This window comes from Pituophis catenifer, unplaced genomic scaffold (genome assembly GCF_029215685.1).
Source record: "Pituophis catenifer annectens isolate HBS135680 unplaced genomic scaffold, rPitCat1.0.hap2 SCAF_4, whole genome shotgun sequence".
NCBI lineage: Eukaryota > Metazoa > Chordata > Lepidosauria > Squamata > Colubridae > Pituophis > Pituophis catenifer.
The window spans coordinates 96941462-97229819 of record NW_027256884.1 but is presented as its reverse complement, the minus strand read 5'-3'; the positions used below and the strand labels follow the sequence as shown (position 1 = coordinate 97229819).

Below are 288358 nucleotides of genomic sequence, written 5' to 3'. Positions count from 1 at the left end.
TGTGTGTGTGTGTGTGTGTGTGTGTGTGTGTGTGAGAGAGAGAGAGAGAGAGAGAGAGAGAGAGAGAGAGAGAGAGAGAGAGACTACCTATCTATCTACATGTAATGTTTTACTCAAAAGTAGTTTTATAATTTAGTCTATTTGTTTTAAGTATTCAGATTATTTACTAGTCTATTATTTGTATTTATACTGTTTTACCATTTGAATCATTTTATTTCTATGGTTTAGAAAATACCTACCAGTATCTATCTAAAGGAATCCTGTTACTTTTACCAAAATGGTATAAAAGGCTGGTGGTCATTGATTATTACAGAGAGGTTACTCCCTACTTCTGTCCTTCTTTTATAATTCATTGAATACATAATTTAAACCAGATGCTTTATATTAACATATGGTTCACTGGTAGCAAAATTCAAGTTAAAAAAATACTCCCTTTTCGTTACTTGCAAGTGAAACCACAATTGCTTGTTTTTAACCCACAAATACATTAGGCAAGTATCAAAGCATAAGCTATTGAAACCAACTGATAGTAATTATAGCAATCTAACCTTTGTTCATTCTGATTTCTTTACTATACATTTGTCACAAACAGATTAGAAAGCATGGTACCGTATCCTCTAATAATCACCTTGATAATATGACTGCCATTTTTTCTGAATAAAAAAGTGTTTCCTGCCCTCTCAGCAGTTTCTTATATATGTGGTAGTTCTATTGCCACGATTTCATTCTTATTTCACTAATTTAAAAGACTTGCTCATTTTGTTAAAAAGCAATATTTTACATGGACATGTAAACATGTATGCATGTTTTCTCAGATTGAAACTGAAGGTAGTCCTTAAAACAGATACAAAAACTTGGGAACATTTGAAAAATAAACAGTTTAGCTAAGTTTCTATTGCCAATCTGATAAAAATCATGTTAACCAAAGAATACTTATTGTACAATATGGGCTCTCAATCAAAGAGTAACCAATATGTTTTGTACTAAGAAGGATTTCTTTCAAAATAATCAAGGTAATCTCTAGCTATTCACCAGGAAGATCTGATCTCTGTTGTTAGGCAGATTGACATATGAAGTCAAACAATGGCCCTACCATAAAATGATCTTGGAAAATGTGTAAAGGAAGGAATGAGTTAGGCACATGGCCAAATAAATTCCAATTTCAATTCTGTAAGTTCCAATTCTAATCCTAAAAAAATTCTACTAGGATTTAAAGGGCTAGCTAGACTGTAAGAGGAATACAGCTAGCCCTGTATTCTGATAAAATTTGGTGAAATCTACCACCCTTACAAGGTTTGTTTTCTGTTGCTGCTCTCTTCCTGTTTAGAACCAGCACCTGTGTCTTATCTTTCTATGTATTTTATTTATTTATTTATTTATTTATTTATTTATTTATTTATTTATTTATTCAATTAATTAATTAATTAATTTCGTCAAGCATGTACTTTATGACAGATACAAGTGTAAATATAATTATAAATACATGAAAAGGATACAAATAAAAGAAAACATTAGGACAGGGACGATAGGTATGCTGGTGCACTTATGCACACCCCTTACAGACCTCTTAGGAATGGGGTGAGGTCTACAGTAGACAGTCTAAGGTTAAAATTTTGGGGATTTGGGGAACAAACCACAGAGTCAGGTAGTGCATTCCAGGCATAACAACTCCGTTACTGAAGTCATATTTTCTGCAGTCTAGTTTGGATCGGTTTACCATGAGTTTGTATCTATTGTGTGCCCTTGTATTGTTTTGGTTGAAGCTGAAGTATTCATTGGCTGGCAGCACATTGTAGCAGATGATTTTATTACTGTGCTTAGGTCAGACCGAAGATGGCCAAGTTCTAAGTTGTCTAAACCCAAAATTTCGAGTCTCATTCTTGAACTTAGCTGTGAATTATCTTGCTGACTTTTATGACATCGTTTTTCTATGTAGTTTGAATTCCCCTTTGTCTTCCCCTTTTTCTTCCATTCCAGTAGAGTTTTTCTTCTCAAGTGTATTGCACAGGCAGAAATTTTTGCACTAACTTCTTTTCTGTTTCTGATCTATATTCTATGACTTCTAAATGCCAACTTTGAACTCTGTTCTCATGCTTAAGCATTATAAACTGAACTTTTCAGAAATGTTTAATTATTTAATTCACAATTGAAAATCATTTTCTAGTTGTTCCACAAACTGAAAGCTAGAGTTAAATTATTGCCCCATTTTTGAGGTTTTTCTCCACTCACTTCACTTGTGGCTGCTTAACATATAGTTTCTCCACATATAACAATATTCTATTTGAATACTTTAACAGAAGGAAAATATTATAGTTTACCACTTGGCCTTATTTTCGGGGAGGTCTTATTATTTTGGGACACATGAAGGAAACCAGAGGAAATGGCGGGGACCGGCTGCGTATGCGTTTAAATATTTTCAGGGAGGGCTTATTTTCAGGGGTGGCTTATTTTAGGGGAAATAGGATATATTAAACAAAATTATTTAGTAGATAACTTATGATAAATACTATCAAAAATAGAGAATGTAAGCCAGTAGGAAATAAATATATGCTTATTTACAAGATAATACAGAAAACTATGGAACTCAGTGGACTGGCATAGATTTGCATGGAACTATACATTTGTCTTCCTTATTGCCTGACAGATGACAGAAGCATTTTTCATATGTATACTTTTAAAAAATAAACTCGCATATTCTTGGTCATTTAGCAAGAATTTCTACCTCCCATAAATGTTACCACTGCTTGATTGTGAAGATGAAAGTCATGAATGAAGGAATGAGTGTACTGAACTTGCCTTCCTGCAGTTTAACAGATGTGGGGACTTTTGCTATTTAGCAGCAATCCTGCCTGACTATGTAAGTTTGGAAAACAGAAAAGAAAATAATGCAAGGGAAATTGCAAAATTCCACATACCCCACATACCCTCCCCAGGAGGCAAAACATCCAGAGGCAATTTAAGTTGAGCATTAAGAACCATTGCATTCTTTGAGTAGCACAGAATTGTACACTAGTGCAGCAAGATCTTCCTTTGAGGAAAAGTGAAAGAACCCTTATGAATGAATGAACATTTAACAACAAATATCTCAAGGCAAGAATTTGTTTTGTTGCAAAAAAAAAAAATGTCTGAACATTCCCTTTGGATCTCTAACATACTGACAGAGTAATGTTTTCAGGAAAGTACTTGTGTGAACGATTCAAAATTCATAGCCAAGCCAATAGAAAGCTTCCCTATTGACACTAAAAGGAAGTGCACATAGAGAGAATATAACATGGGTTCCTGATTTCTAGCTTGAAATCAAGGAAATAAGGATGATTATTGACTAAGAAGAAAAGTTCATTCCAAAAAGGCCTTTCAAAATCTGGTTCTGCAACTGTATCAGAAGAGACTCACACTTGCTTGAGCAGGAGATTGGACTAGAAGATCTTCAAGGTCCCTCCCAACTCTGTTATTCTGCCATTCTGTTGCTCTGTTATTTGCTACACTATCCAAATTTGCTGTAGCCACAGAACATTTGAAAAACATAGGTCCATGAGGTCAACAGTGCATTGCCTCCCTTTTTTCCCCATATTTAACAAATTCAGTATTTTGTTTTTAAATATATTTAGCTTCCTTGAATAACTGTTTGAACAGAAAATGATTATATATATCAAATAATTGATGATGATAAGCCATCAAGTTGCTGCTGACATGTAGTAAATGCACAAATTGAACCAATACATTTGGTGTCCTATATTACCGATCATAGACTTTTTTTAACTCTTTAAATAAGCATTGAAATATTTCTTGAAAGGAAAAGATTCCAAGAATCATCAGAAGGGAAATTGTGGGAAACATGCTATCCATAACAAAACATTTTTGTTATTCTTGTTAAGGATATGATTGAGTTACACCCGAAGTTGTGGCTTATAAAGCAGAATACCATTAGAATTTTATACATGGAAATGTTTTGAGAGTAATTGTGAATAACATACAGACAAACTGGGTTTTATAGTATTTTACTTTTAGGGAAAAGCAAAATCATAGTCCTTTAACAATCCAAGTCTTAGCCATATAAAGTGCAATATAAGATCAATCCAGGGATATAAAATCTTCTTACTAGTTTGTAGAAAAATACAAGGAACAATCAAAAACAGTTCAATAAATATCAGAAAGCAGTAAATAAATAATCGTGATCAAACAGTTGACCATAGCGAGATCAAAAAGAGTTACAGCGTAGCAGCAGGTAAAATGGTGTAGTGAACACACTAACCATAATTTAGCTCTCCTTAAATACATTGGCTACAGTGCTCAGCCAATCAGGATGCAGAATGACTCAGCACAGTTCTTAAAGCTACATAATACATTTACATAATACAAACATACAATGTTGTTTATATATTTCCTGGCCAACCAATTAGGCAATAACTATTTCCTAACAATTCTGCTAATCATTTTTCTGCTTAAAAAAACATGTTTGGTTCCCCCCCCAAAAAAAAAATCAGGTGGCTGTTATATGTTCCTTTGTAGGAAGTTGACTTTTTGACGACACCTGAATTGCCACAGGGCAACATTTGTAGTAGGCATTTCAAACCTATGTATCCCTTTAGGCAACTAAACAAAATATTGTATAAGCAACTATATGAGTATGTGAATGATAGCTCAACATCAACGTAGAACATAAGTAATAACAGCAGGATAAATAACAAAATTGCTTTCATTTTATTAACCTAGAGTTTTTCTATGACATTTACAACAAGATTTTTATAAAGGTTTTCCTGGAATTACACTACTGAATACTAACTGGGTATGGAGGAATTGGGCACTGTTTTACCTAGAAATCTTAGGTTTGGCATGCTTAGAATTCATTATATTTAATTAGCATGACTATTCTCTTTTTTTAAAAAGTTAAAATATATTTCACTCAAGGAAGCATTTCTATCTCCCTTCACAGATAATAAGAAAGTATAATTTTTATGGTTAGTATTAATTGGATAGGTCCACACATAATATGAAACACTAAGCTATGATTTATAGAACATGGTGGTTGGGGACCATACATTGCATTAAGCCAACACCAAGAAAACTACTTTATGGATCCAAGGAAATGGATCCATTTCCTCATATCTGAAACACTCCTGAAGATCTGCATAGATGTAAGACATTTTCCGTTGTGATTTCTATTGTTATTAAAGGGGAGAGACAACATTACATATATTTGTTTAAATTAATCATTTAGCTAAACCTCATAAACATGCATAAAATCCTTATTTTACAGATATTACTATATACAAGAAAAAGTTGCTCATACAGCATATTTCACATATTTCTTTTTGTAAAGAAATGGAAATTGATTTTTGTCTATCAAACCTGAACAATTTTGACTCACTTGTTTCCCCGTTCTTTCTATGAATGTTTGCATTATGAGAAAAGTAGAAAAAGAAAGTATGGCCAAAGAAAATACATCAAAAAACACTCATTAAAGATACTAGGGTTCATAGCAGCAAAATATTGCTGGTTAAATGATGCAATTGTAATTTTGCCCCACAATAGGCATAAGAGATAAGGAAACAATGCTTAGAGTCCCATCAGCTAACAGCTGTGCATGTTTTTTTTTCTAAATAAGAAGACAATAAAGGCTCAAACCAATATGACATTGTAGATGTTTCTGGCTTCTGGCTGTCTATATAATTCCTTCTTCTTCTTCTTGACTTCCATCAAATGTTCCCATTTCTTCACAGCCTATATTGTTCTTCCTTCCCTTAACTCCTTCTTATTTTGCGCTATAAAGGTATATATGCTTTCTGATTTATTGTCATCTCAAAGCTATGCACATCTGAAGAAAGATTTTTTCTTCTTCCATTGAGACTGATTTTTCAGAAGTAGTTGTCATTGCCTCCGTCCTAGGGCTAAGAAACAGTGATTGACCTAAGGTCACCCATCTCACTTCATGTCCTATCAGAACTAAAACTCATGGTTTCCTGGTTTCCAGACTGATGCATTATCCCAGGGGTGTCAAACTCAAGGCCCAGAGGCTAGATCCAGCCCTTGGGGTGTTTAGATTTGGCCTGCAGGGCTGTCCTGGAAACAGTGAAGGATTGGCTCACAATGCCTCTGCCAGCAAAAACGAAGCTCAGAAGGGCTGCGTGCAGCCTTCACGAGCTCCATTTTTGCTGGCAAAGGGTTGCAGGAGACCATCGCAGCTGGAAATGGAGCTTGCAAGAGCCATGGGTGACACTCCCCAGCTCCGTTTTCACTGGCAGAGGGTTGCAGGAGTCTGTCACAGCCGAAATGGAGCTTGGGAGCCCATTTTCACTGGCAGAGCGCTCAGGCCATCATAGGCACCCCTGACATGACTGCGTCAAGCTGGCCATGCCCATGCTATCCACGCACACCCCAGCTCCCCAAGGTCAAACACAACCCTGATGTGGCCCTCAATGAAATTGAGTTTGACACCCCTGCCTTAACCATTACAACAAACTGGCTGTCAGATAGATTATATGCTTATAAAAACTTCAAACTTCAATACAACAGATCTTGAGGATTATGCTTTGCCTTTTCAATAAACAAAAATAATCTGTCAAAAGCTATTACGGTTTAGGGCATCTGCCCCATGGTTGTATTAAAACCAGGGCAACTAAAATAGAAAGGTGAGAGAAAAATCTCTTTCAATATAATTTATTGTGGTTTATTTACACTTTGCTCTTCTATGACTTTGTGATCAACTCTCAATAAACAAAGTTAATATTTGAAGTCCTGACATTCTGGGTGATTGCAATTAGGAATAAATTAAGCATATTTAGTACATTACAAGCAAACCTTGCAGTCTTCAAACATCTTTAACAATATCTATTAGACACCTATACATTAAATTTATTAAAGTATCTAAATCACCAACATAATTTTGTGGAACATATGGGATTAAATAAATAAGACTGAATTATACAAATCTCCAAATATACAAACAGATGAGCATTTGGACATATCTATCTTTTCCCACAAGACCACACCGAGTGAGGAAATTCACTTGTCTTTAGATCGTCCTCAAGTTGAGAAGTACGCAGGGGGAAAAAAGAAACAATTTCTGTGGCTATTTGGTTAGAACAACTTATTTTTATGCAGCTCAGTGCAAAAACTCTTTAAAATGCATTAGAAATCAGGAATACAGGAAAATATTTATTCTTCACCTGTTAAACTTAATAGGATGCTACTACTTTAGAATGAACCAGCAAATTGATAAGATAGCTTTATTGCTTTTGCTTCCCCTAAAACATTTTATCTTTTCTTGTGACATAACTGAAGTAGCTGGGCATTCAGAAAGGGGAGAAAATAGACAAGACATCATTTTAAAAATAAGTGTTACAATATCCAGGGTACAGTAATTGGAAACAGACTCTTATACAAAAGAAATATTTATTCTCTGCAAACCTGCTACAGGATTCAGTAAGGTTTACATCTACTTTGTCATACGTTCTGTAGTCTGAAATATGTTTCCATAGCTAAAGCTAATAAGTGGTTATGAGAAGCTGACAACTTTGATTCCTCACTTGTAAACAGCTATTAGGAAATGTTACAGTGACGAAACCAGTGTATAGTAATCTTAACTCTTACCCTTCTAAATCTTCAGCCAGATGAAGCAACACTGTCATACAGTGAGTAAAATGGAGGGCAAGAGACAAATCTTTCAGTATATTGATTGACAGTTAGTAACCCATTTTGACCCATTAAATCCTACCTTTCTTTCTAGTGATCTTTATGAGATTTATGCCAACATTTTAGAATTCCTTATCAGCCAGGACCAGTCACCAACAAAGCTCAACAATGAGGGAGAAATAATTAAATTGTCCTTGAATCCTACAATTGATCATCAATATTTAGATGTTGTGGAATTTCAATTGGTCAGGTATTTAAATTGATAGGGAAAAGCCATTGATTATTCCCAGGAAATTCTAGTTCCTTTTTTGTTGAAATAAATAATAATAATAACACTATAGAGATTGTAACCCAAACAACAACATACTTGAGACAAATATGCACAGCTACAGGTTTTCACACATACAACTGGTCACTTCAGCCAAGCTGATAATTATGTATCCATTGGAGAAAAGAAAAAAACTGTACTGAATGGAAGTAAAAAGTTAAACAAAACATGTGAGATGATTAGCATAAGAGCAAAAATTAGAGCTGATTGAAGATGGTGTGGTGACAGATGGCTGTCATGTTGTCTGTAGCATCACATTTATTTTTACCCACACACAGTTCATATGTACATATGCCTATCAATCTATTCTATCTATATCCACACTCCCCCTTCACATTTTTCATCCATTTAAATTTGGTTTTCCTAACTATTCATGTATAGCTCTAGGAAGTGGTAACCCCTGAATAGGAGAAATGCAGATAGTAAACTGTGGAACAAAAATTAAATATACTTCAAGTAATATACTTAGAGATGTAACAAAGCAAGGGTAGACTTGTTCACTCATACACTTCTCAAGTAAAATATGGAGTTTGAACTTTAAATACAAATGGTCTCTTTTTCAAATATAAATCATAGCATAAAACAAGCCCAATCCTAATAACTTTGGATCTGAACCCATATTTTCTATTCCCCTTTAATTCCTCTTTGCTTCCAAATTTATGTAGAGGTGGCAGTGATTGTAGAAGCAATAATTTTCTGCCTTTTCCCCTTGGTAGCTACCTTTTTTCCATTCCTTCTATCCAATCAATCCATTACTTCAATAAAAAGCCAAGTCTTAACAGCTTTCCAAAAGGCTTCCATAGAACAGGCACACTTCCACTAGACAACAAAATTTGAGGGAGGTGGACCTGTAACATGCCTACCTTATCTGAATTAGTGGGAAGGGCAGATACTCAGGAATAGGCAGCCTCACAAATAACCCAGTCCGATGCCATATAAAGCTTTAAAGGTGATGATCAATAAACTAAAGGTGATTTAGTTCCACCCAGAAAAAATCTGGAAGCCAGTGCAGCTTGTGCAACAAATGTGTAACAAGGCATCCTATACTATGCACAGTGCTGCATTCTAGACCAGTTGTAACTTCCAAGTAGTTCTCAAGGCAGTCCCAGGTAAAATTCATTCTTATAATCCAGCCAGGAGGTACCTAAACTGTGAGTGACTGTGAGAAAGGCTTCCTGGTTTAAGAAAGGTATTACTGATGCACAAAACAATTTCTGCAAAGACATCCTTAGCCATGGCAACCACCTGCTCATCAAGCAGGAACCATGATTCCAGGATGATCCCAAAATTACACACTTCAGTTCAGGAAAGTGCAATCCTGTCCAGAGTCATGAGGCCCTGGAAGTTAAAAACCCAAAGCCATTCTGTTTTTCCAGAGTTGACCCTAAATTCTCAGCATACTCATGATACTGTACCCCATGTTGTCAGATGACCTCACCCAGTGGTTTCATGTATATGTTAAAAAAGAGAGATGAACTGGTTAAGCCATAAGGCACAGCATATTTTAGGAACCTAGGGCTTGACCTCTCTTCTCTCAACAATACTAACTACTTTAGAATGAGTATGTGTGGTTCAAACCATCATAGAAAAAGGATGAGAACCACCACAAAACAGTACCTTCCATCCCAACTCATGGAGCGAGTTCAGAAGGCTACCATAGTTGATCGTATTAAAAGCTCCTGAAAGATCCACGAGAAGCAGGACAGTTGCACTGTCCCCACCTTGAACCCTCCAAAGATTCCCAGCAAGCATGTCTCCATCTCAATCCAGACTGAAAAATGTACATATAATCCAATCCATCCAGAGACCTCTGAAGCTGCATGTCATGTCCTTCTCAACAACCTTTCCACAAAGGGGAAGGTTGAAAACTGGATGAAAAGTATCTAAAATTATTGGGAACAAGATGGCTCTTGAAAAGGGAGCATATCAATGTCTCCTTCAAGGCCAGAGATACTATCACCTCCTGCTAAGAGGCATTAACCTAGGAGGTCTTAATCAATCAGAAATGGCATGAGTCTAAAACTCAGGTGACTGAAGTCACAGTCATGAGGATCTGCTTAGTCGAATTCCAATTCCAAGCAAAGTGCAATGATTTTATTTGTGAAATGCCAATTCTTCACAGCAAATCCAATGTGTGAGTCAGGCCAGGAATAAGTTGGACCATGTCCATGGCTGCCATTGTGAGCATCTGTGTTACATCAAACTCTGGGCTTAAAGAAGTCTTTCAGAATCAAATCAGCCATGGTTGTTTCTGTACACTATTCACAACATTCTCATATCCACAAATACAATGAGCTTAACAACATAAGCAAAAAGGGGCAAGATGGCTTAGTGGTTAAAGACACTGAGCTTGTTGTCTGGAAAGCTGAGAGCCCAGGTTCAAGAACATCAAGGTTGAGCATCACACAATAGGATGAGCTCCTGTTACCTGCTTCATTTCCTGCCTACATAGCAGTTTGAAAGCAGGCAAATGCAAATATATAAATAGGTACCACTTTGTGGGAAGGTAGCAGTGTTCTGTGCACTTACCAGCCTAATGTATTTTTTTCAAAATGAAACAATAAATCAATAACTGTAATGAATTATCATACTGTATATATATACCATGTTTATCTAAGGTGACCAGACGTCCCGCTTTTGGCGGGACAGTCCCGCTTTTGAGCAATTTGTCCCGCGTCCCGCGGCGTTTCAAAAAAGTCCTGATTTTTCTTGAGCCCCAGCTGATGGCTAGAAGAAAAAAAAACTGTTTAAACTCTTGCCCGGGGCTTCAAAGGGCCGCCCTACAGGCAATCAGTATAAAGCAGTTTTTTTTTCCCCTAGCTAAGCTTCAGAAACGAAACCGAAACCGAAACCAGGGTCTTTGGTGCAGCGTGACAAAATGAGGCAGAGAGAGATTTATTTTTATTTTTATTTTTCCTCCCCAAAAAAGGTAGGTGAAAAACTGCAAACAATGGGAAATTTAGGAGGAGACTTCAAGATTTTAAAACACAAAGGAAAAAAAGCTGTATTTAACTAGGGAATTGTAATAATTGAGATACTATTAATTGTATATTGTGTTGAAAGCAGAAATGGTTAAGTTGTGGTTCGGAGGAATATATGGGAAAAATTATTTGGTTTATTATTATTGGTAAATATAATTAATTGATTTGTAAGAAATTGGATTGCATGGAAATAATTGGAATATTCATGTTCATATTGATTAATATACAAAAAAGATAGTTTTATAACTAATTGATTTATATTAAAATGTTGAATTTGTATTAAACAACTGTATTACATAATTACATAATTAAACAATGTGAGGATGGATATAAAAATAGATGATAATGGGAAGGGGTATAATATAGAATAGAAGGGAAAAATTGAATTTGATTAAGATTAGAGATGAGGATGAAGGGTAATATTGGTTTTTTAAAAAAATAGATGAGGAATAAATATGGCAAAAAGGAAATATAGAAATTGTAAATTTAATTGAAATGACTAAACGCTGTTTAAATTTGTGAACCAGCCAATTATTCTGTTCAAAGAAAATACATTGTATGTTTGTATGTGTGTTTCTAATTATTGCTATTTATTCATATTTGTTCTCTTTTATTCTTTAAAGTTTAACAATTCATTCTTTATCTTAATATCTTTATATTTGCTTGGGGTTGGCTTTCTTCCCTTTCATCTTTTTTATTGTACAGCAATCTTTCTCCTCAAACCTACCACCTCTCTCTTTTCTTTCCTTCTTACTTTCTCTTCCCCCCACCCTCTTTTTCTCCTCCCTACTTCCTCTTTCTTTCTCCTTCTCCTCCTCTCTTCCTCCCTCTCTTACCCTCACTCCTACTCTAATTTCCATTCCTTCATCCCTCTCTATTGCTGTAATCCTTTAATGCATATGGACTACTCAGAGGGCTGAAAAAGTTATTTTTGACTGGTCCTCGCACTTTTGACCAGTCCTCGAACTTACGACTGTCCTCACATTTTACATTTTTGCCCTATCTTGTCATCATGGTGAAGAGAAGCAGTTGTGAAATGAGTGACATGGTTGTTAAGAATGCTGCACGGGCATAAATGTGAGGATGGTCATAAGTATGAGGACCAGTCAAAAGTGTGAGGACCTGTCAGAAATGACTTTCCAGCCCTCTGAGTAGTCCCTATACACATAGCCATGGCCACCCGGTCACATGACCAGCTAGCCACGCCCACCCAGTCACATGGCTTCCAAGCCACGCCCACACAATAAGCCACGCCCACAATGGTGTCCCTCTTACCAATGTTAAAATCTGTTCACCTTACCCTATACATATAGCCATGGCCACCCGGTCACATGACCAGCTAGCCACGCCCACCCAGTCACATGACCAGCTAGCCACGCCCACAAAATAAGCCACGCCCACAATGTCCCTCTTTACCAATGTTAAAATCTGGTCACCTTATGTTTATCAGAAAATAAAACCCTGTCTTATATTTTTTTTGAACCCTGAAATAAGTTCTTGGCCTTATTTTCGGGGAAGTCTTATTATTTTGGAGTCATGAGGCAAGATGGGGAACCTCTTGCTATCTTAACTGATTTCCAGCTCTGTCTCCCTAACCCTAACCAGAGGAAATGGTGGGGACAGGCTGAGCATGTGTTTAAATGTTTTCAGGGAGGGCTTATTTTCAGGGAGGGCTTATTTTCAGGGGAGGATTTATTTTCGGGGGAGGATTTGTTATCTGGGGAGGGCTTATTTTTTGGGAAATGTCTCTGTGTGTGAGAGACAGGGTGTGTGTATGTGTATCATTGGACATTTTCATAGTTGAAAACTTTTTTTATTACAGACAATTAAAATTACAATTATACTAAATTGGATAGACTATTTTTAAGAATATAGCATTGCTAGGAAACTACAGAGCACCATACCATGCAATCTGGCATAAAATTGCAACATCCCAAATGTTGTATGACTATATTTAGATTAACATAATCAGAATGCACTAATAAATTATTAATTGTAAACCCTAGAGAACTAGAATATTTTTAATTGCTTTCTCAATAGTTTTTTTTAATCTCATCTCATTTCATATATAGACAAATTTCACTGTTGATTTTCTCTCTGCATCTGAATAAATTAACTTCCATGGACACAATCGTGACACTCTATAGCACATTTTGAAAACTGAATCCAAACAGCTAGATGGCCTTAAGGAAAAGGCTATGTGTCTTTTGGTAGACAGTTCATCTCACTAATATACCAAAAAACACCTGGAACAGATATTGTATAAACTTGGGAAAATTTGTGTGTGCTTTAAGATATGGAGACAAGAACTATATTTTCATTCTTTCATACTCCAAACGTATTTTTGGAATTTAAATCCTAAAGGCTGCACAGTCCTACTTTTCACTACTAATCTCCCAATTTTGTAGAATGTTTTTTCAAGTGAGGTACTTATTGCCTTTTCAACAACATGGAAGAGCATTTTTTTATTCCCTCAGAACTTTAATCAACTAATACTAAAAAAGGAGACTTAACAGACTGTGCAAACTATTGTACAATATCCTAATTTCACATGCTAGCAAAATATTTCCTAGGATCTTCCAATGCAGTTTAGAACCCTGCAAGCAAAAAGAATGCCAAATGTTCAAGCTGGCTTTAGAAAAGGCCAAGGAACACAAAACATTATTGCTGATGCACACTGGATAATTGAGAAATCCAAGGAATACCGAAAAGTAATCAGTATATGCTTTATTGATTATAGAAAAGCCTTTGATTGCATTGATCATGTGAAACTGGGGAAAGTGCTTGGAAAAATAGAGTGCCCAGAACATTTCATTGTCCTCATGAGAAACATATATACAGATCAAAAAAGCACAGTATGAATAGAACTTGATGAAATGGACTACTTCAGTCTAGCAAAGGAGTTCAATAAGGCTACATGCTCCCCACCCCTTTTTTTTTTATTCAACGTATATGCCGAAAGAAATATATTAAATTCTACTATTTGTCAGGAAAAAGTCTGAGGACAAAGTATGTCTCCAGGTGCCAACCGCAAAACTATGAATTATAACAGTGGTAACTCTTTAAAAACTGTAGAGACAGAGGCCTACCTCAAAGTAGATCAAACTAAGAAATACAAGTGAAATGCTAATGAGTTCAGACTATTAAAACAACTACAGAATGTTACAAGCATTCCAAAACCTGGTTGATGGCAATATTAATATTAGAAAACATTATATACAACCAAGCTAATCACAGACTGATATGTAAATAGCAGCAAAGGAAGAAGGTAGCATTCAAAGAAAAAATATAATTATATTTTGCATGTTTTGCTACCTGGAATATTTTGTTAAATTATTCCACTATATTTTACCTGCATTAGTCTGACTTTCAATTAAAAAGAAAAAGAAAGGAAAAACTATATGCCAGCATGATTAATATTAGTCTTAGAATTCTTCATCATATACCATGTTTCCCTGAAAATATGATATGTCCTGAAAATAAGGCCAAGCCTGATTTTGGGGTTGGGCGTAAATATACGCCCTCCCCCTAAAATAAGCCCTAGTGAAGGGGTCGGTGTGGCCAGCACAGGAGGCAGCCCTTCCTTTCCCCAGTCAGCTAATGGCAGCTGGGTCCCTTAATCGCGACCTGCGGATCAACTGAGTTAATCGGGAGCTGCCTCTCGTTCTCTCTCTCCCCAGCATTCTTGGCGCTCGTCCGCCTCCCATCCATTCATCCATCCATCCCCCTTGCCTGCAAACTCCTGCCCCGTTTGCAAGAGAGCAGCCGCCCGGCACTTCTTACCATGTGATGCCCACCCCGCATTGAAGATGGCTTCCCTTGCGGCTTCCAACCCCCAGCTGGAAGCTGCTGTAAATGGAGAAGATGGCAGTCAGGCCAGTCACCTGCTGCCAAGTCTTCTGGCAGCTGGGGCAGAAAGTCTTCCAGCAGCCGGGGCAGAGAGGCATCGAAGGGCAAAGGGAGTTGCAGCCCTGCGTGTGGAGACCGCGCTGCCGCCGCCCTTAAGTATGGCTGAGGATGGCTTCCTCTGCCCTGCTGTCGAGTCTTCCGGGAACTGGGGCAGCCGCATGGAGTTGGAACCATAGAGCGGGAAGTGCATTCCCAGAGCGGCCACTGCCGGCGCAGAGTCTTCTATGGAAAAAGTAATCTAAATCTGTTATGTATTAGCTTAATTTCAGTTGAAGCATAAACACATTAAAAAATCCTTTCTAATTATCTCAATGCCTGGAGGTTGTCTATACATGTAGTCTTCAACTTACAAGCACAATTGAGTTCAAAATTTATGTTACTGAGAAATTTGTTAAGTGAATTTTGTCCCATTTTATGACTTTTCTTGCCACATTTGTTAAGTGAATCACTGTACTTCTTAAATTAGTAACATGGTTGTTAAATGAATCTGGTTTTCCCATTGACTTTGTTTGTCAGAAGGTCAAAAAAGATTGACCATATCTACAAAAGGTTGACCACGGGATACTGCAACCATAATAAATGTGAGTCAGTTATCAAGCATCCAAATATAAATCACGTGACCATAGGGATGCTGCAACAGTCATAAGTGTGAAAAATGGTCATAAGTCACTTTTTCCAGTCCCATTATAATATCAAAAGGTCACTAAGTGAACTGTTATAAATCCAGGACTTTGCTGTCTTCTCCCCTGGCATTAATTCTGTTTCATTATAAACTCCAGGATATATGTAAAAGATTCTCATAAAGAAAGACAAGTATTTCCAACCACGAAATATTGAGAGGACAGCTGTTTTATGGTGTGAAAAATATTGGCAAAAAAGCTACGTATGATGGTAAATATCAGGGGTCTGCTGCATCTTTTCTCATAACAGATTTTATTGAAAGGCATCCATTTAATGACTATAGATCTGATCGATGAGCTGCAGCTCACAAAGCTTCTGTCTTCTGGTATCATAAAATGGTAACCTAGATTTTGTGGCTGTATACTTGGGTGAATGGAAAGATTCTACACAACACAATGTAGATAACGAATGTAAATGTAAAATGTCGATCCAAGTTGAATCATTGATTCAGTCTAGTGAGTCAAGTTAAATTGACTAAATTCATGTTGTCAATTCAATAAAAGTATGTTTGCAAAACTCCAATGAGATCACCTGATTCCACTACATTAATACATTTAGTAATGCATTTAAACCAAATAAATTTTAAGGGATAATCAATCAATTATTGATTAATTGATAAGAGCCCTGGTGGCGCAGCAGACTAAAGCACTGTTATTAACACCAGCTGTCTGCAATTACTACAAGTTCAAATCTCACCAGGCTCAAGGTTGACTCAGCCTTCCATCCTTTCTAAGGTAGGTAAAATGAGGACTCGGATTATGGGGGCAATAAGCTGACTTTGTATAAATATACAAAAGTATGAAGACTATTGCTTAACGCATTGTAAGCTGCTCTGAGTCTCCGAAGAAAGGCGGCATATAAATCAATTTTTTTTTAAAAAAAATTATTCTTAAGATGTTTCTTTTAATAAACATCTCTATTAACATGTCAATAACTTTTCCTCTTCCGGCTTGTCCCAAGATGGCGGCGGTCGGCTGAGCTCCGCGAGGAGATGGAGAGGTCGCTGGTGTCAGGGGTCTTCGGGAGCCGCTTTAACAATCTCCGGCTCCAGTCCCAATGAGGGGAATGCCCACCCTGCCTGCTGAGGGCTTTTTCGCCCTCCGGAATATCAGGGCAGGGCGGGACGCGCTGTTTGAAGCCGCCGCGGGAGATGGGGCGGCGGCCTGCTAAAAACAGCTGTTTCCGGCTTGTCAGTGCCGGGAGGAGTGGAAGCCGGAGCGTTTCGGCGGCGGGCGGCGTTACTATGCGGCGGCGGCGGCTTGGAGGTGCCCTTCATCCCCTCGCCCCTCACGGATCTCTGGGACGCTCTCTGGACGTTTTTCGGGGGTCCTGGAGGCGCCATGGGGAGCCCAGGGTGCCGGTTACGAGCCGGCCGTGGTGGTGGTGGCGGCGGCGCCGGCGGAAGGCAATAGCAGCCACGGATCATCCAGCTGTGGAAAGAACTTGTAGCAGGTGGATGGGGGAATACGGACAGCCTTGCCTTGCCCTCAGGATTACCATCTGCTCTTTTTTGAGCCTTGACCCCTGTTATCCGGGGTTTGTTTGTCATCAGAGCTGAGACTGGGGATTTGGGGAGTTTTGGGACAGGAGAGGCGGGAGGCTGACCAGGGCTCTATTGGTCGCCTCGGGTGGCTTCTCTCCCCCCCTTCTTCCCTCAGGTATGTGTGGGTGTTGGCCTTTGATGGCCACCCACCCTGGACTTGGACTGGGTTTTTTTTGTCTGCTATCCCTACTTTCGCCCCAGAGAAGAACTTGTGCCTGTGGGATTATCAACATTGTTTTTAATAACTTTACAAATTGCTGGCTTCTTGTGCGACCCCAAACTGGAGGAGAACTGTGCAAAATGGTGTGCAGGTGCTGAGGGGGCTGTTTGTCATCCGCCAGATGAAAGGATGGACTATTGTGACTTTATTGTCGGTGTCATCTGCCCCAGTCACTGTGAGAGGGTGACTGGGATAATTATCCTCCAGACGTGGGGGGATGTCACTGGCCCCTTTCACTGTCGTGAGAGGGCAGTGAACCAGCTCCTGATATGAAGATCTACTTTGACCCAGTATTATTGGACGATCTGGTGAAGCCCTGACCAGTTGACTCTCCATCTCTGTTTTTGTGCGATGTTTACGGCTGCTGACCTGCTTGCGCTGCGAGACTCCCCCCTCTCGCAGGTTTGGCCCTCCTCACTATCGAGGGCCTACCTTGATGACGGATTTTGGAATCCCGAGAGGTGGCATGCGGCGAGGAGGGGGTTGTGGGGTTTTTTAGGGAAATTTTTAGATAAGGTTTTAAAGGTTTCTGGGAGGGGGGTGGGTTTGGTGGGTTTGGGGGAGAACCTGTTGGGGAGGAGGCCAGAGCCGGCTGAAGAGCACAGCACTAGAGATGCGGGAACCGGGGTCAAGGTGGGGGTTAGAGCTTGTGTTATGGATGGTCATTACATCAGTACTGTGGGTGGGAGGGGCAGATATGGCGGGAGCAGGGGGCCACATCAGGTTGTGGGAGCACGCGCCCGCTGGCTCCAAGCGGTGGCGCGCTCCGGCCTCCAATGCTCCTCTCGTTCCCCAGGTTGCACAGACCCTCAGGCCCTGGGCCTTCGGCTGATGCTGTGCAACGCCCGGTCCGTGGTAAATAAAGCCCCCCTCATTTGTGATCTTGTTCAGGAGGGGGGAGCGGACCTGGCGGGTATTACGGAGACCTGGTTGGGCCAGGAGGGGGGGGTTCCCCTCGTTGAGATGTGCCCACCCGGTTTCCGCGCATTCCATCAGCCGAGGACACAGGGGAGGGGCGGGGGGTGGCGGTTGTCATTAGAGAAGGTCTTGGTCCGAGGGAGGTCACTGTTCCTCAGACGGCTGGTTGTGAGTCCCTCCTTGTGAAGTGGGGTCATGGGGTGCAGATGGGTGTGCTGGTTACGTACCTGGCTCCCTGCCACGTGACGGCAGCCCTGCCCGAGCTGCTCAACGTTATAGCCGCGGTGGCGGTTGACACCCCCAGGCTTATGGTCATGGGGGATTTTAACCTGCCATCCGTCGGTGAGGCGTCTGAGGTGGCTCGGGAGTTCATGGCTTCCATGACGGCCATGGACCTGACCCAGTTAGTTCATGGCCCTACTCACACGGGGGGAAACACGCTAGACCTGGTTTTTGTCTCTGGTCAGTGGTTGAGTGATCTTGAGATAGGGGATATAGTGATCAAGCCCTTGTCATGGTCAGATCACTCCCTCCTTCGCTTTGACCTTCGAACCGCCGCACCCCGCCGCAGGGAGGCGGAACCACTGAGGTGGTACCGCCCCAGGCGCCTGATGGATCCTGATAGGTTCCAGACGGAGCTTGGGCCATTTCCTGAGGCTCTGGCACACGGCTCGACTGAGGAGCTGGTGGCCGCCTGGGATAGGGCGGCCGCTGGAGCTTTGGATCGGGTCGTGCCTTTGCGGCCTCTGACCCGGCGTCGATCTCGCCTGGCTCCTTGGTTCACCGAGGAGCTGAGGGAGATGAAGCGCCGGAAAAGACGCCTGGAGAGTGGTTGGAGGGCCAGCCATTCTGAATCTGACCGAACACTGGTAAGGTCTCATATTAGGACCTACCTGGTGGCGATAAAAGTGGCGAAGTATAACTATTTTGCCACTCTTATTGCGTCATCAGATAATTGCCCGGCTGCCCTGTTTAGGGTGACCCGCTCCCTGCTCCACCAGGAAGCGCGGGAGGACCCCTTGGAGGGTAGAGCCGAGGATTTTGTACAGTATCTGTATGACAAAATCGCTCAGATTCGGGAACATCTGGACTCTGACTGGGTAGATTCAGCGGGGAGGACAGAGGCAGGTCTTGTGAGTATTATCTGGGAAGAGTTTGATTCTGTGACGCCCGAAGACGTGGACAGGATACTGGGCAGACTGAGCGCAGCCACATGTTTACTGGACCCGTGTCCCTCCTGGTTGGTGCTGGCCTCTCGGGAGGTTACACGAGGCTGGCTCCAGGGGATTATAAATGCTTCCTTGAGTGAGGGTGTCTTCCCTGCCGCCTTGAAAGAGGCGGTGGTGAGGCCTCTCCTCAAGAAACCTTACCTGGACCCGGCAGTGTTGGCAAATTATCGTCCAGTCTCCAACCTTCGCTTCATTGCGAAGGTTGTTGAGAGTGTGGTAGCGCGACAGCTCCCCCAGTACCTGGATGAATCGTCGTATCTAGATCCGTTCCAGTCGGGCTTCAGGCCTGGGTACAGCACAGAAACGGCATTGGTCGCGTTGGTTGATGATCTCTGGAGGGCTCGGGACAGGGGTTGTTCCTCTGTCCTGGTCCTATTAGACCTCTCAGCGGCTTTTGATACCATCGACCATGGTATCATGCTGCACCGGCTAGAGGAGTTAGGGGTGGGGGGCACCGTCCTACGGTGGTTCTCCTCCTTTCTCTCTGACCGGTCGCAGTCTGTGTTGACAGGGGGGCAGAGGTCGACCCCGAGGCCCCTTGTATGTGGGGTGCCACAAGGGTCGGTCCTCTCGCCCCTTCTGTTCAACATTTATGTGAAGCCGCTGGGTGAGATCATCCGTGGTTTCGGGGTGAAGTACCACCAGTACGCTGACGATACTCAGCTGTACATCTCCACCCCGGACCACCCCAATGATGCCCTTGAAGTGATGTCCCGGTGCCTGGAGGCCGTGCGGATCTGGATGGGGAGGAACAGGCTCAGGCTCAACCCATCCAAGACCGAGTGGCTGTGGTTTCCGACATCCCGATATAGTCAGTTGGCGCCATCACTGACTATTGGGGGCGAGTCATTGCCCCCCACGGAGAGGGCTCGCAACTTGGGTGTCCTCCTGGACTCACGGCTGTGTTTAGAAGAGCATATGACAGCCGTGGCCAGGGGGACTTTTTATCAGGTCCGCCTGATTCGCCAGTTGCGTCCCTTTCTGGATCGGGACTCGTTAAATACGGTCACTCATGCTCTTGTTACTTCCCGCTTGGACTACTGCAATGCTCTCTACATGGGGCTCCCCTTGAGGAGCACCCGGAGGCTCCAGCTGGTCCAGAATGCGGCCGCGCGGGTGGTTATGGGAGCGACGTGGCGCTCCCATGTGACCCCCCTCCTGCGCGAGCTGCACTGGCTCCCGGTGGTCTTCCGGGTGCGCTTCAAGGTTTTGGTTACCACCTTTAGAGCGCTCCATGGCATCGGACCGGGGTATCTACGAGACCGCCTTCTGCTACCAATAGCCTCTCACCGACCAGTACGCTCCCATAGAGAGGGGCTCCTCAGGGTGCCGTCGGCCAAACAGTGTCGACTGGCGGCCCCCAGGGGGAGAGCCTTCTCTGTGGGGGCACCTACCATCTGGAACGAGCTCCCCCCAGAGATACGGAAGATCCCGGACCTGCGCACGTTTCGCCGTGCTCTCAAAACTTTTCTATTTCAGCAAGCTGGCCTGGCCTAACTCCCCTCTTTTAAATTCTTAAATTTTAAATTTTTGAATTCGTGATTTTATAAATTGGGTGTTTTAATCTGTGTTTCGGCCGAAATATTTAATAATGTTAAGGGATTTTTAATATTTGTATTGTCTGTATTTTATCTTGGCTGTTCACCGCCCTGAGTCCTTCGGGAGTAGGGCGGTATAGAAATTTGATTAATAAATAAATAAATAAATAAATAATAAACTCTATTATCTCTATTAGAAACTACTGCCTGATTCTTTACTGATACACTATAACCAGGAGTGGGCTGCTGGGGGTTCACAGGGGTTCAGGAGAACCTCTAGCTAAGATTCTGTGCATTTTGGAGAACCCTCAAATCCCACTCCTGGCTGGTCCCGCCCATCCCACCCCTCCCAGGAGTCCCCATGTGGCCCATTTTGGATGCAGGTAAGTGCAGGACGTGCATGGAGGCTCAGGGAAAGCAAAAATGGGCCTCCCAGAAGTTCGGGAAGGCCAGAAATAGCTCTGTTTCCAGCCTCCAGAGGGCCTCTGAAGCCTGGAGAGGCTGTTTTCGCCCTCCCAGAGGTTCAAGGAAAGCCTCCGGAGCCGGGGAGAGCAAACCCCCCCCCCACTGTGGTGTAGGAGGCCGACTAGCCCACGCCCACCATGGCCACACCCACCCAGCAACTGAGCAGAGAACCCCTTTCTAAAAATTTTGAAGCCCACCCCTGGCTATAACTGCATATAATTAAAACCTTTATTTTTGTGTGATATTAATAATGTTTCAGATATTTATAGTTCACATGCAAAAGATAAATATGTATTGGACTATACTGAAATTAAGGTGTATAGTACTAAAAACATGAATTGATCTTTGGGAAAACTATTTAAGGCTTTTTCTATATTTCTTTCCTCTGTAATTGCAAAATATTCTGCACTCCTGTTGTGTAAAAAGAAAAAAAACTCTACAGAGACTAAATTGTTTCGCTAAAGATAAATTTTTCTTCACAGAAATGTTTTTACAGAATTAGTATAAAAAAAATTTACTTGGCTAGCAATTTTCTAAGTTTCTCATGCTATTATTGGAATGACACTGTTTGGAAGTAAGTATTTCTCCCACAACATATGCGTTAGATAATTCTTGAAAAGATGCTATGTTGCTTTCTATGCTTACTGTTTGCATAGATTTTAATTGTAAAAAGTGATACTATAAATGCAACAAATCTTCCTAAAATATATAGGTTTTAAAATTAATTGTGAAATTAAGTATTATCCAAAACAGTTTTGTCAAAGAAAGGGGTCTAATTTATCCCTCACAGCATTGAATATGCATGGATATACTGCACTAATTCTTGGTATGTTCAGTAGACTGCAATTGACTGGTTTTATACAAACTAAATTAAGACTTCAAATGTAGCACAAAGTAGACATCCTAAGAGTTGTGGCCTGATTGCAATCAAATTCCACTTTGTAAATTCCAGAGGGATAACAAATTGTGGTTGCAAAGCTTGATTTACCACTGTTTTGGTACTTGTGCAAAATATTGTGAGTAGATTTATAATCATTTGTTATAAATAAATAAAACAGGTATATTAGACCTTCGATAAATCTATTTTGCAATTAACTATCTAAATTAGTACCAAGAGCAAAAAGTGTTCAGCCTCATTTACTAATATCATCACTATATTGGTAGCTTTTAGTTCTGATAGACCACAATAATTTTAAAAATAACATGGTTCCAGAGTGGGAAAAATGTTATCTTTTCTGCTTTAATTCAATATGTGAATTCTAAGATAGATAACTGCAAAGAATTGTACTGAATAAGACATTTGATTTCATTAAAGCAAGCTTCTCTGTCATATGAAAAACTATTTACAATTACATTCAGTTTCATTTTGGTGGTAGTTGCTGTCATCGTTATGCAATATATGACCATTCCTGTAACAGATGTAAGACAAGTACAAATAGTTTTATTCCATTGGACTGTTTGCACAGTAATTTAGACCCTGGTTTATACATTTAAAGTAGTTCTTCCATTAAGGCTATTATATTCAAAAAGCTGTACAATTAGGAAGGTACTAATTAGCTAGAAATACCTATATCCTAATTCTAATCCTAATCATATGTCATGTATTTAGCATATTTACAGAGAAAACTTTATTCATGAAACAAGAATTACCATGATAAGCTGAGCCTACTGTATGTCTCTGGATAGTACAAATAGAGCTTTAACATCCAATTTAGAGACAATATTGCAACATATTGCACTGCCATTTGTGCAATTTAGGTATCTTCAATAACTTTATTGTTTTTTTTAACAGAGGCCCATTTCTGCAGTCTAGATACTAGTACTTTTTCAGATGCAAGATAAATATACTGGAACCGTTTCCATTTCCAGCCCAATTATCAAGGCATGTAGTCATGTACAGTAGTACTGTAGCAGGCACCTGACAACAGCAATGTTCCAATTACAACCATTTCTCATATGTGTGTGTGTGTGTGTGTGTGTGTGTGTGTGTGTGTGTGTGTGTGTTGTGATTTACATTGTAAAGATTTTAAAACAATTCAATCTTGAAAACCACCAGATCTACCTAGAACTGGGATGGTAAACCAGCAGAAGATCCCAGAGCTATAGACTAGACCAGAAAGTCAAGAAACATTTTGGAAAAAAACAAGAAAGTCCCTTTCATTATGTGTGCCAATGAAGGTGCACAGATTTTTTTCTGAAATAATTAGTTGAGCTGAGACTTGTATTTCACATATTCAGGAATCATTAATTGTGTATATTCATATTGAAATGCAAATGAAGTTTGTCTCCGTCTCTAAAGAGAACTGAAGCATTTGAGGTATTTTGCAGATAGAAATATATAAGATGGATAGATAATAATAGATAAATAGATAGAAGAGGGAGAGGGAGAAATGAGATAGATAGATAGCTGATGATAGATAGATAGATAGATAGATAGATAGATAGATAGATAGATAGATAGATAGAATATAAATAGAGAGATGTAGACATATGTATATTATTTATTTATTTATTTATTTATTTATTTATTTATTTATTTATTTATTTATTTATTTATGAAATTTATTTGCCACCTATTTTGCCATGGGGCTGCTCTAGGCAACTTACAATGAAAAGGAAGAAATAAAAGGAGAGTAAACATAATGGAAGTAAAGTAATTGAACAATAAAACAAACAATACATCAATGTCTCTACTCCAAAGCACTATTTTGGCTTGCAAAACTTACCCATTAATAATAAATACACTGCTTTTTTAAATTCAGTTTTGAATTAAAGATCTCTTTTTAATTCAATTTTGAAATGGTAATGTAAAAATAGCAATGTATACTTGAAATACCCGACAAGAGATGGGCATTTGTTCAAACAGGCCATGCCATTCCAAATAATGAACAAACCTTGAAGGTATAAAGTTCTAATACAGATGAAGACTTTTTTCAAGAGCAGCAAGCAAAAAACCACCATACCATCAACAAAAATATTTCAGAAAAAGGTTGTATGTGATAATTTATGTAGAGAAAACTATCAGATATACGTATGTCTATATTTTTGCTACTCATATATAAAGAGTGTGTGTGTGTGTGTTATAAATCTGGCCAGATAGTGTAATGGTTAGAGCAATACCCTTTGACATGGGAGACCAGGATTCAAATCCCAACTGTTGCTTTACCTGTAGGATTCCTTAGCAAAGAATCCCAATCTCTTCACCTGCCAACTTCAGATATAAAACACCTGGATTAGCATTTGTGCCAGATGTTGGGAAATCTGATTATAAATTAGCTACTGCAACAAACCACATATGAACAAGACAAAAGAAACTGGAATTAATGGAATACTACTACAAAAATAGCAGGATATATGAAAGGTATGAGGGAACTATAGTGGGCCAAAAGTCCTACATCCATATTAACTGAGAAAGAACTACTGTGTTTCCCTGAAAATATGACCTACTCAGAAGTAAATCCTAGCTTGAATTTTACATGTGCGCCTAATATAAACCCTAGCCCCCAAATAAGCCCTAATTAAGACCTGCCCACTCCAGGGTGCACAGATAAAAATTAAGCTATGGTGAGGATGGGGAGGTGGAGCTGCTCTACTACTTACCTTCGGATAGTTGCAGCCAGGCCTTGCACACCTTGGCCCATTTCTTCTGCAGCCAGCAAGGCTTTCCTGAAGGCCTCTGTAGCGGATAACAGCACTCCGGATCAATCTGGAGCTCTGTTATCAGCTGCAGAGGCCTTCAGGAAAGCTTTGCTGGCCTTGCTGGCCAAAGAAGTTCCTGAAAGCCTCTAACAGTGAAAAGGAGGCCGGGGCGACATGTGCAATTGAGATGAGTCAGTGGACGACATCCTCCCCTGAAAATAAGACCTGGTGCCTTTTTTGGTGGCAAAAAATATATATAAGACAGGATCTTATTTTCAGGGAAACAAGGGTATTTACCCAATATTTCAACATAATGAAGAAGAAACTGCTCTAGCTATTTAAGATAATCTAACTACATATTACGTCCCAGACTCAACAAGTTCCATAAGAAGAACTAGATATGTTGCCAATATCTAAGCTGGAACATCACTGCCACTCCAAGTTTCATACGTAACAAGGTATTTTAAGAAGTTTAAGCCATAGTTTTAAAAAATGTGTGAGAATAATTTGATCAAAACCTGTTTTTTAAATCTATGTTATTCTTCCTAGAATCACTGGAAGCAATGGCATAAAATTATTTACAATATTTAGTTCAAAGCTTTGGTTAAATAAAAATCAATGTGAATCAGACATTTGTATCAAAATTGAGAATCAAATGTCTCTAATGTTAACTGTTTCTTTGGAAACTGACTTTCACCCTGCTTCAGAAATTTTCAGAAACATGCAATGTTGTAATTTTAATTGCATGTATAGAAAATTTTGGCAGGATGTGAGATGGGCCCGTGAAACTGACACAAATAGCTGGCCAATGAATTTTATCACTTTAATAAGCAATGCCAATAAGAACTCTTTTGGGGTGGGATAGGTTTGCTTTTCTGTCTCTGCTACTTTGTTTCTTCTCATTCCATTTACTAGGAATTGTTTGCAATAGCAGCTCATTCTGTTTGAAGAGAGAAAGAGAAAAAGAGAGAGAATGAGAGAGAGAGAGAGAGAGGGAAAGAAAGAGAAGGAGAGAGACTTCTAATTTGTTGCTTTCATGCTGTTATCTGTTTTTCTGTATACTCCTACCTTTTCCCAATTTCAATCAATCTAGCCATCTATTAATCTATTCTGTCCATCTGTCTACCTAATTAAAATCCCAATTGTCTCTTTGTTTGTCTTGAATGAATTTCTACCAGTTCTGGTTCTTTCATTCTCTTTCCTTATTATTTTCTTCTCTCCCCACCGATCTCCACTATTATTTTACCCACCGCTCTAAAAAGATAGCTAAAAGGAAAAAAAACCAGAACTTTCCTCGGTTGTTTGTTTGTTACTTATCTGTCATCTGCTTGAGTGAGTAGATCTAAGATTATGCATTCATTAGTATGTATATTGTACTTGGATTATAGATAAATTTTGTTAAAAGGAATATGTTCTCTACAATTAATAATAGAATACATAATTTTAGTTTCCATTGGTTTTAATTAATTGTTATAAAATATGGCAAAGGTCAACCAAGGAGAAGAACACTAAAGAAGGCTTCATACACCACAGTTCTTTCTTTACTCACTCTTTGTTCACTCCTTATTCGGCAAGTATCAGTTTGGATGTATTTTGTGCACACCTGCATAAGAGGAGAGACCAGCAGAGGAGTAGTACCAGTAGGTATTACTAGATCTCTGACACAAAGAGCCAATGGAGCACTTTGGGAAGAACATTGGCCAAATAGAAAAAGAACTTCCTGCAGAAGAATGGGTTGGGGGCTGGGGAAATCATAATCTAGGAGTATACAAAATGTTCCATGCATTGATTTTGAGTGATAAATGCCCAACAGAAAAGACAAGATTTGTATGATTTCATGCATGCATGGAATTAAATGAGGGCATTTTGTTTTGGATATAAACTGAAGTGTGTCCTTCCTGAATTATATATGAAGAATTACTTGAAGGAGTTTTATTCCCATCTGAGCATAAACATGAATATACTGTAAAATGAAACAAAAGTGAAGACCAGGGGTGAAATGCTCCCGGTTCGGACCAGATCGCCCAATCCAGTAGTGATGGAGGCGGGTGGTTCAGAGAACCGGTAGCAAAAATCCCTGCCCCCCCCCATTGCCCAGTTGAGCCGCCCAATCATCAGAGGCTTTTTTTTTATTTTTAAAAGCATTTTTTCTACAACCTCTTCGGCCGAAAAAATGCTTTTAAAAGTTAAAAAAAAAGCCTCTGATGATCGCGCGGCTCAGCTGGGATCATCAGAGGCTTTTAAAAGCATTTTTTTTATAACCTCTTCAGCCAAAGAGGTTGTAGAAAAAATGGTTTTAAAAGTAAAAAAATAAAAAAGTTGGCCACGCCCACTCAGTCATATTACCCCCACACATATTAAGCCACGCCCACAGAACCGGTAGTAACAAATTTTACATTTCACCACTGGTGAAGACCATTCATACTTTTCTTTCACAGGGCTTTGGGACCTAAAAGACAGACATTATAAGCACTTCTGTATGTAGAAATGATGAATAGGTCCCCTATCATGTGTTAGCTGAGGCTTCCCATGAAAACAAGATGGAAAAGCAGCTTGAAGGGCAGGATAAACTCATCCACAGTTCTGTGACTGACAGTGATGTCAGCATAATCAGGGTAGGGCACAATACATATTTTGTGGGTGTATGCTGCCTTGCTCAAATGCTTCATACAATGGTCTTGTGTGCCTTGGGGTGGAGAAGGATACTAGAGAAACCAGAGCAGGCATTGTAAACCACTTCATAAGATCATGCCACAGAATTGCAGGTTTCTTCCACCACATTGTGAAAGGCAAAAAGCTGCTGCAAGAGAAGCAGCTTGACACTGCTTGCCCTGTGAAACTTGCTGTCCGACAAGCTGTTTCATTTTGGCACATTATTTTAATTTGATAGCTGCCAGCCTGTTACAACATTTAACACTTGTCTGAATTTTTGCTATACTGTTACCAGGGAGATTGGTCCTCTCAGATGGACAAGGCTTAAAATCACCAGTCTAAATTACTGCCAGCAAACTACAATTTTAGAGTTTACATTGCTGTGAGACATGCAATTGGGCATTGTTTGGGGTCTTTTCATAATCTATGCTTCCATTGCTTAAAGAAGGTATAATTGGCAGCCAAGAAGGGGGTACATTGCAGAGATTATAATTTTCAGAATTTCCAAAATGAAGTTTTTAATAATTCAAAAATAAGTACATCTATTTTTATTTTGTTAAACTCTTCATTTTGAAAGCCCTGGGAATTTTATCTGCTCAGGAGACAACTAAAACTGCCTGCCTGACAGAAACATGTCAGGATTTATTGGAGTGGATAGGTTTAACTATCAAGTCAGTATTAACTGTAGAGGAAAGCACAGAAGCCTTACAAAAAGGTATTTTTCCTCCTGATGTGCATAGGTAGTAGGTGTGTTAAGTAGATGGATGGTTACTCCAAATAAAGAAAATTATTTGTATTGCTTGCTTTCAACTTTTAAATGGTAAAGTCTTTACTGTCTGTCCAAATGTGCACTATTTCTAGGTCAATGTTACTTTGTCACATATTTTATCTACTTCTTTATCAGGGCATCTACCTTCTGCTCTCACATGTGTTAATAGAAGGCTATTTGTTCTACCTAACTTGGTCAGCCTACTTATATGGCCTAAATTATATGGCCTGCAAGGATACAATAAATCCTGACAGAGTGGAACGGGATCTTTGCAGGAGAAACCAACCTTGCCAATCATGCCAGTCCTCCAAAATTGATTATAGCCATGTTCAAGTCTATTATATCTCAGAAAAGCAAATGGCAAAGTAAGATATTGTTTTTTTAAAAAAACAGATAAATGAAAATTGGTCTTTTGAAGTTGTTTCTTGAACTTTAATATTTTAAATTGGAGTATGCACTGTGTTGGTTCAACTAACTTTTAAAAGGCTCTTGCCTACATATTAAATATACGTTAATATTTTTGTTGTTTTTCCCTCAGCTTTGAGGCTTTTTTGTTGTTGTTTTTCTTTCCTCAGCTTTGTTTTATACACCCTGAGTAAAAAGTATGAGGCAGGAAATATTTCAAAAATGCATTGTGATATAACCCTTCAAGGTATCTAACTGAAAACCACTCACTTTGTAGTTTTGATTTAATTTAATCTTACTTTTAACTTATGTTGTACTACATGTGTAAAATAAATAACATTCCTTTTCTTCTTTTCATTCCAATGAAATTGTTAGAAATTATGTAAACGGACTCAGGACTTGGTCTGGCTCTTTGACTGACTTTTTCTATTTAAAGGATATTGCTTCAAAAACTGAATAAAAAGAACTATAACTGGCTCTGCCCACCTGGCCGGACGTCATCAAATACGATCTGCGCATGTGCAGAAGTGGTACACAACCAAGTGAACCGGTAGCAAATTTAAGTGAAACCCACCCCTGATATGCACCGAAGCATACAGGCACAACAGTTGGAGGATAAACACACACATATGAAAATACAGATGGCTCCCTGATGCTATCACTGGTAAAGAGATTGGAAAGAATTTCAGAAGCCATTTTCTTCATGCTTTTGTTTTATTTGCTTTCCAAATATTTCCTATATTCCCATGTGCAAATTGTACTATTTTCAAAATCTGGATACATGTGTGTTTAAAATATATTGAAGTTTACATAATTATATGGCACTTATATGGAATCCTTTGGCCCTGCTCTTATAAATGTGCTCTATATTTTTTCAATTGTAGAGCAAGCATATTTACAATACAATGGGAAGTAATTACAGTCTGAAGGTTTTAGAATGTAACTAAGTTCTATCCCTGGGGATGACTCTCCATAATTAGGTATGGCATAAATAATCATGATTAATTATGTTTCTGGATAGTCATCTGTCTCTACTGAATTATTGTTTCAAATAATACTGAAGAAAATCCACTCTGGCTAAACTGGATGATTTCTCAGAGCAAATACAGAACAGACAGAAAAACCTTGTACATGATATTATGGAATGCCACAGCCACACAAATAAAAAATAGTTTTTGGAAGTTCCAAGGGAGGAAAGGGCAGATGACTATGGTAGAAAGAAGAGCTGATTTTTTGCGATTTCTCTCTGGACAAGGAGAGCACTTGAGAACACCCACAAGCGCTTAAGTCAGTTACTCCTCATGAAGAAACTACAAGGCAGCCGTCTCCAGGGAGTTTAGAGCTCTGGGACGTGAAGGAAGAACTATCACAGCAATTTCAAAAGGTGATTGGGGGTTGCATATTTTCTTTTCTAACCACTTTCAGGAATCGCTTGTTAATTGCTTTTCAGCTATTAGGAACCTTCAGGTCGACAAAGACTGGGTGAGTTTTTTCCAATCCTTAGAGAAACAAGTTTTAAATATAAGTTCAAGGGAGCAATATTTATTGGCAGGGAATGTGCTTTCCCCCTTCCTTCCTTTATTTTCATGAATAGTAGTGTCATGTCTGAGACTTTTACTCAGGTTACAGTTCTGTCCTGGACTTAGATTTCTTTTATCTAACCAATGTCTTGATAGCAGTTCTTCCTCTTGTCCTCCAAGGCCATTTTCTTGTCCCACTAAAATTTGTTTCTACCTATCTCACTAGGTCTTACAGAAGGAGCATTTTCTGGGTCCCCTCACTTAAAGAATGCCATCTAAATACTACTAAAAGTAGTATTTAACTTCCAGCTGCTTGCAATTACTGCGTGTTCAATTCTCACCAGACTCAAGGTTGACTCAGCCTCCATCCTTTCTAAGGTAGGTAAAATGAGGACCTGGTTTGTGGGGGCAATAAGCTGACTTTGTATAAAATATACAAAAGTATGAAGGCTATTGCTTAACGCATTGTAAGCCGCCCTGAGTCTCCGGAGAAGGGCGGCATATAAATCAAAATTAAATAAATAAATAAATAAATAAATAATCTAATAATAGGGCCTAGGAAGTGGGGCTTTTCTGTTACAGCACCTGCCACCCACATCTCCCATGATTACATTGACCCCAACCCTGACAAGCCTTTGCAAAGTGCTGAAGAAGTGGATGTGCTCTAGGGTACAGAAGTCAGGATGTTGGTTGAGTTTTTATTGGGTTTGTTCTCAGTGTGTATTATAGTTTTCTATGTTATTATTGGGGAGGAGGGGTTTGTATTGTTTTAATATGTTTTTTCTAGCACCTTCCATGATTTATTTGTAAAATTTGTGAGATGGGAGGGGAAGATTTAAATAAATAAATCTATCAATACTTAAGTTTTCTGAGCAAATACAGCTTTGTAAATTCAAGCTACTCATCCCCATTCAAATTGTTATTCTTTCTTCACTACTTATTTTACAGAAGTTGATTCCTTATCTTTATTTCTCTCAGCAGTGTCTTTGTTAGAAGTAATATATTGGTCCATACAGTAAACTATAATATATTTTTTTCTGTTCTGAAACATATATATGGTTAAATAAAAGTTTGTATTTTACACACTTGCCTTTGAGTATATTTCCAGATTTCAATAAATTATTATATTGAAGTCTAGTGCATGAATGCATTGTGTATTGACAATATTTCGGATCATATATTTGATTTAATCATTTGTTTTAAGATATTTATATTTATATTTAAGCTTGTATATGTACATTTATGAATCTAAGGTTACATTCCATAGGTTTAGATGAAAATTTGAGAATACTTGAAGGAGTAAGAATCCCTGATGATTTTATAAAGAATATTTATTCCATGTGTCTCGTAGAGTAAAATAGTCACAATGCCGTTTAATACATTCTTTATTATTTCTGCATTTTAGAGCAGCAAATTAGCAACAAAGTCTCAAGGGTAGTTGTCAAATTATTTAGGACCTTAATTTAATATCCATATTTGTTTTTGACATATAAATATTGCTTCTGTACACCTTCAGTAGATACAGTTCAATCATCAAATCCCATAAGCTAGGTAGCAGCTGAACCATATCTCTGCATTCTTTCCTTGACAGAGGACACTCCATTTTTAATGGGACTTCAAAAATTGAAATGACAGATGTGAATGAGTCATATTAAATTGCCTGGCAAATGCAACTATATCTATAAAAACAAGCTGCTCCAGGTGCTTCACTACTAACTTTCCAACTCTAAAGTGGACTTTGACCCAGAACTATGAACATTTAGTGAAAGGGGAACATCTTGCATCTTTTAAACTCTTTTAAAGCTATTCTTAGAGTGTGTTCCTGGGACTGATATTTCATAGAGTGATTCCCAAAGGATATTTAATTAAGCTAAAATCTTAATGCAGGGGCTCTTGTCGGCTCCAAGATCCATACTATCTTCTGCCACCTTCTTCTTTCCTTCCAATTCCATGTCACAGCTTTTTCTGAATAATACACCATTATACTGCACCACTTTATATCCTGCTTGAGATCACTTTTCCTGGTCACATGCCTCTGACTGAAAATTTAATAGGAATTGCTTCCAAATATGTGTAGAACACTTGACCTTCACATACTGCAATATGCCAAGATCCTGGTATACTGTTTCAAGATCTATATAGTAGTTACTGAAATAAAGCAACTGAAGAAAAAAGTGGGGAAGGGACTTGGAATATATTTATTTCCTTACCTTTTGCATAATAAGCATGTACAGTGTTTACCAACAGAAATACTGATCCTCTAGTCACTCACACACACACAAGCACACACACACACACAGAGAGAGAGAGATAAATGATTGTAGTCATCATTTCTGAAAAATGATGTATGTCTTTTGAAGATTATTTAAAAGATTAGAGAATATAGGTAGTCCTCAACTTACAACCACAATCATGCCCAGAATCTCAGTTTATAAGTGAAGCAGTAATTAAGCAAGATATCAACATAACTGCTTTGCTCTAGCACCACAATCCTCACTTCCAATTGAGGATGTTAAGCATGCGGATTGTTAAGGAAAGCATGGATGATAGAGGGGCTGGGGCCCTCGGGCTCATGGAAACTTTTGGCCTATTCCTCACCCATCCACACCGCCACTCTATTACACTCAGAGTCAGTTCCAGCCTGGTTCCAGTCAGCCTTCAGCCGCCTCCTACCAGCATATAAAAGCTACCATAGCTATAAAAGCCTTCAGCCTATTTATTATCCAGCCACCCAGCCACGTGTGGAACGTTCAGCCAGTTCCAGAGCCCACTTACCTTTACTTTTTTCAGCAGCTTGTAAGAGGCACACCCAGCCAATGTAAGGATAGCCCTCCTACAGAGGCTGCTTCATGGTATTATGCAGGTGGGTACTATTCTTGCGATCATTTTAAGGTTCCCTTCATTTTAAGAATAGCACAATCTTAAATCATAAATTGAGGATTACCTGGTACTTTGCAGGGGCTTCTTGACAATTGAACTGGATCTTTTTGTAACACTTTAAGCAGAATTTATTTTTCTCTTCTTTCCTTCCCATCCATTCAAGACTTCATCTGCCTACATCTCCAAACAGTTTTGCCTTCTCTTCTTCTCCCTCCATCTCTATTATGTGTCTCCCTCCCTCCCCTGTGTGTGTGTGTGTGTGTGTGTGTGTGTGTTGTTGTTGTTGTTGTTGTTGTTGTTGTTGTTGTTGTTGTTGTTATTGAGAGAGAGTAAGGATGTTTCTGTAAATGACATTGACCTGTATATGGGCAAGAAAATAGTCAGATATGTAGATTGGCTTAAATTAATTATATAAATGCAATAAGGATTTTTTGTGTATTCATTTATTCATAATAAAGATTTTTTTAATGTTTTGTTTTGTTTTATAGATTTATGGTGATATTTTAAAGTTATTGTTTTTGCTACTGTTGTGAGCTATCCAGAGTTGTTTTAGATATGTGGCCATACGAATCTTTTAAATAACAAAATAAATGTTAGATAGATTATATGATGTAATAAATAATAATGAAAGAGAGGGGGGCAGAGAGGAGGGAAATGTTTACCACTGAGGTATGGTAGTTAAGATGCTGTATTGTAAGTAGAGAGGTTGTAATCCTACCTTCAATTTAAAAACTGAATGAATGACCAGTTATCTTCCCTTGGTCCTAGATTGAGAAATTGAAAATACCAATTCACACTTGATCAGCATGGTAGATAATGCTGTCTGTCTGTAATTGCCTCTGTCCTGCAATTTTTTCAAAAGTTTTGCTTCCTGAAAAACTTTTTGTGATTGTAATGGACCCCTTAAAACTGAACACAAATATAATTTCAGAATAACTGTACCATGTAAAAATCTTGACAAATTAAGAAATTAACTTTTAAGGACTATAATGTATTTAATCTCATAATGTTTCTGATACATTGCATAAGTTCAACAGGACTAAAAGTGTTTTGCTGATGATTTTCATTTGTACTCAGTGTCTGATGCATCTTGCTTATGTGTCAAACAGCTGAATGTATTGTGGCTTTCTGTAGTTGCCAAGAAAATTCTGAGTGATATCCTTGAATGCTTTCCAAGTGATCTTCTCTGGCCCAGATCTGCGGAGCAACAAAAATGCCTTCTTAATCTTAGAATAATATTTCCAGTTATTCTTGAAAAAAATCTGTCTGAAATATCAAAAACTTCTCATTTTTTGTTCACTGCTTTCACAATTTTTTTCATTACTCTGAGTTTTATGTGAAGCAAAGGCATATCTATGTTAGGTCAACAAGTGGTTCATGTGTCATATGTCTTGGAATTTGAAGTATCCATTTCTTTTTAATGTAATGCAACTCTCTTGCATGGCTATCCAACTTACAAATCTAACAACAGTTTTTGGTACATTCCAAGCAGCAGAGCCACTGCTTTTAGGTCTCCAGAGATATTCCAATTGTACTTGCTGTAACTGGATGTACTTCAGCAACAGTTTCATGCTTTTTTCAGTGTCAAATAATCACTGAAGGGTGTACACTGACAAAACAGAATGTTTCTATAAAATGGTATGTGACTAGTTAAATTACAGGTTATTTACATGATTAATAGCCCAAAACCTTTAAGATACACCCAAGAATATTCAGGGAGCAAAGACCTTGTTCTCCAGTGTCATTTTAAAATACCTGTTTAAACAATATAATCAATCCATCTTTGTATTATAAATAAGCTTCTAGATGATTATGTAAGGAAATGTAAAGTAGAATTACTGCATTAAAAATTAATTCAGAATAAAACAAGACAACATTTATTTTACAGCTTGCCAGAAGAAACATTTCAGTATCAAATATACTGCAGAATGCCAAGAATTTTCCATCTTTATTGACTGTATTGTACGTCCTCGTTAAATTAAACAAAGAGAAGAATGCTACATTTTCAAACATCTTGTATTCATGAAAGCCATCAATTAGAATGCTGCATTAATATTCAGTTTGGCTATGATTGCCAAAATGAATGTATTAATTCTTGAACCTTGAGGTCAAAAGGACTCTTCAAAAATACTCACAAGCACTCCCCCCATGAAGTCAGGCTATTCAAAATATATCTTGAAAGTACATATTTTAAAATGGATAAATTGCAAAATAAATGCTCTTGGATGATCTGTCAACCTTTGCTGATTAGGACAATTATTCTTTGCACAGGCAATTAAAGTAATTTGCAACAAGGGGAAAAGAATATCAAATTCATCTCCTTTATGTGGTGAGGATTTCTTAAGTACAAACACACAATAGAAAGAAATTCTGAATATGAGAGGAAGTGCTATCAAGGCTGAATTTTCAATGTAACTATTATATGCATTTTTGTTGTTCTTTTTGAATAAAGTTAAACTAAACACTTAATGAAGACATTTGGTCAAACACATTAACATTTATAGCATTCTTTTAAATTACTCTTAGAAGAAAACAATGCATTTTTAAAAACAAGAATTATTTACCATAACGAGCAGAGACCCAACCGCTATCTCATTCCACCTATGCAACAAGGCACATGGCACATGGTAGATCGTATTTTGTTCAGCTGAAATCAATACTTCGAAAGTGGAAATGTTTTCTGTAACTCTGTTGTTATGGGCTGGTCCCTCTTTGATTAGTTTTAGATTGGTAGCTGCTATGAATCTCTGGAAGGCATGTCAGACAAGTTAAAAATAATGCGACCAAAGGTCATTATAGACTTTCCCACTATTTATCTGCCATACTGTCCATCCAGTGGAATACAAAAATGAATCAATGTTTTGAGAAAAGGAATGGGATATTTTAACAGTATTTTTTCAATACATATGAGCCAGTTGCTGCAGGTTCTTGGAGCTTCTTTGAGAACATAATAAACTTCTCTGCAAAGAAACTCCTATAGGTATAAAGGTATTAGGCTTTTTAAAACTAATTTAAACAGAACTCTTAGCCAAAACTGACTTAAACCACTATAACTGCAACTTTAATCCATTCATTCTCCTTTTCCCCACCCCACATACACATATACATGCAAATACACACAGGAAGGACAGATACTACTGGACTTTACTACTGCTAACATTTTCATACCATGAGGTCATCTGAAACCAAAATCCCAAACATACTCCTAGAAGAATTCATGGAGAGTTTCTTTTATATTTCTACCAAGATTCTGGGAGATTCCCCCTCCTCTTATTTTGCATTCTTTTTTATGGAATAATACAGCAAGTCAGTGATATTTTAAACAGGATATAGCAAATCACATTTCTTTCTCTCTTCTCATAGAGACAGTCCATCCATTATTTTCCTGAAGACATATATTTCCAAAATACAGGTTGAAGAAGAAGGAATCTGATCATGTAAATTATTACTACCCTTGCCAGGTGTCCACTATTTGAGCGGACAGTCCGCTTTTTTCACATTATGTTCACTATTTTTTTTCACAAAATAGTGGACATTTTTTTTATTCAAAAGCTTTATGATGAAATGGTACGTAATCTAAAGCTGTACAGTCTAAGAGAATAACGATAGGAGAATCGTGTTTTGTCTTTTTTTTCATAAGTTAGAATGAGACAAAGATCGAATATCCATTGAATTCAATTCTCCGAAAAAATTAATGATGAGATTAAAATAAAAATATATTATAAAATTATGTACAGTTCACATTTTTAAAATGTATTGTAGCTTGTGTCAACTGACCTAAAATGGCGTCAAGTGATGAGAGTGACAGCGGCGAGATTTCGAATTCTTTAAAACGAAAGAGAGGAGTGTGCAAATACACCAAAGACTGGGAAGCTACTTTTGCATGGATTACCAACAATGAAACTGACAGAACAAATATGACGGCCTACTGTAAATTGTGTCAGAAATCGTTTACAATTGAATATAATGGTATAAAAGCTGTCACACAGCATGCAAGCACAAAAAATCATTTAGATAAGGAGAAAATAGCTTCCAGCAACAAGCAAATCAATTCATTTTTCATTGTTAAAGACTCCTCTTTCAGTGAGAAAGTGACTGTAGTGACTGTAGCTGAAATGGCTGAAATTTACCATGGGATCAAACACCATATTTCTTTCCTGGCTCAAGATTGCGGTATTAAGTTAATGAAGCAAATTTTTGATGATTCAGAAATTGTAAAAAAGATGTCTTGTGGAAGAACCAAATCATCAGCTATTGTCAATGAAGTTTTGTATCCTGTTTCTCAATGATCTTAAAACTGGAATTCCGTTTTCTCTCTCCACTGACGCATCAAACAAGGGAAATCGCAAAATGTATCCCATTGTTGCACAATATTTTACTTGTGAATTTTAGACTTTTATGAGGATTCTTTCGAAGATTCTACATCAGTAAAAAATCAGCTGTGTCTAGTTCTTAGTGATAACGAATTGGAAATAAATAATGTTTCAGCTTACTCAGCAGATAATGCATCGGTCAATTATGGAGTTTACCAAAATCTGTTTACCAAAAATTATTGCTGGAAAATGACAATATTGTAGTTGCTCATTGCAATAATCACATTTTACATAACAGCGCAAAAAATGCATTAAAGCAGTTATCTTTTGATATCGAAAATGTAGTGCTGAAGGTTTTTGCCGAATTTTTGAATTCTGCGAAGAAACAAGAAGAGTTGAAATCATTTTTTGAGTTTTGCGAGTCAGAATTCCATGAAGTTTTGCGCCATGTTCCAACACGTTGGTTTAAGTTTGTTTAAATCGGTCGAAAGACTTCTTTTAAACTGGATACCTCTAAAATCATATTTTATTTCTCTTGGATCTGATGAGTGCCATAAGGTTATCTGGAACCTTATTTCTGATCAGGAAAATGAACTCGCAAAGGACGATGAACCAACAATTTCAGAATTGTATTTGTATTTCACACACTTCTTCATGTGAATAATGCAAGACACCCTACTGAAGCTGGAAAGCAAGAAAATTCTTGCATGTGATCTTCACATTATCATGTGTAAGCTTTGCAAAAAAAATATGATGAGCAGTTTTTTGGAATGAAAGTTTTATTTGCCTTACATAAAAAAGTATTTGCCTGAGAATGCCGTGCAAAAGTTCAAGAAAGAAGCCATCAATGTGTATCAAAGAGCCATTGCGTACCTAGAAAAGTGGTATAATTTCACCGATTCAGTATATGAGACACTAAGTTGTTTCAATCTAATTGATCACAATAATCCTCCAACTTTAGAAGAAATGACGAACATCTGGTTATTATCACTATGGCGAGAAGAACTTCCACCCAACACTCTCTTCTATGAAATTTCTGCCTTAGAAGAAGTTTATGTTCATCTGCAGGGCGATCCATCCCTTGATAAGTGGACGTACTTTTTCAAGAAAGAGCCAGCTCCGTGTTTACTGAAACTGTTCCAGTATTGTGCATCAATTCCGGTATCAAATGCAAACGTTGAATGAATTTTCAGCGTCATGGGAAATTTGTGGACTGACAAACATAACCGACTGCTTGTACCATCAGTTCGAAGTGAACTTTGTATATTTTTTAATATTTCAACGTTGTACTGAAATTAAAGAATTATTCCTTAAACACAAAGAATTGATCAAAGCTGCGCAGTCAAATAAAAAATACACACGACAGCAAAGTAAAATGTAATTTAATATTTTACATATTATTATAATATATTTGATGTTTTGAATTTTAAGTAAAGTTTTGAAGTGATTATTTTAATATGTGTTAAAATGTTTGTAAGAAAATATATAATTTAATTGTAATTTTTTTTTTATTTTTTTACTATTTAAACACCACCACCCCCGGCTTGTCCGCTATTTTTTGGAAGCAGACGTGGCAACCCTAATTATTACAATTTCTTTAATTAACAGGCAGTCTGTGGATGAATTACCATAATTTATATGCAAGGAGTAAATGGATACTACACCACTGAAAGAAACAATATATTCATTCATATTCCTTATATATGTTTTCCATTAGCCTACAAATTCAGAGTGATGTCAGATTAATAGTACGATCCGATATACAGATATTTGATTTTAAATATAATAATGTTCAGTAGGCCTTTTTGCCTACTGTTTGGCTCTGCAACTTTAAAGCATACACTCCTAAAAGGATTTACTGTGATAATGTTATGTGGTGGTTGCTGCATAATGAGAAAATTAGGCAGCTGCTGTGTAAAACTCAGATGAAAAAGTCATATAAAAGAGTAATACAAATTCACTCACCTGAATCAACTGAATAATATATCTAATACTTTTTTGATTTTAACTTTCCATACTGATGAGTGGAAGATAATAGGTACTGTGAGTTACAATAATGTAAAAGGGATTTACAGAACATTATTTCCTTCTGTGTGTACATTATTCCATCTTATTTTTGTATGTATATTTAAAACAGTTAGCTGAATTCTCAGAATACTATACCTCAAATAACATTCAGTTGAGCTATTAAAAGGAGCAGAAAGCAAATAAATATATCCTATCTAGTGCATAGCACTCTGGCAGAAAATACAGAAACTTAGCAATACTGGAGCATAGTAATAGTAGAGAACCAGTTTTTCTAGCGGTTTAGGCACCAAGCTAGAAAGTGGAAAGTCATGAGTTCAAGTTCTGCATTAGCCATGAAAGCCAGCTGGATGACCTTGGATTAATCACTTTCTCTCAGTCCAACCCACCTCACAGGGTTGTTGTTGTGGGGAAAATAGGAGAATGGTATGTTGGATATGTTTGACACCTTGAGTTATTTGTAAAAATAATAAAGGCAGGACACTAATAAATAAATAAATAAATAAATACAATAGAGGAAGAAAACCTCTTAACCATATTAATACATTTATTATGCAAACTAAAACCAAATAATTCCTCAAGTTAAGCTTGACTCCATACAGTTGCTACACACAAACCATATACTGTTCTCTGCGACATATTAAACTTGATTGCCATTAGCATCAACTACAATTGACCTAAAAACTAACAAAAGAGTTTTAAACTTTTTGAATTGCCAAGATCTCCTCGTCAAGCAAACTCATTCCACATTTAGCAGGAAAAAAAATGGAAAGAATAAATGGTGTGCATTTATATTCAAGCCATGCCTACAACAGAATAGGTAGAATTTTTCCTATATTCTTAACTATATTCAGTAGTGTAATGAATCCAATATTGGGATTCTGGGGATTTGAGTGGTTGAGTTGATAGATTATTGATAGAGTGTAGTTATTAATCGATATTTCTTGTTCTGGCAAATAAACAAGGTAATAACAAAGCATTCATTCATTCATTCATTCATTCATTCATTCATTCATTCATTCATTCATTCATATCCTGCCTTTGTTATTTGTTAATTCAAGGCAGTAAACATATTACTGTATTTTTCAGAGTATAAAACGCACCGGAGTATAAGATGCACCTTTTTTGTTTTTTTGTTTTTTATAAAAAGTTTTTTTTTTATTTTTTAGACAATCACACATACAAACATACAATGTATTTTCTTTGAACAGAGTATTTGACTGGTTCACAAATTTAAGGAGCCTTGGTGGTGCAGCAGGCTAAAGTGCTGTTAAGTAGCACTTAACTGCCAGCTGCCTGCAATTACTGCAAGTTCAAATCTCACCAGGCTCAAGGTTGACTTAGCCTTCCATCCTTTTGAGGTAGGTAAAATGAGGACCCGGATTGTGGGGGCAATAAGTTGACTTTGTATAAAAAAGAACACCGCTTGGGGGGCCAAAAGCCCTACTAAGCAGGTATATACAAAAGTATGAAGGCTATTGCTTAACGCATTGTAAGCCGCCCTGAGTCTCCGGAGAAGGGCGGCATATAAATCGAACCAATAAATAAATAAACAAACAGTTTTTAGTCATTTCAATTAAATTTACAATTTCTATATTTCTTTTTTGCCATATTTATTCCTCATCTGTTTTTTTAAAAACCAATATTACCCTTCATCCTCATCTCTAATCTTAATCAAATTCAATTTTTCCCTTCTGTTCTATATTATACCCCTTCCCATTGTCATCTATTTATATATCCATCCTCACATTGGTTAATTATGTAATTTTACAAATGTTTAATACAAATTCAACATTTTAATATAAATAAATTAGTTATATAACTATCTTTTTTTGTATATTAATCAATATGAACATGAATATTCCAATTATTTCCATGCAATCCAATTTCTTACAAATCAATTAACTATATTTACCAATAATAATAAACCAAATAATTTCCCCCATATATTCCTCCAAACCACAACTTAACCATTTCTGCTTTCAACACAATATACAATTAATAGTATCTCAATTATTACAATTCCCTAGTTAAATAGAGCTTTCCCTTATATTAAATAGAGCTTTCCCCTTCCCATTTTCACATCTTAAATTCTCCCAATAACCCAAATAGTTTTGCTCATATAATCCTCCAAATCACAACTTAATCATTTCTACTTTCATCACAATATATAATTAAAAATATTTCAATTGTTACAATTTCCGTAATTAAATTTAAAAATGTTCTATCTGTTATCCAAGCTACAACTTAATCCTTTTTACTTTCACCACCATATGCCATTAAAGGTATTTCAGTTGTTACAGTTTATACTTATTCATATTTCTAAAAAAAGAAAAAAAGAAAAACTCATCATTGTCTAGATTTCAAAAATACAAAAACAAATATTCCAATTATTATTCATTGCATTTTTACAATCATGATTTCCCATTTATTTCTTACTACTATTCATATTTCAATTCTAAATATATATAACATCTTTCTCTTTCATTTCTTTTTCTCCCTTCCCATTTTTATTTTTGCCTTTTTCTTTCTCCTTTTTTTTCTTTTGTGTTTTAAAACCTTGAACTCTTTTGCACTAAATTTCCCATTGTTTGCACCTACCTTTTTTGGTGAGGAAAAAGAGAAAAGAAACCTCCCCATGCCTGTGCCTAATTTTGCCTCGTTACAGCAAATAGCAAACAGCCTGCTTTACTTTCATTTTCGTTTTCAGCATAGCTTGATTAGCACAAGGAAAAAAACATATGCTCCAGCAATTTATCTCCTTGCAGAAAGCAGCAGAGCCCTGTGTAAAACAGCTGAGAGCAAATCAGCTGTGAGTCGGGAGTCGGGATCTAATCTACTTGTGCTAATTAGCCTGTGCTGAAGCTGAAAGGAGCTGTTTTTTCTTGCTGTTTGCTGTCCGCCTTGAGTCTTCGGAGAAAGGCGGCATACAAGTTGAACAAATAAAATAAATAAATAAAGGAGGTAACTGCTGAGGCACAGGCCAAAGGGTGGGGGGCAGTGGGTGGGCGGGGTACATTCGGTGTATAAGACACACCTAAATTTTCACCCCTTTTAGGGGGGGAAAAGGTGAGTCTTATACTCGGAAAAATACAGTAATATTTCCTCCTCCTATTCTCCTATTTTCCCAACAACAACCATTCTGTGAGGTGGTTTGTTCTGAGAGAGAGTGACTGGTTTCATGCTGAAAGCGGAACTAGAATTCAGAGTCTCCTGATGTCTAGCCTATGCCTTAAATACTAGACCAAACTATCTTTCATATTGTTTATGTAAAGCAGCATAAGGAAAGTCAGCAAATAATGAAAATTATAAAATAGAGTTTTTGTTTACTTTGAGGAGACTATCAAAGAAAATAAGAGGCAAAGATGCTATAACCTACCATCAATTTTATTTTATGCTTTATTTTAAAATTCTTTTTTATTTTAAACTAGCTGTACCTGGCCACGCGTTGCCGTGGCTCAGGTCTTGTGGGTATACTATTGACCAAGTGCCAATAATTTCCCTCTGTAACTCAGGTCACACCTACTTTGCCTCCGTCCCACCAGTCTTTTCAGTCGGTCGATTGGATTCAGACCTGAGTTGCCTTTCTCTATGTTTCTTTTTGGACTTTAACGTCACTTAATCAATTGCTTTCTTGGACTTTTACCTATTTGGTGCTTGTATTGGGAGAGCTGCATGTCATGGGAATGGTGGAGGCCTCCGGCCGGGCTTCGCAGCGGTTGACATTTCCCGCCATGCTTGTGGGTTGGTGGTGGCAGCGCTGAGGGGAAAAGACCCGGCTCGTGCCTGCCATTGTGGTGTTGCGACGTTAAAGTCCAAAAAGAAACGTAGAGAAAGGCAACTGAGGTCTGAATCCAATCGACCGAGTGAAAAGACTGGTGGGCTCTGCGTATAGTGTGTGTTGCTTTTACGTCCAAAATGGTGGTGTTTTTCAAAAAAGCATGTTTTTACCTGTCACAGATGTGTCATCTATATAATATAGGTATATAAAAACACGTGCATATTCAAATGCAACATTGTGTCAAAATTTCAAAGCAATCGGTGAAGAACTTTCAAAGATTTAAGATTTTGAACAAACGAACATTTACATTTTTATTTATATAGATAGATAGATAGATAGATAGATAGATAGATAGATAGATAGATAGATAGATAGAGATAGATAGATAGATAGATAGATAGATAGATAGATAGATAGATAGATAGATAGATAAAAAGCTAAAAATTACACTCTCATTTCAGCTGGTTAAATGCCACTTGTTAAACCATTATAATCAGAAGTAAGCCTATACAAATTCAGTGGATATTTTTCTTAGATAAATTATGTGTGTGAGTTAATTAATTAACTCTGATTATCTGGATTATGATGAATTTTTATTCAGAGAGTACTTTGAATATTTCTTTAAAAACATGATGTGATCAAAGTATTCTATTTTAACAAGCTGATACATAAATCTGGCAATTGTAAAGAGTAATATTACTTTTTACTGCATAACAATGAAGAAATGAAGCTACCATTGTTCCACTAACCAATACCTAATTTGGCTACCTTAGTGCAAATAACCTTTTATACTTTTCTGGGGGTGGGGGGGAAATAGACTGAGAGTATCTTCAGTTGTGACTGTAAATTCTAGGGATTTCCTGCAAAAGAGTGGATTCTGTCAGCCTCAGTAGAAAATGTGGTTGCTCAGTAATATACCCGAATAATAGGAAGCCCAACTGAAAGAAGTGAGAATCCCTCCAAACACCAAATTTATGTCAACATTCCAATTTTGGATTATTTATAAACAAAAAATACTAATTACAATCCTCTGGTGGTATAATGCCACTGTTTACATCACTCCATTGAAAAAATGTCAAAACATATCATGTTTTTCTGATTAACATTGCCATCCCAGAGAAGAAGCAGTTAAGCATGGCATTAGTTTTGCATTCCAAAATGTTGTTTGTGTTTAAAATTCACATAGTCTGAAATCCCAAGAACCATAATAAATTGGTAAAGATAGATATGCCAACATAATATAGTACTCTGGTCATTGACCCTCAAACTGTGTAGCTCAATAATATATAGTACCTTCTATAGTAATTCCTCTTCAGTTCCCTGAAAGTACAATTTCCCAACCATTATAACTTTCTAGGTTGGAATAGAACTTTCTCTTCATTATGCACAACGATCAAGCTCATAGCTCCCATCATTTGTGGTATAACAGCACATTGGCTTTGATCCCACTAATACTTTGCATCAGAGAGGTAAAACCAGTCAAGGAATAAAATCTTGATAAATTCTTCTTCTATCTTTGTATTTAGATAAGGACCCATAGCAGTAGTGAAAGTAGTTTGTGCTAAAAAGGGTTACAGATTAAATCCTGGAGTGTCCATTTTTTTAAAAAAAGGATCAGTTAGAACATAATAGAAGGCTCAGAGCAGCAAACCCCCCAGAGAAGTGGCAACTCTGTTCTGGTTGTGAGCCAGCTTCCTCCTCTGATATATTTCTACTTCTGGACATTTAATAATTGAGACAAATGAGAAATGTTGATATGCTACTGCAATTACGTTTGTTGCTCTTTTTATGCTGACTGCATGGGTGAATTGGAAGACTAGGGTGTTGCTATTGTTGTATAGATCACCACAGGTTCCTTGCTAGACAGACAGAATTTACAATTTGTAACAAATGGAAATGAAAATGTTAATAGAATTCTTTTTCTAGTAATCTTATCATGTGCAAACAGCTTCATTAATTCAGCACCTGCTAAAATCAATGGAATGATAGAAAGAACTCTTTAAAGACAGTGAAAAATTATGCCTAAAATCAATTGTGTTATATGGCCCAAAAATATGAAATAATATGCTTTGAGCTTTTTCTTCTTGCTGATTTTCAATTCTTGGCACCAGTAACTTACTCATTTAAAAGAAAAAGTGAGGTGCATACTTTTAGATTTCTCACTATTTACAATATTTCTAGGACGTTTCTCTTAATTCATTGAGACTTATTTCCATACAGTTAGATTTTAGTATGTATATATATATATATATATATATATATATATATATATATATATATATATATATAGGAGATATATAATAAAACTAATCAGTTTACACTCATAGCATTTAAATAAATATGGCAATGAAATAAATGAATATAAAAAATTTATAACTGATTCTGGAAGACATAGTATTCTACACCATGGAAAGTACTAGTTTATGTCAAATTGGTTCCATGTTCACAGAAATACTGCACTGCTGTCTTCAACTGCTTTCTCCTATGTGTATACTGACTGGAATGAAACTTGCTTAAGAAAATTCTTTCTGGATTTCAAGAAACATTCTATCTACTGCTGAAGTTTAGAAACAGGTTAATATTTCATTGTTCCAACATTGAAAAACAGCAGCAGCAGCAAAAGAGGAGGAGTAGGAGGAGGAAGGAGAAGGAGAAGGAGAAGGAGAAGGAGAAGGAGAAGGAGAAGGAGAAGGAGAAGGAGAAGGAGAAGGAGAAGGAGAAGGAGAAGGAAAAGCATGATGGAGAGCAGTATTTTCAGATAATATATTTTTATTATATTTTAATATAAAATATATTTATATAATTTGTTAATATACAATTTTAAAATCCTAATTTATGCAAAATTTGCTCTACTTTTAATTGTATTCCTATATTTAAAAAGTTAAAACCACTCCCATTAATTCTTTATGTTCTGTTAAACGTATTCTACCATTTTTATCCTATGAAAAATGGAACAAATTGTTAATCTATCTCTCCTGTGATAAATTTTGTTCAGTTTTCTTTTCTGTCTAAAGACTGGTACATTTTAAAAATACAATAGATTGTTTAATTATTAATTTCTTTATAAAAGTCCCAAAAGCTTAAAGTACAGAATTATTCAGGATATTCCATAAATATTCCTGTCACTGCTGTGAAACTTTAGATCATTTGTTTTCCCTGCTGCTTGCTTGCATTGCAAAATTCTTGGCAACTCAATACTGATCTATAAGGTTCAACAATAAAAAAAAGTCAAGTAATAACATTGATAAGTATTGCTGATTCTTAATATGACAAAAATAAAAAAGGAAGGAAAAATGTGTGTGGTACATACCATACCATAAAATCGACTTGTTACTAGCACCTGAAGGCAGGACAAGAAGCAATGTATGGAAACAATTAGAACTAAGGAGAAATTTCCTGACAGTTAGAACAATTAATCAGTGGCATAAACACTTGCCTCCAGAAGTTATGAATGTTCCAACATTGGAAGTTTTTAAGAAGAGACCACCATTGGACAACCATTTGTCTGAAATTGTATCGGGCTTCCTGCCTGAGCAGGGGATTGGATTAGAAGACCTCCAAAGTCCCTTCCAACTGTTATTCTGTTAATATTTATTTTTTATTAAATATATTGTTTTCAAGCAATATTATCTCAATTCTAGTTAAGAAAGAATTTTGGCTACTAGTAGATAAAATCTGTGTTTGTTTTCTTTTGCAAATTAGATGTTGACATGAATTACACCATCCTCTTCTGTTCTATACTGGGCAGCTAGATATTTGCACTGGGGAAATATGGGTCTGCAGGAACTGAGCTAAAATCTTCAGGACTTTAACTGTCTTCCTGCAACCCAATGAAGAATTTCCCCTCTGCTCTGGCTACTGGCAGGCAGTCCTTGCACAAAGAGCTGAGATTCCCCCCCCCCCCCACCCCAGCAGGCAATTCTTTCAGCCAGCCTCCAGAGATGAGAGGGAGCACTCTCTTGTAACCTTTCCTGCTGGCTTCCCCATTGACTTTCCAGGAAAGCCAGCAGAGAAGATTCAAAGAATGAACTCATGAAAGTTGGCATTCGGCAAACAAGTTGTCAAACATCCAGATCGTGATCATGTGACTGTAGGGGTGTGTGTGTTTCTTTATGACAGCTGGAAGTGTAAGACATATTTTCCAAGGATATTGTAATTTTGAACAATCGTTAAAGAACCAATTGTAAATCAAGGACTATCTGTAATCAAATCATCTTCTGGCAGTGCATCCTTTGAGTTAGTTAATTAATTACTTTAAAAACTATATTAATATGGAGTCAGAAAAGTTTGGGTTGCAGCCACTTTCCTCAAAGGAAAGGGGTAGGCTGTCATCTTATTTTTTGGTAGGTGACCCATTCTCATGCTGAGATAAGCAGGAAGATCCACTCTATGTGCCAGTCTGACAGGTTGGGTTCTTTCTGCTCTTTTTCTGTACACTGTACAGTTATTTTCTGTGTCACAAAATCACATATAAATAAAAGCACACTTTTCCTTGTTCTTTCAGCTGTCGTATATTAGTGAGCAATAACATCAAAAACTGCCCCAATAATATTTGTGCTGGTAATGAGATTAAATTCATTGCTTAGTACCTGTTTTGAGTCCAGATAGCCTTTTTAAAAAAAAACTTAGGCAATATGTTTATATCAGGAAAATATAAGGTTGCATATTTCAGTCACAGTGCACTAGCTAAAAGCCTTCAGGTTTCTGGTAAACATTAAAAACATGTTTTATCATCTCAGAGTTGGACTTTAGGGAATGGGACCATAAATGCTGCAAGCATTGTGTTTCACTGCTGTCACACTGTTTTTGCTGTCACATTCCATCCATCTTCCCTACTCTGTACTTGTGTATCATTTGTTTATATCTTCCACTGAAATTGCAAGCCTTTGGGGCATTGGTAACTATTTCCCCTAAAGCCCTAAAGGCACCTTTCATTATTTAAAAAGTTATGAGTTTGACTTTGAATGACTAATTATCCAACTTTGTCTTTCCTGCACAGCAGCAGAGTAATAGAAAACAGAAGTGGGCAATTATGGCCTACAGGTCACATAGATGGGGCATAGGTTCAACTAAATCTTCTCAGCCATAGAATGGGAAAAAAATCGAAAAGAAATAAGATATGCTCAAAAGCAAAATAGACAGATTCATCCATTTATAGAAATATAGACAAAAACTTCCTGACTTTGGTAGTCCTCAGACTTTAATCACAGCCTAGAGCATGTTGGAAAGACAAGATTTTTTTAAAGGTTACTAGCAGAAGCTACTGTATTCTGTGGACTGAATCTGAATACTGAATTTGAAGGAGAAAGCTTCTCAATGAAATATACCTCTGGATAGGATCTAGCCTCTCAAGAGAGTTAGGAAAAAAAATTGAGTCTTGCTTTAATAATCTAGTCCAGTGTTTCCCAAACTTGGGAACTTCAAGATGTATGGACTTCAACTCCCAAAATCCCAAAGCCAGCCATGCTGGATGGGGAATTCTGGGAGTTGAAGTCCACACTTCTTAAAGTTCCCAAGTTTGGGAAACACTGATCTAGTCTTCCTACTATATCATGCTACATTGAAATAAAGTTGTATCTCTTCCAAAACCTTTATAAGTGGAGCTCAGTGACTAGCCAGTCAAAATATAATTGTAATATGACATAGAGTATAATGAAAATTGTATGTAATGATTACATTATATTATTGTTATTCTGTTCTATCCACTTCTAAGTTTCTCAAAAGCCAGATATGGCTCCCAGCCTTAAAAAGACTTGAACCTCTGTTTTAAAATAGTCTTTGGCCTGATACAAGTATTATATAATCTAGATATGGAGTTTACTGTGACCAGGAATTTGAATGACTATTGAAACCAAAATTCAAAGTTGAGCTAAAACATGTTTTACAGACGGAATCCCATGTGCTTTCTAACAATGTGGATCTAAATCAATGGACAAAGCCAAAATCAAAGCAATGTTGACTTTCTCAGAACCTTGGAGTAACATTTGAAAAGAATTGTTACCTCTGGAAATCAATACAGCAGTGCCGCATATCTTCTCTTAGGCGCATTGATTCAGCTGAATCATAGCACCAAATATAGTTGTTCTTAGATTACCATCTGCTTGTTCTCAGTTGTTGCGACTCAGCTACAAAAGTTAGCTCTTAACAGAAATTACTAAGGAAAACTGAAATAAAGTGGATATATTGGAATTCAGGAACAGAGAGATGATGTGCAGCTGGGGCATTTGGCTCTCAGATTCAATGATAAGTTTTTCTTTTCTTGTGGACAGGTAAATTAAATTACTGAAAGTGATTTACAGTTCTAATCAGAAACCACTGCCTTTAACCATATGGATCTTTCCTAATAACCAGCTCCAAATCACTAGGATTGAGAGCTGGAGTATGTATTGCAACAAGATGCCAATGGGGTAAACCATATTTCTACACGTTTATCGTTAGGCAAACTTCTATGCCATATTTTTTATGAAGAGACGTGACTGTTTTCTCATGCTGTATACTGTAAGTATTGTCACCTTGAATTTCTGCTGTTTAGAACAAAAGATTGAACAAATTTTTAGATATAAAGTAAGTGATTATTTAAATCAGTAGTTGTAGGACTACCTCACAATGTAGTTTGCTTAGTTCATACAGCAGTTTTCTGACTTGTATATAGATTTCATGTGAGGACAATGGGATATTCTGGGTTTCTATTTTCCTGAGCACATCTAACAGCTTTGCACAGATTTATACAGATTTAACAGATTTATACAGTTAAAGGTCTTTCTACAATCAATGAAGCACATATTGACATATTTTTTGGTATTCTTTGGCTTTTTCAATTACCTAGTATATATATCAGCACATAGATAAGTTCTATTTTGCTAGCAACAAAGGGAGACAATGCCATGCAGTAACAAGCTCAGGCATGCAACCCAACCCACCTCAAAGGGTTGCTGTTCAGAGGACAATAGGAGGAGGAAGGAGTATTATGTATGTTTGTCACCTTGAGTTATTTATAAAAATAATAAAAATGCATATGTAAAATATGTGTGTGTGTATGTGTGTGTGTGTGTGTGTGTGTGTGTGTGTGTGTGTGTGTATATATATATATATATATATATATATATATATATATATATATATATATATATATATATGTCTTCTTAAGTTTTCGCGGGTGTGCATGTGCAAAAAATTAAAATCTTGGGTGTTTTCCCGTGTCATTGTAAATAAGTTAGTTAAAATGTTTAAAATTCTGGTTAACATTTTAACTAACTTATTTACAATGACATGGGAAAACACCCGAGATTTTAATTTTTTGCATATATATATCTTTTTCGTAGGTTTTATGTGTATGTCTCTTTAGCCAGGTTCTACCTACGTAAACCAAGTTGTTATGCAGCCCTAGTTCAGTGAACTCACAATTCACTAGTTTCTGGGCTTTTTTTTTTTTCCTTTTCTTCTGGCAGCCAGCAGACCCTTTGGTGCCCATTGGGAGACTAAGATAGATCTATTTCGGCCTTATAAGGCCTCATCAGTTAGCCACACCCTCACCTCATGTATCCTCCCTGTAAAGGTACAATACAATACATGAGATGAGGGTGTGGCTAACTGATGAGGCCTTATAAGGCCGAAATAGATCTATCTTAGTCTCCCAATGGGCAGCAAAGAGTCTGCTGGCTACCAGGAGAAAAAGAAAAAAAAAAAAAGCCCAGAAACTAGTGAATTGTGAATTCACTGAACTAGGGCTGCATAACATCTTACATGTTGATGATGTATGCTTGTTTCTCTTTGGCTATGGCTTTACATTATATTGATTACATAGGGAAATCCTTCATGAAAGGTCAAAATAATAGTTAAAAGAAAATAGGTTAAATTATTGTTTTTGCAATGTTATCACTCTTTTCTGTTTAGCTATGAGTTAAAATATCTTTCCCCCATGTGAAAGAGGGATGAGACAAGCGGAATAGGAAGCAGGGATTTGAAAGCAGGGTTCATGCTGAGCAGACAGCTATAAAGGAACCTTTGTGAATTGCTTCAGCGCACACAGGCAGGCACACACTCAGTCCTAGTAGTCATGAAAACTAAAACGAATAAATCATATGGCAAAGTTTTAAGATTTTTTTTGTGCTAGAAGACGCAAAATCTTGCTCTGCAGAAACTGAAAATAAATAATCTTGCTAGCAAGAGGGAAATGTATCACTATCAATGCAATAAAATGTGTCTGCATCTTTGTCTTAGACCTTATTCTAGAGGCTCAGGAAAAATATATAGCAATTTTGCATTTTTTTCTTATAGTTTAACAAAAATTGCTATTTTCTCCCTTTTTAAAATAATAATACCTTTCAACTTATATTCAGTCTATCCTGTTTCCAGGATGCTACCATTTTCCAACCAGTTTGGTACTTGAGAAATTAAGTTATTTCCCATAGGATTTATGTGTTTATTGCACTTGTGAAAGCTGTCAGTGAGAGATGTTTGAATGAATTGTTTCCCAAAACAAATATCAAAAGAGAAAAGGCAGGGGGTAGTCTTGTATGATCCAAGGATCAGAACTGTAAACAATAGCATTCATATCAACTCTGATCCAATACCAATAATATATTCCGTTTTATGATCCATTTAATTCAATATCTTGGAAAATGACTTTTATAAAATCTTCTAATAACATTTCCAATCCAGCAAATCAATTTAACAATTCACTCTGGATTACTTATTTATTTTGAAAACTAAGATCCTATTCAGAAGACCCAATATGCTGAATATACTTACAGCATATTTTTAAATATGATTGCATCTTGGTACTGGCAGTGCTTTTTTTTTTTTTTTTAATCTTCAACATGGATTTTTATTTCAGCCTTACTCTGAATAATACAAACTTTGCATTAGAAGCAAATGAGGACATTTGGGTTTTTTTTTTTAAACTCATACAGCTGAAAGAAAGCTGTTTCACTTGTTTAAATCACATCAGGTCTTTATGATCATTCTATGTTAAACATGTTTTACAAATGAAAATAAAAATGAAGAAAAAAATTGTGTAAAGGCCAAGTATATATACCATCGGAGATGACGGCATCTTTTAACTACCCTAATTTAATGATGATGTTCGTAATGCTTCTGTTAGAATTAGGGTATAGAAGTTTTATGTAATGGGACTTATCATGGTTAACATTACCAACATGGTGAAATAGATGAATACCTGATCTCCCTCTAGAAGTTGCAATAGAACAATATATGGACAATGGTCCCAATTTCATCTGAACCACAAGGGTACTAGTAGTTTGCTTGTTTCTTCAATTTGTACGGCTGCCCATCTCACATATGTGACTCTGGGAGTTCAAAAGTTAAAATACGAAAAAATACAAAACATAACCAAACCAAATGTATGCAGTAAAAATCAATAAAAAACATCAAAATAATAAAAAACTATTAAAATTATAAATAGAAAATCTGCAAGAGTGGAATCCAATTGACTAACTATATATCCATTTAGCAGGCTCCAGACTATCACTACCAGAGGCAAGATGATAAAAGTATTCAGGCTCTTCCTAAAAGCCAGGAGGGTAAGTGCCAAACTAACTTTTAGGGGAATGAATCATGAATGGTGGAGGAAAGCAATCTTGTTTCAGAAACCATGTGACAGAAGAGGCCAATTGGAGATGAGATAGCCCTTGGGCAGGAAAGGGGGAGTCTCTGTCCCTCCATAACAATCATGATTTCTTCAAATTATCCACTATTGCCTTGGTAGAGACAAGTACATAAACATCTCATGGCTTGAGGACTCTGTTGTTTTTTCCCAAAAATTGTTCATACTTATGCTTCTGGGAAGACAGAAAGATGTGAGTTACTTTCGTGGTAAATTGCTGGATTTAAAAGACTATATATATATATATATATATATATATATATATATATATATATAGGCAGGTACCCTCAAGGTAACATAATTGGGAAAAGTGTGCTTTGGAAACAGAACTGATTAATGTATCCTGAAATTGCTTCCAAAATAGGTAAAGGATTAATAGGGAAACAATGTCAACTGTTCTGCCCTCGAAAGAGAATTATCTGTCTCTTCTAGAGATGCAGCCACTGGACAGTATAGACATGGTCGAGATTTTGAACCATTACAATTAATAGGCAAGCAATATGTGTTTGCATTAAATTCAGCAAAAATTAAATACAAATAATTTATTATAGTGTTCTCAATATTCAGTTAGGCAAGAAATGTAATAAAATGGAATTTATTTTTATGTAGACATATTTCAGGCCTGCACATTAGTCTAGACCAATGTGCTGATAAACAAATCTTGCAAATTAGTTATCCTCGATGCTTCCAGTTCATTTTCATGCAGTACTTGCATAAGCTGTGCAGTAAATTGAACTTCGCAATCAATGAATGAAAAAGTACTTCTTCAAGCTCTATCTTTATGTTGTAGAAGTAGAAAGAAAATCGCAGAAGGGAGAAAATGCTGTCCGTTTGGTTTTACCTCTTTGTGGGCGCTCCCAAATGATGTTAGTTATAGCAGCCTAACAACTTTCCAGTTGTTAGGCTGCTATAACTAACATATTCATATTTATATAATATTCATATAAAATATAAATATTTGATTCATATTTTACCTACTCAAGTTCCTTCTCCGTGAAAAGTTTTACGTGTGTCTTGCCCTTTTCCAGCCTTTGCTCTTGCTGTTCTCGCCTTATAAACATGGCATATTAAGTAAACAAAATTCAAATTAATAATATGTGTTCATAGATAACATTAATTTAAAATTTATTTTACAATACAATCGAAAGGCAGCAAAGCAGAGACATAATAAATTTAGAATTCAGAACAAAAGAGTTTAAGTCTCGCCTTGACTACTGCAACGCTCTCTACATGGGGCTCCCCTTGAAGAGCACCCGGAGGCTCCAACTGGTCCAGAATGCAGCAGCGCGAGTAGTGACGGGAGTAGCATGGCGCTCCCATGTAACACCGCTCCTGCGCGAGCTGCACTGGCTACCGGTGGTCTTCCGGGTGTGCTTCAAGGTGTTGGTCATCACCTTTAAAGCGCTCCATGGCATAGGGCCTAGCTATCTTCGAGACCGCCTGCTGCTACCAACGACCTCCCATCAACCCGTGCGCTCCCACAGAGAGGGCCTCCTCAGGGTGCCATCAGCCAAACAATGTAGGCTGATGACCCCCAGGGGGAGGGCCTTCTCCGTGGGAGCACCTACCCTCTGGAATCAGTTGCCCCCAGAGATAAGGAGAATCCAAGACCTCAGTGCCTTCCGCCGTGCCCTTAAAACCCACTTTTTCCAGCAAGCCAGGCTGGCTTAAGAAGAAATTTTTAAATGTTTTAATTGGTTTGTGATTTTTAATTTTTGGGCCAAATTTATATATATTTTAATTGTTTTTTTAATATTTGTATTTCATGTTCTTAATTCTGGCTGTACACCGCCCTGAGTCCTCAGGGAGAAGGGCGGTATATAAATTGGAAATAAAATAAAAATAAATAAAATAAGTGAACTTGACCAAAACAAATATGTTTTAGATAATTTTGGCTCCTTTGAGGAGTGTTTCTGCGATAGGTAATGTGTCCACGGCGTATAATGCAATCACAACTCAAAGCAGAATGTTTTTGATATATTGGTGTTAATTGCCCAGCCACTGCCATTCTGTATTGATATCTGTTGCAATTTACCAACAATGCAACCTATATTTATTGTCATATGCATATCTTAGCGTTAGATCAATGTTCTTTTCTTTTGTCTATAATTACCCAAAAGTGTTAGAGAAGTATAATTTGGTTCATTGATATTTGAAAGTGGGAATCTGAGGTGCATCCAAAGATAAGAACCTAGTATTGGAAAGAAAATATTAATATAAGAAGCATCACTCAATGGCATTATATTTTTATTATTACCAAAATTTGCTGCAAGAGGATTGCAGAGTGTAGAGAATCCAGGTGCCGTTTTTTTATCATTGTGCCAAATATTTTAATAGCCAATGAAAATAATTATTGAATACAAGCTGTATTGCATTTGTAATATCTATTCCAGAGCACTCCAGTAAAATATTATGTGATTCTCAATTCCCTTGATTAGTTATCTTAATCCTTGTACAATGTCAGATGCTCTCTGAGCTTGGTTATTTCCTTGCAGACACTTTATTACTCAACCAGGTAACTTCATCAGTGCTAGTGAGGTGAGATTTTTTCTTTGGCGGTACCTTGATTAGGATATTGATTTCTGTCTAATTGTCTAGTATTAATCCCTGCTTATCTCAGTATTGGAGAGGATGTGTTCTGTTCCTTTTGTTTCCTTTTTGGTTTCTTATTATATCATTTTTATTATTTATGGCTATTTGTTGATTTATTTTATTTTTTTATTGAAAGAGAAAATAAAAAAGCAGAAAACAATATCTTAATCGAGGAACTACTGAGAAAACCACACTCCTGTCAAAACTGGCACAGCAAGGTACTCTCTATATAAACAAGGAACAAACCCCACATTCACTAGCACTAGCATTACCTAGTCAGATAATGAAATGTCTGCAAGCAAACAACCAAGCACAGACAGCCTCAAGGACTCCACACTTCAACCTAGAGTTACATATATTCTCTTTCAGGGGATATTTTTGTTAGTTAACAATATTCAGTCACATTCATGGTGAATGGAGTTATTGAAAGGAAATAAAGAATAAATTCAGCACATATTTTTCTTTAGAAATACATTACATTAAATATTTGCAAAAGAGTTTAAAGTGGAATAACTATGAATGCCATGGAAACTACAAAAAATATATTTTTTTCATATTACTATGCTTTTTAGAAAAAAAAGAATTTCATGGACAATGAAATTATTGAATATTTGTTTATCTAATTTGATTTCATAACTTTTAGGAATCATCTAATTAAAATTAAATTGAAATTGTTACAAATTTCAGAAGAAATTTATTGAAATCTCCTTAATTCCACAATACATGGACAGACTCAACCATAGTTTCATCTGGGAAACTGAATATCCTAGACTAAGCTAAGTCCAAAAACACTAATGAATTTCTTGGCATTCAGACAAATCAATCATCAATAGACATATGAAAATAAGCCACATGTACATAACATTCAAAATAGATAATAAAAAGCTAAGAAAAGGAAAAAAACCAGAACACATTGATTCCAACAATCAATACTCAGTAAGCAGGCATTAACATCAGGTAAACAATCAAGCAGGAAGCAGGAAAATCCTTCCTAATCAAGGAACTATCATGGAAAACACCACAACTCTATCAAAACTGACAGGACAAGTTATTATATATTATTGGGAAGCAAATCCCATATCTATTGACACTGATGATATTTAATTGGGTAATCAAGCATCTGCAAGCAAACAACAAAGCTCAGAGAGCACCAGAGAGCTACATATATTCTCTTCACCTTTGTTGACATTGTCACTATCTGTTGTTTTTCCTTGTCCCATCATTCCTGCTCTTGCTTCTCAAAGATAATGCTTCCAGGTCATTATTCACTCTTGGATTATCCATTATTCCACTCTTTCTTCTTCCTATCATTTTCTCCCTCCTACAACCATTATCAGCTTCTTTTGAGATAAAAGAAAAAGATTGATGATTGTTGATCCATGCCAATGGTGAGATGCAGGAGTGTGGTATGGTGGATGATAAAGGAGGTTGTAGTATTTGGGGGCTTGTCTCCAGATTTGCAATTTTGAGAGCATATTCCTTTTCCCAAAATGGCTGCTTTTAGGTGATGTCCATTCACAAAATAGTTGTCAAAGTCATTATTCCCACATTCTCTAGTCCACAACATTGACTGTCTCCCTAATTTACCTTTGTCTCTTTAGCAGTGAGTCAAATAGTTAACTTTTCTAAGCAAAGCAGTGTCTGTTAGCAAATTATGAATTGCAATAAATGTTTGTGTAAACAGTAATTATGGCAGAGAATGGTGCTTTGCTTTGCAGCTTGGTAGCCTCCTATTAATTTGTTTTGCATTTAAATCATATTTTAAAACAGATGGGGCAGTAAGTCACCACAAGAAGATCTATAGCCATGTTGAAATCACAGTGATAAACTAAGCTTAGGTCTGCTTAGATCCACAATTCAAATAAACTACTAAACTTCCAGACTGAACTGGGAAAAGTTCAATCTGTAGTATTTTCGACCATTTAGGACAGTGATGACTAACCTTTTCGGCAACGAGTGCCGAAAGCACGCACACACCCATAATACAATGCGTGCGTAACCCCCCACATGTGCCCCACCCTGCACATGGATGTGCATCTCCCACATGCGTCCCACCCTCCACGCATGCATGGCAGAGACCCAAAAACCAGCTGGCTGGCTGGAAGCACATGCACGGCGGAGCTGAGCTGGGGTGACAGTTCGCATGCCCGCAGAGAGGGCTCTAATGTGGCACGCGTGCCATAGGTTCACTATCACAGATTTAGGAGAACAGTCTCTTACCTTAAACCTATTACCAGCCAATTTAGATAAATCTAAGACTGATCCACCAATTGTCAGATCTATTATAATTAAATTTCCTTCATTATAAAAACTAAGTGATTCTTGGTAAATATCCACAACAGAGTTTTAGTTTTCTTAGGCGCTGTGCCAATATCTGAAACTGACCCTGATTTAAAGAAACAATCTCATAGGAAAAATTTTTTAAAAGCTTCTGAACCATATTAAGTGTTCATTCAGTCCATCCTTGCATTTTCAAGAAGCAATTGACAGGAAATTTGGGGAAAAAATCAATCAGCATTCTTTGCTCAGTGCATCTTCATGGCCAAGTTATCATGGCCAAGCTTCAGAGAGTTATTTGAATTCAAAAGCTAGCATGCAGAGATTCATAGACTGAGTGATTCAGAAATTCATCTTTTTGATAAGCTTATTTACTTTGTTTAGAAAAGCTGTGACTGAATAAAAACCCAGCAATCCAGTTGTAAGCTTCAAGCTATACATACAGCAGTCCTAAGGTTTAAACCGTAGGTCTCTTTTGTATCTGCCTGAATGCTCTAACAGGCTAAGACTAGATCATTTCTCAGTCAGAGTAACAGTTGACATCTGTGCATTATTATTGTAATAGATTCATTTGGTCTCAGACTTGGTCGCACTTGACCTTGGTCCTTCTACCCCTCATAATAAGAGAGGAAAAGAGGAATTGAGGAATTGGGTAACCCCACCAAGTTTTACAGTTCTAATTTGGGCTGGTAGTTTTATATACTATACAGTTTCCTGAGCATTTCCTATGGATTCAATGCCAATTCAGGCTGTAAAGGACAAATACAACATAGAAATGTCCATCATTTTACTGGCCCAGGTTGAAATAAATTCCACTGCTCTTTTTTCCAAGAAGAATGTATGTTAGATTAAAACACAAGACTAGTTTAAATATATCTAATGTTTGTTGCAGACTTGAATCATGCCTGAAGGGCAAAGTCATTAGAATTTAAAAATAAAAAAAAACACCTTTGCATATCAAATACATTACATGAACCCCTGTGGAATTGTTCTGAACTACAGTGACTCTCTGATCAGTTCATCAGTTCTAGTTTAGAAAGAACACTTTTTTCTGCATCTTAAGCAGGAAAACCAAAAACAGTTTTCTTGTGTTTTATGCTATATATTTGAAAATTATCATAAAATGCAAATTGTCCTTACCATAAATGCTCTAAGCAATAAATTTTTAGGACTATTAAACATTAACTGCAAATTTTTAAATAAATAATCCTTAAGAATCCTTACGGATTATGTAAAATATCTTGTAGTGGTGCATTCTATGCCTATGGAAAAAAAATTAAGAGTAGTTTAGGTTATGTGTGGTAAAGCTATGGGTAACACACAGTGACACCCAACCATGAAGGTTCAAAGTGTCTTATCCATTACCTTTAATTAAGCCTGGACAAGCAAAGATGGCATAACAAAACGTGAATCAAATAGTAAATTGGGAATGCTATTTTAAAGTGGATTTTAAAAAACACATGCTGTAGCTGGGCCATAGACACTACTATGGGCCTCAAGTAACAAAATATAGGAAGATGTCTGTCAAAGAGCCTTGGTAGTACAGGGGTTTAAGGCACCCTGTTATTAAGCTTATTAAGACCAGCTGCCTGCAATTACTGCAGGGTTCGAATCTCGCCAAGGCTCAAGGTTGACTCAGCCTTCCATCCTTTCTAAGGTAGGTGAAATGAGGACCCAGTTTGTGGGGGCAATAAGCTGACTTTGTATAAATATACAAAAGGATGAAGGCTATTGCTGAGCACATTGTAAGCCGCCCTGAGTCTTCGGAGAAGGGCGGCATATAAATCAAATTTAAAAAAAAAAAACTATATTTGATCATTTTGAGATCTGCCATCTCTACAAGAAACTAAATACCTGTATTTTAGCCAGATTGGACTGCCCATTATCCATATAATTACAAACAATGGTTTTACATTCCCATTATCTCATCTATCTATATATATAAAAGTGAAAACCACTCACACGTTAATCACGAAATCTCCAGAACCGTAAAGCCTACAAACTTGAAATTTGCCACGTATGTTCCTCTTGGCTTCTAGGCACTCACTAAGAAAGGATTTTTCAAAATGACCATAAGAGCATTAGTATTTCCTATACTATTATTAACACGCTCTGATGCTAAGAAGTTCTACTCCCACTTCCCACCTCAAAAGAAATCTATTCCAAATGCAAAACACAAGCAGAGGAGAGGACTTTCAGTTTCAGTTTCATTTTTACTTTCACAGCAGCAAGCAGCTTTACTACAGAACAGTTGAGCTAAGCCACGCCCAGCCTCCTTCCTGTCTCCTTCTTGTTCACGCAGTAAATACTGTTTGGGTTTCCAAACATCACTCAACTTTCTCACACACTGACAGGATGCTAGCCAGGGTGAATACCGATGGATGCTGCGGGCTGGGATATTCTACTCCCCCTCTCCCTCTGTTCCAACTGCTAGTTGCATTATATTAACACACACTGATGCTACAGAATTACACATTCTACATTAAGTTTCAGGCTGTAAGTGTCAATTTATCAAGACGAAGCACATAGTTTCGTAGCAAAGCATGGGCGTCCAGCTAGTATTAAATAAAAGCAATAGAGTTGTGTGCTTTCTGCACACTGATGACACTCCACTGCAAATTTCTGGATTCTGCTTTAGGAGTGAGTTATCCTAATATCCATCTCTTGCAAAAGTGAATCTCTTAGTTCATCCATCTGTGGTCCTGCTGAATATGCATCTCGATCATATCTTTTGAAGATAGGTGCAACCATAAGGCTGCATCATACAGCTTGTGTCTAAGTACATGGTAATTTAAATAATAATTTCATGCACTGCTCTTTTATGAGATTTGTTTCGCTGAAAAAATAAATGTGCTATTTTATAGAAGTTGTTTTATATTATTGATATAATTACACTGTTCCTCATCTTTTAAAAGTCAAAAGAAATATTATTTATTTATTTATTTATTTATTTATTTATTTATTTATTTATTTATTTATTTATTTATTTAAAAAAGGCATTTTGCTTTAGAAGCTTTCTAAAAAAATAATGGCTTGTCTATTATAAGAAGAAACAATATTTTTTTCAAATGTTATCACAATTTGATAAAAGAAATATAATGGTGTGCTTTACTAACCTGATCTTAAAACATTGAATAAGAAATAGTTATTTCACCTGAAATATTGGTAAGGCAAGACTTCATGTATCTGCAGCTTAGATTGTGATTCACCTATCTTCCATATTCCACATTTCAGGTAAAAATATCCTTGTTATGACATCCCTAATTTTCATCCATGTATCACTTGAGAAGTAGTTATGAGAATTAAGGCATATGCATAAGTGAGATATGTAAGCAATTCCTCAGACAGGTAGAAACTCCCTTGACTGTATTGCTATTTTGATAGAAGGTTTTGCCCAGCCTAATTAAGCTCACTGTATGCCATTTTACAAACATTATACATAAATTATCTAGAGCTTCTGTGTTGCAGGCTTCCTATTATGAGTAGATACCTTCCTATTGAATGTACCAGTTAATGTAGTGGTTAAAACACTGGGCTATAAACCAGGAGGTCATGAGCTCTAGTTCCACCCTAAGCATGAAGCCACTTGGGTGACACTCTTTTTCAGCACTTGGAAGAAGGCAATGACAAACCACTTCTGAAAAAGCTTGCCAAAAAAATTTCAAGAACTAATCCAGGCAATTGCCAGGAGATATCACTGACCTGATATCTCTGTCCCTCCATCTCACCTTCCTACTATCCCTGAAAAATTCATATTATGGCCATATGAATAATTTACACCATGCAGGAATGATAAATCCCACCATGATCTACAGAAGCTCTCTTCTGAATCTCCTGTCCTTGCAAATAATTTACAAATGGCCACTTTTTTCATTAATGAAAATGTCCTCAAAGAAGCGGAGAAAGTCTCATTTTCTCATATTTATAGCACTATCTTTTTTTTTTTAAAGGACAGAGTACTATGCTTACATCAGTTTCCACTAAGAAGGGAAATGGAAATACATGACATATAATGATGTTTCCTCTGCACACCAAGTATTTAACTCAGCATTCATTAAAAAAACCCAATAGATAGTAGCTATGAACTTTAACGTGTGTGGGGTGGTAGTGATGGGAAGCTATCCTGTCAAATAATTATAACCTGACAGTGGATAGAATAGGAAGAGACAGTTTGCACTTGTAGCAACTTAGATCCTATAAAACCATGTAATGGAATAAAAACCTTAACAAAGAATTAAAACAAAGATTGAGGACTTTAATTGAAAACTTGATCAATTAGCAGAAAGGCCATAAGTAGGAAGCAGTAGAGCATGAAATTTGATTAAACCAAACCATACGTCCCACTTCATTTCCAGCAGTGTCACAAAACTGATGACCTTGAAAAGAGATGATGTTTAGGAGTGCAAAATACTGGTTAACTGAGTGCTGCTTTAAAGAAAGAACTGATAATAAATGCTGTACTTCGAGAAAGCCTTAAATTAAAAATCACATACATATTCAGACCTGAAAGGTGGGTAGCCTATAAATTTGGATAATTGACACATAATCCAAATTTATTACAATAGGACGAAGCAGAAGTAATGTGAAAAAGGATCTCATTTAACAAATCTGACAAACTGAGATGATCGCATAGTAGCCTGCTACTAGTTAAATTATTCAAAGTTAGCTTCTAGCACACTACACAATTCTTGGACAATTGAGAAATTCAGAGATGTGCTTTAATTTTTTATTTTTTATTTTTTGCATTCCTGATATAAAGTGATGTAAAAATTCCCTTTACTCTCAAAAGATTCCTAAATATTTTACATGATATTAAAAGCCAGACTTCTGATTATCATATAAGGACTTAATTGAATTCAAATAAGTTTATTTAAAGATGGATTTATTCCTTTATTTCTTTCAAAAACCGTAGTGATAAATTTCTCCAAAAAGCTACTGCCAGTTAGAAGTAGCAAAAATGTATTTAATCACCATTTATTATTTTTAACTGGTATTCCGTTAAAACTGAATTGTCTATACAATTCTCTGTATGGGTCTACTGTCATGAGTATCACTGATAAATTGCAAGGGAATTTATTTTATGCTGTCTCCTTCAAAGATAGAAAATGAACTCTACAAGAGTACCAATAGAAATGTTTTTACTAGGTATCAGGGGTGAAATGCTCCCGGTTCGGACCAGATTGCCGGATCTGGTAGCAATGGCGGCAGGTGGTTCAGAGAACCAGTAGTAAAAATCCCTCCCCACCCCCATGTCCAACTGAGCCATGCAATCATCAGAAGCTTTTTATTTTATTTTTAAAAGCATTTTTTCTACAACCTCTTCAGCCGAAAAAATGCTTTTAAAAGTAAAAACAAAGCCTCTGCCAATCAGGCAAGTCAGCTGGGATCGTCAGAGGCTTTTAAAAGCATTTTTTTACAACCTCTTCAGCCGAAGAGGTTGTAGAAAAAATGGTCTTAAAAGTAAAAAAAAAAAAGTTGGCCACGCCCACACAGTCATATTATCCCCCCACCAAGCCACGCCCACAGAATCGGTAGTAACAAATTTTACATTTCACCACTGCTAGGTACCATCTCTATCCTCCCCACATCCAGTTGACAGTTGCAAAACAAAATGGCAGCTCAGAGCTGAAACTCCGAGGCTAGGAGGGAGATGTTTTGACATTTTCAAGAGTGTGGGGGTCAATTAACCATCCACAGACCCCCCCTCCCAGCAAGCTGAGGTATTTTCAGCTCAATAGAGCTGTGGATGGAGCCCAAGAATAAAACCCGAGCCGAGCCCGAAGATCAGCTGTTTGTCAGTAAAAAGACTGAGGGCGGTGGGGAGGATGTCAACATCAAAACCTGGCTGTCATGACCGGGTCAACCACTGAGTCTAATACAGCTGATGAAATGGTTGGCGAGACGGTGGCAACAGCGACTCCGGATAGGGTGTTGATAATGATGCCTGGGCTAATAGGCGCTGCATGTAGCAATACGGCGGCGATGATGTCTATGGCAAGGGGGGTTACCACAATGGCGAGGGGAATGGCGCTAATGGCAGAGACGGCGACGGCAACACCAGGAGGCTGCAAGGAAGCCCTCATTGTTAATAGAGGAGAGGACAATGCTGCAAAGGCTATAAATGTTAGGATCCCTTCAACCTCTAGGGATCTGTTGCACTCCTCTTTCTTGAAACTCTGAGGACTTATTAAACTAATTGAACTAAGTAGCCTGAGCAAGGTGATGGATAGGGACTGAGGATTACAAACTGGAGATGATGACTTACTCTCCCCCTCAACTGTCCCTCTCTCCTTTATCAGATCTAGATCTATTACGACCACTCATCGTTAACTTGCAATCTTAGATCGATCTGCAGCTTTATTTACCACCTATTCCCCCAAGATTACCCTGATTATTTAACCCTAAATACTTTGTCCAGTGGCTCTGCCTTACTTTTTTTATCTAATCCTCGGCCATCGCTGGTATCAGGACTGGAGGAGATACAGACATCGAGAGTCTTGGATTATGGGGAGATAGACCACCTTCTCTTTGTTTGTTTCAAATGGTTTGGTCGCTGTGAGAGGACGACCCTTTGAGACCTCTACCCCCACCTCCTTTGGATGGACTTACTACAACCACAAGACTTCCCATCGTCGTGAGAGGGCGATGATGTTCCGATGAATTGACATTTGTAACATACTGGTCTCCCTTTTACATCTGTTTCCTCCCTTATTTTAAATTACCTGTCTTAACCATCTCTAACACTCTTAGAAGAAAATGATCCTTCATCTCCTTCAACTCGCTCCTATCTTTGATGTATTCAACTGCGGAGCTCCTTGCACTGCGAGATTCCCCCCTCTCGCATGTCTGGCCCTCTCAGTTATCAAGGGCCACTCTTGAGGACGGGTTTTGGAACCCTGAGAGGTGGTTTGCAAAAAACCGACGGCTTTGGGGGTTTTTAGATAAATCTTTAAGTTCTATTTTAAGGGGTTCTGGGAGGGATTGTGGGATTGGATCTGGGGGGATCCATAAATCCACTGAAAGGGGTAATGTGTCTGATAATCATGGTGGGGAGGATGGGGACAGAAATCTGACAAGGATGCAGGGGGATGAAGCGATGGGCATTAGTATAGTAAGTGGGAGGGGCAGATATGACGGCTGCAGGGGGCCATATTATGTTTCGGGAGTGCGCACTCGATGTTTACGAGCGATTGCCCACTCCGACCCCCAAAGCACTGCTCGTTTCCCGGGTTGTTCAGAGTCTCAGACCCTGGGTCTATGGCTGATGTTATGTAATGCCAGGTCAGTGGTAAATAAAGCCCCCCTCATTCATGATCTTATTTCAGAGGGGGGTGCTGACCTGGCAGGGATTACGGAGATCTGGTTAGGCCAGGAGGGAGGAGTTCCCCTTGTGGAAATGTGCCTGCCAGGTTTCCGTGCATTCCATCAGCCAAGGACTCAGGGAAGGGGTGGGGGAGTGGCAGCAATCATTAGAGAAAGTCTTTGCCCGAGGGAGGCCACTGTTCCTCAGATAGCCGGATGTGAGTCCCTCCTTGTGAAGTGGGGTCAGGGGATTCAGATGGGCCTACTGATTGCGTACCTGGCTCCCTGCCACGTAACAGCGGTCCTGCCTGAGCTGCTCGACATTATAGCCGGGGTGGCGGTGGAAACCCCCAGACTTATTGTTATGGGGGATTTTAACCTGCCATGTGCTGGTGAGATGTCGGAGACGGCTCGGGAGTTCATGGCTTCCATGACGGCCATGGGCCTGACCCAGGTAGTTCAAGGCCCCACCCACTTGGGGAATCACACTCTGGACTTGATTTTTGTCTCTGATCAGTGGCTGAATGATCTAAGAATAGGGGATATAGACATCAAGCCCTTGTCATGGTCTGATCATTCTCTCCTTCACATGGACTTTCAAGTCACTTCCACCCACCGCAGGGAGACGGAACCATCCAAATGGTTCCGTCCCAGGCACCTGATGGACCCCGAAAGGTTCCTGATGGAGCTTGGGCCATTTCCTGAGACTCTGGCTCACGACTCGACTGAGGACCTGGTGGTCGCCTGGGACAGGGCGGCTACTGGGGCCTTGGACCGCATCGTGCCTTTGCGGCCTCTGACCCAATGCCGATCTCGTCTAGCTCCTTGGTTTTCCGAGGAGCTGAGAGAGATGAAGCATCGGAAAAGACGCCTGGAGAGTGATTGGAGGACAAGCCGATCTGAATCTGACTGAACACAGGTGAGATCTTATATTAAGACCTACCTAGTGGCGATAAGAGCGGTGAAGTCTAGCTACTTCTCCGCTCTTATTGCATCTGCAGAGAACCGCCCAGCTGCGCTGTTTAGGGTGACCCGCTCCTTACTTCAGGTGGGGGTACGGGAAGATCCCTTAAAGGGTCGAGCTGAGGATTTTGTACAATTCCTGCATGATAAAGTCGCTCAGATTCGGGAAGGCCTGGACTCCAATTGGATAGATCCAGGGGAGGAGACGGGGGCAGGTCTTGAGAGCGTTATCTGGGAAGAGTTTGACTCTGTGGCTCCTGAGGACGTGGACAGGATTCTGGGCAAGCTTAACACTGCCACATGTTTATTGGACCCGTGTCCCTCCTGGTTGGTACTGGCCTCCCGGGAGGTTACACGAGGCTGGCTCCAGGGGATTATAAATGCTTCTCTGAGTGAGGGTGTCTTTCCCGCCGCCTTGAAAGAGGCGGTTGTGAAGCCCCTCCTCAAGAAGCCTTCCCTGGACCCGGCTATATTATCAAATTATCGTCCAGTCTCCAATCTTCGCTTTGTTGCGAAGATTGTTGAGAGTGTGGTGGCGCGACAACTACCCCAATACCTGGATGAAGTTGTCTATCTGGATCCGTTCCAGTCGGGCTTCAGGTCACGATACAGCACAGAAATGGCATTGGTCGCATTGGTGGATGATCTCTGGAGGGCTCGGGACAGAGGTTGCTCCTCTATCCTGGTCCTATTAGATCTCTCAGTGGCTTTTGATACCATCGACCATGGTATCTTACTGCACCGGCTGGAGGGGTTAGGAATAGGGGGCACCGTGCTTCGGTGGTTCTCCTCCTTCCTCTCTGACCGTTCGCAGTTTGTGTTGGCAGGGGGGCAGAGGTCGACCTCGAGGCACCTTATTTGTGGGGTGCCGCAAGGGTCAGTCCTCTCACCCCTTCTGTTCAACATTTATATAAAACCACTAGGTGAGATCATCCATGGTTTTGGGGTGAGTGTTCATCAGTATGCTGATGACACACAGCTATACATCTCCACCCCAGACCACCCCAATGATGCCCTTGCTGTGATGTCTCATTGCCTGGAGGCCGTGCGGATCTGGATGGGGAGAAACAAGCTCAGACTCAACCCCTCCAAGACCGAGTGGCTGTGGCTTCCGGCATCCCGGTATAGTCAGCTGGTACCATTACTGACAATAGGGGATGAGATCTTGCTCCCCACAGAGAGGGCCCGCAACTTGGGTGTCCTCCTGGATTCACGGTTATCTTTAGAAGATCATTTGACGGCCGTGGCCAGGGGTGCCTTTTATCAGGTTCGCCTGATCCGCCAGTTGCGTCTCTTTCTGGATCGGGACGCCTTGCGCACGGTCACTCATGCCCTAGTTACCTCCCGTATGGACTACTGTAATGCTCTCTACATGGGGCTCCCCTTGAAAAACACCCAGAGGCTCCAACTGGTCCAGAACATAGCCGCGCGGGTGGTTATGGGCGCAGCTCGTTACGCCCATGTAACACCTCTCCTACGCGAGCTGCACTGGCTCCCGGTGGTCTTCCGGGTGCGATTCAAAGTGTTAGTTATCACCTTTAAAGCGCTCCATGGCTTAGGACCTGGGTACCTACGAGACCGTCTTTTGCCACCAATAGCCTCCCACCGACCAGTTCGTTCTCACAGGGAGGGACTACTCAGGGTACCGTCAGTCAAATTATGTCAACTGGCGACTCCCAGGGGGAGGGCCTTCTCTGTGGGGGCTCCAACCCTTTGGAATGAACTGCCCCCAGAGATACGGAATATCCCTGATCTCCGTGCTTTCCGCCGTGCCCTCAAGACCCTGATGTTCCAACAGGCAGGGCTAAACATACAAACATGCGAATGATTTTTTAAATGTTATCTAATTCTGGGTTTTATTTAATTGACCAAACTAAGTAACAATTTTAATTAGCAATTTTATGATGTTTGTGTGTCTATATTTTTCTTGACTGTACACCGCCTTGAGTCCTATGGGAGAAAGGCGGTATAGAAATATAATAAATAAATAAATAATAAATAAATAAAATCCAAATACAATTTTATTAGATTGATCTGTGAAAGTTAGTACTCAAAATACAGACTTTTTATGTTCACTTTGGAAGAGAGAAGCCTTGGGGTGACTCAGAACTTGCATAACTCACACACAATCCTGTGTGTTCATCACTTAAGGAACAAATCTCTGGAAATTATTATGTGATCAGAAAAAAGATTATTTTAATATACTCATTCATTCCCAAGGAGCATTAAACATTTGCTATCTTGATTCTAGATGTATTTTCAGTTCTTAAATACACTGTATGTTGTGTACTTTTAGGATGAAAAAGCTTTTTCCTTCTATTTTCCCTAGAGTTTCCAAAACACATAAAATAATATTACTGTAGTTTAGCAACTGTTCTGAATAATTGACAGCGGAACATGGGAAATTACTAGAGAAGGAAGATGTCACCCCCAAACTGGGCAAATATCCTAAAATAATCTTGTGTATCTCTCCTGTAATCCGCATTGTTAGAAGTACTTCATAACATTTAAGGAAAGTATTATCATGCTGGGAAAAGAAAAGAATGAGAAATGTTCCTTCCATTAACTTAAATTTAATTAGTCCTAATGTAAATTAAATTATGCAATTGATGATGTTATTTAGTTGTCTTCAAGAAGACAACCATACTCAGAGGTCACTAAGGACTTCTTATTTCACCCTGAGCTACAAATATTCCCCTCTATCAGTTATGCAATTGAAAATAGTTTTGCAATTTAGGATATATGTTCTAAACGGTATGTACAGCAGAGGTGGGTTTCAGCAGGTTCTGACTAGTTCTGGAGAACCAGTAGCGGAAATTTTGAGTAGTTCGGAGAACCAGTAGTAACAATTCTGACTGGTGCCGCCCCCATCTATTCTCTGCCTCCGAAGAACCAGCTGAACAGGAGGAAATGGGAATTTTGCAGTAACCTTCCCCTGGAATGGAGTGGGAATGGAGATTTTACAGTATCCTTCCCCTGCCACGCCCACCAAGCCATGCCAATCAAGCCATGCCATGCCCACCAAGCCACACCCACAGAACCAGTAGTAAAAGATTTTGAAACCCACCACTGATGTACAATATAAAAAAAGTTTTTCATACCACGGATCAAAACTCTCCTAAGTCACAATATTGATCTCCAAGGGTTGGTGGACTATCCAAAAGGTCAAAGTTGTTGTTATTATCATTATTGTTCAACACATGGTCAGCCAAATGTTTAGACTGAATTTCACATTTGTCTTGACAAAAAACAGCAAAACAGCAAAAACCAATTTATTTTTAAAAAGATACACAATTTTATGGACTTATATTTTGGCAAATATATCTGCATTTTAATATTATATTAATTTTCAGTTTTGTGCACTTTTTATTTGTTTTAATAATGTGGGATTTGTTATTGTGTTATTGCTGTATGTTACACTGCACATATGTGCAGCCTTATTTGGGATATATATTTAGAATGCATATGTCTTGGATGTAGCCCAAAACATCACAATAAAGTAAGAGGTTTCAGTGTTATTTGGACATTCTCCAAAACTAAAAAGATATTTCTCAAAACAAGACAAAGAAAGGAAATTTATTCTAAGACTGCAAGTGCTTTGCTGTTTCATTGGATACTGGGCAACTTCCAAAATATAAACCAGAATTCCTTTGAAGCTCTGTAGGAAGAGTTTGATAGCTATCTTTATGTTTTTCAGAGCTTTTATTTCTTCCCTATACAAAATTGCAAAAAAAAAAAGAAGGAGAAGAAGAAGAAAGGAAAGTAAACTTTATACAATCTTAAAAATAGCAGGAAACTTTTCTAAATCTAAAAAGAAAAAAAGAAATGACAGTATCGCTATAAGTCAAAAATCAGTTTCTTTATTCCTTTTTACAACTCTGTAATCCCTTAATTTGGGATAGAGTCGGGATGATTGGATAGAGCTGAGCATTTACTGGTTGGATGCCCTTCCTGATGCCACACAGAATTCGCAGCAGATATTTTCTCTTTGTGCCCTGAGAGAAACATCTGCCATTACCTAGGATAGAATTCTCAACCTTCCGAGTGGAAGGCAAACATCTTCACCACTAGACTACCATGCCTCTCTATTTTCTTTATTCCAAGAAATCTATTAAACACACAAAATATTAGCAGGAGCCCTAAATCAGCTGTCATAATAAAAATAGTAATTTTATTTATTCATTCATTTGCTGCCCATCCAGTCTCATAAAGGTGATAATGATAATGTTAAATGCTACATCAAGACCAGCAGTTGGTAATATGGAGAAGGACCAAGACCCAGAAATGTTGAAAAACAAAGTTGATCTTTCATTACCTCAAAATGTGGCTATTATATTATTGGTTGCTTCACCCAAGTTTTGCTGTTCAATTAATTGGAACTGACCATACACTAGCTTTCTATTGACTTTCTTCTTGCTAATTTATGATGTCATTCTTCCCAATGTCTCTTAAAAGATCTCCACATAATCATTCTCAAAGGCTTGTGAACCTTATTAAAATTCATCCAAGATCTGTTCTATAATTTCCTTTTTCAAAAAGAATATAGCATCCTGATTTATTCTTACACTTTCCTCTTTTAAAGGTGTTACAGTACATTACAAATCACTGATACCCCTTAAATAGTCAGTACTGACACTGAAAGCAGATTTCCAGTAAGATTTTTTTTTACTTTTCCAGTACATGGTCATATATTGTCAAATGTAGCAGTGGAACATTTTAACATAGGGTACTTTCAAATATGTGACAGCATAGAAAATAATGTTTACATTATATTATGTGCAACTCCATGCAAACTTCAGTAGCATATTGCACCTAGAAAGAAGGGCATCCAAGGGAGTTTGTCTAACAGGTAGAAAAAACTTAGGATTTAGTTTTGCACTATTGCAACTGTAACCTATTTATTAAGACAGCCATTGAATTTCAGCAGCATTAAGGATATATTGAAGAATCTAGTATCTTTCTGAAGTATGACATCTTGGAATAAGACTACTATGAAATATTCTTATTTCATGGATATATCTGGTGCCCCATGCTAGAAGACTGTCTCACAGATGTTTGACCAGTGTAACAAATGCCAACCTGTCAGATGCTTGAAATCTCAGGTACCATCCCAAAATGAACCAGTAATATCTAAAGGTACTCTCCAATCAGAGGTCAGCACTTAATTTCTGTTGATTGAACATTTTAGTGGGCTCTATCATCCACAGTGTTGATAAATTATTATTCCTTTCGAAAATTATTCAGTTAGAAACTAAGTTTCTTATGTAGCATGAGATTTGGGAATACATTTTAAACTAGCTATAGAAGCCATAAATTCAGATGAGAAGGAGCTGAAAAAAACTGCATTACTGTGGCTGACTTATTACTTAAAATGAAACTTCTTGAAACTATCATTTTTATATTTGACTCATTTTAAAAGAACTGATCCCTACTTTTTGTTCCAACCTGGTGAATATTAATATTACTTTAGTTACTTTACTTTAGTAAAGCAATACTTTACTTGTATTAGATCCTCTAGACTTCATTTTCCCCATATTATTTATTAAGAACATGTACTGTATTTGTTGTTCTTATACAGTTTATCAAACTGTAGTTTATGAAGTAAAATTTCTTTGATCATCTTACTGAACATCAAAACTCTTGAAAAACAATGAACAGACACACACGCACACACACACACGAATTATGCAGTAACCAATACTTTTAAATACTATATAATCTCCAGGCAAATTCTCCATGAATGACTTCTGCCTATGATGGGGCCATGGTAGTGCAGATTAACTCACTGTTCATTGCCAGGAATTCAATTCTGACTGGCTCAAGGTTGACCCAGCCTTCCATCCTTCTGAGGTTTGTAAAATGAGGAGGCAGATTGTTGGGGGCAATACCTGACTCTGTAAACCTCTTAGAGCAGGTTGTAAAGCACTATGAAGCGATATATAAGTCTAAGTGCTATTGCTATGTTCTGATTTTCTTTTTGTGGCACCATTTTCTTGTTCAATATTGTTGTTTGTCTTCGAACTTTCTGATGGTTCTTCTTGCTTGAGTACTTTTCTAAATTCTATGGATTGCATTTGGCTGTTTGCTTTATTGGTGCAGAATAATATAATTTTAAAATATTACAGTAAATGAAGTGTGTTGCTAAGTACCCAACTTTCTGAAGGTGAAGAGGAATATGGCTGTGAAAATACATTAATCATATTCCATGTGGTACTTTAGGTGCTGGTGCCATCATTTAATGCATTTGCTTTTCAAAACAAAAGAAAGGTAGAAATTTCAGAATAGAGAGTAAGTGCTCATTCAGTTGCGTCTAAAAAGTAAATGGCTCCCAATGATAGAAAAACATGTTTTATCTGTACTTTGCTGAATGAACTAAAGGATCTAGGGAGAGATACCATCTTGACTATATAAATTATAATTTTAAATGGATTGTTACCTGAACATAGTGGGAAAAAATGTGCTGACAAGAACAAAGAAAAACTTTTTCTGAACTTTAGTCTTTTATTACAAAACTATTAAGTCACTTGATTTATACCAGTAAAATATGAATACCGCCATTTTAGTATCTTCATTTGAATAAATCTGTCCTCTGGATTTTTTTCCTTTTAAGATTCCAAGCAGGAAATGAAGAAGATGGAGTTTATTTCCAACATTAGGAGCATTTAATTGTCACCCAATTAAAATTAAATGTCCAAGTAGAGAAATAACCTGTTCTTAATTAATCAATATAATAATGATAGTTTAATTTGTGCTTGGTCACCTGATAACAAGCATGTATAATGTAGCCTGATGCAAGTGTAAAAGACATTTTCCTCACTTCTAAGAAAAGGTTACACTACTACTGAGGGTTAGGAATAAAGGTTTCTGATTCAAATTTTACGACTTGGAAAATAGCACGGGCCCTATTCAATATAAATACTAGGTATAGTAACTCCTTATGCTATCATTTCATGAAGAAAAGTTATTCTATAATTCACAGTTGAACTGAGAAATTGCCACTTGAGAATCCAAAATTCTTAGATAACATAAGAAACACACATTTAACACATAGCTGGCAATCTCTATTAAAAAGGCTCCAAATGTTGTTTAGATGTAAGGATCAATATGAATCTCTATTTTATTAATGGAGAACATTTAAGCACAATTAGCAGAATGAATTATTTTAATGAATGTGGCCAGATGCCACTGGGATTTTCAAAATGAATTGTTGACTATAGAATGAGATTTCTCATTTACACCCAAGAAGAAATGGATTGGTTTTTTTTTTCTTTAGGACATGACATAAATTCCCAAAATCAGACTTACAAAAGGTCAAGCCAAAACTAATGCCAAATGAAATGATGGAGAGTAGTTTTCAATATCACTATTATTTATAATTTAAAAATAATGACATCTGTCTGTTTCTTAGGGAAATATCATTTAATATTTTTCCATATGCTGGGACCTTGCTGAAATGGCGCAGTTAATTTATCTGGATTTTAGAAGGGAAAAAAGAATTAAGTATCTCTCTCTGTGTTAGTTATGGTTGAAAGCTGTAATATATTTCAACTGTTTCTACTGAAACATCTAAAAGCTATTAAGTAAGGATAAAGGTTTCCCCTGTCCAGTTGTGTCCAATTCTAGGAGGCAGTGCTCATCTCCCTTTCTTAACTGAGAGAGGCAATATTCGCCAAAGACATTTCTATGGCCAGTATGATTATACGCCAAGGTACATGTAACACTGTTACCTTCCCACTGAAGTGGTACCTATTTATCCACTCACATGTGCATGCTTTCCAACTGCTAGATGGGCAGGAGCTGGGCCAAGTAATGAGAGTTCACCCCGTCGCATGGTGGTCTGGTCTGAAGATAGAGCTGTCAGCTTTCCAGCTGACAAGCTCAGCATCCTTAACTGCTGAGTGATCACGCCTCCCTAAAGATATTAATTCTAAAGATATTAATATCCCTAAAGATATTAATTCTAAACAAATGTGTCACACAATGAATAATCTTATTGTTTTGATTTTGCATATACAATCTATTCCCAAGTTACTGAAGACATTGAGAATGCATGAATATATTCACATCGATGGAGAAACTGAATAGAAACTCAACTATATTAATGGGGATCCTATTCTATTGTAATAATATTTTGCCTCTACAGGTAATACCTAGTTTATATCTTCCCTTTTCCATGAGTTACTTTGATTAGCTTCTCAGAATGGCTCTTGCATTCAGTAGTGTGAGGCAGTGGTCTCAACCAGTGAACAATGAATTACAGGAAGTACTTGCAAGTTGTTAGAGTTCATGGTTGCATGTAGCATGGAGCCTGCTCTACATCTGTTATTAGAGGCAGACATGAAACATAAAACATAGAATAACAAGATTGGAAGGCAGCTTGGAAGTCTTCTACTCCAACCCGTTGCGAAACAAGCAAAAGACTCTATACCATTCTGGACAAATGGTTGTCCAATCTCTTTTTGAAACCTCCAAAACATCTAGAAGCAAGCTGTTCCACTGATTAATTGTTCTTGCTGTCAGAAAATTTCTTGTTAGTTCTAGGTTATATCTCTTTTTAATGATATTCCATCCATTATTTCTTGTCCTGGTCTCAAGTGCTTTGGAGAACAGGTTGATCCCCTCTTCTCTCTGACAGTCTCTCAAGTATTGGTAGGCTGCTATCATGTCACCCCTAGTTCTTCTTTTTATTAGACTAGACTTACATAGATCCCGCAACAGTGGTGGGTTTCTACTGGTTTGCCCTGGTTCGGGCACATGCGCGAAGCAAACCGCATTGTTACACCAGTTGAAACCCACCACTGTCCCGCAACATACATTGTATGGTTTAATATACAGAACCCTTATCATCTTTGTTACTTTTGTCAGTACTCTTTCTAGACTCTCAGCATCTTGCTTCTTGTAGAAATTTTGGAGTGCAGCTCTCACAATTCTTTGTTATTGGTTATGGAGACTAATAGAGTACAAATATTCTGCAAGTCATCAAATTTTCTAATTCTAAGTTGTAATGTACAAGAACATATAAGGGTCACCATCCAGTCTGGTTATCCTTTTAATGCTTGACTATATTTTTATTATATACACAACAATTCTGAAATATCATTTGCCAGTTCTTTTCCTGGTGTTGACTTTCATTCACATCAAATCCTTCCTGAAAACCTTGTATATTAATGTATTGTAATGTGGAGATCCAAGCAGTGTGAGTTTTTGTAACTGACAGATGGACATATTGTCAATCTGCAGATTTTCTAAGACATCTAAGATTTTCTGGTATGGTAACTACTGGGACTCCCACTGCCAGTTTAAGCCATAGTCTTTTAATTTTGATGTTCAGGTCTTGATACTTTGTAATCTTCTTCAACTCTTTGTCTTCTATTCTACTATCCCCTGGTATTGCCACGTCAATTATGCGTGTATGTTATGTATGTTATGCACCAAATATCATAATGGCTTAATCTGCTCATTTTCGACTACTTTTTCAACTCTATGTTCCCAACAATTTTTCATTACTGGCACATGATACATTTTACAGCTGTTCCAGTGAATCATTTTGACAATTGTGTTATGTCATTTTTTCTAATCAGTTTCTGGGATCTTTATGCACGAGCTGAGTATATTGTCTACTGTTTCTTCTGCCTCGTTGCAAAATCTGCACTTTGAATCATTTCATGATTTTCAATTATGGCCTTGATTGCATAAGTTCAAATAGCTTGCTCTTGAGCAGCCAAAAACCTTCAGGGTTTCCCTCCACTCCCAACTTATCCATTTTTTAAATGTTCCTGCTGCAAGCCATTGCCAGGTTTTATCTTTATCCACTTCTGGGGAGAAATTGACCATGTAATGCTTTTCCTTGCCAGAATTTTCTTCTTGTTATTCTGAGAATGTTATCTGGGATGAGTTTGACTCTGTGACCCCTGAGGACGTGGACAGGATTCTGGGTAGACTGAATGCGACCACATGTTTGTTGGACCCGTGCCCCTCCTGGTTAGTGCTGGCTTCCCGGGAGGTGACGCGAGGCTGGCTCCAGGGGATTATAAATGCTTCATTGAGTGAGGGTGTCTTTCCCGCCGCCTTGAAAGAGGCGGTGGTGAGACCTCCCCTCAAGAAGCCTTCCCTGGACCCGGCAATATTGGCTAATTATCGTCCAATCTCCAACCTTCGCTTTGTGGCGAAGGTTGTTGAGAGTGTGGTGGCACGACAGTTTCCCCGGTACCTGGATGAAACGACGTATCTAGATCCGTTCCAGTCAGGCTTCAGGCCTGGGTACAGCACGGAAACGGCATTGGTCGCGTTGGTGGATGATCTCTGGAGGGCTCGGGACAGAGGTTGTTCCTCTATCCTGGTCCTATTAGATCTCTCAGCGGCTTTTGATACCATCGACCATGGTATCATGCTGCACCGGTTGGAAGGGTTGGGGATGGGAGGCACCGTATTACGGTGGTTCTCCTCCTTTCTCTCTGACCGGTTGCAGTCTGTGTTGACAGGGGGGCAGAGGTCGACCCCGAGGCCCCTTATATGTGGGGTGCCACAAGGATCGGTCCTCTCGCCCCTTTTGTTCAACATTTATGTGAAGCCGTTGGGTGAGATCATCCGTGGTTTCGGGGTGGAGTACCATCAGTACGCTGACGACACCCAGCTGTACATCTCCACCCCAGACCACCCCAACGATGCCCTTGAAGTAATGTCCCGGTGCCTGGAGGCCGTACGGATCTGGATGGGGAGAAACAGGCTCAGACTCAACCCATCCAAGACCGAGTGGCTGTGGTTTCCGACGTCCCGATATAGTCAGCTGGTGCCATCACTGACTATTGGGGGCGAAGCATTGGTCCCCACGGAGAGGGCTCGCAACTTGGGTGTCCTCCTGGATTCACGGCTGTCTTTAGAAGAGCACTTGACGGCAGTGACCGGGAGGATTTTTCATCAGGTCCGCCTGATTCGCCAGTTGCGTCCCTTTCTGGATCGGGACTGGTTACGCACGGTCACTCATGCCCTCGTCACCTCCCGTCTGGACTATTGTAACGCTCTCTACATGGGGCTCCCCTTGAGGAGCACTCGGAGGTTTCAACTGGCGCAGAGTGCGGCCGCGCGGGTGGTGATGGGAGCGACGTGGCGCTCCCATGTAACGCCTCTCCTGCGCGAGCTGCACTGGCTCCCGGTGGTCTTCCGAGTGCGCTTCAAGGTTTTGGTCATCACCTTTAGAGCGCTCCATGGCTTAGGGCCTGGTTATTTACGGGACCGCCTGCTACCACCAATAGCCTCCCACCGACCAGTACGCTCCCATAGAGAGGGGCTCCTCCGGGTGCCGTCAGCCAAACAATGTCGACTGGCGGCCCCCAGGGGGAGAGCCTTCTCTGTGGGGGCACCTACTATCTGGAACGAGCTCCCCCCCGAGATACGGAGGATTCCGGATCTGCGTACCTTCCGTCGCACGCTTAAGACGTTCCTATTCCAGCAAGCCAGCCTGACCTAAACTTTTCCTCTTTTAAATGGGAATTTTAAATTTGGTTTTAAATTATTGGGGTTTTAAAACGGTTCAGCCAAATTTATTTAATTTGTTTTATCTCTATTTTAAATTTTGTATTTATATGTATGGCTGTTCACCACCCTGAGTCCTTCGGGAGTAGGGCGGTATACAAATTTAATAAAATGAAAAAAAATGAAATGAAAATTACATTATTTGACAATTCATGTTTTGTTTCCTATACATTCAGTAAATTCCAATTTTTAATTTTGCAACAGTACTTGTTTTTTGCTGTCTTTTACATAACAGTCAATACATGTTTTTCTTCTTTGATTTGAAATAACTTCTGCTTCCATTTATGCAGGACATGTATAAGCTAACAATATCGCTACTGAGATGTAATGCATAGTGAATTGTTATTAGCTTTTGGGGGGGCAGGATGGGGTTGGTCCAAACTGTCCAGTCCACCTTGTGCCCCATTAATAATTCCAATACTGCATCACATTATGAGTACAGCCCAGGCATTGAATCCAATGGTGGGTTGCTACCGGTTCTTCCCGGTTCTTGCAAATCAGTAGTGGAAATTTTGAGTAGTTCGGAGAACTGGTAAATACCATCTCTGCCTGCCCTGCCCCCAATCTATTTGCTGCCTCCCGAGTCCCAGCTGATCAGCTAGAAGGGAAAAAATCAGGGCTCACTTGACAAAGAAGAGGAGAAAAAAAAAACAAGCCACCTTAGCTTTAAATTGAGAAGCCAAGAAGCATCCCAACTGATCGGCTAAAACCGATCCACTCCTTGTAAACCGCTCGATGTTGGTAGATTGGCAATTGAGGCCAAGCTTTCTGAAAGGGGTTTCCGATGATCTCGGTGGTGGCAGAGTGGCAAAAAACTGTTTCAACTCTTGCCACGGGGCTTCAAAGGGCCGCCCTACAGCTGATCAGCAGTAAAAGGCAGAGTGGTAGTAGACCAGTGTACTCCAAAAGCAAATGGGTAGATCTGTGCGCTCCAAAAAGAAATAGGTAGACCAGAATACTCCAAAAACAAATGGGTAGACCAGTATGGCTCTGCAAGTAGTTAAAAGCCTGGTAGACCAGTACTTCTGCTAAATCCTAAAGAGTTGTTTGTCACATTACCATCAAACCAGGCCCACAAAATAAGCCACACCCACAGAACTGGTAGTAAAAAAATTTAGAACCCACCCCTGATTGAATCCTTTGATGATGTTTTCACTATACAATTTTGTCTTTAGCACTTTTCTCATTCTTTAGATTTATTCTTTACCTATCAGATTCTTAACTTGTCCATGCATAATACTGTATTATCCAAGTGTAAAATGCCCCAATACTTGTAGATTTCATTCTGATTACTCTAGCTGGTTAGGCCATTCAACATTTCAATGCCATTATTGTTTGTGATTTCCTCCCAATTTATTGCTACTGTAGGCCAAATTCCATTGTTATAGTTTTACAATATTTGTCAGCGACTGGATTTTGATTTATTATTAAGTGTTGGAAATCTGCAATTAGATTCACAGTCTACAAGTGGTAGAAACTTAATTCAAGTGCTAACCAGGAACCTAAGAATTTTTAAGGTAGTATCTTAGAATATGGACAGCTCTAAGCCCATGCTTTATTGTAAAGTTAGGGTGTTCAGGTCCAATTAGTCCAGTGTGGAGAGACAGAGTTACTTGTCCAAGGCTGGCCAGCCTGCTGTTCTGACTAGTCCTTCTGTCTGCTCCTTGTCCAGCATTTTAATAACCACATGACTCCCTGTATGCATGTCTACACATATATACACATACACAACATTTAGAAAGAGGGTTGTCTTCTTTTTTCACATTGTTTATAATATTCTAGCAACATTCAAAACCTTCCATATGAGGATTTCATTTTAAATTACACCAGAATGTAACCACTATCACAGCTTGTGATAGTGCTTTTTTTTTTTTTTTTTGCTGTAAGGTGGTGAAGAGAAAGCAATAAGCTTCTTTCCATCTATTATTCAATTCTTCTCTTCTTAAGAGTCACTCAGAAAGCATATTCAAAACCACAATTCCTTAATGGCTAATGAATACCAATTTATTTTTTACTTCTGATTTTATTTCATCTTCAGATCTTAGTTTTTCAATAAAGCTATATATTTTTCACATCTCTGGCCAAAGCTCAGTACGGGATAGAAAGATGTTTAAATAAAAATAAAATAAAATGAGTGGTACAATATTTGCATACTTTATTTAAGATAATGCAGTGGTTCTAAACCTTTTCTTCACCACAGACCCCCTAAAAATTCTTTTTGTGAGTGACCATGGCCACAGACCACCAAGACTTAACTCAAGATTTAAATCATAACATTTCTTCAAGCCTTTGCAGAACCCTTGTGATGACATCGCAGCTTCCCAGCGATCCACGGACCACAGGTTGAGAACTACTAGATAATGTAAAATTGTAAAATTAAAACTTCAGAAATCAATCGTTTCATGACAATTCAGCAATAAATACAAACATCAGATTTCATCTAGAGGACACAGGCAATGGAATATTCTGGAACAAGGAATGTAGAGCTATATAAGTCAAATGCAGCACCTTGAACAGAACAGAACAGACACCTATTGATAACTAATGAAGCAAACCATAGGAGAGTGGAAAAAGGGAGACTGCAGACAAAATGTATGTTGCAGTGCAAATAGTATCTTTTATATAGCGCATTCAGAAATTCAGACTCCCTTCACTTTTGTCAATTTTAAAATTTCTGCTGCACTGAAGAGCCTAAGAGCCTTCAGTGCCTAAGAGCACAGTGGCCTCCATAATTCTCAAATAGAAGAAGTTTAGCACAACCAAGACTCTTCTGAGACCTGGTCACCTGGTCAAACTGAGCAATCGGGGAGAAAGGGCTTTAGTAAAAGAGGTGACCAAGAACCCGATGGTCATTCTGACTGAGCTCCAGAGATCCTGTGTGGAGATGGGACAGAGTTCCAGAAGGATAACCATCACTGCAGCCCTCCAGTGATCTGGCTTTATGGCAGAGTAGCTAGACAGAAGCCTCTCCTCAGTGCAAAACACAAAAACTAACAAACAACTAACATCAGATTCATTCATTCATTCCACATTTTCAGGTCGCGATGGAAAGAGCGGAGGTCGGGGGCCACCCGGAGCTCCAGGGGCAGTTGATTCCAAAGGGTAGGTGCGCCCACAGAGAAAGCTCTCTCCCCCTGGGGGTCGCCAGCCGACACTGTCTGGCCGAAGGCACCCTGCCTAATTATTGTTATAGCTTTAGGTTTTGATATGAGCATATATAACTGATTGTATTTTAGAGTAGTTTATTTTATTTGTATATTAATTACACTTATATACTCATTATATAAACAGTCATTCATTTCAATTCCCATGAGTAGTTCAAGGGAAATCAAAATTGTGAAAAATTATAAAGAGCTAACTGCATTGCTTATCAAGATTATTTTCCTGATTTTTTTCAATAGTTCCCATACAACTTGATAAGGAAACATTACGATTATATTTCTGATCCCAGAATTGTTTTTAAAATTACAAATTTATGATTGATTAGAGTTTTCATGCTTAAATGCCTGAACTGTAATCTGCATCAATTAACTTTTAATTATTTGTTGTTTGTGCTTACTATGTACTACCGTCCTGCCTTAAGACTAAAGTCTCCCTGACTTTCCACATATCAACAAATTACCCCAGAAAGAAATCATAAAGGAATCCCACATGTAAATCTTCTTCAGATAAAGTAACAGGAAAATGTGGAATATACAGGAATCTATATACTACTAAAATTCTCATGTCTATAATATTTAACTGGGCAAAACAATGCATAAGAGGGCAAAACTTTATCAACAAAGCTACCCCAAATGGGCTAATCTTCAGACTGCCTGGAAAGAAATTTGGGGATGTTAAGGCTCCATCAATGGTTGCTAGGTTTTTACTGTTTCAGCACTTCTGGGCTACTGCTGTGGTCATGTGATCCTCATTTTCAATGTTCTTTGATAGTTTATATAGTCCCTCATTCCTTCTCCCACCTAGCAGCATCCACTTATCTCCTTGAGGGAAGGGGAGGGAAGGGAAGGAACCCATGTTCAGTTAAAATTAACTACAGCACCAAGCTGTCTGCTAATCTTATTCCAAGATAATTTATCTTAGAAAGAAATCTTCCTTTAAGTTTTTAGAAGAAACTCTAAAACATCCTGAGATTTGTGTAGAAAAATAAGCCTCATTTACTTCCAGAAAGTAGGACAGATTTCTACACAATGAAGTTTAATAAATATATAGACAAATCAAAATGAACATACAACATATGCTCTGAAGCTGTTTTACAAATCCAATTGACTGATGTGGGTTTTAAATCACCCACAAGAGGAAGGTAATAAATGGATAGCAATTCACAGTGGTTTGAAAAGTCAAATAATTAGATTAAAATAAACATGAAGAAATACTCATGTAATGACAGCTCTACATTATATCATAATAGGTTTTACCGGCCAAGTGGTCTCATGACTTGAAAGCTTTTTCTAAAATCTAATTTAAAAATGTCCTTCCCTTCAGTAAATCAGAACTTTTGCTGATCGCAGATGTTCATCAATTGATTCTGTAATAACATTTTCCATTTGTAATAACATTTTCCATTTTTGCTAGACCATCACATTATTGACTCATGTTTAGCTTGTCATCCATTCTAATTCCCTGTTCTCTGCAACAATCCTATAGTCTAGCAGATTAATTATCCTGAAAGTATTTTTTAGAAAATGGAGTTTTTCTAATTAATCTTAATGGAAGTTGCTTGCTTGAGGCGCAATATTAGCTCTTTAATATTAATTCAGAATGCCATTTTTGTCAATATATTTTGTTCAGAAATTTTAAATAAGTACCACAGAGTGCATTATTAACATTTTGGTTACATTCTCCTGGTATTTGCACACAATTCTTTATCAGGCTTTTTTTCCCTATAAGAAATAAGAATTAACGCACACTGATACAATCACATAACATAAACAACTCATTTAATAATTTTCTCTTTGAAGAGTGAACTCGACCCCTGGGATTTAAATGCTTATTTTCCCTTAGAAATGATTGATTTGCTCTTGAGTTTATGAGAAATCCAGAGGCTCTGGGGGCTATTCTGTTGACAGTTAATGTGGCTATGGGTGGATTAAAATAAAGTATGATTGTATTTTTTTCTATAAACTCCGAGAAGCAGTCATACTGATTGTTTTTATTCCCAGTAAAACTCTGATAGAATTAAATGCCTAACTTAAAAGTGGATGATTATTAAGTATAATTCCATGTGAAACTTAGTAGTGATTGACATAGTTTATGGTTTGATAAGATTAACAAAATCTCCAGAGATAATCACTCATAATGAATCATTTATTATGTATATCTCTTAATTCTAACTGGGTTAAGGATGACTGAGCATGAAAGCCAGGGCAGAGCTTTCAACATCCCATAAATACTTCTAGTAGATATTTATACGTGTCCCAATGAATTAACATAAAGGGGAAAATGGAAAGAAATCAAGGGCATATTGTTCCTAAATTAGCTATTTGCTGAAAGAATTTTCCAGTTGCATATCAGATATGCAGAGAAAGTTGCTTTTGAAAGAAGTGGGGAGGGAAATGGGGGGACATTATTGTCAATGGGCAGAATTCCCAGTGAAAGATGGAACCGGAGGAGCATCTGACTATCCCTAAAGGCTTTTTCTTTTCTTAAAATTTTCATGATTCTCCTAAGCAAATATTTGTAACTTCATTTACACTCACCTGATTAGACGTTCTTTCTTTATGTTGTATATACGAGTCTTTATTTATCCATATAAATACTAGTAGTGATGGTATTGAGAAAAAAAACAGGCTTTCTAATCATTGACTCAATCTTCCCCAAAATGTGCTTACAGAACTCAAATACAGGATGCTTCTTGTGAAAGACCTGTAAAGTTTACCACAAACATGGGGGAAGTTCTTCGTTGCACCAAAATCTCCTTGAGAAAACTTTGTTCTTTCCCCAAATATATCATCCCACCAATTTTCTTGACCATATCATCTATTCTGTCAGGCTGATTCCTCCAACCAACTTCCTTCCAGAAAAAGAAAAACACTGTCAGATTTTTTGTTTCTCTTCCTGAAAGGCTTAACATTGCTAGCATCAGTAAAGATTCTTTTAAATTTCATCATGGATATGGAACAGAATTGAGTTATCTGCTATCTTCAAAATAGAATGTAGACTCTTCCGGAAACTTAACTTTCAAGTCCAGTTTCATTAATATTTTCCTACATTTCTGGCATCCTGTTTGATCTAACATGTATTTATTTAATATGCTGTTCTATTTTTTTCTCTATTTCATACTGTGCAGCCTTCAGAACTGGAACTGTCACTTTTTGTATGCTTCTACTGCCACAGTTATTGTGACAATAAATAGTTTCTTGACTATCATTATTCTTCTTAGGAAGGAGCCATCTCAGTTCTGAAAAACTCGACACAATCAAAATACAAATTCAATCTTTTATCTATGAATGCAATATTTTGCATCAATCCTTTGTGTGACATCTTTTTTCCACAAAGCTGGCAAGCACACAATGAATGAATGCTTCTAACTGGCAGGCATTATATACAACATGTAAGATTGCACAGTCCTTGCTTTGACAAAACACTTCATTCTTGTTGTAGATTCTCTGGAGGCTTGCAAAAATTGTCCTTGGTGCTAGAAAGTAAAAGTACCACATTATGAAGCACAGTTTTACTCCACTTTGGCTGGCTAGCATAGCTTTGGAAGTGACCTTGCAACTTGGCAGCTTTTCTGTTAATATCTTGATCCGATGCAAAAAATATACTTTCCCAAGCCCTTGAAATTTTTTCATCCAGGTTTAGCATAGATTCCTTAGTTCAAATAATATTTTAAGTCAATTTATCATAAGCGTTCATATAGTTCATCATTTTGTCATTAAAGGTTCATTTTGTCATTAAAAGTTCATTTTGTCATTAAAGTTCCCCTCGCACATACGTGCTAGTCGTTCCTGATTCTAGGGGGCAATGCTCATCTCTGTTTCAAAGCTGAAGAGACAGCGCTGTCCGAAGATGTCTCCGTGGTCATGTGGCTGGCATGACTAAACCCCAAAGGCGCACAGAACGCTATTACCTTCCCACCAAAGGTGGTCCCTATTTTTCTACTTGCATTTTTTATGTGCCTTCGAACTGCTAGGTTGGCAGAAGCTGGGACAAGTAACGGGAGCTAAGTCCGTTACACGGCACTAGAGATTTGAATCGCTGAACTGCCAACCTTTCGATTGACAAGCTCAGCGTCTTAGCCTCTGAGCCACCACTTCTTTAAAAGCATCATTAGCACCCTTTTAACTGTTGAGTCCTTGGTGTGAAATGTGCTATATACAGTAGTTTGCCTGCCCAACTTGGTGAGGGTATGGTTTCTATGTGTCTATTAATAATTGATTTGTCTGAATGTCAAGTTGGTTCCAACAGAAGTGAATATATGTAGCTCAAGATTAAACTGTGGAATCCTTGGTGCTCTCTGAGCTTGCCGTTGTTTCATTACCTGACTGGGTACCTTCCTCAGTGGCAGCGATGAATGTAATTCATCAGGTAATGAATTTATTTTAGGCAGGGATAAAGGGCTATTCATGCACAAAACATGCTAATCCATATCTTGATGTTTTATTTGTGCTCTGTTTGTGATGAATTGGCCTTCCCTTTCTTTCATGTTCTTGTACTAGGACTGAAGAGTTCCTTTGCACTAGAGCGCAAATGGGGGAAAGATTACAATGTGGAAAGGGGAAGCTTCTGGTACACCTGCTAGCAGCTGCAAAGGATTTTTTCACAGTTAGAAGTTATCTGTCAAATCTCATACACAGTTTATGTCCCTCTTCAATCTTGGTTCCTTTGCATCCTTTATTTCATTTGAAAAGGTTTAAATACTTTTCCCACACCAAACACTAACTGCTTGTATTATCTGCTTGTACAGAGGCAAACAGAGATAACATCGATGAAGATATGCAAGAACTGTTAATAGATTAAAAAAGACAGTAGATGTTATCTCAATCCATGGAAGAGAGGGAACGTGAGAAAAAATTTCAGAATAACCTTGGCTTGACTGTTTGAAATCCCAGAAGCTTTTGATATTCAATTATTATACCCTACAGTTATAATACAATTATTATACCATTCTTGCCACCAAGAATGCCTATTTATTTATCTGCCTGCTTGTTTAAACTCCAGAATTATTTACTCGTTGTTGGTGTTGATGATGATGATCTTGGGCTATTATATATTTATTTATTGAATTTGTACAGCTGCCTATCTTATTTTTATGTGATTCTGAGCCATTCACACAATTAAAACAAAAATTAAACAAGATAATTTATCCATTAAAACAGTTAAAATAATTTTAAAAACTATAATAACAAAAAGACAAGGAAGAATCCAATTAAATGTATACCAGTGCCATCCTTTTATCCTCAAGTCCAATACCAAAATCAAGTTTTGAGGGCCTTCAAGAAGGCCCACAGGGTTGTGACCAACCTCATCTTGGGGGGAACAATGTTCCTAAGGTCAGATGTTACAGCAGGAAGAGTCTCCTCCTGGACCGTGCTAAAGTTTCTTGATTGATGGGAACTGCAATATGCCCCTCCTGCTCTAGAGGTAATTAGGGCAAGGCTTAAATAACCTGGTCCTGTGCCAAACAGGGCTTTAAAGATCATCACCAGCATCAGATGTTGAGACTCTAGAAAGAGTGCAGAGAAAAGCAACAAAGATGATTAGGGAACTGGAGGCTAAGAACGAATGAAGAATGGTTGGAGGAACTGGGCCTGTCTATCTTAATGAAAAGAAGGACTAGGGGAGACATGATAGCAGTGTTCCAATATCTCAGGGGTTGCCACAAAGAAGAGGGAGTCCAACTATTCTCCAAAGTACCTGAGGGTAGAACAAGAAGCAATGGGTGGAAACTAATCAAGGCAAGAAGCAACTTAGAACTAAGGAGAAATTTCCTGACAGTTAGAACAATTAATAAGTGGAACAACTTGCCTGCTGAAATTGTGAATGTTCCAACACTGGAAATTTTTAAGAAGATGTTGGATAACCATTTGTCTGAAGTGGTGTAGGGTTTCCTGCCTGGGCAGGGGGTTGGGCTAGAAGACCTCCAATGTCTCTTCCAACTCTGTTATTCTATTCTATCTTCAATTGGACCTACTGGCAAATTGGTAGCCAGTGCAGTTTGTAGAGCAAAGGTGTAACATGTGCCGTTCTTGGGTCACACTTAACTGTTTGTGCTGCTGCATTTTGGACCAGTTGAAGCTTTTAATAGCAGCTATTTGTACAGTGACAAGGGTATAAATGTAGAGACTTCCGATGCAGGAAAATGTGTAATTGGCATACAACAGAAAGTTGTGCAAAGGTCCTCATGGCCATGGCTACCATCTGCATTTCAAGAAGGAATCTGACTCGAAAAGGATTTCAGATTTTGCATCAGTCTGTTGCAAGCATCCAAAAGCAAAATGGTAAATCTCCAGATACCTACCCTATGATAATGGATGGTGTAACTCAGTGGTTTCATGTAGATGTTAAATAGGAGCGAAGAAAGCATCAAACCCTGAATAAACTCACTTAATTGGGTGTAAGAAGTATATTCTCACTCCCAATCAATACTGATTGGAATTGGAATTGGAGGAAGAAAGCAAACCAGCATAGTACCATGCTGCACCATCCCAACTACTGAGGCCAATCCAAATGAATACAAAAGTTCATGGCATCAAAGGGTATTGAGAAGGTGAGAAGAGCAAGGATGGATTCACTACCCATATCCCACTTTCACCAGAGATAATCAAAAAGCACCATTAATGCCATTTCTGTCTGATATCAGGGCTCTAATCCTGACTGGAAAGAGTCCAGATAATCTGTTTTATCTGGGCTCTTCTGGAATTGTTTTGGAATAATTTCTCTACAACCTTCCCTAAAAAGGAGAGGTTGGATACTGGATGAAAATTGTCAAGTATGGTGGGATTTAGGGCTTATTGAAGAGGAGGCAAACCAATGCCTCTTTAAGAGATTGAGACAGAGCCCCCTCTTTCAAGGATGAATTCACCATTGCCAAACCCAACCAAATATCACTTCCCAGTTAACAGTCATAAGGACCTTGTCCATTTCCTCAGGATCAATCCATTTCCAGGTAAGACTGCAGCCCAGGCAATTCTCCACCAGTCGGGCACGGCAGTCAGGATGGGTAGAGACCTGGTAGAGTTGCTATTGGACTGGGTTAGCTGAAAAGATCGGAAGTCCCTCCTCCTGCCTGTGATTGACAGTTTTTCGACTCGGTCGAGTCAGGACCGGTCGTGTTTAGGGAGACTTCTGTCAGACAGACTTTAAAAAAAAAAAAGAAGAAGAAGAAAAAGAGTCAGCGAAAGGCAGTAAAGCGAGTTACTCTCCTCTCAGCGTTGCAGCTGCCTAGCTCCGCTGATTCTCTCGCTGAGTGGATATCGCCGGCTGGCTATCCACCTAGCCACGCGCACGAGTTCGCTCCGTCGCGTCGGCCCTTTCTGCCTTGCAGCCGAGAGGAGCGCTAATTGTCGGCATCGAGCGCCCGGCTGCTGATTTCTTAGCGCGACGTGTTTCCGCGCTATTCCAGTGCCTTGCCGGCTGGCTCGCACTTGGATTTGCATTCCGCCCACACCGGGAGCCTCTGGAGAGCGGGGCAAGGCTCTCTCGGATTGCGACGGCGGCAGGAGCTTCTGGCGACCAAAGCGAAGCTCGTTTGAATAGCGCTTGGCTCATTTGGCGCGTGGGCGACCCCAGCGTTATTTTAAAGTGCTACGACCGGCTGGCTAGCACTTTAATGTACTGCCCCTGAATTTGAACTCCGAGTGCAGCGCAGTGAGTACCGGCCTTGGTGACTGTTAGGGCCTAGTGAGCTGGGAGTGAACCACCATTTTGGAACCTATTGGGCGAGGTGTGAGCCGCCATTTTGTGTCACCACTGTGAGTCAGCTATCTTGCCCAGCGGCCATTTTCTACAGCCGGATAATATGGCTGATAACATTTCTTCCAGCAAAGGGAAGAAAGGAAAACGCCCTCACCATCAGGGTAATCAGGGAGGTGAACCTTCTTCTAGCTCTCAGTCAAAAAGATCTAAGACTGCTGTTTCCCAAGCACCATCTATGTCCAGAGATGAACAAAGGAGACACAAGGCCATGGAAAAAGCATACAGTAAAGCAGCCTCTTCCTCTAAAGGGCTCCCTGAGCATTCCTCAAATCCTGGGCCTATTCCTGCTTCTTCCAGGGATGAGGCCTTACCCGAACCCATTCCAATACCTCCTCTCTCTCCAGATATTTCTGTTACGGAGGATTCCTGGGTACCTGACATAGCCACAGTTTTTCCTGCTGAGGTTCCTGTGGTCGCCCCTTCTCAAGGATCTCATGACCCAAAGTCTGGCCCCAAGGATTCTGGAGATCCTGAGCTACCAGTTTCTCAATCTCAGAAGCTGGATGTAACCCCCGCCTTAGCTCAATTAATTGCTGAATCTATAAGACAAGGTATTGCCCAGGGGTTACAGGAGAGATCCTCCTCTAAAGTTTCTGAATATTTGAGTCGCCAGGCCCCTTCAGTTTCTTCTCAGCCTTTGCAGGTCTCTACACGGGATCTGGCTGGGACAGGTTCTCCTTCCAGACACAGCCAGGGATCCCTGTCGGGGGAGGAAGAACAAGCCGTCATTGACAATGACTTGTCTGATGATGAGGGTTTAGAGCCGGATCAGCCCGCCTTTGTTGGTTTGTTCCGTCCACAAATGTTCCGATCTCTGCTGCATAAGGCTCAGATCACCACAGGTCTTGGCCTTCCAGCGGCCTCAGACCAACCTCAACCTGGGACCTCAACATCTTCTTCTTCCTTATTTGACGTGCCTACTGTGCAAACTGAGATAGTTCCAGCCCCTAAATTATTTGCAGACGTCTTGCAGAGGCAATGGAAGAATCCTAGCACAGGGCCAATCCCTAATAGCCTGGATAGGCGCTTATTTAATTTGGCGGCGGAGTATGCTTCACTTTTGCAGGTCCCCTCCGTGGATGCACCGGTGGCGGCCTTATCCTCTCCTTCACCTACCTCGGGCCCCGCTGAGGAATCCCTCCGTCCGGAAGAGAGGAAGGCGGAACGTACTCTCATCAAGGGCCACCAGGCGGCTGCCTGGTCCGTCCAAGCGGCTTCCTCGGCATCGTTTTTTAACCGAGCGTCGATCCTCTGGCTGAAGCAGTTGCAGGGACGGATACCTTCCTCTGAGGTGAGAACACACCAAGACATTAACAAGATACTGGCGGCAGTAGAATACTCTGCGGATGCCACCCTGTCTGCTGCCAGATTTTCTGCTAAGGCCATTGGTTCCTCCGTCACCTCTCGACGGCTACTTTGGCTGAAATATTGGCAAGCCGATGTTCGCAGTAAGTGGCGCCTGGCTTCATCCCCATATTCGTGTGACAAGCTTTTTGGGCCGGCTCTAGAGCCCCTCTTAATTGAGACCAGAGATCACCGGAAAATTTTACCTGCCATGTCGCGAAGGCCAGAGGGTCGTTCGTCGGGCTCCTTTCGTACGCAGTCCTTTCGAGGATCAGACTTCGGCTATTCCCAGCAGAGATCCCAGCGTTCCTTTCATCAACGTGGGAACTTCCACTACGATATTCAGGTCAGACAGGGTCCCAGATATCCCCCCAGGAGACCCCAGAGAGGCGGTAGGGGCCGTCCCTTTCGACGGTCTCGTTAGTAGCTCCTCACGCGAAGAGCTTGGGGGCCGTCTGGCCCTTTTCTCCCAGGCCTGGGAGGATACTGTTTCTGATGAATGGGTAAAGAGTACCATTAAATTCGGCCTTTCCCTTGAATTTTTGTCCAACCCTCCGAATAGATTTCTTCGTTGTCCAGTTTCCCTTGATAGTTCTAAAAGATCCCAGGTCTTGGCTGCCATCCGCCACTTGTTAGCGATAAAAGCAATTGAGCCAGTACCCTCTTCCGAGTTGGGTCAAGGCTTTTACTCTAGGCTATTTTTAGTTCAAAAGTCCTCTGGCGGCTGGCGCCCAATCCTTGATTTGAAATCCTTGAACCGGCACATAACTTACCGCCGGTTCAAGATGCACTCCTTGCAAACAATTTTACTTGGCATTCGGGAGGGTGATTTTTTATGTTCCGTGGATTTAACTGAAGCTTACCTCCACGTCCCTATCCTCCCCGACCACCGTAAGTTCCTTAGATTTTGTTATAACAATAACCATTACCAATATCGGGCCTTACCCTTTGGTTTATCCTTGGCCCCAAGAACCTTTACCAAAATAATGGCGGCCCTTATGGGTTATGTAGCCACGCTACCAATTAGAGTGTCCTTCTATCTTGATGATGTTTTGATCCTATCGAGATCATTGCAACAAGCTCAATCTGACCTAGCTAGGACCCTTCAGATTCTCCGGGATCATGGCTTCTCTGTTAATGTCACCAAGAGCCATTTAACTCCTTCTACCCGGATCCTTCACCTGGGGGCGGTGATTGATACCATATCGTCAGAGGTGTTTCTATCTCCTGACCGAATTAGCAACCTTAGAGGGTTAGTTAGCCGGGTTCAGAGCCAGAGGTCTTCTTCTGTTTTAGCCTTATCCCGTCTTCTTGGCAAGATGGTTTCCACCTTTGGGATAGTCCCTTGGGCCCGTTTACACACTAGGGACTTACAATGGCTCCTACTACCCTTCCAACGCTCACACAGGGATTCCGCGGCCACGAAACTGGTGCTTCCTCCTTCGGTGATTCGGTCTCTGTCCTGGTGGACATCAGACGCTGTACTGAAGGGGACCAAGTTCCGAGAACCGAACCGTCTTCAACTTACAACAGACGCCAGCTTGACCGGCTGGGGGGCCCATCTGGGTCCCCACCTGGCGCAGGGCCGATGGACAGCGCACGAACGGAAGATGAACATCAATGTGCTAGAACTGCGGGCCATCTTCCTGGCCCTAAAGGCCTTCAAGTCTCAGGTATTACAGCGGGATGTGTTAATTCTAACCGACAATGTAACGGCCAAGGCGCATGTGAACCGTCTCGGGGGCACCCGCTCCAGAGCCCTAATGTGGGAAGCACGGCGGCTAGGACTGTGGGCAGAGGACCACTTGACGTCAATGCAGGCTGCCCACATCTCCGGAGTTCTGAATCGCACGGCCGACTCCCTCAGTCGGGCCCCAGTCGACCACTCAGAATGGTCCATTTCTCCCCGACTGTTCCAGGAGGTGGTTCGCCGTTTCGGCCTTCCAATGGTGGACCTGTTCGCCAGTGCGACCAATCATCAGCTGCCTCGGTTTTTTGCCAGGTACCCCTGTCCCGGAGCAGAGGCGGTAGATGCCCTGAGAAGTCCTTGGCCAGTCAATCAACTTCTTTATGCCTTCCCTCCAGTCAACCTACTTCCCAGAGTGATACGGAAGTTACTTCAGGAACGGGCGGAACTGATACTCATTGCCCCGTCGTGGAACCGGCGTCCCTGGTTCGCGGATCTCAGGTCTCTATCGGTGATGCCTCCTTGGCGGATACCGACCGATCAGTTGGTCCTCGTGCAAGGGCAGCTGGAACATCCGGACCCTCACTGGTACCATCTCACCGTGTGGCGATTGAGCGGGACCTTATGAGTAGGCTCCCCCTTTCGGCCGGGGCTATTTCGACCATCCAGGCGGCCCGAAGAGCCTCGACCACCCGCATTTATGATGCGACCTGGCGAGCCTTTTCTCTGTGGTGTAGACGGCGGCATATCTCCCCTACATCGGCCTCGGTCCTCTTCGTCATCGAGTTTCTGCAGGACGGCTTTGTCTCCGGTCTTTCGCCTAATACACTCCGACGACAGGTGGCGGCCCTTTCCACTGTCTTACCTGGTGCCTCGTCGGAGCCTATGTCACGTGATCCGTTGATTCGCCAGTTTCTGCGAGGTGCTACCAACATCCGCCCTCCGGCGGTCCATCGCTACCCATCTTGGGATTTGCCCAAGGTTCTCCGAGCCCTTACCGCCCCTCCGTTCGAGCCCCTAAGGGATGTTTCTTTGAAACACTTATCTTTCAAGGTCGCCTTTTTAGTAGCAGTCACCTCCGCACGCAGGATTTCTGAAATGGCAGCTCTGTCCATCCGTAAGGAGCTCTGTATCTTCCACCAGGATCGGGTGGTACTGAGATTGGACCCTTCTTTCATCCCAAAAGTAAATTCTGTTTTCCACCGAGCACAAGAAGTGGTGCTCCCAAATTTCTGCCCTAACCCTCGACACCCTCTTGAAAAGCGATGGCATACCCTAGATGTCCGGCGAGCATTGAAGGTGTATGTTTCTCGCACGGCGACTTTCCGGCGGTCGGACTCCCTCTTCGTATCTTTTTTGCCAGCTTCTCTGGGATCAAAAATTTCCTCTACCACCTTGGGGCGTTGGATTCGAGCGTGCATCTTGGCGGCGTATGAGGCCTCGGATCTTCCGGTGCCACGCGGGATAACGGCTCATTCGACAAGGAGCGCGGCCACTTCAGCAGCATGGTCCACCAGAGCTTCCATCGAGGAGATTTGTCGGGCTGCAGCCTGGACATCGCCTTCCCCCTTTGTGCGCCACTATCGCCTGGACAAGTTTGCGTCGGCAGATGCTGCCTTCGGCCGGAGAGTTCTCCAGGGCGTCCATTCAGCCTCTTAACTGTGGGACCGGCCTCCTCCCTCCCGACTGGACACATGGCTTTGGTATGTCCCATCCTGACTGCCGTGCCCGACTGGTGGAGAATGGGCGTTGGTACTTACCTGATACGCCTCTTCTCTGACTGTCGGGCACGGCAGTCAGCCCCGCCCTGCGTGGGGAGGCCGGACCCGGCACAAGCTCCTCCGGGAGGGGGTTGGGGTCTTCTAATGTTGTTGGTTTCTCTCCCTAGACACGTCTTCCTGTATTACTCCCTCGTCTCAAAACTGTCAATCACAGGCAGGAGGAGGGACTTCCGATCTTTTCAGCTAACCCGGTCCAATAGCAACTCTACCAGGTCTCTACCCATCCTGACTGCCGTGCCCGACAGTCAGAGAAGAGGCGTATCAGGTAAGTACCAACGCCCACTCTCTGGGACCCGTATAAATGCCAGCATCCAATGGACAGATAATCTGAGAATTTTTATCCAATGGATACTCTGTAAACTCCTGGGCATAACCATGAACCTTAGGACCTCCTTTACCAAAAAGTGTTTAGGTCACCTTAAATAGGGTTGCTAGTTGACTATCTTCAGATACAAAAATGGCAGAGAAATATTAGCATTTGATGCCCTTATCTCCACAAAGTGTGCCTTAATGGCAGCTTTAACCTGTGTTCAGTTGAGTACATTTTTTGTTCTCACCAGTGATACTCCAGACATCTCTTAAAATGTTTAATATGCCTCCACTCTTCCATGAATCATGGAGAGTGATATGATCCACAAGTAGGAAGACATTGCATGGGTATGATCTGATTCTTGGCCTCAGCTGCCTTCCTGTTCCAGAACAGAGGTGGTATTCAGCAAGTTCTAACCAGTTCTGGAGAACCGGTAGTGGAAATTTTGAGTAGTTCAGAGAACTGGTAAATACCACCTCTGACTGGCCCCACCCCCATCTATTCTCTGCTTCCCAAGTCCCAGCTGATCGGGAGGAAATGGGGATATTGCAGTATCCTTCCCCTGGAGTCGGGAGGGAATGGGGATGTTACAGAATCCTTCCCCTGGAGTGGGGTAGGAATGGAGATTTTACAGTATCCTTCCCCTGCCATGCCTACCAAGCCATGCCCAGTGTTAGATCAGCGCAGGGAAGCAAGACGGGACCAGCTCTGCTCCAATTCAGCACTTTATTAAAGCACAAGAAAAAGACGAGCGGCTGGGCTGCCGGGGCTCTTTAAATATGCTCTGGCAGGCTCAGCCGCCCAATGACAGCTCTTTGAATTTCCCGCCGGAGGATTAGCCAATCCCCGGCAGATGCCCATATAAGGACATAACACTCCTCCCCCCTTAGTCCGAAAAATGTCCATCACAATTGATGTACGTGACGAAGTCACGCAAGTAGGCGGGACGCCTGCTTGCCCGAGATGACCTGCGCAGTTCAGTCTGAGCTTCGCCGCCGGCCTGTGCAGGCGAAGCTCCTGTCTCTCCCGGCTTCCCGGTAGGGGTGGCCGGGGCTCCGGCCGTCGAGTGTGCGGGATCCGTCCCAGCACCTCCGGCCGCAACATCTGGAAGTTCGTGCTGGAGTTGCCGTTCCTTCCCTCGCCCGGAGTCTCTGGAACCTCGCGGCTGGACATCGCTGCTGCCTGGTGGGTGCCGTCCGAAACCCGGTAAGTCCGTTGGTGTTTCTTTTGACTTCTGTGGCTCCCATCGCTGTCGCTGTCCGGTGTGGTCAACCTCGCCGGGGTGATGTTCGTCTCCACGGCTGGGTTGGTGCCAGTCGGCTTCGCAGGGTTGGTGCTGGCTGACCTCGCCGGGGTGGTGCTGTTCGACCTGGTCTGGGTGGTGCGTGCCTCCCCTGCCGGAGTGGTGCTGGCCGACCTTGCAGGGTTGGTGTTGGTCGACCTGGCCCGGATGCTGGTTGGGGTCTCCCTCGCCGGTCAGTCGCTGGCCGGCTCGGGTTGCGTGTTGTGCGCCTCCCTCGTTTGGTTGTCCCCGGTCTACTTGCCTGGAGTGGAGGTCTCCCTGGTAGGGTTGTCGTTGGTCGCCTTTGCTGGAGGGGTGCGGTTCTTCCTCCCTGGGTAGGTTCCGGTCTACCCCTTGGCTGTTGTGGCGGTCCCTCTCCCTGGGGTGACGGGTGCCCACCTCGCCGGGTTGGTGTTGCCATCCCTCATGCTGCAGGTCCCGGTCTACCGCTCTGGCTCGCCGATAGGTTAGTGCATGGTAATGTGCTTGGCCGGCCTCGTCGGGGTGTCGGTGGTCTGCTTCACCTGGGTGTGGTAGGCCCACCTCGTCGGGGTGTCGCAGGCCTACCTCGCCGGGGTGTTGTAGGCCTGCCTTGCCGGCGTGTTGCAGGCCTGCCTCGTCGGGGTGTCGCAGGCCTACCTCGTCGGGGTGTTGCAGGCCTACCTCATCGGGGTGTTGTAGGCCTACCTCGTCGGGGTGTTGTAGGCCTACCTCGTCAGGCTGGTTTCCTTCCGATCCCCTCCACCTTTTCTGGAGCTGGTCAATGTGATGTCTACAGACCTGCCCATCTTCCAGCTCAACTCGGTAGGACTTCGGGCCGGTTGTGCTCTCTATTCTCCCCTTTAGCCACTTCGGAGCGCCATTGAAGTTCAGCGCAAACACCGGGTCTCCTATGGCGAAGGCGCGGAGTGGCCAGCTGGCCGTTGCTGTCACTTCGGGGTTGTACTGGGGGTGCAGCCGGTCCAGGGGTGACCTCAGGCGTCTGCCCATCAGTAGCTCAGCTGGACTCTTCCTGGTGGTGGCATGCGGGGTGATGTGCTGTGTTAGGAGGAAGTTGTCGATCCTCTCTTGCCAGTCGCCCAGACCCATCTTGGTGAGCGTCTCCTTGGTTAGTCTCACCATGCGTTCCGCTTGACCATTTCCAGCTGGCCTGTAAAATGCGGTGAGGGCGTGGCGGATGCCCTGTCCCGCCAGGAACTCTTCCATGGCCTTGGACGTTAGTTGTGGGCCATTGTCTGAGACTAGGACATCTGGCAGCCCGTGTGTTGCGAATAGGTGCCTGAGTGCCCTGATGGTGGCTTCGGAAGTGGTAGATGCCATGGGGATGACCTCTAGCCACTTGGAGAAGGCGTCCACGACAATTAAGAGGTAGTGCCCCTGCATCGGACCCGCGAAGTCAATGTGGATCCGTGCCCATGGGCTGCTGGGCGTCTCCCACTCTGACACTGGGGTTTGGGCAGGGGCAGGACGTACCTCTTGGCACGGGTCACATCTGGCGACCCACTCTTCAATGTCCTTGTCCAGGGATGGCCACCAGACGTAACTCCGTGCCAGTCCTTTCATTCTTACGATGCCAGGGTGTCCGTTGTGGAGCGTTTCGAGCGTCTTCTTCTGTAAGGCACTGGGAATCAGCACCCGGTCTCCCCATAGGATACAGCCTTTCATGGTGGACAGCTCCTGCTGCTTCCGTGCGAAAGGGCTGAACTTTTCTGCCAGTTTCTCTGCTGGCCAGCCTCGCAGGACCCAGGATCTCACTTGCCTGAGTATGGGGTCCCTCTGGGTATGGGTGGCCACATCTGCTGACGTCACTGGGCAATCTCTGTCCGATGTGGAGGAGGCTTATGGTGGGTGCGGGGTCTTCTACTGGCTCCTTGGATGGGCACCTGCTCAGGGCATCTGCATTCCCAATGGTTTTGCTGGGCTTGTGAATGAGTCTGTACGAGTACCCGGCAAGGAAGATGGCCCAGCGTGTCATCCTGGGCGACATGTAACCGGGTGTGGGCTTGTCACCCGCTAACAGTCCCAATAGTGGCTTATAGTCTGTGATGACCGTGAAGTTCCAGCCATATAGGTACTCATGGAAGCACTTGACTCCAGCCACAATGGCCAAAGCTTCTTTGTCCAGCTGGCTGTAATTCCTTTCGGTGCTGGACATCGTTTTAGAGAAGTAGGCGATGGGTGCCTCTGATCCATTGGGGAGCTGGTGGCTGAGGACTGCGCCAATCCCGTATGGTGAAGCGTCGCAGGTCAGCAGCAGGGGAAGCGTCTCATGGTACTGGATCAGCACGCTGTCGGATGATAGGAGCCCCTTGATGGTCTTGAAGGCGGTTTCCTCTTCTGTTCCCCATCTCCACGGAACTGCTTTCCCCAGCAATCGATGGAGTGGCTCAGCGGCTGTTGCCTTCTGTTTAAGGAACACCGCATAAAAATTTAGCAATCCCAAAAATGCTTGAAGCTTGGCTTTGTTTTTGGGGGCTGGAGCTTTGTGGATTGCCCTGACTTTGGCTTTGGTGGGGTGGATGCCGGTGCCATCTATGAGATAGCCCAGGAACTCGACCTCCTGGACCCCAATGATGCATTTGTCCCTCCTAACTCTCAAACCCTTCTCCTTGAAGCGCTACAAAACTTGTTTAAGTCGCTCAAGCAGCTGGGTTTTAGAGTGCCCGAGATCAACACATCATCAAAGTACGGCACCACCCCTGGAATGCCTTGGAGAAGGCGTTCCATCATAGATTGGAAAATGCCTGGGGCTGCGCTGACTCCAAATTGGAGGCGGTTGCACTTAAATGCGCCCCTGTGGGTGACAATAGTTTGTGCCTCCACAGTTTTTTCATCCACTGGCAATTGCTGGTAAGCCTGGGCCAGATCCAGTTTTGCAAATATTGTCCCACTCCCAAGTGAATGCAGCAGATGTTGCACCACTGGAACTGGGTATGCGCTCTGCGAAAGGGCCTTATTGATCGAACATTTATAGTCGGCGCAGATGCGCACAGATCCATCATGCTTCATGGGGATCACAATAGGCGTCTCCCATGCTGCATGATCGATCGGTTCCAACACGCCCTGGGCTATCAGCTTATCTAGCTGAGCATCTACTTTGGGCCTCAGGGCAAACGGAACTCTGCGGGGCTTAAGCCTAATGGGGGTAATTGTCTTATCAAGATTAAAGGAAATGGGCTTTCCCACAAATTTCCCCAGCTTACCGTCGAAGACTTCCTTGAACTCTTTGAGGAGGGTGTCGAGTTCATCCTGACGAATTTGGTTAACCCCTACTATCCCGAGCTTTAGTGGCTTGAACCACTCCATGCCTAGCAGGGTCGGGCGGCTGTGCTCGACGACGGTGATGGGGAGGTTGCCTTGGAATTCTCGGTAAGACACATGGAGTGAGGCTCTTCCCAGGACTCCGATGTGGTTCCCTCCGAAATCCACCAGCCTGGAGCACAGGGGTTTCAGGTCCTTCTTGCGGATGTCTGGCTTGATGCGCTTTAAATTTTTCCAGTCCATGATGGAGTAGATGGAGCCAGAGTCTACTTCCATGGAACATGGGGTTCCGTTCAGCAGCACGGTCACGTGGCACTTGGTGGCGGTGTCATCGTCATCGGAGAGGTGTATTGTAGTTTGGTGCACTGCTCTCCTCCGGTTTCCGTTGCTCTCACCCCGTTTGGATTGGTAGGAGGACCATTTGGATGCCCTCGCGTTGTCCTCCCGATTTTCGCGAGGTCGGTGGCTGGAGGGCTCTGGGGCTGGTTCCTCGGCTCTGCACGCCTCTGCGATGTGCCCCCTTCTGTTACAACGCCTACAGGTTGCGTCTCTCCATTTGCAGCTGGCTCTGGCATAGTCCCCTCTGCAGCTGGCGCAGCGCTCTCCCTGATCGCTTCTCCGGGCGGTGTCTCGCTTGGGAGGCCTGGAGACCTTGTGCACTGCCGACTCTTCCTCAGATTCCGATCCAGCTGTGGAACCCTCGGATGATGATTGGGCAGCTCTGTGAATCTTATGGATTCCTTTGGCCCGGATCACTGCGGCTGCTGCTTTTTCCGAAATTTTGGCTGCTGTAGCTTCCTCCACCACATCCTTGAGCACGAGCTTTTTTCGGCTCAGGAACTTCTTCTGCAGGCCTCTGTCCCTCATGCCGAAAACCACGCGGTCAGCGATGGCATTGTCCACATGGTCAAACTCGCAGCTGGCTGCAATTTGGCGCAGGGCGGCCACGAACTCCTTGATGGTTTCCCCTTCCATCTGGTCTCTCTGATGGAAGGTGAACCGGTTTGCCACTGGTGTTCCCGTCGGGGCGTAGTGGTCCTGCAGGATCTGCAGCAGATCGGTCCATGGCACTTCCTCGATGTCCCGTGGAGCCACCAGGTCGATGGCCATGTCGAGGACTTCTGAGCCACAGTTGGCCAGAAAAATGCCCTTCTTGCGGTCATCGTCGGCATCCCTGATGTTGTTGCCTCTCAGGTATTGCCGGAATTTGACCACGTAGGATTTCCACTTATCCTTCCCTGGGCGGAAAGGAGCAAGGGCTGGCAATGTGACTTCAGCTGATGCCATGCCTCTGGAAATTCCTACAAAAGTGACTCAGCTGCTAAGTGACTTAGCTCTTGAGGTTGGCTTCGCGCCACGAGGTTCGTCGCTTGGTTCTAGTCCTTCGTCGCCAGTGTTAGATCGGCGCAGGGAAGCAAGACGCGACCAGCTCTGCTCCAATTCAGCACTTTATTAAAGCACAAGAAAAAGACGAGCGGCTGGGCTGCCGGGGCTCTTTAAATACGCTCCGGCAGTTCAGCCGCCCAATGACAGCTCTTTGAATTTCCCGCCGGAGGATTAGCCAATCCCCGGCGGATGCCCATATAAGGACATAACACCCAGCAAGCTATGCCATGCCCACCAAGCCATGCCCACAGAACCGGTAGTAAAAATTTTTGAATCCCACCATTTTTCCAGGTGATGATCAAATCCTCAGCAGGACCATGTAGCAAATTACTAGGAATAATTGCCAATTCCTTCTAGAACCCATTAGTGTCCATAAGTCACAAGGGGATAACCTATCAAATGGGTTCCATCTCCCTGTAGTAAGGGAAAGCACCTGAGAATCTCATGGCTTCCTAGTAGTGATCTGACTATGACAAGGCAGTCATAAAGAGTCTCTCAATTCCAGATTATGTTGCCACTATTCCAACAAAAAAACCAAATCATGTGTGTGACTTCTATCCTATGTCAGGCCTAGGATGGCCTAGGATAGGCCCATAGCTGCCATGACAGCAATGAAATCCCAAGCTACTTCAGATCCCACCCTTGGAAAAGGCAGACTGAAATCTCCCAGCATCATAAGCCTGGGAAACCCCAATGCCAATCCTAAAAATGGCATCAAAATACTCAGGTAACAAAGTTGCTACACAGCAGAGAGGCTGATATAGTAATAACAATCCCAACTTACCCTAGAACCTCAACTTAAGGAACAAGGTCTCATATCTAGCACGTTGTGCCCTGAAAGCCATAAGACAGTCTCAGATGATAATCATCACAGTTCCACTCCTATCCTGGAGTATCAGTTGATAAGGTAAAGATTCCCCTTGCACATATGTGCTACTTGTTCCTGACTCTAGGGGGAGGTGCTCATCTCTGTTTCAAAGCTGAAGAGCCAGCGCTGTCTGAAGACATTTCCGTGGTCATGTGACCAGCATGACTAAATGCCAAAGGCTCACGGAATGCTGTTACCTTCCCACCAAAGGTGGTCCCTATTTTTCTACTTGCATTTTTTATGTGCTTTCGAACTGCTAGGTTGGCAGAAGCTGGGACAAGTAATGGGAGCTCACCCCATTACGTAGCACTCGGGATTTGAACTGCTGAACTGCCGACCTTTCGATCGACAAGCTCAGCATCTTAGTCACTGAGCCACCACGTCCCTGATCATCAGTTGATACGATACTCTAAATCCAGCTGGGCACATTTCCAAGAAGAGCATTGCCCCTTCTGAACCCAGTCAGATCTCATTAATACATGCCAAATATTTACATCTTGACTACTGTAAATATCTTGTGTAGATTAATATTTTAATTTAGCATGTTATCTCATTTAAAAAATTAAGTGGTCTACTATATTAACTTACATGCAAATGAATTAAACCAGCAGATGTGTATGGGTTAACTAATAGCTAAACAGAGCATTATTTCTATTTACAGTGTATGATTTATATACACTAATTCAATGAAGCATTTTGTGAGATAATTAAAATAGAAAGTCAAACACAAAAGAAGTGAGAAAGTTCTGCATAGCTAAGTGTTGCTATTGAATGCATGGAGACAAGTATGAATATAGGGAAACATTAACCAAATGCCTTAAAATATTGTTCAGTTGCTTAGGGCCAGGGCTGAAAAGCCTTTATGGGATGCAAGGAAAATGTAGTTCCATATAGTGACCATGAACATTCTGTACTGCTTGTTTTTAACAACCATCTAGACATGCTTCTAAAAGAAGCTGGTTCAGAAAACAGGAGATGAGACCTTTTGAGAATACAGTCATTCAAAGTATCTAATTTAATTTATTGTTGTGAGTTTCATGACAATGCTGCAGCTTGATAATTTATATGTAATTGTGTATATGTGTGTGATTTAACATATGCAACCTTGAATTCTGAAGCAGAACAAAAGCAAGTGGATACAGTAAATACTAATATGCTGATGACAAACATTTGAAAAAGATAAATTAAAAAGGGATTCCAGGGTCGTAGGGAATTCAGATCGTTACAATTGGTTCATAGCCTCATTTTATGACTGAACGGCAGCCACTGGGGAGCAATATAATATTCCCAGATATAAACAGAGTGTCCCTTTTATAGAGTGAATGTCACTGAAATCAAAGTGCAGTTATGTTGAAACTTAGACCAAAGTGCAATAATACACAAGTGCTATCCTTTGAACTTTAAAGAGGGAGCATCCATACGTGACCAGGAACCTCTATTTTCTAGCCTCTATTTTGGCAACGTCTAGATAATTTGACGTATCTAAAATGCAAATTTTTCTATAGTCAGAATTATAGCAGCTGTGAATATAAAATATAAATTTATATACTTGCTTGTATTTATTTTCCTTTTCAATTCTCATCTTACTATTTGTGACATGATTTTACTTTTATGCTATTTAATGTGTAAAATACCTGTCATTTCAATTTCATTTGAAATTGAATGAATGAAATAAAGCTAACCAGCAGACTATGTCCATTTTGGGAGGGGGCAATGGCCAGGTTGCAACCTCCCACCGTATCATCCCTTATCAGTTACTACTACAATAGTTACTACTATTATATATACTCTCAGTTCAGGCTTGATAACAGTAGCAATGGAAACCTGTATGGCCAGATTGGAAATGGATCAACATGGAGAAAGTCTATCTGTATAGACACCAAAATCATTTGTAATCCACTCAGAGTCACCTTATCCAGGAGATGGGCAGCATATACTATAAATTTATTAATAAACATAGTAAATAAAAAGCAGACAATAATGTGATGGCACATAATCAGTCAAAGATCCTCACTTAGCTGCAATTTGGCTGTCTTTAGAGTTAGCCCACTGGTGGTAACTAACCAGTGGAGGAATTCAAATTTTTTTTACTACCACTTCTGTGGGCGTGGCTTGGTGAGCATGGCATGGCTTGCTGGGCGTGGCTTGGTGGGCATGGCAGGGGAGGGATACTGTAAAATCTCCATTTCCTCCCAATCAGCTGGGACTTGGGAGAAAGAGAATAGATGGGGACGGGGCCAGTCACAGGTGGCATTTACCTGTTTTCCGAACTACTCAAAATTTCTGCTACCAGTTCTGGAGAACTGGTCAGAACCTGCTGAATACCACCTCTGTAACTAGTTTAATGAAGAGAAGGACTAGGGGAGACATGATAGCAGTGTTCCAATATCTCAGGGTTGCCACAAAGAAGAGGGAGTCCAACTATTCTTCAAAGCACCTGAGGGTAGAACAAGAAGCAATGGGTGGAAACTAATCAAGGAGAGAAGCAATTTAGAACTAAGGAGAAATTTCCTGACAGTTGGAACAATTAATAAGTGGAACAACTTGCCTGCAGAAGTTGTAGATGCTCCAACAGTGGAAATTTTTAAGAAGATGTTGGATAACCATTTGTCTGAAGTGGTGTAGGGTTTCCTGCCTGGACAGGGGGTTGGACTAGAAGACCTCCAACGTCCCTTCCAACTCTGTTATTCTATTCTAACCTCAGAATAGCATTATTTTTACATCCAGTGAACACAGGTAGATGAACATTCACTACAGTGGCTATACAGTAGCTAAGTACAGTAGAACTAGTACTGGTCCTGCTTTTGCAAACAGAACTAGTAGAACAGTTCCTGTCTATAGCTTCTCTCTAGATAGTTGCTGGCATTAAGCAGACTCAAGACAATGTCCCTTAACAAAAGATGTGAGTTATATAATGTCAACTACATGCAACGCTTCCCTTGAAAGATACCTTCTGTTAAAGAACCTAAATACAATAGGTTTGTATTTGATCTTGTTGAAGCATCTCTAAGACTAATGAAGGTCCAAAATTGCCTGTTCCTATTTCATTGTCCCTACACAACCAAGCCAAATTCATCTGGATAGGTTGCGTAAGTAAGAGCCATTAAGTATTGTGATTGCAGGTTGTCATTAATTAGCCAACAATTCCAGGGGATGGTGTCATAATAGGGAATTGTGAGATATTAAAATAATGGTTTCCACATTCAAGTACTTCGTGCTTACTGAAATACCAAGAAAGAAGGTCCAGGAAAACAGCAATCAGTTGAGTTTGTTCAATTCTTCCCATGCATTTATTCTGAAATTAAGCCATTTCCAGTGTATGTGACACAATGTACTTTTTAAAACAGTTTTTGTACACACATAGCCTCTCTTTCAAGGCTTGTATTGCTAATACGAATAGAATACTACAGATGTTGCCTTCTCATTTATATTCTTCCATCCATGTGCTCTTTTAATTGGTTTCTAACATTGAGAACTCTAAAATATTGTCTCAGGCAATTTCAGCTGGAAAAGAAATAGCATTGGTGCTTCTGTTCTGGACTAATAAATTGTTAATACTTCTTTAATAATGAAATAATGCCAAGCCATGCAATCTTCAATAATCATTACAAAATATGCTTTTTTCTTCAGAGTAATTTACACACCCCATTAAAATTATTCTCACCTCTACTTGGGTGAATTTAATAGCTTCAAACATAACTACATTTAATAATAGTTTTCTTAAAGGGAAAGGGTCTTTTTTCCTAGAAAATGCAGAATACTGTTCACTTGATTAAGCCATTTGCCAATAAGACTTAGCAATGTTATTTTTTTTAAAAAATATTCCTTGTGGTTGAAAATTTTGCACAGAACAAAATTTCATTGGGTTCATCTGGAGAAAGTCCACTATCTGCTCCTTCTACATTACTGCTAGCAAATCTAAGGGATACAAACCTTTTGGAACTGGTAAACACAACTGGACAAGGCCAGCTGGCAAGATTGAAAAATAACTAACATCTAACAAACTGAATATAATTTATTATGGGAATTAGCCTTTAAATAAGTATTTGAATTCATAATTTTAAGCTTCAAAATGGTTTTACACAAGCCAGAAAAGTTTAAGTTCAGCAACAAGTGACTTCTCCATAGATTAAATCCAGTGGTGGGATTCAGCCAGTTCGCACTACTTCGGGAGAACTGGTTGTTAACTTTCGGAGCAGTTTGACAAACTGGTTGTTGGAAGAAATCATTAGGGCAGACAACCGGTTGTTAAATTGAATCCCACCACTGATTAAATCCAGTTGCATCTGTAACTCTAACATCACAATGGAATTTTGGGTTATGAAGCAGAACGCCACATCTGAAATACTGAAAACTATTAACTAATTAGAGAGATTTAGTTTTGGAGAATTGCCACACTACTTTTGGCATGGTCTGTAAGAAGAACGGAACTTTCTGGTGTTTCCTTGAGTATTCCATCTTTGGAGACTGAACTTTTGGCACATACCTCATTTCCACCTACTATTTTTAATATCATAGAAGGAAAAATATTATAAGAGAATTAACCATATCATCTTTAGTTATTTATTACTAGCAGTATTTAAAATTATTCTCTTTCTTTCTTTCTTTCTTTCTTTCTTTCTTTCTTTCTTTCTTTCTTTCTTTCTTTCTTTCTTTCTTTCTCTCTCTCTTTCTTTCTTTCTTTGTTTCTTTCTTTCTGAAAATTTATAGAGCCACCTACTCACGGTGACTCTAGGTGGCTTACAGAAAATAAAAACATAATATAAAGGAAATAAAAATAATAAAATTATAACACCCATCCATCCCCCTCAGTGACAAACAGACTCCTATCAACCATTTAATGGGCTCCATCTCACTCTGGGTTTCCCAGGCCCGCTGCCAAAACCACATCTTCAAGGCCTTCTGAAAGAATGGGGACCAGTCTAATTTCTGGAGGGATGATGTTCCAGAGGGAGGGAGCCACCAGATCTACCTCTTTAGGGGACAGGACCTGCAACATTTCTTGCCCCTCTGCTCTAGTGGATCAGGTGGATATGATCAGTGGTGGGATTCAGCCAGTTCTCACCATTTCGGGAGAACTGATTGTTAACTTTCTGAGCAGTTTGGCAAACTGATTGTTGGAAGAAATCATTAGGGCAGAGAACTGGTTGTTAAATTACTTGAATCTCATCACTGGATATGATTGACAAGAGACGGTTCCTTAGATGTCTGTAAGGGGCATGCATAAGAGCACCAGCGTGCCTACCATCCCTGTCCTAATGTTCCCTTTATTTGTATTCATTTTATCTATTCAATTCATGTTTATACATATATATATTATCTAATACATACTTGACAAATTAACAATAACAATAACAACAACAACAACAACAACAACAATAATAATAATAATAATCTGGTCCCAAGCCATGAAGGGTTTTAAAGGTGACAACCAGCTCCTTGAATTGCACCCAGAAGCAAATCGGCAACAGTACAGCTATAAAAATATTTTTATCCTAACTTCTAGTTAGAGGCATTAAAAAAATTCTTGTTGGCAAATTAATGATTTGATCTATCCACCTGCACAATGAAGGTGAATGTTTAATATAGCAAGGTGAGGGTTCTCTTTCCATTTCTCCAGTAACCAAATATACATGTAATAGATGTGAGGTAGTCCAGCCATTTATTTCATTTGCTTTCTGGTTGGCAGGCAAAGAGTTTGATTTTTTTTTAACAAAAAATATAGCTTAGATAGAACTATTTATTTAATCGAATTTTTATAGGCTCCTATTTGTCATTGGAAGAAAAATACAGATTGGCTGATGTATTCCCCAATGCTCCAGATGAGTAGGAACGGAGATAGGGACAAGTTCACTTTCGATGGCTCTGAACTGAAATAATGCCAGGTGGATAAGGCTCTAGTGGACATTCAATCTGCTATTGTGCCCTGGTGCTACTTTTTCCCTGTCAATCCACTAACACACATCACATAGAAGAATATACGGTTAGAAAATTAGACTATATTTCAGTCCTGTTCATCAAGTAAAAGAGTAAAATATAAGTGCAAAAGAACACTTTATTTTGATTGTTTGTCAACTGAAGCTACAGGTTACCAGGAAAGACACTACCTTCCCCCCTAAAGGGAAGGCAAAATTGATGACTTTCAACTGGTTTTATCTTTTCACTGCCAGATCCTGAGTTAGCAGTTGTACAAAGTAGACAAAATAATCTGTGGAACACATCTTAACAGAGAAGAGATAACTTGTATGACTTTTCCCCCTGCAGTTTATTTTTATAAATTGAATGGAATATGAATTGTCCAAGAATGTATGACTGTGAAGTTTTGAAATCAAGATAAAGAACTTAGGTTGATGGACTGGAAGCACTGAACTGGTTGATGTGATAGAGTTGATGGCTTTATTGATCCATGACATGTCTGTCCACTTTACAAGATCAGCAGCCCACAGAAATCCACTCTTGCAAACATAAATACATTTGGAAGCTGCAGCCTGAGTTTAAAATATAATTATGTGATGGGCTAGTGATAATCACAAATATAACATAATTATTATTTTTTTAACTTAAATCTCTAACATAAGAGGAAAACACTGTAAGAACTTCAGCTATCTTTAAAATAATGAATTTCACCATACACATTCACCTTAAACAAGTTCACTGTATTAATCACTGTGACATTCTTCCATAATTTTTATTTTTGAATTACATAGAAATTGATATTAAATTTAGGGGGAAACAGTCACTGTTTGGATCCTGCCACCCAGGAAATAATTTCATAGAAGAACTGGTTCTGTAGTTGCCTTCTAAAAAACTCAAAATTCAGCCAATGAAATACCAGTTTATTTTTTTAAGTATTTTCATATGAGACATAGTATGACACACACAGAAACACAAAGATTAAGTAATATTTGACTGTAACCTTGTTGCTGGTATCCTTACAATTTATATTGATATTGATATTGTTTCCTGATTGCTTATTTGTAACCTATGACTATCATTAAATGTTGTACCTTATGATTCTTGATGAACGTATCTTTTATGTACACTGAGAGCATATGCACCAAGATAAATTCCTTGTGTGTCCAATCACACTTGGCCAATAAAGTATTCTATTCTATTCTATTCTATTCTATTCTATTCTATTCTATTCTATTCTATTCTATTCTATTCTATTCTATACTATACTATACTATACTATACTATACTATACTATACTATACTATACTATACTATACTATTCTAATTAATCTCTCTCTCTCTCTTAAAATGAATGATAGAGACAAATATGGGACATGGGAAAACTGAGCTTCCTCTTGAAATTTTTAAGTATTGATAATACTTGAAAAGTGTTTACTTCGTTCACTTCCAGTTCTATTGTATATAAATCTGGATATCCGTATATTGGATAGAGAAAGGACACTATGCAAATCTCCCAAAAATAAATATAGGTTCATCAGTGATACATTATGATAAGTGGGCAAACCCTTACTACTAATACTGAGGAATTCTGGGAGTTGAAATTTTAAGATGAACACATCTTAAAATTGCCAAGATTAAGAAACACTATTCTATACAGTAAAAATAAATTGAAATAATTCTGAAAAAGTACAAGTTTTCTCAACGATTATTCCCTGTGTTTTTTCACATTTTTTAATATAGAGAGAAGAATATAATTAATGTTCAGTTGTCCATCAATTACGGTAGTATCAGGTGAATTTTTTTTCTCTTTTTTTTTTTCCATTGCTCTGTTTACTGTTAGCACTGGTAATATTTCCTATTGTCATCAAGAAATATGAGAGTGGAAAAGCAAGCTGTTGTCAAGTTGGTATTTCAATAAAATTCTCTCCTCCTTTTGGTTTTTTGACATCGTTAGATAATTAATCAAACATACTGCCAAACAACAGGAAATATCAGGAAATATCAAGATATTATGATAAGGAAAAATGGAATGATTGAATTAAAATAATAAACTTATTATTCTAAGTCACCTTATTATTCTAAGTCACAAATCTCTTGGGGAGAATACAAAAAATAAGATTGTACCCAGAGTTAAGAAGCTGGCTTTAAAAAACTATACAGTGCAGCCCTGTGATGGTGAACCTACGGCACACGTGCCACAGGTGGCACGCAGAGCCCTTATTGGGGGCATGCCAGCCGTCACCCGAACCCAGCTCCACTATGCATGTGCGCAAGCTGGTCTTCAGGTCTCTGCCGTGCATGCGCGGGGGCAGGGTGCATGTGCGGGAGTGCAGATTGGTGCAGGAGGCTTTCCAGGCCCAAAAAGGGGCACTGGGGGCTTCGCATGGTGCCCCCGCAACCCGTTTTGGCTTCCAGGTTGGTGCAGGCTTTCCACTTTATTTGATTAAAGTAGTGGCAACTCTTAGTAAGGTTACCCTAACTAAGAACATGGTAGAATATGCCAGTATTCAAACCAATTTAGGCCCAGATCACTCAAAGCCACTCTTCCAAGAATTCTTTTTAAATTAAATATATAAAGATAAAGAAAATAAAAAGCATGAAAAGAAAGAAAGAAAGACAGAAAGAAAGAAAGAAAGAAAGACAGAAAGACAGACAGACAGAAACACAGAAAGATAAAAGATGAAAACAAGGCCAAACTACATACTTCAACAGCATTTCCTCAAAACAAAAGAAAATAAGTTCTTACTATTATATGGTGAAAAAAGTAAGGTTCTACATTTAGGCAAGAAAAACAAAATGCACAGGTACCGTATATGTGGTACCTTGCTCAATAGTAATAACTGCGACAGGGATCTTGGAGTCCTAGTGGACAACCATTTACATATGAGCCAGCAGTGTGCAGCAGCTGCCAAAAAAGCCAACACAGTTCTAAGCTGCATAAACAGAGGGATAGAATCAAGATCATGTGAAGTGTTAATACCACTTTATAATGCCTTGGTAAGGCCACACTTCGAATACTGCATTCAGTTTTGGTCGCCACGATGTAAACAAGATGTGGAGACTCTAGAAAGAGTGAAGAGAAGAGCAACAAAGATGATTAGGGAACTGGAGGCTGAAACATATGAAGAATGGTTGCAGGAACTGGGTGTGTCTAGTTTAATGAAATGAAGGATTAGGGGAGACATGATAGCAGTGTTCCAATATCTCAACGGTTGCCGCAAAGAAGAGGGAGTCAAGCTATTCTCCAAAGCACTTGAAGATAGGACAAGAAGCAATGGGTGGAAACTAATCAAGGCGAGAAGCAACTTAGAACTAAGGAGAAATTTCCTGACAATTAGAACAATTAATAAGTGGAACAACTTGCCTGCTGAAGTTGTGAATGCTCCAACCCTGGAAGTTTTTAAGAAGATGTTGGATAACCATTTGTTTGAAGTGGTGTAGGATTTCCTGCCTGGGCAGGGGGTTGGACTAGAAGACCTCCAAGGTCCCTTCCAACTCTGTTATTCTATTTCTATTTTTATAAGTAACTCAACGGGCAAGTTAACATATGTAAGCTAATTGCAACCCTTCCAGATTGACCAAATCTTTTTTTAATATATTCAGCAAAGATATAGTCCTATCAATAATCAAATCCATGCATTGATCTTTTATTTTCTTTATCTTTATATATTTAATTTAAAAAGAATTCTTGGAAGAGTGGCTTTGAGTGAACTGGGCTTAAATTGGTTTGAATACTGGCATATTCTACCATGTTCTTAGTTAGGGTAACCTTACTAAGAGTTGCCACTACTTTATTCTTCTTTCTTCTTTAACAGCTAGATGGCAGGCATTTACTACATGCCTCAGAATACCTATTTAACTCTGTGTAGATCTTTGAAGATCTAATTTGGCTTATCTAAGTGTATCTGTACAGCTAAAAATCAAATTTCTCCATGAACAGACAAGGAATAAATTGCTTCACGGAGTTTAAGCATTGGAGAAAGTAAAATGGACAGTTCCATCTGGCTGTACATTTAATTCTGCTTTATAAAGTAGAAATCCTTATTAAGGTGAAATCCTGGTCTGAAACTTTAACCAATACTTCAATTACCCAACAGTTCCTCCTCCAATGACAGTACATTCCTGACTGCCAGGAATTGATCAGGGAAAATGGATTTAGCAGAGACCAAAGTATTACATGGATTTTTGCCAAACTAAAAATTCAGATAATGAAGAGCTGACTGCTATTTTCTGTCCCATTTCTGTAATTCAAAAATTCGTAGATTTTGGTTTTGATATATCTGTTTCGAATAATCAGAGAAAGAATATGAGAATGCTTCTGGAGGAGAAATAAGAGATCTGTCACACTTAAAGTAGGTAATATTGTCACGTCCAATGGTGGGATTCAAATAATTTAACAACCGGTTCTCTGCCCTAATGATTTCTTCCAACAACCAGTTCACCAAACTGCTCCGAAAGTTAACAACCGGTTCTCCCGAAGTGGTGCGAACTGGCTGAATCCCACCACTGATTACGTCTATACAGAATAAGATACATTCATAGATAACTAATAGTAGAAGTTAGGAAGGGAACTACCACAATTCATATTTTAATTATTTTAGAATGTGATCTTGTAGTTTAACTTGAAAGCCAGTTTTAGAACTAGTGTCTGTACCAAGATATTGGCTATCAGTTATAGAAATCAATGGGCATTGTGACTGTTAACCTTACAAAACACACTATAATAGTGGATCTTACATTTGATTAAAATGTGTAAGAATATATTATAACAAACTGTCCAAGAAGAAGCAAATTTCTGACGTCTTGCACTATCTGAGGCTTTTCAGAAAGAAATGAGTGTTCCCTGAATTATTAATGATTTATGATTCATTAAAAGTTGTATCTTTTTTTGCAGAAGCTTTGTGAACTGCAGCACTATTTTTCTTAATTAAAAGGTGGCCAGCAAATTCCTTCATGATTATGCTTCACTTTTTCAGCAGCAAAAGTAGCATTTTCTCATTTACCTAGTCACCTTCATCTCTCAAGAGTTTTGAAAATTAATTGGATATTTTAAAATTTCTCTGAATATGAAAAGCTAGTGCTAAAATGATTGATATCTATGTCATATTTGTAATGGAATCTGTATTGATATTGGGTAAAATGTGCCACACATTTCAATTCAGTGGATATGCAATTAATGAAAACTTATCTAAACCAATGTTTTCAGTAAAGCTTGTCTAAATCAGCATTTTTAAAAAGCCATTCAAGAGCGAGTTACTGGAGTAAGGATTGTCATTATTGGAAACATGTATGTTCATGAAGACAAGGTAAAGTATTGCTGATTCATACAATATTATCATGCCGTTGTGTGATCAACCCAGAAGCTTTCTAGTTAAAAACAGAAGCATTTCAGTATTATTTTAAGAAATGCAATCCACTGAAACCTCTTTTCAACATTATACAAAAATTTGCATGTTAATGTCAGAGATGCTCACATTTTAGATTATTGACAATGGCGGTAACATTCACTTTGAGGAAGGCATTATGGTACAAATATTTGAACACCTAGTTTTAAAATATCCCGTAATTATCCATTTTGAAACAATTTGTTTTGATAAGGTAGAAAGCCAACCCATGACCTAATTGAAAACATGTATCTTCCATTATAAGTTAAAATCAGTTTATATATTTTACATGTGTAAAATGTAAATATAAATGTTATATAGATAGTCCTTGACTTACAATTGCCTTAGTTACAACGGCACTGAAAAAAAGTGACTTATAACAATTTATAACACTTATGACCATTGCCACATCCCCATAGTCACATGATTTACATTCAGATGCTTGACAACTGACTCACATTTAGGGCGGTTGCAGTGTCCTGGGGTCATGTGATCACTTTTTGCAACCTTCTGATAAAGTCAGTGGGGAAGCCAGATTTACTTAACAATTGTGTTACTAATTTAACAGCGGCAGTGATTCACTTAATAAATGTGTCAAGAAAAGTTGTAAAATGGGGCAAAACTCACTTAACAAACTTCTCACTTAAAATTTTGGGCTCAATTGTGGTCATAAATTGAGGACTACCTGCAATTTACCCCTTAGAATAAGCAGGTTTACTACTCGTAAACAGCATCTAATTATTTTTCATTTTCTGAAGGCTTTTTTGTTGTTATTATACTGAAGTAAAAAAAATGCCCTTATTAAAAATGCCCACATAGAGATTGATAGAGCGAAATCATATAACTGACTTTCACTGAAGAAAGTAAATATGTATTTTACTCTTACTTGGGTTTATATGACATTCTAATCCATGGAGACTTAGAGTGGTTTATAAAACCCTCTCCAGAGGATTAAAAACAGAACATCACAATAACGAAAGCAATAACAAGATAAAACAACTCCTTGCAACTTTGCACCAAAGGAGTAAGCAAGCATAACATGTTCTGTAGAAGGGGACATCTTTTTAGCTATTCCTTCCTGCTCCTACTAGCCCTTTGGAAAAGCCAAATACTTTTCCGGAATATTAACAGGGAAGTCAAACTTGGAGAGAGGAAAAAGGATACGGTTTCAAAGGGAAAGGGCACAATTGAAAAGTCACAAGCCTAGGATCCTTGAGCGTGACATTCTGTTAAAGAAGGGAAGCATGTTTTCATTAAAAAAAAATAATCTCAAACCAACATTTTTTCCATTTTCCATTGCAATGTAGACAATCCAATTGTAAACAGACATCTCTAGTTTTTACAAAATATAAATTCAGGAAACTATCTGGAAGGTAGGAAAAGCTTTCCTTCATCAAATCATTTGTCTGTGTCATTTAATAGCTGAACAAATGCATTCAGACAACACGTCATGAGAGAAATATTTCTTTTCCTCTGTTGCACCTGATATTGAAATTTAGCAGAGTTGTGCAGATATTTGGAAAGTTAATTCATTGGTATCTGAATGAAGCAATTAATAAAGTGCATCTTCAGCGAAGTAGCTATTGAGATGGATAAACAACCCCCATCCCATCCATGCCATATATACCCAATGCCATTTCTTTTCCACACCTAGAACTGAATCCTAATTTTAAAAAAGATCCAAATAATCTATTTCCTCCAAGGCTCTCTGAAGATCATTGCTCCATTTTGGACTCTGGATGGTTGCCATGAAATCCTGAGTTACTTCAGACTCCATTTCTAGGCAAATTGAAGTCTCCCAGAACCAAAAGTCTCAGGAACTCAACTGTCAATCCAGAAATATCATCAAGGAACTCAGGTAGGGAGAGGGCTATGCAGCAAGGAGATTGGTACTACAACAGCAATCTCAACTGATCCCTAGAGACCAACTTTATGAACAGGGCATCCAGTCACCCAGTGCAGTGACCTGAAAAAGGCATAAGACTCCTGTATGACAATCACCACACTCTCATGCCTTCCCCAGACTCTCAACTGATGCCAAATCCAGCTGAGAAGGATGGCGTTCCTCATTACAAACCAAGCAAGCTCTTGTTAAATCACTGATGAGATGGGCCTTATTGCAAACCGATCTAGTATTCAGAGGCAGCATTGTTCCAGCTTATAACATCTTGCATTTTGTCAAAGAAACATTAATAAGGTATTAGTAGAGAAAACTTGACATTGGTAAGGTCTAAGATTTCAAAATGAAAAGCAACATATTCATAAGTATTACCTATCCATATGTGCACATCTCATTGTGAATGCTCTTCAGACCAAAATAAATTTCCTGTTGCATTTCCATTTAAAGACTTTCATTTCAGTGAATTGTTTTTGTTAAGAACATCATTCCTCCACTTAATCATTATTGCTCTTAAGCAATGCTTCCCTTCATTGTATTCACTACTCTAATTTTCTTGTGCATTGTTATCATATGAATTTTGAAGAATGAAGCTTTGTTGATAACGGCATTAAGACCTTCACCATGAATGAAGTCTAGGTACCAAGGCCATGTTCTCTTCTGCATGAACAAGGCCAAATATGTAATTAGCATAAGAATAACTTTAAATGGAAGCCCATTCTATTCACTTGAAAGTAAATTAGCAACAGGGTAATATGTTTATTTTCCAGACATTTGAAAATCACTCATTGTTTAAACCCCCAACTTTTAAAAATGCAAATTAATTAATTACATGTATAATTTTAAATCTATGGGGAATTTTAAGAAGTTATTTGTGTGAGTGTTCTTTTTATACCATAATTATTCTTCCTTGCAAACTTCCATTTCTTAATTTCATGGAAATAGTATGATTTTCACAAATTACAAAAGCCCACACTTAAGAAGCTTTCTGCCTTGTTTTATTGGTTTTAATATGAGAAAAAAATATCGTATTTCTTTTTTGCAACAATAGCTCAGTAATGTGTGCAAGGTCAATAAGAACTTCTAATTTTGGATGCTATGGCTGTATGAGAAGACATGGTTATTCAAAATTGCTCATAGGCAACATGACCCACATTTAACAATGTAATGAATCAATGCAAATAAAATTCAGAGTTCTTTTTATTTTTATTTTATTTTATTTTATTTTATTTTATTTTATTTATTTTATTTTATTTTATTTTATTTTATTTTATTATTTTATTTTATTTTATTTTATTTTATTTTATTTTATTTTATTTTATTTTATACACAAACAAACATTTACTACATCAGTCATTCCTTCCATGCGACATCTCGGTGTTTTCTCCATGGCTTTTTGTTGTTTCTTTTGTCTTCATTTTCACCAAATCATTTCTCCAAAAGTACAGTATTCTAATTATACTATTTTCTTACATAACTATTAGTTTGCTTATCTATATCTCTTTTCTAGCCAATGGTAAAATGATAAAACCCATATCTTAACATATTCTAAATCCTCTTACTTTGATCATCAAAGTTAATCTATTCAGAGTTCTAAAGCTGCAATTGGCAAGGAGACCAAGACTGGAAAATAATTTCAACAATAGCTCCAATGAAATAAATATGATTTGTACCCTGTGATTTTTCTTTATTAACAAATGCAGGTAGTAAAGGGAGTAAAAATATTTCAGGGAATATAGCTGTTTGTGGAAGTACAAAAAGTATTTTTTTAAATTAATACCAAGGAAAGGACAGTTGTACTGTAAATGAACTTCTCTCATTTGTTATCGTTCAAATCAGCCTGTTTCTACTAAGTCACATTCAGCCAATAAAGTATATATATCCTGTTTCCTTCATTTTTTTTTATTTTTCCATTAAAAAAGGAAATATTGGGTCACAAAGCTGTAGTTTACTCTACTTAGAAATTGCATTAATAGCCACTTGCAGTATTCCATGATCATGTGACTGTGTCTTATGGTGTTTTTGCCAAAACCTGACATTTACTTTGATTTTTGTCAAAACCAATCCATAGTGAACAATGAAAACATCTTGCCTGAACTTGATTGGTTATACTGGGATGGGCAATGAGAGATAGTTAAGATGGCAACAATTCTCAGTTCAGTTCTAGCTTTGTAATACTCTAATAAATTACACCTTTCTCAACAAACAAAGCCAAGGATCATTTCTATTTAGAAATGGCAGGTCCAATAATTCCTTTGAATATTTGAAGACTTCTATAGTCTTCCCTTCTACAAGTTAATGATTCACAGTTTCTTTTACTGTTTTCAAAGGACTTAGTTTCCAAAGTCCTCATCACTTTGGTGGCTCTCCTATGAACTTGTTCCAGTTTGTCAATGTTCTTTTCAGACTGATGTGCTCAGAACTAAACACAGGTTTCATGTATGGCTAGACTAAAGCAGAGTAAAGTGGAACAATTACTTTCCATGATCTGAACTGTATCTTCATGTTAATACATGCTGAAATAAATTTGCCTTCAGTGCTGTACTGTGAATCCTCTGTTGTTCAACCTATGTTCTACTAAAATATCAAGATCCTTTTTACATGTTCTACTGCCTAGTCAATTGTCCCCTGCATCCTATACTTGTGTCATTCATTTTTATCTCTATATAGGACTTTACATTTTTCTCTGTTAAATTCCATCTTCCATCTTTCAGCCTATTGTATATTTTTCTAATCTTTTTTCAGCCTCTCTATATTTTTCTAATCTTCTCTTTTTCTTCTAAAGTCACTAGTCACTTCTTATTTTTGACATCTACAAATTTGACAATCATTTATTCAATCCCTTCAGTCCTATTTCAAAGTTGCTGTACAGCCATCTGCTCAGGAACTTTGCTTACTAGACATTTAAAGCTGACAAATTTGTAATTTCCCAGGTCCTTTACCTTCCTTCAATTTTTTAAAGAGGGGAATATTTGCTCTCTTAATTTTTTTTTATTGAAAAAGTTTTTCAAATACAAATTTTCCCCCCTTTCCCCCCCCCTCCTCCCTAACCCCCCCTCGCCCTCCCCTCCCCCTGTGGCTTCTTCAGAGTACAACCCAAATTCATAACAGATTATATAATACTTTACCATCCCCTTGCTCCATCCCCCATATGCTGACCCTTTCTTTCTAATAATATTATTATATCCCCCTTATACTATACATTTCAAAATAACATTCTACTATAACATTATATAATAACTCCTAATTTAGCATAGTAATATTATTATATCCCCCAATTTAACAATTTTACTCATGATCTACTCTTTTACTCCTCCCCCATACATGTATCTCTTAAATCAAATCTTTTTTGTATATTAATATGACATTTCAAAGCAACCTTCCACTATAAAACTATATAATAAATCCTAATTTAACATTTATTCAACTCATAGTCTGCCCATTTCCTCCATCCCCATAGATATATCTCTTAACTCAAATCTTTTACATATATTCATATCTAAACATAATAGATATATTAATATAACATAATATCCCTTTTCTTCAACTAAACCATCAATAAGCTAACCTATCTCCACCCACATTCCTACAGAACTACCATACATAATAGTTCTTGATCTCTTTATTCTTCTGCCCACACCACTAAGAAGTATTCCCTTATATAAATAAAATCCTCATATGACTTTAAACTTGTAATCCATATAATATCTTCTGTAGTGTCTTTCAGCTGGATTGTAAACTCCATCACCCATGTTAGGGTAACATCACATCCTAATTCCAACAGTATGTTCGGTATCTTCAATTACCATCTGCCCCCATCAACAATAGATGTCTTGATATATAAAAAACAACCACCCGAGTGACTTTATATTTGTATTCTATATAGTGTCTATAGTAGTGTCTTTCATCTAAATTATTAATTCCAACTACCGTAATAGGGTAACAACCAGATCTTCTGCGTGCCCCAATCCCATAACTCTCTTGCCTTGTAGCTCAACATAAACGTAATACATTTATCAAAGAATCCAAAATAGATAATTCCAATCCATTCAGTTTAAGGCCCTTTTCACATCCCAAAAGTACAGCACTGCAGAGGTCTGTCACTGTCCTCAGGATAATATAAATCAATACTTTGCCTCAGCTATCTTTTCATATATTCAATCATCTCTTAGATAACTGGCATTGCACTGTTGTTTAGTTTAAAAGTTTTTTGTTTTTGTAAGACCTGCTTCTTCTTTTCTTGACTTTTTGTGGGTTAGATCTCCATCCTGATTTCCTTTCTATAAATTGTTTTCATGCTGATTTATAACTTGATCTTGTTGGTTTTGCTTTTGTGGCTTAAGTCTCCATTCTGGTTTCTTTTTTTTAAGTTGTATATCAACTGATTGATTTCTATGCTGGTCTGTAACTTGATGAATCATCACATTAGAATCCAAAGCCGCCTCTCTTGTATTTATAAATAGTCCAGCTGTAACCTCTGAAGGAGAATCCAGAAACTGCTCATCTACAAAGTCCTCTGTAACTTGTTGTTTTTCCATTACTTCCATCTCTTTCTGCTTATCCTGAATTTCTATCTCTTGTTGATTTTGCTTTTCTTTATTCCACTCATGTATTATACATGAAGAAGTTGAACCCATTTTAAGAACCTTATAGTAAAATTCTTCCGCTTTTTCAACAGAGTTTAGTTGATATCTTTCTCCTTGATATCTCAATATTATGCCAACTGGGACATCCCACCTGAATGAGATGTTTTGTTTGTTTAGCTCAGTCACCAAAAATCCGAATTTCTTTCTATCTTTTAATATCTTGGGCGGCAACTCTTTATATATCCAGATCTTTCTTCCATACAATTGTAGAGTAGAATTAAAAGATTTTTGCACAATATCATTTCTTATTTCTTTATCTGTAAAATAAATCACCACATCTCTAGGCAATTGCCTTTGTTTTGCAATCCAAGAGTTTACTCTATAAGCCTTGTCGATCTTACAAGATACATCCTCTGGATGAATCTTTAAAATCCCAGCCAAAACTTCAGCAGATATTTTTCTTAAATCATCTCTATTGTTTTCCTGTAACCCTCTCATTCTAACCGCAAATTCTGTGAGCCTGTATTGCATCATTGTAACTTCTCTTTCAATCCCTTGTTTTATATTTTCTGTATTATAAGTCTCGTGATCAGCTTCCTTTTTAGACTTTACTTCAGAGCTATTGTCTTGAATATTTATCAATTCATTTTCCATTCTTTGTATTTTGTTGTTCAAATTATAAATCTTATCATCAACTTCCTCCATTTTAGACTCTAATAACTTGATATTTGTATCCATCTTTATAACTATTTCTGAAAAAGCATTAGTCACTGTTACAATCTTTCTTTGTAGGTTATCATACTTTAATTGTATGAATTCATTAATTTCCTGCTTGAATTTTTCAAAATTCTGGTTCACAATCTCGTCATGTCTTGCCATTTCCTTCAAAACAAATTCTTTTAAATTAAAACCATCCTTCTGAGTCTGTAAACTCGAAACTTGCTCACATAATTGTAAATGGGGGAAACACCCCCCCCCACTGCTTGTTTGTCTGGCTTTGTTAATTTTAGCGCCATCCTGCCACACAGACAAACTCTTTTTGAAGAAAGAGGACTTCTCTCCAACAAGATCAATATCAGATCTCCAAGAAAAAAAAAGAAACTTAGAATAGAATTTTTTTCTTTTCTCTATTCTAGCCAGCACTGTTTGCTCCGCTACTTTGTAACTTGTTACGGAAGGACTTTCACTTTCGGCTACTTCTCAAGCCTCAGTGGTCGCCATTTTAAGCTTTTTTTTTTCCTTCGCTTAGAAACGCTTATAAAATCATTAAAAATACTTGCAATTTAGGGTCCCAAGTCCAGATCTCATCCTCTTTAATTAAGCAATCTGTTGTTTTCATTGAAAGGCTTGATCTCGTTGCCTGGCTCTGCAAGAGGCAGAGGTCTCCCGAAGCCCGGAGCAACGGTGAGGGAAATAGGGAGCCTCATCCTGCTTCGTCCCCAAGAGTAAAGGAAAAACTCTGGGGAATTCGCAGAGGGTTCTACCTACCCTCGCCTGCTCTATCTCACATTTCCTTATGGAAATGGAGTTTTTTGAGCCGCCTTTCAGATGTAAAGGCGGCTCTTTACGAGCGACAGGGCTGGCGGTCTCAAAGGACCGTCTGGTGGCGACAGAAATCAAACCGGAAGCCGCGCTCTCTTAATTTTTTAAAGAGAGGAATATTTGCTCTCTCCTAGTCTTCTATAACATTGTCAATTCTCCAAGAGCAATCAAATACTGTATTCAGCTAGTCTCTTCAGTATCATGACATAATACACCTGGACCTGAAGTCTTGGATTCATTTAAATTAACTAAGTTACCCTCTATCCTCTCCTTGCCTATCCTGAGGTGAGCTCTCCCCCTTCTCCCTCCCTCAACTAAGGCTCTCTTTTCTTCTAACAGAACACATTATGAATTAAACCATTCTGGCTGCAATCCTCACTTTTCTCTTAACATTCTTCAACACTCCTGATGTGAGCACTTCCTCAAAAGAAGTAGTCTTTTGCCAGAAGTCCTTAATACAGAAATACAGAAATATAGGTTAAGAACTACTCAGCAGCACCATCTATGCACAGCTAGTTGTTCACTTCCAGAACTCTGCCTTGTCTTCTTAAGTTATAACCCTAAGCTGGGTGTATTTAGAAAAACAATATTTGCACAAGTTCCTTCACCATCCTGCCCATTGTCTCAGAGTCTCTGGAGAGCCCTTTCAAGTTTCTTCCAAGTTGAAACTTTAGAAAAGCCTATGAAGGAAATAAAGATCCTAGAACACATTCCCTCTAACAGCCAGATAAACAATACATTAATCAAGGAACTATCAAGAAAGAAATGATACCCTAGCCCTACTGGCAGGGCAAGCTACTATATATAAATAACCAGCAAACCGCACAGTCCCAGGCATTATTGATGTTACCTAGCCTAGTAATCAAATATCTATTAGAAAATACCAAATTCAGAGAACATCAAGAACCCAAAGATTCAAACATACCATATATAAATTCTCTACCATTGGTATGATTTGAGTGTTCTTTAGTCTGTAAGACAAATATTTAGATTTCTTACAATTTTCTATAAAGCCTTCGTTGCTTTGCATATGCTTGATATTGTTCGATCTTCCCTTGATGCATTTCCTCTGCCAACTCCAATGCCAACTCCAATGTAACTGTTTACATTCTCTTTCTTCTTCAGTGAGTCCTGCATGCGTGTGTGTAATAATGCACACATGCATACAGTTAGGAGTCTAATTTAATACATTTCTGCAATATAAATGTGTTACTTCTTTAATACTAAGCAAAATCTTAAAATTGGTGTCAGCAATTATATGTATTTGCAAAAAATTAGTAGTAAATATTTTTGCTGTATAATCCACACAAGCACAGTCCAAACAGTCTCTGCAACTAGATAGAACAAATGTTAAGAGAAATAACAATAATGTCTCATAGATGACAAAAAATGCAAGGAACAGTGTGGCATCCTGACTATATCAGAACTAGCTAAAACAATAAAAACTAGGTAATTCACTTTGTTTTATTTTATGGGGTTTGTTAATTTTCTAAATTATCTATGAAACATTTCTTTTCCCCCCCAATAATGTTATGCTTTTGTTGCTTTAATCTGCATTTTTGTAAATTAAGAAAAAAATAGCAGGATTAGCAGCATTATTAAGTATATATTCAACATGTTGGCTTTTCAGAAGTAGAGCGCATCCTTTTTCTTTTTTTGTTGGTATTTATCTTGCAGTTAAAACAGAATTGCAACAGTTATACTATATATTAAACTCCAAACTCTTTGGTTACTCTCTGTATAAAATATATTTTTATTCTGTTGTCAAATAGCCAAATTCTCATTTGCTATCTATATTTCTAGGTTTTTCTAAAAGTACTGGGCCTTAGCATATGATTGCTGCTTGCTCTTCTAGGCAACACATTTACTACAGCCAAGTTACCGCACATTGTGAGTGATATAAAAGTGTTGCGTCCCCTACTAACATGTTATTTCTTAAGCATAGTAGTGAGCAGCACTTTCTTCCAGCCTTCATAATAGGGGAAGAATTCCCATAATCGTTCACTGGAAATGAAGCATTGGATATGAAGTATTCTTGGATGAAGAGAGCATGGTTAAATGACACCTGGACAATAACTGTAAAAAATATTTCTAAATAGTTTCTCTTTTTTTGCCCCTCCCACTACTTTATTTTGCCTCCAATTTTTGTAGAATTTGGATATTTTGGTGGAAATAGTGCTTATAATAATTAGAAATGCTAAAAATAAATCAACTAAATGTTGGAAATGCCACCAGACACCGGGATTGTATTATCATATGTGGTGGACATGTGCAGAAGCAGGAAACTATTGGGCAAAAATTTGAATATGGTTAGAGAAAATTATTCGGCAACATATCGATTTAAAACCAGTGCTGTTTTTGTTGGGTATTTTATCTGAGAAATTTAGAAAAGCAAATGTATATTTGATTATTCATGTAATAACTTGAAATGTAAAAGCAATATATATATATATATATATATATATATATATATATATATATATATATATATATATATATATATATATATATATATTGGTGGTAAGCGTAAATATGACACAAAAATTTGTACCCAGATGACACACTGATTTATTAACGATGTAATGTTTGTTTAAAAAAAAAAACTTTTTATTAAAAAAAACTAGAAATGTGAAATTGACAAACAGCACCTTTATCCTAGATAACTGAGCCAGGATAACAAGATAATAGTTAACTGAGACAAGATTACAATAACTGAGAAAGGATGTTATATCTTTTTTCTCTGGTAAAAAGGAATTTACTTATTCCTGCCAGGTCAAAGTCCAGGAAGCATCTCCAAGAAACTGTACAAAATGAATTCTGATGGGGAAAATATCTAGTTGGGTAGAAACAGGAACAAACTCCCGTTTTGTCATTTCTTTTTTATGTGACTTATGCTATACTTTGTTTTCTTCATTATTGAATGTGCAGTGAAGGACTATTTTAAAGCAAATAGGCTTTGCCATTCCCAGAGATTCCCATTGTCAGATATATATTGATGGTTGTGCTCATTTGGTTCTATGAGGAAGTTATTTGGTCAATACAGCTTCAGGTTCAAAAAGTTGTTTTATTATTTACAAAATATATACATGCATACAATAATGAACAGGGTGTCCTGTTGCACCTTTTACCCTAACTGTATGACTCAGATGTTGAGAGGAGAGATAAGTTCACTTGTTGTCTTGCTGAGAGATAGATGAAAGAGAGAGAAAAAACAGGGAAGATGTCCAAGTGGTTTCTGGGTAAGAGTCCAATAAAAGAGTTCATTGGCTGATATAGTCACATGTGATGTCTGTAAAGACTTAACCCCTTCTAGTCTCTGGTACATCATATGCTGGCAATATTCTGACACCCATAAACCAAATGGACTATATAGATTGTGATGCATGCTGGATATCCCTAGAGTGTTCAATTTGTTTATGTTATTGTACGAAAGGTGGTGGGATCGTATAGAAATGTTTAAATGAATGTTCTCATTCCCCAAGAAAGCTTAATTTGCTATTCTTTTTTCCCCCCATTTTGCCTAAACATGGCCTGAATTCTTCTTGACTGCAACAATACCCCCATTTTATCTCTTAGCATCTCCACACCTCCGCTACAAGGAGGAAATATCCTAATTCAGTCAAGCTCCTTTTGTTTTCTGCTTTGGGAATGTACTCATGACTTATTCCTTTTGTTTGGTAGCTTGCTCCTTTTGCGAGTCTGATTCAATTACATCTGTCAGTCCGAAAATGTAGATAAATCACCTTTGTACTTTACTATTTTAGGAAAGAGAAAAACTCTATCCTTTACTTCCTTGAGAATAAATAAACTTTCTTCACTCACAGCTGCATGTCCTCCACTCTAAATCTTTTTTTTCTCTAGCAATAGTCAGCTTGTATATACTATATGTCAGAATTTTTGCTATTCTATGTTCCTGTTCAGTGTTCTACATCTGCTTATAGTATGGTGCTTGATGTGTTCAGTATTAACTCTCCAAACCCCTTAATCCAGAGTCTTCTATAGTTATCTTTTCAGCTATAAAACCATATATAGCTATTAAAAATGCTATATCTAATCTTCTTTAAAATCTGATTTTAAAGAATGACACATGATTAATGTAAGTCTTTAATGCATCCCTGTCTGAATATAGCTCAATCTAGGGTCTTTAAACTAAATTAAAGCTTTTCAATTAACATTGGTTGGATATTGATTGCACCTAAAGACTCTAATTATGAAAGATTTTATATAAAAAATAGCAGCCAGCTATTTTCACTAGAAAAAAAAAAGTACTTTCATGACAATAAGATTGCAATATTATTAGGGATTGTAAACCCTATAAGTTTTTTTAAAACATAAGGTCATCTTAAAATGATCAAAATCTTTGTTCTTTGTTCAAAAAGATTTGCAAATACAGTATGTTATTATTTGATTTAGTATGCTTTCTATGTTTTCTCTCACACATTCTCTCTGCCTTCATATTTTCCAGACTGACAAAATTACAGAATATTAACACATTCAGTGCAAAGATATGATATTTTCACAGAAATTATTATTATTATTTTTTTAAAATTTGATTTATATGCCGCCCTTCTCCGGAGACTCAGGGCGGCTTACAATGCGTTAAGCAATAGCCTTCATTCTTTTGTATATTTTTTTATACAAAGTCAGCTTATTGCCCCCACAAACTGGGTCCTCATTTCACCTACCTTAGAAAGGATGGAAGGCTGAGTCAACCTTGAGCCTTGGAGAGATTCGAACCAGCAGAAATTGGAGGCAGCTGTGTTAATAACAGGGTGCACTAAACCCCTGTACTATCAAGGCTCTTTATCACATCATTCTCAGTTCTCTTGGGGAATTGTCAGACATGAACAAACTGAAATCAATTGTACATAGAAGTTAAAGTTGAAACTCTCAGGCTCTTGAGCTCAGCAATGGTATTACAATTGCTTTGGCTTCTAATTGCAAACAATTTGACACATTATGAAGATATTAGATTATTTTTAAATGTTGGTGCTGAACCAAACCACTACAGTGCAGTTTTGGTTATTGTCTGTTTAAGAAGGTTTAACAAGCGAATGAAAATTAAGATTCAGGTTTGAAAACTAACTTTGGCCACCTTTATTTTCTAGTTTGGAATTCTATAATGTATATTTCTATTTTTTTAAAAAAAAATATTTATCACAGTACTACTAGAGGACTTCTCCTTTTACAGTTAGCCATAGGAGATTTTTTTTTTTGCTGGATTTCTTTCAGAGTGAAATGTCTTTGAGGACTATCTTTCTTTTAATTCACTTTTAACTGCCAAAGGCTGTATCTTCAAACAGAAGGAAACCTCCAATATTCACGGCAGTTGCAATGTATCCTTAAGTGTAATATTTGGTATTTAAAGTGGGCAGAGTGAATTGAAACGGTATTGGCGCCTCTTAGTATTGTTTAGCATTCCACTTGTATATTCTGCTTCTAAAGCTACCTCTGTAGAATATGAAGGAAGATGTATCAAAAGGCCATGTCTTCTATATGTAATTTTATTAAGAATTTTTATTATAATAGTAAAATCAAAATAGACTTGTAAAAATTAAAGCAGGATCTATTTCCACTATAAGTTGTTTGCACTTCATAAATAATTCCCAAATCTTATTGTAAAAGTTACAATATTTCAATTTCATAGTGACCCTTAATCTGTTTATCTTGCTAAGATGAAAAATTTATTTAGCTTGCTGCTATTGCTTTAAATTCTTAAACTTACAATTATCGTTTTCTTTCATTCAGGATTAAAAGTAAACTTCCCCAGTATTTTCAAACTTGTTATTCTGAAAGTCTCTAATGGCCTAAAAATAGTCAATGAGCAATTTCTGAAAGTGATTAGAAAGTGATCCGTCCTCCCGTTATCTGGAGTGGTTCCAATAAACTACTCAACTCACCAGTTTCATAGTCTTTGCCACCGTTTGCCTTCAGTTAACATTTATTTTTGCAATACTGCTATATATTTAGAAGTATATATCTACATTAATTTTCAGTTTAAAAAGAGTAACTGAAGATTCATGCAGAAATGTGACTAACAACTTCTACATGAACACAAGCTTGACAAGAGACTGATTCATTGATCCATATATATATATATATATATATATATATATATATATATATATATATATATATATTTCAGTACATACCATATTGACTCATTCATTTATAAGAAAATGTCAAAGTTCACTGAAGTATTTTCAGACTTCCTTAATAATTGCAATTATTGATAACAGATATCAAAATAGAAAAATTAAATCATTAGAAGAAACAGAAAACCTATTGGATTTTTCCTGGAATCTCATTTTAAAAAACACACAAAAATCTTCAGTAACAACATACTGTATGTGAAGCTTCATTGTAACCTGATTAAAGCAAGATTATTACCTATGCACTTTGTGAGAATATTAATTGGTATATTTAACTGGTATGTTTTCCTAATCATTAAAAACACCCATTTTCATTAGAATTAATTTAAGACAAGATAACTTTGGTTCTCTATAAAAATTTTGCAGTATCATATTCTACTTATTATATTTTCTCTATCCATTTGCTGAATTCTCTGCAATCGTTGTGAATAAGATTATATGTAAATGTTAAATGACCATTCATTGACTGAAGTTACTGTAGCACTAAACCAGGGCTGTCAAATTCACGGCCCATGGGCTAGATGCGTCACGTGCTGGCCACATCCACGCCCAGTTTAGCGAAGGGAGGAAAAGTTGTGATATGTCACATGACATCGCCGTGATGACGCAAGTTTGACACCCTGCACTAAACAGTTATTTTTTAAAAAATAATTTTTATTATTTTTTCTTTAAAAACAAGAACAGAAACAAACACAAAACATAAATTTTCCATTTTACAACAGTTTCATATCGGTGTTCTTCTAAAATTCATGTTTTTTCCCCTCCCCGTCTTTACATATATTTATATTTGTGGTTCCCTTGTTCCTTATTTATGTATATATTTCTTTATCTGACGTCGCCGTGACAATGCAAGTTTGACACCCTGCACTAAACAAACAGTTATAACTGGCCACTGAAATTTCAGCTGTTGCAGCTTCCCCGTAGTCATGTGAGCAAAATTAAGACACTTGCAGGCCATCTGTACTTTTGAGTCCAGGGGCACGTAAAACTCCTTCGCCTATTTTTCCCCATCTCTTCCCTTTTGGCCTCCATGTACTGTGCTGCACACCACTGCTGCCTCCTACTACTGTTGCCCTCAGTTGATCTTCACTATCTTCTTCCTGCTGATAGCCTGAGATTCAGGAACTGGGCAATAATACACCTCTGGGATGCATGTGACAGGTATGACAGGGCAGCATAGCCTGATCTATCAAAAGAAGTTTGCTGGGCCCAGCTAGGAGGAGCCAGTGGGAAGGTACGGTGAGGCCCAGCACTCTGTCACCAATTTGGATGTGTTGATGTAGCATAGTACAAACCAGGCATTCCAACAAAGGTTATTAAAATATGATAGCAGTGTTCCAGTATCTAAGGGGCTGCCACAAAGAAGAGTCAGCCTATTCTCCAAAGCACCTGAAGGCAGTACAAGAAGTAATGGATGGAAACTAATCAAGGAGAAAAGCAACCTAGAACTCAGGAGAAATTTCCTGAAGGGAAAACAACTAACCAGTGAAACCAGCTTGCCTTCAGAAGTTGTGGGTGTTCCAATGCTGTAGGTTTTTAAGAAGAGTTTGGACAACCATTTGCCTGAAATGGAATAGCGTTTCCTGCCTGAGCAGGGGTTGGACTAGAAGACCTCAAGGTCCCTTCCAACTCTGTCATTCTGTTTATTACTATGCAAAAACATAGCTGGTGGATTCGTTTACATAGTCTTGCATATGGTTAGATAAAAAGGTCCCACGGATTTTCTGCTAACATTTTTTTCAAGCTAATGAATAACTTCTACTTGTGTCAAAAAAAAAAAAAAAAAAGCCTATACCAAGGTTTCTGATAAACAAGACAAAAACAAGGAATTGAGAGAATTTCTGTCATAATTGCCTAGCATACCAATTTAAAACATGCACTATTAAATCCCTGCTGCTAGTCTTGCATGCTAATGGCTGGCTTGAGCAGTACTTCTTTTCCAGCATTGCTTAGCCTGCTTGTTCTTATTTGATTGCATCTAAAGGATCTTCATTCTATTAACTGCTCTAAGGAACTGCTGTTCAAAATTAGCTGAATTCTGCACTGTGCCAAAGCCAAAATAGCAGCGATAGAAAACACTAAGGCTTTATCAACTTTTTGGCTGCTTTCCTTCAGCTTGCGTAAACTGTGTGGCAAATTACAAAGGGGTTTAATTATCAAGAAAGCTGTCCCAAATTAGGCACATACTGTATAGGATGGATTTTTACGAATCACTTGTGCAAATGTGAGATTCTTAAGTTTATGGGGCAAAGAACCACCAATGCAACTGAAAATGAGTAGAGTGGAATTTCTAAATTACTTAATAAAAAGGATTTGATAATAGAATTTGTTCATCATTCATTACCCATTACCCAGTTCTGGATTTCATCCAAAGCCATCAGTGTTGACTGTTGGAAATCTATTAAACAGAACACCGTGGGTTTTTTCTTTCTTTCTAAGGGATTGAAAGGAAGGTATTGAGTGGTTGTATATCCTCTCAATCCCTCTATGTCTATGCACGTGTGTGTATGTGTGTGTGTATACACACACAAATATATTTATATTGACAAAAAGAATGAAGCTGAGTTTCTCTAAGTTTACCTATTTTGAATACTAACAGTCCATTTTCTCTTCCAAGCTCAGAAATGATTTCCATTCCTGGTAGATGGAACCATCAAGCCATTAGCTGCAAGCTCTCACTTGATGCTTGGTATAATTTCTTAGAAATAAGCCTTACTGGATTCAAGATAGTTGCTACATGGTGATGTTATGATTGCAACTTTCAGTTTTATAAAATCATTGTTTAGATTTCTTTAGGCTATACTTGCATTTCACAAGTAAAAACCAATTATTGATTGCTATATACAAATAATTCAATCTTCTCCTTTTGATTTAAAACTACTGGAAGCTATAGTTTTCCTCAAATTAATCTGTATGGGGCTCTCTTAATTTACTACTAATCAAGAATATTAATAGATTTTCTAACACTACAATATTTGTTTTCCTTCTTCTATTACATATTCTGATCATGTTCTTCCTTTCCCTCTCTAGTTAAATTTCTACACATTTTTTCACTTGTTCTTAATGTCCTGTAATATTCTGTACATATCTATGCATAAATAAGCATCACTGGTTTAGTGTAATTTATTCTCAGATGTAGGATTGCAGCCTTAAATTATTAAATTTAATATTGACAATAGGGAAATAAATTGCAATTTCAAGCAATTTACAGAAATGTAAAATTATAGTGATAGTACATTTTTCCTCTAAACTGAAAACAAGCTTATTTTTGAAATATTCAGTGGGAAGGACTATATAATGACTTAGCATGGTGTGTAATTCTACCTATTTCAGAATTTAATCAGGCATTTTCCCTAAGATTCAGTGGAACTCTTTCCCAGTATGTAGACAGAAATCTGCTACTCTTTCCTGCCTCCTGTTCTGCAGTTTAGAGGAAGAAAATTGCTGAAGCCCTGAAATGACCATTTCCGATCACTCCTTAGAAAACAGAAATACATAAACCACAAAGGAGACATCATAGATTCAGACGGTGCCTAAACTGAAATAATTAATAATTAACTAAAAATTACCCAATCACTAATTGCTACTTCGACATTTTTATACTTGGTTTTGACATTATTATTCATTTATGTCTGGATTATTTTGTTATTAAATTGTTGTTGTTGTTGTTAGGTGCATAGTCATCCAGATGTTTAGACTGAGTTTGACATTTTTATTCATCTATTACATCTTTCCCAAGCGCCTGGAATAGACAGATGTGATTGTTTGATGCTGTTATTTTTGCAGGATGTAAGATGTTCCAAATAAAGTTGCCTTTTGAAATTGACTGATAGTGATTTTGTCAATGTCACTGGTGTTCAAGATTGCACTCAAGGCAATCAATTGGTACTTTCTTGGTTTCTTTTGCCACAATTGATCAACTTCTATTTGCAGGTCTTTGTAATTTGTGATTTTCTCCAGTTCTTTCTTCTATGTTACTCTTTCCAGGTTCTAGCATATCTGTTATGCAGTCCTTTTAGTCTTTCTTATTAACTGTTAAGTCTGGGCTGTTATTTAGCAGGTGAATTCTAGTTTTTTGTTTCCTATTTATGTTTTTTTTAGACCCACCAGTTCTTACTTTTAGGCAAATGTTATTAATGATACTCCAGTGCATCATTGTTGCTACTTTGTCATGCTGTTGTTTGTAGTCAGTTCATGAAATCTTCTTATACAGCTAACTAGGTTCCACTGTTTCTTCAGCTTCTCTACATAGGTGCCATTTGCAATCCATTGCTGTCTTCTTAATTTTGGCTTTGTATGTATTTGTTTTTAAAGCTTGGTCCTGTGCAGCCAGAAAATCTTTTTTTCAATTTCCCTGCTCTTATCCATTGCCAGTCCTGTTATTTACTTTGCCTGCTATTTTTATATACTGGCCATGTAATACTTTGCCTAACCATCTCTTTTCTATTCAGTTCTAGTCATTTGGACTTTCTTATAGGCCAGTTTTATATCTTTGATATTCAGTAAGCCTTCATGATGTACAAGTTTCAGTGCATCTATAGAACTATATTCTATCCATGTTAGCTTGCTTGTCTAAGGTTCATTTCTGCCTGAATTTTTCTTGGAATGTAGTCTAACACTGTTTCCATTGCAGCACTTCTTCCATTTTTCCAATCCTGTATTGATGGCAAATTTTATTTTTTGCAATGATGTATTAGATTGATTCTATCTGCTGACACACCATAACTTAGTAAATTATGATTTTTTTTTAAAAAATGTATGTTTTATGGATCATCTATAATAAAAATATGGATCAATCACAGCTAAATATAATAAATCATGGCTTAAGCTTATGCCATTATGTTTGATACATGTGTATCTAGAAATGTACATTTTGTATGCTTTTATTTCTTTTTGTTTCGTTTTCTTCTTTTATAAAATTGTGTATTTTTTTTTTTTAATTTTTGGTAATCTAATTTTAAAAAGTTACCATAATATAGTTGTGATGAACAGGAAATACTTCCAGGTTTCGTATTGTTTTGCATGTTTTTCTGCAAAACTGGCTGCAGTGCTATTCAACAAGAAAGTTACTACAGCTATGAGTTTATAGGTCATTATGGCTTTACATTGCATCCTACTGGCAACAAAAATAGCACATTTCTAACATACTCCTAAGAGCACATCCACTATAAAAGTGGATCAGTGGACTAGAATTTCTCTTCTCAATTTCTTCCAAATAAGACATTTCAATTTAGTTCTAGGGTCATGATGATATAAGTTGCAAAATATCATCTTACATATATCATAAAGCTGTTAGATGGAGAATATTTCAGAATAATTTATTTTTAACTGCAGTAATGGACTGCTGATATGTGTTTTTAATTAGTCTTTTCACCAAAGAGCAATGGAGAGGATTTTCAAGTTAAATTTCTTTGATTATTTCTGTTAATGTTTACATGATTACTGGGAATTTTCTTCTTTATTTCTCAGCATTTATGTTTGCTTAAAAAAAACCATTTCAACTATTGTAGATAACTATTGCAACATTAGCTAAACATATGGAATTCTAGCTACAAGGCAAGCTTGGAAATTTCACATGATTTCGGGACTATCTACTCAGATACATATGTATATTTATGTATTATATTTAGAGAATAGATTTAAGAATAAAAACTGAGAAATTTGGGAGAAAAAAGTAGGGTTGATAAGTTTGTCTTTAACAGGAGTGTCAAACTCAAGACCCATGGGCTGGATCCAGCCCGTGATGTGGTTGGATCCGGCCCGTGGGTCTGTCCTGGTCTACCAAATGCGAAGAGGAAAGATTGGGCCAGCGTAGCTTCGGCCCAGTCTACCCAGTGTGAAGAGGAAACATGCCAGCAGTTTGGGGAGTGGCGTTAAGATGGCCACACCCACCCAGTCAGCCACACCTGCCTGGCCCCCTGAAGTCAATCCCAGCCCTGATGCGGCCTCTCAATGAAATCGAGTTTGACACCCTTGGTCTAAAACATCTGAATTTAACAGGTTGCACATTGGTCAATCTCTTACTCTCTCTCCAGGTTGCCTACTTCTATGAATAATTGTATGTATAATCTAAATATCATACAGAAAGTTTGGCTTACATATACAGTATATCATTCTTCAACATTCACTGAACTGAAGACTTTACTTGGCTAATGTAGCCATTAGCTAGTCCTGTAGTACTTGGATGTTTTTGAAACTTCCAAACCACGCAGCTTAAATTAATCATTCTGAGTAGAACTTAAAAAGCTTCCTCTGAGGATTTTGAATATCGTCCAATTTAAGTTTGAGCATTTATAATTAATACTTGCAATACCCAATTTGCTTTGGATCCTGTGCACAGTGCACTGATTAATTTTGCCAAGTCAATGAAAACACAACCTAATAGAGGCTGGATAATAATTTGCAGAGTAGCCAGATAATTATTACCCATTTTCTTTTGGCCTCAGTTCTCCCAACTGCAGAAGAGGCTTAGGAATATTTATTCAGTAATGAGATGATAATACTACTATTTTGCTATTCTTAAGTATTGTACAAGAAGTCTAAATAAATATAGATATGCATTATTTTTGACATGGTCACCCACTTTTCTTTTACTTTTCTGATTAGTCTGTTTTCTAGCTGTTTTCTTATAATCTTCCAAGATGTGGCTTCTGACATCACAGATCTATTTAACACTGCTTTTCTAGCCGATTATTCAGGTCGTCATATTCAAATAGGAACAGCTGCACCTTAGCTTTGCCCAAATGGTAACTTTTGACAACTCATAAACATATTTTTTATTCTGGTCATAAACTGCATCAATTATATAGTGTTTCCATATCCAAGACTCAGTTATGCAATATCATAGACTGTGATTCATAGTGTTATATAAGAACAATTTGTATTGAGTGTAGCCTTTGTAATTATTCATTGTATTGTATAACGGAACCTCTTTTGCTTAATCACCAGTTTGTTTTGAACTCATTGAATCTTTTTGGTTAATATACTTGATCTTTTTCTCACTTCTTTGCTAATTAACAGATGAGATGTGCTGGGTCAAAAAATTATGTATTCATCCATATCCTAATAAAAAAACCAATGTTCCAATGATGGTATATTTTAGCAAATTCTATAATGAACACTGATCGCCTTGTAGTTAATAGCTGAACTTCATATAAAGTTATAATTAATCGCTATTATACATATGTCAATAAATGAAAATGAAAATCATAGCCATAATCTCACTATTAAAATAAAATAGCTACAGGAAACTGACTATACAAATCTGTACTACATAATTCTGGCAATATATGCATATTGCATTTACCTGGAAGGAATGGTATTTTTCCATAATTCATCTACTTTTACAAAGAGAGGTTCATCTTAGATTCATCTAGAACAGTGGTTGTCAACCTGTGGGTTGCGACCCCTTTGGGGGTCGAACGACCCTTTCACAGGGGTTGCCGAAGACCATTGGAAAACACATATTTTCAATGGTCTTACGAATAATTTTATGGTTGGGGGTCACCACAACATGAGGAACTGTATTAAAGGGTCGCGGCATTAGGAAGGTTGAGAACCACTGATCTAGAATATGGGCACTTTGATCAAATCAAATTAAAATAGACTTTCTTTTTTGAAGCCTGCTGATTCAATTCAATTCAAGATAAACTTTCTGATTCTCGTAGTAGTAAACAATTTTTATGTACTATTTAGGTTTGTTAGACTTATATACTACAGAATTCATGTTTCTTAAATTTATATCTTGCCTTTCTTCCAAAATTCAGGGTAGCATTCATCCTCCCACTTTACCTGTCATTTCAAGGTAAAACATTATTCAGGTCTTTTTACTACAAAAAATGACATACTGTATCTGCAATGTAATCTTATCCTATCTATGTCAACTCTCAAATAATATTCACTGAATGAACCTTAGCTAGGGCAGATATTTGCTAAACAACTCCAGACTATGGTGTTCAGGAATTTCTCTGCAAGGAAGTATTTCTCTGTTAAAACTGTTTGTAATAAAAGGAGGAGGAGGAATAGATATAACAGTATAACTATTCAACTATATTCATACCACTTCTATCTCATCAGGTACTACCAGATATCTAATTATTATTCAGCACAAGATTTATTTGGGTTTTCTCTTAACATAAACTGATTCAGGCCCATTTTTTAAAAATCAAATTAGCCATTTTAGGAAAGCTAATTTCAATTTGATATAATGAAATCATATCCATGCTATCACAAGAACTATGGATTTGCCTTTGAAGATTAACCAGGAAACTAAAATTAGTACAAAATGTGATGGCCAGAGTTCTTGCAGATAAGAGCAGTTATGGCAAATAAACATTCCTTTTGTGATCATGTTACCAATGGATTTCTGAGGCTACTTCAAGGTGCTGGTTATTAATTCATATAGTCCTTGGTAGATAGTCAGGGCCCAACCTGTAAGAGTTCAAAAGGAAGTGTAAAACACCCATTAAAAACTAACAATCAAGAAAGCTAACTTTTCATAGAAGCTCATTTGGGAGAATTTTATATAATCTTAGAAAGTAGACCTCTGGGCTACTTCTCACTGAGTAAAGTTATTAATTTTATTTATATTTATTTTATAAGCTTGTAGGCTGTCCAAGTTTACAATGACTCCGAATAGCTTATACGAGTGATGGCTCACCTTTTCCGGACCGAGTGCCCAAAGTGTGTGCGCGTGTGTGCGAATGCACGCACGCCCGAACCCCCAAAATGCAGTGCGCTCTGCCCCCGCACATGCATGTGTGGCAGAAATCCGAAGACCAGCTGGCACGCAAAGCGTGTGCGCAAAGCGAACCGGTAGTAACACCGGTTAGAACCCACCACTGGGCGCGCGTGCATGTGCGGTGGAGCTGAACTGGGGCGACGGCTTGCGTGCCTAGAGAGTGCCTCGCTGCATGCCACCTCTGGCACACGTGCCATAGATTTGCCATCACGGGCTTATACTAAAAGCCATCTTACAATTTAAAAAAAAATCCAAATGGAGAAAAACCATTAAAGAATAATATTGCAGGTCTCCCTACTGATTCTAATTCAAAGCTTGAGAGAGAGCTAGTTTTTTAAAGCTCTTTTGAACATGTTCATGATGAGGCTGAGATGTATCTCCGGGGAGATAGTATTCCAGAGGACAAGCGTGGCACCAAAATAGGTCTTCTTCTTAAGTCCCATCATGTTATACTCTCTAATGGATGGGACTTGGAGCATGCCAACTCTGCTCAATTGTAAAAACTGAGCAGGAATCATAGTAAACAGATGGTTCTTTACAGGTAGTTATTGACTTACAATAGCAATTGAGACTGGAATTTTGATCACTAAGCGATAGTTGTAAAACGCAACCACATTGCCTAGCAACAGCAATCTCTGCATTCCTGACTGCAAATCCTACAGTCCTATATGGTGAGGCAACGTCTTACTGGCTTTCCACAACAAAAGTCAGACTTTCTGGGGAAACCAGAAGATTGCAAATGTTGATCAGATGATCATGTGGTGCTGCAACCGGTTGTAAGTCCAAACCAGTTGCCAATTTCCAAAATCACAATCAACTGATTGCAAGGGGTGTCGGAATATCAAAATTCTGAGGACTGTTCAGAAAAAACATTGGTTCAACACCATCCTGACTTTGAACAGTCACTGAATGAATAGTCATAGATTGAGGACCACCTTTATATAAGAAGCCACTATGCTATCTAAAGTCATAGGAATTCAGATAGGACCTTTTTGATTCCTTTGATCCTCTTTCTAACACCTTCTTGTCACAGAGAAAATGTTGCTCCTGTTTGCCAGATATTGGGAGAATATACATCTATTCTTACCCTACAATACTTTTCAAATGCTGTTTCTACTCTATGGCCTGTAATTGTATTGTGGCCTTGTCTCTGAGCTGCTTAAAAAAGCCAAGAGAAAACCAACTGATCACATTAGCATTGTCATTATATTGCATTCCCCCCTCCCCACTAAAAACTTGGCTTTGTTCCTGGGTGTAGGGCTTATAATAAGTTAAGGGCCCCTTTTTGGCCCTACTGAAAGATGTTTAAATATAACCTGCTGAATGTATTTATTGTTTGGGTGTTTAATTGCTTTAGCTGTTACTTAGTTTTAGTATTGTAAGCTGTCCAGAATCACTTGGCTGAGTTACACAACAATAGAAAATGAATGAGTGAGTGAGTGAGTGAATGAATGATAGAAATATAGTAAATTTCCATAATCCTGAAAAATGTTTCTTTCTCTCATTATGTGAGCATGAAAACTGAATGTATGTTTTGGAAATGAGTATGTGAAAAGAGTATTTATCAAGGAAATACGTTACATTTATGGCATTGGTTCAGGTTATTTTACCTTAATATTTCCTCATTCTCTCTTTTGATAAAACAATTATCACCTCTGACCTGCCTGAACCTGAAAGCATTATAGCAAATCATTTTTTGTTCCCATAGAGCAGACTCTGCTACCTTTAATACAAGGAAGTTTGATGTTTTTGCTGAATTTCCTGTTTATGTATTCTAACAGTGGACATGATTGGTCTATTTATCAGCTGGGTAGAAAAATGGAGCCACCTACAGACAAGTGCTAGAAGTTTTCACAAGCGCAGAGGACATCTCAGGTTTGATGTATTAATAATCCATTTGTTCTGTTCTTTCTCCAGGACAATCTATGCTGTCTAAGGACTGAAACAGACAATTTCCACTAGGGATTTTCCATCATATTTTCCTGAAATTTCTCTATTTTTATTCACCAAAAGCCAAATAACATTATGAGTCTCTTCTTCCAGGTCAACTTGAATTCTGAATGGTAGCATTTCTCCTGTATAAGAAGGTTTTTCTGTCTTACATAAGTTTGCTAAATCCCTATCAAGTAAATAGAAAAATTAGTAAAGTAATTGTTTTGAAATATGCAAGAAAATTCTCAAGTCCATGAGCATTTTTAAAGAAAATCCAGAAACTTCACTCAGCTAAATGAAGGTTAAATGTATTCATTGCCCTGCAGGAGGCATGGGATATAGAAACATCATTTGAAAATAATAGGGCAAAGGTGGAAAATAATTAGTCTATCACAGCTCCTTACATTCTCTGATTCCTATTCCCCCTCCAATATTCATCAGTGCCTGCAGATTGCAGTATATCTGCAGATTTCTCGATTGCTACCAAATTCCGTATCTCTCCTAATTTAGTAGAGTATAAATTATTATTTTTTTCCAACCCAGAGACCAGCATGTTGCAAAACAAAGCCCCAGCCTCATTTTCATTTTCAAGAATTCCTATGGTAATTTTATCAAAACATAGCTAGCTGCTTGGAACAGGGGCTTTTTATTTGAAAACACTCCTTATCAGAGAGAGATTGAGAAAAAGAGAGAGGAAGAGGAGGGAGGGGGTTGGGGGCAATATCTTGAAAGTCTAAAAGGGATCCTAAGGAAGTAATAGGCATTGGTAGAAAGTATAAAAGTGTTTTAACACAGTAGGTTGGTTTCATCAGGAAAAAAATAAGATAGATTGAAAAATATCTTTATATTGTGACATGTGTTAGCTTGTTTATAAAATCTGTTTCCTTTGTCTGTGTTGGTACATGTATGCACAGCAGGAACATCCTTTTTTCTGCTTTTTTAAATCTGGAAATTATGCCTGTACAAAGCAACTCTAAAATTGGTGTAAAGGAGCAATTTGATTCAAGTTATCCTGAAAAGGCAAGACACCGAGGCTCTCAACTGAAGCAACTGTTTCCTTTTGACAATCTATTTCCAAGAAGTGCTTTCTGAATATGCATATCCATGTAGAACTGAAGGCCCTCAAAGTGGCCTTCAGTTCTACATCGATATGCATATTTAGAAAACATTTCAAACCACTTTTTAATCATGATTTTACAAAGCTTAATGGTTATATGCCCTGTGTGTATTACGTATGCTTTTAAATTAGGGGGGGAGGAGCGTTCCAGTTTGCCTTCAATCTCTTCTGTGAAATAAATGGTGGGAAATATGAAAAGTTATTTGAAGCTCAGACCTACCTCTACCCTTATACCCAATTACTTGGCTACCCTTGTCTTTTTGTTTTCTTTGAAATAGATATTCAAACAGAAAATTGTGGTTCAAGTGAATAAAATTAGGAACTAAAAATGTGCAAGATTTTTTTTTAATTTCACTTTATCTCCCAAACTGTTTTATATACCATCGAAGATAAATATATCCTTGCAGCCATGCACTTTTAATCTATGTTCTAAAAGAACTGTTTTATGTATCCCAGCTCCAAAATTTCAGCAGTCAGCATTTTTAATGGACTAATTGTACTAGAGTGCTAAACTAATACGTGATTGGGTAAAGATGAATTTACTATTTAAGACATAGAGAGAGCAATTTCACATCTATATTATTAACTACACACATGGGACAGGGAGCAAAGGAAATTATATAATTTCAATATATATGATGCTTTGGGAGAGTCCAGTTTGTTTTTAATCTATTTCTGTCTTGGGTTTTCTAGGTTTTACTTTAGAAACCATGGTGCATATATATATATCTTACATACACACACACACACACACACACACACACACATATATATATAATCTTATATATATATATAAGAACTCATGTCACAAGTGAGGCTTGTTTCATACAAATTAAAAATGATTTAAATAACTGCAGAACAAAGTATCACAAGATTATTACTTGGAAGATGCTGATTTGCCCTTCAGGTTCATAAATATCCTTTGGAACTGTTCCCGTAATTAAAAAAAGACAGAGAAAAGTTTACTTGTAAATTAGTATGCAATAATTATTAATATAACTATTTTCCTGCGTATGCAAGTTTAAATGCACTAGGGTAAAGTTCAATCGTAAGAGATTTTTTGGAGACACTGTAAGTCCCTTTGAGGCAATGGGTAGAGCAAAGGAAGAAGAGGAAAGCAATCCCAGAAAGGCACAAACGATTCCTTTGAACCTATTTCTCTGCTTGGCTAGTTTAAGATCAACAGGCCAGTTATATTAAAAAAACAATAACAGCAACAACAAAAAAACCAAGGGCTAGGCAGTGCAGAGTTAAGAAGAATGCAGCAGTTCCCCCCCCCAAAGTAATCAGATCCAATTCACCCTTCCATCTATCACCTACTGATTTAACCAAAAAGCCTTTGGCAGTATCTGAGAACATCTGAGATTTCCATATGAATCTCCTGGGAAAACCTCTACTTAAGAATCTAAACGCTGTAGTCACCAATTTAAACCCTGTATTCGCCATCAAGTCATTGTAGTCCTTTGGGACGAAGCCCTGAAAAAGGCAATTATATCGGCCCAAACGAAGAGAAAACCCGCATCCTCACTGTGTATCGTTTGTCCCTGTTTGCTTAAAAGTCTCACCGAGACGGACCCGTTCCTGGCAACCCAAGTCACAATGATTTTTGCATCACTATTCTCAACTGGATGCACCCTAGGATTACAGCGGCGGCGCTCTTTTCCTTAGAATTTCCTGCAAGCCGGCGCTGACTTCGAGGTAGCAAACGCTGCCTTCTGCCCGCATCGCACAGATCTGACAAGAGATCACAGTCTCGGCACGTTGCGGCCTCAATCTCTGCTTAAGAGCAGGAGCCGCGGATTTTTTTTTTTTTTCCTTCTTCCTAGGGATCAACCATCCAAGGCGATTTCCATCCCGGGGATGATCAAAGTCCCCCCCCCACCACCACCACCTTCCCCCCCCCACCTCGTCCTTTCTCTCCAGAATAAAGGCGCCCTTCAGCCGGATGCCGGTTTCGGACACCCCCCCCCCGGACTGCATCCTTTGCCCTTCCCTGGGATTTACGCTCCCTTGCAAACAGTGGGAATTCACTGCCATAAACACGCCTAGGATCGCGGCGAAAGACGCCCTAGAATTTCGCCTGACCTGCTACCATCGCCTCCCGCTCTTGCCCAAACCTGGCGACCCCTGTGGGAAAGACTGGGCAGGGGAAAGTAACCCCTCTGCTTACTTCCCCTGACCAGTCTTTCCCACAGGCCTTTTCATTCCAGCCCGCCAACCTCTCGCCGATCGAGACGCGTCTCGGGCTTCCATTCCGCATTTTCTCCTGACCTCTCGGCCGCCCCCCACCCCCACCCCACGTTAGTTTCAATGCGCCCTGCCCCAAATCGCGGAGTCACACACACCCCCTCTTTCGCCCCCTCCCCTCCGCCCGGTAGCCGCTTTTTCTCTTCCCTCTCTGGTGCTATTAGAAAGCTTCGGCTGAAGGCTGGGAAAACGGCTCTGAGGCAAAAGGAGCGGGCGCTTTGAGCGAGTGCAAGGGGGCGTGTCCTCCCTGGCTTGGCCCCACCTCTTTCTTTCAGCTTTCGGTCTTGGAGCGCCGCTAGGCTGCCAGAGGAAAGAGCCACCTGCTTCGGGGCGGTCGCGATTGGCGTCCCGCTCGTTCGTGCTTCTCTCCTCGGTCGCAGAAGCTGCGAGCCGAGCAGCCGCTTCTCCCGAAAGCCTCCAACTTCGGCTTGTAGTCCCTTTTATTTGGACCCCGTTGGCTGGAAAGTTGCGGACCTTCCGCTGTGGTTCCTCTTCGGAGAAGAAAGCCGTCGCCGCCGCCGCCGCTCTCTGTGGGGGGGGAAAAAGAAAAGAAAAAAAAAAAAAGCCCGCGCCCTCGTCCTTCGTTTCTTCCTTCGGGAGGAGCAGCGGCCGAAGTCGCCGTTTGCCTGGCGGGGAGGCGGAATGGAGATGCCCTCCGCCGTCGCCTCCTGCTTTCCTTGCCGGCTGCAGCGGCAAACGCCGCTCTTCTTTCTCCTGGGGTTGCTGCTTTCTGCCCTTTCCCTGCGGCCAGGTAAGTGAGTGGAGCGATCGGTGCGGGAGCTCAACTTGCGCCCGGCTGGGGACAGGCGCGCTTTGGGGACGTTTTAACCGCGGAGGAAAAGCTGTTTTAGGGTTGCGGCTCTTCGGCCTCTTGGTTTTTCCGGGTTCCTTTTTTGGTTCCTTTTTTTTTTTGCTCTTTCACGGCTGCCTGGAACTTTAGGCAGCCGGATTGCGGCTGCAGGTGGCTCTGGTGTGGCGCACTGGCTGGTCCTGGATCGGGTCGTTTTAATCACGATGCGCTTCCCCCCCCCCTTCGGAAACCGGCTTCGTGCTCCGGACGAAGCTCGGCGTTTGTGTGATTGAGACATCGAGCGCCTTCTCTAGTGCGGGGCGAAGGAAAACGGGGTGAGTGGGTGGGGGTGCGCGGATTGATCAGAACCGATCAGGCTAAAATAACGCGTGTGGATTAGATTACGATTCACACGCGCACACATCCCAGTTTACGTATGCTGCAGCACGTACGCAGGACTGCAATCCCTCACTTATTAAAAGTCATCGAGACTTTTGTAGAAAAGTGGAGACCGTCATCCTGAATGGACCTGAAGCATCCTAGGCTTTGAAAATTATTCCCTCTCTTTTAAAATTGACATTTCTTTTTCGGGTTGGTTTTTCCCCACCTCCAACCCTCACCCTTCCTGGCTTAAATCACGTTTAAGGTTCCACTCTCGTGTATTCAAGCCTGTTGATCTTGGCCAGCTTTATTTCTGACCTCAAGGGCCATTAAACATTGAGCCTTTGATAGGTGGGACTGCCCTGTTTTAAATTCAACTGTAAGGATCGTTAGTCCTCCCCCCCCCCACTTGCATTGTACAAATGACAAAAAGTTATTTATTTATTTTACTTTTATTTGCTGAGGTTTTGTTATAAAAGGAAACAAAATGTGCCTGCCAACTCCTCTTTTAGTTCTCTGGGAAGCTGAGCAAGATTTGTCAGGTACAGAACAGCCTTTATCTTTGGTGGGTTTCTCCTGCTCCTTTTAAAAGTTGCCTTACTGGTTGTGCAAGAGAGAGCAGACCAAGGTGACTTCATCTGCTCTGCACATATACGCACACACAAAACACCAACAGCCATGTCCTTTAGCTCAAAGAACCACAAGTACTATGTCTGTAGCTGGAAAAAAATAGGGTGTGGGGGTAGGATTGCGTGAAAGATCATTCAAGCCAAAGGCTGGTTGAAAGTTCAGAGCAGATTTGTAGATCCTATCAGATTGATTTCAAAGGATTAAATATCATTATAGGAAACCCTTTAGATAAAATTACTGTATACCTGGATAGCAGTTCAATAAATGGAACTAGAGTTCCTAGATGTGGAACACTTTTCTGCAGTTTCTATTCCGCATCTGTATAGTTCTTTACGGACTTCGCTTCTCTGCCTGTGTTATATATGCATGTACACACCACCTTCATGGATGCTGTCTAATTTATTGTTGTACTGTTTGCAGAATTTTAGGGACAAATATATATATAGTCCTGTTACGTATGGTTGAGTCTTTAGGAATGACAAATGGTGATATTGAAAGATTAAGTCAGTTCTTGGCTTGCAGACCCTTGGAAAGTCTTCAGGCAAAAAGTGTGACATCCACCTGGAATATTCTTCTTGATGTTGTAAGATCAGTTAGGATCTTGAGAACAAGGCTCTTCCAGTTCTAAAAGCACGGGTTTTGCATTAATCAGCTCCATTTTGGAGCAAATTTACTCAAATCTGGCAGAATTCCTCATGTGTGTGATTTTCCACTGAAATTTTGGCTTGATTCCTATTATTACTTAAGCTTTTCAGGAATAAAGTAAACGGGACTACTGAAATAGCCTGCATAGTTCTGTTTCCAGTTTTCTCTCCGAATCTATTTGTGTATTAACCAGTACTGGAACAAGAGAAGCAAACTGCAAACTGTACTCTTCCTACACTGTGCAGCCTCTCATTATTCTTGTAGAAAGAGCGTCAGCCTGTGGTGACATTTTGTATTACTTGAAGAGAGCAGTTTTTGTGTGTCGGCCTTTGAATGAATATAGGACCTTTGAGGTGGATTTAGTGTTTTCACATTTGGAGAACCCCCTTATTAACTGTACAAAGGCCAGCTTTTTACTGTGGATACAGAAAGCAACTTTTAAGTATGTGCATGTTTAGCCACATTCATTCCAACTGGTGGTGTTTTGATTAGTACAAATCTAAATTTCTAATTTCAGTTAATGAAGCTAAATTTTCTTGCAATAAAATTGGACACTGCTTCAGTTAAATTTCATTAAATGCAGTATTTAATTATTGTGTCTTAAAGCAGCAGTAGGGTTGCATTTTTAAAGAAAATTAATTGCAGTGCAACATGAAAAGACTAGGAAAGCCTGAATTCAGGGGTTCAATTAAGAATGCAGTTTAATTGATGGTTGTTAGAGAGTAAGCCCACTGAAGACAGTGGGATTTACTTAATGAAAAAAAAGTGCCATAATATAGGATAGGATAGATTGTTCTGTCCCCAAATAAAAGTGATTTTTTAAGAAAAGGAATAAGGTTGCCAAAAATGTTAAATATGGCTATTTATTGGCTTAATTATTATTATTTTTTGTCATCTCAAAACCATTTACTGTGATTGTGAATAATCTTAGGACTTTCTGCTTTGAATTTTTTTCCTTAAACAAGGTAGAAATCCTTAATAATTGTTTTTGCTTTAAAAGAGAATTTACAAGAAATCGAAAATGCCATTTGACTGAGATAGAAACCATTACTAGAAAATAAGTTGATTGAAATCAGTGGCCTTTACTAGACTGAGGCTAGTGTTGCTATGTAGATGCAGATAGACACATGATTATATGTGATAACTATAAGCGTGATAGCCAAAATAGGTTTTCCTTTCAAAAATATAATTTTAGAAATAAGTCCTTCCTTCTTCTAATGTTATACATACAGTACATGCCACTGAAATCCAAGTTAATGACAGTTGGCCAGCGAAGGCATTTTGAAGTAGTGGTGGACTAGCCCAATGGAAACATAAGCTGCTGTAAAAATACAGTACTGTAGCCCATTAGAAAAAGCATTAAAATGACCAATATTGTAAGAATTTTACGTAAAGCTATGCACCTATACTGATGTTTACCATCCCAGGCTTACACCTTGAAGACTACTGTAGAACTGGAAAACGTGGGGCACAATTACTAAAATGGTCATGGGGGGATGAGTGGGAGAATAGTTCAGAAAGAGGAAAAATATAACAGAAACATATTAAAATTGCCAACATACTAGACTGACCCAATGAGGGGAAAGAGGGAGGGAGCCAGTACAAATGTATTGTTTTTCTGATAGTTGGCTGGTGGAATTTGATTCTAATTTGCTCAGAATAGGACAAAACTCTATCTACAAACTCATGAACATTTAGGCTATTAGTGAAACTAGATGTAATTACACATAATGTGTATAGTAATAGTGGCAGAAGATCTTTTAATGTTATTTTCTGGGATCATGAGGCTATCTTGCTTGTGTGTATTGGGTATCTCTCAGATCGTTTTGATGGATTTAATGATCTTGGTTTAGCTTAGCATAGCTTTTTAGTTTTGTAAGGCCTGCCATTTAATTGTTAATTACTTAAATGTTTATTCCTTGTTTATTTCTCATAACTAAAATGTCCATTTCTTAACACCAAATCAAAATATTTTTCTGTACTTAATTATATGAGTTGCTAAATATTCTAAGAAAAATACAGTTGCTTATTTTTATAAATGACTAAATGTACTTAAATGATGTAAGTGAATTGTAAATAAATAATTATAATATTTATAATATATCTATGTAAATATCACTACTATGATATCAATTAGATATATTGGCCACTATTTTAATAAATGTGAGAATTAGAAACATTGAATTGAAGAACATTAACATGAAAGTACATAAATCAATCTGTAGACCTTTTAAGATAGAGATAGAAAACCTGTGGCTGTACAATTATTATGCCCAATTGATTGATTTGATTCATTAAATTTATATAGCTGTTATAGAAGTACTGATCATTTATAGTTCTCTATGTAAAAAAATCCGCTGATTACTTATTCAAAAGTTAATAATCTTATACATATAGGTGCTGTGACATATTTTCATCTAGGTTGACGTAAGGTACCATGTAAATGTTCTATTTTGGGCATGATTTTATAGAGGAAGCTCGCGATTGTAAATTCTAGCTCTGTCTTTTAACTTTCTCAGAGCTAGAAAATAGCAATTGCAAACTACCTTCAAAACATGAACACTGCATGAACTTGTTCATTCAGTTAACAGAGTCATGATTAACTCAAAGGCACCATCAGTATAACATATATACAATAAAATTAAAGAAATACACACATTACATATTTATCCTAGTAAGTCTATTTTTGTACTTTTTAATCTTTTTGCCAATAGATTTACTTTTCTCCATTTAAGGAGATTTGTTGTTCAGGAACATCTGGAAAGTCAATGATTGCCATGTAAATTGTTGCTGTAAATTTTTGATCCAATATTGTATATGAAACTTTGGTAGGCAGATTACAGTGCACCTAGACAACATCTCACTCTCAGGCTTTATCTTCAGTTCATTTTATTTTCTGAGAATATTAGAAAACATACTTTTTGGTAAAGAGGGGAAATTTTCATTTCTCAATGACGGACTGATGTTTAATTCACATTTTATTACATTTTTGACTTATTGTAAGAAATGTGAATGAGTTTATGAATGAGTTAAATTAATCTGTATCAACCAGTCTCTGAGGTTCACCACCTAAATTCCAAATTTTATGACAGGATATTTTACAGTCATTCCAAAAGAAACAAACTGTGAAACCTGTAAATAGTTAAGTGGAATCATATCCACCTAGATTGTTGATGGATTTGCATAAAGTTTTTGTGCACACTGTTAGTTAATAAGTGTCCTTTAATTGAGCAATGTGTAATTCCTATTCACACTTATTCTCATAGCTGTTAATCCAGTATTCTAGTGGAGAAGTTCTCTGTTGGATGTCTACTTAGTTTATGATTCATTTCGCTTTCTTTCTGTATTTACATGTTTTTACAAAGCATCAGTAACTAGTGGCTTAGTATTTTTTCATTTATAAGAAATATACTTCCCCCTCCTTATTTTTATTAAAAGTGATGAAATCGTGAAAAGGGAAAGGAAAATTTCAGCATATAATTAACTCATGTTTGGAATGGTCCTCCAGTGTTTACTTAAAAGAAACTCTATATTGTTCCCCAACTAGTTGTCAAAAAATGATATACTTATTTTATTCTGTCCTTTAAAATTTCTTCTTTATTGATTTAATCTTGATTTCAGTCCTATAGCATGTTTTCATCTTGAAGTTATTTAATCTAATTTTCACTAAATTGTTCACCTTCCAATGCATTGATCAATCCTCATAATTCTTAATTATTTTTAAGAAAATATATAGGTGAGCTTTCTTCAAAGTACAGATACATCCATAGTTAACTTAATTAGTACAGTTTGTATTAGACACAATTGAGAAATGAGAGTATTAATGTTTTAAGAAATACAATAACTGTAATTCCAGCAAGTTTCCAGGCATTTATTTTAAGAAAATGTGGCTATAATGTCACTAGCAAACCAACAGTAAGTGATATAATTCAATGGAATATTATGCCATATATAATACAACTATGTCATATAATTTGATGATAGTAATATGATTTTTATGTATTTTCTAAGGATATAACACATTAATTGCATCACTGTACTATCTGATGATGTAGAATATAATCATACTTCAAAAGAATTCATATTGCATATTACACAATACCTCTATTCTTCAGACTACTATATTAGACAGTACACACACACACACACACACACACACACACACACAGATAGACATAAATATATTTCCAATGTTGTAAAGTTTTAAATAATCGCAATAGGTTTAGGCTGATGTATTTAGTATGCTGGGAAATGTATTCCTTTCCAATATTATTGATCCAGTTATTGTCTTTAGACATGTGACTTTGATTACTGTTTATGTGTGTTGATAAGTACTTTTATGCTTGTGCTGCTCAAGGATAAATTCTTGCCATTGAAGCTCACCATTTGGACCACCCAGTAATCTCCAGTACTATCAGCTATGGCAGGTGTAGATAATCTGTCTCCAGATGTTTTATACTTCAACTATTATCAGCATTAATAAATCCAGCCAAAGGCAAGAGATTATGGGAATAATAGTCCAAAAATAAAGTTTGGCTTACGGAATTTTTTAGGCTGCTTTATGTATTTCATGTTAAACATTTGAAGTTTTGGTGCACATTACTACTAAAATGCTGAATATATTCCATATTGTCCAACAATTCCAAATAACTATGGATGTTCTCAGATGATTATGATGTCAGTATTGGTCTAGATGAGAGACATGTTAATATAGTGCAGATTTTGAACTCCCTGTTGTGACTACAGTATTTTTTTAATTTCAATAAAAGATAAAATTTGATTATTATAACAGAAGAAATTAGGAAATGTCTATTGTATTCAAAATGCTGCAACTGAGCTTCTTGTGGATAAACTAATGGGAATTAGATTAATATTGTTTAAAGATATTTATCCTTGCATTCGGCCCTACGTGTATGGAGTGGTCTGTGCTAATTTTTATGTAAGAAAACATTTCATTTTTAATTAAGCCTGTTAAGTCAAACTTTTCTATGGTTTGGCCTATGCAAATTTTATGACTTTATATTGTCCGGCATACTAGATTTTTACAGAGTAGAACAGTTATAAACAAGAAATTTTATTCAGAACTTCCCTATACTGTGTGTATAAAGGAATGTTTCAAATGTTTTCTAGTTTTTTTTCTTGATATACAGAAGAATGAGGAAACATTACTTTACGGAAAGTTAGTCATATATATGTGAATAATGTAAGAAGACTCAATTCAAATATTATTTAAGTCTTTATGGTTTAAACATGGTTTTAAAGATTGCCATGATGATTTTACTATTTATATTATTGTCAACCTAGTACTATAACATTAGTATAACACTATCCTTTTGGAAAACTAATTAGTAGCTTTCAAAAATTGAAATTTAAGCAATCAGTGTATCTTAAAAACAGAGCCATAGAGCTTGAAATTCATTTGGTAATAATGGTATATTTTTACCATATTAATATGTTTATTTTATTTATTATTTATTTTATTTATTAAATTTATATGCCGCCCCTCTCCAGAGACTCAGGGCGGCTCACAATACATTTTAAAAAAACCATTCTAAAAACATTTAAAAGATTAAAAAACATTAAAAACCTTAGAACACATTCACACCATTCATGGCCGGATCTCACCAGATCGCAAAGCGAGATCAATGGCCCCAGGCCTGCCGGAAAAGCCAGGTCTTCACAGCTTTTCAGAAGGCCAGTAGGTGGGGACGGTTCGGACCTCACGAGGTAGTTTAGGATCAAAATCCGAAGTTATTTATTTATTTATTTATTTATTTATTTATTTATTTATTGGTTCGATTTATGTGCTGCCCTTCTCCGAGACTCAGGGCGGCTTACAATGCGTTAAGCAATAGCCTTCATACTTTTGTATATACCTGCTTAGTAGGGCTTTTGCCCCCTCCCCCCCAAGCGGTGTTTTTTTTATACAAAGTCAGTTTATTGCCCCCACAATCCGGGTCCTCATTTTACCTACCTCGAAAGGATAGAAGGCTGAGTCAACCTTGAGCCTGGTGAGATTTGAACTTGCAGTAATTGCAGGCAGCTGGTGCTACTTAACAGCACTTTAGTCTGCTGCGCCACCAAGGCTCTTGTTATTAAATTATTTTTAATTCTTAGACTTAAATCATTCAAGCAATAAATATTGCTTGAAACCCAGTGTTATTTTTATAGAAAGATCTTTCTACTGTTTTTGACACATGGTATATGTGTCAACTTGTGATATATGTCAGCTGGATTGTTATCATTAATTATCTGATAACAGAAATGTTCAGCTTTTTCCTGTCTTCTCCTTAGTACTGTTCTGTATGCAATTTCCTTACCATTAATTACAAAAAAACATTGCCCTTGTATACTCTGAATGCATTTTTATTATAGCATAGAGAGGATAAATTTTGCACTTGTAAAGGTCATAAATACGAGCACTGGGATACAAAAGTGTAAAATATAATAGTACAGCCAATATTAACATTTTACTTGCTTTGAGAGCATCAACATTTTGAAAATCTATAAGATGCTCCAACCATTTTAAATAGAAGTGGGTGCAATTTAAGCCAATTCTCTTTAATTAATTTATATAATTAAAAAAAATTGTATGTGAAATTGATATACCTGTGTTTAGATATTAGGCAATCAAATTATTATATATACAACAATGTGAAATTACAGCTGTCAGTTCTTTAGCTAGTGTTGGCCTTCATTTTCATTGAGTTCTTCCCAAGAACCTTGGATGTTATAATGTATTGGCAGAGTATATTTGCAGATCCGAGCAGCGTGGCCTTTTGTTTTAACAGGAATTTTATCAGCGTACAGATTTTCTAAGTGTCATCCAGGGCTTTTTGGCATGGCATCCAGTATGCTGATAATGTTGTGGCCCAGCAGCGGCCTGCGCGGATCGTGGCTGATCCCAACGAAGAGGAAGCTGGTGTGGTATCGCGCCAGCAGCCTGCGCAGCTGGCGCTCGCGTTGAAAAGCAAGGAGGCTGAAGAGGATGTGGTGCCAGAGGCAGAGACGCAGCCAAGGCCTTCAGAACCTCCAGAGGCTCCTTCAAGTGGAGAAAGCGAAGTGGAGGAGCTTCTCCTCAATGCTCGAGCACGCAGGGCTGCCAAAAGGTAGGAGTTGCTACTCAGGAGGAGGAGGTCTACTCGAGACTAGGCCTTGAGGATAATTGGTCACTCCCTTAGCCTATTTAAGTCACAAGCAGCTAGTGCGTTCTTGCTGGAAAGAACTCGTATTATTATCAGAGTATTTTAGTTTATCATATCTGGTTTTCTGGGCTGGTTGTCAACCTTTGCCAGTCTTGTTTATTCTTGCTACTTAATAAATTTGATAAGGACCATTGGTGTGTGTAAATATCCTCGGAAATCCGGAGCTGGGGCAGAACAGATAACCAAATTTCTGTCTTCCATTCTCCTATTCCTAGATATTGTCACATCAATTATCTACACTTTCTTTTTTTTCAACCACAGTTAAATCTGGTGTGTCATGTGCCAAGATTTTAAGACTCTAATTATTGTTATGGTTGGTCATAAGTCAGCCAGACGTTTGGACTGGAATAGGCAGATGTTGCTTGATAGTGTTAAAGGTATCATGGCAGAATGTAAAGTGTTCCAAGTAAGCTACCTTTTGCAATTGACTGATGTTGATTTTGTCAATCCTGATGGTATTCAAGCGGTGCTCTAGATATTTTGGGATTGCACCCAAGGTACCTATTATTGTTGTTGCTAACTTTGCTTCCATTTGCCGCAGTCATTCTACTTCTATTTGCAGCTTTTTGTATTTTGTGATTTTTTTCCAGTTTTTTCTCTTCTATTTTTCTATTTCTAGGTACTTCTATACCCATTATCTATTGATTTTTATTATTGTTACTATTATTATTATTTTGATTTTCGTAGAGTTGCCACTTAGTTACAATTTTAAAAAAATTAAAACTATAAGCTGGCAATAATTCAGACATTTAAATAGAAGAACAGTAGAGGGTAGTTAAGATATTTTACCCAGCATTAAACTCATGCTTTTCATTTATTTGTCATTTAAATGCAATGAAAACCTTAGCACTCTTAAATAGATAAATTATGTTTAATACTCTTGATTACTTATTAAATAATTAATACTTATTTAATATTAAATTAATTTCTATGAGTATTAGTAAATACTCTTAGTAGTTTTAATAATTAATACTGCTAATAATTAATTGCTTGCACAATCATACTAATATTAAAGAAATATATTCTAGTTCCAATATTAAAAATGTATGATGTAGGCAGTACAAGTTATTTCAGTGAAACACTTGAAGAGCTTCAATATGAATTGAAGCTAAACATAAATCTGCTACATTTAGACTTTGAAAGGTCATAGGATTACAATATGACCTAATCAAGGAGAGTGTTCATAATTATATTTCAGGAACTGAAAGTGATGGCCTTATCCCGTGAAGAATATGATATGTTAAAGTGTGGAAGTCAGATTTCTAAGCTATAATTTGCTTTCCATTATGTACAAATACATTAAATTTAAAATTAATGGGATTTACATAAACAAAAATAATGACAGGTTTACATTCAGATAGTACATAGAACTACCGTAGGAAAATACTTTTTTGCAGTAATGTTTGCAGGATTGAAAATAAGATTTTAAATTATACAGAAAAAGCTTTTTAAAGCAGTATCTAGGTTCCATATAAACTATTTGAGTTGTTACTACTTTATTCCCTTTCACTTTGTATAATTTTTTTTAAGAAAGAAGGCTGTTCATAGTGCCAAATAAAATGAAAGATTAAAGCCTAAATATAATGGACCGTTGGGGAAAGGGGTTTCACTAATCTGAGTATCAAATGTTGAATGGGACTTTTGAGCTCAAAAACCCTCCAGGTACAGTAGGGAGGGAGGTATGAAAGAAGGGAGGTAAGAAAGAATGAGCTGAAAAAGGAAGATGCATAACAAATTACAGGCATTTGAGCCTGACACCACAAATGGTGATACTAAATATGGGCCCCAACCAAGAGAGGCTAAGGATCAGAAACTAAGAATATTGGAGCCAGAGTAATCACCCAGCCAGACACACTGGGCTCTTCCAGAACCCAAACGATGCCCAGATAGGGGCAGAGGTGAGCAACAAATTGGGAACTAGGCATTGCCAGTTGTGGCAATCCTGGGGATTCAGCAGATTTTGTACATAAAACCCCAAGACCACTGCTATTTTGAGTGTCTGTTGCAGTCATCTTAATTATGGACAGATTTGATATATGGTTTCTCCTTAAGTAAAATAATCTTTTTATCGTATACTAAAAATAAGCATTTCCAGCCATTAGTATTAGCTACAAAATTGTGCCTTTTAGAGGCAATATCTAGCATTGGACATTTTCCACAATAAATCAATTAACAAGTATAAAGTTTTTGACTCATTTTTTAAATTGGGTTGTTCATCTTGTTTTTGGACTTGTGTGGCAAACAGATCTTGTTTTATGTCTTATTTATGCATAGGTTGCAGCTCTGATTCTTTGCGGAATAAGCTTTCTTTTGGACATCAGGATAGTTTGCTCTTTTGCTGGTTTTTTTTTTTTTGCAAGCCCTTGAAGACTGAGCTTCCTCTCAGGCTTCTGGTTTAATATGACATTATCATTTTTTAGTTTATTTCTATTTTTGAGGCATTATTGTTTTTTTATTGTTATAAGGCGCTTTATATTACATATTTTCCTGTATGAGTAGCTTTTGATTGCAATACTGTAGGGACATGTTAAATAAATAACTAAGCAAACAAATATTTTGTGTGAGCAGAAATGAACGTAATTTATAGTTGTCTTTCCAGGAGAGAAACCCTAGCAAGTTTCAGGCAATGGCTTTGCAGGATGGTAATGGCGGTAGCGGCTTCACCTTGATGCATATTAAAGAGCCTGCTTTCCCCTTTTTTTTTTTTTTTTTTTTTGGTCATTTGCCATGAAAATACTGTCAATATATGCATATGCAAATAAACTATACCATTTTAGCAATTATAGTTTAGAACCAGATTTAATTCATATAAAATGAAAGTCTATGTGTGCAGTTTTATGTTTTATATTTCTTCCACAACTGTATTTATTATGGTGGGGGAGAGGTTTACTTTTTTATTGCTAAATGTCCCTTTCTTTCTGTAGTTTCTTTCAATGGAGGGGTTATTATAAATGTACATGTAAATGTTTGTACAAACATATTATCAGCAATATTTTACTGTAGATATCTGATATTGGTCTGAAAGTTTAGGAATAGTTCATTTTGGTTTGAGCTTCTTCTTGGGATCCACCTTGCTTTAGATAAATTTCAAATTTCTACAGAGCTTAGATCAGGATTTGCTAAAATATACAAACACTTTTAAAGAAAATATGGAATATAATTCCACAGAATGTAGTAATACTTACAGTAGAATGATGAAGTTCCATTTTAATTGATAAATTGATTAAGAAATGTAATTGATAATTAAACTTCCATTGATATTGAGCTGTTATAATTCTCTGTAGCATACAGTTGGAGAGATAGTTTTCAATGGCTGAGTTTCTTGTTTTTCTGAAAGTACCTAATATCTTCAACTCAAATCAGCCTTTTGCAACTAGGATTTTGATCAGTGTCCTGCTTAAATCACAGAGTGTGTTTCTTTGTTATTATATACATGCCTCTTTAGGAGTACACCACTCAGGAGAATAATATGCTAACCATATGTTAACACTATATAAGCTCCCTAATACTTGCTCTAAATGTAACTATTTTTCTTGTTCTTGCTGTGTCTTTCATGTGAATGATTAACAAATTTGCTGTAGATTTTATGTGAATGATTAATAAATACTCCAGTGTCTCTATTACCATATAGACATCAGCACTGCTTTCTGAAAAATGTCCATTGAAGTTCAAACAAAACTACTACAAAGCTATTTCAGCTCACATAGCTTGGATAAATCTTTTGAGAATAATAGTTCAGTTGATGATATTGAAGGCTGCTAAGATGTCCAGATGTATCAAGCAAAATCATAGCGGACATCATCTCACAATAAGATCATCTCACAGTGTGATCAAGTATAATCAAGTAGTTTCTAGGACAAAAAGATGACTGAATTCTAAGAGAAATAATTTTAAAAATCCATTTTCTTTCCTCAGTGTTCATGCACCGTGTCCTGAAAGCAGTTATAGGCAACAAATTTATTGTATGCTCAAATTTTAGTAAAAGAGCAGGCCTGGACAATTAATAAAATAAAAAGATAAAATGAATGAATAATGATTAATGATGGATAAGAGATTGTACATTTAAATATGTTGATGAAAAATAAAAATAAAAAACTTTTTAAATAAAAAAAAATTCAGCTGTTATTTTTTTCTATAGAAATTATTTCACGATGGCTTCCTTTAATGAAGCTAAAACCACCTATACTAGGGATTCGAACTGCCTCTCGACAACCTCTTGTCTCCAGTCCAACATTCCTATTCTGCAAGGTGTAATATACCATCTGAAATGCGACTGTAATACATCAGTGATTGGCCAGAATATGCAAATATTATGTATATATCCTCAACTCTAAAAACAGAAACTTTTTTTTAAAAAATTACCAGACAGTGCCTGGTATAGTTTGAATTGCCAAGGCTGTTAATTATTATCTAGCATAGCAATTACTTATCAGAATGAATCTGTTAGGAGAAGCATGACTTTTCCTTCATTCTAATGTAGATATAAAAGCGTCAATCTATCCTCATATATTTCTTCTTTTTAAGTAATTTTCATTGTATTTTTACTCTTCCAGTGTGGCATATAGGCAGTTCACAACATTTCCCTATTATATGCCTGTTATTCAAACCAAACTGATATGTTAGAAAAGGGAAATTGATTTTCTTCTGTCAAGGAATGAACCCACCATTGGCTCCTCCTACAATATTTTTTTCATAGCTGATTCACATTCTTAAGAGTTGTGCTGCTCTAGTTTCATGTCTATTTTTAATTCGACAGTGGTTCCTCACTGACTCAAGCATATTTTATATTTCAAGACACTTATTCTAAAATTGATCTTTCTTCCTAGACTGGTATTTGCTTGAAAGTTCATGATAGGATATTTAGCGCAGTGGCTGAAAATTTAGGGTTTATTTGCTTCGGATACTTTGTACATTAACAAGAACATAATATGCAAAGAGAAGAAGGATGTATTTTAAACAGCTCAGCTAGGAATATGCAATTAACAGTTTTTGGCTAAGAACATAACTAAAAGGTAGAAAATGAGTCTGTACAAATTGCTACGATTATCTCATCACAGTTGTTTTATGTTTAATTAAAATACAAAGAAATCCCTTAACACAGATTTGTGGTTTGGTGGCAGTTTTTAATGAGACTTTTGTGAAAGACATGTCTTTATAGATACTTATCTTTATTAGTTTTGAGATCAGCATATATTTAATTAAAATGCATAGCTATTGGAGTCTGTGATGTTTGTTTCTGTATTTGTTGGTTCATTTTTCTGGCTACAGTTTGTAATCTAATTCAATTATATTGCTATTCAAAAGCATTGTACTTTTTTTTCCTGAAACTGTTGCAATTCATCTCCTAGTATTATGAGCATTTGTTTGACTATTGAAATAACTTACTCTTTTAGGATGTGAGCATTTGAACAAATATTTATATGAGATGGAATCCCATATCTGGTATCTTGCGCACTAGAGATAAATGCAATGTGCTTTACAATTTTTGCATAGCAGTCTGTGTACAAATATGCAAATTAAGACATTGTGGTTTATCCACAGACTGTAATTAAATATTCTGGATTAACTATTATGCAGTGTAGAAAAGCAGCTTGTAAAATCTCTTATCCTTTTGCCTCAGCAGCTCATAGCTTTTTCAGGCCAAGAGTACATTTAACCTTCCAAGTGATGTATGGGTCATAGTCCCAAAAGAAGAAGCAAACAAGATACATGAGCTATCAAATAGTAATTTTTTGTTTTATTTGAATACAAATGCATTTTAAATTAAATATATGAAATAGACTAGTACAAATTGCTGTTTACATGCTTAGAATTTTTCCTTCTATCCTATTAATAACTATTGGAGATATAACAAAACTTCAGACACTTTGAGTATCTGGGCGTTCAGCAGCCCATTTGCCTTTCCACTGTGTGTTGATGTCAAAGTTATTAGACAGCTGTTGAGCGAGTGCCAGAGAGGGCTTCCTGGATTTAAGTCTGCCAGTTAATAGATGAGAAAGATCAGCATGCACAGCAAAAAGTGGATTTCTCAAAATTTTGTTGTACTCCTTCACTAAGGCTTCCTGCCTTCGTAGAGCTGGTGGTGCAATGTGGCTCAAGACGGGGAGCCAGCAAGTAGGAGTAGATTTTATGCAACCGCTCATAATCCTCATGGTATCATTGTACAATATGATACAATAATTGTGCTATTTGAAGAGGTTATAAAGATGGGGAAACTATGAGATTAGAAGTCTTGCCTTGTCTGTTTTGAAAACAGTTTGCATTGTTATTTGAAGATGAAAAAATATAAAATTACAGCAGATTTCTCTTCCATATTTTAAAGATAATTTAAAGCCAGTTAAATTTTGTTTTGGGAAACTGTTTTGTGATTGAGATGGTGAACTGCTATGTTGAGAAAAATGTGTAGCACATGTTTTTAAAGGAAGAATTGTCATGCACTGGGAAAAGTTTTATTTTAATTTTTTTAAAAAAAAATTTTATCTTACAAACAATGTTTCAGGCAGCATTGTGCGCAGTTCAATCTGTTCTACTCCTGTTCTGTTCTGTTTATGCTTTTAAAAATGTTATTGTACTTAATATAGGATTCAAGAACTATACTGAATTAAAATTTTACTTAGTATCCAAATGATCTGCTTATAGCTTCTGTTGCTTTAGGTTTTTTGGTTCCCATTAACAAACTGTCTACTTAGGAGGATGGTAAAAGTTAGCTGTTCTTTCTAAATATAGCACTCACCAATTATACTTTAAAGAAGCTTCAGATGTAAAATTAGTAAAACAAAAGAAATCAGGATCAGAAAAGTCCTAGTGTTCTGTGCTTATGTTGAAATCGTGAAAGGTATCAACCTTATGTTCTTAGATTATTAGGCTGTAAATTATGAAACCATAGAATCAATGGCATGTAAAGAGAAACACAGTTACCTCTAAGACACAGATCCCTAGGTTTCTGGGGGACCCATAGTATCATCTGTTCTAAGACCATGTTTCTTTATCCAGAATGGGAAGTAAAATGGATTTCTTTAGTTCTGAAATCCATGGAGCTTATTGCCATTGTTAACTGAGGCATAACTATTTCCACATTTCACTTTTATGATAATAAATGCAGATGTGAAGAGAGACTACATAATATCCTGCAGTTTCATGACATGCTTCTGTTTGCTTTTTGTATGGTGTGATAGAGGGACAGAAAAATAAATAGGGATATGAGGGACCTCATTGAAATAAAACGTTCATTGAAGGAAAATTTTCTGAGAAAGAAAAGGAAATAGTAAATAGTATTTATTCTTGGGAAATAACATGTCATCATATGGAAAGGGTGATTTTTTTCAATAAATTTAAGATAGGTTTTAGGCATAAGGATGTGCTGCCCCACTTACTCACACATACACGTCAGTGTGGTTTATGGAGAGTTTTATTGGTATTCCCTAGCAGTTCTCTACACCCGGCTTTAGAATTGTTCCAAACGAAGCCAACCACAAGCAAGCCCAGATTAATCCCCTTTTTATGGCCAATTAGTCCATAAAACAAATAGCAAGCTGCTCAAACAAGTAAGTCCCATAAACGAACACAAAGCTTCCAGGCAAAAACCGATAGCCCATCCACGTTAGCTTACTGGCTATAGAAGTTCAGAGTCTCAAAAGTCAATCAAGAAACACAAACAGACACAGGACCACGACCCACACATAGTTCCCAACAACACCTCCTTCTGCCTGCTGTGCTAAATAGCTTCCCGGTGCAGCCTATCAGGAGGGGCAGAGTCTTCTCCTGAGCAATCTGGCAGACCTCCATTTCTCTGCCCTGCGTGTTCCGAGATCCACCACGGCAGGCAGCCTCTCCCCCTCCACTTCATTGGCCTGCAAGCCGTCCTCAGCCAAAGCCTGTACAGTAATTCTCTTTCTGCTGGCCATTCAGGGTCAGTAATTAACACTGTTCCTGATGTGCCAGAATGAACTCATTCTCCTTTGAGCCTCTGAGGAAGAGTCGGAGGAGTCGTCCAAGGGAGACATCACAAAGGAAGACTTTAGACAGCTGTTACAAATCATAATCAGAAGTCTTCCTATGGTGCTCTTTAATAGCTTCACAATCAGATAGCAGTAGACTTATATACTGCTTCATAGTGCTTTACAGCATTCTCTAGCGGCTTACATATTTAGCGGTCAGCATATTACCCCAACAATCTGGCTCCTCATTTTACCGATACTATGTGGACATTTTTACTAACAGTGAATATACAACCTGGATAAAAATGCATTTGACTTCAGCACAATATTATTTCCATGTACTGTGAACATATAATACCAACATAAATCTTACACAGATTGGTAACAGAATGTTTAGGCCAGTTTAATGTTATTGTCTAAGAAAAGGAAAAGCCTTTATTATTGCTACATGACTGTAACTGAAGATGCTGCACTTCAAAGTAAAGATATTTTTGGATAAAAATAAGTGGCTGTAACTGAGCTATAGCCTATCTGTAATAATATTTCTGCAGAAAATACAGTATAGCTATAAAATCTGAATACAAAACAAAGAAATACATGTTGATTGCAATTAAGGGATAAATGGGACAGTTATAAAGATGTTAAAAGACTGCAGTGATTTTAAATTCAGTTAAATTATGCTATTTATTCATAAATGTATGTTGGTAATTCTCTTTAGAAAATGATGAAGAATTGCAGAAGGACTGACAAGAATAAAAGAATGGTTTTAAATATTTTATAAAAGATGAGAAGTGCCATGAAATATTTGACAATTTATTTCAGGCATTAGGTCTGTTACAATTGTTTCTAATATGTATTGTCATTTCTTTCTACTGCTCTCAGTCTGTGTATTAGAACCATTAATTTACTGAATGCATTTGATCTTACATGACTGTGTGCATTACTGAATGTTCATTGGGAAAAGATTAAATTGGAATATCTCTGTTTATTAGAGTAGTTGGGAAGGTGACAGCTTTTTGGAGCTAGGAGCTATGCCTGTTTCAGGATTTAGTAATATAGTGTGAGCCTTTAATGAGCATTTGACTGCACAGTGATTGGGTGGTTTGTCTGTTGTTGTTTCTTTATTGTTGATTGCAAGGTGAAGGATTTATTTGGAGCTCTGGTGTATGGTAGATGTGGGTGTGAAGGTACAATATTTTTTTTTTGAGACTGAACTAGGTGCTCTGTCAGTTCTTACTGTATGAAGAAGACCTGTTCAGCTTCAAGGATTTACTTTGTTCAGCAAAGACGATGCCTTCTACTTCATGAAGTATCAACCAGAAGCAGTAGCCATGTTTACTTCACCACTTACCTAAGAGGATCACTCAAGGTCATTCCTCTATAGACATTGCCATTTGCTATTACACTAGATATGATTTAGAACAAATTAAACTTTCATTCAATCTGTAAATCTAGTCAGGATTTTTTGAATTGTAATAAGTGTAAGATTGAAGAGTTAGGACTGTTCATCTGAGAACTGAGTGGGTTGGAAGCATAAGATAATCATCAGTGGTGGTTTCTTTTAATATGTAATAGAGTGAACAATGCTGGGAGAGTTTCAGGCAAGTTACAACATCATGGGGCATTTGAGAAGATAAATACTGTTCCTTGCTCTTTAGAAAAGTTTACAACATAAAGAAAAAAATGGATTAGCTTTAATTTGGGTGACAAAAGTGTGGAGATGAGCTTTTTAAGGAATATGATTATATACCACCTACAAGAAAGTTTTAACTTTTTAAAAGATTAAGTTTTTGGCTTACTCTTTGTACAGGTAGTCTTCAGTTTATCATTATTTGTTTAATGGCAGTTCAAAGATACAAATGGCCTCAGAAAAAAAGTCACTTATAACCATCCTCAAAATTATGACCATCACACCACTGCTATGGGCACATGATTGCAATTAGGGCGCTTGGCTGCTGGCTCACATTTACAATTGTAGCATTTTTTTTAGACTTCCCAGCCCACTTCTGACAAACAATTAAGGAAGCAATATTCATTTAATGACTGTGTGATTCACTTAACAACTGTCATGATTTGTTTAATGAAGTGGTAAAAATGGTTGTAAAATAGTGATAAAAGTGTTTTGAAGATAATCCTTGCTTTTCTTCCTGATTTTTAGGATACTGTAACTACTATGTAAGAAACCAGCAGTATATAGAGTATAATTAAAAGAACCTTGACTTTGGTATTCTCCGAAGGAAGGGAACGGCAGTCAGACTGGGTTGGACTTCCTCTATGCAGCATGGATCGATTCTTGCAATTGAATAGCTCCACCCTCCTGGCCCCAGTGTTTCGACTCGATCTATGCTGGATAGACATGTCTTCCAGTCTAGCCAGTCCTAACTGCTGAACTTCTGCACATTTCTTCAAATTTGGACTCTTCCTGATCAATTTGGCATTCATTGCCTCTGCCGCTAGCCGTGGAGCCGGCTCGGAACCTGACGGCTGTCAGATTCCTCCTCTGAGGCTTTATCGGCTTCCAATCTATCTACAAGCCGGTGCTGCACTTAAACGGCTTTCGCCCAGCAGCCTGACTTTTGGCTGGAGCTTTGCCTCCCCACGACTAATATCGCAGTAATAGCCTTGAGTTAGCAATTTCGGAGCTTCCTGTCTGGCGGATCGCCTAGCGCCTGTGAGGCTGATTGCTTGATTGCAGCCTTCAACATCAGGAACTTCTCAGTGAGTTTTGGCCGTTATATTTGGTGCGCTTTTGCTCTAGAGGCCATTTTGTTTAGCGGAGATCGCGGATATGGGGGATAGATCAGCTCGCAAGGCCACGACTACTGGCTCTTCGGCCCGCCATGCTCCTCCTGTCAGTGACCCGTTAGAGGGCCCTTCTGCTCAGCCAAGCTAAGTGATCCAGGGCTAATAAGGCCTCTGCCCCGGCCGCTCCCTCTTTCTCCATGGAGGAGCAGCGCCGCCATCTGGCTATGGAAAAGGCATTCTCCAAGGCATCAACTCAGGCTCGGGCCCCTGCTCCTCTGCTGGCCCCTCACACCCCGCCTACATCAAGCTCCCTTGCCCTGGCTGATGACCATGATACTAGGGAGCTATCTCCAGACCATCCCCCTTCTGCGGGACCGGCTCCTCCTCCAGGAAAGGAGCCGTTATTCCAGACCCTGTCTGAGGCCCTTGCGTCAAGGAGCGCTTCCCCTTCTCCAGCCATCGATCCACCTGCTCCGGGTGCCCCACCCCAGTTGCCCGAAGCCTTTGAGGTGCTTCTGACACGGGCCATCCGGGAGGGCTTTGCCCAATGTATGCAGCAGGTCGGTTTTTCTGTGGGACCCCCTGCTCCTTCTCAACTCCAGCAGCGTGGGCGGCTTGAAGATCAGTCCTATGACCTGGAGCCGGAGGACTATGATTACTCGGGGGACCTTGCCTCCACTTCGGAACATGAGGACGCTCCAGATGCGGCTCTTTCGGACGATGAGGAACTGATCCCAGATCAATCCCCATTTATTGGCCTTTTCAAGCCCCAAATGTTCTGCTCCCTGCTTTTTAAGGCCATTGCCACCACTCGTCTGGGGAAGTTCCATCGGCTGCCTCAGTTCCCCCCCCCCCCTTGGATCCGGCTTCTGCCTTATTTGCTGAGCCTACGGTGGCACCGGAAACCATTCCAGCGCCCAAGCTTTTTCTAGACGTTCTCCAATGCCAATGGTCTCTTTCTGGTGCGGGTCCCAGCCCCAACAACCTAGACAAATGTCTCTACAATTCGGCTTCTGCTCTGGCTGACCTTCTCCAACCTCCAAGAGTCGACTCCCGCCTTTTTGTCATACCGAAATCCTCGGGGGGATGGCGGGCCATCTTGGAACTTAAGGCTCTGAACCGATACATAATTTATCGCCGGTTCAAGATGCACACCCTATTCTCTATTTTGGAGTGTCTTCGCCCAGGGGACTTTCTTTCTTCTATTGATTTAACGGAGGCCTACCTCCATATCCCGATTCACCCTTCTCACCGCCAGTTCCTCCGCTTTCATTTCAAGGGTTCTCATTTTCAGTACAGGGCCTTGCCCTTTGGTCTCTCTTCTGCCCCGAGAGTTTTCACCAAAGTCATGGCCACCCTGATAGGGCACATCTGCTCTCTCCCTATCAGGTTTCAATTTTATTTGGACAATATTCTTATTATGTCTACCTCCCTCCCCTTCGCCCACAGGGATCTTTCTACTGTCCTTTCTCTCCTCCAAAGCCATGGGTTTTCAGTTAACTGGGCCAAAAGTCACCTCTCGCCCTCCACCCATATATTTCACCTGGGTGCCTCCATTGATACTGTCAAGTCTCAGGTTTTCCTTTCCCCTGACCGTCAGGCCAGCCTTCGGGATCTACCTAGTCAATGTAGGGCTGAGGGAACTGTCTCTCTTTTGAAACTGTCCCGCTGCCTGGGCAAGATGGTCTCCACTTTCAGAATTGTTCCCTGGTCTCGATTACACAGCAGGGAGCTGCAGTGGCTCCTCCTAGCATACCAACGTTCCGGCCGGACCACCTCATGGGTTCTCATGGCGCTGACCTTGTCTCCCTTTGAACCCCTCCAGCAAGTTTCGCTCCGCTTCTTATCGTTTAAAGTCTCTTTCCTCATTGCCATCACTTCTGCTCGCAGAATATCGGAACTGGCTGCCCTGTCCATCCGCAGCGACCTCTGTATCTTTCACAATGACAGGGTGGTCCTGCGCCTTGATCCGGCTTTACTCCCTAAAATCATACGTTGTTTCACAGGGCGCAAGAGATAGTTCTCCCTGACTTTTGCCCTCACCCGACTCATCGATTGGAGTGTTCCTGGCATTGCCTGGATGTCCGCAGGGCCCTACGGATTTACTTGGCCCGGGCTGCCCCCCTCCGCAAAACGGAGGCGCTGTTTGTCTCATTCCAGCCGGAGACTATTGGGGCCCATGTCATGGGTTCCACACTGGGACGCTGGATCAGGGCTACCATCACTACTGCTTACCAACAGTTGAAGCTGCCCGTCTCTCGCCACATCACGGCCCATTCAACCAGGAGCGCGGCCACTTTGGCCGCTTGGACTACTCAAGCTATGCTGGAGGACTTCTATTTCTCTGTTCATTCGCCACTACCGTATGGATTCTTTCACATCAGCGGACGCAGCCTTCGGCTGCCGAGTTCTGCAGGCAGTGCTTCCCCCCTGAAGGCCTTCGGGCCGGGTGTTCCCTCCCTGGTGGACATGCGGCTTTGGTATGTCCCCAGTCTGACTGCCGTTCTCTTCCTTCAGAGAATGGACGTTGGTCTTACCTGATACGTCCTTTCTCAATCAGGAAGGAACGGCAGTCAGCCCCACCCCTTGGTTCTGGCCCTCAGGGATGGTTGAGGGAGGGTGGTTTTTAATTCTCTCTCGTTCTAGGAAGACACGTCAGTCTGCGCCTATGCCCTCGCCGAAACACTGGGGCCAGGAGGGCGGAGGTATTCAATTGGCAAGACTCGATCCATGCTGCATAGAGGAAGTCCAACCCAGTCTGACTGCCGTTCCTTCCTGATCAAGAAAGGACGTATCAGGTAAGACCAACGTCCATTCTATTATTTATTATGATTATTATTTTGATGTTTCAGGTTTTTATTGTTGCTTGTTACTTTAAAATAATATTATTGGTACCTTTTTAATGCTTGGTGATTTGCTTTGAATTCGCACAGTTGAAAACCAAATCCTATACATAATTTAATGTTGCTTTATAATAAAAGTGAACTAGCTATACTTTAATACTTTCTCATCTACAACTACATTTTTTCTCATTTGGACATATTTGTTCTTTATTGCAATTAAGTATGCCAGATTGATTATAGAAAAGAAATCTATGTGCTTCATCTAATATTCATGATAGTATCATTTACTTTAAACTTGCTTAAAAATATATTTACTTAAAATCTTTGTTATGCAGGATATATGATATGGTAAAGTAAAATATTGACTGAAATCAAGGCTTGTTGGCTGTTCTCCCCCTCCCCACTTTATAACATAATTTCCAAAAAGAACATACAACGCTTATAAAATAAAATGAACGGTGCAACTTTTCTTGTATGCCTAAGTGTCTAAACTATTTTTCCTATTGTGATGAATCATATTGATTTGAAAGGTTTTTTTTCCACTTAAAGAACAGAAAACATATTTTGATGAAATTGATCCTGATTTGTTTAGTCAGATTGGCTTCTGCAATATTAATGTGCTTTTGCATTTTCAAGATAGTTGCTAATAGTTCTATGTATATATAGAATAAAAAAAGATTTTGTCGGTATATATTCCTATAGCAAAGAGAGAGTTTCAAGAAAATGCGCAGATTATCAAACAGATTTACTGATTGCTTAACATCTTACAAAGAAGAATAGAGTGAAATCCTGAAATTTTCATGAAACTTGTCCAAAGTTATTGAAGCTAGAACATAGTTCATCTTCCACAGAGCACATAAGTCCCACTATCATCTTATGATAATGCCTTATTTGAAGTCAAGGTAGTTCCTCACTAGGGATTGTTATTATCAAATGTGGGTAGTCTACGATTGGATTCACAAAGAGTGATGGAAACATAATAATTCAAGTCCCAACCAAGGACCTAAGTATTAATGTTTTGTTTGCTGCACAATCAGGAAGTTTCATTGTGAACATGTGATTGTTCTTGGCTGTCTGTTAGGTATGTATGCTTTTTTTTTCTTCGACAGTTTGACTTGACTCTGTCTTCATTTATGCGAAGCAGGTATAATCTATCAATATCACTAAACAGATATAATAAAACTGAATAGTAACTAGCTTTCTGTTTTTTAATCTAAACTGTGAGGCAAGTTTCTGTCCAGTTAATAATTCCAGGAATGTATCATATCAAAGCTGTGGCCCATGTATTGATAGCCTTGATGGTGTTTTTTCATTTTTCTCCCTCTTTGGATGTATTCTTTACTAATCATATTTTTAATTTGTTCTTGTTTGATGTTATACAATTGGAAAGGTCCACATTTTTTTAGATTTTCTCCTGATTGCATCTGGTGATTTTGCCAATCGGCATTTCAATGCTATTACTGTTTGTGATTTTACTCCAATTTATTGCTACTGTGGCATTTCTCCATTGCAGTGGAGATAGCATCCAAGAATAGGTTGTCCTTGTCTGCTAGCCAATAGGACTGAGTCTGTCAAAGCTGTGATGACACGCCTACCCCAACGGTCCCCAGCTTTTGACTCAGTCCTAGCTAAAGACAGATGTGCTTTTATCTAGGTCTCCTATTCCTGGATCATTCTCCAACCTTTTTCACTGCTATACTGCCAACGGAACAGCTCCTTCACATCCTTGACAGCTGTACCATCACCTAATACCAGCATGAAGAGCTTTTAGCTCGAGCCTGCTGAGGGCCGCTCGCAGCAGGTCAGATCACCAGGAGGTGATTCTGACAAGGCGGCCAATCGAGCTTGCTCACAGCACTAGCCAAGGCTTTTGCAGAGCCAAAACAGCACTCCTGCAGCTTGTGGATTGGTGAGAGCTTTGACGCACTGCCATTAACTGAGGGCAGCTGACTGACAGGTGAGCTTTGGGGTGTCATCAAGGTAGCTGCCACCGAGGAATCAGAGGAGCCCCTGACAATCGAATCCCTGTCCGGTCTCTGGACATACTCCCAAATTACTGCCTGCTGCCATTCTTTCCACAGTGGAGCCTTTTAAAGCGAGCATGTTCGGTGGGAACTTTAAAATGAAAGCTGCAGCTGCTGCTTTAAGTGGAGAAGCCGCTTCAGCACAGAAAAGCCCGGACAGGGCAAGGAAGGACAGAGCAGTTTCTGGGGCCTTGGGACCGAGGCCCACAAGCCTAAAAGCCACAGCGAAGCTGTTGCAGAGCTCCAGGCTCATGACCAGACCTACCAAGGCAGCAGAACGAGAGGCAGCAAGGTGACAGAAGGCCATCAATCAGGAAGTGGCCAGGGCGCTGAAGGAGGCTGACTGCAGGGCCTCCAGCCCTCAGTCAGGCAGTTTTCCACCAAAATGAGGGACAACCGTTGGAGCAAATTGAAGCATTTGACAGCAGGCCTCCACAGGCTGTATCTCCAGATGGCGCTGGAGAGCAGCATTTGACAGCTGAAGCCATTCTGCCCAGCAACAGCTCACATCCAGATACTTTCTCTACCTCTTCTGCCTGGCAACAGCCTTCAAGGCAAAGGATTTTCTCAACCTTTACCCTAACTGCAGCAGGAATCCGCTCAGGGGAAGCCCAGGAATTTCAATTTCCTTCTGGCATCGAAGCCTTAATATCTGAGACCATACAAAAGGGGATAGTTTACAGCAAAGCCAGAGAGCTGCTTCAGTTAGTTCTGACCATCCCTTGCCTCTGGCTCTCCCCCTCGGGCCCGAGGCCTCAGGGGATGTTTTGCCCATGCAGGAGTCATACTGCCCTGCTTCCTCAAATTAGTTACTCTCAGAGGAAGAGATGCCCTGGGAGTTGGAACTATCAGAAGACAAAGGCTTAACACCTTATTAGCCAGCTTTCCTTGGTCTTTTCTGGCCAGCCTTGTTCAAATCCTTGCTGCACAAGACTAGGAACATGGCACACCTGACTGGACATTTGACAACTCCGGAACCACCTCCGGATACAGTGGAACCTATGGGCTTGCTGTTTTCAGAACCAATGGCAGAGGCCGAGGTGGTGCCTTTGCCCAGAATATTTTTGGACGTAGTGCAAAGGCAGTCGGCTTCTCCAGGAATGGGAGCAAACCCAGCTTGCTGAATAAAAGGTTCTACAATGTAGGCCTGCCTGCACAACAGGTCTCTCCAATGGTTACTCCTCCCTCACCAGAGGGTAAGCAGGAGCACTTCCCCATCCAAAGTTAGTTTACCACCAGAGGTGATCCATTCCCTGGAATGGTGGGATTCCCCAGCAATTACCAAGGGGTGTATCTTTAAAGAGCCAGCGCATCTGACGGTTACAACAGATGCCAGTCTCTTTGGCTGCGAGCCCCCCCAGTGCATCTCCAAGATAGAATGGTCCAAAGGAGGTCGTCGCTGTCTGACCTGAGCCACAACATAAACTGGTTGGAACTCAGGACAGTTCATCTGGCCCTTCGACAGTTCCAGACTATAGTGTCAGACAGGCATGTCATAGTTCTGACCGACAATGTGGCTGCTAAGGCACATATTAACAGGCAAGGAGGAACCCAGTCCAGGTCCCTTATGAGAGAAGCTGAGAGGATATGTCTCTGGACAGAGAGGCTCCATTTGTCATTATGGGTGGAGCACATTTTAGGGGCCACAAATATACAGGCAGATTGGCTCAGCAGGGCCACAGTTGATCATGCAGAGTGTCGCCTGCATCTGGCTTTATTTCAGGAAATGACAGAGTGCTTAGGACTATCAGTCGTGGACCTCATTGCAACCCCGGACAATGTCCAGCTGACAAGGTTTTTTGCAAGGTTTGCGGTTCAGGGAGCAGAAGGGGCCGATGTGCTTCGCAGCCCTTGGCAGCTGGGGCTCCTCTACGCCTTTCTCCCCCTTCCCCTCATCCCGAGGGTAGTAAGAAAGATTTTGGTGGAACAGGTGGAGGTGCTTCTTCTGTCTTCACACTGGCCACGGCGATCATGGTTTGCCAACTTAGTCGCCCACTCAGTGGCCAGCCCTTGGAGAATACCACCAGACAGAGTCTCCCTCAGCCAGGAGGCCTTGGTCCACCCAGACCCACAGTGCTCCAGTTGACCACCTGGCGATTGAGCGGAGGTCTCTGACATAGGACAATTATTCGTCCAAGGTGATAAACACCATACAAGCCTCAAGGAGGGCTTCCATGAACAGAATCTATGACACAACCTGGAAAGCATTCTGCTCCTGGTGCTTCAGGTCGCACTTGAACCCTACTTCAGTGTCCAGATACTAATACTGGAGTTTCTTCAGGTGGGGCTGGATAAGGGGCTATTGCCCAACACGATCCATCACCAGGTGGCTGCTCTGTCATCGTTTCTTACTTGCGGTGGGCTGGACTCCCTTGCTCAACACCTGACTGGCTGCAGGTTCATCAGGGGCTCAACAAACCTACGGCCTCCAGTGGTTCACTGATACCCTACTTGGGACCTCAGTAAGGTACTGCAGGCGTTGTCCAAGGCCTCATTTGAACCACTGAGAGAGGCCACATTGCATTTCCTGACCTGCAAGGTTGTCTTCCTGGTAGCCATTACATTGGCTCGATGGATATTGGAGTTGGCAGCACTATCCGTCCGGAGAGATCTCTGTGTGTTCCGGGCTGGCCCTCGGTCCATCAGGGGAAGAATTTATGTCTGTGGCATGTCGGGTCTGTCTCTATGCCTTCACCAAAAGTTTGGGACTGTTGGGGTAGGCATGTCCTCACAGCTTTGACAGACTCAGTCCTATTGGCTAGCAGACGAGGACAACCCATTCCTGGATGCTATCTCTACTCAGCGCAAAGGAGCGTATCAGGTAAGACCACTGCCCCTTTTGTCTTAGCCAAATTCCATTGTTCTATCTGTGCTAGAAGTTCTTATAGTATTGGTCAATAACTGGATTTCAGTTTCTCATTTTCCATTAAACTTAAGATCATTCATATAAAGCAAATGTTGAGATTTTTGTAGCATTTTTTGCTGTTTTATAGCCAAGATTTGTTTTCTTAAAAATCACTGAGAGCCCGATTGTAGCAATGACAAATAATAAGGATGAAAACGAGTCACCCTGGAACATGCTTCTTCTAATGTTGACAAGCTCATGTTTTTCATTTCTAATCTTCAATTCTGTTCTCCAATGCTCCATTGTTTGTTTTACAAACCGTCTAATGTTTCTATAGACACCACTTGTCTCCAAACATTTGATGATTCAACTAGGGGATAATGAATCAAACACTTTTTTTAATAATCAATCCAGATCATACGTAAATTGTTTTTTCAGTATTTGCAGTTCTCCAGATCATTTTATCAATTAGAAGTTGATCTGCTTCTGCTTTTCCTTTTATTTCCTTTCTATTCTTTTTTATTTATTTACCACCCCACCTTTATTATTTTTACCAATAACTCAAGACAGCAAACATATCCAACACATCTTCCTCCTCTTATTTTCCTCACAATCCGCCTGTGAGTTTGGTCGGACTGAGAGAGAGTGACTGGCCCAAGGTCAGCTAGTTAGCTTTCATGGCCAAGGTGGGACTTCAACTCATGGTCTCTTGCTTTCTAGTCTGATGTCTTAATCACTAAACAAACTGACTCTTTAATTGGAAATATGTTACTTTCTTCTAAATAATCTTGGATGTTGTCCACTGTTATACTTGTGAGTAATTTAAACATTGAAGGCAAGCATGTTATAAACCTATACCTCCCTGGTGTTGTCTCTTTTGCTGGTTCTTTTTGTTGGTTCTTTTTGAATCTGGTAAGTTTTGCCAGTTAATAACCAGATGCTGATGTCTTCTTCATGCGATACATCATCGACTGATTAAATCACCTAAGATAAAATCAAATATATTATTGGAAAGTTCTTATAAGAGCTTCAGCCATTGCTGGAATATTTTATGGAAACCAAAATTGAAGCACCTAATTAAATAATTTCAGGCAATTATCTATACTTCAGATTTAGAACTGACTTCTGCAATCTATCATACATGGAACTATCATAATTTTCCAGATGGATATAGTTTAGTCTTTATATTTTTTCTTTGTATATTTTTTCTTTTCAGCAAGATTCAAAGTGATTAGAATTTTAGTTAATGTGTGATTAGGGAATTTTAGGATCACTTTCTCTTAAGTCTTCCCACTATTTATGATTTGCAGTTTAAGCTTTCTCTGTACGCCTGTGCCATTTGTTTGGTATGTGGCTTTGAATTAAAAATATTTCACATTTGACGCACTTAGTTTGGAATTCTCAGTGAAGCCGTTCAGTTTTGTAGGCATCTGCTCAACATGAACCTATTTTTGGCACTTTAAGCTGGGCTTGTGCTTGGTTTTGTGCTGCAATTATATCTTAGTTCATATCAAGAGGTGTAATAATATTTTAAATATGTAGTCTTTTTACATTGACTGCAATCTCATTATTAATAAAATTCTACAAATCAAACTACATGAGTGTCATCCAACTATATACAGGTAAAACTCAAAAAATTAGAATATCGTGCAAAAGTTCACTTATTTCAGTAATGCAACTTAAAAGGTGAAACTAATATATGAAATAGACTCATTACATGCAAAGTGAGATAGTTCAAGCCTTGATTTGTCATAATTTTGATGATTATGGCTTACAGCTCATGAAAACCCCAAATTCACAATCTCAGAAAATTAGAATATTACATGAAATCAATAAAACAAGGATTGTACATAGAACAATATCAGACCTCTGAAAAGTATAAGCATGCATATGTACTCAGTACTTGGTTTGGGCCCCTTTTGCATCAATTACTGCCTCAATGCGGCGTGGCATAGATGCTATCAGCCTGTGGCACTGCTGAGGTGTTATGGAAGACCAGGATGCTTCAATAGCGGCCTTCAGCTCTTCTGCATTGTTCGGTCACATGTCTCTCATCTTTCTCTTGGCAATGCCCCATAGATTCTCTATGGGGTTCAGGTCAGGCGAGTTTGCTGGCAAATCAAGCACAGTAATCCCATGATCATTGACCCAGGTTTTGGTACTTTTGGCAGTGTGGGCAGGTGCCACGTTCTGCTGGAAAATGAAGTCAGCATCCCCATAAAGCTCGTCCGCGGAAGGAAGCATGAAGTGCTCCAAAATCTCCTGGTAGATGGCTGCGTTGACCCTGGACTTAATGAAGCACAGTGGACCAACACCAGCAGATGACATGGCTCCCCAAATCAACACAGATTGTGGAAACTTCACACAGGACTTCAAGCATCTTGCAGTGTGTGCCTCTCCATTCTTCCTCCAGACTGGGTCCTTGGTTTCCAAATGAGATGCAAAAGTTGCTTTCATCAGAAAAGAGGACTTTGGACCACTGAGCAACAGACCAGTTCTTTTTGTCTTTAGCCAAGGTAAGACACTTTTGATGTTTGTTGTTCAGGAGCAGCTTGACAAGAGAAGTACGACATTTGAAGCCCATGTCCAGGATTCGTCTGTGTGTGGTGGCTCTTGATGCACTGACTCCAGCCTCAGTCCACTCCTTGTCCACTTTTGAATGGCCTTTTCCTGACAATCCTCTCCAGGTTGTGGTCATCCCTGCTGCTTGTGCACCTTTTTGTTCCACACTTTTCCCTTCCACATAACTTTCTATTAATGTGCTTTGATACAGCACTTTGGGAACATCCAACTTCTTTTGCAATTACCTTTTGAGGCTTTCCCTCCTTATGAAGGGTGTCAGTGATGGTTTTCTGCACAACTGTCAGATCAGCAGTCTTTCCCATGATTGTGATTCCTACTGAACAGGACTGAGAGACGATTTAAAGGCTCAGGAACCCTTTGCAGGTGCAGCAGCATACTTTATTGTGGTCATAGACCAAAAAACCCAAAATATTCAAGACTTATAGCTGGCACACGACCAGACTGAAGTGCAGAACGGCAACAAGATCAGTGGTGGAAACCACTCCGTCAAACTCACAGTTCATGTATTTTAAATTTTTAGCTCCAATCTATATGGACTATAGTCAATTAAAATTGTACATAGGTAGAAAATACTATATTGCTATACTATACTATAGACTATGTCGCTTTGCAGGTGTTATGGCTTAATTAGCTGATTAGAGTGGGACACTTTGAGCCTAGAATATTGAACCTTTTCACAATATTCTAATTTTCTGAGATTGTGAATTTGGGGTTTTCATGAGCTGTAAACCATAATCATTAAAAGTATGACAAATCAAGGCTTGAACTATCTCGCTTTGCATGTAATGAGTCTATCTCATATATTAGTTTCACCTTTTAAGTTGCATTATTGAAATGAACTTATGGACGATATTCTAATTTTTCGAGTTTCACCTGTATGTGGATTGTATATCTTCTAAAAACTATATATGAATGGAATATGAAGGTGTGATTGTTCATAGGAGCCTTTTCCATGAATGAAAAATACTACTCAAGAAAGTGAGATGAGAAAGAAGCTATAGTTACAGAGGTCAATTGCTGCAGAAAAATAAAATAATGTTGAAAGAGACATGGTGATGATCAGGATGGTTTGTTCAAAGATTTTTTTAAAAGAACAAGGAATTTCAAAGTGATGTGGAATACAAAGAAGAAACAGTATGAAATCTTCAAATATAATAGCAAAGCTAAAATGAAGAAAGAAAAAAAAACATTATTTTACTAAGAAAAGTTGATTTGTTTAAAATGATAAGGAACTGGGAAGATACTGAGGAGATTATAGCGATTAAAATGAGAAGTGACCATAGAGAGAGAGAGTGTGTGTATGTACATTGTATATGTATTATACAAGAAATCTATCGTTATACTTGTAGACTCATGAGAGAAATGGAGATACATCTGATTTAATATATATGTTAAAGCATTTAAAGATGATTCAAAGTAGATACATTTTGGAATCAAACCAATAATGATTATTATTATTATTATTATTATTATTATTATTATTATTATTTGCCATGGAAAATAAAAGGGCCTTGGTAGTACAGTGGTCTAAAGTACCCTGTTAATAAGAACAGCTGCCTGCAATTACTGCAGGTTCGAATCTCGCCAAGGCTCAAGGTTGACTCAGCCTTCCATCTTTTCTAAGGTAGGTAAATTGAGGACCCAGTTTGTGGGGGCAATAAGCTGACTTTGTATAAATATACAAAAGAATGAAGGCTATTGCTTAGCGCATTGTAAGCCGCCCTGAGTCTCTGGAGAAGGGTGGCATATAAATCAATTTTAAAAATATATATTATTCTGAAAACCTTCATCATATTGGCTTCTTTTCTATAATTTGACAATGGATCTAATTACAATTTATAAAATTGTCAGATGGAAAACCTGAGAACTATAGTCTAAAACATGAAATAGATGTTATCATATTTTGCTAAGATACATCATATAATAAGAGTTAATTGGAATAATCAAACCAAATTAAAACTCTACTAACAGTTTTTCAGAAAAAGGCTTAAGAAAAGAAAAGTTATTTCTCAATATATTGTAAGTGGCATAATCATTTGTGTGGTTTTTCTGATGCTGTTTTAAAGTCTAGGCAGTTTTTCAAATTATGGAAATCCTTTTTTTGGTTGCCTGGTTTAGGCCATTTAAGATTTCAAGATTAATATCAACATTTCAGATTGCAGTGAAACAATAGCCAGTACATATGATCATGAAAGGAAGTGGCTGATACATTATTGCCTTAATTTATTTTTTGTTTTCAAGCATAATGCAAAGTATAAGATGTATTTAAAAGGGAGATTATTAAGAATATTGGTATTCATAGCTAGACAATGACTGTCTAGAATGGTGCCTTTAATAATAATAACAGTGCCTTTAATAACAGTGTTTGGTCCCAACAAACCTGTATGCTCTGCCTTAGTCCTTAGGAGAAAAGATAGACACAATGAGATGAAACAAGCATCTACAGGAAACATGGTCAGTGATTAGAGTTGCTGGAAATTTTAGGTACATTACATTTAGGGAAATATGTGCTGATCTTCAAAGTACTGTTTGAAAACTTAAGAAAAAAGGCTTGTATCTTAAATACACATTCAGAAGGGTTTATTTGGGAAGTAACTGAACATGCTTTGTTATACAACCTTGTGTCACCAGTAGCATTTGTATGCATCGGACTTCAGCAACTGTGATTCTCCAACCAGCACAATGATACTAACAATTTTGGGGAAATCAAGAAATGGGTTAAATATCCATGAGGTACTGGAAACTGAAACTTTACCTAGTATATGGTGACCAGACGTCCCGCTTTTGGCAGGACAGTCCCGATTTTTAGCAATTTGTCCCGCGTCCCGTGGTGTTTTAAAAGAGTCCCGATTTTTGGAAAGAATGCAGGACAAGCTAGGGAACGGCGGGAGAACGGGAAGGGAATATATGGTTTTCACTCACCCTCACCCTCTGCCTCTGTTGGATCGCTGGTCCCCGTTCGCTTACCCCGCCCACTCCCAATCTATTGCTGAGTCCCAGCTGATTGCTAGAGGGAAAAAAACTGTTTAAATTCTTGCCGCAGGGCTTCAAAGGGCCGCCCTACAGCTGATCAGTGTTAAAAGAAAACAAATGAGTAGAAAAATAGAAAAAACAGCCCCTTTCAGCTTCAGCATAGGTTAATTACCATAAGTTGATTTGATCAGCCTCCCGACTATCAGCTGATTTGCTCTCAGCTGTTTTGCGGAGGGCTAGCTAGCTGCAAAGAGGTAAATTGCTGGAGCAGATGTTTTTTTCCCCTAGCTATGCTGAAAAAGCGAAACTGAAAGTAAAGCAGGGTCTTTGCTGCAACGTGACAAAATGAGGCAGAGAGAGTTTTCTTTTTCTTTTTCCTCACCAAAAAAGGTAGGTGCAAAACTGCAAACAATGGGAAATTTAGGGCAAAAGAGGAGGTTCAAGATTTTAAAACACAAAAGAAAAAAAGCTCTATTTAACTAGGGAATAGTAATAATTGAGATACTATTAATTGTATATTGTGTTGAAAGCAGAAATGGTTAAGTTGTGGTTTGGAGGAATATATGGGGGAAATTATTTGGTTTATTATTATTGGTAAATATAATTAATTGATTTGTAAGAAATTGGATTGCATGGAAATAATTGGAATGTTCATGTTCATATTGATTAATATACAAAAAAGATAGTTATATAACTGATTTATATTAAAATGTTGAATTTGTATTAAACAACTGTATTACATAATTACATAATTAACCAATGTGAGGATGGATATAAAAATAGATGACAATGGGAAGAGGTATAATATAGAATAGAAGGGAAAAATGAATTTGATTAAGATTAGAGATGAGGATGAAGGGTAATATTGGTTTTTTTAAAAAAATATGGCAAAAAGGAAATATAGAAATTGTAAATTTAATTGAAATGACTAAACACTGTTGAAATTTGTGAACCGGCCAAATACTCTGTTCAAAGAAAATACATTGTATGTTTGTATGTGTGTTTCTAATTATTGCTATTTATTCATATTTGTTCTCTTTTATTCTTTAAAGTTTAACAATTCATTCTTTATCTTAATATATTTATATTTGTTTGGGGTTGGTTTTCTTCCCTTTCATCTTTTTTATTGTACAGCAATCTTTCTCCTCAAACCAACCACCTCTCTCTTTTCTTTTCTTTCCTTCTTACTTTCTCTTCCCCCCTCTTCTCCTCCCCACTTCCTCTTCCTTTCTCCTGCTCCTCCTCTCTTCCTCCCTCTCTTACCCTCCCTCCTACTCTAATTTCCCTTCCCTTCCTTCATCCCTCTCTATTGCTGTATCCTTTTATGCATATGGACTAGTCAGAGGACTGAAAAAGTTATTTTTGACTGATCCTCGCACTTTTGACCAGTCCTCGAACTTATGACTGTCCTCACATTTTATGTTTTTGCCCTATCTTGTCACCAAGGTGAAGAGAAGCAGTTGTGAAATGAGTTACACGGTTGTTAAGAATGCTACAATGGGCATAAATGATGAGCAGTCATAAGTGCGAAGACTGGTCAAAAGTGTGAGGACCTGTCAGAAATCACTTTTTTCAGCCCTCTGGTTAGTCCTTTTGTGCACATGGAATACTCAGAGGGCTGAAAAAGTTATTTTTGACTGGTCCTCGCACTTTTGACCAGTCCTCGAATTTACGACTGTCCTCACATTTTATGTTTTTTGCCCTATCTTATCACCATGGTGAAGAGAAGCAGTTGTGAAATAAGTGACATGGTTGTTAAGAATGCTGCACGGGGATAAATGTGAGGATGGTCATAAGTGTGAGGACCAGTCAAAAGTGCGAGGACCTATCAGAAATGCCTTTTTTCAGCCCTCTGAGTAGTCCCTATAGTATACACATAGCCATGGTCACCTGACCAGCTAGCCACGCCCACCCAGTCACATGACTGCCAAGCCACGCCCACAAAATAAGCCACACCCACAGAACCGGTAGTAAAAAAAATTAGAACCACCCCCCCACCCCCCGGTCAATGGTGTCCCTCTTTACCTCTTTTGTACAGATATTGTAAGTGTGTTGTTTAGCTTATTAGAAGCTTTTTGTTCTGTATTTTACCAGCATACCTATCCCATTTCCTCCTTTTTGCTTTTTCTCTTTGCAAAAGACATTCTGTGTATTTTGAAGAAAAAAAATATTCTAAATACATTGTTTCCAGAATGTAACTGCAAATTGACTAGATTAAAAAACAACAATCTACTTACAGAAAGTGCCTTCTACTCTTTTTAAGTTAACCTAGCAAAAACTTTTTAAAAGGCAATTTCTTGAATGGTGGAAAAAAAAGTGTAGTAATTTTCATTTGACGTCCGCTTAAAAGAATGTTTACGTAAAGCCACCAAATAATTATTATGATAAGAACCAGACAGCCTAATGCAAGTACATATATGAAATTATGCCCTTTTCTTAGCAATGGTAATTGCCATGAGAGCTAGTAACAAAACAGTAATAAGCTGGTGTTTGCATTAAAAGGCTTCTAAAAGACTATTAGGGGGAAAATGTACCATTATTTTGCAGAGAAAATTGAAGCCTGACTGAATTTGCTTTCACTGACTATGTTCTAGCATTTGATAATCATATCACTATATTAACAGCTAATGTTCACCATTTAAAATGCTTTTTTTAGTAGAAAACTAGAATTTATGTGAAAAATCCTATTTGCTCTTCTTTTCTATGAAGAAAATAGATGCTGGAAAAACGAAGAGCCTTTTTCCACTGTTAGCTGAAATACAATCCAAATATGCTGACAGGGAAATTGCTCTTCCCATTTACAGACTCTGTTTGCCTCTATTGCCTCTGCTTGTGTTGTGTCATGCTTGTTTAAATAAGTTGAATTTACTATTTAAGTTTCCATTTTTGGTGTTTATGTTTTTTGGGAAGTTGCTTGTTTTTCTTGTTACTGTTATGATTATTATAATTCAGGCTGTGTGTGTTATTTTAAATATTTAAATATTTTTATTGTTTTTGAGGTTAAACATGTTCCACAGTCCACCAGAACTAGACAGTTGTAAAAAATGTAAGTATAATAATAAGTAAATAACTTTAGCTTGAGAAACATACTTTCCCCCTCTTTTATAAAAGATTTTTAAAATTTTAAATATCTTTTAGTATTTTATATATTCAATTTTAAATTGATTTTAAAAGTTTGGGGTTTTAAATTTGTCGGGGCCAAAATTATTTAATTTGATTTTATTCTATTTTTAAATTTTGTATTGTATGTGTTTTTATTGTTTGGCTGTGCACCGCCCTGAGTCCTTCGGGAGTAGGGCGGTATAGAAATCTAATAAATAATAATAATAATAATAATAATAATAATAATAATAATAATAATAATAATACTTTTGAGTTTTTATTGGCCCTTTTTATTTCAACTATCCTACATGTTCTCTATCATTGTTAGTTTTATGACTCCTTCATGCTGGTTCACTTATGGACATGTTAAAAAACTCAGTTCCAAGGCAAATCCTTCTGACCATTTATTCCTAGCGTATTTGTTCTATTACTCAATGAGTTTCCAATTCATAAAAGTAGAACTTGGCCTTGGAATAGGAATGTTACACAAATTGTTAACCATCAATACTTCAAATACGTTCAGTTTTGTCAAGTTAGTTTCACATTTACTGAAGAGAACTTGTTTATGTTATGCTATTTGGTAAGCAAAATTAATTAGTTGGTAGTTACTTTTAATTATGGATTGGTTTTGTTTCTCCTGCTCTAAATAAGCTTCTTCATTAATTAATAGCTATTTATAGTTGATAGAATGCCTAAATCATCCAAAAGGTAGATAGTTTGAGGATTCAAACTCAAACTTTATTTGACATATTTTATGAATATATTTCTGGATTTCACGGATATTGTAGTACGGATTCAGCAAGAAAACACTGAATTGCATTTTATTGAATCCTAGTACTGAATAGGAGTTGATTGGTTTTCATTTGTTTTTCATGAATATTTTTCTTTCATTTGGAAGCTCTGTGTGTGTGTGTGTGTGTGTGTGTGTGTGTGTGTGTGTGTGTGTGTCTAATGCTCCTGCTTCCTACTTTCCCCATAATAATCTTGTGAGGTGGGTGAGATGAGAGAGAGAGAGAGAGAGAGAGAGAGAGACTCTGACCGAAAGTCACCAGGTGGTTTTTATGCCAAAGGGGGGCTAGAACTCACAGACCCCTGGTTTTTTGCCAGCACCTTAACCCTCACATCCAACAGGCATTTACATACTTACTTAATATAGTTTTTAAAATACTTTCAAATATTTATTTACATTAGGTAACCTTTAAGAGAAGGGAACATTTCAATAGGTAACAGTTAAACAAATATCAACCCATTTATAGTAATTTAATTTTTAGATTGGCCCTTCCCCCCCAAAAAACATACTGTATGTTTTACTAAACTACTGTATCAGACATAATTGTGCCAAAGTATTGGAATCTTCATGTTTCTTCTTGCTGGGAGGTATGTGTTGCTCTTTAATAACTAATCTCTAAAATATTTTATTCAGTATGCTTCCTTGATTCCCTTGATTTGATTCCCTTGATTTGATTGTGTGCTGTAACAATTTTGTCAGCGTTCCAAATTAGGCTCTCTTCCAGTTCTGACATGAACGAGATGAAGCAAAGACCAGAAGCGTTGATTTATTGCTGAGATGAACTTTTACCTAGTTTTCTGTATGCAACAGATAGTGTTGCCTGGGGGACGAGGGTGGGGGCCACATTCCTGTGAAAAGAACGTGCCAGGATGTAGAGATGGATCTGCATGATGGCCAATGGGACATTGGGGTTGGAGAGCGGAAGAGGAGGGGGTTGGAAGGAGGAGCCAGTTTGGCTGCAACTTGAATCAGGAATGTCGGTTTTTTTTTCTGTTCTTAAATAAAAGTGATTCATTAGAGACATTGCGCTTGAAAATGAAACTTATTTAAGATAGTACCGAAACCTGACAGACAGCCAAACTCTCTCAAAGCCAGGCTGGCTGAGTTTAAATCATCCCGTTCCCTCCCAGACGTATGGTCGGATTGGAGGTTATCCCCCGACACTATGGCTGAAGCGAAGCTCTCGGAGGAAAGCCTGCTTCAAGCAACGAGTGGAGGAGAAGCGGTCGTGACTCCAGCCAGTTTGGAAACTACGAAGGCTCAACTCTCCCCGCCTGCCTTCTCGGAAAAACTTCAAACAGAGAAGCCTGAATCAGATAAGTACCTGGGGACTGTGCCAAAAGCTTCAGAGGTGGAATTTCCCTTTCATAACGTGAAAGACAAGGGAAAACCCCTAAGTGAATTGGGCAGAGCCTCCTGGCTATGGGAGTGGGAACAAGCCAGAAAACAAAGTAAGCGCCAAGAAATTCTAAGGAAGCCACTCGAAATCCCCATAGATGAGTTGAAAGAGAAATTTGACCGTGCCACCCTTCAGGGGGAGGAACCATCCTGCAGACCCAAAGAAAAGAGAGAACCAGTCTGGGCTGTTGACCCGAGAGGACGTAGGCCAAGGCGCAGCCCTTCCCCCCTTCACAGCAGGAGGAGAAGGAGCCCAACGATGCATCCATGGGTCCCCCCCCCCAGAAAGCAGCAAAGCCTAGATGAGGCAGGACCTCCCTACCCCAGGATGAGAGGCGAGGCAGAGGACTATCAACACCAAGGCCGGCCCTACACAGCTCAGCACAGAGAGGAGAGGGCAGAGAGGGAGGAGCCACCCCAGTTCAGAGGGAAGTTCGACGGTGACCCAGACAACCTCGCCCAATTCCTCGATTCAGCTGAGATATACATAGAGCGTTTTGGACACCTTTATCCTTTCCCCAGAGCCCTAGTGAATGCCATTTCGGAAGGGCTGGAGGGAGAAGCAAAGAGGTGGTCTGCATCCCTCTATAAAAACAGGGGCCCCCCAGCTGCAAGATGCGGATGGGTTCTTGCAACTATTGAGAGCCCGTTATGAGGAGGAGGAGGACGACCCCTATGTGGAAGACGAGCTCAGAAACCTAATGCAGAAGGGGAAGCCCATCAAAGAGCATATCCGTGAATTCAGGAGAGTCATTGGGACACTGCCTACCCTGCCAGAGTGATTGCTGGTGTATTTTTTTAGAACAAGCCTAGATAAGAGAATTTCCCAAGTGACTGCTTATCGTGACATCCCAAACCGACTCTCTGAATGGTTCCGGGTAGCGATAAAAGTCGACAGAGGGTTGCGGGTGAGCGACACGCCGAAACCACCAGAGGGAAAGGAGAGAGGTCGACCAGACCAAGGGCCACTCAACAGACGGGAAACCCCAACATCACAGCCCTCCCACAGACCAACTGCCCCACGGAGCTCACTGAAATGCTACCGATGTGGGGGGAGCGGCCACATAGCAGCAAGATGTGGAACGCCTAGACCGGGACCAGCTCCACCGCCCAAAGCACGACCGGAACGAGGGCCCAAGCGCGCCACCCACGTACCGCGGGAAAACCCCCAAATCCCGGAGTTTTTCGCTCACCTGACCGAAACCAGAGGAACCCCAGATGAGGGAGATCAGTTCTCCGAACTCTACGACACAGAGGACGAAGGCGAAGACGACCCGATGGTGAGTGGACCTGTCCATCCTTTTCTTTTCCCCATACGCCTAACAGCCCCCAAAACAAGGGCCCAAGAGACTTTCCAAGCCCTATTAGACTCTGGTAGCACACGGTGCCTAATCAACCTACCCACAGTTCTGAAATTGGGAATCCGAGCTAAACAGCTCAAACAACCAATTCGTTTTGAGCAAGTTGATGGGTCCCTAGTGGGGGGAGCATACACTTGACTGAACCCGTGAGACTAGAACTAGCAGATCACTGGGAGACGATCCGCTTCATAATAGCCCCCAAGATGACAGAACCAGTCATATTGGGACTCTTGTGGCTGGACAAATGGGGCCCAATCATTTGGTGGCAAGAGGGGACCCGCAGACTGAGAATAGCAAAGGGCCCCCAACCCCTGCCGCCCCGACCAGAAGAATTCCCTCCCACACTGAGACCCCAAAGCAGCCCTCCACCACAAAACAAAACACCACCAACACAAGGGTCCCTCCCAGAAGGTACAGTAAAGCAATTGGCAGCCGCACCCACCACCACTTGTAATGCAGATCAGATCCCAGGGGAGTACCAAGACCTTGCTGAAGTATTCAGCGAGGCCGACTGTGACATTCTGCCCCCCCCCACCGGGAGACCGATTGTGCCATCGAAATTATCCCGGGAGCGAAACTACCCAAACCAAAAATGTATGCCATGACGCCCTGAGAAATGCAGGAAATGCGGGACTACATAGACAAAAACTTACAAAGGGGATTTATTGAGCCAGTAAAACCAAGGGTAGCGGCGCCGGTCATGTTTAAAGAGAAAAAGGACGGCTCCATGAGATTGGTGGTCGACTTTCGAAGTATCAACGCTGTTTGCGTACAAAACTTGTACCCCCTCCCCCTCATGAAAGACATGCTAGCCCACCTAGCTAAAGGGAAGATTTTCACCAAACTAGACCTTCGAGAAGCTTATTACCGGGTACGCATAAAGGCAGGAGATGAATGGAAAACAGCGTTCAACTGCCCCCTGGGTAGTTTCCAGTTTAAAGTAATGCCCTTTGGGTTGCAAGGAGCCCCGGCAGTATTCATGCAGTTAATAAATGAAGTCTTACGTGAACACCGTTATAAAGGGGTCCTCGTCTACCTGGACGATATTCTTATCTACACGGAGACCATAGACGAACATATACCCCTCGTCCGCCAAGTACTGAAAAAACTGCTACGGGCAAACCTATATGTCAAACTGTCAAAATGCGATTTCCACCAATCACGGCTAGACTACCTGGGTTACCGAGTATCAAACGAGGGGATAGAGATGGACCCAGCCAAGGTCCAATCAGTTCTACAATCGCAACCCCCTCGCACCCGCAGACAACTGCAAAGTTTTCTAGGCTTTGCGAATTTCTACAGACAATTCATCCCCTCGTTCGCCAAGATTGCCAAACCTTTGACGGACCTCCTAAAGACAGGAAGCCCAGTGATGAAACCTCGCCCGGGACAACCCTTACAGTGGGACCTGACCTGCCAACAGGCGTTCGAGACACTAAAAGGACTGTTCGCGAAAGAACCTGTCTTAAAACACCCGAATCCGGAACAGCCTTTTGTCATCCAAGCAGACCCAAGTGATGTGGCAGTAGGAGCTGTGTTACTCCAAAAGAACAACCAAGGTGATCTACAACCCTGCGCCTACACCTCCCGCAAACTCACCAATACGGAGAGGCGATGGGCGGTGTGGGAGAAGGAAGCATTTGCAGTAAGATGGGCCTTGTTGACCTGGCGGCACCTACTAGAGGGAGGCCAGAAACCATTTGAAGTCTGGACTGATCATAAAAACCTAGAGGCCCTAAAAACCCCACGAAAACTGTCTCCCAGGCAAGTGCGGTGGGCACAATACTTCAATCGTTTCAATTTCGAGCTTAAGCACATCCCAGGAGGGAGAAATTTCCTGGCTGACGCCCTCTCCCGGATGCCCCAATACAACAGTGAGCGAGAGCAGGTAGTGAATGCCACCATCCCCTCCACCCAAGCTGCGGCCCAAGTGATCACCAGACGGCAACAACGTGACCAGCAAGGCCAACTTGCTAGTGACTTAACTGCAAAATTAAAAAATGAAACGCTGACAGACCCCTGGTATCGGGACAATCAACATCTCTTGACAAAAAGAGAGGAACTAGCATGGAGGGGGGCAAAGCTCTATGTCCCACAGAGTTTACGCATCCTGATTCTCAAGAGGAGCCACGACGTTAAACCAGCAGGACACTTCGGGTTCCTAAAGACTCTGCACCTAGTACGAAGGCAGTTCTGGTGGCCACACATGAGAAAGGACATAGACAGTTATGTAAAGAGCTGCACCACTTGTGCCACGATGAAAACAAGACCAGGGTGCCCGCCTGGATTGTTGCAACCAGTAGCTGAGCCAACAAGACCATGGGAGGAGATTGCAATGGACTTTATAGTAGACCTACCGAGGAGCAGTGGAAATACAGTGTATTCTCCAAACAGGCACACTTCATTCCTTGTAGTGGACTGCCTTCAGCCCGTCAGTTATCCAAACTGTTCCTGAAACACATTTACCGCCTACATGGAGTCCCCAGGAGAATCATCTTCGACAGAGGGGTCCAGTTCACAGCAAAGTTCTGGAGGGAGTTTCTACGATCCATAGGTTCATCCCAAGGGCTCAGCTCAGCATTTCACCCGAGCACCAATGGGGGGGCAGAAAGACTGAACGCTATGATAGAACAGTATTTAAGATGCTACATCGACTACCAGCAGTCCAATTGGGCAGACCTCCTATCTTTTGCGGAGGTTGCATATAACAATGCTGTCCACAGCACCACGGGGCTAACCCTGTTTAAAATAGTGAGTGGCATGGATTTTGTCCCCATGCCAGAATACCCGAGGGAGACCCCTTCCTCAGTTAGTTTGACCGACTGGATGGCAATGTTGAGACAAACTTGGGAGAATGTTAAGAGGGCGCTGGCAAAGGCGGCTCAATCTTATAAGGAACAAGCAGACAAGCACCGAACTCCCCAAAGACCATTTCAGTTGGGAGAGAAAGTTTACCTTTCCACCAAGTACTTGAGACTTAGACTCCCGAGCAGGAAATTGGTCCCAAAATTTATAGGACCATTTCCTATAATAAAAATAATTAACCCCGTTACAGTGCAATTGCAGTTGCCATGGCTTTTGGGGAAAATTCACCCCGTTTTTCACAGTAGCCTTCTAAAACCTGTAGTGGGGTCTACTTTAAGGCCAACGCCACGTGAACCCCCTGGGCCCCTGGTTGTTGGGGGCCAAACGCACTACGAAGTGCAGCGGATTCTTGATTCAAGATGGCACAGGGGGCGCCTCCAGTACTTAATTAAATGGAAGGGCTACCCGTTGTCAGAGGCTTCCTGGGTGAAGAGCGCAAACATCCAAGCTGATCACCTTATAGCAAAATTCCATGCAGACCACCTGGGGAAGCCGGGAGGGGGGGGTGCACAGCCAAGGAGGGGCTAATGAAATTTATCTTGTTGTGTTTTTTCCCTATGGGATAGGTGATGTCGCAGAAGTGAAGGGAGAGGGGCCGGACGTCAGCATTCCAAATTAGGCTCTCTTCCAGTTCTGACATGAACAAGATGAAGCAAAGACCAGAAGCATTGATTTATTGCTGAGATGAACTTTTACCTAGTTTTCTGTATGCAACAGATAGTGTTGCCTGGGGGACGAGGGTGGGGGCCACATTCCTGTGAAAAGAACGTGCCGGGATGTAGAGATGGATCTGCATGATGGCCAATGGGACATTGGGGTTGGAGAGCGGAAGAGGAGGGGGTTGGAAGGAGGAGCCAGTTTGGCTGCAACTTGAATCAGGAATGTCGGTTTTTTTTTCTGTTCTTAAATAAAAGTGATTCATTAGAGACATTGCGCTTGAAAATGAAACTTATTTAAGATAGCACCGAAACCTGACAAATTTGTTCTGTTGTGCCATTGAAATCAGCAAAGAGCAAGAGAAACTCAAACCTGAACAAAGTTTGAAGGAATAAAGGAAAAAGTGAAATTGTGGCATACATATGCTTTTTTATCCAAAATATGCTCATATAGTTTTAACAAAGGAGTACATTGTTAGGTTGCTGCTGTATTAGCTGAAAATTATTCCTAAAGACTTTCAAACATAGCACAGCATAATAGAGTACCCAATATTTCTGTGAGAGAATTTGAAGACTTGGTATCGGGAATGGGAAGTATGAGCAAACTCTTAGGGGGAATTTTCATAAAAGATTACAAAGTACTGAGAAAATGGAAAGCATGAGAAAGAAATTCAAAACAAGCCTACCTCTAAGAAACAACATAAAGAACAGGCTTTGGTGTTTTGTTATTCTGTTTTACTTCACACTGTAAAGAACATTCTGGAACCCCTTCCAGGCTTGTTTTTTCACAGTTAAAGGAGTGGTGTAGAGGGAAAAGAATAAACATTGCTGTAGAACCCTACAAGGATGATCTGTTACAGTACAGATTTAGTATTTTGAGGTTAATACCATTTGGTCAAGTGTGTAAAATACATTATAAATAGCATTCAGTGATAATTGTGAGCTGTAAATAAAGTAAATGGTAGGACATTGTAGGACTTGCAGCACTCTACATTTAAGGAATGTTATATAAAACGAAGGGGAAAATGCTATTTATAATTGGGATAATTGAAATTGAAAATGAACTACTCTTACACTACTAAGTATATGAATTAATGTGCATGTGGACTTGATATCAAACCCTACGAGACCCATTCTGTTCTTATATTCTCTGAGATCAATGAACAGTTACATTTTAATTTCCAGGCCCCTGTTGAGCTAGACAAAATCGAAGTGGTTAATTAGAAATATTGGACTCTGTGAATACAAAAACCATGTCCTTGAGGACATGGCCATATAGACACAAATGTTTTACATAACATCTTATAAATCATAGTATGGCATCAACATAGCATTGGATCTAGTCATAAACATGCTTAGTGTAGCTGCTTTCATATTAATTGAACAAAATTTTCATGATTAATTTGAGGCACACAAATTATGCATAGATCAAAACAATAATGCACAGATAGTTTTTGCAATTACTTCTCAAACATTTCTGAACAGAAGTATTTTTACTGTAATAGGCACTATATTTTTCAATCAAGCTCTTAATGTACAAATAAATTGCAGATATTTTGAATGAGTTACCCAACACTCTAGAATAGAAATGGGAGTTGGTGGGGTAATTGTTCTATCAGTCAATCAGATCTACCAAGTAGAGTTCATTCATTACAAGAGCTCAGTTATTGCACAATCATTCTATTGGGGATCATTATAGCTATATGGTTACAGATTGCAAGAAACATCACCCATTGACTTAATTGAAAGGATATTTTCAAGCTTTTTTCTTGCCTAAATATTTTTATATTTTATGTATAATAAATTCTGCTTCTAGTATAATAATAAATTCTGCTTTGTAGTGGTGAACATTCAGGATAGGTAGATTTCTTGTATCCTGCAGAAAATGTAGACAAGCCATTCTAGGAGTTCAAATAAAGTTTGGACAGTTGCAACTAGTGAAGTACTACAGTAGCAGCTGTCTCTTATATGATGTAGCACTGTATCAGCTATTTTCTCTCACAAAGAACATAAGCAGAAAGTGGCTACACCATGCCACATATGTCAGAAAGATATATATCAACTGTCCTGGATATCTAGCCGGTAAAATTATGGAGGAAAGTACCTATGACCTATGGGGCCAAACATCATCTCTACTGGAGTTCATCATATTCAGAATAATTTTGAGTTGAGATCAGATTCCTTTGGGGGAGATATAAAAGCTAAGGTAGGTAAAATGAGGACCCAGTTTGTGGGGGCAATAAGCTGACTTTGTATAAATATACAAAAAGTATGAAGGCTATTGCTTAACGCATTGTAAGCCGCCCTGAGTCTCTGGAGAAGGGAGGCATATAAATCAATTAAAAAAAAAAATCTTGCCCTACTTACACAGTAAGTCACATATCCATCTCAATGCAGTGTAGCAATTTCTTACCCATAGACTTATTCTGAAGCTCATACAAAATGATGCATTTTCCTGACTCACTGCTCAGACATTCCTACGTCTGGGTTATCCTCACTCCTATTCGTTCGACTGAGTGCCAATCATTTCCCTCTGAAGCTGGTCACGCCCACCTCCTCGCTATCCCAGCCGTCTTTTTCACTCAATCGATCATGACAGACTTGAGTGCCAATAGCTATGGTATTTTTTAGGCTTTTCGCTTCTAAATTGGTGCTTTTTTGGGCTTTTAGCTTTAAAATTGCTGTTCTTTGGATTGTGAAGGCTGCGCGACGTGGGATTTCCCTTAGAGTCATTCCGGTGAAGGAGGCAGCGCTGCCGGCCTTGGACTTGTAACTTCTTGCTGGCTTCCCCACTGTCTTTCTTCCTGCAAACTTCTCACAAGCTAACCAGAAGGGGAAACTGGCAGGAAATCTAGGGAGGAAGGGAGCAAAGAAAGAAAGATTTCCAACACTTACTGACATTTTCCCACAAGAAAGTCAATGGAAGCTGGCAGGGAGTCTCAAGTGATTCCTGCTCCTACTGTTTGTTTGCTTATTTGTTTGTTTATTTATTTAGCTAGCCTGCTATAGTCATTCTGTGTTTTTGGTTTAAGTAAGAAAATATCTCTGAAATGATACCTTAACATGCGGGTGTCAAACTCGCCATGTCATGTGGTCATCATGTGATGTATCACAACATTTTTTCTCTTTGCAGAGCTGGGGTGGGCGTGGCCTTGATGTGGCGCATCCAGCCCAAGGGCTGCCGGTTTGACACCATTGCTTTAACAGGTCATATGTAGCTTAACTTATTATTTGCTTTTAATCCTTGAAATTTATATTAAATATCACAGAACACAGCTGCAGCTTTAAGGTGGCTTTTTACTTTTCAAGGACCATAGGTGAAATGTATCTGCTGAATAATTTGATTTCTGTGTTATTAAAAAAATGTGAAAGAGGAAAAGAGCTGGAGAATGTGGCAGATGAAGTTCTTATATCAACTGTGAAGCCCTTTCCTTTTTCTCGACTTAATATAGCACATTAAACTTGAATTAAAACTTGTAATGCTGATTGATTTTATTAGTCTTATAAATGGAGGGGAAAAAGAGGGAGGCATATCATTTTAACTTTCACTTGACTTTGACTTAAAGCTTTTTAAATGGCTGAATTGCCTCATATCTTATCAGAAAGACATGTTTGCCCAATGCAGATTAATTAAGCAATGGTCAAGAGTTATACTGAAAGTTTTTTTTTTAATTTCTCTTTTTCTGGACCTAGCTAATCAAGTAGTTATAACAAGAAATATAATTATTTGATTATTATATGATTCATAAATGTTTTTATGATTTACATAGGTTTTATTTTTCTGATTTCAGCCATACTCAAGTTGATCTGAAGTGATAAAGAAATATGGAAATACAGATAATAGGAAATAAATGTACTGTGGAAGAAATAATATTCTGAGATAATAAAATACCTACTTTTCATGAAAATTATAATTCACTCTTTATTGCAAAGCTTCATTACACAGGATACATATGCCCATTTCATCAGGTAAATAAAATTATTTTAAGCAAGTCTGATTCTTTGGAAGAATATTTTGATGCAATGTCATGTAAATCTGCTTCTATTTCATAAAGCAGAACTTTGTTGCATTCAAACCTAGTCTGATGTAAGAATTTATTCCAAAACACCTGATCAATCATTCTGTATAGTGTATCTGTATACTGCTTATAATTTCTATTTGGACCAGGTATGGGTATGTTGGCTTGCAAGATAATCTCTAGATAGCAATCTTATATTGCATAAAATGGCACAAACGTCCTTTGTCTAAAACTCAGCATTCACTGTAATTATGGCCCACTTATTACAGTGTGCCCAAATTGACCAGTACTTAACTTATGAACTAGGAATGCTACGTGAGGCACAGGTATGATTAAGGCTACTGACCTGGTCTATCATTTTTTTTTATCTTACTGAACCTGAATATGAAAGCATTAATTAATTTAATTAATTAATTAATTATCAAATGGATGGAGGCAAGAAAAATAACTATGCTGTGCCTGAAAACTAAGAAAAAGAGGAACAAATGTAGTCTAATCGTTTAGAATGAAATTTACCTCTTTCATTTCTCTACCATACATTTATGTTACCTAGGTGAACAAACTTTTTCAGTACACATATTCATATTTATAATGTTGCTTAACTCTCCCTCAAACACACCTTTGCTTCTTCTGTTATCTCACTTTACTGAGGTTAACATGTGATTAGCAATAACATTATTTATTTGAATTCAAACTTTCATGGATGCCCACAACAACCTAGATAGCACCAATTCATGTGACATATATAACATGACATGACATAGAAAATAGGTTTTAGTCCTTCAATTGATAATTAAAACTACACCCTCACTTACTTGTATTCATCGTTCACTGAAGAATGAATGGAAATGTTAAGTATTTGGTGAATTACAGAAAAAGGTGGTTTTGCTTTTAATATTTGGTTTGAGTTTATTTATAATTCTCCATTGTCGGGGAAGATCATCCAGGAATGGGTAATGCTCAGCTTCTCTGCTTGGAGACCGAGTAACCTTTTTGTTGGCCACGCCTCCTTTGCCCGGGAGCTTCCCAGTTCGACTCGGTCTTCCAGCGAGTTGAGACCAAGGTAAAGAGGCTCACCCATTCCTGGATTTTCTTCAGTTCCACAGAACGGAAAGTTCTCGGATTTCCTGACCGAGGGAGGCTCGTTGATCGCAGGAGGGCGATCTGAGGGATAACTGGTTCTCCAGTTTTACCCCGTGCCGGCTTGTAGATCAGCCGAAGGCCCTGCCAGTCCCAAATTTTAGCGAAAGGGGTCACTGCCTATCAATGGGCAGCCCATGGCATTCCCATGCTATGGCAGAGAAGGGCTCAGTCCCTGCCTGGTTTCGCCCAGGCACAGATAGCGGCGAGCACTTCATGCCAGAAGAGCTGCGGCAGGAGTGCTCATGACATGTGGGGCTGCCTAATTACACGCGGAAAGCGGCTGCCAAATCACGGCATCATTATAGCCACGGCAGGAGAGCTCCTCGTGATCCAATCTGCATGGATCCGCAGGAGAAGCGGCATTAGGGCTCGGTTCCCTCACAACCATGGGGCAGCCTCCCAGCTCATCGAACAGGGGAGCACTCAGCGCACAAGTTAGCCGCGGCAGGAGTGCTCTTGAGCGGGGCTGTCTGATTTATATGCGGAAGCGGCGGCTGAGTCTCGGGTTACCACAGCCGCGGCAGGAAAGCTCCTCGTGAGCCGGTCTGCCCAGATCCGCAGGAGAACCGGCATTGACGCTTGGCTACCTCACAGCCATGTGAAAAATCTCCCTTCCAGCTCATTGAGCACGGGAGTGATTAGCGCTATTGTGGCCTCGGCAGGATTGCTCATTGGAGCCGGTTTGCCTAAAACTTGTGGAGCAGCAACAGCGTTTAACACCTTAACGCCAGCGGCATAGAAGTTCTGGTCAGCCAGTCTGCCCCTCCCACAAGGTAAGGTAACGAGTCAACGGGCATTACAGCTCTGACAGTAAAGCTCATTTTGAGCCAGGCTGCCTTACACCTCAGCGCAAAATGTGCTATGCGTTGCTGCACAAGCAGCTGCGATGGGGGAGCTCTGTACGAGCTGATCCGCCTACTTTCTATTGTGTGAGGTAATGGAGATGCCTTGTAACATTGAGCTACGGCTCAGGTCGTGTCAGCCTGCCTAGATTTCCATAATGCAAAATGGCGGGAAGATTGGCGCCCTTTTTTTAACCGCTACGTCGGCTGCGCCTGAATCACCTCATCTGCCCGGTGATCACTTGTTGGGCGGTCTTAGTCCATTGGACCGCGAGAGGCATTGCTCTTCATGGACTAGTCTACCCCTGTCCGGCTGGTAACAATTGATTATCAGGTTAAATTGCTGGAGAAAAGATATAGGAGCGTGGGTCGCTCTAAGGAACAGGCTTTGTCTTTTATTTGGCGTGGTCTTCGGCCAGCCATCAGGTTACAAAATTGGGGGTTCAGATCCTTATGCGGATCAGGGCTAACTACAGTCCCTAAAGATGTTATGGCAGCCTCTAGTGCAGGTTCACAGTCACGGACCCGTTTGGTCTCATAATTTACACACTGGGCTAAAACCTGGGGATCTCTCAGTTCCAATCCTGTTTAAACAGAGGCAGATGGACTGGATTATAATGAGGTTGACCTTCCTTCTAACACCCACTGTCACCTTCAATAAACAAGACCCACTAAGGGGTGCCAGACAGCAGGGGAGGAGCTGAGTCAGACTTGGCTGGCTCTTGCAGACAGCTCTTTGAATCACCCACCATATAACACCTACAGGGACAGCATATTCCTTCCCTAAGAGTCATGCGCAATGTCCCAGCAGATGGTAGCACTTGGCTGACCTTGCCCAGGCCTATACGATAAGCAGAGTTGGTCCTAATTAGGACTCAGAACCTTTGACTTAGTCTGTCAGACTGGACAGTCCTGTGGGTCTGTGTCTCTGACTACCTTTTTCCCCAGGAGTAATCTTACTTGGTTTTATTTTTTCTTGGTTTGACCATTGGACTGATTTTCTTTGACTATTCTAACGGTTATTTGGACAATTTCTTGAGTACATTACCTCATCAGCTAACTTGCTTGGCTCCCTCAGGACGGTTTCAGCTCCTCACTATCCTGGAAAAGATTGCCCTGTGGACTGGTCAGTAATCCGGGGTCCAGTGGAGCCTTGCGCTCCCGGAAGGGAGCAGGAGCTGCCTACTTGGCCGGCGAAGCTTCGCGCTTCAGTTATCGGCTTGATTGTTGTGGAGCTTTGCGCTCCCGGTGAGGCTATCAGGCGCCCTCCCCTCCCCTTTTTTTCTGGCATTGGACAGATATTTTCCCGTTTGTGGAGCTTCGCGCTCCCGATTGCTCACTGCTTGCCAGCAGTTGATAACAGCTTGGTTTGAGGCGCCCAACATTGAATTGAAGGCTAGGAGACTTCACACCAGCTCTCTGCCTTTCTGTAGTTCGGAACCATTTGAGGAGCTTCGCACTCCCTTCATTGGGTTTGAGGCGCCCAACATTGAATTGAAGGCTAGGAGACTTTGTGCCAGCTCTCTGCCTTTCTGCAGCTCGGAGCCATTTGAGGAGCTTCGCGCTCCCTTCATTGGGGCTAGCTCCGTCCACCATTTGAATTGCCTTACAATCAGAGCAATGTGTTAGAGCTTTTCTCAGGCCTCCAGGCTGCAGCCTGTGCCTCTTATGTCCCTGGCTCACTTGAACATCTGACTGGCTTGTGGAAGACAAAACCATCGGCCGCCATGAGAACAACTAAGGAACTTTGTATTTAGGCTATTATCAAGCCTCTCCTTGTCTAATTGGTGACACTTGGGCCGCATTTAACCACCTTGGTGGATGGACTAAGGACCTGCTCGCAGGGGACAAGTAGACAAACTTGACTGGTGCCTTCCCCCCCCCCTCCTTGCCTTGAGACCAGGCTTGGGGTTCGCAGCCTAGTAGGGCATGCTTACAGCCCAGGCGATATAAGGGGGTTCTGCCTTACTATCCTTGGCAGTGTGGCCGGTTCTATCTCTGTTGAGATCCCTCTTCCATTAGGACTGGCCTATCTAGTCCGTAGACCATACCCACCCATGGAAGCCCGTCTCTTGCTTCCTGCCGAATCACAGACCCTTAAGGGTCAGCCTTTGGCTGAGACAGGTGATTCTTATGATACCTTATAGCATTATGTCAAGGTTTATGATGATCTGGCTCATGGCACCGTTCCACAGGGAATTTTTTCTTCTCCCTTTCTCTCAGATCTGTCTGTGTGATCTATTCCTTGGGTTGGGTACGCCACAAGTTATGGCCCATTGCGACTGTCGTTAATTATCTTAGGGCATGTTCATGCTTATACGGTCTGCAGATCTCTAATTATCTTTTTCATTAACAGGAAGAGGACACCTTCAAGTCTGCACTAGGACACCAAGTCTGTGATGCACTTAGTCTGCATCGCTAAGGCATAGGTTAGAGTCTGGAGCCTGTGACTTCCTATCCCAACCGGGCGGTGAATGCTGGCTGGTTGGTTTTCGGCTAGTTACTCTCTACCGGGACGTTACCACATATGTCCAATACGGCATGTTGCCTGGGGTCCATATAACTGGAGGGCAGGACTGGCTGAGGAGAACTGAGTATCTGGGGAATCTCGTGTCCTTAAACCATCTCTCGATAATCAGATGGGTTGGACGGCCTCCTGGCTATACTAAGTGCAGGGGCTTTGTATAATCACAGTCAATACCAGATACACTGAGTTGTGTTTTGCTTTTACCTTTAGGAGTCCGCTCACCAAAGTCCATTTAACGGTCCACGTCATACACAGATAAAACAGTAGATAGTCAAACCGCCAGTCCACTAATATGCCAATCACTAAGTCTTCTTACCAGTCGTTCTCATGCACAATAATCAGATCTTCTGGTTTTTGCAAACAGTAGCAAAACAAAACAAAAACAAACAAACAAACAATCAAACAATTGCTGTTGCTTAACGCATTGTAAGCCACCCTGAGTCTCCGGAGAAGGGCGGCATATAAATCAAATTTAAAAAAAAATCGCACTGAGCAGTGGAGAGTAACAGCAGGTAATAGAGAGCAGGCTGGGATCATGCAGAGGTCATGCACAGGGAATTAGCCATGATGCAAGCTTTCTCTTGAGGGCAGTGGCTGCAGAGCTGGCCGGTCTGAACGCAATATGATGCACTGCAGCAATACAATACCATTTTTATACAAACATATCGTGCTGGTTTATATATTGCCAACCCATCCGGTTGGGTAATAGCCATTTCCTAATAGGACTGGAACATTTTACTTGTCCCAGCCTGCATACTGCTGCAGATATTATAGCCACATTGCTGATTTCTGTTCCTGGGCCCTCAAGCGGGCCACGAGTTCCTCAACCCGAGGGTGGACGGGCCCTTCAGTTCTCATGACGGCTGGGTCTTTTTGAGTCTCATTGCTGTTGGCTGCCTCTCATTAGAGGGGAATGTTGGTCAGGCCCCGGAAATTACTGGGTTTCAGGACAGGGCGTTGGGTCCAGCCTTTCATCTTTGGCCCGGATCATAGTTCCATTTTCAGATTGAGGGTCCTGCGCGGTTTCCCGTTTCCAGCATCCTCTGACAGGATACGATTTCCTTGGGCCTGGTGGCGGAGTGACCCTCCTTTTCTCAGGGTCGGTCTACCCTAATTCAGTCCAGGCACGGGAGGCTGGATTGCGCCTTTTTTCCTTTCCAGTTACAGGATCAGCAGCCTTACTTCAGGACCCAGTCCTGGTGCAATCTCCTACGAGGTCCTGCTCTACAGGTAGGTGGCATTGGACCGTTCATTATCTTTCCACCTTATAGAATGCATGATCCCATTATTGGGCTGGTGGCCTGGAGTCCCCCGAGGTGTCTAGGCTAGGACAATACTTCCCCAAGTTTGGGCTTTAACCTGCACGATGGTTTTCCTCCCTGTCACCGAGTTCTTCCCCGTAGGTTACCTTCAATGGACTCCTCCCTCCCTCTGATGGGGGCAGGGGGGCACCCTTTTTTTGAGGGGAACGGGGGAGCTTGTGAGCCCTTCCTGGGTTCCATGGACTGTGCTTCCCCGTAATTGAATGCTGGAGGCGGTCCTCCGCCACCATTCCAACCTTAGTGGCCCCAAGCCACTTAGTGTTTTAGCTAATTTAGCGAAGTCTATTACCTTGTGTCAGAACAATTCAAAAAATGTTCCAAGAAAGAGAGTTTCTTTGAGCTAGAATCTTCTTGCTCAATTTCAACTGTTGGCCGATTTGTTACATATAGTCTATCTTTTCACCACAAGATCATGAATGTTCCCTTTCGCACAGAGCACCGTCCGTGGCCCTTTTGACAAAAGCCCTCCGGCACTGCACTCACCCGGGCAGGGCTTGCCCGTCCGCTGGTTCCACCACCTTTCCTACAAAGTCCTCCTCTTTTGGGGGAGCCGGGATTTGTCTTTGTCTTCCAGTCGTCCTCCCGGTTTTTCGGTATTTGGCTCCATGCGGTCATGGCCTTGCCTGCCTCCTTCGTTTTTTGACGGCCGCCTCGAGAATTGTCCTACGTCTCCATGGAATACGATCGTGCCGGTACCATGGGGCGCATGGTCTACTTTCCGGTAAGTGTGTGGAGCACTTTAGTATTTCCCTTGCTTAATCCGTGCTGGGCCATTGTTGGGTGGCAACCTGTTCGGTGGCTTGGCTACTCTGGGCCGGCCGACTTGGTGGGAGCTCCCGTACTCAAGGGGGACTCGGACCAGACTGCTCCCTCCCATATGACTAACCAGCTTTAGTAAGTCCCGTTCCTGGATGATCTTCCCCGACACAATGGAGAAGGGCATTGGTCCTACCTGATACGCTCCTTCTTAGGGTGCGGGGAAGATCATCCAGCCCCACCCTGCTGGCTGTCTGGTCCATGGTCCGGGAGGGATTTCTGTTTTCACAGATTATGAGCCTCTTCGTCATGCCATCGCTGCGCCTTCGTCGAACTGGGGAGCTCCTGGGCAAAGGAGGCATGACCAACAAAAACATTACTCGGTCTCCAAGCAGAGAAGCTGAGCATTACCCGTTCCTGGATGATCTTCCGTGATACACCCTGAGAAGAGCATATCAGGTAGGACCAACGCCCCTTCTGTTATATATTAACTTGTATTCTGTTACACTAAATTCTCAAAATTATTCTAAATAAACAGAAAAATACGCACATTAGGCTGTTTTCACAAGAATAATGATTACGAGAACTTTGGATATTAGAAAAATTAGAAAAAAATTCCACACTAAATATATTGCATCTAAAATACTAGAAACACATGGATTAATTTGAAGTTGAATATTCATCTTTTATTTTCTAAATTTGTGCAGACATTTAAGACAGTAGGAATGAAGCATTAAACCAAAGTACTAGGGTAGCAGTTTAGAAATATATACCTTTAATGTAGTCATCTTAAATATCCCGATTTTGCTGTAGAATTACAAGTTGGTAATAACCATATCCACTCTATTTGTTGCACTTGGTGTCTGCAAAATATTCGCTGATACTGGGGAAAAACAAATCAATCGAATCCTTAGCAATTCTAAGTAGCTTGTTGAACAGTGATTCTTTAAATAGTTTGGCAGAGGATTCCTCCATTTCCTATATAGCATTAGAGATTATCTTGATTGACCCTGGCAGTACTTTTCTGTCAGCATTTTCACTAGAAACTTTCAGTAAACAACAGAGCAGGTATAAAAAAATTACTTTATTAGGAAATTACCCAAAAAAACTCTTTGATATTTTTTTCAACAGAGTAAGAAAGTCATTGTTGATTCTGGACTTTCTGATAGATTTCCTGTGAAAGTTGGCATGCACTAAGTATTGGCATTATCGCTGTTGCTGTTCATTCATGTTATGGATATATCATGCTAAACCTGTATCACAGTGCCCATTGTCTACACTGACAATGTCCAGCTTGGGAAGGAAAGAATTGCAGTACTGTGTCCAGACATAGAATGAGTTGACTTAGCCAATTGTTTGTGATGCAATATCAAGAAATCTAAATTTGTAGAGTCCCCAATACTGGTAGAGTCCAAAGGATGTCTGAAGTGACATGGGGGGTGGGGGGGCATATTTGGGTTAATAAATTTAATATGTTTGTAATTGGCTATAATGAAATTATGATCTAGACTTTAACAATTTCATTGAATTAAGGGAAAAACTACATGTATAAAGTTAGTAATTCTGTACTTTGCAAATACCTTGAGAAACTTGTAGTCTGATAGAAGCTAATTTGTTTAAAACAACACAACTTTTACAAAGCAAAACAGTTTTAAACCATGGATTAGTTGACCTGTCAAGGATCTGAGATGTTCTTCTGAACCATGTTTCCATTTCTTACGACAAGCCAACTTGTTCTCATTAATGATGGTACACACTTGTATACTGATGGACCATTATTTTTACCTAGATTCATGAAAATGACATGGTCAATCATGTAATTTTAATCAAAGATGTTGTGCCTGAACATAGTGTATTCTGGAATATGTAATATTCAGAGATTCTTTATTAAATACATTTGGAAACCATAATGTTGCTTACTGTCTTTGGAATATACAGTATTTCTACTCCAATAATATTTTCTTTTGATCTTGTCCCTTTTTTCCTGAACTTTGCAAGAGTTTATTGAACTAAAAATGATTAAGGGTTTTTGTTGTTGTTTGACATGAAGAATAATTTTGAATTTGTATTAGCTTTACTTAAGCTCAACAGGTAATAGGTTACAATAAATGGGCAATTGCAATTACTAAATAGTGTGACTTGCAGGCAGTCAACAGAAAATAAAAACTGGATTTTTTTTCCTGTAACATTTTTGATCATGAAACATAAACATAATTTATGATAGGTATAAGGGTGGTTTTAAAGTAAATAAACAACCTAATCTCTCTCTCTCTCTCTCTCTCTCTCTCTCTCTCTCTTTCTCTCTCCCTCCCTCCCCCTCCCCCTCTCCCTCTCGGTTTAGTATTGTCTTATATGAATTCTAAGTGGACCTCGCACAATCTTTTTGTTTTCTGGAAATTAAGTATACCCTAATGCCTTATCTGATCATATGCACTCAAAACATTGTGCCTTGACTAATTTTTGCTATAGCCTTAATGTTTAAAGAACATTGCTAATTAATTTACGCTTTCCATTTTCTAAACTATATTTCGCAGTACTTCCTGTTAGCTTCCAAAGAAAGCTTTGACAGGTAGGATTGATTGAAAGGCCTTCTTCAGTCATGATACAATAGTAATTTCTCCCTTTGGAAGCTGAAGGCAATCATTGCTTCAGGTGCTTCATGAAGGTTAAGATTACAGTTTTAGCATACATTCAGTTGAGAGGCACTTCATAGAAATATTATCATGGTGAGAAAGAAAAAAACTCTTTAATCTTTGCTTTATGCAGGTAATTATCTCTGGAATGGCATCTGCTGAGTTTGCCTTTACTAGTTTTATAGTTTGTTTGTCCTCCTCATTTTTTAATACTATTTTCAGTCCACGTAGGAGCAATTTTCCTGCAGAAAAAAAGAAAAATCAACTATCCACTGGAGAACCAGAGTGTAACAAGAATTAGCCATCACTGCTGCCAATGCATATCTCAAAATAGACTAAGTAGCCAAAGGAAGCCTGGCTGAAATAAAAATTTAAAAGGAGAGGACAGTTGCTTGGATGAACTGTACCCATGATATATTAACGTAGATCACAAAAAACTACTTGCTATGTATTCTAATATTGGTCAAAGCAAAACAAAAAAATAAATTTAGGGCTTCTTCTGTGATGTGTACCTGTTTATTAGCAATAACCTTTAAGTGTGATTTTAAATAAGGATTTGGTAGATACTAGACATATCTTATTTAGACATCATGTCAGTCTAAGACTTATGACACTGAGCTGCAACGCATTTGAAAATGTATCCTGAATCCTATTAATAATTAACTATTGCGAAAGGCAGAACCTATCACCAAATATCAAAAATAACCTTATCTCTTTTCACATGACAGGTAACATATTTTCTTCTCTCTCCCCTTTTCCAGAGTGCTGCTCCCACTGTCCATAGCTGGGAGGATCCCTCAGTTCTTGACACTAACTGAGTGAGAGCTGATTAAACTCTCCCCATCGAGGCACGCCTCCTATCCCATCATGCTCCAGTCTATCACTCAGTTACTGACAAGAACTGACGTGACTTAGAGCTGTGGTAATTAGTTTGTATTTTTTCTTAAATTTCTCTCCCTGTCTTCTTCTTGCGTTAGGATTTTTTTGTTATTTTTGATTAGCCTTTTTTTTACTGCGTGTGTGAAGACAATTTTCCTCTTCTGCTTCTGCTGCTTGTGGCGTGCGGTGTGTCTGGCTTTGGGCCGCCCACGCCCCTGGGAATCGCAGCCGCCGGATTCCGACTCTTCGGGGTGGATCTGGCTCATTCTGTTTAGCCGCGAGCGTGGGCCGAGCGTGCAGGCTTGCCACTACCGCCACTGCTCCAACTTTAACACCGGCGGCTTCGGGGTTGCGTCACTTCAATAGTGCGCTCCCCGCGCTTCACCTGATCGGCGGCCTTCATGTGTGACGGCTCTTGGCGCGCAGCACTGCCGCCACTTTCAAAGAAGTTGGATCGTCAGAGCCGGCTTTCGGAGAAGCGTCACGCCTGAGGTGTGCTCTCCGATCATCATTCCACCCCGGGGGATGCATTTCGGCAGCGTTTCATCTGCCTGCCTAGAAACCACTGAGCTTCCTTCAGCAGATTAAGAAACGACAGGCGCCATTTTGAGAGAACCTTTGGAGCGCCCGCCATCTTGCGCTGTCCCTTTCTAGCGCCCGCCATTTTACTCAGGGGCGGGGCTTACAGCCGCTATTATTCTTGCTGTGTGCATAGAGTGGATTGAGTGCACCATTCCCTCAGCCCTGGGGAAGAGGCTTTCAGAGATAAAAGGCGCGCCTTGCTTATCAGCAGTCTGTCGGGCTCTGCTGCCATCCCTGCCAGATCTAAACGTTGTGGGATAGGACTAGGCTGACACCAGTCACGTACTAGACTTGGACTTTTTAAATTAAAAAAAAAACATTTCTATCGCCTACGTTACCATCTCCTGGTGGCATGGCGGACCCAGCGCTCTCCTCGGACATCGAGCCTGAGCAAAGTCCAGAATGTAGACCTTCCAAATGGACAAAAAAGTCCACAAAGTCGCAGTCTGAGTCTTCAAGCCGCAGACCTCATAAGTCAAAGGCGGCTACTGGGATGGATAGAGATGCCCGGCGTAGGCATGACGCATTTGAGAGACAGTGGGACAAGGCCCGGAGGGCTGCTGTTGCAGAAGTGGGCCTTGACCCCGGCGCACGCGGCCTTTCCGCCTCTGGCAGGTATTTCCTCGTCCTCCGGGTCCCGGGCATCATCTCCTGAACGTGTGACACATAAGGAGGCACAAGAGTCTCAACCTGTGAGTCTGTCAAAAAGAGTGTCCCAGTCCTTGCCGGATGTGTCAGGAATTGGACGGTCCTCTTCACACGGATTGGCTCAGACCTTGCCTGAGGCCACGTTCACACCAATGGCGGCTGGCCTTCAGGGTTCTGAGGGAGCCATCCCTCCGGTTCCGGTGGATTTCCAGGCCTTCCTTACATCAGCCTTCTCGTCATTCCTGGTAGCCGGTCTCCATCAGGCTTCTCATCCTCCACCGCCCTCTCCAGCGCTGCAACTGGCCCAGCAGCAACACCAGACCGCCTTACCCCAGGTCACGAGACACCCTTCTTCCACCTCCAAGGCTGACTCAGATCAAGGGGAGGAATGTCCCGAAGATATTGAATTCTCGGATGATGAGGGCTTGGCCCCGGATTCTCCAGCCTTTACAGGCTTGTTCCGGCCGTCCATGTTTAAATCCCTACTGCACAAGGCCCGTATGACGACCAACCTGGATTCCCCGAGTGCGGATGCAGCGGGCGCCTCTACCTCATCTGGGCCCCATGATGCCCTGTTCCATTCTGCCAAGCCAGACAAGGATGTCATTCCATGCCCTCACCTGTTCCTAGACGTTTTGCAGTCACCTTGGGGTCAACCGGGTTCTCTGACAGCTCCCACCACCCTAGACAAGAAGCTCTATTGTGCAGCACCGGATCTCGAGGATCTCTTGGTCCTTCCTACTGTTGATCCCCCGGTGGCCTCCCTAGCATCGGGTTCTGTGGTTTCCACTGACTCCCTAGATGGACTGAAGTCGGAGGATCGCAGGGCGGAATTGGCCTTCCGCAGGTCTCACCAGGCGATAGCCTGGGTGATTAAAACAGCGACCGCTACCTCCTTCTTTAATAGAGCCACGCTCATTTGGCTGAAACAACTTCAACAAAGATTGCCTCCGGAGGAGACCAGATTACATCAGGACATTAACAAGATTGTGGCGGCCACCGAATACTCGGTGGATGCCTCTTCGAATTCGGTGAAGTTTGCCTCCCGTGCCCTCACGTCCACGGTCTCCTCCAGACGTTTATTCTGGCTCCGTCACTGGAAAACGGACCTCAAGGCTAAGTGGCGCTTGGCATCCACCACTTATAAGACTCCTAACTTGTTTGGGCCGGCACTGGAACCACTCCTAGTTGAGGATCGAGACAAGCGGAAGGTCCTCCCGACTTTGTACCGCCGTTCCGAGAGGAGATACACACCATATAGCCAATGCCAGCCATTTCATTCCTTTCCTGGCACCAGCGGCTCTTCCTTTCGTAGACCCTATTTTTCGGGGTCCGACCGCCCCCAAGGAAGGGATTCCTTTCGGGACCGCGGCAGATTTCAGCAACAGTCTAAGCGCCCCTTCCGTGGGTCCACCTTCTGGCAGTCCCACAGGGGCAAATGACTCGCTCCTCACGGGTTCCATCAGCGGGCGACTGCGCCTATTTCATCATCAATGGACCCGTTCAACCAAGGACCCTTGGATTTTGCGCACAATTTCTTCTGGACTCTCTATCGAATTTGTGGGGCCACCGCCGAGTCATTACATTCCCTGCCCGGTCCCAACCTCGTCGGATCGACACCGTCTAATGTTGAAGGAAATAGACCATCTCCTTCACATTCAAGTGATAGAGCCGGTTCCCCCGGCCCAACGGGGGTCAGGTTTCTATTCAACTTTTTTTCTGGGGGCTGGAGAGGCATCCTGAATTTAAAAGGATTGAACCTGTCGGTTCTGTACCGCAGGTTCAAAATGCACTCTCTCCGATCGATCCTGCTGGGCGTGCGACACGGGGACTTGCTTCAATCAGCAGATCTTCGGGAAGCCTACTTACATGTCCCGGTGCACTCCAATCACAGACAGTTTCTGAGATTCCAATACGACGGAATGCACTTCCAGTATTGAGCGATGCCATTCGGCTTGTCCTCGGCTCCACGCACCTTCACGAAGCTGGTGGCAGTAATCGCAGCCGTACTCCGTCAATACCCGGTGCGCGTAATGTGCTACCTCGACGATGTCCTGATTTTGTCATCCTCTCCCGATCAGGCAGCTCGAGACAGGAGCCTCGTTCTGGAAACTTTCCAACGTCATGGTTTCTCGATAAATCTCGAGAAGAGCCACCTGGTCCCAACTACAAGGCTCATCCATCTAGGAGCATTGATAGACTCCGTCCGAGGGCAGGTTTTCCTCTCTCCGGACAGAGCTCAAAGTATCACCGACCTGGTTCTCCGCATCCATGGACTGGAGAAGGCGCCTCTAATTCTGCTTGCGCAACTGCTCGGGAAAATAGTATCATGTTACAATATTGTTCCGTGGGCACGCAGACACTCCCGAGCTTTACAATGATTCCTCCTCCCCTTTCAGCGGTCAGGACGCTCTTTCTCGAATCACCAAGTGTACCTGCCTCCTCAAGTCCGCCTCTCCCTAGCTTGGTGGACATCGCCGGCGATGCTAAAAGGCTGCGACTTTCTGGAGCCGGTGAGACTTACCTTAACATCAGACGCCAGTCTGACGGGCTGGGGGGCGCACCTCGACAACCTTGTGACTCAGGGCCTGTGGTCACCAGCAGAGCGACTCTGCAGCATAAACCTCCTCGAGCTGCGAGCGGTCCGACTGGCCCTTCTTCACTTCCGCAGTTTAGTAGAGGGCCATCATGTTCTGGTCCTCACGGACAATACAGTGGCCAAAGCACATGTCAACAAGGAAGGGGGCACGAGGTCCAGGACCCTGATGTTCGAGGCGGAACATCTCTTCAGCTGGGCGGAGCGTCACCTCTTGTCCATAAAGGCGGACCATATCTCGGGGGTGGACAACGTGCGAGCAGACTGGCTCTGCCAGGAACAGATCGACCCAGCGGAGTGGCAGCTCCATCCTCGTCTGTTTCGCATGATCTGTCAACGGTTCGGGACACCGGTGATAGACTTGTTCGCCTCTCGGAAGAATGCTCAGCTGCCCTGCTTTGTGTCCAGGTATCCGGACCAGTTGGCCAAGGACCGCAACGCTCTCACTTGTCAGTGGCCAAAGGGACTTCTCTATGCGTTTCCCCCCATTCCTCTCTTGTCCCGTGTTCTGAGGAAACTACTGCTAGAGAAGGCGGACTTAATCTTGGTGGCTCCCGACTGATCTCGCAGGGCCTTGTATGCAGACCTCGTCGCTCTTTCCGCAGAACCGCCTTGGGTGATTCCGCCGGATCAACTATCGCTTCGCCAAGGGGCCGTTTGCCATCCGGAGCCCCAGTGGCTCCACTTGGCCGCTTGGCATTTGAACGCATCATCTTGAAGAAAGCTCATCTACCTGATGATGTTGTTGCAACTATACAAGCAGCGAGATGTCCGTCCACGTGCCATATTTATGAGGCCTCTTTGAGGGCCTTCTGCACCTGGGGAGCGGCGAGGCACGTTGACCCCACATCTGCCAATGTGAAGGTGGTCCTTGAATTCCTACAGATGGGACTTAAAAAGGGCCTAGCACCCTCAATGTTGCGTCTCCAGACAGCAGCCTTATCCACTGTCCTGAAGTGTCCGCCCTATGATTCTCTATCTCACCATCCGCTTATAAAAGGATTCCTTCACGGCGCTACGAACCAGTGTCCACCTCAGGTGCATAGGTACCCGACCTGGGACCTTCCCCTTGTGCTACAGGCCCTGACATCTCCGCCCTTCGAGCCTCTGGCTTCGATTTCCTTGAAACATCTGTCCTTTAAGGTGGCGTTCCTTCTAGCCATCACCTCCGCTCGAAGGGTGTCTGAGCTTTCGGCGCTCTCAACCCGGGACGACCTTTGCATCTTTCGGGATAGTGTGGTGGTTCTGAGACTTGATCCCACGTTCGTTCCAAAAGTGAACTATCTTTTTCATCGGGCGCAAGAACTTACCTTACCGGACTTCTGCCCGTCCCCAAGGAACTCTACTGAACGCCGCTGGCACAAACTAGACGTGAAACGTGCCCTTCGCATATACATTCGCAGAACTGCCACCTTTCGTAAAATGGAGGCCCTGTTGGTCTCTTTCCACCCGGCCTCCTTAAGCCATGATCTGTCCCCGTACCCACACACACCCCAACACAGCCAGTCGAGGGTTAAGGAAACACTTTGGAACGCACCCAGGTCTTATCTCCCACTTGGCAGCAATAGACACACCGTCTGCCAAGTGACTTTATTTTCAAAGTAAAACAGAAAGATAAATACTCAAGAGTCCAAATGTCCGACACTTTAAATCTTTCTCTCAGCAGTTCCGGACGAGGCTTTAGTGACTATCCAGGGTTTGCTTTGTTCGTCACAAGAATCCTTGACCACCACCCTCTATTATATAGTCTCTGGGGTGTGGTCCAGTGACTCAGTTCTAATCCCTAGCACGCCTCCTAAGCTGCTGCAAACGTTTATCACGCCTTCGGAGGCGTGCGTCCAGGAATGATGTTTCTTCATCACTCTGATTCGAATCAGCTGTCTCCTCTCCCTCAGCCGGCACTTGAGACAATGCCAGAGGGGAGGGGCCTGGAGAGGGAGGCCTGGCTGACTCCTCTTCCTCATGCTCGGAGCTTTCTTCCTCCGATGGGACAGGCTCAGAGGGCGGGGCCACAACAGGCCAAAAGATATTCGCGGCCACTGTTGGCAGGTGGATCAGAGCGTGCATCTCCTTGGCGTATGAGCTATCGTCGAAACCACTTCCTGGACGCGTTCTACCGCACTCCACCCGCAGCGTGGCAACTTCCGCTGCGTGGGCTACTCAGGCATCTGTGGAGGACATCTGCCGGGCCGCCACATGGTCCTCGGTATCACAGTTCATTCGCTACTATAAAATTGATTCGTACGCTTCGTCGGACGCCTCCTTTGGTTGGCGTGTCCTGCAAAGAGTTGCTTGTGACAGAGGTCCGGGGGGCATCCAGTCTCCCACCCTAATCGTTTGAGCTTGGGTATGTCCCATCTATGGACAGTGGGAGCAGCATTCTGGAAAACGAATGTTGGCTTACCTGAACGTTCCTTTTTGGAGTGCTGCGACCACTGTCCATTACCCCCCCTGTTTTGTGTTTGGTTATTCCTCTCTTTGCAGACTGTCTGCCTCATACCGGCATGGGACTCTGTTTCTTCCTGTTGACTATCCGTTGGATTTCACTGTTGTTCCTTGCTGTGCCTTCGTGATAGACTGGAGAATGATGGGATAGGAGGTGTGCCTCGATGGGGAGAGTTTAATCAGCTCTCACTCAGTTAGTGTCAAGAACTGAGGGATCCTCCCAGCTATGGACAGTGGTCGCAGCGCTCCGAAAAGGAATGTTCAGGTAAGCCAACGTTCGTTTCCCACAATGGTTTTTAGTCTTCCTCCCACAGCTGTTTTTTTTTTAAATACTATTTCTGATTTTTCACCTCCTTTTTTTTTGTTACTTTCATATTTATTTTCTTGTCCAACATCTGATCTCCCTACAATGCTGTTTCCTGTGCTCTCTGCTGCTGCCTAGATTCTCCTGGGAGAGAGAAACTTTTATTTGGAAACATCTTTTAACCAAAAGAATATTTATCAGAGTTTCAGAAGAAAGCTAGTAGTTTGGTAATATGGGGACCTAGATCAATAGAAGTCACCTATCTAAGGGATGATTTTTTTTTTCCAAGTAGAAAAAGAGGTAAGCAAGGCAATAAACCTTTGGATAACAAAGAGAAATCAGGAATGCCCAGTGGGAATAAGAGTGATAGAGACCGTGCTGATATATACAGATGTTGATAAATTTGATGTTTAAATCATTCCTTCATTAATTGTTGAAGAGTGAATAGATGAGTTTCTTTTTGCACATTAATATGAAAGAAGGTGACTTATTTCATTTCAATTTAATTTAAACAATCTAAATTTACATAGTTAATTCTTTCCAATTTATGAACTAGAATGCAGTTGTATTTGCAATTTACAATTCCAAAACCAATTAAGGAAAAGTCTGTATAAAACATAAGGAGAAATGGGACTTCTGGTTTGCTGCTTGTCCCCGCTGGACGCTCCTTCGGGATCGTCGAACCCACTGCCTGTAAAGAGCCGCCTTTTTCAGCGGAATGGCGGCTCGAAAAAACTCCGTTTCCATTAGGAAACGGAGATAGAGCCGGCTGGGGTGGGTAGAGTTCTCTGCCTAATCCCAAAAGTTTTTTATTTACTTTTGGGAGGGAGCGGAAGAGACTCCCCGTATCCCCAGCCGATGCTCCGGGCTCTGGGAAATCTCTGCTACACGCAGAGCTAGGGGGCAAAAGCAAGCCTGTAAATCTGTCAAATAAATTAATTAAAGAAGATATGAGCTGGACCTCTGATCCTGAAGCGCAAGTATTCTTTCTATTCTATTTTGCCTAAGAAGTGAAGTGAAGGGAAAAAAAGTTTTTTTTTTAAAATGGCGATTGCTGCTGCGGCTTGAAGAGAGGCTGAAAGGGAAACTCCTTCCGTTTTCAATTACAAAGTAGCGGAATGAATACTTTTGGCTGTAACTGAGGCAAAATCTCACTCTCACTTCTGTTTTTTTTTTCTTTTTTTTCTTCTCTTTGAGGATCTGATATTGATCTTGGTTGGAAAAAAGTTTTTTTTTTTTCTCTCTCTTTTCTAGTAAATTTTGTCTGCGTGGAAAAATGGCACTGAGACTTATAAAACTAGACAAACAGGCAGTGGGGGGGGATTCCCCCATTAATAAATTACATCAACAAGTTTTAACTCTCCAGTCTCAGAAATCTGACTTTAATATAATAGAATTTCTTCTTGAGGAGATTGTAAGAAGGGATGAGATTGTGAATCAGCAACTTGAAAAATTTAAGTTGGAAATCAAAGAAATTGGTGAATTGGTGAAATCTAAGTTTGGCTTTTTGGATCGAAAGATTTTAAAAGTAGCTAAAGGCTTAGCAGACTTTATGACTCAGTTGGAAGCAAATACTAACTCTAAAATGAAAGAAACTGAGGAGAATTTGGATGACAAGATCCAAAAAATTAAAAAGGATTTGGCAAACATTCAGGATAATAGTTCAGAAGACAAACTTAAAATGGAGGCTGATCAAAAGTCTGTTAATGAAGAAAATGTACAATGTACAAATGTACAACAGAGGATTGAAAGAGAAGTTTTAAGGATCCAATACAATTTTACAGAATATGCAATTAGACTGAGAGGTTTGCAGGAAGATGACAGAGATGATTTAAGGAAGATATCTTCTGAAATTCTGGCTGGGATTTTAAAGGTTCAACCTGATGAAGTGTTTTGCAGGATTGACAGAATTTATAGAATAAACTCCTGGTTGGCAAAACAAAGGCAATTGCCTAGAGATGTGGTGATTTATTTTACAGACAAAGAAATTAGAAATAATATTGTCCAGAATTCTTATGACTCTGTTTTGCAATTTCGTGGAAGAAAGATTTGGATTTTTAAGGAACTCCCGCCCAAGATGTTAATGGAGAGGAAGAAATTTGGTTTTCTAGTGAATGAGTTAAAAAAAAGGAATATTCTATTTAGGTGGGACGTCCCAGTTGGTTTAATATTGAGACACCAAGGAGTAAGATACCAACTGGATACAGTCGAAAAAGCGGAAGAATTTTATCAAAAAATTTTAAAAATAAATTTAACATCTTTAGGCATAACACAGGACAAGCAAAAGGAGTTGGAAATAAAGGGAAAACATCAAATTACAGAGGCTGTGGTAGATAAACTGTCTTTGGACTCCTTGGATACCCCAGCTGGATTGTCTATAAATTTGAGAGCAGTGTCATCTGATTCTAATGTGATGAACTATCAACTTACAGACAAGTGCGCAAATCAATTAGTTGATATACAAGTGATGGAAAAGACATATGAGATAATAAAACAAAACCAACAAGATCAATTTACAAAGCAGAATGACAACCGAACAGCTGATACACAACTTGTAGGAAGGAAATCTGGATGGAAATGCAACCCGCAAAAGAAAAAGAAAAGAAACAGATCTCGTAGAAATAGTAGTTTCTAAACTAAGCAACAGTGAAGCCAGAGATTTTAAAAAAAATAAATGAATATGTGAAAAGATATTGGAGGCGAATTATCGTTTAATACTATCTTGAGGAAAGTGGCAGATCTCTGCAATGCCGTGATTTTGGGATGTGGAAAGAGCCTTACACTGTTGGATTTGAACTATCTATTTTGGATTTCTTTTACCGATAAATATATTATATCTATTTCGAGTTACAAGGCAAGAGAGTCATGCTGGGGCATGCAGAAGATCTGGTTGTTACCCACTAAGATGATGGGGATTTATAATCCTGATGAAAACCACAATTACAACTATATGGAATATAATTATAATGTCACTCGGGTGGTTGTTTTTACTTTTATATATACATGAGGATACTCATTATTGATGGGGGCAGAAGATGACTGAAGATTTTGAATAAACTGTTGCACCAGGATGCTATGTTACCCTATTATGGATGATGGATTTAACAATCTAGTGGAAAGACATCAAAGAAGATACTAAATGAATTATAAATTTAAAGTTATTGTCTTTTCTTTTTTTATAAAATGGAATGTATATATAGACATATGTATATTTTAGCAGAGTGGGCAGTGGATTATATTTAGAATTGTAGTGCATGGTAATCTTGCAGGAAACTGGGTTGAAATAGGTTAGTTTAGTGATTGATTAGTTTAAGAATAAGGATTTTTAAGTCATATATTTCGGGGAGTGGAAGAATTGGATAGAACTGAATAAATGTTAAATTTGGAGAAGGCTGCTTTGAAATGTTAAATTAATATATATAAAAGTAAAGGTTATGTTGTTGTAATAATAATAATATTTTATAAGTTTGGGGGAGGAGAAAAAGGGTAGATTGTGAAAAGCGGAGAAAAGTGGAGTTATAAGAATACTATGCTAAGGGTCAGTATTTTGAGGAGTGAGTAAGGGCATGGTAAAATATTATGTAATTAATTATGAATTAGTTTATTGTTGTGAAGAAGAAGTCACAGGGGGGGATGGGTGGTGAGGGGGGGTTAGGGAAGAAGGGAGGAAAAGGGGGAAAAACTTGTATTTGAAAAACTTTTTCAATTAAAAAAAAAAAAACATAAGGAGAAATGTATAGGAAAATATGCAAAAAGGATTACGTTAAGAAATGTTAATTTATATTGCTAGTGAATATAGCTGGTTAATGTATGATATGCCATATAATAGATAGATAGATAGATAGATAGATAGATAGATAGATAGATAGATAGATAATCAGTTAATCCCTTAATTATAATTTAAATACCTCTTGATAAACCATTTAGTCACACTGGATTAACTTCCTTAGTTCCCACATTCTATTCTTCTTTGATGGACAGTTTAATTAAACTATTAATTTTTTGTAGCCACACAATGATGGCCAAAGCTGAAGAAAACTAGAAACTGGAAATCATTGAAATTATCAGTATCATAGGAAGATTGAAATGTTTTCTGATGAAATGTATTATGTATTTTAATTTTGGCTGTTCACCGCCCTGAGTCCTTCGGGAGAAGGGCGGTATACAAATTTAATAAACCTAAACCTAAACCTAAAATTTAATTGTTTTCTGATTTTGTTCTGTAAAATCACAATTTGTATGCTTTTTTTAATTGTGAAAACTCTCTATATTTTTTGACAAAAATAACATTGATTAAATTAAGACAAATTATTTAAAAAACACCACAATCAACAATTAAATGTGTTTATATTCATTTATTTTATAATGTGCAATGTTTACTGAAGTATGTTGAATTATGTAAATTTCATTCTGATAATATGATTGTAAGAGAATCACCTCTAATTTCATAACACTAGATATAATTCTTCCTGGATTATAGGTCTGCAAAAGAAATGAAACAAAATTGCTTCTGTGCTTACTCTGATGGATTATCTGCTTGCTTCTGAACACTTCACACTTTGGGATAGTAGCCAAAGGCTATATATTCAAGTGAAATGTATTCTGCTGCAGAGTTTAGTGTTATCAGCCTGGAGATACTGAAGCTTCAAGACCTTATGGAAAGGAATTATTGCACTAAATTAGCTTTCCACTTACCTTATTAGTTATATAGCAGATGATCATGATAGAAAAGTTCTTGTACCTAAAAGTTATCTTTAACTCTGCAAGTTCAGCTCTTTCACATGGTAAGATTCTTTGCATTGATATGGCAAAGCTATTTCACCTTGATCTACAGCAAAAATATCTTTTATTTTGCCAAAGGGGGCACAAGATCTTCGATTAAAGAAATTCCTCACTTTCAGACCTTTCCTGGGTTCCTCAGTGGAAAATCTCTTCCTCTAAATCCAAATATTTCGAAATATTTATGTTATACATTTTAACTGAACTACCAGTTCCATGGGGTGTTTCATATTGTTATGCACCATGTTTTAGGATGATGTCTTGGATCAGAGTTTTGTTTACTCCAATGGCTTTCATATATGGGAGAATAAAACAGGTATGCCAGATGTTTAGTCTGGATTTGACATTTTTATCCACATATCAAGCACAGGGAATAGGGAGATTTGTTGTTATTATTATATAATCAAGTGGGAAATAGCTTTTTGTTATGTATTTATGCATTGGTGATATAGAAAAAAGAGAATATATAAAGCCACTCAAAGTTATAAAAGCCAAAATGTATGTTTGGGAATTTTTCAGTTGTGGAGAGTAAATGGTCAGAAGACATACAAGGTAATATTCTTACAAATGAAAGATGGTTCTTCCATAAATTGGAGAAAATGACAGCAGTCCAGTGAAAAGGTAGCAGGAAGTACTGTATGTGAAGTGTGCTCAAGACAAGCCTTGTTGGTCATTATGAAAATGTATTGGAACTACAGTCATTTGGAATAGTCAGTGTTGAATGAGGTTCATGCACATTGGACATCTCAATTCCTTTGGAACCTAACCTAGCCAGCTAGAATTTTACCAGCTATACATGGTGTATGAATGACCACAGACCTTTCGTTTTAGAAAGTGAATAATAAAGTTTATAAACTGCATCTGTTTTTACATGTCTGAGTCTTTGATTTAAAAAAAAATAGCACAGGAAGTATCATAAACACTCTCTTTACTAGTCATAAAGTCCAGTGTTCCCAAATTCAGATTTTTTTTAATTACACAATAAATTGTACAAAAGGTTTTTAGATGATATCATAATAGCCTAGACTAAGGCTTCAAAAATAGCTTTATAAACTTTGGTGCTCCAGATAACGTTCAGATTATACTAAAATGACAGTGACATCATTTAGGGTTCAACATACTTATTGAGACTTTTTTTGAGTAAATTCCACTGGCAGTAAATTAGATATAGAACCATCTTATTAGATGTTTAAAATCAGAATATTTATTTTATCCTTCTAACTCTTCCTTTTACTAGAAAAAGGCATTTTTCATGGATAAGCAATTTCTGAGCAGAATAATATTATATAAAATATAGATGTTTGCATTGTACAAACCATATAGGATTTTAAACAAGCTCATTTTAGATTACTTCTGATATTGCATTACAATATGCACTGCAGAAGTAAGCAATAAAAAGTTTTCAAAGGGTTTTAATATAGTTGACTGACGATTGACACAGAAATCTTCAGTATTTATATGTGCTACAATATATGTGTCAGATAATTTTACATCATAATATTTAAGGCTGAGCTCTTTCCTTTTAAAAACTTAAATATATGTTGAGGTCTCTTACCCTATATATCTGGGCTAAATAACACCAGACTTGAATGTGAAGCTTCTTCTGTTACAAGTAAAAAACACATGAAAATCAAATGAACTTGTAATTTATTTATAGATAGAATAAAATATTCATACAGTATTGTGTAAAAATCTCATCTAAGAACATTTTGAGTTTCTTTTTAATATATTTATCTGGATTATGCTAACATAAAAAATAATAAAAAATAAAAAACATCGGATTTTTAAAAATTTAAATTGGATTTTTTTAATTAAATCAGATTTTTTTTATTTTTATCAAATTTATTTTAATAAATACTTTTGGGATTGTATTCCCAAAAGATATTTTCTATTTAAGATACATTAATAATTTAGTTTATTCAGCATGAAATGGAGCTTAGTTATGTAGCATGAGGCTGTATATTCTGCAATATTGGGACTGTCAGTGAGTCAACAGCAGATCAGAGGAGGAGACGCTGTGGGACAGAGATGACAGTTGCTCTTTAAAAATTATGATTTAAATTGAGTTGATTTAAATCAAGCCTTTTTATTAGTGATTTTAATCATGATTTAAATCAAACAGATTTAAATTAAATCCACCCTGTAACATATTAATTTTGTATTGAAGAAAAAAATTGTGACCTTAATTATTACCAGGCTAAACATATCCCAAATTAAAAATTATTGTCATTTATATATTTATTTAATGAGCTAATATACTTATTCAAGAAAAATGACTCCTGATATTTACAAAAACAATAAAACATAAAAGTGAATCAAAAGATAAAAGAAAAACAATAAATGTAATCCTCAATAACCATTTCTTTCACAGTTTCCAACAACCTAACAATGAAGTTGTCAGACTAAATTTGAGGCAGGAGGTAATGGCTACTTTGTATGCAGAAAAGGTGGTTATACTGTAGGTTAAAATTAACGGTTTGAATTGCACCCACAAAGCTGTTGATAATCAAATGCACAAAACCAGCTACTATATGATTGGTACTTTGGTGTGCTATTATAATAAAATTGTAATTGGATAGATAGTATGCTATCTATCCAATAGTTTTGTTAATTGCTCAACCCAGATTGCTTTGCCAAGGTACAAGGTTTAAATAAAATTGAAAAGCAAAGAAGGGGCAGAGCTTGTGAGTGTAGGGACCATTTAATGAACGTAGTAGTACAAACTCCCAGGATTATGAGCTAGACTAGACAGCAAAGGGGAAAAAAACCCCGAATTCTGCAATACTAGCAATTGATATTGATGTTAATAATACTATGTTAATGTATCCATCAAATTATAAAGAGTAATTTTTATTCTTTATTAGATTTCCCCTACTTTTGGGGAAGAAGGGATCTCATGCAGATTAAATTAAATTTAGATTTTGTATAGATAAATAGGTACTTCTTTCCTGTCCTGTCTAAAAGTACTTAAATTCTCCTCCTCCTCCTCCTCCTCCCCCCCCCCTCCTCCTCCTCCTCCTCCTCCTCCTGGTACTTCAGCAAGAAACTTCCATTGTGCAATGAATGTCAGTTTGAAATTCTGTAATATAGCTTCTTTTATTATGCAATAAAATACACGAGTGTAATAGAGGATAGAATGTTTTGCAAGGTATATTTTAATTTTCATTGCCTTCTCCAACACCATGTTGCTTGTTCATCACATGCATCGTTATGTTACTTTTTTTTATTATATCAACATTTCATTGTAATTTCATCTTCTGTTCCATTTTCTCCCTAAATTAGAATTGCCAAAGTTGAATTTACTGCTTCTGAATGTTACTAATAAATAATTAAGACCAACTTGGGGAATTTATGGTCCTCTAGTCACAGAAGAATAACTTTCAACATACTATGTTGCTTAGGACTCTTGGGATTGTAATTCAGCAACATGCAGAGAGCTTCTCATTCCCCCAACTGTGTTTCAGATTATAAATTAGGGAAGCCAACATGATGCCATTTACTATAGCTCCATCTAAATAATGATAAAATTTGTCAAGAAACATTCACAATCAAAATAAAAAAGAATTATTATTTTGAATTCTAGTTGTGTGTCAAGATGTTGCATTTGTAGCATCTTCTTTATACTCAATAGAGTCTCGTTGAATTTTTCTGTCAAATCTAAATCAACAAGCACTTCTAGCAATATTTTCCATTTCTTTTCATAATATTTATTTATATTAAAAAGTACACTCCATGTGTAGGTGCCATTTATGTTATAGATGCTAATATATTTGGTTAAATGGCATTATTTATTCCATTTAAATATGTAACAATTGTTTTTTTTAGACTGATTATATTATCATTTGATTTGAGTAATAAACAGAATAATATTGCAAGGTTAAGAACTGATTGAATTTGGTTACCTGATGGTATTACTGAGGGCTGGGTACAGGGTGGCCAAAAGGGCAGAGATGAGGGGTTGAATTGGCAGGTAAGGGAAGGCAGTTCCTTACCTTACTAAAGCTCAGGGTTGGGTAGGAGTAAATCTGGAATGGCTTGGGGTGGGTACTTGCTTAACAAACCATGATTCTTGTTTAATAATGGCAATAGAGATTCCCAAGATTGAAGTTGCTAAGCAGTGTGGTCACATGACATTTCATCTTGCAACCACATAAATTGATGGAAATGATGGAAATTCCTGTCTCAATTGTGATCATAAAATGAGGACTACCTATATATATATCCTATATACTGTTGCATGTCTAATACTTGTAAATAACTAAACTCCTGTAATATAAAAATAATAAGCGATAATCTTTGGAAAGATAAGTTTATGAATAAGTTTGGATTATACAATTTTTCATATATTCTCAATTATACATAACATCCTTCATGACTACAAACTTAATAATAGGTCTCACTTTGCTAAAGAATGTTAATTATCCTGTCTACATTTAAAATATGTATATAAAGTACTCTTAAAACATCTTTGTTTATAAGAGTGGGCAGATGTTATAAAATGAATCTTATGTAAGTTATGATTAATTTAAATACCAAATATGTGAAACTATGAAGACAACAGTAAATTAAAATTAGGCTTTCAGTCTTGGTATTAAAAACAGTATTTTCCTTAATAATGAAATTACTTCCATTGCATATTGTCTATACAAAACTTCTAATAGCTTTTTAGATAAATGAACTTTGTAGAACGTCTCAGCCACATTACAATGACAATTGATAATATATGTTTCAGAGAAGGTGTACTGTCTCTCTTACAATGATCAGTAATGTCTTGGCATGCATACTTGATTGGTGTGGTAGTTTCTTGTAGGCGCTTGAAAAATTAACACAATTTAGAACAGATGTTTCATTTTAAAATTCAAAACTCAGATTCAGGATTTGCCTAAAGATAAACAATATATGTAGTTATCAATAAGCACAAGATTTCTCATATCTGAAAAGAAAATAAATGGGACAATACGTGCCCCTTTAGACATCAAACATTTGTATGTTTTACTGTTGTGTATTTGTATCTCCTTACTGAGGCATAATGAAGGGATCCAATATGAATGGATGCATTTTAATCTTGTACAATCTAATCTTGTTAATGTAGCTTTTAGGAGGAATGTTTAGAAATGTAAAATGCCATTCAAAGAATCCAGTTGCATCAAACATGCAACTGAGTACTTTGAAAATAATGAATCAACAATATCTGTGGAATGAGATTTAAAAAGCAGATCTATTCTTCTATTCTTTGTACTTTCATCTTCACTTTCATTTTTGTTTGATTTTGATTTTGTTTTTTTGTCATTTACCAGGTCATCATTTTATGATGTAGATTTAAAATCTTCTATGTTCCTTTGTTGTTTTGATGTTTTGTTTAATTTTGCATATCACAGAAGAGGGGCTTGAGATGGAATACCAAAGTGACAAATGAAGTAAATAAATGTACTATAATAAAGTCAATGAAAAGATGACTATTCTCAAATACATTGTATTGGAGATGACTGGCAACATCATACTTGAAATGTTTCTCCTGATTTGTATAGTATTTGTTGAGCAAAGAAGCTATTTCCTTCTGTCCTCTAGAAACCCCATCTCAGACACATAAAGATGATTGATGACTTTAGTTCAGGGGAGAAATGCTGCCGGTTCGCTCTGGTTTGGGCAAACCGGTAGTGAAAATAGGTAGTAAAAAATGCTTTAAAAAAAGTTCTAACGATCACAGCTGTGCCACGCAATCCTCAGAACCTTTTTTTTCTTTTTTAAAGCATTGTTTTAACTACCTATTCGCCTGAACTGGTAGTAAAAAAATGCTTTAAAAGGTTTTTTAAAAATTGGCCACACCCACCCAATCACATGACTCCCCCCACCAAGCCACATCCACCAAGCCACGCCCATAGAACCGGTAACAAATTTTACATTTCACTACTGCTCTAGTTCAATATATTCCTATAACTTACGAGATCGCCTCCTGCTACCGATAGCCTCCCACTGGCCAGTACGCTCCCACAGAGAGGGACTCCTCAGGGTACCGTTGGTCAAACAATGTCGACTGGTGACCCCCAGGGGGAGAGCCTTCTCTGTGGGAGCACCCGCCCTCTGGAATGAATTGCCCTCAGAGATACGGATGATCCCTGACCTATGCACCTTTTGCCGTGCTCTCAAGACGTTATTGTTCCAACAAGCTGGGCTGGCCTAAACATTAATTTTAATGGATTGTTTAGTTTTTTAATGATATCGGGCCAAATTATTTAATATGTTTTTTAAATTGCTTTTAATTTTATATATGTGTTTGTTTTATTTCTTGGCTATGCACCGCCCTGAGTCCTTCAGGAGAAGGGCGGTATAAAAATTAGATTAAATAAATAAAATAAATAAATAAACTACATTTAGTGCTGAGGTATCATGAGTTATTTCCAAGGCTGAAGGAGCATTATACAATTCACATGAAAGCAGCTACCATAGAAATCCGTATCCATCAGTATCCATTCTCTCTGCCTGACGCAAGAAACAGTGAGCGGCTACTTCCAGGTTTGCTCTCCGCCCCAAGAGAGAGAGAGAGAGCTGCCAGGAGCGAATGGGGCAGGGAATGGGCTCCCGGAGGAGGAGGGAATCCAGTCTCCCCCATTGTGAAGCGTGCTAGCTTTAGCTGTGCTGTGCAAGGCGCTGAGAGCAGCGGGCAGGCATGGAGGGGATATTGAGTCTTCCCCCCGCCCCACACCAAAGGAAAACCAGCCAGGCTTCTCCTACTCTTTCCCCTGCTCCCTTCCACCCACTCAATCCTATTTTGGGACAGAGAAGCGCACACTGGAAATGCTTCTTCTGACCCTCTGGTGCTCTCCCGCAACTCTGAGTTCCTCTAGGCCCAGCTTTCTGAGGGGGGGATCAGCCCTGATGCCTCTGCTGCCCCCCTAGCCATCGCTGCCCAGGAAAGGCACATTATCCATTCTCTCTGCTGTGAGAGCTGGGCCACCAACTTGGCAATGGGGAGGCTTCTGCCAGGCCATCGCCCCCTCCCCCACACTGGGCTGTTGTGCTTGGCGGGTGAGGGGAGCACTTTTTTCTCTTGGCCCTGTCAACAAGGGAGGAGGAAGGCCAGGCTTGGGGGATGGCCCTCACCCCACAGGATCCACCCCTGCCATTCTCTCCCACCCACCAGCCCACTGGCCGAGTACAGTGGGCACAGAGCGTGTCTCCCTCCCCTGTCATTTGCGCACAGCTATGGTGAGCTTTGCAAGCCCTGTGGGCTGGAAGGTGAGGCTGACGATGCTCAGTCCCTCTCCCAGCGCGCATCTCCACCCGGACTCTCCGCAGCACAGCTGCTGGGGGCAGCCAGGGACCATGTGGCTGCGCTGCTGGCATCGCCCCTATGCCAGCCAATGCCCACCTGCCAGCCCACGCCTGCAACCTTACCTTAGAAGTGAGCAGACCACCCGTGGGCTGGAAGATAAGGGCGACAGCTGGGAAGGGTGGGGCAGAGGCAGAGTTTAATCACTACTGTGCACAGGCCAGATAGATTGCATCAGTGGGCCGGATCCATCCCACGCACCGTAGTTTGAGGATGCCTGCTCTAGCATCTCCAATTTTTTAAAAATTCTGCATGACATCTATGTAATTTGGCACCTACTCATTTTCTCTACTGTCTGTTATAAATGATCAGACTGTAGAAAATTGCTTAGTAAATGAACTAAGTAAAGATAATGCTTCACAAGATGTACACTCTTCATTTACTCTGGCAATTGGACTTTAACATCTTTTAATGCTTTATAATAGAGGAATAAATGAACGTTATCATATTTTTTGTAAAAGCAATGAAATTCAAGCTATAGCTGCATTTATTGCAGCTGTTCTATTCCAAAATCTTCAAAGGAACATCATATGTCAATATGGATTGTAAAAGCTGTGTTAATGAGAGCACCACAGTGTTATTATTGAAATGAAATACAGCTTCATTATATCATTATGTGAAAGAATATTTTAAGACATAAGTAGGTATGTTTATAGCCTTAGCAATTTAATAGAGTCTGAGTTGAACTTATCTTGTAGTGATTCCTAGGACATCTATATCATTTTTATTGCAATAGTATGGTAATGCCTTGCCACTACTTTATTATAAGTTCTCAATTGCTTGGTGTAATCTACTGTTATTCTGTTAGTACTAATCATACTTGGTCCTTGTGCTTCGAAAATTTAACAGGTACAGCCACCTGTTTAATCTATTTAAAAGTTGGCCATTCGGTGGTGGGACGGTAGTCTATCGATTTATCTTGAGGTTAGTTCAGTTCAATCAAATTAAACATACTTTTCAGGTGATGTACATAAGCTTGACAAGATAATTCCTAAGGTTACTAGCCAAAGCCAATTTCCACTAGATCGTTCTTTCAATATGACACTTGAAGCTGATGGTTTACAACATCCTATTGTTGCCAAACATCCACAATATTTTCTAAAGTACTGTTTGATTTAACATGCCCCCTAAACATTCTGTCATCATAATTCTGCATACCTAGGACAAGAAAAAATAATGCCTTAAGGGTGATCCAATTTTTTCTCTTGGCCTTCCTTAGCAGTGTCCACCCACCACACACACACTTTTCAAACTAAAGGATTTTTTTTTAAATGATTCAAGCTTAATATCTAATGTATCAGGAAGACTGTAGTATCTTGGTTATTGTTTTTGTTGCTTTTGACCAAGGCAATCTGTAGACAGTGGTCATGAAATTACATGCCTGCATTCTTCCAAATATTTTTCATGGTAAAACATATGTATTATGAGGAAACAATTCAGCGGATGCATTTATACTCTGTCTGAAGTCTGATGTATTTCCTTTTTGGTTTCTACTAATTGTTATGCAGTAATAACAGAAGCTTTGGTTTTTCTTCCTTATAATGTATGTTTCAGCTCATTGCCATTCAAGAAACGAAATACTTGTCTTGCCAGCTTCATAGATCAGTGAGGAGTTGGTTAATTATAAAAAAAGACTCAGAGAAAGAGCCGGTAATTTGTGTAGCATAAATCAAAAGAGTTCCAATCTGACTCACAGCATTGTACTTTAAAACTAGTCTCTTTCTTTTTCTTTTACCTGTAATATTTTACTTTTAGTGAAATGAAAGGTTTTGTCTCTAAGCAACTGAGACCTGGTGATGATTCTAATTAAGCAGTATAATACTATTTGTGTATTTTGTCAAAGTTCATGGCAGGACCCATCTACGTGAAAATGTCACTTTTATAGAATTATTTCATCTATATCTATCCATCCATCCATCCATCTATCTATATCTGAATAAGTGCATATTAGATTCTAGCCTAACTTGATCCCTTTTAAACAATACAACTTTTTCAGTCTTCTTGAAAAAACTGTATCACGTCTTCAGAAGAGTTAATTATTTTGTCATAATGATAATATACAGTAATTTTATCCTAACCGTGAAGGAAGCAGAAAATATATATTTATAAATAATCAAAACACCTAGTGAATTCTATGAATAAATCAAATTCCCTTCATTTTTAGAATGAATCTGATTCATTTTTTAAAAAAACCACAGTAATTTAAGGACAGATCAGATTGATCTAAAACCTCCTCCTTTTCTTTTTAACGGCCTTTGTGGCATTTGCATTTTCTCTGTATTACAGTTGTTGAGACAATTTTGGCTGGGAAGTTTTCATTAATATTAGTACATTTTCTTAATATTTGGATCTTTTCATCATTTTTAGTATATTATAGCTAATAATTGGGTTATTAGAGTAAGTTCTAGTTTTAAAAGGGGTCACAGATTTCCTGTTCAAATTGGTACAGGATGTTGGAACCAAGGAAATGTGGTGCAGTGTGATGTCATGATGTAAAACCTTGACTTACATTCTGATGCTTGTACTGTGCTACTGTACTGGGTGCTTTGTCTTTTGCCCTGCTTGCCTACACCTGTGAATATCCTTAGACATTAAAAATATCATAACACTTCATGAATCAACAAACTGCAAAGCCAGTTTTGTGGAGTGGCTAAGGTGCAGGGCTAGAAACAAGACGATTGTCATTTAGGTATGAAAGCTGTCTTGTTTACTTTGATTCAGTCATGCTCCCAGCACAATCAACGTCACAGGGTGGCTGTTATGGAAAAAATAGAAAGTGAGAGCATTAGGTATACACTTTGCCTTAAGTTGACTAAAAATAAAGGTGAAATAAAAATCTAAAATAAAGAATTATATGAAACAATGGCTTCAAAAATAATTTCCACTTTTCTCTTTTCTCTCCACAAATTAAATTCATTGAAAATATAATTACATTATATATATAAATATGTGATTAAATTTAGAGGTCCTTTAAAAAATCTTGTATTTGCCATCAGCATATACACAAAATGTTTCCTCAAAACAGTTTTACAATTAGGACTTCCGGTGGCTCCGCGTTCCCCGAATGAATGCTCCTTTAGGAGCTCCAGTCCCGTGATTCCGTTTGCCGCTAGAACAGCGAAAATCAGCTGTTCTAGCGGCTCAAAACTCCCCCCCAGGGAAAAAGGGGGAGAGAAGAGCAGAAGGGTCTGGGTAGAGCTCCCCTAGACCCCCAGGCTTTTTTTTTTTTAAGCCTGGGGTTTGCAGGGTGAGAGCTCCCTGAAAGCCCTTCAGTGCTCCGGATCCGGGACGATTCTGCTCTATGCAGAACAAGGGGTCGCAACCACACCAGCAGTGCAATTTTAAGGACTATGAGAAAATTCGAATCTGGATGCTGGCAGAGCAAATCAGGAGAACAGAAAATGCAAGTATTAAACTTTAACTCCATTTAAAAGAAAAAGGAAAAAAGATGGCACTTAAGGGCGTTTAAAATGAAACTTACAAGTGAAAGTGATCGTTAAAGCTGCAACATTGTAAAAACTACCGGATTACGGAGCAAGAAAAAGATTTAAAGTGCTAGTGAAATGAAAAAGACTATGGTATTGACCTCAACTACTTTATACTTCTAAATTGTGTGGAAAACTATTGGATTTATTATTATTATTATTTTTTGAACAAATTTTTTTTATTGTTTTTAAGATTCAAAAAAATCAAAGAAATCACTTATCTAATTAAACATTTGTGCAACCCCCCCCTTCCCTCCCCCTCCCCCGACTTACCAGAAGAAAAACGGTATAGGTTTTACCAAACATACGCTAAAATATGCTAAATCAATGCAAGACATTAAAACTCCCTAGACCCCTTAACTCCCCTTCTACAGATTATTCATCAACCTCCCTTTAAACACAAAATAACATATAATCCTTTAGCCCTAAGAATTTTTTTTAAAAAAAAACAATAAACACTAGTAGATAATACATACTTAATCATTTGGCTATTCCTCCTGCTTTGTTCTCAGTATTCAAATATTTTTAACAATAATTAAACCTTAATTAATCATTAATTGAACTCTCAATTCATTTAGTTAATCATTGTAGTTAATCATTAATACATCAATAATTAGACCAGAAAAAATTAATCTTCCCTTCTTCCTTACTTTCTGTATTTTTTCCAATCTTTCTTTCTCCCTCCTTCTTTTATTTTGAGGAGGTTTTGAATTTTAACTGGGGGTTGATGTATCTTTAAGACTTGTCCCTTTCTCAAAACCATTTCCTCTGGTTTAGAGCCCCCATTTCAACTCTTCTTGCTTGTATAGACAGTCAGTTCATAGAACAAAAAATTAACTCAATCAGTTTGCAAGGAAAAATCCAGTTGCTGCATTTCAATTAATTGTGTGAAAGCCTCTGCCAAATCCTCCAAAACCTCGTAGAGCTGATCAGTTTTTTCTTCTTTCTGCTCCAAATTATATTTTTGAAAAGTTCTGTCCAAAAGGGCAGGAAGAAGATTTGAAGATTCTTGAGGATCAGCCAGTTCCAGCTTCTCTGTCTTAATCAAAATGTCTCCTACATTGTCATTATGCTTTCCTTCAAAAACATCCTCAGTTGCTTTTTTATCCTCCACCAGTTCTGTAAATTTTTGTTCCATGATTGCTGTAAAGTTATTAATAATTTCAATTTGGTTATTCATGGCTTCCTTTATAAATTCTGCAAGGTCTCTAAAAAAAGCCTCCTGGCTCTGTGTTTCAGTTCTCTGTGTCATTTCTGATGCCATTAAAGAGCCTCCACTTTCAGAAACTCCTTCCTTGGAAGCCATATTATTTTAAAAGAATTTTTCTTTTCAGAGCCATAAAGTCTCTCAAACAGCTTTCTCAGATTTATTTGTAGTTTATCAAGCAAGATAGTCTTTTCTGGACCCAGCTCTCAAATCCAGCAGTTTAAATCCAGTCTCTGAGCACAAGTCTATTAACAAGCACTTTCATTTCTTACTTTCACTTTCACACCCACAACAAAGACGCCATTTCCAGCTCCAGCTCAGCAAAATCAAATAGAAACAATGTATCCCAGGAGTTAAGCATATACTTGCAAAAGCTTGTTCTCCTGCTTCCGTTCTGTCTGCTTTTTGAAATCAGTTGATCTTCTTCTTGGCAGCAGAGTCGGTCGCCGGTATCTGCCTCCGTTTAAACGGAGTCGCCATGGATCCGGAGCTTCAGTGGGCTGAATGGGGAGCTCTCACCCTCCAAGCCCCTGGAATTACTCCAGGGGTTCCCGGGGAGCTGTACCCTCGCCCACCGGCTCTCCTCTCCTTCTTCTCCCGAAGGAGAGGTTTTTAAGCCGTCTGACAGCTGATTAGCGCTGTCAGAACGGCTCGAACGGAATCGCAGGGCTGGCAGTCCAAAAAGACCATCCGCGACGCCAGGCGGTGCCAACCGGAAGCCCCGAAAACTATTGGATTTATTGACCTGATAGCTGAATAAACTTAAACTGGGAATTGAAATATGGCTGACATCAAGGATGGAGGATCATTAGTATATGAGCCAGCAAATTCACAAGTTGTGACTGTAGAGGTTTTACAAGAACATTTAAATTTCTATACTTCTGCTATACTGGAATCAATTGAAAGGACTATTCAAAATTATAATCTGGAGAACAAAAATGATTTGCTGGCTGGAAAAGAGCAAGAAAATCAAACTAATTTGTCTTTGGAGCAGGGAAAAGAGGCTGTCACGAACACGATGGAAGTTGCCACATTGAAAACAGAGGTTTTGGCAGAGGCTTCTATGCAGTTAACTGAAAAGCAGCAAATAGACTCTTTCCTGCAGACTGATAAACTTTATCATGACAATTCTTGGTTTTATAGACAGAATCAATTTTTAAGGGAGGAAGTGACTGATTATATAAGAGGAAGAGTAGAAATGGAGGCTTCAAAATGAAGGAGATAACTTTAAGGAGAGAGCGATTTTCAAAGATGCATCAGTCTCAAATCTACATTCAAAATTTTTTGAAAATAAAAGCGGGGGAGGAGCAATGTTGAAGGAGAAAGTATTATTGAAGAAGAAGGATTGGAAAAAATATAGAAAGAAAGGAAGAATTAAGATTAATTTCTTTTGGGGAGGATCTTAATAATAAATTTGAAAAGTATTGAAATTAGCACTTTTTTAAGTTTAAGTAAAAATGTTTAAAAATGGATAGCTTTTTAAAAAAATGACTGTGGTATTAAAATGGTTAACTTTAAAGTTAATGGATAGTTTTCTGAAAGTTTTGAAATTGATATTTTGAAGAATGAATTTAAGAGTTAGAAATAACTAAACTCAATGGATTAATAGTATCTTTAAGGTTATATTCTGAAGAATATTTTATTGAAGTTTTTTTTTGAGAGAAAGAAAAAAGAAAAAAGAACTTAATGAAGTACTAAAATGGTTAATTTAAAATTGAATGGATGCAAAATAATATTTTCTTTTTTTTTCTTTTTCTTAAAGAGATATGCTTTAAAGAAAGTTTTAAAATGTTTAAATTATAATTTTAAAAGGGGAGGCTGATGAACAATTTTTAAAAGAGGAGTTAAAGAGGGTGAGGGAGTTTTGAATCTTGTAGCAAGTTAGTATATTTTAGTTTATGTTTAGTTTAATGCTATACCCTGCTTTTGCTATGGGAAATCGGGGGTGGGGAGGGGGGGTTGAAGGTTGTGTGGGGATAAAATGGTTGTCTAATTTTTAATATAATTAAAAGATAGATTAAGGTATTAATAGAGAAGTAAGAAAAATGGGGGAAATGTTATAATAAAGAGAATGACAATATTAAGATATGATAAATATTGGAGGAGTAAAAAGATTTAAAAGATGTACTCAGAAGATATATTGAATGATGGATTATGTATTATTTGTTTGTTTGTTTACAATATTAAGACAAGATAAATATTGGAGGAGCAAAAAGAAGACTTAAAAGATGTATTCAGAAGATATAGTGATTGATTATGTATTGTTTTTTGGTTGTTTATAAAATAAAAAAACCTTTTAATGAAAAAAAACAGTTTTACAATTTGGATGCATAGCAGTCTGCTGTTAACATTTTTTTAAAAAAAATGCCTATATTTTTGTCAGTGTGGCAGCATTTCCATCATGAAATTACCTAAAATTTAGCTGTTATTAATTAGAAATCAGATTGTACTTAAAATATATATTTTTATGACTAACCTAACTAAAGGAAGTGTGATTTCAAAAAGACATATATAAATTACTTAGCAGTTTAAAGCAGTAAAAGAAAAAAATGAAGATGACTTTGTTTCAATTATTGCATTTTTAGATTAACAGTATAATGGCAAATAGTAGATAAATCCACATATCTAGTTACATTTCTAGAAATTGATTGTCGCAAAATAGGTGTGTGATTTTCCTGCTGCTACTGCCTCCCTTTCAAAGCAGTTTAATTCTCGGCAATGATATAGTTGTGCTACAATTGTCTTTAGTTGAAGATAAGTGGTTTTTAAATATAGAAGAAATGTTGGACTCTGCTGAAAAAGTAAAAGTAGAATTGCGAAGAGAATGAGAAACTGTCTTTCTGCCATCGTAGCAATTTAGCATGCTATGAAATTAGATATTTCTACTTTCTTCCATTTTTTTATTTTTTCCTGATCCCTGATAACATTTTTTAAATTTCTTTTAAGCAGTTACATAGTACCCTCTATCCTTGAGGCAATTTTCTAATTTCTCTAGAGATTTTTAATTTCAGCCTTTTACTTCCTAATTTAATATTCAGCTTGAGGCTCTTGCAACTTGACAAAGGCCATATCAATTTGATAATTGGTTGATAATAGCAGAAAATGAAATAAAACCAGCTTTGGGCCTCTGGGTAACCAAAATGTTATCATTTTCCAACTCTTAAGAAAATCATACACTTTGTTTTGTCAACTATTCTGTTTTCCTTATTCTCTTACTGAGTTTCCTTACAGTAATAATATTCCAATTGGTTAGAAACATCAGCAATTCAAAAGCAAATCAAATTGATTTCTATGCTGGTAATATGAACAAGCCAGCAGGAGTTCTGAAAAAAATAAAAGCAATTGTCATGCAAAATTCACTTATAATGTTTATGATAAAAAGGCAAGATCACTTGCCATCACACCTGCTGATGACATGGACATATCCATGTACTTTTCTTAGCAAAAGTATTAGAAATTTTTTATCATCACTTTCTAGGATTTTTTTTCCTCCTCCTATTACTTCCCCCTTCTCTTCCCTTCCTGGTCACTTCTTCATTTCTTCTTTTCCAGTAAGTAAAATGTACATAACCATATGCACTAAAATCTAGTGATCAGCCTGATTCTGCCACTTATTGAGAACTATTAGAATCTATTGTATCAAATATGTTTTCCTGTATCTTAAGCATCTCATGGTTTACACCAAAAAAGACATTTTTTAATCAACTACCTTGTTGTAAAACTGACATAGATGAGTGTTGAGAGAGTGCCTCTCTCTCATATGGTCACTTACCTGATTTAATAAGGAAAAACAAAAACCAGGGTCTTACCATTCATTCCAGCATCGTAATCACTATGCCATTCTGGATCTCTATAATTATGCAAAATAAATAAATATGTAGTTGTGCTTTTTTGACATCAATGCATACAATGTTTCATCTAAACAAGGAAATTAGGAGTCATTGGGTAGAACAGTTTGTTTCCATGTCCAATTCAAGATGGTGGTTTTAACTTTTACGGCACGGGACCAAGTTATCTGAGCCATGGTGGCGCAGTGGTTAGAATGCATTATTGCAGATTAACTGCTCAATACCAGGAGTTTGATCCTGACTTGCTCAAGGTTGACTCCGCCTTGCATTCTTCCGAGGTTGGTAAAATGAGGACCCAGATTGTTGGGGGCAATATGCTGACTCTGTAAATCACTTAAAGCAGGGGTGTCAAACTCATGTCGTCATGGCGGCGTCACATGACATATCAGGACTTTTTTCCCCTTCGCTAAACCGGGCATGGGTGTGGCCAGCGCATGACGCATATGGCCCTTGGGCCGGGAGTTTGACAGCCCTGACTTAGAGAGTTCTGTAAAGCACTATGAAGTGGTATATAAGTCTTAAGTGCTATTGCTATTGCTATTGCTATTGCTATTCTCTGAGGGACTACATCAGAGAGATTACATCAGCCCGTCTCATTAGTTCTGGCAGAGACAGCATACTATCGGTTCCATCTGTGAGGGACCTACATTGATGAATCCCAGACTTTTTGTGCTGTGGTATCTGCTTTATGGTTCATATTCCACCTGACGTTAGGTTAGCTCTATCCCTATTAAGCTTCAGGAAGATCCTCAAACTATGATTATGTTATCAGGAAGGTCACAGGAACATTTTAAGAGGACTCCCCCTTGTGGTTAATGTGTAGTTGCTATACTCCTTTGTGTTTGTGGTTTGTTTATTCTAATTTTAATGATTTTTTTAAAAAAATTAGTAATTATTGTCTATATTTGTATAATTATTTAATTCTTGTATGCTGTCCTGACACTTCTGGTGAGATGGGAAGATATATAAATTTGAACAAAAATATAAAAATTAAAAAATTATGTTTCCATCTTATACCTCTTAAAAGATACACCATACATTTTATGTCACTGATGCTCAGTTTCCAAGATCGTAATTTAACATTATACAACATTACTGAGTCTGTCATCTGCACCTCTATAACTGTCTGGTTTGGTTCTGCAACCCAACAAGACAGACACAGACTTCAGAGGATAATTAGAACTGCAGAAAAAACAATTGCTACCAACCTGCCTTCCATTGTATACTGCACGAGTCAAAAAGGGCTGTGAAAATATTTACAGACCCCTCGCATCCTGGACATAAACTGTTTCAACTCCTACCCTCAAAACGATGCTATAGAGCACTGCACACCAGATCAACTAGACACAAGAACAGTTTTTTTCCCAAATGCCATCACTCTGCTAAACAAATAATTCCCTCAACATTGTCAAACTAGTTACTAAGTCTGCATTACTATTAATCTTCTCATCGTTCCTATCACTCACCTCCTCCCACTTATGACTGTATGACTGTAACCTTGTTGCTGGTATCCTTACAATTTATATTGACTGTTTCCTAATATGATTTGATTACTTATTTGTTCCCTATGACTATCATTAAGTGTTGTACCTTAATTCTTGATGAATGTATCTTTTCTTTTATGTACACTGAGCGCATATGCACCAAGACAAATTCCTGTGTGTCCAATCACACTTTGCCAATAAAGAATTCTATTCAATTCTATTCTAGTCAATTCTATACCCTATTCTTATGAAAACATATTTTTATCAAGTTTATAACCCTCCTCTGCTAAAGTTGATAACCTTGATCTTCGTTAAATAAAAAGTCGTCATTCTTTTTCACTTAGGACAAGAAAAAAATAACCCATTATACTGTGCAAAGAGGTATGACTGGAAATTTTCTCTTGATTGATTATGTCATCCAGTTGGTATCAACTCTTAATGACTATGTAGACAGATTTTCTCCATGACAATTCTGGTCTCCAAATGGCGGAATCATTACAACTGTAACTGAGTCCATTCACCTTAATGCTGGATGTCCTCTTTTCTTTCCATTCACCTTTTCCACTATTAGACCCTTTTCTAGAGAGGTGAGTCTTCATTTTCTTGCCAAGTTGTTTCATAAGTGATTTCCCAACACTTTCTTTCCAGAGCTAAGAGAGAGTGACTGGCTCAAAATCACCCAGCTGGCTTCATGTCTAAGGTGGGACTAGAACTCATGGTGCTTGATACCTTAAGCACCATACCAAACTGGTTCTTTGATCTAATATTGCTTGGTTCATGTAAAGTATTGCTTGGTCCATATAAAATCACAAATTGCTATGAGAGGTTTAGTAGTATGTTCCAAAAGTTGGCCAAAAGTTTCCGAATATATTTTTCTGCTATTCTCCATTATTCTTGTAAAAGTTTGAAATATGTTTTAATGTGGTAGTTGGTTATGTTTTTTAAAGTTTATTATTTTACAAAGAAAAGATGATAGCGTTGATTTTTTTTCCTGTTATATATCACTCAATCACTGTATATATTTTCACATACTCATATAGCCTTTGATCTACTCCAGAGCAGGATGTCATTATTATTTCAAGAATTACTTTTTCCCATATACTGTAGATAACCAGGTACATACACCAAGTATATATATGTACAGTATATATACATCTGTATACAGAGTCCCTGGGGTTTCAGATGGGAAAATAAGAGAAAGATTTCCTGTTTCTGTTCACAGCAGTATCTGTACTGTATAATAAAATATTTATAACAAGTAAGCAAGACAGCCTTTTCCTCAGCTTAATTAGTTCTTAAAAATGTATATGTGTGAACATTCTGATTAAAACAATAGCAATGTGGCACTATTAATAAGTAGATATTGTAGATACGTTAATGGGCAAAAACATTGGTTAATTTGTTTTTAATATGACTGTTCATATACAAGGTACTCATAATTCATAAGAAGATATTACAATTAAAAAAGAAAAATATGCATTTTTTTTGCTAAAAATAGCAAACTATTTATGCCTCAGAAGAAATAATTTATGGTTTGGTTAATATCCACAAATGAAATAGTATTGATATCTTTAAAATATTTTAAAGAAACCCTGAAATGTAAATGCTTTGATTTTTTTTTTATTGAAAAACATTTTTAAAGCTTTTATAAGACAAGTCATAATTTTACACAGCTCATTTTAGCAAATGCCACTTCTATATGTCTCTCTCACTTACACATTCTTAGACACACATGCAAACACAAGTTGAATGATGTATGAAATGTATTATAGATGGTAACTTTTACAATGAAAGTTTTTCAAAGTAGTTACTGTTATGCCATATTAGGTCCAGACAACAATATTAAATAGTTTTTTTTATCTTTGGCCTCAAGAGAATATGTTGCTGCTGGAAAACTATTTAAATAATATTTAATATTAAACCTTTAAAATATTGGAAGACATGTATAAGAACTAATCTAGATAGCTGTTGTCTATATTGAATTATTGTTCTCTAGAGTTTGAAATGTAATATAACAATGCTAAAAAGTACTATACAGTTAAGGAAAAGAGTTTTGTGCTGAAATTTGCATTTTTAAGAAAGATAATTTGATCAAGTAAGTATAGAAACTATGCATCCTGTCATCAGTGTTTCATAGAGCGATTGGTGAAATAATTCCATGCAGGAAGGCAAATCGGCAGGCAAGGAAAAAGGAAGGAAAGTTGTCCTAGACCTTGTTGTTTTGTTCTTTTTTTTTTTTTTTTTTTTTAGTAAATATCGAAATTTAAATAAAGGTGGAGGGACAGTTTCACAGATGTCAATAAAAATACATCCCTTTTCTATCTCTCCAGTTGCATAATCTCTCATTATGCAACTGTAGTGTAAACAGGAGTGTTACTGGCTGATCCGTTCTCCTTAGGTTATGTCTTCACCACAATATTGCAACTTTTTTTTCCCCTCAGTAATGAAACAAAGTAACAAATGTGTATTTGTGTAGGAGTGGGGCACAACTGTGATGGGCTATTTATCCTTTTTCTGTAAAATTATTTTCTGTAAAAATAATAGATTCCTGTGAATTGTGGGCTTTTAATAGCATAGTGTAATATTATTCTTTTTCATACTTAATTCAAGTTAGTTGTGTTAAGCATAACAAAGACGCCCAGTGTAATATATTACACTTCAGTCACTTAACATTTTTATGGCATGCATTTTCAAAGAGTAGCACCTACAACAGCTTCTCAACATGATGTTTTTCAAAAGGCATTTTTTATCTGGGGATGATTATAATGTCTCAATTGGGTATATCTGAAATTATCTAGAGAGTTGTTCAATAAACTATTTATGGTGCAGTTACATTTGTATATAATATTATATGATTTGTATATGACATGATTCCATTGATGTTAAAATGCCAGAGGGAATTATTTCTATAGTTAAATTTTTATTGTTTCAGATTGTTGTTTGTTATAGGGAATTTTGAATTATAGCATCACTGATACGTTGTTTTACTTGATGCTGGTTTAGAGGTAGTCGGGAGGAAATTAGATGGATGGATGGATCGATGGATGGATGGATGGTTGGATGGATAGATAGATAGATAGATAGATAGATAGGGAAGACAGACAGACAGATAGATAGATTCACATATGAGATATGTATATTACTGGACCTTTTGAAAAGTCGCATTAATGATGACATATTTTGGGTCTTTCAAGAAGCATTAAGCTTTTTTTTATTCTAAAGTGTTTATTTTATTTATTTCGTTTTTGAAAACTTTTATATGGACTCATCATAAACTACCATGGATAGTTTAGCGAAGATTAGTTTAAACCTATTTTTTAAAGAGCCCCAGGATTCTATTTTTTTATTTCGATATACTGTATATCTTTGCGGTATCTTAACATGATGGCTATATTTAATGTATGAAGTTGCAAACTATTTACTTTACTTGGATTCACTTTTGCTCTGCCATATTTTATTATGTTTACATGCATAGCAAAAATCCAAAGGAAACTTTTATTTTTGTGAATGATGTTGTAGACTGTGTGTTGTCTGCCCTAGACTCCACCATCCACCCACACCCAGCAATTCTATTTACACAGCCAAAGTTATGTGTTGACTGATACTGTGCATTTGTTACTATAGCAACTTGGAGGGGGCTAAAATGCATTGTTTTAAAGTAAAGAGAAAAGATCAACAATGAAACTCACATAGGAACATTCTTTTATAATGACAGTGTACTTAAGCAGGAAAGCAAATACTTATCCTCCTTTTTATCAGATGCAAAAATAGGTTCTGTCTGTGGTCTCAATTCATCCTAGTGAAAAATGTCAAATTTCTTCCGTGTTCTGACACAGCTTGTAGATTTCAGATAAAAGGTGGCTTTTCATTCTTTAACAGTCTAGTTTATAGATGTTTGGGTTATGGGTGGGTTCCTTTGTGAATTTATATTTGTCATTAATCTATAACTGTTAGCACATTTATTGAGCAATCAAAAAAGTTTATATTTCCTTAGCACCATCTAGTGGTCAGACTGCTATATTCATTAAATTAAATGATAAAATAGCTTGTTTTCAGCTTGTGCTCTAGATGGGATTGACCAAATTTAATTTAGAAAATGAAACAAAATATTATAGTTGAGTGCATTACTGTTCATCTGCTAGATAAAAGTGCTGATCAATTGCTTTAGGCTGTACTAATGTGGGTAAGATTTAGGTTTATACTGTAACATTTTTTTTTTTTGTTTCTGTATTATTTTCTATCAAATGTTTGCTCATAGATAATGTAGAGATAAACTGTATATTTTGAACAAAAGACTGCTACTCATTGGTGTTAGATACATCAAAAGATTGCATTTCTTCTCGGTATTGCTGTAATTTTTTCTGTAATAGACTTTTCTTTTTGTTTTTATTATCTAAGGATCCCATGTTTAGAAATGTTATAATACCCTAGTATAGGTAGTCCTCAACTTACAGCCATTTGTTTAGTGAGTGTTCGGTCCTCACTACACGTTAGTTTATGTGCAGCTCGACATGCAGCTAAACCCACCTATTCTCCAAAAAAACATACCGTGTGCATAGATCTGAATGTTTTATTGAAAGAGCAGGATACGGTGAAACTGGGGGAAATAGGGATACATACTATGAGAACCAAATAGACGATAGTATTGAGTTACTGCTGAACATAACAATTAATAAATACAAGCAATTTAAATCTCACCAGCAATGCTCTGTGTGTGGGATGTGGGTTTGTCCTTGGATGACCACGTGCCACAGATTAAGGATTCTTCCTTGTGCTTCTGCCTTCTCCAAATGCTAAAGGAAATGGAGTCTGGCTTCCCAGCGTGCACTTATTTTGAGAGTGCGGGCTGATGGGTAATGGAATGGGGTCAGTGTCAAACAATATAATTAGTATTTGTCCCTCTGGCCACTGGATGGGGTTAGACAGCAACAACAATAAATAAAGATTGTGTGTTAGGGCATATTTGTCCATCAGGCCACTAGATGGGGATAGAGAGCAACAACAGTATATAAAGTTATATGCTGGGGCATAACAGTGAGTGTTTGAAGTTCCAATGGCACTGAAAAAGTGACTTATGACTGTTTTTCACACTTACCGCCATTGCAGCTTTCATGATCAAAATTGGGATGCTTAGTAACTGGCATGCATTATGATGATTGCAGGGTCCCGGGATCATGTGATCAGCTTTTGCAATCTTCTGACAGGCAAAATAAGTGGAGGAGCAAGATTCACTTAACAACTGTATTACTAACTTAACAACAGCAGTGTTTCACTTAACAACTGTAGCAAGAAAGGTAGTAAAATGATGCAAAACTCACTCAACAACTGTCTGGCTTTAGCAATGGAAATTTTGGGCTCAATTATGCTCATAATTCAAAGACTATCTGTCTATCATTACTTGTTAATTGTTTCTTTTGTAGGAAGAACAATGAGCATTCAGTGAATCTGATAGTGGTGGACAAATTATAAGCCAACGTATTGTAACATCTGTACACTCTGGATAGATATATTCCTTATTTTGATTTTGGAGGAGTGTATGCAAGTCAATTTTTTAAAAAAAATGGTGGAAATGGGGAGTGTGGTTACAAAAAGAGTGCCCTTAGTTCATACTTATTTAAAGTATAATAACAAATCTTAATAACAATGTAGCACATTGTAGTATTTTTCTGCTGTTGTATCTTTGGATAATATCATCCTTTATAATTTACATTTTCTACAAAAACATTAAAAGCATACATAGAAGAAATTATTTACAACACAAATAATACCCAGGAACAGCTCTGGTCTCATGCCTTATAATGATTTAAGGTGCTTGATGATTATGTGCCATTAAGTCCTGTCAATTTTTAGAAATAGTATAGTTTTTCTTCAGAATGATCTGACCCCCCCCCCCCGCCCCCATCTGATCCTTAAGGTTTTCCAGTGATGCAGTGTTTAATTCAGTTTATCCATCTTACAGTTTTCATTTATTTCTCTTTCTTCTACATTTCCCTCCCTCCAGACAACTCTGGAATTATTTGTTCTATTCATTTGTTTTATTTCATGGTATTCCAGGAATCTTCTGCAACACCAAAATCAAAATTGTAAACACTCGCTTCTGTGTTTACAATTACTTGAATAAAGTATCAGAGGAAAAACTATCACTTGCATAATTCTGATCTTAGAAAGTACAAACATATCCTAGTACCGGAATATCTTTTCCAAGGTTTTTGCTACTTTTCTAAATGCTAGTATGTGGTTTATTTCCTGATTGCTAATTCCTTAAGATTGCTAATTGATCCAAAAAGGCAGAAACTATCCATCACTTAGGCGCCATGGTAGTGCAGTGGCCAGAATGCAATATTGGAGGCTAACTCTGATTGCTAGCAGTTGATCCTGACCGGCTCAGGGTTGACTGAGCCTTCCATCCTTCCAAGGTCACTAAAATGGGGACCTAGATTGTTGGGGTCAATATGCTGATTCTGTAAACCGCTTAGAGAGGATGGGAAAACACTATGAAGCAGTATATAAATCTAAGTGTTGTTGCTATCACTTCAGTATCCCCATTGTCAATTCTAAGACTAGCGACTACATTTGTTATGATTAGTTTAGTCTTTACATTTAACCTTAGTTTCATTTTTGTGCTCCTTCACTTTCACGCCAGTGCAGATCAGTTGCATTTCTGGCTGTTGAAGTACCGTGGTACCTCAGTACTCATTGTTTAGTATATAAGAGTATATAACCATTGATACAAGAGTATATAACCATTGAGTCCTTTTTCAACCTAGAGCCAGGCTTTATTACCATTTTCAATCTGCATTGTGGGCTTTTGCTAAACTCTTCTGTGTGTGTGTGTGTGTGTGTGTGTGTGTGTGTGTGTGTTTGTTTATTTACTTATTTTATTTTATTTATTAAATTAATTGGCCACTCATCTTACCTCAGGGTAACTCTGGTGGCGTACAATAATTTAAAAAAACTGTAAAAACATAACTAAAATACTACACACAGCTAAATACGCAGCCCAAGTAAAAGATGGGAAGGGTGGGAGGTGGCATCTGTTGTTAATCAATCAACCACCTCCACTGCGATCCTCCCCCACTAGAGTTCCAGCCAACTGTCAGAGCCAAGTCTTTAGGTTCTTACAGAAGGTCAGAAGAGTTGGAACCAACCTCACTCCAGGAGGCATGATGTTCTACAGGAAGGGTGAAATCCAGTAGGTTCTGACAGGAACCTGAGATAAAATCTCCATAAGATACTTTATCTTGTATTCATTCTACTTTAGATAGAGTAAAAAAATAAAATTGTTTTAAAAAGTTGTTAAATACAGATAAATGACTAATCTCCCTGAAACAATTCATGACCATTTGTTTTGAGTACAAATTGATCAAGGTATTGTGTGGTATCTATTTTAAATGAACAGACTGCATATCATATGCTGTAACCAGGAAATAAATGATAGCATAGAAAAATTACAGAATTTGGAGTTACTTCTTAGGCTAAGTAAGGATATGTTGTGTTATTATTAGAAGTCACAATTTGGCTCTTGGGGATAAAACATATTTGGATTCAAATTTACTTGTAATTAAAGAAAATAATTGATATGATTAATAGATGCAAAAACCTAGTTTTCAAGGCTCTCAAAATATTTTATAGCCTTGTAAAGGTTCTTTGTTTTGACACACTGTAGTGTAGAAAATAACTGTATCAAATGCTTATTTGTGGCACATAACTTCCCCAACAATAGGTTGGTGCCCTGGGTTAATACCACCCCCCTAGTCATTGTGAGTTGATGTAGCCGTAAATAAAGTCTTTGATGCTTTATCCTTGCAACAGGCAAATGTCTTAAAGTTTGCATACACCCTTTGAGTCCCTCCAAAAGTTTTTGTAATTGTTGGGATTAGATATTGCCTGAGTGTGGTAGCTCTTACTTTGTTGCTACCAAACTCCAGGCTTTTACACTTTTAAGCAATGTTGCTTTTGAGCTTCCAAGCCAAGCTCCAGGCAGGAATCACACCAAGACATGCTGCTTATCATACTTTGTGATACAGGCAGCCTCTTGCTTGCCTGTAATAGTTGTAATTACCAGATACTACCTCTACCTTCTCACCTGCTTTTTATCTTCTCCTTATTGCCTTTTGTCCTACAACTGCACACCTATACTGTGTTAGCTTTCCCTTTTGTAGACTAAAGACATAAGTGGGGTAAAGCTGTTTATGAACATTGACAGATTCCTGAAAACACCAGCGTGTGGCTCCCACTTCCTCTCAAGTTTCCGAAGCTGTAAACTTTCATGGCCTTTTTTGAAGAAGGGGGTAAGATGAGCCTGGCCTTGGGGAATTAGGGATGCAGCCTGTCTATGCAAGCACTGAAAGAGCAGTCTTAACTTCACTTCCTCACATATCTCACAATCCCTTTTGAGAATCCAAGCGGTGCCTTCCGCCGTGCCCTGAAGACCTTCCTTTTTCAGCAAGCCAGGCTGGCTTAATGTTTTTTAAATGTTTTTAATATGTTTTGTTATTGTTTTTTAACTTTGGGGCCAAATTTATATATATATAAATTTGCGCTTCAAGGTGTTGGTTATCACCTTTAAAGCGCTCCATGGCATAGGGCCTAGCTATCTTCGAGACCGCCTGCTGCCACCGACAATCTCCCATCGACCCGTGCGCTCCCACAGAGAGGGCCTCCTCGGGGTGCCATCAGCCAAACAGTGCAGGCTGGTGACCCCCAGGGGGAGGGCCTTCTCTGTGGGGGCACCTACCCTCTGGAATCAATTGCCTCCAGAGATAAGGAGAATCCAAGACCTCGGTGCCTTCCGCCGTGCCCTTAAAACCTTCCTTTTCCAGCAAGCCGGGCTGGCCTAATTTTTTAAGTGTTTTTAAGTGTTTTGTTTATTGTTTTTAATTAATGGGGCCAAATTTATATATGTATATTTTAACTGTATTTTAATATTTGTACTTGATGTTTTTACTTGGCTGTTCACCGCCCTGAGTCCTCAGGGAGAAGGGCGGTATACAAATTCAAAATAAAATAAAATAAAAAATAAATATCTTTTTAAATTGCTTTTAATGTTTGTATTTATGTTTTTTACTTTGGCTGTACACCGCCCTGAGTCCTTCGGGAGAAGGGTGGTCTATAAATTTAATAATAAATAAATAAATAAATTATTTTCCAAATTACTTAAAATCCTACCTTTCCAGATCCTACCACACCACTGGGATTAAGTTAGATCTCTGGTAATGCTGCACTTCCAAGGAATCCAGAATTCACTGGGAAATTTTGTATGCTAGCATTGTATGCTAGCATTGAAACTTTTTCTCATCTTTGGAAATTCTCTAATTCAGAAATAATATAGAATAAGAATACTTTAGAACAATCTATTGTTCCATTGGCTAATAAGAAAGAATTGTGCACTACCACAGCATGTCATTCAGATAGATGTAGTGTGCTCTGCAGTGGCTATGGAGGCATGTGCGTGCACTGAGGAAAAGGGGACAAATCACAAAATGTATATGAATATATAAATATGCAAATACTGCAAATTACAGACTTAGTTGGATGTTCCACAAGTATGGAGCTCAGTGTTCTTCTAAAATTGCTGCCACAGAGTTTTTGCCAACTTTGCCAACTTCATTTTGAATCTTGATGAATTAAAGACAACAAATATTTAATGCAACACGAACTAATTTTTTAACATTGGTTAAATAATTAAATTATTTAATGAATTTTAAAAATCTGTTTCAGTTGTACATACGCTTTAGCTAAGACTTAGAAAAATCCAATATTTTATAATTAATAGTTGTTTCTTATTGTTTTTAACAGGACTTGGATTATATACAGTAAACACAGTATATGGAGATACCATTGTTTTGCCTTGCCATTTAGACGTTCCTAATGGTCTTTTGTTTGCAAAATGGAAATATGTAAGTATAAAATAATCTTAAATTATTTCTGTTATTGCAATGTAGGAGGAATTTTGTGGGACTAACAAACATATTATTCAAAATATGTTTGAATAATATTGTTTGAATAAAATATGTTTGAAAATATTCAGGTCTTTAAAATTTTGTGTTAAATGTGTGGTATAAGTAAGTCTTTTGGTATTTTTTATGCAGAAGCTTATTAGCAATATGCCACTTCTCTTAGAATTCATTAGGATAAAAGAACCATAATAATTTGTTCACTCATTTTGAAACAGATTGCATAGTTGTTAGACCAAGTGTTTCACAGTGGTAAAAAGCCTATTGCTATGTTTTTATTATGCTCACATTATTTTATACACACAGTTTTTCATGCTCACTATAGCAACATGAAGCAAGTTCATAGAATCAATAGTTGCGTGTCATACTGTGTCTGAAAGTGCATTGCCTGCATAAAGGAGACCAAATACAGGTCCAGCAGAATGCTAATAAAAATTGTTGCGGTTGCTCTCGCTTCTCATAGCATGTTGAAAGCACTACAGAATAAATAGCCCATTCTAACAGCAACCAATAATCCATTTGTAGCTTTCTAACAAAGAGAGAAAGAAAGGACTTTCTAGGTTTTGTGATTTTTTTTCTTTATTTGGCTTTTGTTTTGTTTTGGCAAGGAAATGTCCTGAGGTGAATTACTCAATCTATGTGTGTTTATCTGAGTTGATGTAGCAAGCCTGTGTGCACTACACAAAGGCTTGGGGGAAAAGTTCCACCTTTACTCAATAGTACAAGAAAGTGCTGGAATGCCAAGAGATAAGACTTCAGTAAATATACTGTCAGATGTGACCTGAAATTAACTCCTCATGAGTATTCCTACCAATTCTTCAACCTTCTTCAGGACTCTTCAATTTGAAGGTGCATGTACATACCTTCTGTGTAATTACCACCTAAGGGTCTCTTGTTTGTAGGATGGAAATACCGTATTTTTCAGAGTATAAGATGCACTTTTTTCCCTCCTAAAAGAGGCTGAAAATTTGGGTGCGTCTTATACTCCGAATGTAGCTTTTTCGAAGCTTTTTTTCAGCGAGGTGCTAGATCTACCTCCGACTCTCAGCTGTGCTTTAGAAGCTTTTTTTCAGCCCTAACAAGATGCTAGCGAGTGAAGCACTTTGCCTGCTCCCTCTGACTCTCAGCTATGATGCCTTAACGAGGCGCACTATGAAGCGATCTCCATGGTTTGCCTGCTTTTCTCATTGCTTCTCTCTCCAAAGATCAGTTGTGCTTTAGAAGCTGTTTTTTATCCCCAAGCATAGCCAGATGTATACCTGGTATGCAGATTTTTTTTGCTATTTTCCTCTCCAAAAACTAAGCTGCATCTTATACTCCGAAAAATACAGTATGTCAAATTCTAGGTTACTGGGTATAACAGTTCTGATTAAATTATTTCAGGGAGGGAGAATAATGGTGACTAAAGATTTTTTTTTCACTTTAAATATTATTTGTTCTTCTGCAAAACTTGGGTTTTTACAAGCTTTGAATATTTCTCCTTAGTACTTTTTTCAGCTATTTTAACAATATTGTCAACTATACAACAAAGCAAGAAAAAAGATGGGATAGCACAGATTCAGTAGTACAGTAACTCGTTGCATAAGGTAGTATAATCTCTGTAGGCTTTACTAGAAATAAACCAAGATACTTAGTCCAAAGAAATCTTTCTCAGCCTGGGATTCTCAAGATACATTATATCAGTACATCTCAGGTTTATCAAATTAAAGGCTTCTTCAGATGCTTAGTGATTTTTATTTCTTCAAAATTGGGTACTTCCTGATAATTTTTTGCTGTATATAATTAAATCTGTTGAATCAGATAATTTCTTACAGTAGCGCTGAACAAAATATTTGTTGAAGCTATAAGAAAAATATGAATTGTTTAACTTTCTTCACTTATGTTTTCCTAACACATACTAAGCAACAATTTGACTTTGATGCTGCAGGTAATATCATATTTAATATGTTATTAATCTCTGGAATTGTGCCTAGTTCTGGTGATCCAATCTGGCATATGAGCTTATTTTGTGGAGATAATACTGCAGAGTTAATTTGTGATTTGATTCTCATATATATCTGCTTTTCCCCAAAATCTTCTGCTGAAATATAATCTCCATCTTGATCTACCAAAACACTGTAAACTTACACACAAAGATGAACACGCACACATACATACGCACACATACATACCAGAGGTGGGTTGCAGGAGGTTCTGACCAGTTCTGTAGAATCAGTAGCAGAAATTTTGAGTAATTTGGAGAACCAGTAGTAAAAATTCTGACTGGCCCCACCCCCATCTATTCTCTGCCTCCCAAGTTCCAGCTGATTGGGAGGAAATGGGGGTTTTGCAGTAACCTTCCCCTGGAGTGGGGTGGGAATGGAGATTTTACAATATCCTTCCCCTGCCATGCCCACAAAGCCACGCCCACAAAGCCATGCCACAACCACAAAGCCACACCCACAGAACCAGTAGTAAAAAAATTTAAAACCCACCACTGATACATACACTTGAATTTTATTCTATTATGATTTGCTAACATACTTCTACATCACAATACTGAAAGATTAAAAAAAAGTTATGAAAACTTGGAATTATTTTCTTCTAGAGTGAGAAAAATAAACTCAGAGAGTTTAAATAGGAATTCAGAAAATTTCTTTTACTGTATTTCTAGAACTCTATTCTGTAACGAGAAGTAATCAGGCACAACATACCAGAGTAGAAATATTCAAGACTGGGGAAAGGGTTAACTGGGTCAAACTGTTTAACAACTATTGATTTATTGCGCTCCACAGGGGTTTTTAAAAAAATCTTTTGAATGACATGCTGTATTGTCAATGCTTCACAAACTCATAAGCTTTGTGAAGTTAGTCTGCAATCTAAGCCACTGTGGGCTATTGCTTAGAAATCTGGAAACTGGCCAGTTATCAGGTTGAAAAAAAACTGGTTCCCCAATGGCCAAATCTTTATATTCTGCTTTCAGTAATTTCCCAGGGTTGTAATACATTTAAATAAAAAATTGGATTCAGAAGCCTTGAAAAACTGAATCTATTTTAATTGTTCATAATGTATTGTGTAAATATAAAATAAGTATTATATTTGAAGAGCTCTGAATTATTGAAATGACATAAAACATTTGAGAGAGAGATAAGAGAATCATCTGGTGTGACATAAGCAGCTGTATAAATTTGATAAATATTTTCCCCCTTCTAGGAAATTGCAAACAAGGCTTCAGAGTCTATTGCTTTGCGATCTGCAAAAAAGCCAAGTGCACAATATGACAATGTACCAGAATACAAAGACCGAATAAGTCTTTCTGAAAATTATACCCTGTCCATTAATAATGCAAGAATTGGAGATGAAAAGAAATTTGTATGCATGCTTGTAACTGAAGACAATGTCTTTGAACAAGCTACACTCGTCAAAGTTTTCAGTAAGTACCACTTAATTACTCTAACAGAAGAATGACGTCAAGGCCAGTGAAAGCCTTCAAGAGTTCTCTTCAAAAATTACCAATGAATTGTAATTTGTCCTGTGACATAAATTAAAAATTACATGGAAAATAATCCTAGTGATTGTATTAAAGTTAACTTTAAATCAAATTGAACTTTTGTCCCAGCTACTTAGTTCTAGCCTGTGATATTATTGAACCGCAATTCTCAGTTTCTCAGTTCATGAAACATTTTTCCTGCAGTTGTCATGCTTGTCGAAAACGATGCCTTCCAAAGTAATGGGTTGAATACTCCCTGAAAAAATGGTGAATTGCAATTCTGAAATTTTTAGTACTTCCCATCTGGAGAACATCATCCTGGGAAAGGATGATCTACTACAATGTGTCTTAACCTTGGCAATTTTAAGACACAGGGACTTTAGCTCCCAGAATTCTGGGAGTTGATGCCCATATATCTTAAAGTTGCCAACATTGAGAAACTCTTGTCTAAAAATTCAGTAATTAAAATTAATAGAGCTGAAGAAAAAAGTACACAAACTGCAACCAATCACTTCTCTAACATAAGACTTTGTCATTAAGCATTCACTTTTTGAGCAATAATTTGAAAAGATTCAGCATATCTGCCAGAACAAATTTTTATTCCCTCAGATTGAAACCTAATTTTTACACTTTTAAAAACACTTGTAACTATCTAATACTCAAAATTAGAATGCAAATATTTATCTACATCTTACGTACTGTAATAACTAACTCCAGTGGACTTGCATGGGAATATATATGCATCAAGAGTAATATAGAGATTGTTTTTGTACTCACTCTTCAAGAAAGTTTTTCTCTAAAAACTAATGTGGAACAATAATAGCTTCATATATTGTTTGCTCTATTTCCATGCTGGGTGGTAAGAAGGAGCGCTTCTTTCTTATAACATTAAAAAACTGAAATCTATGATCTATGAAGCAAGTTGGGGAATATTACTAGGAGAAATCTTTTAAGGAAAACTCTTGCTGTCAAATTAATGGAAGAGAGAATAGATGTAGTATTATAATTGTTCCATTAATCTCCAACCTATTTTTAGTTTTCGTGAAGTTAATTTACCATGAGAATATAAGAATAGTCCTGCCAATTTTAATTGAACATTTTTTTTCTCAAAATTTGCCAAACAGATGACTAGGTTTTTCACAACCGGGAAATGGAACTCTGTCTCTCATATTATTTTCTTTCATCTGGTATTGTGGACATGCTGCCCCTACTCAGATATAACATTGATTGTTCAAGACAGTTAACTACCCTCCATTAATTTATTCAATGTCTTTTTAATGTCATGCAAGTCAGTGGATATCATTTTGTCCTGTGGTAGTGAATTTCACAGGTTAATAATGTACTCCATGCAGAAGTCTTTCCTTTCTCTGTTCAAAACCTCCTTCCAGTCAGTTTCTTTGGATGGGCCCATGGGCCTAGTATTTTCAGAAAAGGAGAAAAACTACTTTTGGTGCTGTGCACAAATTCATATCTTAATCGTACCACCACATCCCTCCCCGCATGTTCTCATTACCTTTCTTCCAAGCCTAAAAGGACCAAACATTGTAGCTTATTCTTATAAGGATGTCATTTGAGTTCTCAGTTAATTTTTGTTACCCTTTCTATAAATCTATTATATCTGTTTAGAAATGTGGTAATTAGAATTGTGCAGTATCTCACATACAGTCTTACTAGGTTTGTATAAATGCATTGTAATATTGACAATTTTATTTTAAGTCATTTCTTGATGATTCCTAGAGTTGAAATTGCTTTTTTTCTCTCTGCTGTCAACTGAGTCAACATATTTATTGATATTTATAACTTGTACTTTTTCTGGTTAGTAACAGATGGCTTCGAACTATCAGTATTGTTACAATTATTTGAGTTCTTTGTATACATAATACGAAAATATAATTCTATTACAATGAAGTTTTCAGTTTCTCACATGGTTTGATTCCATCCATGTTGAGAAATCTGCATACAGGTAGCCTTTACTTAATGCCTACAATTAGGCCTGGCAATTACTGTGTTATTGATAAGCAAAGATATTGCATGGCTGCAACTGACTTAATGACCTTACTTCTGTGAAGTTACTAAGAAATCACCTGTGGTCATTAATTGAAATACCATGTGAGTGTGATTTGTGATTTTATTGCTGGCTTCTCTATTGATTGCATTTGTTGAAAGTCAGCTGCGAAGTGTGCAAATGGCAGTGACTGTGGGACACTGCAAAGGCCGCAAAGGCCCACTTATTGAGAAGCGCTCGATCTCAATTACTGGGCCTCAGGGATGCTGTGATCGTAATAAGTGCAAGGAAGGACTGTAAAATTATTTTCTCAGTGCTGTTGTAACTTTGAATGGTGCCAGGCAGTCATGCATTGAGGACTCCCTGCATGTGACTCAGTCCCAAATATCTGAAAGTTGAAATATAACCCAAGTTTTTACCATTTTCTTTCACTAAAAAAACCAAAACAAACAAACAAACAAACAAACAGAGCAGCCATCAGAGCCTGAAATTGTAAATCGAGCAGAATTTCTAGAAACAGAAGAACTAAAACTGGTAAGTGAACATTTTTTCCTGTTAAATACCTTTAAATTGATTTGTTATACAATGTCTTGGAAAACAGAATAGAAAAGAGACTCTGGCAAAAAGACACTTAAATCCACAAAAGGGATTTGTGGAATCTTCCTTTTATGGGGAAGATACAGAGCAATCCACTTCAATTATACTACCGTAGCTGTATGTTGAGCGGGAGAATTGCTTCCATGGGCAGAAATCCACACTGTCCTAGTTTCGTGAGCTTCCAGCCTCACAGGACTTAACAACTATCTTATTTTGCTGGTTTTTACATGAATTTAGTATGTCAAAGGGAAGCCTTATGTTAGGACTTAAACAGAAAAGCATTATTATTATTATTATCATTAGCTTCTCCCATGCTATGTAGCATATTGGGCAGCAAACAGAAAAGAATAGAGTTATAAAAAAACTATTTTATAATTAATAAAAAAAGCTTAAAGATAGACTACATCCTACATAAATTGGCCACATTTTACAGATTGTATATAAATACATCTTTCTGCATATTGAAACCTATATATGAAATAAATTGCTGCTAAATCTAAAGTAGCCCTGGTCTGTAAGGAGGATGCTCAAAATATATTTTATTAGGAAAACATTTCAAGCAGATTTATTTTCTACATTTTGCAATCCAAACATTTATAAAGATTCCATAGCTTTATCTGTGGGGTTTATACATGGAAAATTGTACACTATCATCACCTTCCCTTCCTAGCTATAATAACAGGTAGTTCTCAACTTATGGCCATTCATTTAATGACAGTTCAAAGTTTCAGAGGCCTTGGAAAAAGTGACCTATGACCCATCTTCAAAGTTACAATTGTCACACTATCAACATAGTCACATGATCACAATTTTGGTGCTTGGTAACTGGCTCTTATTTACAATAGTTGCAATTTCTTGTGGTCGAAATTTGCAACCTACCCAGCCAGCTTCCAACAAGCACAGTCAATTGGGGAAGCAGGACTCGCTTAATGACTATGTGATCTACTTAACCACCATGTAATTTGCTTAACCACCATGGTGATTTGCCTATCAACTACAATAAAAGTAAACATAAAATTGGATCTAGTCGTGATGAATCACTTAATGACTGCACCAGTTATGGCCAAAATTTCAGTCCCAATGGTAGTTGTAAGTCAAGGACTACGTGTATTATGATTTAATGGATATCTTACATATATATTTTATTTTTTAATTTCATGCAGGATTTTCTTTATAGCCCAATGATATCTCCATTTATTTGATTATTTCAAATAATCTATCCTTATATATAACATTCTTTAATTTCTTATATTTCTTTCATAGTATATCTATGTTCCAGTAGCTACACTAGGAGTAAAAAATGAATAGAGAGTATGTGAGGATGAGGAAAATGTGGTCCTCCAGATGTTGAAATTCTCATAAACTCTAATGATTGCTACTTAGAGTGAATTGAAGTTGGAATTCAAATCCCTGCCCTTGATTTATACATATACAGTATAATGATCTATCTATTATATAAGATCTGAGATATACAACAATTTATTTAAAAGTTTAATGAAATGAAGACTTATAGATGTGTTGAAAATAATAACTTTAAGTATACCGGTAGTCCTTACTTGATGACCAGAATTTCCATTATCAAGTGATGTAGTCATTAGATGAAAAATGATGTGACCACATCATTTAGGAGTGGCAATTTCAGTAGTCCTAGTCACAGTCATTACGCTAGGATCCCATTTCTCCTGCCCTTCTATGTTCACTTTAAGCTACTCCTCACACCTGCCTGTTGCACTCACCCATTTCCGCTTTTTTGTTCACCCTGAATTCCACTGCCTTGCTGCCCCAAATGTCCTGCTCTCTTCTACCCCCAGCATTTTGTGCTTTGCTGCTTCTGCCACCCCATCATCCCTTACTCTGTCACCCTGCCACCAATATATATTTGATGTCTTTTTCCACCTTTTCTCTGCCCTTGGCGATAAGAGCAGCAGAACGCAGGGCAGAGATCAACAGATAGGTGGGTGAGGTAAAGTTGAAGCACAACCTTATGTTGTAAATGCAGGTGGTGACTTTAATTTTGATCACATGGCCTTAGAGGGGCTCAGTGGTTGTATTTCAAGGACATGATACGTCTACCAATAGTTCAGCACTATCACAACTTTGAACAATCATTGAACAAATGTTCGTTAAGTGAAGGCTATCTGTTATGAACAAAAGAATATGCAATATGCACAGTAAGCTGAAATCCATAACCAAATTGTGTATTTGAATTCTTAGCTTGGAGAATGTATTACAAGAGATGGTTATCCTGCAGGAAATATAACATGGTTTAAGAATGGAGCTATTTTGCAGCATGCTGAAGAAGGTAGGATTTTGTATCTAGATGTTACTGCATGCATGTTTGTTTATCTTTACCAATCAGTTTAAAGTAAGTTATTTTAAGCATTGAAATCATTAACCTTGTTAACAATGCTGCAATTAACATAGTAAACAATGTTGGTTGAATTTTGTTATATTTTTGACAATTTTTTAATAATAATTATTGACACAATTTAAAGTTAGTTCTTTAAAAATGTTATCTAAGAGTCAGCATAATTTAATTGTTAAGCGCTGTATGAGAAGCCCTAAATTTTAGTCCTTCTTAGGCCCAAACCTAGCAGGCTGATTGGGGTTAGTCACTTCCTCTCAGTCCAAACCAGCTTCAGATTCTTGCGATAACCATCTGATAAGCCATATTACCCTGTTTCTCCCAAAATAAGACATCCCCTGATAATAAGCCCAATCAGGGTTTTGAGCGCATGACAAAAAGGCCAAGCGCTTTTTTTGAACCAAGGGTTCAAAAAAATATAAGATAGGGTCTTAATTTTGGGGAAACACGGTATTATTGCATCATGCATTCATAAATAAACCAGTATAAAAAACAAGTGCAGTATAAAACTCAAATTGATCCTGAAGCAACTATATATTGTTTATATATGCTTTTATTTATTTTATAGTTCCAATTCTAATTCTTTTCATTAATCTGATTCTGATTCTATTTTATTCTTTCTAATTCTATTACAGATGTATTCTATTTCTATTCTATTCTAATTCTGTTCAAATTCTAATTCCATTGTAATTCTTATTCTATTCTTTTCATTTTAATTCTGTTTTATACTCTAATTCTTTTATATTCTAATTTTATTATAATTCTATATTTCTAATTCCATTATTCTAATTCTATTTTAATCTAATTCTGTTCTATTCAGATTCTAATTCTGTTCTAATTATATTCTAAATCTATACTATTCTAATCCTTTTCTAATTCTAATTATATTATATTTCTACTCTAATTCAAATTCTATTCAAATTCTAATTCTAATTCTTCTATTCTAACTCTGCTCTAATTCTATTCAAATTGTAATTCTGTTCAAATTGTACTTCTGTTCTTTTAATTCAGTTCTATTCTAATTCTATTCCTAATTCTAAAATTATTCTATTCTATTCCAATTCTCTTCCAATCTGTTTCACTTCTACATCTATTCTATTCTATACTATTCTAATTCTTAATTCTATTCTAATCCCATTCTAATCTAATTCTAATTCTTACTCTTTTCTATTCTAATTCATTTCTACATTTATTCTATTCTAACTCTCACTTTCACTTCTAGTCTAGTCTAGTCTAATTTATTTCTTAAATTTTATTCTAATTCTAATTTAATTCTGTTTCCCCTGCCCTTGCCCCTACTTCTCTTCCTTTCTCTACATCCCTCTCTCCTCCAAATTCCTCTCCCCATTCCCCTGCTCATCCCTGTCCCCCTCCCTTACACCTCCCTATCCCTCTTCACATCCCCATTGCCCTTGTTCTCCCTCCGTCCCCCCAACCCTCCCTCAACCCTGCCTTCTCCTCTGTTCCCTTCTACCTATTTGTCCCCTTTCCCTTCCTCTTACCTATCTCCCTTCCCTCCTGCCTCTGCCTCTGCCCTTCTCCTATCCATTCCCCTCACACTCACTCTCCCTTGCTCTCCCTTGCCTCTGATAACCTCCCTTACCTCTGATACATCATGAAAACAACCCCACCCCTATTCATTCATTCATTCATTCCTACCCACCCTTCTCCTCCCTATCCCATTCCCCTACTCCTCTCCCACTGCTACTCCACCCTGGCCCACTGTACCTCTTTTTCCTCCACTCCTTCCTCTTCCTCTTCCTTATCCCTATTCCCCTCTCTTCCCCTCCCCCATCCTCTTCCTCCCTCTCCCTTAGCTCCTGTAATAACCTGCCTTGATGAAGTCATAAAGGCATTATTCCTCCCTCCCTTCTCTCCCTGTCTTGTCTCCCTTCCTTCCCCTTTCCTACCAGGTCCACTCCACTTCTTCATCCCCCACTTCTTCCCCTTCTTCATCCTCCTCCCTTCCCTTCCCTCTCCTCTTTGTCCTGTCCCCCTTCATTCCCCATTCCTACCCATCTTATTCCATCTCTTTCTCCCCTCATCTTCCTTTCTGTCTTCCCTGATCCTCCCCACACCTCCCGCTTTTATCTTCTCTTCCTCCCATACCCATTCCCCTCCCTATCTCCCCTACCCTGACCCTGACCCTGACTCTCAGTCTCACCCTGAGTCTCAGCCTATCCCTCACCCTTTCACCTTCATCCTCATCCTCACCCTAACCCTCTCGCCCTCACTCCCACCCTAAATCTAATCCAAATACTCACCCTCACTTACCTCTGTAAAAGTTGTCTACAAAAAGAGGGAAGCTTCCCCAGGGTCCAGGAGCCCTACTGAAGAGCAGCTTATCTCTAGGAAGGCATCTTCGCACTGATAATTGACAATAACTGACACTTTAGCCTGCTGGGATGAAGTCATAAAGTCATTCAAATCCCAAGGAGATGACCCACCTCCCTTATCCTCCTATCAAAGTTCACCTGCTCCTGTACCTTTTATGACTTACACCCATGTCAAATCTCTCTAGAAAGCTACCAAACCAATCACTAAAGCTGCCTATCAATCATTTTTTCCACGGAAGTCATAGGTCTTTGGATGTTGATTGCCTCGTGTTATAGAAGTTCCATTAAGCACTTCAATATTGTGAGCAGCTTAATAGTCTGCTATTTGCTTTCTAAAGTCAAGGGTTGGAAGCAGACTTGACTGTGTTTAGGATAGAAGTTGAAATAAATTTGTCCCCATAAAATCAACAGGATTGAATCTTAACAGATCTCACTGATTTTAGTGGTACAAATTTGAAAATTTTGAATTCAGCTCATTGTCTGAAAAGTTTTTAAACCAAAATTATTCAGCCTGTCATATTTAGACCCATTGCAATATATATTAGGCATTGTTTTCTGTTTGAAAGGGGGGGGAGTATTTTAAATTTATTACTTTCTTCTCTGTTCACTAAAGTCTCTGTCTTCCACGTATATCTCTTGTCATCTTGCCTTGTTTAATTAGTGAAGCTCCTTCTGTTTTCCTTATCAAAGAGGCCAGGCACTGTAAATTTTTGAAAAATAACAATGGAAATGAAATATGGAGGGCAAATTAAACTGCATGCAAACCTATCCTAAGGTATCAATCTGCTTGTGTGCATCAGTGACAAGAGGGTCTCCTGCTTAAACCGTGGGTTGGACTAGAAGACCTCCAAGATTCCTTCCAAAACTATTATTGTTATTTGGTCGTTCCATTTAAATGAATAAATTTAGGATTAGACATACACAAACTTAGTATTACATCCACTTGGATGTCCTAAATAGAATCACTAGAATTTGCACTCTTTATTTACAAATAACTTTGTGTAAATCATGCTTTTTCTTTTAAAAGCTGTTGTCATAGATGAACAAACGGATGCAGATAAAGCCAATGGACTTTATACCATCAAATCTTCCCTAAAATATAAACCTACAAAGGATGACACTGGTGCACAGTTCACTTGCACAGTGACATATTTTGGACCAACTGGACCAGAGATAATACGATCAGAATCAGCAGTCCCTGACATTTACTGTAAGTTTATTGTCATATAAATTACTTCTTAACATAGATTTTACATAAATGATACATTTCCAAAAATCAGACAAGCATAACATATTCATGTACATGCAGTTGTTTGCCATGACCTGCCCCTCCCTTTTGAGAAAAGGTGTTTATTCCTTTAAGTTAAGAAGCAAGAGTGAAATCTGCTGTAACTTGTGCTTCTTAATATTTGACTTACAGCCAAAACTACCTACACAATTCAGTGGAATTTTCTCCTAACTATAATAAGCATCCAAGTAGCTATTCCCCAAATGGGTATTCTGTGAATATATAACTGCAGTTCTGAAAATTTTCAGCAATGTTCATGATGATTGACAAAACCTGAGAAAAAGACTATGTATAATTTACCCTATTCTAGGTTTTGTTCATTTATGTAACACATTCTAAATTGACTAAAGGAAAACTAAATTGCCCCCAAATACCTATTGAATTTACAAACATTTTAAAGAGGAGATTAATTTATAACATGATTTATTTGATTTCTTTTTTGAAGCTGTACCTTTAGGCAAAATACGCTGCAGGATGGTTTTTCAATATATATAATTTTTATTTTATATAAGTTTAGCTTCAGTGTGTTTAATCTAATGGTGAAGGCACACGGTTAGAAATCAGAAGACTCTGAGTACTAACTCTGCCTTAGGCATGAAGCCAAGTTGGGTTATCTTAGTCCATCACTTGGCAGGAGGCAATGACAAACCACTTCTAAAAATTTTGTCAAGAAAACTACAGGAGCATGTATAAGCAGTTGCCAGGAGTGACTGCTTACTCACAGGCATGTGCACGCGCACACACAAGCACATGCACACATTTAAGTCTTTCATTTCAAAATTCTGAACTACAGTAAGGTTCTACAAGTACAGATTTTCAAACTTGGCGATTTTAAAACTTGTGAACTTCAACTCCCAGAATCCCTCAGCAAGCCATGCTATCTAGGAAATTCTGAAAGTTGAAAAACTGAGGAAGCTTCTTGGATGAGAAACAAAATGTCTTCAAGGAAAAAAACCTAGGAAGTCCAGTTGCCTTTTGAAAAACACTTTTGGGACAACCATGACTTGGATGATTGAAAATCTACATCAGGGGTGTCAAACTCGATCCCGTCACAGGACGCATCAGAAATTTGTTTGCCCTTGGACCAGGTTGAGCGTGACCTGGTCATTGCAGCCAACTGGGTGGCTGTGGCTGAGCCAACTCCACAGCCTATCATGGGCTGGATCCAGCCCACGGACTGTGTATTTGACAGTCTGATCTACATACATCTACAAATCTTGAAGTTGCCAAGTTTGGAGACACGTTTTCTATAGTGGTGTTTCACATATATGAGCACTGGTGGTCAGTGGTTAGAATGCAGTATTGCAGACTAGCTCTGCCCACAGCCAGGAGTTCAGTCCTGACCAGCTCCAGGTTGATTCAGCCTTACATCCTCCTGAGGTTGGTAAAATGAGGACCCAGATTGTTGGAGGCGATATGCTGACATTTGTAAAACACTCAGAGTGCTCTAAAGCACTATGGAATGGTAGATAAATCTAAGCACTATTGCTATGTGCTGATGTAGTTACTAAATGGGGTGTTGACATAAATTTTGAGAGCATTTGGAGAAAAAGAGTAGAAGCCCTGCATCAAGATTGTCAAACATGATTTCCCAGCTAAAAGTCCAATATTTGCATATTGGACTGTTTTTGTTTTGTTTTGTTTAATTTGATTTATATGCCGCCCTTCTCCGGAGACTCAGGGCGGCTTACAGTGCGTTAAGCAATAGCCTTTATACTTTTGCATATATTTATACGAAGTCAGTTTATTGCCCCCACAAACTGGGTCCTCAATTTACCTACCTTAGAAAGGATGGAAGGCTGAGTCAACCTTGAGCCTGGCGAGATTCGATCTTACTTTAATTGCAGACAGCTGGTGTTAAATTACAGTGCTCTGTCTGTTGAGCTATCCAAATTTGCATTTGGGGCAATTTTGTAGCCCCAAAATTTCTATTTTGCATCAAATCCTTGATGCATACAGCTTCAGTGCCCTTGCTTGACACAGATTTATTTTACTCTATCTTATGTATTTGGGAAAGTCAGATTATTAACCAGTTTATGTTGCTTTACAGATCCCACTGAAAAGGTTCAGATTGAGATTCTTTCACAAAGAAAAACAATTAAGGAAGGTGATAACATTACCCTGAAATGTTCAGGAAATGGTAATCCTCCACCTCAGGAGTTCTTATTTTTCATCCCTGTAAGTATTTTATTTAATTTATATTACAACCTCTTAAATTTGGGAAGCCACAATTTGGTTTAGATAGGAAGGTCTCTTTCTCACACTATTCTGTTAATCAATTTCACATCTTTCCATTCCTACCTTCCCAGTTATTTTTTGTTTTTCTCTAAATTTCATTCAGTTTTACTTTTAAAATCTGTACACGACAACACTATGCATTAGTTCACTGTATCTATGACATCATCACTTTTGCATAAAATTTATCAAGAAGGCTGGAACAAGGAACAATAACATAAAAAACCTGAAAACATCAGTAAACTAGAAGTTGTGTAGAAGTTATACACAAAACATAAACATCTTATTTTTCTGTATTGCAAACTTTTGTTTAACCTTTTTTTTAAAGGGAGAGCCTGGACCAATTCGAAGTTCCAGTTTTCATGTGTTGACTGATGTAAGAAGAAATGCAACAGGCGAATACAGATGTTCTCTGACTGATGAAAGTTTGATAGATTCCACAATAGTTACGGTACATTGTAAGTAATTTTACTTTACTTACTTTACTTTATTTGATTTATATACCACCCTACTCCCGAAGGACTCAGGGCGGTGAACAGCCAAACAGTAAAAATACATAGATATAAAATTTAAAAACAAAGTAAAATTGAATTAAACAATTTGGCCCAACAATTTTCTTTCATTCCTTCTTATAGTCATATATCATTTTGTAATATATGCCAAGGCTTTTGCCATCCTTATTGTCTCTTGATACATGGATGTTTCTGTCAGAGTTAGGCCAAGTTTTTTTTAAAAAAAATCATATCTGAGGCTTATTTTAAAAGTTCAGAGATATGACTTTTTTTCCATTCATCTTTTTGTATATCTCTCCTTTACCTCTAAACTACTGACTTTGTTTTTAATTGATATTCAAATTTCATATAGAATATAAACATTTTCTTATCTTTAACATTTGGACTGGTTAAAGCATAAAAATATAGAACATTGCATTATTCCATAGATATAAAATGGTGATCTTGTTATTGGGGGTGGGGGGAGGGAACGGGAAGAGAGAGTGATCCCAGAATTAAGGCACAGAGACTGCAATTGTCTGTCACATAAGATATATGGCTAGGATAGTCCATTGAAAAGGGGCTGCCCTCAGTTATTATTTTCCTGCAGTTTAATGTTTCTGCATGTCAGAAAATATTGATATAGGTGCACTTGCTTATAATTCTATTTTTCCTATTTACATTCCTTTATCATAGGATAAATAGATGAATAGAAAGAATGTCTGGTTACAGAAAAAAATCCAGGGCCAACTTAATAAAATACACTATCAAAAATTGTCATGCGGGCTTTGGGGTTATAGGAAATAATTCAACATAAAGCACACAAAAACTCTCACTTTTTCACCTCATCTAGAGCGGAATAAGAATGTGGCAGAGATTTATTATATACCCCTAGGTATGATCTCAGATAAACATTTTAGTTGCTTAATCATAGGTTTTAGTTGATTTATTAATAAGTCTGTCAGTGTGCTCACCAATAAAAGTGTGCTTCTGAAGGGGAAAAAAATCCTGTTTTAGTATGTACATGCTTGTTCCAATTTAGACACATTCTTAATAGCGGTTTTAAAATATAAAAATAAATAAATAATACCTTTATAAGGAGATCTGCTTCTTTACCCTTATCACATGTATTTTGTATGTTTTCCTAGCCAGGGTTTACAAATGGCTTTTGGTCACAAACAAAAATAATGGGTAGAGCAGGACAACCTAAATGGAACAATAAATATAAAATGTTTAATGTTCTTACTATTTGGTCATAAATTTAATAATTTTCTTCTTCTGTCCTATCAAAAGTTATTATTTTGTATTTTGAGAATTCGTTCAAGGCTTTCAGGGGCTACATGCAGTCCTTGGGCCCCATCTATATGCCTCTGACATAGATGCCATTATAGACTTCTGCTTACTTAATTCAAAACTGCAGCTCTATTTTACATGAAGTTAATATTAATTTAGAAGTAGATTTATCGTAAGAAAATAAATCTCAAGCTGTTTTGTATGATTAAGAAATTGAAGATAAAAGATAAATAAAATTGTGTAATGCATTAAAAAGTAACTAAAAAGACAAACATAGGAAAATGTAGTTAATTTTAATCTTACTGTATTTTGATAGTTTAACATTTTAATTTTTTTCTTAGAAAAAGTTTCAGTTTCAATTTCTAATCAAATATGAATACATGAATATATTTTACTTATCTCTGTATCTTAGATACATGCTAAGAATACCTTAGTTGAGAGTTTGCATTGTGGACTTCACTGTCTTAAATTTTTATTATCATGGAAGCAAGGCTAAAGGAAGAAGTTGTATGGAAATGCCTCTTACTCTTCTAAACATCTTTTCTTTAAAGAAAAAAAATATACAGATAGAGTATTCCTTAACCATTTTCTCATTTCACATATTTTTCTTTATTCCAAAAATTTTTAAAGTGAAAATTGAAGTGTTTCATTTTATGCTATCTACTGACACACTCTCAAACCCACACACACATATGCAGTACATACACATATATAGTACATGCAAATATTTCTGCTATCTTCTTTTGAAGTTTATTTTCAGTCCTTTTGTGAAAAGTAATTGACTAAGACTTTGAGAAATTGCAGCTGTAACTGAAATTACCAAATAATTCTGTTTTTTGTTTTGTTTTGTTTTTTGCTTTATTTAAACTTCCTAAGTAAGCAATGTTTGTGCATATGAATAACCATCCTGAATTTCTTTGACATAGATTTGGATTTGTCACTTACTCCCAGTGGAGAAGTTATTAAACAGATTGGAGAAGCATTGCCTGTATCTTGTACAATTTCTTCCAGTAGAAATGCTACTGTGTTCTGGCTGAAGGTAAATATTTTTAATTTGGCTGTTCTTAATCCATTATTGTATCTGGAATGGTGATACTTTAAAGTTCATAAGAACCTAAATGGTATGGGGTTCTTATTCTATGCAGCCCTCTAAAATATTATACACAGATATTAGAATTCTTCCAAAATTGTTTCCTAGATTGTAATGTTTAATATTCAAGGAGTAGGAGGAAGGAGCAAATTATCAAACATGGGCAAAATAATATCTGCATTTAATGTATTGTTAAATTTAATTTAAACTTGGAAAAAGCTATCTAGCTATTAGAGCTGCTTGACCCAGAACCAGTAAAAACTCAAATCCTCAAATAGGTGTTTTATTTTTCTGAAGATTTGTGTGAGAATCTTTCATAAAATTATTTCATGAAGCAATATGGCTCTTTCACTTTAAGCAGTGAAACAAAACAAGTATGTTGTTTCTCTCTGCGTAGCTACACCTTAGCATAACACTTGCACAGAGACCTCTTCTGGCTTTGGTAAGTTCTGAAGAATGCTGAGTAGTCCTCTCAAAAATTTCTGTCAGATCCAAAGCATAGTCCATGTAAGAGTCATTTGAAAGATTTTTAAAAATGCAAGTTGAAGCATATTTGCAATTGCCTCTTCAGTTTGAGGAGAAAAATTAGATTGTCTCTGTATTATGTGCTTTTTCATTGAAGTAAATTTAAGTCAATTTGTTCAGGACAAAACTAATTGCTACAAGAGCTGGGGAACTCCTCTTCCCTTGACATTTCTAAGCAGAGACTAGATAGCCATCTGTTGGCTTCAAATTTATTGAAGGAAATTACAAGCTCTGCTTTATTTTAGAAGAGGGAATTGCATTGCATAACTTGTGGAAAGTTGAAAAGTAGATATAAATAATCTTATCGATAAATACAATAACAAGGGTCAAGATGTACTGTGTTCATTTTTTAAAACATAAAAATCAGGTAACAATGTAAGTAGATGTTTTTTTATTTAGTATTGAATACAGTTTAATTGGAGAATCAGTAAAAAATAGTTTGTTAATACTCTCCAAAATGGTTAGTTCAAACTAGTTGTGTTGAAGAACTTTGTTATTTTTTTCCCTGGAAGAAAGTAGATTCCTAAGGATATGGGCATTTTTTTTTACAGGATAATAGCAGAATGAGGTCAAGTCCTTCTTTTTCAAGTTTGCAGTACCAAGATGCAGGAAATTACATCTGTGAAACAACTTTACAAGAAGTTGAAGGCTTAAAGAAAAGTCAAATTCTGACACTGATAGTACAAGGTAATGTAGATTCCTAGTATTTTATATTGATATTTTGTTTAGTTTGTATGTTGCTACATAATTATGAAATGCTCACTAGCTATAAAATACCCACTTAAATCTAACACTGCAAATATAAATAAAATTAAAGGTGTTTGGCTAGCTTTTAAGAAATAACAGTATTTTACATGATTCAGCTTTGTGTGTATGGGGCATGAAAAATATGGGCATGAATATCTAGATTAATTGGTTTCAAATTTGCACTGTTCAATGATATTTCAATTGGTCTTGAATCCCATAGTGATTCAGTACTATGAATGTAGCAATAAATAAATAAACAATTTAAAAAATTCTTTTGCATTTTAAGGAAAGCCTCAGATCCAAATGTCAAAGAGAACCAGCACAGATGGATCTTATAAAACTATAGCCTGTCATGTAGAAGGATTTCCCAAACCTGCAGTACAGTGGACTAGCAGTGGAGGTGTCATAAATAAAGCAAGTAATTTTCTCATTATTTTTTGCATGTTTATTTCAACTACAGTAGATACAATATTGTGAACTTCTTGCTGCTCTTTGAATTTGGTTGTTTCATTATCAGACTAAATTTGAAATGATGATCTGCCTCCTTTTTCTGGTGTTCTGGGTTTGTGCTCATCTGGATAATGTTCTTACACAGCGGCTTTTGTGGCAGGTTGGGTTATTATTTTGGTAATGGAACATTTAGTAAATGTGAGTGGTTTTTCTAATTTGTTGCCTTTCCTCTGCTGATGAGGATGGGAAAGATAGTGTGTTGATATTTTCTTATCTCCTTTGTGCATTTTATTCCTTGCTGTTGATTATTTCGTGTGTTTTCTCTAGTTGTTACTTTTTTATTATGGCAAAGATGTCATCTACATATCGGATCCATACTTTTGGTTGTATATGTGGGAGTGCTATAGTTTCCAGATGCTGCATTAAAGTCTCTGCTTTCTGAGAGTGATGATCTCATGGGTGTTTCTCTGATTTGTTGGTATATTTGTCCATCAAACTGAAAGTAGGTAGTGAAGGAGAGATTGATGAGTTCCATGATTTGGATCTTAACGTATTTGGTTTGGTTGGGTGTGTTGTATAGTATAGCTGCCATGGATTATTTTGTTAGTTCTGGGCCTCTGGATGTAAAGTATTGTGATATCAACTGAAATCATAACCTCATCTTATTCTATCTATCTAGATGAGGACTTTCATGGTTCTCTTGATCAGGTTGTCAATTTCTGTATTGGGTTGCTGTCTACTGGGATGAAGGGTTTTTTTTTTTTTTGTCATCCGGTAATTCTTTGGGTTTTTTTGTATGCATTGTGATTTGTACATTATCAATATATAATTTACTGGAGCAATTTACCATTGAGTAAATTGTATATTGATAATGTATAATAGATAATATAAAAAGTACAAAAGAAAATGAAGGTATAGTACTCTGTTTCAAGTACAATTTCAAATAATAGTTAATTATGTATTTATTTAAAGAATTTACAAAACAAACCATAATTTGTATGGTATACATAAAAAAATAAAAACAAACAAAGAATAAATTAAACAAATGATATAAAAATAATGTAACAAAGTACTGTCATACTTGTAGTCAAGTATAGGGGACAGGCTTTCAGCAGTTCCTATTGTATATAATATTGTTTTACCATATAAAACCAGAACTGCACTGGTTTTCTTACAGGGTAAATTTACTTTATATACACATATACATGCATAGCATGCAATTAACTGGATCATAAATTTTGCAAATTAAATATATATGAATAACCAATAATAAGAGAGATGGTGACTAAGATAACAGACTAGAAATTAGAGAACTGAGTTCTAGTCTTGTCTTTGGCATGAAATCAGCTTAGTGACTTTGGATCAACCACTCCCTCTCATCTTAGGAAAAGGGCAATGGCAAATTACTTCCAAAGTATTGCTAAGAAAAAAATGCATGGACCAGTCCATGTACCAAACATGCTTCTTCAGCAGGCAATTGGACTTTTTTGTTTTTTTTCTTTTGAAGGTATTTCGCTTCTTATCCAAGAAACTTCTTCAGCTCTGACAGGATAGTGGAGAATGGAAGGATTTAATTTCCTTGCAGACAGCTGGTAATTTGCATCCTTTTAGAGGGTCGTTGAAGCACTTTGAGGTTTATCTGTGACCTCAAGGTCACCTGAGTAGTGCTCCTGATTCCTATAGCCTGCAATTTTTCCTCTGGAAATCCATTTCTGCTCTCATACCATTCAAAGGGTGTTCATCCCAAATTGTAACTGTATGGGAGCACTACTCAGGTGACCTTGAGGACATAGATAAACCTCCAACTGTTTCAATGATCCTCTAAAAGGATGCAAATTACCAGCTGTCTGCAAAGAACATACTGTATTTTTCGCACTATAAGACGCTCCGGACCATAAGACATCTAGCTTTTGGGGAGGAAAACAAGAAAAGAAAATCTGCCTCTGCCTCCAGCAATTTGCGCACAGAGGCCGAAAATGGGGTGCAAGGAGGCAGCAATAGGCGGCGATGGGTGGTGGCGATCCCCGCAGCCTGGAACAACCGATCCAACCTCCAATCAGCTGTTCATGCTAAATCAGGCTGTGCTGAACCTGACCAGGCTGTTTGCTGTTTGCTGCAAGGAGGCAAATTGCTGGGAGGCAAAGACCAGCGGATGGGGGCTGGTGGGTGGGCAGCGCTTCGGCAACATTCGCTCTATAAGACGCACAGACATTTCCACCCACTTTTTTTGGGGGGGGGAGAGTACATTTTACAGACCAAAAAATATGGTAAATCCTTCCATTCTCGACTATCATATCAGAGCTGAAGAAGCTTCTTGGATGAGAAGTGAAATGTCTTCAAAAAAAACCAACAAGAAGGTCCAGTTGCCTCCTGAAAAAGGACGTTTGGGACAACCATGACCTGGATGACTGAGAATCTCTGCAGACCAGTCCATGTAATTGCCAGTAATCAAAGGTCAAAAACAAGCAAAAAAACCCATTTTAGTAGCATAGAAAATAGATCTGGAGACTACAGCAGTAGATATAAATGACAGATTTACTTATTAACAGAGTTGCCTTATCAGAGAGATGGGTGGCAAATAGATTAAATAAATAAATAAACAAACACATGAAAATAAATTTGCAGGTTCATGCATGTATGTCATCAATATAAATAGTTAGCCAAAGAGAGTGGATAGGCATGCATACATACAAACCTGCCCCTACAGATTCTTTCAACTTTGAAATAACTGTTTTGAAAACTTATTTCCAGACAGAAGAGACTAAATATATCAATGGAAAATTTATTAGTAAAATCAAAATTGCGCCTGAAGAGAATATTACATTAACCTGCATTGCTGAAAATCTACTAGAAAGAGCTGTCACCTCTTTGAATGTATCTGCTAGTAAGTATGTTTATTTATTTTTAATATATTAAAGAAGAAAGATGAGGAAAAGACCAAAGGTGATCATATTTCCTTATTCATTTATCTTTACATAAACAGTACTTAGTATTCTTGTTCACATGCAGGTAGCTCCAGGTTAGAATTTTGTTTATGAGTTACTTCATTGTCCTCCCATTAACAAAATACATGTATATTAGCGTCTTATTTCTTAGATTTGTGTCACCATGCTAATTTCTGATATTTGTTGTTTTCCAGAATATCTGCAGAAATGCAAATGAATTTGCTTGTACTTATACGCTGCTAGCTGATAAGTCTCCATACTATCAGATCCTATAATAAGAGTTCATCGTCTCTTGGTTTTTATATATTTCATTCTTGTTGTCATTCTTTTGAAAAAATTCTTGTAATCTGAGAACTACCTGTTTTCTTTTTAAAAGAGCAATCCTATAGGTGGGTTGATATCTAAAGGCAGAGAAACCACTTAATCCAGACCTTGCTTGCATCATAGTAACAGAATAAAAGAGATGGCTGGGTATACGGGATAAAAGTTTTCCTTCCATCTGTATGGACATATTCTTTCCCTTGATTGTTCAATAAATAGATTTGTTTATTAATGGTTAATTATTAATTAACCAAGAAATACAGTCCATTGAATTTATTGAGATGGTATGCTATGGTAGACTATTGTTAAGGTGATGACAGGTTACCAATTTTAAATTAATGCTACTTCAGACCTGGACTACATTATGTCTTCATAATTAATGGTTATAACATACTATATTGAGAAACTTCTGTTTTCATTTTTAAATATAATTTAGGGCGCTGTCAGAGTTGAGAGCCATTAATGATAGTCAACACTCTTATTCAGTGCATGTAGTTTTTGAGTTTTTCATTTTTCTTCTAGTCAGTATAGCACTAATGGAAAATCAGTTATTACTGAATATGCAATTTAGCAGAGCAGTGGTTTTAAAATAGGTTCTTTAGTGGCACTCAGATGAAAATTTCATATTAACAATACACTTTGAATCATTCTCCTACACCAGGAGTGTCAAACTCGCATTATCACGGCGTTGTCACATGATGTATTGTGACTTTTCCCCCTTTGCTAAACGGGCGTGGGCATGGCCAGCGCATGACGCATCCAGCCCACGGGCTCCGAGTTTGACAGCCCTGTCTTAATCCAATCCTTTTCCTTAAGAGATCACCAACAGTGCACAATTTCTTGCCCTAAGTATGGAAAGCAAACTTTGTGGAAACTAATGGATGAATGTGCATTATATATGAACTCAGTATGGTCATGACAAGAAGAATTATAATCCTTGTCACTAATTATAACATGCAAATTATTCAGTAGTTGTCTTTAACACATGACTACGGTACATGCCCATATGAAGAAATTATAACAGTAATTAATGCTGTTGAATTATCTGTTTCTTATGTTCCAATTTTGAATTATGATTAATGTGCTGTCTCCAGAAATATACAAGAACATGTGAAGACTTAACATAACAAATAAGTGCATAGTTGTTCACAATAAACAGTTATGTAGACAAATTATTAACTATTCAAAAAATGAACTTATCCTATTATAAAGATTTACTTCAATATAGAGAACACTTCTGTACCATTTCCTAAATTCCTGAAATGTATACATTAATATTCTCAGTTGTGCAGTCTATATTATGGAATTTTCAGTGAGCTAGCCAGGGCAATTCCCATGACCTGTTTGATGGCTCTTCTCATTCTGTGCAGGGTCCCTAGAAGAGTTGATCAAAGGGTGACTTCTAAATTCATTCAATGGTGCTAAAGTTTAATCAACTCTCTGTCTACAGTAATAAAGTGACAAAAAGTCAGAATGCAGGACAGAACAACACATAAATACTTCTTCTGACTAGGCATTTGTAAGATTAAACTTGTCATTTTTTAGAATAAAGCATTTTCACATGATGCATTATAGATACAAAGATTGCTGCCTTAAAAATAAAATTAATCATTTTGTTTTGTAGCTGATGCTGCATTAAGAATATTTTGGGCTCAGCTGAAATATAGATTATTAAATATCTTTAAAGGTGGAAATTTTGAAGGTGACTTAGATATCAGCAGCTTTATTTTGTTGTTGTTCCTTTGTTTCAGTAAGTATTCCAGAATCTGATGAACCAGAAGAAAAAAGTGGTAAGAACATAAAAATATTCCACATTTAATACTATTAATTCAAAACTGTTATACTTATTTTTCTGGATTAAGGGTAAAGTTCTAAAAAGGAAAATAAATAGAAGTAATTTTAAATGCTAGGTTTTACTGCTGTGCAATCAAAATAGTACTGATACTAATACATAACTATGAAAAGTAAAAGTTTAATTCAAAAATCATCATGCTATTTTTATTGGAAACAGTAATAATGTCCCAAGTCTTAACTGATTTCAGAAAAGCCAACATTTGCCTAAATCTAAATCTAACCTATGCACACAAGGATAGTAAGAAAGAGTTGTACTTTTTGACAAATATATTTTTGACAAATTTACATTGCTATTCACATGGAACTAAAATGAGTATTTAATACAGTGGTACCATAGTACTCCTTTGAAACTCATCAAATTTAATACTCAATGCATTTTGACATGAAAATATGGTCCCAGTACTCATCATTTGTTGGGAACTCAACGAACAAGCTAGAACTTGTTGGTGTTGACTGCCTTGTGACTCACTATATTATTCTGCATAGGAAAAATTTGTTTAGTACTCATTTTTGGTACTTATCATGCCTCCCCAAACCAATTAACAATGAGTACCGAGGTACCACTGTATTTAGTATTTATTAATTAACAATATTTAATATATAGTATTTAACAAAGAAGGCTGTAATCCTTAGATCATTTACTCCAATACTTAACTCCTAATTCCGTAGTACCTCTATCTATCTAGCTGTCTGTCTGTTTGTCTGTCTATCTATCTATCTATCTATCTATCTATCTATCTATCTATCTATCTATCATCTACTGGGTTTTCCCGAAAATACAACCTACCCCAAAAACAAGCCCTAGCCCGATTTTCATGCCTGCGCCTAATATAAGCACTATATCAAAAATAAGCCCTAGTTATGCCCCACCCACCATCTGGTTGTATGAGGTGGGGTGAGGTGCAGGCGTAAATCAAGCTAGCCCCATACCTGCTTACCATAAGACCACTGCAGCCAGGCCTCCCTCACTCCAACACCTGTCGCTCTGCTGCCTGACTTCTGCAGCCGCTTGCGGCTGGACACCATGTGGCACATCATGCTGGTGCTACCGCTCACAGCAGAATGCCACAAGGCTCATTGCGCTGGTGCCGCCACCTGTGTGCACAACAATACAACACACCACTGTGAGCTGCGGCACCGGCATGACAAGCCTCAAGCGCAGCACAGGCACAACAAGCCATGCAGCATCTGACCGTGAGCGGTCATGAGCAGCCGCAAAAGTTGGGCAGCCGCACGATAGGTGTCAGAGCATGGGAGGAGTAGCTGCGGTGGTCCTAAGCTAAGCGGGTAAGACATCCCCTGAAAATAAGAACTGGTGCTTATTTGGGACTGAAAAGAAAGTAAGACCAGGTCTTATTTTTGGGGAAACACGGTATCTATCTATCTATCTATCTATCTATCTATCTATCTATCTATCTATCTATCATCTTTGTATATTTTATTATATAGACTTAACTAAGAACCATTTTTTTAATTTTGTAAGAAAAAGTGCAGATAGAAATTTTATTGTACAAGAGTAAGAAGCTGAAACCATTTGTCTTAGTTTCTCACCCAATATAATGGCTCAAGTATTCTGGCACTGTCAAAAAATAATCTATTTGAAGGTGCCAGATAGGTGCAGTTGTGATAACTGATCAAACTGGCTAGATAACCAAGAACACAGCTTTTAAACAGGATCCAACATCATTTATACTCAGGGAAAGTAAATGTGCATAGAGGAAGCCTCGATGAGAAGCAATAATGCCAAATCTGCATTGAGATTTAATGTAGAAAATGTAGAAAATATTTGGCAGTTTGTGTGATTGTTCTGTTTTTCCTTTTCTTTTCCACCCAGAACTAGAAAATCTCAAGATCAAAAAGCCTTTAAAGGAAATTTGTGAAGGTCTGCTAGGAGTGAGGCAAGAAGGATTAAAGTAAAAAAGAACCCACCCCCCCTTCAGGCTTCAAACAATAGGAAAATAGCTAAACTAAATGTATTCCTTCCTTCTACTTCTGACAGTTGGAAATAAATTGCTTATCCCATTTAGCAAAACTTGATTGGGCATAGGATTGCTCTGCCTATTTCTAATGCATCAAAGGTAGATTTTTCAGACAGTTCTCAGACTGCAAAAATCTCATTTGTAAAATCTCAGAATATCTGTGCCATCCTTGTGAAATAAGGACAACACCAAAATGTTTGTAAAGCAAATGATTTAAGGATTGCAGCCAGTATATCTTTGTACTGTAAATGTGTATGCTCTCATAATGATAGCTTGTTGTTGCTGCTGGTTTTAAAAAAGTTTTTGAATTAAGATATATATATATATTTGGATATTATAATCTATAGTGAGTGTTCCATATTTTATTTTTTCAAGACACTCCATCATCCCTTTCTTCTTTTGTTTTAGATGATAATAGGGAAAATGTTAATGATCAGGCAAAATTAATCGTGGGAATCGTGGTTGGCCTTCTTCTAGCAGCAACGGTTGCAGGTGTTGCTTATTGGCTATACATGAAGAAATCAAAGTAAGTCTTCACTGACATACTTAATATTTTATGGAAGTAAAATATGTTATCTCACCAAATCTGCTTTCTATAGCATTTTGTAAAAACAGGCAAAGTATGTTTTTGTGTTTATTTGTCTAAAATATTTTTCTTCTCCTTTTATCAAAAGTAATTCCATGGCAGTTTGCAGGTTTTTAAAAATTTATGAATGTATCAAGCACAAAAATAAATAATGAGATAGAACAAAAAGTATACTGGTGTAGGCTTTCACAGCTGGTGTCAATTAAAAGGTGATGAGCATCTAGGCTAAATGGCTATGGGCCAATTCTCTGATATCCTGACATTTCATTGGAAGCTGTGGCTGGCATCTGCAGAGGCAGTGATTTTCAATTCAACTAAAGATAAATAGAAATAGAGAGAGAGAGAGAGTTAAAACATCCCCAGTGGAAAAAGTACAGACTGAATTGGAAAATTATTGTAGAAACACAACCTAAAAACAATTTACAAATCAATTAAGTAAATCCAAAAATTATTCACCTATGGTGAATCACCTATGAATGACAGAAATTCACTTTTGTAAACCACTTTCTTGATTTACCACACCCTCTACATTTTAGACAGGTATTTCAGTCAGAAACTAGATTACTTAATCACAAACATGAGAGCCCAGTCAGTGTCTGTTCAGAGCTGCTGACAAACAAATACTCCTAACCTAATATCCAGTCATAAATCATTGTGATTAGTTGAGGTATCCATGTGACTGAACCCATTTTTCTGACATTTTTCATAGCAGTCAATAAGCAGATCATGTGGTCATTAAGTGAACAGTACAGTTGTTAAGCGAACCCATTCTTTTTAATCAACTTTTTTTTGCAAAAAACTGGCAAATAATACCAGAAACCAGCAAAATCAGTTGCCAATTGTAGCCACGTGATGATGGGTTTCGTAACCCATGAGTCATAAATGTGACTCAGTTGCCAAGCAACCAAAGTACAGTCACATGGCCACGGGTTGGGAGAATATTTTATAATATTCATTCTAAAGCCATCATAATTTTGAAAGAACATAAAACCACCAGTTGTAAGTTAAGGACTTCTGTGTGCTATGGAGAAGATCACTTTTTCTCTGAAGACTCTAGGCACAGTTACCAAAAAAAATAATAATCAATATTCTAGAAATTAGACTGTGATCATTTAGCAGAGAAGACCTTCACTGTTTGAAAGCACATAAAATTTTATGTAAATAGTTCAAAAACTCGAGCATATTTTCCAAAGCTGCATTTCTCTTAATCCATAGGCAAAATGCCTCTCTGCAATTTTTACCCATCTCATTTATGATGAGAAAAATACATAAGGAAAAAAAAATATTAGACTCAGTTTTAGTGTTTTGAGAATGGGGGTGTTGCAAAGACATATCTACCCCTCAACTAAAAATAGAAGTATATCATTATGACACCAGTCCTTTCTCTAGCCAGTTACTAGATGGTTAGCTAATAGGATTGTAAATTTGAATGTTGTAACTAACCAACAAAGTCATTAAAAAAAAAATAAGCACTAAGATACTATGTTGTCGTAAGAAGCAGTTGTTAGATAGAAATAATCACCATAGGTATTAATTTTCACTCATGTTAATTACAGTGTCTTCCTAGGTAATTGCAATGGACATGCTGTAACTGTAATTAGTTCATTTGAACCTTAATAGAACAAAATAGGGCATCATATTGTCAGAGTAATAGTTATCAGTAAATACTCCCCATGGCCTGAAATTGACTGCTATGTGTATAGTTGCTGGGTTGGCTTAAGACATGTTAACTGAGGCTCAGAGGATATGAAATTTATGACATGCTAAAAAGTTTAAAATATGAAAAAAGACCCGTGGTGTAGTTTGTGCATTTTTCCTTTGTTTGAAAAACCTATTATATAATATAGTGTTTTATACAACTGAGGTTGACATCACATATTAGCATGATAGTCTAAAAATTCAAAATATAGTCCATCTATTTGCTTATTTGTAAAGTAAGTTCTTTATCAGTTCAATGTTGATACTAGTATTTAAAAGTAGTTTTATTTACTGCAAATTAGTATTCAATGTTTAAAATAGCATAACTGTTTGCTATTCAGGGGCATGAATATTTGAGTAGGTATGAAATAAACAAGATTCGATTTATTCATTATAGTAAGAAGACAAAATACAAATTACTCTTTCCTATACCTTATTATGCCCTTGGCTTTGAATATCTCCTGTCAAGTTTTCCTCAGAAAAGTTGAGTGGAGTGGGGAGGTTTGTTTTTGCTTTGCAGAATCCATTAGCCTGCCAGTTACTTTCCACAGTTATTCCCTATGAGTTGAAGTATACTGGGATTCCTTTAAATGTGGGAGTTCACATACTTAGTCACTGTATGTCAAATCAGAAGGTAGGAAAATCATATGCCTGAAAAGGGCTGCTGATATAAATCCGATAATGCAAAGTTTCAGATCATTTGATAAGCCTTCATGCATACATGAAAGTTGTCTGCCGTGTAGGAATCCCTGTGCTGTGTGATAACATGCTATTCCCATGGAATATTTGCTGACCGCCGAAATCACAGCACAACTTTATAGAGAAGACCAGCTGTTCATTTCTGAGCTCAGTTCTACTTCTGGACAAGGCCTGAATTAGTTTAATTAAAGTGAATGAAATTGCTTCCCAAAGCTAAACTAAATAAGTAGCCTGCATTGTGGCCTTTTCTTTTCTTAAAATTTCTTCCTGATTTCTTCTTCCTACTCTATTAGTAGCAATCAGGTACCCCAACTAAAACAAGTTATAAAGTTGCCTATTCGGGCAAAACTAACCATATGTATTTATTTTATATGGGGAGAGTTTGAAATACCTTTGAAATTTAATTAACTAACATTTAATTAACTAATATATAACTTAAAACATATAATATCATATTGATTTGTTCTACTACTGTAATAGTGTATAATTCTACACAACCAAATAAATATATGTTACATTATATCACAATTTCATTTCCATTCACTTTCATTGGCTGATAACTTTAAAAAATGAGAAAACTAATACTAAGACGTATCAAACATATTTTAATAGTATATTGTATAGAAATTATTATGGCACATCTCACTATCAGTTAGCACTTAGGCTTCGTATGCTTTCAGTCTTGCTTAAAAATTTGGTCTGACACTTTTATTACAAACCGAAGCCTAGGATTAATTTTATGTTTTTATGTCATGACACTGTCCATACACTGCTCTTGTTTAGTTATTACTTCTATTGCCATCCGTATAGTCTATTTCCTTTTTAACATTTATTTATTTAAATGTATCAAAACGATCAATCAGCAAATTTTCCTTTATTATTTCTTTGCTGGATTTGCAGACCTAGTGCTGAACTTGTTTTATTACCTGCAATAATAATATAAATGTGTTGTCAGTAGTTCACATTAATTTATGAAGAGAGCCAATCAGCTTATTATCAGTTTATTTAAAGCTGATAATGAAATTAACAGAGATTATGATGGAACTGAACGTTGCTAAATTATAGATAATTACCACTATAATTTTAGAATAAACTTAATCACTTGAAAGCTTATTACAGGTAATCTATTTTGAGCATGCATGTGTGTCATAAAAATAATTATTGCTGCTTTGATGAAAACAGTGACAACATATTTAGCAAAGTAAGATTCAATAGAAACAGCTACTCAAGAGGTGGAAGTACTTTCTATTTTTAAAATCTTCCCTAATATATAACCTACTCATTAATTTTGGTATTCTTATCAATCATCCTTCTCAGGCACTTCTGATCAGTTATTCACATCACATCTATGAAAGTTATTTCTCTATGTGTGTTTTTGGTCTGTGCTGTTTTAATATAATTCCCACCACTCCCTTTGGCAAGATTTTAGCATATGGCATTGTAAAAGGTGATTTTAGATTTGTAGTTATTCATCCAAATGTCATACATTTTCAACTAAGAACAAAAAAAAATCACAAAAATAACTGGGACCTAATTAGAGGCTTAGCTATCTATACATTATTACTGATATGGTATCTGAGACACACCAAGTTTTACTTATAGCTGTGACCTAATTTTTCTATGTTACATATTATTTATAGCTGTAACATGGTTTCTCTGTTATATGCCTTCATATAATTTATGACTTAAATTTCTTTTTCTAAAATATCTGCAGCTGTTTTCTAACCCAAGAAACCAGCAGGTTTTATATGCCTCCTGCAACAATATGCCTTTGCAGGATTTCTACACCTTGTTTCCCTGTACTCTGCACTTGAACTTTCTTGATATCTTTTGCTCAAAATCCATATTGAGCAAAGACATCAGCTCATTAATCTTTTCTTTAGAAGAGGTGGTAGCTATAGGATCCCTGAAGAGAATTCATTTGTAGCACCTATGTGGGTTTGGCCATATACCTCATAAAGCCAAACTGTTAAAATGTTATCACATTGATATAGATGCCTCTCACCTTAATAAATTGTGAAAGTTTTCTCTATGTAATAAAAGCTTTAAAGTGTATCAAATTACTCAGACCCCCAGTCAATTAAAACATGAATTTATCAATAAAAATGTATATCATGGTTTAAATTAGTCATTCTTCCCTTTTGCTTTACCTCTCACAGGGGTTTTCTGTGGATATTATTTATGAGTGTTTTGGGTTCAAGAGATACCTGGAGGCCTGTAGAAATTGGGCCAGTCCTTCTCCTGACTAGCTGCAAAAACAGCCTGTGTTATATTACAAATTATATTTTGTAAAGATAGCATAAATAAATTCTACTTAGTAAATAAATTTGCATTTTTATCCTAAATGTTGCTTTGGAAAAGAAAATATAAGTATTAGAATGAGATAAAATTTACATGTTTGAGGGGAAATATAGTATCAGAATTATGGGATGCTGTGAGTGAAATAAGCAATATTTTTATTTTATAGAACTTGCTCATAATTAATTTAAATCCTGCTAAATCAATTTTTCACAGAGAAGGAGAAGCCAGTTAGAAAGATATGTCTTCTAGATTTTAATTATCCTTCAGTTTAGATTTCAACAAATTAGGTATTATCTCAATCCATATAAATGGAGTATTTTAATGATAAAATGTGTTTATAGTATTTCAGTGTTAATATGCATATTATTTGAAGGAAACATGAATTAAATCCTGATAATAGTTCCTTCAGCTAAAAAAGTTAATGTATGTATTTATAAATGAGAGCAAAATGGAATTTGAAAATTGTTATTCTGTATTCCAGGATTCACTATTTTAGAGTCTTTCATTTGCCAATAAAATCAGATTCCTGTGTTGGTAGTGGAACAATTTTATGCTGCAGAAGTTAAAATGGTGTGCATCTTATCCAGTAACTGAATATAATAATAACAGCAAGATGAGACATTAGTATTTTTATTTCTGTTTCAGATCAGCTTCAAAACATGTAGCTAAAGATCTTGGAAATATAGAAGAAAATAAAAAGTTAGAAGAAAACAATCATAAATTGGAAGCTTGAAACACCAAACTATTTGGATGCCATTCCAGGTATGTTTAATAACTTTATAATGTATTATCTCCTCTGAATATAATTTAATCCTTACATTAGTTAAATTATGGGATAAGGAATTTCTTATATGTATTCATATCAAGAGAAATCTAAGTCTAGCCATTTAAAATTTAAAGTGCCTTCCACAGCAATCGTTTGTTGTCATTTTCATTGTTTAGGGGGAAATATACTCTAAAATGTACTGTAAGTTACACTTTATAGCCAACTGAACCAGGGCTGTTTTAGACAATCCTGTAGAAGGCATAGGGAGTACCCTTGAAAAAAAAGGAAGAGTTACTATCCTGGCAACCATTAGTTAAGTGGGGTTTCAGCCAGGCCAAGAAACTAATTTGAGAAAATGGCTCAGACAAGCTTCTCTCTAGTTCACATGAAAATAAAATGAGAGAGGGAAAGCACATTCAGACTAGCAAGATTTTTTTACTGTAGCTGTCACAATAAAAATAATTCTGATTTATACCCACTGGATGAACCAGGAGCGCCATGCAAGTGGTTGATTTAACTCATTCGAAGTCTGAAATAGACTTCCAGGAGGAAATATTAAGTATGTATGTAGGTGGTGAGGAAGACTAGATCAACAATTTGGTTCATTCCAATTTGCTAATTTTGTGCCATTTCAAAGAAAAGGTTCATTTCTGAAATCACGTTTGATCACAGAAATTTCAAGGTTCACTGTGAAAGTTTTATTGACACTCTTACATTACAGTGTGGATGCCAGTCAATTACATTTTCTGGCATTTCACATTGTGACTGTTATGTAACATGGTTTATAATTTTTAGGCAGGAGTAATATCTATTAAAATATTAATTAAAATGGTTCTGTTAGGGAAAATTCCACCCTGTTTTAGAGATGCACAATTTTTTGACCAGTCTTTATGTGTAAATAGTCTTTATACATATAGAATGAGTCCAAATGTCCTGGAAACTTACCTGTTAATCAGGATTTACATCATGCTATCAATTAGAATTCCTGAAGAAGTAGGTTGGAAACAGATCCTCCTGGAGAAAAATCTGTCTGTTGTTATGAAAAATTGACACCAACTTGATGATATATACAGGACATCCTTGACTTAAAACCACAATTAGGACAGGAATTTCCATTGTAAGTTATTGTAAGTTGAGTCAGACCCAACTCTATGACAAGTTTTATAGCAGTCATTAAGCAAATCTCCATCACGTTGTTAAGCAAATCATGTGGTTGTTAACTGAATCCAACTTTCCCAATGGTTGTTTTTTGCCAAAAAAGGTAGCAAATTGTGATCATATGACTGTAAATACTACAACCAGTCATAAACGTGAGCTGGTTGCCAAGAACCTGAATTGTGATCACATGATCAGGAGGGTGGTACAATGGTCATAAGTGCAGACACAAATTATAAGTCATTTTTTCTGAGGCAGACTAACTTTGAACTATAAGTCAAAGTCTACCTGTACTCAATTGTACTCTGATATCCTTATTAAACATCCATAAGAAATGAATTACAGTTTCCACAGGCCTGATCTTATGCAGATTAATGGCTATTACAAAGGTTGTCCTATATTGCCACTCCAGTATGACTGTTGCTAACTCATTGAAGTGGATAAATGACAAAACACTTCTGTATTTTTAAATTTTAGTTTGACTAATCTACCTTATTTAACTATTGAACAAATACTATAGGCTGACTACTGAGATAAATCTCTCTTGGCAGACATCTTTGTATTTCTTGTTTTTCTATATCTAAGGCTTTCCAGATTAGAAAGCTCTTAGGTAAATGGAATGGAATGGCGTTCAAGATCCTGATAATATCAAACATGTTTCTTTGTAACAAATACAGTTAATAGTTTGGGGGTTTTTTTCAAATGCCAAATTCAGAAAATAATGCATTGGATTAAGGATCTGACTCTAAACAAGTCAGACATGCTCATAGTAAGAGCTAGGACACAATAAATCAGGAGTATTTCACAGTTTGGGTTTGCTCCTAGAGGCAGATAATGTAACCCTCTGGTTTCCCAGATAGAGGCAACAGCCAGAAGCATTTTTTAAAAATTAGATTAGTTGATACACTGAGTTTGCCCTTTCTTGGAAGAAAATTGTGTTAAATTATATGGGCTGCCTCCTTTTGTATGGATAATGTATTTCATTTCATACAGAATGCAGCAGGAATACTTATCAAAGAGAACATATAATATCAGTTCTTAAAAATACTGCAGTGCTACATAATACTTTTAAAATTACAGAGCGTGTTGATTTAGGTTACCTAAAAGAAATATCTTCTTTGTATGATCCTTTCTAGATACTGTGGATCAAATTTTCAGTGCAGCAACTGTAAATTTTTGGAATGTACATCCTGATTAGTTGAAGGAACAGATTTCTTAAGTGACTTTTAAAGGGAGCTTTAAAATATTTTAATCTTTTTATTAATTATTTTAATGGCTATTATTTTTTATTTAATGTTGTTATTGAAAAATACTAGGATATTTCACTAGTATAGAAAGATTCATCAGTACACTAATATGCCTTTTGGCTGATAGGATGAAGGCAATAATACATTGACATACACAGGTTTGATTAACATTAGAACTTTTTGTATCTTACCAAAAATCTTAATTGACCAAAGACATATGACCTGTATTTAGTATATAGCATTTTAAAATCTTAGATAGCAATACTAATAACATAAAACTTGGCTATTGGATATTTCAGATGGCCTTAGTCTGAAATTGGAACACAACTATTTTATTGGATAATAGCTTTTTTTTTTTTTTTAATTTGATTTATATGCCGCCCTTCTCCAGAGACTCAGGGCGGCTTACAATGCGCTAAGCTTGAATAAAGACCCTAATTTTAAGAAAATCCTAAATACTTATGTCCCTGTTTGGTGAGGTACATTAGACATAGAATCATTTCAATGCAATAAAGAGGTTAAATGAAAGGCTTCATAGAATTGGCATGTAAGAATTGAAAGAGATATAGTAAATCATCTAGTCTACCTTTCTATTCAGCATGGGAATACATTACTACACATAGTTCTTGATTTATGACTATAATGGAGTCCAGAATTTTGGTCATGTCATTGAGATCATTAGTTGAGGCATCATATGACCAGACTCAACTTTATAACCAGTTTTATAATGGTCATAAAGTGAGTCACCATGGATATAAAGGGAATCAAAAGGTAGTTAAGTGAATCCATTCGTCCAAACAGATTTACAAAAACATTGTAAATTGTAGTCATATGATCATGGGACATTGCAACCAGTCATGAATGCAAACTGGTTGCCAAGCCTCTGAAAGCTCATCATATCACTGAGGAGGGGGCAGTAGTCGTAACTTCAAGTATGGGTTGTAAGTAGCATTTTTAAGTCAACTGCAACTTCGAACAGTCATTAAACAACCAGTCATAAATTGAGGACTACCTGTACTGAATTTCCAACAGATAGCCATCCAACCTCTGTTTAGATGAGAGTCTTTTACTTCACAAAATGATATGTCCTATTCTTGTACAATTCTTACCAATAGGATTTTTTTTTTCTTGATGTCACATCACAACCTGTTTCCTTGTAATGTAAATCTATATTTTCTTGTCCTGACTTCTGGAAATTCTTAACCATTCTGCTTCATTTTCTTCATGGCAAATACTGGAAGACAGCTATTATTTTTCTTCAGTCTTCTGTTTCCCTCACTAAACCTCAGAAGAATTTTATTAAGTTATCTGCTTTATAAGCACAAAGCAATGTATAAGTTCAGTATGTATGTTCTCAACTAGTTTCTCAAAAACTCATAAAAATAGTGTAATTGGGAAACAGTGGTAAACACTACATAGCCAACTGTTTCTGGAAACCATTGTTATCCTAACAAGATATGATATGTAGTATATTGCTTCTGCTACTAATTTCCACACTGCTGTCATTATTCAGTTACTCATGTTTGCTACCTACTTTCTCTTACAGTTTTCAGTTTAAATAATATATCAGCAAGAACTTTCTAGTATTATAAACATGAGCAGTAGATGAAGTAATTTTCGTTACTAATTGCTGGTTACATTAGAAAATAAAATTTCAACCATATCCTTCTGTGCCATTTATGCCATTGTTATACTGGGTCTTCTTTATTTGCTGTCTTTGTTCTGTTTTTAGAAAATAAACATAGACCAACTGAAGCATGAACATGGATTATGTTTAAGATATATAAGAAGATGTGACGGCTTTTCATGGTTCAAGTATTATACAGATCATTGTTTCAAGTTTTCAAAAAATATATATCCAGTTTTCTCAAGCTTACAAAATTTCAGCAAAACTAATTTTGGCAACAGCCGTAATAATAGGTCAAAAATTGTGTTCAGTTTGAATATATATATTATTTTTTTGTAAATGTCTGCACTGAAGATTACTTTTGGTTTGCCTTTATGTAAATTTTTTACGTAGCTATTTTTATACACTGTAAGGCTTTGTTCTGGGAGTTGCTGGTAATCTGATGTATAGTGTTTTATTTTCAACGTTTTTTGCACCCTTTAAAGAGGTACATTTCTAATTCTGACTGCTATCAGTAAATCTACTACTTTGCACAGTGAGTATTTAATTTATGAAATTGCCTTATGGAAAAAGGAAACATTTCTTTGTTTTTTCAAAAATCACTGTAAGAAAAAATATTTAAAAAAATCTGTAAGGGAAAAATAGAAAAAATCAAACTAACAACTTTATAATATAATAAAAACCTGCTAAACTATTAATAACATGTACATAATTGTCAAAGGGTAATCAGGTATTATTCAAGATTCATGTTATTGTGTATACCGATGTCCATTATGAAGTCTTTTTTAGACAGGAAAATCTTTTTATTGATAGCATTCTGAAAAACAATTGTTTTTTCAATTACATGATATCTAGTATGAATGACTGGAATTAAGAATTAGTTCAGTTTTTTTTTGTTTTTTTTTTTTTTTTTGGGTTATCCACTGCCTTAAAATTACCTTTGTTTTTTAAATTTCAAAAAGGAAAAAAATAATTGGAGGGTTTTTTTGTCTTTCTTTTTTTAAGTAGTCATACTTAAGCTGCATTTTTCCACAAAATAGAATATATATATATTTTTGTGTGTATGTGTGTGTTTTTGTTAACAACACTACAGATATTGCACCTTGAGATGATTTTAGTGTTTTTAACTGGTACATAATTTATCAAAAGTACAGAAATTGTAACAATGAAATGAAATCTATGTATCTTTAGTTACACCCAAGACTGTAACTTTGTAGACCTGATTTATGCTTGAGAATTTTTTTAGAAAGTTAGCATAAAAAGAAACATTTGGATAGATCAGGACAAATAGTGTTTAGCAATGTTTCCTCTTTTAAGCAGAAGACTAGCACTTGGGAGGACATAATAACTTTTTTTTAATCAGCAGGAAAATAGAATAAGCATATCGTTTGGTTTACCGATTTTTGAATGTGGGGAAAGGATGAGTCTCTAGCTTATTGGAAAGTTGCTTAGAAAAAGTGGAAATTAGGAAATGCATTTTGCCACACAGGAAAGGAGAAAAACTTGTGAATTTGTAAAATGTTAAATGTTTGGGCAGTAGTGACTAATATCTTAAATAAAACCTTTCTATAATGTATTGGCATGAATTAAATACATGAAGTGTTCTAGAAATTCAATAGTGTATAAAAATATTATAGAAGAATCCTGTAAAAAGTCCTCTCTGCACTGGTTAAGGCTTTATTTGGCAATGTAACAACAACAAATCTTGATAAATGTTAAACCAAAGTTAAAAGGGGGATAAAACCAAAGTCTTGTGTTCTATATGGCTAAGCCATTTATGAAATTTATGTAAATACTGTGATTTTTTTCTCCTTTTCTTTTTTTAGAATTTGTTTACAATGATTCTAAAATTTTTAAGCACCTGTTTTCCAAAATAAAATGTGAACACATGCAAAAAAGATTATATATAATTTGTTCTGATGTGAAGTAATCACTACCTATAAGAGAAAATTAAATTATTATGAATATAGGAAAGGGAAAAAAAAGATTTAAAGTGCTACATCTTGGCCTTGGATAATATGAAATATAAAAATAAATACAAAAAGTATTTCCATTTAGGAAAAGATATCTCTTTGCTCTAATAATAAAAAATAAAATTATTCACACAACTGCTTGACCATGCTTGAAATGAAACTGAAAGAGAAAAAGGTGGAAGCACTTAAATTCTGCATCCAGTATCACCATGAGAAAGGACTAAAACTCTCACATTTCTAAATTCTACTTACCACTGTTATTTTTTGGGGTGGGGGGGTGCCTGCTCTACTGTTCAGAATTCATGCTAAACTTGTTACAGAAATCTACAGTACAAATTAATTGTTGCCGTTAATGCCTGAAAGACAATAAAAGTGAAGTATGTTTTTCCATTCCCGTGTGACATTTCAGTTCAAAGATATTATTTGTGTATAAAATAAATTTTTGGATATCATAGTGGCATGAATCTTCAGCTTTTTTCAGTTATTTTGACGTGTGCCAAATGAAACACCTTCATGCATTTTATACCTGTTCCTTATATAATTTATGAAAGTTAAAATATTTAAAGGCAGAATTTGTTAATTGTGAGGTACTTGGTTTATTGTTTTGTTTTATTTTTATTCTGCTCTTTCATTATTAAGAGAAGAGAACTTTACAGGTAAATCTTGAGTTCCGAGTTTTATTTTTTTATTTTTTTATCCAGCATCTTCATTTAAAACTATATTCTACAATATAGGAAGATAAAATTAACTTTTATGACTATGAATATGGCTCAGCCATTTGTGCATGCTTACTATTTCAATGTCACAAGGGAACAACATATTTTATTGAAAATGCTTGTTAATTTAATATTTCAGTGACAGAAAAATGATTTATTTTAGACCATTCTTTAAATTCAGAGTCCAGTAAAATTGTGAGTTGCATCTTTGGCCAATAATCATTAAAAATAAAAATAGCAGGATAGGAATTTAAAAATTTAAGCCAGAACTTTGTTTCAATGTTACATTCAACATTCTACTATTCTAATTCCCCTCTAGTCTTGTCATTTTCTTTTTTTTCTTTCTTTTTCCCATTAGCAAAAAATATCAATTGTTTTACAGGAGTAATTTCATTATTTTCAAAACTATGAGTAAAAAGGAGATTTGGCAAAACATAATTCCCCTGAAAGAGTAAATGTTGACTATTCTCCAACTAGAAAAGCTTAAATCTATTTAACTACTTCTCAAAAATGTAACTTTCAAATTTAAAGTTTAACAGAACATTTCTTCTTACTTGCTCATAGTTTTTTAAACATTTGTGTGGCTTTTTTGCAAAACAGGCAAGAATAGAAACTTTACTAATGCAAGCAGTGGAAAATAAATAACCTTTACTAATCAAGCTACTGATTAAATTTCAATCACTCTGATGTGATTTTAGACTATTCAGTACTTAACACTTTTCTCTGTCTAGGAGATTTTAATATATTACCTTTTCCATTTGGAAAGTGCAAACCAGGAAGAGGATATCAAAGAGAAGGATATCTTCTCTACATTTTTCTAAAGAAAAATTGAATAAATCCCCTGTCACTGGAGTGACCCACCAGTCATAATCTGATTGATTTTACCAGTATTTTGTGGGAGATTATGTTTTACTGGATTGGCTCTGGACCAATTAGGGAAAAACCAATTAGAAAAACATTGTTTTGAAAATCTGGCAGAATGATAGCTGTCATGGCTGCTAAGAGGTCTTAATAAGTGAAATATGCACATCTAAACATGTAGAAACTAGTCAGTGGATTAAATAATTCTAAATTTAAGAACATTTGTGCTGAAAGATATTAGTCTGATGACTAATTTTTCCATAGGCCATAGGTAATAATATCAGGAAAGTGAAAGAAAGAGCAGAGGGGCTAAATCTGACTGCATAAGACCAAACCTAAAGAACAAATGCATATACTGTAAAACCAGAATTGATAATGCAGTAACAAACAGAAAATGCTATCACTGCAAAGAACTGAAGAAATAGTGAAACACCTAGTTAGCTGCTGCAAGAAGATTGCACAGACTGACTTGAAAACCGGTATAACAAATGAGCAAAAATGGTGAGTTGGTATAAATGTAAAACATACTATTTGCTTGCAAGCAAGAACTGATGGACCATCAAAGAGACAATGTAATAGAAAATCAAGAAGCTAAAGTGCTCTAGAACCTTAGAATTCAAACAGAAAAGTATCTGCTAAATAACCCCCCAGATATAATAACTAAAAATAAGACCAAAAAAATATAGATAACAGAGACAGTAGTACCTGGAGTTAGCAGAATAGAAAAGAACAGGGAAAAAAAATAACAAAATGCAAAGATTTGCAAATAAAAGTAGAATTTCTGAGGCAAAAGAAAGCAAAGATACCACCAATGATAATAGGTACCTTGGCTACAATCCCAAAACATTTGGAGCACCATTTGAACACGTCTGGCATTGACAAAATCATCAGTCAATTGCAAAAGGCAGCTGTACTTGGAATAGTTTACATCCTGCGATAATACCATCAACAATAACATCTGCCTATCCTGCTGTACCCAGGTCTTTGGAGTGCTTTGATAGGTGGATAAAAATGCCAAATCCAGTCTGAACATTTCGTTGACTGCAATGAACCATAATAAAAAATAGGGTTCTTCATAAGCCAAAATTCTACTATTTCAAATAAAATACAGTCAAATCCCAAACCCTCAGCCAGTCCCAATCTAATGGCCATTAAAAGAAGCATATTGAAAACTATTTTCCAAAGCACCCAAAGGCCAGACAAGGAACAATGGATGGAAATTGATTAAGGAGAGATTTAACCTAGAAATAAGAAATTTTCTGACAGAACAATCAACCAATGGCACAGCTTGTCATCAGAGGTTGTGGTGCTTCATTACTGGAGGCTTTCAAGAAGGGAGATTAGAAAGCCACTTGTCAGAAATTATATAGGATCTCCTGCTTGAGCAGGTGGTTGTAAGCAAGATGACTTACAAGGTCCCTTCCACCTCTGTTATTCTAAGTCTTTCAGAAGTCCAGAAGGGAGGGGAAGCCAGGAGGGCCAATGAAAACAATGTGGGAATTCACCATTAAGAAGGTTGTCTCCTGGCCCATTTTCATCTCTTGAGAGGACAAGAACTGATGTAGTCCCCTCTCTAGACAATCTCAGAGAACATTCATTGTGAAAAAGGCAGTCGCTAATTTGTATCTGTGCCACTGAGTGGTGCTTTATGGAGGATACCCAGACATCTAACTTGCTGCTGCCAAAGTACCAACTACTGGTTATACTACAGTAAGAAGTTCTATTCATCAGCAGTCTAGCCACTGTATCCTTGACTAACTGTATCTTAGTCATATTCAAAGGGAGCTCAACATAGGGCACATTCCTGTTAATAAGGGTCTGGTAACTGTTGTTCAGCCTTCTTCCTGGTAGGGCTGTAATTCTCATACCAATTAAAGCTTGACTGAGGCTTCTTTACCTTCAAGCAGAAATCTCCTGCCACAAATCCAGGAAAAAATCCATGTCGTGGATCTCTTGTAAAGAGAGCAGAATCCCATTGATAATAAGAATCAAAAGCAATGTTTTAGGATATTTGCAGGTGAACAGCAGATTTTTCATGTCAATTTAATCAGAATAGCTTGAAACTAAATCTTTTGGGGATTGGAGACAGAAAGTACAATGGACTCGAGATAAAGTGGAAAGGTGTGATAGTGATATTATAATAGTAACTATTACACTTCAGCCATGAGGATTATTGGCTCATAAATGCATTGTTATTTGCTGTATATGTACTAATGTTTAGTATGGAAATAAAATTACCATGGACTTTTAGTATAGGAAAACAAATGTAATTTAATAGATGTAACAGAAAACTGATGAAATTACTCCCATTAGTGGAATGTAACCACTAAAGCTGTTTCCTTAAAAGGAACCAAAGCAATATTAAGGGAGAAGAAGTTGAACAAAACCGACAGTGCTGTAGAGGGCATGTGGATTAAACTATGTGTAGTAATGAATAAAAGCAATTCTGTTGATGGTGTCTGCTATCATTCAGTCAACCAAGGAAAAGATGTAGGTGATATGTTCCAAAGGAAACTGCAAATTACTCAGGGATGCATGAAGTAGCAGTGATGAGTGGCTTTAATTACGCTGACATCTGCTGGAAGACAAATTCTTACTTCTCAGGATGGTAATTTCTCCTTCAGAGTGGAGAAAGGCACAAGAGGATCAACTATCGTTAACTTGATACTGAGCAATAAGGAGGCTTAATCGATAAAGTGTAAGTATGAGAAACTTGCAGTTGAATGCCTGTCATTGAGTTCAGAAGAGTTTTTAAAAACTAAACTTAGAGTGATGATACAATCTAGGTTTCTATGCCCAACGGAATTGATGGGAAATTAATGGGAAAAGTTGGTCAAAATGCAGGAGATGTCTTTAAAATGCATAATAAAAGTACTGTTGCAAACTGGATAAAAAAGAGAGAGAGTTTATTGTGAATGAGCAAAAACAAGAACAACTGAAATCAATGGAGATACACAAAAATGTCTGAAAAGAGTAGAACTAAAATATTTATTTATTTATGTAATTTATTTGCTGCCCATTTCATATCCACATGGCAGAGGGGATAATAAGATGGGCAGCTTAGCAAAGACAACTACACAAAAATTGTACAAATGGTTTCAGGAAAACTAGGTTCCAAATGATTTTACATGTACTTGTACAATAAAATGGTTTCTTCCAATACTGCCCTTGCTGAAAGAAAAGTAAAAGAAGCAAATGGAAAAGAACATTTTGTCACATGGACATTTAAGTAGGAACGTAGATATACATTTGCAGTTCCAAATAAGTTATACATTTACGGAAACAGGCTTGTCTGCAAATATCAAGAGGAGAAGAAATACTGAGCACAAAATAATGTTTATGAAGTGATAGTGGGATTATGTAAAGATGTATAAAATTGTATGTGAAACAGAAAAAGTAAAGGAGATTATTTTCCTTCTCATATATTAAGGTCATCAAATAGCAGGAAAGTTGCTCTCTTTTTTTTAATCTCACAATAACAATTAGCTTAGGAAAAGCTATATTGTTCAGTGGCAGAATAGATGTCTTCATGCAACTACCAACAGAGTTAAAAGGGCTTTTACAAGTTAAAAGAGTCAAACAAGAACTGTAATCTGCTGCCAGTTTATAATAGGTTATTGAAAGTGACACACACATAGCAATATAAGAAAAATAATGGTAAGACAATAGAATAGATTTAGAAATGCAAGAAAGCCATTTGGAATGAGTTATTCTGTCTACAGCATACCATTCCTCAGACTACTCTACTACTGTCATTCATTTACATGAATCAGTTTTCATTTTAGGATAAATGTGTTAGGCAAGAGAATCTTGGAAAAAAGTATATTCAATCTTCATTGATTAATGAGCATCTTAAAGCGTAACGGAGAGTCAGTTTGGTATGGTGGTTCAGGCATAAAACCAGAAACCAGGAAACCATGAGTTCTAGTCTTCTTTAGCATGAAGTCAGGTGGTTCACTTTGCATCAGTCATTCTCTCTCAGCCTAGGAAGGAAGCAATGGAAGACAATTTCTGAAATCTTGCCAAGAAAACTGCAGGAATTGGTTGTGTAGGGTTAATATTAAGACTGACTCAAAGGCATCTCCACCCACTGAAAAATTAAAGTGTGATGTCTTCTCTTGCACAATTTCCAAAAAAAGATGGACTGATGCCTCACTTAAGAATTAAATGTATGAATGCCCATTTACTCAACACCTGTGTTTTCTTTAGACTTTTGAGAGTTCCCTTACATCAGGCTTCTTATACAGGAGAGACAATGTTTTCCAAAGAAAGTACCATCTACATCAGTTTTTGGCCTGGATGGCCTCCTGCAGCACTCTGCTGCCAAAACGGGGCATGGGGGGCCGCCCACAGCTCCCCATGCCCTGTTTTGGCTGGCAGAGTGCTGCAGGAGGCCATCCAGGCCAAAAATGGGATGTGGGGAGCCACACATGCCCCCTCACCCCATTTTGATTATCAGAGTGCTGCAGGAAGCTGTCCAGGCCAAATATGGGGGTGGCAGCTGTGCACGGCCCCCGTGCCCCATTTTGGCTGCCAGAGGCACCACGGGTTGGTCCTTTGCTATTTCCAGGCAGGTCCTGCAGACCAGATTTAAGCATCCTACGGTCCAGATCCGGCCCACGAGCCTCGAGTTTAACACCCCTGCTCTACATGAACAGATGGTTTCCTGAAATAAGTTGTCCTGTTTCGCTCCTAGCAAAAAAAGCAGCTTGAACTATGAGGATCGGCAGAGATAACAAGCTGGAATACAATTATATCATTCCAAACTGGAAGACATAAATACAATTTAAAATCCTCACATTGGAAGCTAACCAACCTAATTCAGAAGACTCCACCTGTATATCCATTGGATAACTTCTGTAACAATCTCTCTTCTCTAATCTTCCACATCACATTTACTCTGGGCTAGAACCTGATATTGGTGATGTAAATGTAAATATAAGTGACTGAACAAATATAAAGTGATGAGAAAGTATTCCCATGGATTCAGATATATATCGTAGAGTGCTTCATTCACTTTAGTGTGCAGAGTCCAGCAAAGCTTGAGAAATGCAAACTCTAAGCAAACCATTTTGTACAGGATCTTTTCTGGTTTTCTTTGATGAGTTTTTAAAGGAAAGGGGGTGGGGTCCATATTGTCTTGTTCTTTATTTTTCATTGTTATGATTATTTTGTTAATTTATATTATACTGTATATCAATCCAGGGGTGAAATCCAGCAGGTTCTAACAGGTTCTGGAGAACCGGTAGTGGAAATTTTGAGTAGTTCTGAGAACTGGCAAATACCACCTCTGGCTGGCCCCAGAGTGGGGTTGGAATGGAGATTTTGTAGTATCCTTCCCCTGGAGTGGGGTGAGAATGGAGATTTTGCAATATCCTTCCCCTGCCACGCCCACCAAGCCACGCCCACAGAACCGGTAGGGAAAAATTTTGGATTTCACCCCTGGATTAATCCAAACTGTTCCCTCAGTATCTTTTCAATGCATATTTTATTCTCTGTATAGACTCCTTGCACCTAGATAGAATCCTTTTAATTGCCAAATGGGTTCTTAACTGTTAATTTATATAATAGCAACTGCATTTTTTTTTCATTATTTTTATTTGTTAGCTCTGTCAAGCAAGTAGCCTGAAATATTTGGAACTTTGGCACTATAAAAAGAGAAACAAAAGCAGAAGAATTTTCATTTTCTCATCTAGTCACTCAAGCGGGGGGGGGGGATTTGTTCCCAGATGAAAAAATACTGCATATTATTTAAAAATATGCCCCCCTCTCAAGTTGTGAGAAATTGCAACACTAGATTGAAAGGAGGCCTTACAGATTCTAGTGAAGGAAGTGGAGAAGCCAACCACCACATTCCTGTGCATATAAGGACCCTTATGAGCGCCACTGGATAGTACTAACTCCCTCTTCTTTGACTTTAGCTTTTGGTTAAACAGAGTTGGTGAAGTAAATATAAATAATTGAGTGAATGAAAAATATTGTACCATCTGGCTCATTAATGCTAATACACGAGTGCATATGTGCATGATATACACACATCCACATTCATGCATAACCATCTATTCTTCCTGAAACCTAATTACAAGACTTCAACAGTAGCATTCAGTTTGTTCTGCCATTCATTTTAGTATGCAGTCATTTATAAGACAAATAACTTTCCCCCTCTATTCTATTCATATTGATGCTGTTTCAAGGCATCTGCCTATTCTGTTGTTCTATAGTGTTCAATTATTTTTGTTTTATTTTTAATTATAAACTGCTAAACATAAGCGGGGTTGAACTGTAGTCATCCTTTATCAACTTTTATTTTAACCCACCTTTCTGAAATTTATTTGCAAACTCCTGGATCAGTAGAATTCTGGCAAAATTAACTTTGCAAAATCAAATTAGTTCAGGGAACTCCAGCCAGTTCAATAGAGTAGAATAACTGAGTTGGAAGGGACCTTGGAGGTCTTCTAGTCTACCCCCTGCTTAGACAGGAAACTCTACACCACTTCAGACAAATGGTTATCTAATCTCTTCTTAAAAACTTCCAGTATTGGAGCATTTACAACTTCTGGAGGCAAGTTGTTCCACTGATTAATTGTTCTAACTATCCGGAAATTTCCCCTTAGTTCTAGATGGCTTCTCTCCTTGATTAGTTTCCACCCATTGCTTCTTGTTCTACCCTCAAGTGCTTTGGAGAATAGTTTGACTCCCTCTTCTTTGTGGCAACCCCTGAGATATCAGAACACTGCTATCATGTCACCCCAGTCCTTCTTTTTATAAGACTAGACATAACCAGTTCCAGCAACTGTTCTTTATGTTTTATCCTCGAGTCCCCTAATCATCTTTGTTGCTCTTCTCTGCACTCTTTCTAAAGTCTCAACATCTTTTTTACATCGTGGTGACCAAAATTCGATGCAGTATTCCAGGTGTGGCCTTACCAAGGCATTATAAAGTGGTATTAACACTTCACGTGATTTTGATTCTATCCTTCTGTATATGCAGCCTAGAACTGTGAACCATTCAATAGTTTGAACCAATTCAGAAAATTTATCCATTTTGGATTTCTGAATTGATTTGCAATTAGTGCCTGTGCAAAAACATCTAAATCAAATATATTGCACACAATTCAGTTATATAATTTGATTTGATAGGCATTTGAACTGAATCTGCAGATCAATTTTTTTAAAATTATAGCTTCCTTTCACAATAAGAAAAGAAAATTCAAGAAATTTGCTTCTTGGTATGAGAAGTACTTATCCATCACTGCATTGCATATATAAGATTCTGTGAAATATTTCCCGGTTGGTCTTATTATATTTAGAATTTTTAAAACCATTATTAAGTAAGCCTTTTTTCCCCCCATTCCTTCCTCCCCACACCAAATCATTTATCTTGTTTTAAATTGACTGCTAACTTGTTTTCCTTTTTTTTTTCTTCAATTTAATGGTCAAGACTGTTAATTAGAGAGTCTGGGCCTTTCTGTTAAAAATACAAAGTGATTGGCACAGACAATTAGGCTCAATGTGAGGATACATTAAATGCCAAATGAATATGGATAAAAGCTACCAATTACTGGAGACAGAGTGAGGAAAAGCAGGTGGAACAACATACACGATCTGGCAGTACTGATGGCATTAAAGCAGCACGGAGGGAAAGAGGGAGAGACACACAGAGAGAACCAAAATTAATCATGTCACTGGAGAATATTGAAAGGAAATTGAACTGCCAGAGTTTCATTCCTCCAGTGGATCAATAACACAAAAACAATTGCAAACTAAGAAGTACGAGATTACATTTAAAACAGGCAGGATAGACAATATATCCTAAGCATGTGAACTATAGGAAGCCTTCTGTACTTACTGATCTTGAGGGAAAGGAGTTCAATGATGATAGCTGACATAAACATTTCAGTTTCTGCTTTATCAATAAAATTTACAGAAGTACAGTTTGGGAAGTACTGTTACTTGGAAATTCCTGAAATATGAGGTTATCATCTGCCTAATTTTGATTAAAGTGATCCATCAGCCTAAAGCAGTTTTCTCATTCTGGAACCCCAAAGAAAAATCCCACTCTATTCTGATGCACAGTGGCAGAGTGTCAGTGATAATATATACCATAGGTCATCTCCCATCAGTACAGGGGTCTGGATAGTTCATTTAAAACTTTCTATCAGTCTCTCCTAGAGGAAGCTTTGATTCCACACTCAAATAATAAGATCATTCTATACTGACTACCAGTTCATGTCTGATCTCATAAAACTTATTTACATCCTCAAGATTAATAAAGCCTCTAGCCCTGACAGCCTCTTGTCTCCAGACCTCTAAGTGGACTTAATCATTCTTTAAAAAAGAAGAAGAAGATAAGGCTAACCCTGCCAACTACCAATTTATTAGCTTGCTGAGCATCACCAGCAAGTTTTATTTATGCCATTTAGAATGGAAATTGCAAGAATGGTTGGCAAAGGTGACTATCCTCATTGCAAACAAGTGGAGTTTAGGCCCACTTTGTCTAATCTGGATCATGCTTCTGTTTTATATGGTCCATATTTATGTAGTTTATGGGAAAGTATAGGGAAACATCCAGAGATTCCTTTATAAGGCTTTTGATGACATTAAATCAGCATTTAACTTTATTTCAAGGTCTCTCCTATGGATGAAATACAAGAATCTCAGCATTGAGTGGAAATTATTGTTTCTTATCCAGAGTCTATATAATGACTCTAGGATCAGAATCTGTTGTGATCCACGGGGATTACTACTAAAGCTAATTCCTATATGCAAGGGAGTTAGGCAAGAATGCCTTCTTTTTAAAATTCCTGTTAATCTATGCATACACTCACTGGCTAAGGAACTTTCAGACCCAAATGTTCATCCTCCCACAATTGCAAATATGAATCTTCTGCAGTTACTTTATGCAGAAAATACAAGCATTATTTTTCTTAACAACGTAATACACTACTCTGGAGAACATTGTGATCAGCTATTTGAAGGTTAAAATACTAGTTTTTGTTAAAACATTTAAGAACTTCAGAGAAGAACTAGAGCAGTGATGGCTAACCTTTTCCGGACTGAGTGCCCAAAGTGCGCGTGTGCGTGCCCGAACCCCCACAATGCAATGCACACATGGCCCCATGCACATGCCCCCTGCACCCCCCACGCCCCCACACACACACCGCCCACCTGTGCATACGCATGTGGACATCCCACACCCCACAATCCCCGTGCATGGGCGACAGAGACCCAAAGACCAGCTGGCCAGTGGGAAGCGTGCATGCATACACAGCGGAGCTAAACTGGGGTGACGGCTCGTGTGCCACGAGAGGGTGCTGCGGGCCACCTCTGGCATGCATGCCATAGGTTTGCCATCACGGAACTAGAGGATCAAGGGACTGAGCAGGTAAACACATATACTTACCTATGATTTTTAAAAAACTTATGGTCATGAAGTGGGCATATTGACTATGTGATCCTACAGGCTCAAAAAAAGAAAAACAAAACCCGACTTCAGAAACACCTCTTAAAAGGTTTTTCACATTAAAAATAGAGAATATATCCCCTGCCACTTTAAAACTATTCACAACTAAATATCTGACTTAGCTTTTTTATGGTTTGAGCTAGCTCCATATGCAAGTTACAGGTGCATAGAAGTGGTCCCAAATATATATCCAACTTGATTTTGAGGCTTAAGAATGGCCAAAATGAGCCCGGCTAAAAACGTGGCTGTTAATTATTGTCTTGAATGCCCCCTTTCCGCCAGCAGCTTTGATTTCAGTCAGCCACCTATCATCCTAATGATTCACATGTCAAGCTAAGCCATAATACAATTTGTTACTGATGAAACATAGCCATTGAGAATTATAAACTATGGTTTACTTTTTCCTACTGAGCAAATCTAGCTGTTTTATCATTGTTAAGTATGATGTACACATAATTAAAACTGGTTATAAAACAAATGTACATTACAGTCCATCTCCCTTATTACACAAGTTCTTCACATTTTCCATACTCAGAAGGAGTTAAGAGTTCCTTGAGAATATAATTGTTTTGTATTCCAAGGGCATAAAAATTTATATTTCAAACAGGAAGAAACTATTTTTTCCTTCAGATAATTGTTATGATAGGACAAGAGTGAGGTAATACACGGATGATAAAAATTCTAGTTCATTTTTTATTACATTATTAATCTGTATCCAAGAATATTCAGCTTCTATTTGAATAAATAAATCTATCCTTGGTTTAGTGTGCATCACAAATGAAAAAATGCCATTTTTATGTAAGTTATTGATATACTGTATATCATAAGATTTTATCTACGAACATTGACTGAAATAAGCATTAATCTCTCATTGCAATATTACAGCCGAGTCTATTGAAGTTGACAGCTGTGGAAGGAAAGCTTTGCAGTGACCAGTATGTGTTCTCCTTCCCTTGGTTTACTTCCCTGGGAGAAAGGCAGCACAAAAAGGTTTAAGGCAAGCCTGAAAAACACTGTAGTACATTGTAGTTCTGTGGGCGTGGCTTGGTGGCGGAGTAATATATCTGAGTGGGCGTGGCCAACTTTCTTTTTAACTTTTACTTTTAAAACCATTTTTTCTACCTCTTCGGCTGAAGAGGTTGTTAAAAAATGCTTTTAAAAGCCTCTGACGATCCCAGCTGACTTGCCTGATCGGCAGAGATTTTCTTTCTTTTTTTTTAAAGCCTCTGACGATCCCAGTTGACTTGCCTGATCGGCAGAGGCTTTCTTTCCTTTTAAAAACATTTTTTTCTATAACCTCTTTGGCTGAAGAGGTTGTAGAAAAAAATGCTTTTAAAAGCCTCTGATGATCCAAGCTGAGCCCCACGATCATCAGAGGGTTGTTTTTTTTTTTACTTTTAAAAGCATTTTTTCGGCCAAAGAGGTTGTAGAAAAACTGCTTTTAAAAATAAAAAAAAAGCCTCTGATGATTGTGCGGCTCAGCTGGCCAATGGGGGGAGGGCAGAGATTTTTGCTACCGGTTCTCCGAACTACCTGCTGCCATCGCTACCAGATCGGGCGATCCCGTCCGAACTGGGAGCAGTTCACCTCTGGTTTGGAGGAAGTTCTGTGTTATGGGGAAAAGCAGAAAGGAAGCATTTGCAGCTGGGGGAATGGAGCAACCATTAGCTCAACAATGAACTGATGGTGAAAGAAGAATTGACTTCTACAGAACTAGTCATAGGTATATAGAATACACATACTGACTTTAATTTGGAAGCTCAGATTCAGGTAGCAGGGCTAATACTATCCCTTCACAATTATTTCAGTTTAAAAAAATCCAGTTTTGCCGTTTTATATTTTTGAGATTACAATTAATTATTAAGAGCACAACTTTCTTCCCAAATTCCTAGCATAGTGAAATGGGTTTATATGCAACATTGTTTCCATGAATAAGAAATAAAAATTGCATAAATAAAAAAAACCTGTAAAGTCACAAATGTCTCATAAGAAAAACATGAGCTAGTAAAGATGATCCTGTCTTGTAAGAATAATTTTGCCCTATATTGAGTCATTGAAAATTCACAAGTTATGACATTTCTAAAATTTGTTGATATTTGTAGAAGTATAAATATGTCATCCCTTATGTACAAATAAAAAAAACCCTTAATAGACAATCAAGACAGTGTCTTAAATGTTAACCGTTTCAGAGAGGGATTTTGGCATTGGTAACAAAATGTGAATTTGTTAAAGGACTGTGCCAATCCTAAGTAGGCTCCCCCATAGTTTGCTGACTACATCAGCTCTTGAGATGTGATGTGATCAGAACATGCTCACTAGCTGTTAATGCTTGGTAATGATTTGTGCATCACACAAACTAGTTCTATAAGACAACATGCTACTATTATTATTGATGCCAAGCCTTTAAAACAAGTATATATCCCTGTAAAACAAATATGGTTGCTAAACATATTCTTTAGGTCTGTTGTTTATGAGGAGACAAATTTTGCCTAGACAGATCTTGAATGAACTCAAAATACCTCTTTATATCCCAACAATTCAACTTGTCTTTAGGATAGTAGCTAAAAATTATGAAAAACTATTTCACAAACACACATCTATACATTCTGAGGCCTGCATAAATGTATGTGGAAATGATGGGAGCAAAA

The 288358-nt window shown here is 38.3% G+C and overlaps 1 protein-coding gene across 1 annotated transcript; it reads left to right on the top strand.

Annotated features, from left to right (window-relative positions):
* Window positions 1-140392: 140392 nt before the first annotated feature.
* Window positions 140393-272851, top strand: ALCAM (activated leukocyte cell adhesion molecule). Its single transcript, XM_070943768.1, has 16 exons — window positions 140393-140822; window positions 236472-236572; window positions 239822-240041; window positions 242573-242637; window positions 244915-245002; window positions 248429-248611; window positions 250740-250867; window positions 251253-251382; window positions 253635-253747; window positions 254875-255010; window positions 255357-255484; window positions 258272-258404; window positions 260538-260576; window positions 263028-263145; window positions 268549-268665; window positions 272804-272851. The coding sequence occupies exons 1-15, from the start codon at window positions 140714-140716 to the stop codon at window positions 268634-268636; spliced, it is 1779 nt and encodes a 592-aa protein (XP_070799869.1). The 5' UTR covers window positions 140393-140713; the 3' UTR covers window positions 268637-268665; window positions 272804-272851.
* Window positions 272852-288358: the final 15507 nt, after the last annotated feature.

Bases quoted from the DNA above. Each gene is read 5' to 3' on its own strand.
- ALCAM (XM_070943768.1), top strand. From the start codon at position 140,714: ATGGAGATGCCCTCCGCCGTCGCCTCCTGCTTTCCTTGCCGGCTGCAG. The intron at 245,003-248,428 runs GTAGGATTTTGT...TTCTTTTAAAAG, and splicing joins TTTGCAGCATGCTGAAGAAG to CTGTTGTCATAGATGAACAA. The intron at 250,868-251,252 runs GTAAGTATTTTA...TTTTTTTTAAAG, and splicing joins AGTTCTTATTTTTCATCCCT to GGAGAGCCTGGACCAATTCG.